At 43.1% G+C, this 286520-nt stretch overlaps 3 protein-coding genes across 5 annotated transcripts; 1 reads left to right on the forward strand and 2 right to left on the reverse strand.

Annotated features, from left to right (window-relative positions):
* Positions 1–22458: 22458 nt before the first annotated feature.
* Positions 22459–56505, forward strand: paqr3a (progestin and adipoQ receptor family member IIIa). Its single transcript, XM_084322667.1, has 6 exons — positions 22459–23074; positions 24756–24918; positions 27704–27859; positions 39301–39498; positions 42824–42914; positions 54946–56505. Exons 1-6 carry the CDS (start codon positions 22881–22883, stop codon positions 55086–55088), a joined length of 945 nt encoding a protein of 314 aa, XP_084178793.1. The 5' UTR covers positions 22459–22880; the 3' UTR covers positions 55089–56505.
* A 3385-nt stretch (positions 56506–59890) lies between these two features.
* LOC311235676 (putative BMP-2-inducible kinase-like protein) lies at positions 59891–61813 on the reverse strand (the record flags this gene model as incomplete). The annotated part of the gene is made up of 1 exon (XM_084323140.1): positions 59891–61813. The coding sequence occupies one exon, from the start codon at positions 61811–61813 to the stop codon at positions 60206–60208; it is 1608 nt and encodes a 535-aa protein (XP_084179266.1). The 3' UTR covers positions 59891–60205.
* A 15113-nt stretch (positions 61814–76926) lies between these two features.
* bmp2k (BMP2 inducible kinase) lies at positions 76927–240681 on the reverse strand. 3 transcript variants are annotated; one of them, XM_084322714.1, is made up of 16 exons: positions 239679–240681; positions 169916–170034; positions 159127–159232; positions 139851–139993; positions 138189–138310; positions 136427–136508; positions 120235–120367; positions 116126–116229; positions 114455–114534; positions 112538–112686; positions 105911–105964; positions 100925–101172; positions 89786–90040; positions 80698–80963; positions 79153–79271; positions 76927–77159 (listed from the first exon to the last, which is right to left on the reverse strand). In XM_084322714.1, exons 1-16 carry the CDS (start codon positions 239818–239820, stop codon positions 76942–76944), a joined length of 2340 nt encoding a protein of 779 aa, XP_084178840.1. In that variant the 5' UTR covers positions 239821–240681; the 3' UTR covers positions 76927–76941. The 3 variants fall into 3 exon arrangements, with proteins under 3 accessions (XP_084178840.1, XP_084178842.1, XP_084178841.1); XM_084322715.1 differs by lacking the exons at positions 76927–77159; positions 79153–79271 and adding an exon at positions 80360–80557; XM_084322716.1 differs by lacking the exons at positions 159127–159232; positions 169916–170034; positions 239679–240681 and adding an exon at positions 159095–159121.
* Positions 240682–286520: the final 45839 nt, after the last annotated feature.

Below are 286520 nucleotides of genomic sequence, written 5' to 3' on the forward strand. Positions count from 1 at the left end.
CCCCACACTGCCCGATAGGGTGGGTTCCTACACACCGTAGCCCTGCAGTGATATTACTACCACCCAAATCACGTGCGCCTGCCAGACCATCGCCGGTCTTCCGGCCGTGGGAGGCACTAATGTTTTACCCGGCCTGGCGAGGGCGGGGCTGGGGGAACTCACGCTGCGACCCCAAGGGCCTCGAGCTCCCCCACTGACAACCTTTGTTGTTGACAGACACAACACCAGGCTCACCAAACACCGACGCAGAACGTGTGGCGTGGGAGCCACTTGACAGCACAACATTCTCACGGACAAACCCAGGCCTAGCCAGCAACTGGGTGTCAGCCCCTGTCCCCATGAGAAGCGAAACGTGGGGCCGCTTGCGCTTCATTGAAGGCACGCGGCCTGCAGCCAAAGGAAACAAATAAGAGCCCTTATCCCGCTGGTGTTGGGGGGGGCGAGTGACCGGAGAGCGAGCTAGACACAGCTAGACGGCGACGATTTTTTAGGGCGTGCCTTTTTTAGGGTACCTCAGGCGGGGGAAACATGGCCGCTGGTTGAGGGCCTCGCCACAGCCGCTGGCGAGGCCGCACCCTCACCTCTGACTGCGCAGTGTGAGGCGGTGTGGGGCCTAGGTCAAATACCGCCCGTGCTCCTGCCGAAAGACCAAAGTCCCTCTGCGGAGAGGGGAGCCCTGAGGAGGGAAAAAACTTCTCTCCTCCTCAAGGGGAGACTGATCCAACCAAGATGTCTGTAAACAAGCGTTGACAGCATCCTAGCCCTCCCTGCGGTTATAGCTTGCGGCTAGGTCAAAGCTAATAACCTCAAAACCTTGCGCGATGTTTCGACGTTGGCTGGCCCTAAGGCCCCACCACCCGACATCATTTTTGACAGAAAAAACAGCAATTCGAACAATGTTGCTAGTCGCTGCTAATTCTATACCGTGGCGGTATAGGCTTAACAGCCCACCAGCCACCTGCCGGGCCGACTTGCATCATGGCGTCGGCCGGGCGGGACACCGTTCCACCATGTCAGAGGCAAAGGACTGATGCCACCTGCTTCACAAGCACGGAGCACCAGTGGTGGCTGCAACAAAAGACTACTACTAGTGAAGCACTGCCTCACTAGTAGGAATGCAGCAACCTCCACTGTGGTGTGCACCCATGAAGGGGTAAATGAATAAATGAACGAAAACTCCACTAACACACTGCAGAATGGGCTAGCCCATACACACAAATGTTAAGGGGATGCAGACCAGAGAAACACCAGTCCCGCACACAATTCATAGATTCACAAAAAGCACACCAGCCCTAGGCCTCAGCCCATCCACCCATGAAATGGTAAAAAAGCCCCCGTCAAAACTCCCAACAGTAGACACCGATTGACCGTCAGCATGAATGGTTAAGAGGAGGGAAGACCTTTTAGAAAAGACAGCCCTCGGCGGGGAACAAGAATGGAGACCCAGCATTGTAGCATTAGCATTAGTCGTGCGCACTAGCCCGACAGCTAGCCGCGCGATGTCCCTCGGTCCGCTGTCACGAGACGAGGAAACCCCCGGACAGGCCCGATGCGCTGTTAGGATGTGCCGAGAAGATTCCAGGGGCCGGTGAATCTCCGGCGAGAACCCAACATTGTGTAATTTCTCTCTGCATTTCATAACAACTAGTTCATGGAGTGCACTGCAGCGTCCATGTTGGAAACAAAAAAAGAGGAAGGTAGAGTGTGACCATGTCCGGCGTCTTATTGGAGGACGCTGGGGCGTGGCCTGGTCACGTGCATGGGTGCAATTGTTTGTTCATGAGCACAGTAGGTGCTAGGAGATAAGAGATATCCCATTATGGCGAAGAGCGAGACGCGATTGGCCAGTATGATAATATAACTACGTATTTTACACATCCATGGTTTCTCCATTTAGATAAACTACGTATTTTACACATCCATGGTTTCTCCATTTAGATAAACTACATATTTTACACAACCATGGTTTCTCCATTTAGATAAACTACATATTTTACACATCTATGGTTTCTCCATTTAGATAAACTCCGTATTTTACACATCTATGGTTTCTCCATTTAGATAAACTACGTATTTTACACATCTATCGTTTCTCCATTTAGATAAACTACAAATTTTACCCATCTGCCTTTATTTTCAGATAGGCCATTAAGTTAAGTTCAGCAATTAGTTAATGGTAGCTCATTGTTATTAGCTAAATGTGTAGGTATTGTACAACAAGAGAGTTTATGACCGTTGTAACTGAGGGGTACAATTCCCTGACTGTATTAATCAAGTATGGTATCATTAAACCACTACCGTCTTATGTACATTACTGGCCATACCGTACACAAGTATATCAGATGAGAACTCCTCCACAATGAAACGGTTTCCACACAGATACTCGTTTAGAATATTTATTACAGCAAGAATATTATATTACATTACTTAGATGCGCTGATAAGGCAAAGAATGTGCGTAGGCAAGTCAATATGGATATTAGGAATTATATCTCTGGTACTCTGGGGAGATAGCTAGAAAGGGGGGTACTACCGGTTGTAAGCCAGCAGGGGGAGGCGATGCTCTATGCAAAGTCAATGGGTTCCACAGGGACTTAAACAAGCCCTGCTCGGGGGGCGATCTTACTCCCTGGAGCAGCGGATGAAAACGGCAGCTGTAATCCCAGGGTGCGCGCCGCACAGGTGAAGCCGTGGAGTCTCTCCTTGAGACGGGCTCGAATGGTGTCCTCACGGTAGATCCCACACAGCAGCGGGGTAGACGGTTCTCTGCTCCAGCAGCCACAGTCAAAGCAATGAAGAATAATAATAGTAATCCTGCCGGAAAGTGGCTCTACTGGCGCCGGGGAGATCCTCCGGTGCGCGGTGGTCCACGGTTGAACTTGACGTTACTATCCTATTAGCACGCGGCAATAAGTGCTCTATGTAGACACACAATTACCCACTTCACGTGGTCTTTGACTCGTAATGAAGGCTTACTAGTAAATAGCGAACGATACGTTGAACAAACGTAGTAGGATAACACGACTCTATTTGAGGCAATACGAGCCCTACTCTACCGCACGTTGCATAGTGGGTGAGACGTCACTTGGGTAACTGAACAAGACTGAACTTCAACTCAAACTGAAAAGGGGCGAACTGAAAAGGAAGTTCTGTATTCGCCGCGCCATATTTATATGTACGGGGGATAAACGAGTGCCAGCCTGCTCACTGTCTCGTAGCCCTGGGCAGAAGCGGGCATGTTGAGACAAGTCATGTCGGTAGCTTTCAAGTCGGCTCTAGGGGCACGGCACTGGCGCTGGTGGCACGCCATCCAATAGGAGAACGAAATATTATGGGCTATAGTAGGCTAAAGGGATATTCCGTGTATATGTACAGGGAATATACAAGGGATATCAAACGATATACAAATACTATTCAATATATATCAATCAATAAATATATATATTCGGTTTAATCTGATCCTTCGTAACAGCCGCCCCCTAATTAGTCCCACCTAATTAGCTAAGCAGAGACAGATTAACCGCACTGTCCACTACTCAATGTCCGTTGTGAGGGTAGGCAGGTCACAAAGTCAGGGGTCATGGTCGTCATTAAGCGAGTCGGGGAGCCTTGGCGACTCTATCAGCCTCGCCACGGGTCGGTTGTAGGTCCGCCCTTGGCCGAGCACTTCTGCCACTCTGACCTTTCCGTCGGCACCAGTGGTCACTTTGCTTACACGGCCGGCGTGCCACGCAGCTCGGGGTAGTGACTGGTCTATGGTCATGACGACTGGACGGGATGAAGGGGGGCTTAGGAGGAAGCGGGCCTGAGACTGCTTTGATCTGTGCTTGGCTGTGCCTCCTCCGTCTGTTTCTCTTGTTTGCTCTGTACCCCATCTGAGGAGGGGCCGGTCCCGGCCGCCCCGTCAAGGAGTTGCTTGGGGTGCTGGGTTCGATGTCAGCTACGTCTGAAGCGCAGCTGAGGGGGGTGGAGTTCCGAACTCCCTCTGGTACCCACGGTTCTCTCTCTCTCGCGACTGGGCATCCTTTGGGTCCGACGTGGGCCGCCTCAATTGGGAGAATGAGGTCCGCGTGGTCGGAGCCGATGAGCAGGGTCGGTGTGGCGCCGTCGATAAGCGGTATAGGTAGTTGACGTAGGTGCACATACTTAGCCATCAGCTGTGGGATGGGGTAGGTGTACTGAGACAGGCCTATGTCGTGGCTGGTGAAGACGTTAGTTATACTATACTGCTTCTCGGGCTGGTCCACCGCTGCGATCTTGAAGGAGACCTTTTCACCCTTTATGGTCTTCTGGTCCCTTCTGATGGTGCGTATGGTCATGGTATCTTTGACACCCCGCAGGCCCAACTGGGCTGCTGCGGAAGCGAGGAGGAGAGTCTTTTCAGACCCATCGTCCAGGACGGCGTAAGTGTCCAGGACCTTGTCCTCGTAGCTCAGGAGCACCCTGACCACTTTGAGGAGCACACGGGGGTCCCGCTATGCTGGTCAATGTGGAGCACTCCTGTGTGTGGTGACGTAGAATCTATATGGTGCGAGTCGCACCGTGGCTCCCAGTGTCTGCCGTAGCAGTCGGGACACCAGGGAGCGGTCTGGTGGAACTTTGGTGCTGGTGCCACCGCCTCGGCATGGTACATTACCGCGACGGGCCCACTCTGTTGTCCTGGCTGACGCCTGTTGATGTCATGCAGGACCTCCAAGTGGGTGCCACCGCACCTGCTGCACTTCTTTTTCAGGCGGCACTCAGCTGCTAGGTGGCTGCGCGCGCAGCGGAAGCAGCGGCGGTGGTCCTTGGTCCACTGACTCACCTCGTCCGTGGTCAGCTTCCCGAAGGTGTCGCATTGGTACAGCCGATGTTCTCCCTCACAGTACTGGCACTCAATCTTCCACTGGTCCTCTTTCGTCGAGGGGGTGTTGTGGTTCTTGTGTGGTACTGATTCGGCTTGGTGCATAACGGTCACCAACCGGCGGTTATCCGTTTGTCCCCGAGGTCCGAGTCTTGGGCTTGGTCCACTCCATACGAACGTGTCGAGTCGTAGGCTACTGACCTCCCTGGCGAGGAACTCAGATAGGTCTAGGAGGGATGCCTCTGGACCGTTGGGGTCGCGGTAGTCTCTCTGCCGCCTGAAGCGCTCTTGTCGGGCGGGAGGGAGCTTCTCTAATATCCTCTCTACGTTAGAGTTAGCGTACAGTTCGTAGATACCCTTTTCCTTTTGGGACCCCAGCATCCCTACCAGGGACTGTACCTTGATAGACAGGTCATCTAAGGCTCTGTTGTCTCTGGCTGGGGGGAGACGGTCAATGTCTCTTATCTCCTGTATCACATAGTCCCATACGCGTCCATAACGTTGGTCGAGTGCTGCTAGAGCCGCTGTGTATGGGGTAGTAGAGTTGGCATAGGCCAGCGCTATATTGTGCGCTCGGGGCACCTTGAGGTGCTTCAATAGGGTAGCATACTTGTGGCGTTCATCAGCTACATCAACCATCATTGTCTCTAAGCACATCCGTAGCTCCGTGTACTGTGCTCGGTTCTCATGGGTGAAGTCTGGAAACGTCGGTGTGCCAAGGTACGATGCCATGGATGACTGGCACATCGGTGAGCGTTGGGGAAGAGGCCTCCTAGGCGAGTCTCCCCGTGCGTGTCGTCTTGGGCTGGTACTTGGTGGGTACCGAAGGTCGGGTACCCAGGTGCTGTTCCTCCACCCGTGAGTGGAGTCGGGGGTTTGTAGCGCAGGGCCTCGGGGGTAACTTCTGGGCTGTACTGGACCTCCTGGTCCAGAGTATGTTGCTTCTGGTCGGGGCTGTTCTGGGCCTCCTGGGCCAGAGTACGTTGCTGCTGGTCGGCTTGACATTCCTCCTCTTCCTCCTCCTCTCCCTCTGCTAGGACCTGGAGTCTTCTGTTCAGTCTCTCGGCGTGGTCCGGTTCTTCCCGGTTGCTGGGTCTCGTATGGACCGGCCGGGGAGTGGGTTCGGAGATGTGGACAGGATCCTCCTGTTGGCGGGGTCCCGGGTCGCTTCGTCGGGTAGGGGAATGTGTCCTAGACCCATGTCTTGACGATCTCTGAGAGCTCCGTGCGGAGTGAGGGGGTGTCGCCATGGCAACCAGTTTGTCCATCAGCTCCGCCTGCAGCCGGTCGCGCTCTGCCTCGCGCTGGGCATGGGCTGCGTCGCGCGCTGCTTCACGCTGGGCATTGGCGGCGTCGCGCTGCGCATTGGCGCTGGCCTGGGCGGCGTCGCGCTGTGCGTGGGCGGCGTCACGCTGGGCATTTGCGACGTCGCGCTGTGCATTGGCGGCGGCGTGCTGTGCATTGGCGGCGGCGTGCTGTGCATCGGCGCGGCTTCTCTCAATGTTCTCTTCTGTCTGGAGGCGTCTGGTCTCCAGTCTTATGCGGTCGTCTTCACTCCTTTGTTGCGCCTGGAAGCGCTCTCGCTCGCCTGCAAAATGTTCGCGCTCGCGCGTCTGTTGCGCTTGAAGTCGATCGCGTTCGGTGGAGGCTGCCAGGGTGGCGATGAGTGCTTGCGCCAGCATCTTGTCCGCCGCGCTGGGGGAAGACGCCGTTCGGGGCGATCGGCTCCCGGCAGTACTTGTTGGAGACCCGTTCTCCTGTTGCGTACCGAGGAGATCCATCTCCTGGGTGCGCGTCTCTTCTTGTGGTGGGTCGGGTTCCATCCCGGGAGGGCTTTCTTTATCCTGGAGCGCTCCGGGGACTACCTCGTCGGCGTTGTCTGGGGATAAAGTCGTGTCAGTTCCCTCCTGGTCCCCACCGTGAGTTTGGTCAGTTACATTAGAACCCACTAGGGCCTCTGTTGGCGGGGTAGCCTGGTTGATAGGGTCGGACATAATTTTACTATCCGCTTTAGTTATTTTATCCGTATTTAAGTTCCCTTTAAAGCTAGGTATTGGACTGACAGCGTATGCCTCTAGATATGGAGGTGGCTGCCGTCTGCGCTGCGGGCGATCTAGCTTAGGAGAACCGTTTGTGGAGTGTTCGTCATCGGCCATGTCAATATTAATATTATATTAATATTACGCTAATTATTATCCGGCTCGAAGGACCAATTGTAACTGAGGGGTACAATTCCCTGACTGTATTAATCAAGTATGGTATCATTAAACCACTACCGTCTTATGTACATTACTGGCCATACCGTACACAAGTATATCAGATGAGAACTCCTCCACAATGAAACGGTTTCCACACAGATACTCGTTTAGAATATTTATTACAGCAAGAATATTATATTACATTACTTAGATGCGCTGATAAGGCAAAGAATGTGCGTAGGCAAGTCAATATGGATATTAGGAATTATATCTCTGGTACTCTGGGGAGATAGCTAGAAAGGGGGGTACTACCGGTTGTAAGCCAGCAGGGGGAGGCGATGCTCTATGCAAAGTCAATGGGTTCCACAGGGACTTAAACAAGCCCTGCTCGGGGGGCGATCTTACTCCCTGGAGCAGCGGATGAAAACGGCAGCTGTAATCCCAGGGTGCGCGCCGCACAGGTGAAGCCGTGGAGTCTCTCCTTGAGACGGGCTCGAATGGTGTCCTCACGGTAGATCCCACACAGCAGCGGGGTAGACGGTTCTCTGCTCCAGCAGCCACAGTCAAAGCAATGAAGAATAATAATAGTAATCCTGCCGGAAAGTGGCTCTACTGGCGCCGGGGAGATCCTCCGGTGCGCGGTGGTCCACGGTTGAACTTGACGTTACTATCCTATTAGCACGCGGCAATAAGTGCTCTATGTAGACACACAATTACCCACTTCACGTGGTCTTTGACTCGTAATGAAGGCTTACTAGTAAATAGCGAACGATACGTTGAACAAACGTAGTAGGATAACACGACTCTATTTGAGGCAATACGAGCCCTACTCTACCGCACGTTGCATAGTGGGTGAGACGTCACTTGGGTAACTGAACAAGACTGAACTTCAACTCGAACTGAAAAGGGGCGAACTGAAAAGGAAGTTCTGTATTCGCCGCGCCATATTTATATGTACGGGGGATAAACGAGTGCCAGCCTGCTCACTGTCTCGTAGCCCTGGGCAGAAGCGGGCATGTTGAGACAAGTCATGTCGGTAGCTTTCAAGTCGGCTCTAGGGGCACGGCACTGGCACTGGTGGCACGCCATCCAATAGGAGAACGAAATATTATGGGCTATAGTAGGCTAAAGGGATATTCCGTGTATATGTACAGGGAATATACAAGGGATATCAAACGATATACAAATACTATTCAATATATATCAATCAATAAATATATATATTCGGTTTAATCTGATCCTTCGTAACAACCGTAGTATCTTACTTTTTACTTATCCTCTTCGTCCCGGTTGGGGCATAAGGCCGCAATCATACACTGCCACTTGACCGTAGTATGCATGTTTTTATAGCATGTCGGACCGCAAGGCATTAATGCACCACATTAAGGCCTCTAGTCTTCTCCCCGCTGAACATAGGCCCTTTTCACAGCCGCCATATTGACATATCGTTGCAAGGTAAACCCAGGTGTAATTAGTAACATAAATGATGGTCCTGTACCGTTTAGGTGTGCCAGGTGCCGGGTGCCAGGGCGCTGGGATAGTGCATGCTGGCTCACTGGGATGGCTGTGACACACCTAAATGGAACAGTTGATTAATGTGATTAATTACGCCTGTGTTTACCCTGCGTGTCAAAATGGCTGTCTCAAAAGGGTCTATTGGAACGCACTTAATTCAGGTCATAATTCAGATTTTCCAACTGGGAGCTTCCGAACTCTGTCCTTGAATAGAATGTGTCAATAATCCAGAATCCCATCTATTGCCACTACAACCAATAGTTTCCCTGCCTATACAACCAAGGAAACTATAAAAGAAGGAAGGGTCATTTGTTGCATTGTTAACTAGCTAACGTCTGATACATTGGTTTCATCAGATAGCTTATAAAATATATATTTAGATATAGGCTTCAATAGAATAGGCTCAATAGGCTTCCTTCTTTTATAGTTTCCTGGGTATTCTGACATGATGACCGTTCCTTCTTTTATAGTTTTCTTGCCTACAACCAGGAAATTAAGTCACAACTGTCTTACAAAAGCAAACAGCAGTACACTGGCATTTTTGTCTAAAAGGATTTGCCTTTGTTTGCCCTTGCGTGTTCTCTGGGTACGTCTTGGCACGTCAGTTGACAGTTGGCTGAGGTACTGAGAGGTAAATTAGGAGCTAATGAACAAAACACTTCCACTTGAGAATGAGGCAGCCGCTGAGATTCTCACACCTTCCTCAACATCGTCTGCTTGACGGGAATGTCTGTTGACATTCCATAGAGACAGAAATATTGTTTATTCTTTCCAAATCAAACGGGGCGACACAGACCTAGTCAGTTTTATACACAGGTTATTATAGTTATTATAGTTATTATCGTCTTCTAAGACGTTTTGTCATATTTTAACCAAACATTTTACATGAGGATCTTTGAGGGCTTGCTTCAAATGTGGATATATTATATTAATAAATAGATGATTGTGTCAAAAACAAATTACCAAACAAGCAAATGAGTAAATAGATTAGTAATAAAAAAGAAAGACAGATACAGTGAATAGATCAGCAATAAAAAGAGAGAAAGATACAGTGAATAGATCAGCAATAAAAAAGAGAGAAAGATACAGTGAATAGATCAGCAATAAAAAAGAGCAAAAGATACAGTGAATAGACCCGGAATAAAAAAGAGAGAAAGATACAGTGAATAGACCAGGAATAAAAAAGAGAGACAGATACAGTCAATAGATCAGTAATAAAAAAGAGCGACAGCTACAGAGAGGGGGGGGATCGGGACACAGAGTCACAGACCGAGAGCCAGAGACACAAAGAAACATAAAACTCTTTCAGAGAGAGAGAAAGAGATGAGAAAGAGAGACTTTTGGGAATTTGACACATACACAGAATGACTCTCTCTCTCTCTCTCTCTCTCTCTCTCTCTCTCTCTCTCTCTCTCTCTCTCTCTCTCTCTCTCTCTCTCTCTCTCTCTCGCTCTCTCTCTCTCTCTCTCTCTCACTCACACGCTCTCACAGACAAGACACAATAAAAGAAAGGCCAATGTCTTACAAACAAAAACAGAATTCATGATGAGCTGCCCCCCCCCCCCCCCACCCACTCCTAATAGACAGTATCCTCCCCATCATATGTATATATTTTCTGTTAGGATCTCTGGGTAACAGTACTGTATATTTATTTGCATATCGTATATGTCACAAATGTAACAGTACTAAATACCTGTATGTCATGTATGTCCCTATGTCATAAATGTCATGATGTCATATGTTGTGTATGTCATAAATGTTACCATGAATTGAAAATGGGGGACCCTGATGTAAACAAGACAAACGTCTTTCTCTTGTCTGCATCCCCTTAACAATTGTGTGTATTGAGCCGTACTGTATTGTATCCATTCTAATCTGCAATCTGGTAAATAAAGTTTTCATTCATTCACATTCCTATGCAGAGCTGTCTCTATGCCTACACGTCACCCCAAGACGCCCAAGAGAGACTAAATCTGGACATATAACCTTGAATTGGGTGCATACAGAGTATCACTAATAAACTAAAATGTAGCTTGTCTGAGTTATGCAGTGATGTAGTTATCAAAGAAATAAACAGACTATAGTTCTTTGTCTTTTCTGCGTAAGGAAACCATACTTTTATGGCTGTGAATAAACAAAGCTGCACAGACGCTGTGAAATAAAATAATAGTTGGTTCTTATTTATAAAAGAGACTTCCTGTTTTGACAGAGATGTTTACTTCCTGTTTGGACAGAGACGTCTACTTCCTGTTTGGACAGAAACGTTTACTTCCTGTTTGGACAGAAACGTTTACTTCCTGTTTGGACAGAGATGTTTACTTCCTGTTTGGACAGAGACATCTACTTCCTGTTTGGACAGAAACGTTTACTTCCTGTTTGGACAGAAACGTTTACTTCCTGTTTGGACAGAGATGTTTACTTCCTGGTTGGACAGAGACATTTACTTCCTGTTTGTATAACGGTGTGATTTCGCTCTGAGTAGTGTGTAGATTCGACCCCTGTTAACACATTAACTGCCACGGAGTTTGCCTGTCTCATACTCAATCTCTCATACTCAATCTCTGCCACCACTCTAAGCCTATGGAGATGTTCACCTTCTTTGCAGGGCTATAACTTTTTAAATTGTATTGCTAAATTGACATTACTATGGCCCATTCAACATCGATTATCTATCGTTCAGGATGTAGGAATGTTATACTTTTTCATTCATAGATTCATAAGAAAATACCGTCTAGAATATAAATATGTTTTTATCGTTTTCTGCAGTAATTCCTAGAATGTGAGTTATAGGCATAAACGCATATATAGATTATCAACTGCCGTTTGTTGCCGATACATGCTATATTAAAAATGTCAACTGTACATGATCCTAAACGTTATGACTCATAATGCGCGGATGAACGGGGGGGGGGGGGGGGGGGGGGTCGTTTATAATTCCGTGATCGTCAGTAAATGCTTTATGTAGTATGGGTGATATATTGAAAGCCTTTGGTTCATATTAGCAACGCTGGTCGCAACGCTGGTCAATCACATTAACGCTGGTCAATCACATTAATCACAGAACACGCCATATTAAAGCGCTAATACGGTATATATATATACGCGATGGACGCAGTAGGCGATCACTGCTACTGCTATTCACCAGTACGTCCATCGACATGAATGGATATTATGCACGTTACAATGTACAGTTGACAGCTGGGCTACAATGTACAGTCGCGCGAAATAACGTTATGAATGCCCGAAATAACATAACGTTACAAAGTACAGTTGACAGCTGCGTTGTGTTAATGTACAGCAAAATAACGTTTTGGCGTTATGAAAGTACAGTTGACAGCTGCGTTGTGTTAATGTACAGCGCAATAACGTTATGGCGTTATGTGGTCCTCGTTTGGATAATATGTAAAGTACAGTTGACAGCTGCGCTTTGTTAACGTTACAATGTACAGGGAAATAACGTTATGGCGTGTTATGGCGTTATGTTATGTGGTCCTCGTTTGGATAATATGTAAAGTACAGTTGACACCTGCGTTGTGTTAACGTTACAATGTACAGCGAAATAACGTTATGGCGTGTTATGGCGTTATGTGGTCCTCGTTTGGATAATATGTAAAGTACAGTTGACAGCTGCGTTGTCTTAACGTTGCAATGTACAGGGAAATAACGTTATGGCGTTGCGAGTGAATCTGGTTACCGGGGCCAATCAGGGCAAAATGCGGAAGCGCTTTTGCACTCTTCGGCTGGGATTAATATAGACGCCGCGAGGAGAGATGATAAATCTGTGTTTTTATTCAGGCATATGAGGAGGCGCAGCTGAACCGGGACGGGGTCCCTCCACACCGGTGACGTCGCTGGTCTGGTGACGCGGTTGGTGATGATTTGGAAGAAGATGAAAGAAGTTACTAGAGATTGTGTTGTTTTGTAAATTAACGTTGGACTATTTATTCAGTAACAGTACCTCTCTTACAAACACTCAAATGGCTCCAGGTGCACATATACCAAACTGAAAGGTAAATGTATTAGATGTGATTTGTCTAGCTAACATAGGGGCTAAGTTAGTTAGTTTAGCTCGTTAGCTAACAGGCTAGATGGGGTGGATTAACGCAGTCAGTGTTACTGTTACTGAACTGTTAGCTTTCTTCCAACACACTGACGAAACGAGTCAAGACGCATACTGTACCTTTTTACACAATTGTTGACTGAACAACTGAAACTAGGAACATTCTGCGATATCGTTTTGAGGAGCTAACATGTCATGTAACGGTATTGCCAAGTTTAGCATTTAGTTGATGTTAGGCCCAATCTAAAGCTACACAATGCAATGAGGGTTTCTGGCTGTTAAAAGAAAAATAAGTTTGGCATTCAACCAGAGTGCAAATGTAACAGTAAAGTGCAATAGTAATATACAATGTACAGGTGATTAAACGGTATACAATATATAAAGTAATAGTGCTAATCAGATGTATACAGAGTTGTAGTATTAATATGTACAGTGATTACAGTTATAAAGACACTATGGTAGTAAGTCATACTGGCCAGCAGTGTAATTAGTAAGAGATATGTACAGATATAGATATAGCATCTAAATATATGCAAAAGTATATTTTCCACTCAGGGGTGATGCAGTAACTGTTAAAGTAGGGCTGTCAATGAATATTCTATATTCAAATTAATAATACACTTGTTAAAATAGATTAGATTGTGGGCGTGGGCCAGAATGCGCTGCATGACGGATAGGAGACACATGACTGTATTTGCAAATCTGATATGTCATAAATGTATAGATGTAGCAGTACTGTATCTGTATGTCATGTATGTCATATATGTTATGATGAATTGAAAATGGGGGACCCTGATGTAAACAAGACGAAAGTCTTTCTCTGGTCTGCATCCCCTTAACAATTGTATGTATTGAGCTGTACTGTACTGTACCCATTCTGCAATCTGTTAATAAACTTTTCAATCAATCAATCAATCAATGACGTCATTGAACTGAATACAACAACAACCACCGTCCCTCAGGGTAAAACGTTATTGAATAGAGAAAGAAGCGTCATGCAGGTCCCTAAACTAAATACTATTTGCTGTTTCATGCCAAGGAAAATATATCAATTCATATTTATCACACCCTGTTTGGAGGCCCGTTGCTGTGTATGAATGTCCGTTCTATATATCGCAAACTATCATTAATTTGATCTCAGAGAGACAGCCCCTTCTCAATCGAGCACCAATCCTCCTCACACACAGAGGGCGTGTGTGTGTGTGCATTCGCCACATTTGAGGTTATGCTAAATTACAGGTAATCTCTGTTGTGCGTGGGCTGAACGAACATCCGGCCCTTTGCGCAAGTTATATTTTGGGAAGGGGTGAACTTGGAGTTTTGAATAAAATTCTGCACGCAAAAAACAGTTCTGCATGCACGTTCCATTGGTGGTTAACTTACCGCTGCATTCGTTCGGTACACAGTGCATACTGAATCGAAGGTCCAGTACTGAAACGGTTCAGTACGGATACGTGTACCGTTACACCCCTAACGGATGGGGATGGTCCTAAGACTCTATCTGAAAGGTGGTCAGTCACCTACCAGTGTTTCTGGTATAATAGTCAAACTTACCAACTACAACCAGAATCTACCAACATTTGTCTGGTGTCCATTTCCCACCCTGTGTTACAGCTTCTCTCTTATTTCTCCAACAAAGCCTTACCTTGATCTCATCTAAACACATTTTACAGTGAAAATCATGAGTCCATTTATGATTGCTGATCCGCAGCTGTTAGTTCATCCATTATGTTGTAAACCTGCATATAATCCTTTTTACATACCTGTGTAGAGAGGGCTGACCTTCTAATATTTCTTTGGAATTCGAAGCTTCGGGGCAGAGATTTAATTTCTTTTTTTTTTTAATTATGTTGTGGGACTTGTACAGCACTTTGTTCAACTTTGTCAGTGCTGTACATTTTAAACCTTTTAAAATCGTAGACAAACTAAACACTTTGCTTTCATGAAATATTGTAAGCCGTCATTTGAGGCTTTATAAAAGCCAACCGGGGAGTTGATTCCGTACGCGCTCCGTCCAAAGAATAGTCTCCACACTTTGAGTTTCCGTTATCAGATACCACAGATATCCGATTTATTTAGAAAAGATAGTTTACATGGGAGAGGTGATCAAAGCGATCCTATTGTTCCTATAAACGTGGTTCAATTCAATTCTATGTTCAAAGCGTTTCTAAGACTATCCCAAGAGCGGTCGGAAAACTGTATGCATTGCTTTCCCCCGTGGCTACGCCACCCAGCTGAATCCCATTACTTATTTATGTCATCAGCTGCGCCGTGCCTGATTCACCTGTCACGTGAATCACCACAATACAACTGAGAATATCCAATTGGCTATACAGATAAACCATAACATTCCCATAAATCGTATCCTTCTATTGGTAATAATAATAATAATAATAATAATAATAGTAATAATAATAATAATAATAATAATCCATAACAAAAACACTCATATGGCCCTTACACCGGCCCCTAATTGTGTTTACACAATTACAAAATATATAACATGGTCAGGTGAGTGTTCATTATGGCTGGCAACTCTTCTTTGATTCCAGTAGTAGGCACTTCGTACCGAGCCTTTGTCCTCTGGAAAGGCTTCCAGGATCCGTCCGAGCGGCCAGGGTTCCTGGGCGCTGTGTAGTCCACTATAATGGATATGATAATGTTCATTCAAAGTCCATATTCTGGTCTTCTGGACATTCCTTGTTACAAAATAACAAATCTTCATGTCGATGATTAATTCATAACTTAAAAATAGTCCATAATAAACTTAAATGCCTTAATGATGCATATTCCTTGGTCTTAATGATGCATTTTCCATTGTATTAATTGGGTATTATTGTCGTGTGATCAATACACCAATACATCATGTTCACAATCTTGTGTTTGTGTTTCCTTTTCTCAAAGTCAAGACCTTTGCTTACTCCTGGTCAGCCTCTCCCTTACCCTACCAAAGTGGGCTGAAAGGGGGGGGGTTTGAGAATCCACAATCCACCTCACTCCAGAGTTTGCCATGGTGGTGCCTTGGAATGATGATGCGAATCAAACACCACTCATGTCGTCTTCTCTTTCTTTCTTTTATGATACACTCTGTAATGGAGTATGTACCAGACATGGCCATCTTTTTTGCTTAGCTCTTGAAGAGGTGCCTTCTCTGTGCTCTTAGATATGCCAGTCTTTTCCTTGCACTTGGATCTTCCAGAATTGTCTCTGCTCTGAGATCTTCCAAACTTGCTCTTAGATCCTCCAGAGTTTTCTCTGCTCTGAGATCTTCCAGACTTGTCTTTGCTCTTAGATCCTCCAGAATTGTCTCTGCTCTGAGATCTTCCAGACTTGTCTTTTCCATCCACCACTACTCCTTTCTTGTTCTTAGTCTTCTTGGGCTTGATGTCCTCTTCTTCATCCTGTTTACTTTTCTTGACCTTCTTGTCGTTTTTGGTCTTGATTTTCTTAGGTTTGAAGTCGATTCCTGTCACATCATCTCGCTCCCTCTTCAGAGACTTCTGGTGTTTAGGAGAGTGGTAGAGGTCTTCTTCATGCTCAGACTTTATATTCACACGTGGAGAACTGCCAAAGCCATTCTCTTCCTTCTTAATCGTGTGTTCAAGGGACTTCACCTTCTCCTCCTTTCTCTTGTCCTTGTACTTGTCCTTCTGTTTATCCGTGCTGCCATCTTTGCGCTCTGCATCCTTCCCGAGCTTATTTTGCAGGTGCGTGGAAACCGGAGCCACCTGTGGCTTGGTGGCGGCTGTCTGCTGCTGTTTCAGTCTTTGCTTGCCGTCAAGGGACTTCACCTTTGGCTTCTTCTTCAGCTGGGCCTGGCTCACCGCAGACTTCGGGGTTGGTGCCGTCTGGACCTGGGCCCTATTCCCCGTACCTGGTTCAACTAAGTCGATCAAGAGTCCCATTATCCAGATTCAATTAACCCGATGTTTGAATCCGGGATTTTCCTGTTCCTCGAACGCTGATTCAGTCTCGTTCATTCGAACCAGACTTGAGACTCAGGATAATTGCGCGCGCCCGCCTCAGCTGAATAGACAGCAGGTGTCGATCGCAGAAATCCTGATTTTCTAACGCCATTGATTGATTGATTGATTTAAAACTTTATTAACAGATTGCAGAATGGGTACAATGCAGTACGGCTCAATAGCATCGCCGACAAGTTAAATGCATAATCTATAGGCTAATTTTAAGTCCCTCATTACCCCAATCAATCAGATTATATTTCTTTAAACGTGCCTGCTGGCAGTAGGTTTATGGAATGGATAATCAAATGAGATCTTGCTAGCGAAAATAATTAGTTCAAATCTTTCAGAATAAGGATACGGCTCTCTTATCCATTGATGGATGTATGGTGGATGTTTTATTTGTCTGGCACCGTGGTGTGATGGATGGTCTTTATGCCTCTCACGCGGACGACCCGCGTTCGAATCCCCCTTCTAGTTTCTTTTTCTTTTTGCAATGTAAATACTTCAATTTGGTGCATGTTGAGAGCTATATAAAGAATGACATCCTCAATGCATGTAGATTTATAATATTTTAACTTAAAACTAGGCTACTTTTGCGTATAGTCATTAATATTATATTCCAAAAAAATTATATTGGAAACGCAGGGTTTCGAACTCGGGTCGTCCGCTTGACAGGAGTGAGCACTAGCCGTTGCACCACTGTGCCAGACGGGATATATTCATTGTGTATCCATCAATGGACAAGAGACCCGTGTTTAGAATATTCTTCTTTTGAATGAAGTTTTATCTCTTTATTCTCAAATGCATTAATGTGACGTCAACGGCTCATTCAATTGCTCAAATCCGTCAAACAGCGCATCTCATCAGACATTTTAATCCCAGTTACAATATCACAATAACGTGTGAGTGATGATACAATTCAACAATCCTCAGATTCCTCGTAATTCATAATCCACAAAGACCACAATCCACGCATAGACACTTCAATTTTATGCTTGAATGAAACACAATCCGGGCGCTCCATTAAGCAAATCTACAGCAGAGAATATATGAAACTAATCAGAGCCAAACGGCCGTTTCATTCATTAAAAATATCCCAGCGGGATTCACATTTGCAATGCGCCGTTATTAAAATAAGCACATGCAGCGTGTATCGCGACTCCGAGCGCCGTATATGACGTGCATTATTTTATTTAGGACAAAGTAAATCTATAGGCTGAATATGATTTATTATCAGCATTTAGTTCTATTATTATACATTTCAAAAGCCCCCTCTAGGAAAACGAAGCACAAAAACATAATTCAGAATGGTATAATGGGATCTAGACTGTGAGAAATATTTCAGGAAGCGAGCTGGCATTTCTTTGCGAGGGCGTGGCCATGGTTCATCCAGCTAACTGAACTTAACCCTGCTCCGGACCAGGTTCAAACTTTCTGATCTGTTACCATGGTGATTTAGAAAATCCGACTTCGGGGAACAGAAAGGTCTGGCTTAAGTCAAGCTATGCTGAAAATTATCCGGCTAACTTTAGCCAGGTACGGGGAACGGGGCCCTGGTTCTTCTGCTGGTTCTGCTGAGCCTGGAGGACCAGGCTCTGGGCTAGCTTCATCTGGTTCTGCTGCTGTTGTTGCTGCTGCTGTTGCTGCTGTTGCTGTTGCTGTTGCTGTTGTTGTTGTTGCTGTTGCAGAGACACGAGGTAGACCCTCTCCTGTTGAAGCTGTCTCTGCAACCGCAGAAGTTGTCGCTGCTCCTCAATCCGTTTACGCTTGTACTAACGCTCTCTCTCCGAGTGCCTCCTCTCCTCTCTTCTCAGCTGCTCTTTGGCCCCTGCAGGCTTGTCACTTGGGTTGACAGAGTCTTCATAGTGGTAAACCTGTTTCTTGTCAGCCGGTCTGGCCTCCTGTTGCTGTTGGCTAACGAGCTGCTGCTGGAATGTCTGTAGACCTTCTGAGACCTTCTCAGCCTTTAATTTAGCCTTTAATGTAGCCTCCTGCAGCTTTAATTTAGCCTTTAATTCAGCCTTTAATTTAGCCTCCTGCAGCTTTAATTCAGCCTTTAAATTAGCCTCCTGCTGCTTTAATCTATCCTCTAATTCAAAACGTTCCAGTACTTTGATTTTGGCCGTTGATTCAGCTATGTCTGTATCCAAGTCAAGTTTCTCCCTCTCAGCCTTTAATTCAGCTTTGGCTGAAAGTAATTCAGCTAGACTTAATTCAGCCAATTTATCCTGAGCACTTTCAACTCGTCTTTGGACCACAGACTCAATTTGGCCGGGAGCTAGGGTTTGGCTTTTCTTATTTTCCTCCATCAACCAATTATCCGTCTCATTAATAAATGCATTGAATACATCCATCTTCTGGCTATACCATTGTGCTGTAACATCTTCACCATCTTCCATCATAAACATCCAGTTTTGTAGAGCCTCATTGGCGACCTTAAGATCTTTGAGTGCATTATTAAATAATGCCAGGTGCGATTTTACACCTTCTTCATCCTCTAATTGCACCCTTTGTTCAATCTCATGTTGTTTGCGGGTGCAAGTTGCGAGCTTCTCATTACATGCTGTTCGTAATTGTTGCAGATAATTATTATCCTCCTCTTCATTAGGGTAAGAATAAGTCATTTTAGTTAATGGTTACACGCCAATCCGTAACACAACTGTTTAATTATTCTATATCCCACAGCGCCGTGTGCGCGCGCAACGTAAGTAGTAGTCCGTAGTTCATTGATAACTGTTACTCACGAACGTTCCATTGATGTCCTCGGGAATCCTTCCTTCCAACACCGTGGTTGATCGATTCCTTCCTTTTGATCACAGCGTTCTCCAAACAAAACCAGTTTCCTTCTTCTGGTTCTCTTGTCACCTGAAGCGCGCCTCCGCCTGGGCTCGCATCAACAACGCTGGTTCTCTTGTCACTGTTGAAGCGTTCCTCTGCCTGGGTCGCCTCAACATTCAACCTGCGAGTCCTCTTGTCACTTTATTGATGCGTGCCTCCGCCTGGGTCGCTATCAATAACCTGCGAGTCCTCTTGTCCTTGAAGCGTTCCTCTGCCTGCCAGCCTGGGCTCGCTTCAACAACAGCAAGTTTTCCGACTAAATGTAGTGGCCTCTTCCTGGACCGCTTCTACTGGCAACCGGGGAGGTGATTCAGTACGCGCTCTGTCCAAAGAATAGTCTCCTCACTTTGAGTTTCCGTTATCAGATACCACAGATATCCGATTTATTTAGAAAATATAGTTTACATGGGAGAGGTGATCAAAGCGATCCTATTGTTCCTATAAACGTGGTTCAATTCTATGTTCAAAGCGTTTCTAAGACTATCCCAAGAGCCGTCGGAAAACTATGCTTTCCCCTGTGGCTACGCCACCCAGATGAATCCCATTACTTATTTATGTCATCAGCTGCGCCGTGCCTGATTCACCTGTCACGTGAATCACCACAATACAACTGAGAATATCCAATTGGCTATACAGATAAACCATAACATTCCCATAAATCGTATCCTTCTATTGGTAATAATAATAATAATAATTAATAATAATAATAATAATAATAATAATCTATAACAAAAACACTCATATGGCCCTTACATATAGCCCTAATACTATATTTACATTTACATTTAGTCATTTAGCTGACGCTTTTATCCAAAGCGACTTACAAGTTCTGTACGACAAGCCATCAGGAAGGGCACAACTCTATCAGCTGAGTAACAATGTTCGTCAAAGTGTTGAGTGCTACAGTGTAGGTTAGTTTATTAGGACAAGTGCATGACAGTATGGTTAGTTAGGGTTAGATAATTTTTTTTTTTTTTTTTTTATTATTCAGATAATGGTTGAAGAAGTGCGTCTTTAGTCGACGGCGAAAGATTGGACGTGTTTCGGCTGTCCTAACTGGGGTGGGTAGTTCATTCCACCATTGTGGGGCAAGGACTGAGAATAGGCGACTTCTCTTTGATGACCCTCCCGGAGCTTGGATAGGAGTAGGTCTGAGGCGGCCAGAAGAAGCAGAGCGTAGGGGTCTTGAGGGTGTGTAGTTAGAGACCATTGACCGGAGGTAGGCGGGAGCAGTTCCCTTTGACGCACGGTATGCTAGGTCGAGGGCCTTGAAGCGGATTCGTGCAGCAATGGGGAGCCAGTGCAGGTCCCTAAGAAGTGGGGTGACATGGGCCGACTTCGGTAGGTTTGAGATCAGGCGGGCCGCTGCGTTCTGAATGAGTTGAAGAGGCTTAGTGGCAGTGGCCGGGAGGCCAGCGAGCAGTGCGTTGCAGTAGTCGAGGCGGGAGATGACTGTTGATTGGACGAGGAGTTGGGTGGATTCTTTTGTCAGGAAGGGGCGGATCCTTCTGACGTTGCTCAGGAGGAATCGGCAGGTTCTGGTTGTCGCTGCGATGTGAGCAGAGAAGTTCAACTGGTCGTCGAGGACAACGCCAAGGTTCTTGGCGGTCGGGGACGCGGTCACAGCTGCATTCTCGACTGTGATGGAAAGGTCGGTCAGGGGGGAGGATTTGGCCGGCAGGTGGAGCAATTCTGTTTTGCTTAGGTTCAGTTTGAGGTGGTTGGTCGTCATCCAGGCGGAGATGTCGGACAGACAGGCCGAGATCCGCTCAGAGACGTGGATATCTGAGGGAGGGAAGGAGAGGAAGAGTTGAGTATCGTCGGCATAACAGTGGTAGGAGAAGCCATGGGACGTGATGATGTTACCCAGTGATTTAGTGTAGAGGGAGAAGAGAAGGGGTCCTAAAACCGAGCCCTGGGGGACACCCGTCCGCAGGGGGCGGGTGGCCGACAGGGTCCCTCTCCATGACACTTGGTAGGAGCGGTCATTGAGGTATGATGACAACCATATCTATATCTGTACATATCTCTTACCTACTCTTACTAGTTACGCTGCTGGCCAGTATGACTTACTACCATTAGGGATGTCCGATATTAACGGCCTACCGATATTATCGGCCGATATCTGCATTAAAATGTGATATCGGAAAATATCGGTATCGGTTTTCAAAAAAATTAAAAATCTTTTTACATTTCTATAACCTTTATTTACCCAGGCAAGCAAGTAAGAACAAATTCAGATTTTATTTATTGTCAAAAGTATGCATAATGTTGTGTTAATTCCACAACAAGAGATATGTAATGTTAATTACCTGAAATTATTAAAAAAAATTGGGGGGGAAACCCTGCATATATCGGTATCGGTTGATATCGGTATCGGAAATTAAGAGTTGGACAATATCGGTATCGGTAAAAAAGCCAATATCGAGCATCCCTAACTACCATAGTGTCTTTATACCTGTATCACTGTACATATTAATACTACAACTCTGTACATACATCTGATTAGCACTATTACTCAGTAGTACTAATTTATATATTTTATACCCTGTTTAAGCACCTGTACATTGTATATTACTGTTGCACTTTACTGTTACATTTGCACTCTGGTTGGATGCCAAACTTATTTTTGTTGTACTGTACTTGACTATAATGACAAATAAAGAAATAATAGGGTATCTGCAGGGTATTAAAAAGTATATAATTCATAATTCTCAATTTAAGGCCTTAAAAGAGGCCCTAAAAAGTCTTACATTTTATTTACACAGGTATTCATCTTTTGGTGGGGCAGCCCGGCTGTCGGGAGATGAAATAATAGTGAATATATGAAAAGCTTGGTGCGTCTGGAATGTGTGAGAATTTCAGTGTCACTATGTGTTTTTATTTATTTCTGCTAGTATGGCTGTGGAATTGGTATGACATTTATCTCTAAGTGGTATTAAAAATTTCTTAAATTAAACTGATTTAGAATCTAATGTAATATAAGTAAGTAAAACAATGTAATTTAATCTAATGTAACTTTGTCATGGCAGCTCCAGCTCAGACCAGGGGGACTGCAGCTCCGACCAGGGGGACTCCAGCTCAGACCAGGGGGACTCCAGCTCAGCCCAGGGGGACTCCAGCTCAGCCCAGGGGGACTCCAGCTCAGACCAGGGGGACTCCAGCTCAGACCAGGGGGACTCCAGCTCAGACCAGGGGGACTCCAGCTCAGCCCAGGGGGACTCCAGCTCAGCCCAGGGGGACTCCAGCTCAGACCAGGGGGACTCCAGCTCAGACCAGGGGGACTCCAGCTCAGACCAGGGGGACCCCAGCTCAGCCCAGGGGGACTCCAGCTCAGACCAGGGGGACTCCAGCTCAGCCCAGGGGGACTCCAGCTCAGCCCAGGGGGACTCCAGCTCAGCCCAGGGGGACTCCAGCTCAGACCAGGGGGACCCCAGCTCAGCCCAGGGGGTCTCCGCGGCCATGCCTCAGAAGGTGCTGAAGAGCTCCCAGACGTCTCACTACATCGAGCTGGGCAGTTATCAGTACTGGCCTGTCCTGGTGCCCAGGGGGATCCGGCTCTACACGTACGAACAGATCCCTGTGTTCCTGAGGGACAACCCCTACATCACAGATGGATACAGGGCCTACCTGCCCTCCAGACTGTGCATCAAAAGGTGAGCTTTAGCCATTTGTAATGTGCAATTTATACTCTGACGTCAAAGTGATTGCGAAGGCTTCGCTTGGCCTACCTACCGGGCTCCCGCAAGCCTACCGGGCTCCCGCAAGCCTACCGAGCTCCTGCAAGCCTATAGGGGTGGGACGATACATCGATCCAGATCGATATATCGATCTAATTATCAATGATCCAATAGGATCGATTCTATTATTTTGAAAATCGCGTGGCAAGTCTCATTTACGCAAAAGCGCAGCTCCAGCAGCTGGATTCGAGCGAGATGTGAAAACATACCAACAGAAAACAACAACACAGCAGGGCTGAGGGCTCCCAGTGCGCCTATTTGGTCACATTTTGCGACCCGAAATAAGTCCCTGCGGGTCCAATGAGGCTAACATGCTTTGCATCCTCGTCCTCGCCATTTGTGTATGCCCACATCGCCGTAAAAACCTAAACTAACGTTAGTTTCCAGTGCTAACTAAGGCCCAGTCCACACGAGCGCTGGATTTAATGTAACCATGATTGTATGTGCACAGTTGCACTGTTCGGGCACACACAACCGGGGTTTTGCTACACTGCAACCGCGGTCTTTGAAAACCGGAGTCCAGGGTGAAGTTTTGCGCACATCCCGGTTGCAGTGGGTGCGTGTGGGCATAGCAACCGAGGTTATTCCCAGTGTTTACAGCAGAGCTGTCGCAATTATTTCCCATGTTCACGGCAGACTGTCGCAAACAATAGCAAGTTAGCAACCGAGCACGGGGTTAGAGTGATTAGAGCAGAGCCAGCTACACCAGTGTTTACAGCAGAGCTGTCCCAAGTAGCGTTATATGAAAATGATTGTAACAAACTTTTAGTTAGGACTATTAGTCCAGTGTACCCCAGACATACTGTTACACCTCTAGTGTCTGGTAACAGTGCTATTAGTCCAGACTGTACTGTAGACATACCGTTACATATACAAAATATAGTATTGCGATATTAATATTGCGATATATTGCGATGTATTACCTTTTTTCAACTGCAAAGTAAAACTGTCAATTTTCTTTTTATCTAATCAAATAAAGTTTTCAGTCTGTTCATCTCACATCAATAATTTTGATTGCAGAACATGGTATTTTCTCAAGCAGACGGATGTAAACACTGTAATCTGTGTTGCATGTACCTGACAAACTGAACTGTTTGTATTACAGTCATATTCCAACTTAACTGAATGTGTGTGTGTGTGTGGACTACTGTACTATTACAGGTATTGAAATGAACAATGCAACTTACTTAATATTTTTTTTTATGATTTCTTTGCATAATTAAATATCGATACTTGGCGTCCTTGTATCGATACAGTATCGCAATACTATACTGTAATGATATTTTCCCCTACCACTAACCCCTAGTGTCTGGTAACAGTGCCCCCTAGTGTCTGGTAACAGTGCCCCCTAGTGTCTGGTAACGGCGCCCCCTAGTGTCTGGTAACAGTGCCCCCTAGTGTCTGGTAACAGCGCCCCCTAGTGTCTGGTAACAGCACCCCCTAGTGTCTGGTAACAGTGCCCCCTAGTGTCTGGTAACAGCGCCCCCTAGTGTCTGGTAACAGCGCCCCCTAGTGTCTGGTAACAGTGCCCCCTAGTGTCTGGTAACAGTGCCACTAGTCCAGCTACAATGTCTTGTCTTCTCCCGTTGGTCTCCAGCCTCTTCATCTTGTCCAATGAGACGGTGAGTATCTGGAGCCACCTGCTGGGCTTCCTGCTGTTCTTCTGGGTGGGCGTGTACAACATGGCCGCCGTGCTGCCCACCACCGGGGCCTCCAGGGAGGATTACGTCATCTACTCCATAGAACTCTTCTGTTTCCAGGTGGGTCCAGCCGTCCAGGAAGCCCAACACGCTGCGTCTGAGCTGCGTCTGAACTAGGGATGCATCGATCCCATATTGGTATCGGTATCGGCCGCCGATATCACTAAAATAGCTGGATCGGGTATCTGTAAAAAAAAAAAAAAATCGTTGATGTTGCCTTGCACAAAAGAATGATCCCAGTCTCTTCCACAGAGTGACAGTGAGGCATACAGTTTATTAATTGAATGAATGAAGTTTATTTTCTGTCTTTCAAAAACACACTTGTGATCCTTTACAATTCTTAAAAACAAAATATATTTTAATAGATATTTTTTTTTACTTTTTTGGGATATTTTTTTAACAATGGGTATCGGATCGGTATCGGCCGATACCCAAACCCAGGTATCGGTATCGGGGCTGAAAAAGTCGGATCGGTGCATCCCTAGTCTGAACTGCATCTGAAGTTCTGAACTGCATCTGAAGTTCTGAACTGCATCTGAAGTTCTGAACTGCATCTGAAGTTCTGAACTGCATCTGAAGTTCTGAACTGCATCGCTCGGTCAAATAGATTATTGTCAGGACTTTCAAACAGGATGCTGTTGAGTCTGACTCTGAACTGGGGAACGTTTGTTGTCATATCCTGCAACTTAAAGACATAATTGAAATAGAATAGCAAACAAGTTATTTATTGAAGTACAGTTACACAATAGTTTAATATTGAACACTAAAACACACACACGCATGCACACACACACTTTTAACATGTTTATTTATTCGAATAATGTATTCATATAATGATGTGAGCTGATACTTTGGTTTAAGATTTTAATTTAGCAAAGGCCAAGCTATTCAATTACTGCTGAGTGGATTAGTGTTATCCTTCACCAATGTAGGGATGTACAGGTACACCAGGACAACATGACAACACACAGGACAACACAGGGTACAGGACAACACACAGGACAACACACAGGACAACACACAGGACAACACACAGGACAACACAGGGTACAGGACAACACACAGGACAACACACAGGACAACACACAGGACAACACACAGGGTACAGGACAACACACAGGACAACACACAGGACAACACACAGGACAACACACAGGACAACACAGGGTACAGGACAACACACAGGACAACACACAGGACAACACACAGGACAACACACAGGACAACACACAGGACAACACAGGGTACAGGACAACACACAGGACAACACACAGGACAACACACAGGACAACACACAGGGTACAGGACAACACACAGGACAACACACAGGACAACACACAGGACAACACACAGGGTACAGGACAACACACAGGACAACACACAGGACAACACACAGGACAACACACAGGACAACACACAGGACAACACACAGGGTACAGGACAACATGACAACACACAGGACAACACACAGGACAACACACAGGGTACAGGACAACATGACAACACACAGGGTACAGGACAACATGACAACACACAGGACAACACACAGGACAACACACAGGGTACAGGACAACATGACAACACACAGGGTACAGGACAACATGACAACACACAGGGTACAGGACAACATGACAACACACAGGGTACAGGACAACATGACAACACACAGGGTACAGGACAACATGACAACACACAGGGTACAGGACAACATAACAACACACAGGACAACACACAGGGTACAGGACAACATGACAACACACATGACAACACACAGGACAACACACAGGGTACAGGACAACAGGACAACACACAGGACAACATGACAACACACAGGGTACAGGACAACATGACAACACACAGGGTACAGGACAACATGACAACACACAGGGTACAGGACAACATGACAACACACAGGGTACAGGACAACACACAACACTAGGGGTGTAACGGTACACAAAAACCACGGTACGGTATGTACCTCGGTTTTGACGTCAAGGTTCGGTACGGGTTTTCGGTACAGTGGGGGAAAGTTTGGCTTTCCATGTTCCACTCAGGGGTGATGTAGTGTGCAGTAACTAATTGTACTTGTAGGGCTGTCAACAAATATTCTATATTGAAATTAATAATCGACTTGTAAAAAAAATATATATAATTATTATAATATTAGCTTGTGAAAAAAACTGCCCCCGTAACATACACACTGAACAGGTACACATAACATACCGTAACATACACACTGAACAGGTACACATAACATACCGTAACATACACACTGAACAGGTACACATAACATACCGTAACATACACACTGAACAGGTACACATAACATACCGTAACATACACACTGAACAGGTACACATAACATACCGTAACATACACACTGAAACGGTTTGGTACGGATATGTGTACCTTTACACCCCTAGTGTTCAGTAAACATGCGGTCTGTGTCTCAGTAAACATGTCTCCAGCTGTGTTCAGTAAACATGTCTCCAGCTGTGTTCAGTAAACATGTCTCCAGCTGTGTTCAGTAAACATGTTGTTGTCTCCCCAGCTGTGCATGCTGTGTTCAGTAAACATGTTGTTGTCTCCCCAGCTGTGCATGCTGTGTTCAGTAAACATGTTGCTGTCTCCCCAGCTGTGCATGCTGTGTTCAGTAAACATGTTGTTGTCTCCCCAGCTGTGCATGCTGTGTTCAGTAAACATGTTGTTGTCTCCCCAGCTGTGCATGCTGTGTTCAGTAAACATGTTGTTGTCTCCCCAGCTGTGCATGCTGTGTTCAGTAAACATGTTGTTGTCTCCCCAGCTGTGCATGCTGTGTTCAGTAAACATGTTGTTGTCTCCCCAGCTGTGCATGCTGTGTTCAGTGGGCTACCACCTGTTCTGCTGCCACCGCTCGGAGAAGACCAGCCGGCGATGGATGGCTCTGGACTACGCTGGCATCTCCATCGGCATCCTGGGCTGCTACGTCCCCGGAGTCTTCTACACCTTCTACTGCAACAGCGTGAGTCTGGGGGAGGGGGATGGAGAGGGAGGGAGGGGGGGGAGGAGAGAGATGACAGTGTCAACAGATGGTTAACTACCTGTTCAGTTGAAATACAGCAAATGTTCAGTGTCTGTATTGACCTGCACAGAACAACTTGTCTTTAAATATTAGCTCCCCCTGCTGTGTAGGACCTCAGCTCAGAGCCTGCTGTGTAGGACTTGACCTCAGTGACCCTTTGAAACAAGTTTCATCAAGTAGAAGTGAAGCAGAGCTAAAGGGGAATTGGTTGGAAGGTTATTATAGTTGGATGATTTTACTTACAGCCCACAGTTTTCCTTTTTATTTTCCTCAATAGCTTGGTGTGATTTAAATTCAATGGATTCAATGGAGCCTAATTGTAAACGGTGTATGGCTTCCAGCCTGGAACAGTTACACCAGAGTGTTAGAATGGTACGTGTGGATACGTCTGCTCCCAGAGCCTGCTGTGTAGGACGTGACCTCAGTGACCTTTGTGAAAAGCGTTATTGAATAAAAGTGAAGGCGTGTTCCCTGTGAAGAGGCAACGTGCTGGTGTCTCTACTTGATCACTCCAGCTAGTAAAAGCCAGCTAGCAAAGTTCAGGACTGTATCTACAAAATAACCTGTAAATCATCTGCCCTATTCATTTGCTTATCTTTTGTTGTAGCCCCTTTCGGGAATGTGAGGCACACCAACATGGTTGGACGAGTGAATACACTGTCCCTTATACCAGGGGTTCCCAAACTTCGCAGGCCGCGACCCCCAAATAACGGTGTCAGAGAGCCGCGACCCCCACTATTATAGGAGGTAAAAATGTATTTCCTTTTTTTATTTAAATTTTTTATAAATGGAAATGTATGGTTGAAACATGCAAACGTTCAAACGCACACATACTAATAAGCATTGGAGGCTTTTAACCAGGGCCGGACTGGGGAAATCATTCAGGCCAGGAAATATAGTGCAAAATATAGCCCCAGTCAGGCCACTATTTAAGCAGGGGGTCCCCCACCAGGATTTATTTTGTTACAAAGACTTCATTTCCTGCATTCTGGTGCAGGAATTTATTCATTTGTACCCTTTAAATGCAAGTGTTTGTGATGGAATATATTTGCAATCAGGGAGCGAAATTAACTTTTTGACTCACCGGCCAGTGGCGGGTAGATGGGAAGAATCTACCCGCCAAGCATATTTCTTACCTGCCAAATTTTTTTTGATTAAAAAAAATATATATACCGGTATATATATTTTATATAAACTTTTTTTTTAAATAAAATATATAATCATACTTGTACTGTAGTTGTATTATCTGCGAGACATCGCCACCACGCAATAAGTCAAAATGCTTGCTATCTGCAAACAGCTCCACTGTCTGTGTGTACTCTAGTAGCCTCCAGCTCCAAAAAGGATTCTCCTGTGCTGCAGCGGGACCCTATACTAATACTCTACATTCAGCATGCAAGGATTCTCCGGCGCTGCAGCTGGACCCTATTGGTATAATGTTAGGGTTCTTTGGTCAAATAAATCACATTCATAAAGCCCTCAGCTACAATTAGGGATGGGAATTGATAGGATTTTATCGATACGATTCCATTATCGATTCTGCTTATCGATTCGATTCTTTATCGATTCCCTTATCGATACCTGATCAATTTATAATTTAAATAAATAAATTGGAAATGCAACAGAACTACATTTAGTCATTTAGCTGACGCTTTTATCCAAAGCGACTTACAAGTTCTGTACGACAAGCCATCAGGAAGGGCACAACTCTATCAGCTGAGCAACAATGTTCATCAAAGTGTTGAGTGCTACAGTGTAGGTTAGTTTATTAGGACAAGTGCATGACAGTACGGTTAGTTAGGGTTAGATATATTTTTTTTTTATTCAGATAATGGTTTAAGAAGTGCGTCTTTAGTCGACGGCGAAAGATTGGACGTGATTCGGCTGTCCTAACTGGGGTGGGTAGTTCATTCCACCATTGTGGGGCAAGGACTGAGAATAGGCGACTTCTCTTTGATGACCCTCCCGGAGCTCGGATAGGAGTAGGTCTGAGGCGGCCAGAAGATGCAGAGCGTCGGGGTCTAAGCTGGTTAGAATAACAACATGCAACTTGACATTTCTGATTGTCATTTATTGTTGAGCCCCCATGTCAGAAAAATACAAACACTGTAAAAAATAAAACATTAACTATAGCCTACACTTAAATAAAATAATGTATTTGAGATTCTCTTAAAATGTATTTATTTTTTTATTCTTAAACGAATTTAATCTATTGAATAACAGGTTGTTATTCCTCTGACTTCTGTCTCTCACTCACACACTCTCTCACACACACACACACACACACACACACACACACACACACACACACACACACAGAGAGAGAGAGAGAGAGCTCCCTCCCCGGGCCCCTGTCCTTTAAAGTATTGGCTTGTGTTGCTACACGGACACATTTGTATGTTGCACCATGGTACTTCCTGTCTGACGGACTCAGAGTAGACTAGTAGAGACTTAGTAAACAAACAATCCGGCTCTTATTATATGTGAACTAAAGAGTACAAGGTTTACACAACAGTCCCCACCCGCTGTTTTATTGTATTTGTACCTGTACTATCCGCTGTCAGCTGTTTATCTCTCTTTGTGAGCTTGATTAAATAGCGTTAGCTCACGTTAGCTAGCGATAGCTCCGCGGCTAATTTTAGCTCACCCTAAACTAAATCAATGACCGTTCTAAAGCATTCAAGTAGTTTTCACTGCACATAGAAGTAGCCAAACAGCGGGAGCATTTCGGGAGCATAATACCAAAACCCAGGCAATTTCGAGCCCTTAAGGAATCAAATGGAGTCTGCCATGGCTACATGCTAACGTAACGTAACTGTAGGCAGCGATAAGGGAATCGAAAGTCACAGGAGCCACACGGTTCCAGGCATCGGCCAATTAGGAACCGGTTCCCAACGGGAACCGGTTTTCGATTCCCATCCCTAGCTACAATATGCATTGAATCAATGTTATAAGACATTGATATCAGGAGCTATCTGTAGCTACTGCTAGCCCGCTAGGTAACGTTAAGACAATTTAGTTTACTGGGACATATAGATCTAACGTGAGCTAGCTAACGTGAGCTAGCTAACGTGAGCTAGCTAACGAGGGAACGGAGGTATTATGCACTCGAGTCGACTATTGCTGGAGCATTTGTTGATATCAGTAGCTAGCCAGCTAGATACCGTTAGACAATGCCTCGTCATGTATTAAACTAAGTGAATAGCTGACTGGGTCATTGTTTAAACAGTAACGGTAGCTCATGGAGGTCCGGTCTAGACTAGAGCAGACTGCCTCTGTGTTGACGAGCAGAAGCCAATAGTATCCCGCTGCAGGGCTGGCCCGGCTGGGCGGATATGACTCGTTGCCACGTTTTTTTTCAAAATAAGAATATCATACGAACCGAATGCTGCTAACTGCCGGAGCCATCGATATTATGACTGGAGCTGCGCTTGGAGCGGAAATGAGACCCGCACAGATTTTCAAAATAAGAGTATCGTTATGAACTACACGTCTACACGCCACACGGCGGGCAGACCCCCCAGTGGCAAGCGCCAAAGGTAAAAACTGAGCGCCCCTGGCGGGCGGCGGTCTTTAATTTCGCCCCCTGTTTGCAATATATCAAATGCAAAGTAGATTTTTCTGGGGGGAATTATTACAGGCTAGCATGTGTCAATGATTAGCAACAACAGTTTTTTGTAAGGGTCCCGCCTCCACCAATCACATGCGGCTCCCTTTGTGTGTGTGTGAGAGCAAGAGAGAGAGAGATAGTTCTCCAACTTGTGTGAGTTGCAGTGATCTCCTGGTTGTTCCCCACCTAGGTTATCTAACTATTGCGCTGCTGCAACTAGAAACACTGGCCTGGCCTGCTTCTAAGTTCAGTGGCCTGACTGCATACAAAAAAAAATAAAATCTTTCTTTTTTTAAATCATCTGGTGACCCCCCCCGCGGCGCCTCCCCCACTTTGGGAACCACTGCCTTATACGACCATTGAAAAATCCTACAATTAAGTCTGTCTCGCTTTTCTCTATCAAAGCGTTTGTCGTACAAGTGTCGCAAAGAAATTTCAAAGGTACTCACAGTTGCACAAGGGTTTCGGACAGACAAACGCTAAGGCTTGAAAGCTTGCTGTTGCTAATAAACATTTAAAATCATTTGTATAAACTGGTCAACACGGCTCAAAATTGTTTTATTTCCGGCTTTGGGTGCCTGTACTGTGATCTGCATTTTGAGCCGTGTTGACCAGTTTATAAAAATTATTTTAAATGTTTATTAGCAACGCAGAGCTTTCAAACTGATCATGTTTGAAATAAAGATTCATTCAAACATATTGAAAACAGGATTAATGAAGTGATTGTGAAAACAGGATTAATGAAGTGATGGTGAAAACAGGATTAATTAAGTGATATTGAAAACATGATTAATGAAGTGATTGTGAAAACAGGATTAATGAAGTGATGGTGAAAACAGGATTAATTAAGTGATGGTGAAAACATGATTAATGAAGTGATATTGAAAACATGATTAATGAAGTGATGGTGAAAACATGATTAATGAAGTGATGGTGAAAACAGGATTAATGAAGTGATGGTGAAAACAGGATTAATGAAGTGATGGTGAAAACATGATTAATGAAGTGATGGTGAAAACAGGATTAATGAAGTGATGGTGAAAACATGATTAATGAAGTGATGGTGAAAACAGGATTAATGAAGTGATGGTGAAAACAGGATTAATGAAGTGATGGTGAAAACAGGATTAATGAAGTGATGATGAAAACAGGATTCATGAAGTGATGGTGAAAACAGGATTAATGAAGTGATGGTGAAAACATGATTAATGAAGTGATGGTGAAAACAGGATTAATGAAGTGATGGTGAAAACAGGATTAATGAAGTGATGGTGAAAACAGGATTAATGAAGTGATATTGAAAACAGGATTAATGAAGTGATAGTGAAACAGGATAAATGAAGTGATGGTGAAAACATGATTAATGAAGTGATGGTGAAAACAGGATTAATGAAGTGATATTGAAAACATGATTAATGAAGTGATGGTGAAAACAGGATTAATGAAGTGATGGTGAAAACAGGATTAATGAAGTGATGGTGAAAACAGGATTAATGAAGTGATATTGAAAACAGGATTAATGAAGTGATGGTGAAAACAGGATTAATGAAGTGATAGTGAAACAGGATTAATGAAGTGATAGTGAAACAGGATTAATGAAGTGATGGTGAAAACAGGATTAATGAAGTGATGGTGAAAACAGGATTAATGAAGTGATGGTGAAAACAGGATTAATGAAGTGATGGTGAAAACATGATTAATGAAGTGATGGTGAAAACAGGATTAATGAAGTGATATTGAAAACGGGATTAATGAAGTGATATTGAAAACAGGATTAATGAAGTGATGGTGAAAACATGATTAATGAAGTGATGGTGAAAACAGGATTAATGAAGTGATATTGAAAACATGATTAATGAAGTGATGGTGAAAACAGGATAAATGAAGTGATGGTGAAAACAGGATTAATGAAGTGATATTGAAAACAGGATTAATGAAGTGATGGTGAAACAGGATTAATGAAGTGATAGTGAAACAGGATTAATGAAGTGATGGTGAAAACAGGATTAATGAAGTGATGGTGAAACAGGATTAATGAAGTGATAGTGAAAACAGGATTAATGAAGTGATATTGAAAACAGGATTAATGAAGTGATATTGAAAACAGGATTAATGAAGTGATGGTGAAACAGGATTAATGAAGTGATAGTGAAAACAGGATTAATGAAGTGATATTGAAAACAGGATTAATGAAGTGATGGTGAAACAGGATTAATGAAGTGATAGTGAAACAGGATTAATGAAGTGATGGTGAAAACAGGATTAATGAAGTGATGGTGAAAACAGGATTCATGAAGTGATGGTGAAAACATGATTAATGAAGTGATGGTGAAAACATGATTAATGAAGTGATGGTGAAAACATGATTAATGAAGTGATGGTGAAAACAGGATTAATGAAGTGATGGTGAAAACAGGATTAATGAAGTGATGGTGAAAACAGGATTAATGAAGTGATGGTGAAAACATGATTAATGAAGTGATGGTGAAAACAGGATTAATGAAGTGATGGTGAAAACAGGATTAATGAAGTGATGGTGAAAACAGGATTAATGAAGTGATGGTGAAAACAGGATTAATGAAGTGATGGTGAAAACAGGATTAATGAAGTGATGGTGAAAACAGGATTCATGAAGTGATGGTGAAAACAGGATTCATGAAGTGATGGTGAAAACAGGATTCATGAAGTGATGGTGAAAACAGGATTAATGAAGTGATGGTGAAAACAGGATTAATGAAGTGATGGTGAAAACATGATTAATGAAGTGATGGTGAAACAGGATTAATGAAGTGATGGTGAAAACAGGATTAATGAAGTGATGGTGAAAACAGGATTAATGAAGTGATGGTGAAAACAGGATTAATGAAGTGATGGTGAAAACAGGATTAATGAAGTGATGGTGAAAACAGGATTAATGAAGTGATGGTGAAAACAGGATTAATGAAGTGATGGTGAAAACAGGATTAATGAAGTGATGGTGAAAACAGGATTAATGAAGTGATGGTGAAAACATGATTAATGAAGTGATGGTGAAAACAGGATTAATGAAGTGATGGTGAAAACAGGATAAATGAAGTGATGGTGAAAACAGGATTAATGAAGTGATATTGAAAACAGGATAAATGAAGTGATGGTGAAACAGGATTAATGAAGTGATAGTGAAACAGGATTAATGAAGTGATGGTGAAAACAGGATTAATGAAGTGATGGTGAAACAGGATTAATGAAGTGATAGTGAAACAGGATTAATGAAGTGATGGTGAAAACAGGATTAATGAAGTGATGGTGAAAACAGGATTAATGAAGTGATGGTGAAAACAGGATTAATGAAGTGATGGTGAAACAGGATTAATGAAGTGATGGTGAAACAGGATTAATGAAGTGATGGTGAAACAGGATTAATGAAGTGATAGTGAAACAGGATTAATGAAGTGATATTGAAAACAGGATTAATGAAGTGATGGTGAAACAGGATTAATGAAGTGATATTGAAAACAGGATTAATGAAGTGATGGTGAAACAGGATTAATGAAGTGATAGTGAAACAGGATTAATGAAGTGATGGTGAAAACAGGATTCATGAAGTGATGGTGAAAACATGATTAATGAAGTGATGGTGAAAACAGGATTAATGAAGTGATGGTGAAAACAGGATTAATGAAGTGATGGTGAAAACAGGATTAATGAAGTGATGGTGAAAACAGGATTAATGAAGTGATGGTGAAAACAGGATTAATGAAGTGATGGTGAAAACATGATTAATGAAGTGATGGTGAAACAGGATTAATGAAGTGATGGTGAAAACAGGATTAATGAAGTGATAGTGAAACAGGATTAATGAAGTGATACTGAAACAGGATTAATGAAGTGATGGTGAAACAGGATTAATGAAGTGATAGTGAAACAGGATTAATGAAGTGATATTGAAAACATGATTAATGAAGTGATGGTGAAAACAGGATTAATGAAGTGATGGTGAAAACAGGATTAATGAAGTGATGGTGAAAACATGATTAATGAAGTGATGGTGAAAACAGGATTAATGAAGTGATGGTGAAAACAGGATTAATGAAGTGATGGTGAAAACAGGATTAATGAAGTGATGGTGAAAACAGGATTAATGAAGTGATGGTGAAAACAGGATTAATGAAGTGATGGTGAAAACATGATTAATGAAGTGATGGTGAAACAGGATTAATGAAGTGATGGTGAAAACAGGATTAATGAAGTGATAGTGAAACAGGATTAATGAAGTGATACTGAAACAGGATTAATGAAGTGATGGTGAAACAGGATTAATGAAGTGATAGTGAAACAGGATTAATGAAGTGATGGTGAAACAGGATTAATGAAGTGATGGTGAAAACAGGATTAATGAAGTGATGGTGAAACAGGATTAATGGAGTGATGGTGAAAACAGGATTAATGAAGTGATGGTGAAAACATGATTAATGAAGTGATGGTGAAAACAGGATTAATGAAGTGATGGTGAAAACAGGATTAATGAAGTGATGGTGAAAACAGGATTAATGAAGTGATAGTGAAAACAGGATTAATGAAGTGATAGTGAAACAGGATTAATGAAGTGATGGTGAAAACAGGATTAATGAAGTGATAGTGAAACAGGATTAATGAAGTGATGGTGAAACAGGATTAATGAAGTGATGGTGAAAACAGGATTAATGAAGTGATGGTGAAAACAGGATTAATGAAGTGATGGTGAAAACAGGATTAATGAAGTGATGGTGAAAACAGGATTAATGAAGTGATGGTGTAAACAGGATTAATGAAGTGATGGTGAAAACAGGATTAATGAAGTGATGGTGAAAACAGGATTAATGAAGTGATGGTGAAAACAGGATTAATGAAGTGATACTGAAAACAGGATTAATGAAGTGATGGTGAAAACAGGATTAATGAAGTGATAGTGAAACAGGATAAATGAAGTGATGGTGAAAACATGATTAATGAAGTGATATTGAAAACAGGATTAATGAAGTGATGGTGAAAACATGATTAATGAAGTGATATTGAAAACATGATTAATGAAGTGATGGTGAAAACAGGATTAATGAAGTGATGGTGAAAACAGGATTAATGAAGTGATGGTGAAAACAGGATTAATGAAGTGATATTGAAAACAGGATTAATGAAGTGATAGTGAAACAGGATTAATGAAGTGATAGTGAAACAGGATTAATGAAGTGATGGTGAGAACAGGATTAATGAAGTGATGGTGAAAACATTATTAATGAAGTGATGGTGAAAACAGGATTAATGAAGTGATGGTGAAAACAGGATTAATGAAGTGATGGTGAAAACATTATTAATGAAGTGATGGTGAAAACATGATTAATGAAGTGATGGTGAAAACAGGATTAATGAAGTGATGGTGAAAACAGGATTCATGAAGTGATAGTGAAACAGGATTAATGAAGTGATGGTGAAACAGGATTAATGAAGTGATGGTGAAAACATGATTAATGAAGTGATGGTGAAAACAGGATTAATGAAGTGATGGTGAAACAGGATAAATGAAGTGATATTGAAAACAGGATTAATTAAGTGATGGTGAAAACAGGATTAATGAAGTGATGGTGAAAACAGGATTAATGAAGTGATGGTGAAAACAGGATTAATGAAGTGATGGTGAAAACATGATTAATGAAGTGATGGTGAAAACAGGATTAATGAAGTGATGGTGAAAACATGATTAATGAAGTGATGGTGAAACAGGATTAATGAAGTGATGGTGAAACAGGATTAATGAAGTGATGGTGAAAACAGGATTAATGAAGTGATGGTGAAAACAGGATTAATGAAGTGATGGTGAAAACAGGATTAATGAAGTGATGGTGAAACAGGATTAATGAAGTGATGGTGAAAACATGATTAATGAAGTGATGGTGAAAACAGGATTAATGAAGTGATACTGAAAACATGATTAATGAAGTGATATTGAAAACAGGATTAATGAAGTGATGGTGAAAACAGGATTAATGAAGTGATGGTGAAAACAGGATTAATGAAGTGATACTGAAAACAGGATTAATGAAGTGATATTGAAAACAGGATTAATGAAGTGATGGTGAAAACAGGATTAATGAAGTGATACTGAAAACAGGATTAATTAAGTGATATTGAAAACAGGATTAATGAAGTGATGGTGAAAACAGGATTAATGAAGTGATGGTGAAAACAGGATTAATGAAGTGATGGTGAAAACAGGATTAATGAAGTGATACTGAAAACAGGATTAATGAAGTGATATTGAAAACAGGATTAATGAAGTGATACTGAAAACAGGATTAATGAAGTGATATTGAAAACAGGATTAATGAAGTGATAGTGAAACATGATTAATGAAGTGATGGTGAAAACATGATTAATGAAGTGATGGTGAAAACAGGATTAATGAAGTGATGGTGAAAACATGATTAATGAAGTGATGGTGAAAACAGGATTAATTAAGTGATTGTGAAAACATGATTAATGAAGTGATATTGAAAACAGGATTAATGAAGTGATATTGAAAACAGGATTAATGAAGTGATAGTGAAACAGGATAAATGAAGTGATGGTGAAAACATGATTAATGAAGTGATACTGAAAACATGATTAATGAAGTGATGGTGAAAACATGATTAATGAAGTGATACTGAAAACATGATTAATGAAGTGATGGTGAAAACATTATTAATGAAGTGATGGTGAAAACAGGATTAATGAAGTGATGGTGAAAACAGGATTAATGAAGTGATGGTGAAAACAGGATTAATGAAGTGATGGTGAAAACATGATTAATGAAGTGATGGTGAAAACATGATTAATGAATTGATGGTGAAAACAGGATTAATGAAGTGATGGTGAAAACAGGATTAATGAAGTGATGGTGAAAACAGGATTAATGAAGTGATGGTGAAAACATGATTAATGAAGTGATGGTGAAAACAGGATTAATGAAGTGATGGTGAAAACAGGATTAATGAAGTGATGGTGAAAACAGGATTAATGAAGTGATGGTGAAAACAGGATTAATGAAGTGATGGTGAAAACAGGATTAATGAAGTGATACTGAAAACATGATTAATGAAGTGATGGTGAAAACATGATTAATGGAGTGATGGTGAAAACAGGATTAATGAAGTGATGGTGAAAACAGGATTAATTAAGTGATTGTGAAAACATGATTAATGAAGTGATATTGAAAACAGGATTAATGAAGTGATATTGAAAACAGGATTAATGAAGTGATAGTGAAACAGGATAAATGAAGTGATGGTGAAAACATGATTAATGAAGTGATACTGAAAACATGATTAATGAAGTGATGGTGAAAACATGATTAATGAAGTGATACTGAAAACATGATTAATGAAGTGATGGTGAAAACATTATTAATGAAGTGATGGTGAAAACAGGATTAATGAAGTGATGGTGAAAACATGATTAATGAAGTGATGGTGAAAACAGGATTAATGAAGTGATACTGAAAACATGATTAATGAAGTGATGGTGAAAACATTATTAATGAAGTGATGGTGAAAACAGGATTAATGAAGTGATGGTGAAAACAGGATTAATGAAGTGATACTGAAAACATGATTAATGAAGTGATGGTGAAAACATGATTAATGGAGTGATGGTGAAAACAGGATTAATGAAGTGATGGTGAAAACAGGATTGATGAAGTGATGGTGAAAACAGGATTAATGAAGTGATACTGAAAACATGATTCATCTTCCTCCCTGTACTTTTGTCTCCCTCACAGTACTGGCGTCAAGTGTACCTGGTGACCGTGCTGGCCATGATCCTAGCCGTATTCTTCGCCCAGATCCACCCCCATTACCTCAGCAAGCAGTGGAAGCAGATGCGCTCGCTCATCTTCTGCTCGGTGGTGGGCTACGGCCTCGTGCCCACCCTGCACTGGGTCTGGCTGACCGGGGGCTTCTCCTCGGACCTCGTCCAGGTCAGCGCCCCCCACCTGTACACCAGCAGCACAGCAGCTAGCGAGTAGAAAAGGCCACCACTACACTGTAAAAACTGAGCGTCATCTGGTCACACAGCTAAATTTATTCAACTAAAGCTGTGTAAAATGCAATTCATAAATGGTTCAAATTCATTGAATTCAGCTCAATTCGATTTCAAACGGCAGTCTTTTTTATTATGTATAGGTTACTAATAATTATTTAATAAATATTAATTAACCCCAATCCCAGTTTTTACAGTGATATGGTGTGTGCCCATTAAATACAACAGGGATTGATTTTGATTCAGATTAGACACAATTAATGTTGATACTTTTTACAAGTTGACTGGAAATGCAAATGTACTGAGGCTGATTTGGTCACGTCTCACACATTTGTACGTGGTGTTTTGTCTCTGAATTAATAGAGCGTTTCACTGCAGACGTTCTGAAGTGTCATCGATGGGTAGACAGCTTTAACTAATAACTCTTAAAGGTAGAATCTGTAATGTCATCAAACAGCGACCTCCAGGCAAAAGAGCCCCCCTTGCAGGGAACAAACTTAACTTTTTGACTTACCAGCCATTTGGCTGGTAGATTTTTAAAAGTACCAGCCGGGCAGATTTTTTACTAGCCAAATATTATAAATAGCTTTTTAGTATATCGCCATGTGTTATTATTACATATAATACTCTCATATGCTATTTTCAATTAATATCATAAACAACATAAGGAATATTAGCATAATTTTTAGTGGACTGAAGGAATGAGTCAGCGTTAATAGTTTTAAATGCAAATAATTTATTGAAACATAGAAGTGGGGTCGGGACACACACACACTGTGTTTCAACTCACCACCCCCGCATCATATTGTAGTCTGTCTTCAAACTTCCACTCCTCTCAAACATTTTTATATTTGAATATCAACATTATCTGTCCATCCTCAGTAATCCTCAGTTTACTATAATATACTCCTGTCCTGAGTCCTGACTAGTGACTCCGTCGTCTTTCCAAACGCACGCACACACACAGGGAAGGGGAGAGTGCCCCCCCCCCCCATTTCCCTTTCCTCAGTGCTGTTTACTGTGGCTCTGCCTCGTCTGATCATCAGGATTAGCTTGTTAGCTGACGTTAACGTTGTAGTGATTGGTACATAAACGTTAATTTCGGGCGATGTGGGCATAAAGGAATGGCGACGGTGCAAAGCATGTAGCTGCATTGGACTCGTTGTGAGAAGAAAAAAAACATCACAGACTTATTTCGCGCCTGTAGGCGCACTGCTGTGTTAACGCTGCTCTGTTTACAACGCTGCTCTGTTTTTAAGAAACAACACGGACTGGGCGGATATCATATGACTCGCGGAGTTGCTAGAGGGTTTTCAAAATAAGAGTATCATATTAACCTGAACGTTGCTAGCTGCCAGAGCCCAGATATTATGACTGGATCTGCGCTTGGGGCGGCAATGAGACCCGCACAGGATTTTCAAAATAAGAGTATCTATATGAATTACACGCCAGCTGGCGGGCAGACTATTATTTTTAGACGCCAGACGGTAAATCTACACGCATTTGGCGATGGGCGCCCAGTTATTTTGTTCCCTGCCCCCTTGCACTTTGTTTAAATCTTTTATTTTGGTCTGACGGGTGGGTTGGAGTTTAGTAACTTACTATACTGTGAATTTCTCCAGACCTCTCTTGGCAGAGCCTGAGGTGTGACCAGCAATAGCATTTATAGTTGGAAACTCAATTCAAATCACTTGGCAGTGTGAATGTGATATATCACAAGACAAAGACAAAACACTTTAACTTACCATCTTTATGTAATAAAGATTTGACAGATTGAAAGATGTATTACAGCCGTGTGTACCTATCTGACCTGTTAAAACGTCTGCTGTGAAAAAGCTCTTATTATATATAAATGTACACAGATTGATTCAGTTTCCACCACGTGTCCTGGAAGATTTCAATGTCTCTGAAAAATGGGGAGAAATTCTGGTCAAATAGTAATATATAGTGTTTATTGAGTAACATTTGACGTCATGTGCATAACGCCATAATGTTGTTACCGGTGTTGTCGAATTAAATAAATGAGAGACCCAGAGTCGGTGTGAATGAGACTTTTCAGTTGCCTGTCCACTAGGGCTGAGCCCAAACGTTTGAACGTTCTGACCTTCGTTCGTTACATTGGCATTCAAATTCTAAATCAACATTTGAATTAAATTATTTTTATAAATAGCACCTGAGGAAGCGATAGCGAAACGCGTTGTGCAACAATAAAAAAGCAAAAACCAGTCCTGTGGAGTGTGCAGTCCCTTCTTTCCCTTGAAGGTATTCTCCTTTTAGTTTATATATCTCTCTTGCGCTGACCTGCACCTCCAGTCGGGGTCCAACCAGATGTGCACGAGTCTTATTTAGTTTAATATATATATATATATATATATAAAAATACTTTATTTAATTCGAATGTTGATTTAGAATTGCCAATGTAACGAACGAAGGTTCGAACGTTTGGGCTCAGCCCTAGTGGACAGGCAACTGAAAAGTCTCATTCACACCGACTCTGGGTCTCTCATTTATTTATTGGTTTAAACAGAATGAATAGACGCATAATATATATATATATATACTATTCATTCTGTTTAAACCAATTGGGTTTTTCTTCACAGTTGCCGATAAAGCTTAGGCTACACTAATATTATAGTATTAAAACTGATGAGTTATATTCATTAAAGAAAGTTGATTTAATAAAAAAAAAGAAAAGAATACTAATTTAATCAGATTAATCACTTCATTCAAATTGAGGATATAAAAAAAATAATATGTAAAAGAAATTTGAAATTATTATTAAAAACGAAGGTTCGAACATCCGTTCGAAAAATCCTGACGAAGTTCGAAGCCCAAAAACAAGCTTCGGGCTTAGCCCTACTGTCTGCTGTCCAGTTCAGCACCACGGACAGCGCTGATCCACCGCTCTGAGATGAAATGCACATTGGAGACTGGGGGGGATCAGGCAGGCTACCATGGCCACTTTAGCCCACCCTGGAATATCACGGACATTATGACTGCAGATATTTAAACATGTCAGACTTCCAACAGATTTCCCCGGTAAAACCCCCCCCAGTAATGACCTGATAACGGAAACACTGAATGGAGTATTGAGTGGCCAGTACTAGTGGGTTAATGAGAGAAACTCCCATCTGTCGTTTGATGGTGTAACCAGTGCTGAGGTTCTACAACTTAAAAAGGAGCCTGAGCTGACTGTTATTATTTCAGGTCATATTGATTTATACTTATTTACCATATTTTAACACATAATCCTTCTCTCACAGGCTTTTATTCCGCGGATACTTGGGATGTACTTCATTGCTGCAGTAGCTTTTGTTTTCTACGTGTCCAAAGTCCCAGAACGCTACTTCCCAGGTAAGAACTAAAGGAATGGGTGGGTGGGGGACTGGCCACTACTAGGGCTGTCGCGGTAACCTCATCACCGCAATCCTGCTGTGTGTCAAGGCACCCGCGGATGCAGAACAGACAACCGCGGCATCCGCGGTATAAAAAAAAAAGTGCGTGATCATTTTTAACTCTGTTCATTTAATGACGAGACGTCCGTTTTCCAGTAGCATGAGCTAACTCTCGTTTCCATACAGTTTACAACTCACAGATGAAATCAGGATTTATTTTCATATCCCGGACTCGAGCCCCCAATTTATACCTTTTCCTGTATTAATCTGAACCGTAGTGGAGTAGGCTACAGTGTTCTCCCAACACTCCCGGGCCGAAGTGCCGGTCATGTAACTTGCTCAATGTTGACTAACGTTTAGGGATGGGTACCTTTCACATTTGAACCGGTACCGGTACCTGTGAATTGATACCGGTACCCAACGGTACCTTTTTTCGGTACTTTAGTCTCAAGAAATTTAATTTACCTACCTCAGTCGTAAAAAAAAAATCCAAACTTCAAATAACTACAATTTCGACAGTTTTCGGCTTGTCATTGCTCCGACTGCTTTGGTGTTGAATCAAGTCAAATCCTAGGTAAGCATATATTGTGCGTGGGAACGTTGACATGAAAAGAAAAAAGTTAAAAAAAAAGTTAAAAAAAAATAATACTATTATTATTATTATTATTTTTTTTTTTTTTTTTTGGTTTCTCACTTGATTCGATACTCGGTAGTACCGACGTGTTTCGGTTCGGTACCTCAAAAGTACCGAATTCGGTACCCATCCCTACTAACGTTACACGCAAATTAAGTGCTGCTTCTCTCTACCGACCCGCTACACTCTGACTAACCCCTACGCTCACTTTGTTAACGTTATCATAGCTATTATGATCTGTAATGTCAACTGGATAACGTTAGCTTTGTTTGCAAACGTTAGCGTTCGCTATCTATAACGTTAGCTATTAGGCTACCTATCTATAATGTTAGCTATGAGGCTAGCTATCTATAACGTTAGCTATTGGCTATTTTCCCCCAATGATTGATGACACAAGTTGTGATATTTAACTAGCTATGTATGTGCATTCAAATTCACTAACGTTAAAATAGTGTTATAATAACATAAAATGTTCGCTCAAATAACGTTCGTTTTAAGTTGGAGAAGGGATGTGTGACTGCTTGCTGCTTGCGTAGACCTACAGTATATATCCCACAACGCATCACTCTTAACAGTTTGAGTGCCAGCCATTAACATTGGAAACATGGTTAAATGCCACCACCCACTTCAATGATAGTGTTGTGAACGCATAATCTCATAGTCTTACATTATGGCAGTGGAGGTTTCTCTATGACAACACGTGAAACACAAATTCACTCATAATTCATAATGATTAATAATTTACATATACCTATATATATATAAAAAAAAAAACTATATATATATATATTTTTTTTTATTATTATTATAATTTTTTTTTATTATAAATGTTTTCCTCTTCAAAAATTGCCAAAATTGACAGCTCTGAGCAGGCCTGCACTGCAGTATTGCCTGCAGTAATTATTCGTGAAGAAAACTTCACAGGTGTGACCCATTGTTAAATAAATAATAAATAACAGCGAATCAAAATAGGCTATTAACTTCATCTAAGCACGGTCTGTGCAGTTAAACTCTTGCCATTGAATGGAGGATTGATTGATTGACAGCCCTTGACATCCAATACACGGAGGTTGAATATGATTGGCAGCCTTGCAAATCCAATCAGAGATTGCTGCATTGCAAAGTCAAAACGGGTCCAGCTGCATGTCTGGAGGATAGGTTGACATCCAATACACGGAGGTTGAATATGATTGGCAGCCTTGCAAATCCAATCAGAGATTGCTGCATTGCAAAGTCAAAACGGGTCCAGCTGCATGTCTGGAGGATAGGTTTAGCTCGGGCCAATCTCAAGTTTCTCAAGTTTCTTTATTAGTTGTCATACAGAAGTACAGAATACTTTTATACAAAATGTAACATAAAGAAGCATTTTGTATAAAAGTATTCTGTACTTCTGTATGACAACTAATAAAGAAACTTGAGAAACTTGAGATTGGCCCAAGCTAAACCTATCCTCCGGACATGCAGCTGGACCCGTTTTGACTATGTGAAAGTTGAGACTATGAGAAAGTTGTTGTTTAGTAGTTAGTAAGCTGTACATCTATAACAAGTCAAGTCAGGCTAAATTAAACTTTGCGCCAACATTAGGACCGAAGTATAAACCAGCAACTGAGCAACATGAAGAAGTGAACTTATGCATCTGGATCAGAAAAAACGTTGTGGATGAAAAAGTAAGTAGGCTACAGTGCTTGTATGCTAACAGTAGCTAGCCAGCTTAGCCTACATCACAATGATAATCACCAAGCTAACTTACTGTACACACTGTAGGGCTGGGCAATTAATCGAAACAGAATCACGATATCGATTCATAGACCTATGCAATCTCATTTCTAAGTTATGACTATTTTCTTTTATTAATTTTTTCTTTTTCTTTTTTTTACTTTTTAAATTATTTTATCTGGGTTGAACATGATTTGTGGAACTTCCTCTGGTGTTGTGGTCGTGGTATTCACTGACCTTTGGGAAGTATTTCGACATGCACATGGGTATCTTAGTGGTGTAGTGTATCTTGTAGACCAGGCCCATTGCAAGTTGCTGTACTCTGTCGTCTACTCTAAGCCATCCTAGGTTGTCAAAGTGGACGGGGGTGAGGTGGGTTTTAGGAGTAAGGTCAAGCAGTAGTCTGACCAGTTTGTTTTGTGATGTTTGTAATCTTGTTTTTAGTGCCTTTGAGGTGCTTTGGTACCATGAGGTGCAAGCATAGTCGTAGTACCCTTGAATGAGTGCTCCTGTTAGAGTCTTCAAGGTATTCTTGTTTACCAGAGAGGAGATCCGGTACAAGAATCGAGTTCGTTGGTTGACTTAGTTTTATTACATTGGATCCCATTTTGTCACAGGAAAGATTTGCCTCTATAGGATGGAACCCAGGTAGGTAATTTCATCTTTCCTTTTAAGATAAGATAAGATATTCCTTTATTGATCCCCTTGGGGAAATTCAGGCATCATAGCAGCATGGGGGAAGGGGGGGGGGTACAGGTAGTGAAAACAACACAAGCAGTGTAAACAAATAGGTCAATATAATTTACTATCTAACTAACTGAAATATACATAATTCATTATTCACAGTATCACAGTATCCACATAAGGTGCAGTATGCATAAGGTAGTGTTATTGTCCTATTAGTTCCTATTAGTTCTAGGTCGATGTCTGGCAGCAGTCGCTGCCCACTGTTGTGGAGCCTGATGGCCACTGGTATGAAGGACTGTCCGAGGCGGTTAGTTGAGTGTCGGGGGGGTATGAGTCTGTGGCTTCCTTGTCACCTTCACCTAATATGTTTTGATCTGGTCAGGTGCGCTGTCACCTAAAATGTTTTGATCTGATCAGGTGCGCTGTCACCTAATATGTTTTGATCTGGTCAGGTGCGCTGTCACCTAATATGATTTCATCTGGTCAGGTGCGCTGTCACCTAATATGTTTTCATCTGGTCAGGTGCGCTGTCACCTAATATGTTTTCATCTGGTCAGGTCCGCTGTCACCTAATGTTAATATGTTTTCATCTGTGTCCACTGACACACAGTGGGGGATGTTTTAAAAATATTATTTAATATATAATATAATATAATAATTTGTGCTTCACCTAAAAATTTGGTCAGCAGCCTCCACTGCATTATGGCTATGTGTCTAATCTGCCTGTCGCTTATCAATGACTTGTTTGCAGTCAACATTGTCGAAACGGATTGATTGTCTTTTAATCGGTTCATTTTCGTTTATAGCATTTTGAAAAGCCCTCGTTTTCAAATATAATGATTCCGTGATAAAAGGCATTTACTGGAATATTCTAGCATCTAGCAAAAACGTTGACATTTTTCGGCCTATTTATGAATAGTTTTCAAATAAACGCTAGATTATCGATAGTATATGTGTACTTATGCACGCTATAGAGGCGGGCTGAAAAATCGATTCTCTCATCAGCGATCACCGCGCACACACACGCATAGGGCAAAAGCTTATATATCTGTGAAAACAGCTCTGATTATCCTAAGACTGATAAAATAAATGCCTTACCTGAGCTCGGATGTTATCCAAAAAGATTATTCCAATTCCTGATCGCCATTCCAAATATCGATCACGCTTATTGATTAGTGTTGAGTCCTGTAAATACATAATCCACGCGTTTTCCGGGCCGGTGAGCACAATCGATCCTTCAGTTGGCTTGACGGAAAAGTAAAATGAGCAAACTGACCACTCCCCCTGCATCAGTGTAAAGTAATGGGGTGCAGTTACACAGGGATAGACGATAGGGGGCGGTATCTTCCCAATTGAGCTCAGAGAGACTCTGCAGCACTAACCCGAGGCTCGATTGATGAAATATGAATTCAAATCGCCAATAAAAAAATAAATAAAAAAAAACGCTATATAGCGTCGGGGCACTCAAAGGTCGGCATGAACTAACGACAAAAAACGTCCGTGGCACTCAATGTGTTAAAGGAGCAGGCAACACCCTACTACTTTTATCACATTTCAGAACGTTGAGGGACAAATGGATAGATTATCAAACATGTTTAAAATAGTTTCCGGACTCCTACGACCTTAGAATTTTTGTCTAATCACGATCGCGGATAAACTCGCATGTCTTAACACATTGGGCGCCGGGCATTGTGCCCATTTTATACCACTCTCTGCCAGCACTGTAACCCTATGGAGATGTTTACCATCTTTGCAGGGCTATAACTTTTTAAATATTATAGCTATATCTGCATTACTATGGCCCATTCAACATCGATTATCTATCGTTCAGGATGTGGGAACGTTATATTTTTTCATTCATACATTGTTGTATTAATACCGTCTAGAATATAAGTATGTTTTTAAGCTTTTCTGCTGTAATTCCAAAAACACTAGTTATAGGCCCTGACGCATATGATAGATTATCGATTGGCGTTTCTTTCCTATACACGCTATATTAAAAAATTAAAATTTATATGATCGGTATACATTATGCTTCATCATGCGTGAAGGAAAGGGGGGGGGGGTCGTTTATAATTCCTATTTTCGGGCTGAAAATAACGCTATATTCCTCTTACCGTTCGCCGATGAGACTGGAGGAAAAAGATACCAATTATTTGACGCCGATCTCCTAGATCCATTTCCGGTTTGAATGGCGCAATAAACGCCGAAATCATATCGATTATTGCGTTTCGAAAGCGATCCAAATGCACTCGAGTGTGTATATTGATCCACGTAACAAGATAGTACTGCCGGAGGAATTTCCTCTACGCACCGATCGCCACTTCCGGTTTAGCATGAGTGTAACTCGCCCGACCATCCACCAGGCGGCGGTATTGAGGCGTTGCAATCTCAGACAGGGAGCTGCTGCAGTCCGGTGGGAGGCTGGATGAATTATGAATGCCATGGCAAAGAAATGAAATATTGATCCCAAAAAACGATTTATGCCGTTGTTGGTGTTCAACACATGGCGGGCAATAACTACTTACGCCGTTTATGGCGCACAATGTGTTAATAAAAAAATATATACAGGTATATTTATAAAATATATATATATATATATATATATATATATAAAATAAATTAAAGTGCGTCTGAGTGGCGCAGTGGGCAAGGCGCTCGCCACTAACGCAGGATATGCTGGTATCGAGCCCAGCTCTCTGCGTTGCTACCGGCTTGGCCGGCCGTCATACTAACACAATTGGCAATGTTAGAGGGTGAGAAAGCCGGTGGGTGGGGATTGGACGTTGTGGACAGCGACTCCTACAGGTCGGTTGGGTGACGCCGGTGCGGCGGAAACAGGAAGTATCGGGGGCAGCGTGAGCCTCCCACGCGTTACTCCTCGACACAGAGTTCGAGCTGCTATGGTGAAAAGATGCGACAGGCTGCCTCCTCGTGTATCGGAGGGGACACGTGATGAAAGGCTTCTAGGCCCTCTCCCCCCAACAGAAAGTGTGGCGGTCTGATTCCTACCTCCACTGCATCCTTCGTAATGGCTGTCCTTTACCGCCCTGCAGGCCCTTACACCCTCTTCCTAGATGAGTTTTCCACTTTTATCTCTGAGCTTGTTACACGCTCAGATAACATTTTAATTGTTGGTGATTTTAACATTCATTCCAACAAAACTCTAGATCCCCTAGATAAGGCTTTTACCGACATCATTGATTCTGTCGGTCTCATTCAAATCGTTGACCAACCCACTCACAGTGGTGGGAACACCCTTGACTTAGTCCTAGCTCATCAAATTTCAAATTGATTTGACGGTTTCTCGTCCAGACCTCGTATTAACGCCTCAACTGTCCCAATTCTAGTTAACTGCCTACCAGACACCCTCTCTCCCTTCCTCTCTTACTCTGGCCCCCTTGATCTCTTTACAGACAAACTTAACACCGCCCTTCGTAGCACGCTCGACATTGTCGCTCCCCTTAAGCCTAAAATTAAACAAGCTCCGCAAAAACAAACTCGCTGGTTTACGGAGGAAACTCACTCCTTTAAAAAAGGCATGTCGGAAACTTGAACATAAATGGCGTTCGACCAAACTCGAAGTATTCCGCCTTGCCTGGAATGATAGTTTACGTAACTACAAAAAGGCACTCTCACTTGCCAAAACCTCATATTTTTCCAGGCTCATTAACGAAAACAAAAACAACTCAAAGTTTCTGTTTGACACAGTTGCAAAACTTACTCAGAAACAACCAAGTGCCCTAAACCATGCGTTCTCGGCTAACGAATTCATTAAATTCTTTACCAAGAAAATGTATCTCATAAGAGATGAAATTGTTGGCTTACTCAACAATCAGAGTCCACGGGGCGGTCAGGTGGCGTAGCGGAGATGCTGGGTTCGCGTGTTCGAATCCAGCTCCCGGCGTTGTCACCAGCTTGGCTGGCCGTTCACACTAATACAATTGGCAGTATTAGAGGGTGGGAAAGCTGGCGGGTGGGTCCTGGGCGTCCTGACCCCTACAGTTCGGTCGGGGCGCCTGCTCAGCGAGGGTAGGATCTGGAGAGAGGTAGTGCGGCCTCCCACACGTTACACTCTCCCAGTGAGAATCTGCGCGTCCAGGCTGGCTGCCGGCAGGCTGCACATGCGTCGGAGGAAAGCATGTGACAGTCTCCGGCCTCTCGGACCAACAGTAGGGGAAAGTGCGCAACAATCAGGAAGGGTGGGATGGGAGAAAAATCGGAAAAAGGAGGGGAAAAAAATAATAATAAAAAAAAAAAATTATAATAATCAGAGTCCCTCCCAACCCCCCAACTTTGAATCCAGCCATACGCTATGCTGCCTTGAAAACTTCTCACTTAGTGCCCTCTCTAAACTGGTTGGCGCGGGTAAACCCTCAACCTGTCTGTTTGACCCTCTTCCAGCAACTCTCATCAAAAAGCTCTTCCCAACTCTAGGCCCTGCCCTACTCAATATCTTCAACACCTCCTTGTCTACTGGCATGGTGCCCCTGGCTTTTAAATCAGCCGTCATTAAACCACTACTTAAAAAAACCGAACCTCGACCCTCTAATCTTAAAAAATTAAAGACCCATCTCCAATCTTCCGTTCCTATCCAAAATATTAGAACGGATTGTCGCAACGCAACTTACTGACCATCTATCAAACAATAATCTTAATGAATCTTTTCAATCTGGCTTTACCAAAACGCCGGTTACCAAAGTCACAAATGACTTGCTGCTCTCTCTTGACTCAAACCTAACTTCTGTGCTCTTATTGCTTGATCTCAGTGCAGCCTTTGATACTATCGATCATTCGATTCTTCTAGGTCGGCTTGAGAATCATGTTGGCATTCGGGGTCACGCACTTGCTTGGTTTAAATCTTATTTAACTGATAGAACACACTGCGTGGTCTATAATGATTTAACATCTGAGACCCTCCCAGTGCAATGTGGGGTCCCACAAGGCTCTGTCCTGGGCCCTTTACTATTTTCGATTTACATGCTACCCCTCAGCAATATCATACGCAAATTTGGCATAAACTTTCATTTTTACGCTGACGACACCCAATTATATATACCTATTAACACATTAACTGCCACGGAGTTTGCCCGTCTCATACCACTCTCTGCCACCACTCTAAGCCTATGGAGATGTTCACCTTTTTTGCAGGGCTATAACTTTTTAAAATTGTATTGCTAAATTGACATTACTATGGCCCATTCAACATCGATTATCTATCGTTCAGGATGTAGGAACGTTACACTTTTTCATTCATAGATTCATACGAAAATACCGTCTAGAATATAAATATGTTTTTATCGTTTTCTGCAGTAATTCCTAGAACGTGAGTTATAGGCATAAGCGCATATATAGATTATCAACTGCCGTTTGTTGCCGATACACGCTATATTAAAAATTTCAACTGTACATGATCCTAAACGTTATGACTCATCATGCGCGGATGAACAGGGGGGGTCGTTTATAATTCCGTGATCGTCAGTAAATGCTTTATGTAGTATGGGTGATATATTGATCAGAGCAGTTTGCATTAATAATAATAAACAAACACGCTGAAAGTAACGTTACTGTCCTCTTACCGTTCGCCGATGATACTGGAGGAAAAAGATCCCACTTAATTTGACGGCGATCTACTAGATCCATTTCCGGTTTGTATAATAATAATAAACGCCCAAATCATATCGATTATTGAGTTATGGCAGCGATCCATATACACGGATGTGTGTCTAGAGTCCCGCAACAATATGTGAGTGCCGGACGCATTTCCCAGATGCACGGAGATCACCAGAGATCCATTTCCCGGATGTAACTCGCCCGATCATCCACCAGGCGGCAGTATTGAAGCGTTGCAGAGTTGTTCAGGCTCCCACTGTATCAGCCGAGGCTGGGTGAGGGAATTATGAATACCATGGCGAAAAAATGAAATATGATATCAATAACGTCGTACGCCGTGGTTTGGCAGAATTCGCATGACCTTGAAACCCGTTGTACGACGTTATTGGCGCCCAATGTGTTAAGCCAAATGACTCCTCCCAATTACAAAATCTTGAGGCTTGCCTGCTTGCCGTCAAAAAGTGGATGTTTCAAAACGTTCTACTCCTTAATGCAGATAAAACAGATGTTAATTGTTGGCCCCCCAAACCACAGAGGCTTGTTTCCCTCAACTTTGATACTTGTCATGTATCCCAGAGCTCCACCATAAAAAACCTCTGAGTCATTTTTTATTCCTCCATCTCATTTAATGCACATATCAAAAATTTCACAAATTGCCTTCTTCCATCTTCGTAATATCGCAAAAATTCGCCCCATTTTAACTCTGGCTGATGCTGAAACCCTAATTCATGCTTTTGTCATCACGTCTAGACTACTGTAATGCACTTTTTTCAGGCCTACCTAATTCAAGCATAAAAAATCTTTAACTCGTGCAAAATGCTGCTGCACGGATACTAAATAAAACTAGAAAATTTGATCACATCACACCAGTTTTGTCCGCCCTACACTGGCTTCCTATTCAAGCCCGATCTGACTTTAAAGTGCTACTCCTCACCTACAAAATTTGAAATGGGCTTGCACCGCTCTATCTATCCGATCTCATCTCTCGATACTCGCCCGCTCTTGCTCTGCGCTCACAAAATGCGGGGCTTCTATCGATTCCTAGGGTTAAAAAGAAATCCGCCGGCCACAGAGCCTTTGTCTACCGCGCTCCCTACCTGTGGAACAAATGACCTGCCGTAGTCAGGGGCGCCTGCTCTGTCGAAGCTTTTAAATCCCTGCTTAAGACCCATCTTTTCTCTCTCTCCTTCAACCTACCCTGATCTCACCTGATCGGGGTCTGACCCTTAGACATCCTAACTAAACTAGACAGATTAATCTATTTGCTCCCATGTCTGGTAACCCCCTCCTATGGCTAGGTTTTAGTGAGTTTTTCCTTTTCCTTACCTTCGCGTGGGGTATGTTTGTACCTTGTGAAACCTGGGTGTTGTCTTCGACCAGGCTATGAACCTAGACAAACATGTCAAAACACTCACACGCACCTGCTTCTTTCACCTCAGAAACATTGCAAAACTACGCACCATCATATCTCACTCTGAACTAGAACTCTCCGTGCATGCTTTTATTTCCTCTAGGCTTGACTACTGCAACTCACTTTTCACCTGTCTCACCAAATCATCCACAGATAAATTACAAATGGTCCAAAATGCTGCAGCCAGGCTACTCACAAGGTCAAAAAAATCATGCCACATCACTCCCATTCTGGTATCCCTGCACTGGCTCCCGGTACACTATATAATTCACTTCAAAGTCCTCACTTTCACTTTCAGAGCACTTCACGGTCAGGCCCCCATCTACATCACTGAACTCATCCATCCCTACACCAACACCCGCTCACTCAGATCTGCCGATCAGCACCTCCTGGTGGTCCCCAGGTCCAGGCTTAAAACAAGGGGTGATTGAGCCTTCCAGGTGACAGCACCAAGGCTCTGGAATGCTCTCCCTCTGGACCTGCGAATTGCCCCCTCTGAGAACTCTTTTAAAAAACAATTAAAAACACATTTGTTCAGACAGGCTTTTGGTCATGCATAGGCACTTTTTTCTTGTCCTCACTGTTCTATAGTTTTTGTTTTAATTAGTGACTCATGATTTTATCCAAATTCTTTTCTACTTTTTCTATCTGGTTTCACTGTTTTTAACTGCTGTTTGTTGTTGTCATTTATTTTTGATTTTGTTTTTATTGTGTTTTTATATTAAGCTGTAGTGTAAAGCACCCTGTGCATTCGTGCTGTGAAGGGTGCTATATAAATAAAGGTCATTCATTCATTCATTCATTGTGGTGTTCTTGATTTGATTTGGGGAGGACGTGTACGGCCCATGGGGGACATTGACGTGTGTTGTCGGGCCTTATAAATAAATTTGATTTGATTTATCGTCACTACAGCCGACCAGTGGGAGGCATAGTCTAGCAAGACAGGGGAGGTAAGAATTGGAAATACGAAATTGGGATGGGAGAAAAATTGAAAATGGGGAGAAAAAGTGGATCAAAAAAAATATGAAAATGAAAACTTTTTCTTTTTTTAATAGGTGCGGTACCACTGCATCCCGCGGTAATTAGCCACACACAACCGCGTGAGAAAATGTCATACCGCGACTGCCCTAGCCACTACACACATTAAGCTGTGTGGAGAAGGTCCTCCACGAGGGCCGACAGTGGCTCAGGAGGTAGAGCGGTCGTCTGGTGATCGGAAGGCTCCCGGTTCGATTCCCGCTCCTCCCGGGCAGCGTGTCGAAGCGTCCTTGAGCAAGACACTTAACCCCTAACTGCCCCCGATGAGCAGGTTGGCACCTTGTATGGGCGCCTCTGACGTCGATGTGTGGATGTGTGAGTGAATGGGTGAAATGTGAGGAACAAATTGTAAAGATCTTTGGCTAAACCCAGTGTTCAGTCAAACATGTGACGCACAGATATGATGCCGTTTGAAAGGCTGAATTGAAGAGGCTGTATCTTCCTCCTAAGCAGCGACTTCTTTAAGTAAATGATCCCCGTGAATCTGTTCTCCACTTGTTCCCTGTCAGAAATGTATTCCAGACCTGGAAACACTAACCTTCTTACAGTATTCTACTATCATGCCCTCTTCCACTAAATAACCTTCTTATTGTATTCTACTATCATGCCCTCTTCCACTAAATAACCTTCTTACTGTCTTCTATCATGCTCTCTTCCACTAAATAATCCTCCTGGTCTATATTACTACCTACCTACTATGCTAATAATGTCTTTACTACTATGCACTCAACACTGCTGCACCCAAGTTTCAGCACTGTTTGATGAACATTGTTACTCAGCTGCCAGAGTTGTGCCCTTCCTGCTGACTTGTCGACGTCGTACAGAACCTGTAAGTCTCTTTGGATAAAAGCGTTCAGCTAAATGACTTAAATGGCCGTGTCTTTCCTTCAGGTCAGCTGAACTACCTGGGCGCCAGTCACCAGGTGTGGCACATGCTGCTGGTGCTGATGTTCTACTGGTGGCACCAGTCTGCTGGCTTCATCATGGCCTACAGGCATAGCCACCCCTGCCCCGAGTATCCTCAGCACGCCTGACTGGAGCCACGGCGAGTCCCGATGCTGCCCAGCGATGTCCAGTAGGCAGGGGCTACTGACAGACCAGGACTCTCTGCAGATGCCAACAAACCATTGAACGGCTACAGAGACCAACGTGATCTCAGTAATGATGGGAGGTATTCGGTCCAGTGGGGTCTTGTGTGGTGGTCAGACTGCTGCAAGCTTATTTCACCATAGAGTTGAGGACACTCGCACTATTTAGTATTTTCTTTAGTACTTTTTCTGTGTACAAATCATGTTGACAACCCATCAGAAAAAAAAGAAATTCAATCAGTGTTGTTGACAAGTGTAATGAAGTGGCAATTAGTCATTTTTGAGACGTCCCACATTTTCACAAATGGCTACCTATTGCACCTCGTGTAGCCCCCCCCCAGTAAACAGCTGTGTCTTTAATGTAAAAGCTAATGTCATTCTACTAGGTCGGTTTTTACCCATGGTTTAAGATGTAGCACTGACTAGGTGTGGATTTCATTCATTTAGCTCAGCGTCTTAGTAAGTTGAATATTTCACATGTAAACCAGAATAGAAACATGCCGTAAAGTAGCCTAATGTTTCAACACAAACGACCACTGGTGGAATATGATTTTCTTTTTTATGGCACATTATGTCGTTTTCTTTTCTCGTCCTTTGATCCAAGCTCATGACGTTTCTCAGAGCAGAGTGAGGTTAACGATTGAAGGTCGCCTTGTACAGTATTGGGCCGTTTCTTTCTTATTTCTGGTTTGAAACATGCAGAGTATTTTGTGACAGAACACTCCAAGGATGCCGCTGCCTACCGTTCACCTTTTGAATACAGGTGCTGCCAAGACTACAAGCGGAACGTCTGATGCTCCAGGATTCGCCCTATCGTAGGGTCGTTTGTCTGTATGTAGATTTACGTCATTTATAATCTACTGTAATACATGACTTATGTACAGTGTGTCTTGTCTCAATAATAGTAAATAACTAGTAGGTTATGGGGTGTCTGCCTTACCGTCACACCCACTGCAGAATGTGTTTCTCCGTTTTCAGGTCACAGTTGTCCTCTACGTTTAGCCTTCATGACTCCTGATGTGCAATGCTATAAGTTTGTTATTGTTTGTTATAAAACTGTTATTGTATCTGTTTTTAGTGTGCTATTTAACCCCTTTAAGTTTTAGTTCCCTGTGGTGTTACAATTTCAAACTTGGCCTACTTTTTGTGGTTGTGTATTATATTTATACTATTCCTTTTCGATCAGACCTGTGTACTGGTTTCTAGAAGCTCTTTGGATGTCGTCTTTCTCACATGGTTCGTGAAACGTATCACTGAAGTGTCAAAGATTCGTTTTATAGCCCGCTGACAAATATCATGTATTGTTAGTATGTTGATTTTTAAACCTGGTAAAGAATAAAAGTGTTGAATAGTTTAACTGTAATGTGGGACCAGCGCTTGAACAACTACAGTCAAACAAATATACAACTTTTCTTTTATTGCATTAGACAGCAGTACAGCAGGATAAATACAACAGAAGAGTTATTCTCTTGAAAAATGGTTTTCATGGGTGAGAACACGGCAACCTGCAGAATCATCTCATAAGGCCGTCTATGGAAGGTAGAAAGACGCCAAACATCTCTAGGTTGCAAGACAATGGAAGTATTTAGTGCAAAAAAAGTGCATTTATCTGGAAAAGTGACCCGATTTGATACTGTTATTTCTGAGCATGTAGTGAATGTTTTCCCCTTTTCCTGGCGCTAAGCAGACGCTGGTCCACGAACCCTTATCCTACGTCTAAAGGTCGGTGTTCTTGCCTCGTTAGAAGTTAAAACCTCATTACCGGTATTTTACCATGAAAAGGTCAACTTGTACAGTATTGGGCCGTTTCTTATTTCTGGTTTGAAACATGCAGAGTATTTTGTGACGGAACACTCCAAGGATGCCGCTACCTACCGTTCACCTTTTGAATACAGGTGCTGCCAAGACTACAAGCGGAACGTCTGATGCTCCAGGATTCACCCTATCGTAGGGTCGTTTGTCTGTATCTTTGATGGAAATGTGAGGTGTAACTTTTTCCCTGACAAGTTGCTTTGTTAAGACTATTCAGGGTTTTACAGGATGTGTCCGAGTTAATATTCAAATGTTGCATACAGCTTTTGAATGTCCCAAACAAGTTGCCACTATGACTGTAGACGCATCAGAAAATGTGTTATTTGGTTCCGTCTAATAACTACATATAGGAAAGGATGACATGCCAGTGTTTCTTCAAGTCAGAGGTCCTTAACCCATTTAGACCTAAAACGGCCTGCTAATAATGCATTATATAGCCTGCATACACACGTGTTTCCCGGTTTCAATGGGTTAAGGAGAATAGTTTACTTTCACTAGAAGTTAGAACTACAGTAGAGTCACATCTAACAACAAGCAACAGACTAAATCTGGGGGTCTGAGGCCTCATGTGTATCAATGTTGGGGGCCTCGACATGAAAAGGGATGAGAACCACTGCTTAAATCAAAACATGTCATGAACTCTGGTGGTGAAGTGCACTTCATAAGTTGCTGACAGACGAGAGGTACATTTTGTGTAAAGTTTATTTCGTAGATATGGAAGTACTTTAGACACAAGCCCAAGGCTAGTGATTCAACGACAGCTGGACCAGATAACCCTAACAGCTGGACCTTTACCTGTTGTACCTTCATGAGCAGCGATGTGAGTAATTGACTCATGGTCCACAGGTATCAGCTCCACATAAGACCCAGCGAGACGCCTTGCTTGTAGAGAGCAGAGTTAAAGCCTGCATTACTTCACATCCTTGACACAGTGTTCTTGTTTTGTTTGAAATAGCATGGGTTTAACAAAACAAAAAACACAGTAAAAAACGTACAGAAAATAGTCTAAATGAACTCCCAATTGAAATACAATGAAAATTAATCCGTTCTAGTAATTCCAATGATGTAATGAAACAGAAATCACAATAATTTTCGGTGTCAACACAGTCTTATGCATTAATAAGGTCTAAGAAAGAAAGTGGTTAAGCTCGATGACACAAAGGGGAGACGCCACCCGGTGGTTCTGAGGAACTCTGCAGCCAGGGGGCCGAGCTGATGATGTGAGGGCAGAGGTGATGTGAGGGCAGAGCCGAGCTGATGTGAGGGCAGAGGTGATGTGAGGGCAGAGGTGATGTGAGGGCAGGGGTGATGTGAGGGCAGAGGTGATGTGAGGGCAGGGCCGAGCTGATGTGAGGGCAGAGGTGATGTGAGGGCAGAGGTGATGTGAGGGCAGAGGTGATGTGAGGGCAGGGGTGATGTGAGGGCAGAGGTGATGTGAGGGCAGGGGTGATGTGAGGGCAGAGGTGATGTGAGGGCAGAGGTGATGTGAGGGCAGGGGTGATGTGAGGGCAGAGGTGATGTGAGGGCAGAGGTGATGTGAGGGCAGAGGTGATGTGAGGGCAGAGGTGATGTGAGGGCAGGGGTGATGTGAGGGCAGAGGTGATGTGAGGGCAGGGGTGATGTGAGGGCAGAGGTGATGTGAGGGCAGAGGTGATGTGAGGGCAGGGGTGATGTGAGGGCAGAGGTGATGTGAGGGCAGGGGTGATGTGAGGGCAGAGGTGATGTGAGGGCAGGGGTGATGTGAGGGCAGGGGTGATGTGAGGGCAGAGCTGATGTGAGGGCAGGGGTGATGTGAGGGCAGAGGTGGTGTGAGGGCAGAGGTGGTGTGAGGGCAGAGGTGGTGATGTGAGGGCAGGGGTGATGTGAGGGCAGAGGTGGTGATGTGAGGGCAGGGGTGATGTGAGGGCAGAGGTGATGTGAGGGCAGAGGTGGTGATGTGAGGGCAGAGGTGATGTGAGGGCAGGGCAGAGCTGATGTGAGGGCAGAGGTGATGTGAGGGCAGAGGTGATGTGAGGGCAGAGCTGATGTGAGGGCAGGGGTGATGTGAGGGCAGGGCAGAGCTGATGTGAGGGCAGGGCAGAGCTGATGATGTGAGGGCAGGGCAGAGCTGATGTGAGGGCAGAGGTGATGTGAGGGCAGGGGTGATGTGAGGGCAGAGGTGATGTGAGGGCAGGGCAGAGCTGATGTGAGGGCAGAGGTGATGTGAGGGCAGGGGTGATGTGAGGGCAGAGGTGATGTGAGGGCAGGGGTGATGTGAGGGCAGAGGTGATGTGAGGGCAGGGGTGATGTGAGGGCAGAGGTGATGTGAGGGCAGGGGTGATGTGAGGGCAGAGGTGATGTGAGGGCAGGGCAGAGCTGATGTGAGGGCAGGGCAGAGCTGATGTGAGGGCAGAGGTGATGTGAGGGCAGGGGTGATGTGAGGGCAGAGGTGATGTGAGGGCAGGGCAGAGCTGATGTGAGGGCAGGGCCGAGCTGATGATGTGAGGGCAGGGCCGAGCTGATGATGTGAGGGCAGGGCCGAGCTGATGATGTGAGGGCAGGGCCGAGCTGATGATGTGAGGGCCGAGCTGATGATGTGAGGGCAGGGCCGATGTGAGGGCAGGCCGAGCTGATGATGTGAGGGCAGGGCCGATGTGAGGGCAGGCCGAGCTGATGATGTGAGGGCAGGGCCGAGCTGATGATGTGAGGGCCGAGCTGATGATGTGAGGGCAGGGCCGATGTGAGGGCAGGCCGAGCTGATGATGTGAGGGCAGGGCCGAGCTGATGATGTGAGGGCCGAGCTGATGATGTGAGGGCAGGGCCGATGTGAGGGCAGGCCGAGCTGATGTAAGGCTTTATGGTGATTAGATCTGAAGGCAGGAACTATTAAGAGCTTTTTTTCAGCAACTCAAGCAATCAAACACACTGAGCTTGGAGTCGCAGTGCGATTCTGAGTGAATTCAGTTTTCCGTTTCTCCTGTTCAAATGTCTACACGCATTATGGTGCAGCATTAAAAAGGCTTCTCAGCAAACCGGTACAGGCAAAATAAATGCTTATAGAGCCTAAAATAAACAGTCCATGCTCCACAGGATTTTAAGTATATTATTAGTAGTAATGTATTCAAATCTTCTTTAAAAAGTGTTGTGAATTGTTAGCTTGTCCAGTTACGGTTGCTTGACAAATAGAACTAACTATGACCAAACCGTTCAGAAGGTTGTTTGGACTGTGTGATTGAGACTTAGGTGTTTTGAAGGAAAAGGTGAGAAGAGGGTCACTGTTTTGAAGGAAAAGGTGCAGCTCCGAAGGGATCGAGCTCCACTGGCTGCTGAGGGTCACTGTCCACTACACGTTCTGTGAAGGGCACTGCCCCAAAATCATCCATGATGTCACTTTCTCCAAGCTCATCGTGAACAGACCCTGCCCACGATCTGTCACTCTTGCTGTCGCTATGGCCTTGATACTGGCCGTGTCTGCTACCATCTTGAGGAGGGAAGGGTTTGGCACCAAACGGGTCCAAGATGGCTTCCTCTACAGGCAGAGCTGCTCCCTCGTCTTTCCCGTCAGCCATGGTTACATCAACACTGATGTTCTCTTTGGAGTCCGAGGTGCTGAGGAACTCGTTGGTTACATCAACACTGATGTTCTCTTTGGAGTCCGAGGTGCTGAGGAACTCGTTGGTTATATCAACACTGATGTTCTCTTTGGAGTCCGAGGTGCTGAGGAACTCGTTGCTGCTCTGCGAGTCTCGCCGGCCGACCTTCTTGTGTCTCCGCACGCGCTCCGGTGTTCTGAGGGTGGCCTTGTTGCTCTTCCGGCCGCCGCCCGTGGGCGTGCCATGGTGACGTTTGCCGTTGCTTCCGCCAGTGCCCGCCTCCTGCTTGGTTTTCCTCTGACGTGACGAGAGCTTCTGGAGACTGCGCTGTTTCAGCCGTTGCTGTTCTGGGCTGGCTGCCTCGTCACAAGATGGCCGAAAGATATCGTCTGCACTTCTAGAGGTGGTGGGAGGCGGCTCGAAGGGAGAGAAGCCGAACACATCGATCCCGTCTGGGGAGACGGACGGAGATTGGCCCATGGGAACATCGCTGCCACTCTTGCCCGATTTAGAGAGATTCCGGTTGAACGGCGCTTTGGTAAAAACGTCAAACTCATCCATGAACTGTTGCTCTTGGCTGGCTTGTCTGAAAGGCGCTTTAGCAAATATATCAGTGTTCTCTGAGGGTTCGATCGGTGAGGCACCTCCGAGGAAGGGAACAGAGCCAAAGACATCCACAGCATCCGTGGCTGGATCAGCTCGTGGGTCAGCTGTTACAGCATCAGTGGTTAGATCAGCTCTTGCAGCATCAGTGGTTGGGTCAGCTGTTACAGCATCAGCTCTTGGGTCAGCTCTCACAGCATCAGCGGGTGAGTCTGGAGGGGTGATTAGAGTCATGCCTGAATCCCCCTGAGGACTTGGGATGGCTGCAACAGTTCCTTTACCACTGTGGAGCTTTTTGGAACACCCCTTGGCCGCGCTGGGGTTATAGTCGGAGTCAGAGCTGTGCTTGTCGTCCTCTTCCTCAAACTCATCCTCAGAATCCATTAGCAGAGGCCTCTGGCCCAGGTTCTCTGGCTCTGCGTCGTCATTGAACTCACCATGCTCGCTGTTGAGGCCTTCGTCCTCCTCAGGCTCATCTTCCTCACTGCTTTTTGGGGAAGGAGGGTCGGATTCAAAGTCGCTGTCCGACTCGTCACCAGGTTTGCATGTCTGCAGACCGGCAGAGTTACTCCTTCTGCCTGGTTTGGGCTCCTTTGCAGATGGTTGTGACTCTTTTAAGGTGGTAGGGTCTGGTTCAGGGTCATGACCAGGTTCAATCAGCTCCTCATTACTTTGCTCAGTCATCACAGCATTGGCACCTGTAGGAGCAAACCAGACGGATAACTTAGTTTAAAAATTAAGTTATAATAACTAGACAATTGTGGGGAAATTGTGGGTAACACGTGTGGACAGACGGTGTCTGTAAGACCGAGGCAGACAAAGGCCAATGAAATAGGATCTCAGGATCCTATGCCACCAGCTAAGGTGTTCTAGGTGGTTGCTTGGCAGTTGCTAAGGTGTTCCAAGTGGTTGCTAGGTGGTTTCTAGGGTGTTCCATGTGGTTGCTAGGGTGTTCTAGTTTCAAGTTGTTTTATTTGTTAAATATACAATATACAAACTAAAGTACAACCTAAAGTACAAATTAAGCACAAATGCAACTTTTTTAAATGTAAAATGAGGTAGAGATGTAGTGCAGAATGGGTATAGTACAGTACAGCTCAATACACACAATTGTTAACACTTTAACTGCCGAAAACGCCGGAACTCGTCATTCCCCGCCATGCTCAAGTTGCCGCGGACGCCGGAACTCGTCTTTGATATCAATATTTCAAAAATCTGTGATCGGAATCATATTTTCCATCCGGAACCCTTGACACACAGTTCTGATCTCCTCTCAATCCTCTAGCGGTTCAAGAGCGCCATCTGGTGGCCGATCGGCAGATCGAAACTGGATGTCAACCTTTAACCCGGTAGGACTCACTCCATATGGGGTCCGGGCACTCGCTAATGCTAGAGAGACTCCGTCTTCACACAGTGAACATCGATCGGTGGAAATAACTCGAAAAAACAACATGATTTGGACGTATATACTATTATACAACCTGGAAATAGATCGGGCATTTCTACATCCCATAATAGAAAAAAATCTGTTCCATGCTCATCTGCCAGCGGCGCAAGGAAGCCACGGTAAGATTCAGCGTTATATTCTAACGTGTTCTTTACTAACTGCTCTGATTAACATATGACCCACTCTGGATGAATCATCTAACGCTGCCCCGCCCATCCGGTCATCATCAGATGATACGTAGAAACTTCTAGAAGTACGTCCAATTGAAATTTTTGATCTCGCACAGATTCCTACCAAACTGTATTTGATCATCAATATAATGCATTTGGGGCTATAAATCACGTTCTGGAGAAAGCTGCAGAAAGAGATGAAAACATACTTATACTTTAGACCATATTTTAGTATGAATATGTGAATGAAAAAGTTTAACGTTGCTACACCATGAACAATACATATAGGACCTTGAATGGGCCATAATAATGGCAATCTAGCAATAGAATTTAAAAAGTTATAGCCCTGCAAAGAAGGGAAACTTCTCCATGTTAAATAGAGCTGGCAGCGGATGGTATATCATGAATTTAACCTTAGGCAATCAAAGTGTTAAGGGGATGCAGACCAGAGAAAGACGTTTGTCTTGTTTACATCAGGGTCCCCCATTTTCAATTCATAATGAGTTGAAATTAATGAATACAAATCTGATCCAATCGGATAGGGATTACAAGTTTTGAACTCCTGGGCCCTGGGGATAGAAGCTCCTTCCGAGTCTCTCTGTACTGGCCATGAGACTCCGGTAGCACTTGCCTGACCGCAGCAGTTGTTTGGGTGACTAGAGTCTTTGACTATTCTCTTAGCCTTGGCCCTGCAACGCCTGGTGTAAATGTCCTTAAGAGTGGTCTCTATTGTGCATGAGTAGAAGTTCTTTAAGATCTTCTGACTCCCTTTGAACTTTCTTAGGTGCCTAAGGAAGTAGAGGCGCTGCTGTGCCTTCTTCACTACACTGTCTATGTGTGTGGTCCATGTCAAGTCCTCGGATATGTGGACTCCGAGGTACTTCAAATTGTTCACTCTCGACCGGTGCCCCATAGATGCTGAGGGGGCTGTAGTTCCTTGCCCCAGACCTCCTAAAATCCACAATCAGTTATTTGGTTTTGCTGACGTTCAGAGAGAAGCTGTTCTCCTGGCACCACAGCGCCAGGTTCTCTACCTCTCCCAGGTAGGCCCTCTCATTGTTTGCAGAGATCAGGCCCACCACAGCTGTGTCATCAGCAAACTTGACGATTGTGTTGCTGTTGTGCTTTGCCACAGTCATGCGTGTAAAGCGAGTAGAGAAGGGGGCTCAGAACATAGCCCTGGGGGGCACCTGTGTTGAGAGTGATGGATGAGGAGGTGCAGTTACCTGCTCTCACCACTTGGGGTCTTCCTGTCAGGAAGTCCAAGACCCAGTGGCAGAGGTCGTAGTTCAAGCCCAGGCTTGACGACGAGCTTGGAGGAGACTATGGTGTTGAATGCTGAGCTGTAGTCAATAAATAGCATTCTCACAGTTCCCCTGCCTCTTGTCCAGGTGTGATGCTGCTGTGTGCAGCACATGGGCTATGGCGTCCTCCGTGGACCTGTTGGGGCGGTATGCAAATTGCAGGGGGTCCAGGGTGTTGGGGAGGGAGGAACAGATGTAGCCCTGATTCACTAGCTTCTCAAAGCACTAGGCTATGGAAGTCAGAGCTACGATAGTCGATGGCGGATGGATGGATAGTCATTGAGGCAAGCAGTTGTGGGTTTTTTGGGTACAGAGACAATAGTGGAATGACAGAATGTTCTAGGGACAGGTTGAATATGTCAGTGAATACCGGGGCCAGTTGGTCGGCACAATTTTAGGACGTGTCCGGGGATGCCGTCCGGTCCTGCTGCCTTCCTGGTATTCACTTTCATAACCTCTTAACAGGCAACCAGAAAAGTGGAATTTATTTTTTACTTGAACTTGAGGACTGCAAGCTTATCTTTATACTTATAGCACATGCATGAGCCTGGTCTCTTTTGAAAGATAACATTCTTAAGTTACTAATGCAAAAAAGGAAAATCACTTTGAGTGCTAATGAAATAGAGTAAGGCCGTGTTCACATCTGAAAGTCCACGGATAGTCCGGACTTTCTGGTGGACCAAATGTGAGAATGATACATTGTTTGATTTTGGTTTGCGTTCACACTGCCCTTTTTTGAGCTAACCTATTTTTTTATCTACTTTCTCCTCCTTTTTTCTGTATTTTTCTCCCATCCCAATTTAGTCGTTATGCCAATTCCCCCCTCCCTTCCTGGTTGTTGCACACATTTGCCCCCCACTTGCCGGTCTAGGGAGGGTTGAAGACTATCACATGTCTCCTCCGATACATGTGGAGTCAGCCAGCCGCTTCTTTTCACCTGACAGCGAGGACTCATTGGGGGAGCGTAACGCGTGGGAGGATCACACTATCTCCCCCAGATCCCTTCCTCGCTGAGCAGGCGCCCCGACCGACCTGTAGGAGTCGCTGTTTACAACGACCACGATACACACCCCACCGGCTTCCCACCCTCTAACACTGCCAATTGTGTTAGTATGGACGACCGACCAAGCCGGAGGTACCGCTGACAGCTGGATTCGATACCAGTGTCTCTGCGGTGGTAGGCAGGCGCTTAGTCCGCTGCGCTACCCAGCCGCCCTGAGCTAACCTAATTTGTAAACAAAGGACATGCAGTCGCCAAGTCATTCATCTATTGGACAGATCATTTCGGGAAAATCCCACCTGAATCCTTCTAGTGAATGACCGTAACAATGGCTGTGTCATTGTTTTGTTATGGTGTGCCTGCCAAATACGAGCGGTAGAGGCAGAGTATGAGGAAGCAAGGCGTATGATCGATGTCGCGTCGCTAATAATTTAAACAAGTATTTTTATGAGTTTCTACTAATAATTTAGAAATGTTATCTTCTGCCAGTCACTCCCCCACGTCTGTCCTCGACACATTGCTGCAGCTGTCAACGCTAGGTGGTGTCCGTCTTCATCCCACAATGGCCAGAGTAGGCTACTTTGCTCCCTAGATTAGGTACTATATAAAGTTCGATTGCATTCACACAAACGGCAAACCGCACCATGCTCCACTTTGAAAGGGACAGAGTCCCAACTTTTCAAGAGGACCATGGATCGCGGTTGTATGGTCCTTACAATAGTTTGGTTTGTGTTCACACCTCTCCAAACAAAATAGACTTGATTTAAAGGGACCATGGTTCACTTAAAACGGACCAAACAGGGTAGGTGAGAACGCGACCCAACAGAGGTCTGAATTTGAGTTGAACTTGAGTACACATTTTTCTGTAGTGGTTGCAATTTTTTTTTTTATAAAATAGGTATAAGCTGGAAAACACAGCGGATCCATAGCCTAGTCTTATGTAGTACAGGTCCTAATTTTATAAAAATCTGCTCAGAAATGGACCTTTGAGAGAGATCCGGGTAAACCGTGCAAACTTTCACCTAGATCCCTTATTTGCAGGTGGGGTATCATTGGAAAGGTACATTCATTGGCTACAACGCTGACCAATAATTTTCGCCATTAGCGGATGATTGGCAGTTCTGGAGCGTCGGGAGTCCGGGGTGGTCATCTGACACGCGGTCCGTAAAAAGACGCTCACCTGACATATCGTCATGTAACTCGAGAACCGAGGCACGGATTTGGTCGAGTGAGGTGGTGTTCGAACGGCAACAAATAGATCTTTTGAATGGTAATTTATATGTTGGGCAAAATATGTGACTTTCGTGCGTTACGCGCACGGGCATGCCGGGACGTATACAATAAGAGGTCACCTCGGATTTTTTGCAACCGCCACTTTGGCGACCCCTAGTGGCTCGGGTGTGCATATTTTGTAATACAATATATATATATCGAATTGAAAGCTTATTTGTTGCCTGTCAATAGTGACAAAATCCGACAAAATCCGTTCAGCGGTTCTCGAGTTACATGCCGGTATTTGAGGCTTGTGCAAAGTACACGGTATTGCGCAAAATACCACTCCCGACTCAGGCTGCAGTAGTTCCGTCAATCTAGATCCGATCTCGAAAATTATTGTGGATCGTTGTAGCCAATGACAATGAGTGTGGCTGGGCGGCTAGGTGGTGTAGTGGGCAAGGCACTCGCCACCAGTGTGGAGACGCTAGGATTCGCGTGTTCGAATCCAGCTCTCCACATTGTTTTCAGTTTAGCTGGTCGTCCGCAGTAATACACATTGGCCGTATTACGGGGAGGGAAAACTGAAGGGTGGGGATCGAACGTTGTGAACAAGCGACTCCTACAAGTCGGTTGGTGCGCCTGCGCAGTAGAATCAGGAAGTGTCGGGGGCAGCGTGAGCCTCCCACGCGTTACTCCTCGACACAGAGATCGAGCTGCGCAGGTGAAAAGATGCGACTGCTGTTACCTCAAGTACCGGAGGGGACTTGTGCTATGTATGACTTAGTCCACATTGCAGCCGGCTTGTGGGAGGCAAGAAACAGCGTTCGTGACAGGGGAGGGTTGAATTGGATGATACGAAATTGGGATGGGAGAAAATATAGAAAAATGGGAGAAAAAGTGGATAAAAAAAAAAGACAATGAGTGTGGCTTTCCAATGATACCCCACATGGGGATCTAAATAAAAAAAACTAAAAACATGAAAACAGGAAGAGCAAAACAGCAGAATGAATTGACATCTATGAGAAAACTGAGTTTTTCTTTGTACACAGTTTACCAAAATCACTCCTAATCACTCATTTCTGAATGGATCTTTATGAAATTTGGATATGTACTACATAAGGCTTCAGGCTACGGCTCCGTCTGGATTTGTAAGCCATTCCACATTCTGGGGAAATACTACCTCTGGACTACTAACTACTACAGAAAAACTTGAGTAACAAGTTTTTTTTACAACTCAAGTTCAGACCTATGTTACTCTATTATGTTAGCACTAAAAGTGAATTATTTCTGGAATCAGGAACTTCAGAATGTCATCTTTCAAAAGAGACCAGGCTCATGCATGTGCTATAAGTATAAAGTATGTTGTTTTGGTTTGCAAAAAAAGTATGCAGTCCTCAAGTTCAAGTAAAAAAAATTGCCACTTTTCTGCCCGCTTGTTAACACATCGACTGCCGTTCACGTACAGGTAGATCTACGTTTCTGTCACGGTATTTCTTTTATCATCTATTGCCATTCATAATTCAGCGGGGCACCTTGTGCATACTGTTCTGAGTGTGTCTGAATCACATTGCATGCGTGCACGACAAAGGATAATAGTGATGATCTAGCGTTGATTTCAGGAAGATCCAATAATCAGGTGAAAAATGACAACATGTTTATTGAATTACACAACGCTGTTCGTGTATTTTCCCTGGAATTGCTCAGAAGCGGCCGGACTATGTTCATATTCAAAACGGTATAAAACGGAAATGTACGGATGAAAAAATAAAGTTTTTTGCACGTTGACCAGAAGCAGCTCAATGAGACTCGACGGCGTTATTAGAACCATAGCTATACTACAAAATATAGGTTTAGGTCTACAAAGTACAACTACGTTTACATGGGGTTAATGGACGGCACGAAAGTGGTCACTTCCCGGAAGGGGCGTGGCACTCAATGTGTTAAGAGGTTAGGTCCTCCTCACCTCATGCTCTGTTAACCTGAACAGTCTCCATCGGCAGTGGCTCTACTTTCTGTTGCAGTGGCCTGTAGGTTGTTATTGGAAATGAACAGCCTCAAAGCAAGCGTGCATAGAAAGTGTTGAGCTCATTTACCAGACATCAGTGTTCATGTTCAGCGTGGGTGGGGGGGGGGCTTTGTAGTCCGTCATCGTTCTGAGGCCCTGCCGCGTCCATGCTTTCTACAACGGAGTTCGGCGATTTGCGAATCTGATTGGCCACTTGCCCATTTCCGCGTCGAACAGCCTGCAAAGCACCTGGCGTTCTATCGCCATGCTCTAAGACAAACTCTAACCTTAACCAACTTCGAAAGAGTGCCTAAGCTTAACCGTCGACAGAATCTATCGCCATGCTCTAAGACAAACTCTAACCTTAACCAACTTCGAAAGAGCGCCTAAGCTTAACCAGTGTAGACACTTGCGGTCCCACGATTGGGCGTACATGTCACATGACCAGAAATGAATCGCCGAACTCCGTTGTAGAAAGCATACAGGCGGCCCTGCCACATACCTCTGGAATCAGCCTGTTCAAACTGAAGCTCCACCTTATCCCTGTACCGCCCCTTTGCACTGTTCTCAGTAGGTTGTAGCGGCGTAGCGCGCTGCCTTGTGCTCGTCCATGATGCCTGTCACGAGTCTAGCACTTGTTTCTGTATAATCATTGATGTTGTCTAGGTGGGTGCTAAGGTGTTCTAGGTTGTTGCTAGATAGTGTGGTAGTTAAAGGGTTAGGTCCCTTTGTAGGGGGTGTGGTTAACCTACACCAATGAAAGTATTAAGTCAGGGGGGGCGACAGTGGCTCGGTAGGTAGAGCAGTCGTCTGGTAATCCGGAGGTTCCCCGTTCGATTCCCGCTCCTCCCGGGCAGCGTGTCGAAGTGTCCTTGAGCAAGACACTTAACCCCTAATTGCTCCCGATGAGCAGGTTGGCACCTTGGCTTCCACCGTCGGTGTGAGTGAATGGTTAAAATGTGAGGAACAAGTTGTAAAGCACTTTGGATAAAAGCGCTATATAAATGCAGCCACTTACCATTTATATTAGTCTGTACTGAGTTGATTGACATAAGTTTTGACGTATGAATGGGACGTGGCTAACAGACCAATGAATGTAGAAGTCTGACTGAGTTGATTGACCCCTTCCATAAGCATGCGTGTGTTTTCCCCGTGAAAGTGTAAGAGGCTCATTCACGTCTCTGTTCCTTTGAGTCTTTTGTATGTGCATGCGACCCACTGCCAGCCTTAATTGATTCAAATCCTAACTGACACATATCCATCCTCAATGCATTTCAATGAGGCGGTGCTTCTGTCACTTAGAGGACAATACAATTCAGTCGACAATTGTGGCCTGTGGCAATCGGAAAAACTGTGAAAAAAAACTGTAAAATCACAGATTCCAGCTAGAGTGTAGTGTCCATTAGTGTATGTGGAGTGTGACTGTCAAAGAAATGCCCATAAGTTGATATAGAAATGACCAATTCAATTAATGTTTCTAATGAGCAAGGGGTCAGTCGTGGCATCGTTTTTATGTATTACTTTTATATCTACGTGCAGAATTGAGGCAGCTGTCGCGTTTTACTACTGTACAAATCAGTGATCACTAAGTGAAAGTATTAAGAACTGGAGTTGGAGCAGGTGGTCGTTTTGACGCCTTACACACTAATAATATAGATTCTAACAGTGTGTGACTAGCCAGGTCAACCACACTAATAATTATATAGATTCTAACAGTGTGTGACTGGCCAGGTCAACCACACTAATAATAATAATAATAATAATAATAATAATAATAATAATAATAATAATAATAATAATAATAATAATAATAATAATAATAATAATAATAATATAGATTCTAACAGAGTATGTGACTGGCCAGGTCAGCCACACTAATAATAGCCACACTAATAATAATAATGATTCTAACAGAATATGTGACTGGCCAGGTCAACCACACTAATAATATAGATTCTAACAGTGTGTGTGTGACAGCCCAGGTCAACCACACTAATAAAATGGAATGTGTCATAGCAGCATGACCTATGGTTCAGTTCCAGGTCAATAAGTCATGTTATTACATGGCGTTTTAACATTCGCCAAAATGCTTGATTGTGATTGGTCAATAGCGCTCGGTTGCCAGCAATCAATTATTTCTCTATAATTCACCGCTGTTAGGGGCAATGCGCAATAATGACCGCTGTTAGGGGCAACAGAGCGCTATTGACCAATCACAATCAAGCATTTTGATCGCAGTCACGAAAGCTAAGCTTTACCATTATGCACAGCTGCACTACATCAGGTGCAATCAAGTCCACACACCTGCCGGCGATGACAGAGGAGCAACAGAACAACTGCGTCTGCATTTGATCTCGTCTTGTCAATGGTGTAAAATGAATTACGTATATTGTTAGTAAGTTAGCCGTGTAATAAGCGGGATAATGTATAGCTACTATATACTCGGTCATTGTCGCAAAATAATTGACCTTCACTGCGTTTAGAACACCTCGGCTGCGCCTCGGTGTTCCAGAACGCAGTCTCGATCAATTATTTTGCGACAATGACCTCGTAGCTATACATTATCCCTTACTTATTAGCTACACCCGTATTTACCTTGCTATGCCACATCAAAATGGCCGTGGTGAAAAGAGCCTATTAACAATTAATTGGTGACTTTCTGATTGATCTGTTGAGTTATTTAAATGTCAGGCTTAGATTGGATTCAAATGTATTGTGATTATACAGTAAGTACAGTGCAACAAAAAGATGTTTGGAATCCAACCAGAGTGCAAATGTGACAGTAAAGTGCAGTAGTAATATACAATGTACAGGTGGATTAAACTGGTTTAAACTGGACAGCTCATCCCAGTAAATCCATGACCCAACTATGAGGACATAAGCAGAGACATGTCCATCCTTAATAGATCAAAGGTATTGGTTTTCTAAAAAAAATTACATCACATTGTTTTTCTTAGTTCTGTCATTGCTATTTATATTGGCACTCTATTTTCTTTTCAGATCCAAGTCTTTTGACACATTTGGATTTTAATGAAAAAGCAACATTGGTTCCTCACATGTTACTAGAGGTCTTTGCACTACATTTGTATAATATGAGTTTATAAATTTAACTAATTAGCAATTGGATAGTGTCCCATATTGTAAAAGATGTAACGAATGGTGCCGTGATGCTGCAGGAGCCAGCGACTCGCAGCAGAAGCCAGACCCCATGCTGAGCAGCAGACTCACTGGCAGAACGTGGCGGTGGATTGCTGAGCAGCAGACTCACTGGCAGCACGTGGCGGTGGATTAGCCAAACGCATTGTTCATGAAGAAGGGTCTGAGGAACAGAAGGCAGGGATGACGGTCCTGCTTCTCCCGAGTGCTCTTATATATATATATCATCTTATTAGAAGAGTTAGCATACGATTCTTAAAAGTGCTAGATAACATTTTATGTAGAATAATTTTAAATTTAAAAAAAAATAATTTATTATCTTTTTTTAATAATAAATCCAGAGCTTTTAGAAAGATGTAGAATAAAAAGTATTGCTCAAAGAAATTATTAATTAAAAAAAAATTGGCGGGTCCAAAATGAATAATGTTTACAGATGTACACTACATGTAAAAGTCACTTAGAAATGTCCATATTTTTTTAAGAAAAGCTTTTTTTTTTCCTATGAAGATAACATTAAATTGATCAGAAATACACTATACATTGTTAATGTGGTAAATTACTATTCTAGCTGCGTCTGGTTTTTTATGGAATATCCACATAGGTGTATAGCGGCCCATTTCCAGCAACCATAACTCCAGTGTTCTAATGGTACATTGTGTTTGCTAATCGCGTTAGAAAGCTAATGGATGATTAGAAAAACCTTGAAACCCCTTGTGCAATTACGTTAGCACAGCTGAAACGGTTTTGCTGGTTAGAGAAGCTATAAAACTGGCCTTCCTTTGAGCTAGTTGAGTATCTGGAGCATCACATTTGTGGGTTCGATTATACTCTCAAAATGAGCAGGAAAAGATAACTTTCATTATGAAACTCGACAGTCTATTCTTGTTCTTGGAAATTAAGGCTATTCCAATGCGAAAAATTGCAAAGAAACTGAATGTGATTTTTCTACAAAATAGTTTTTGTACCCACTGAGCTTTCCGTGTAGCTGATGCTAAAAGTGTAGTATTACCACATATTGGACAATGACAATGGTTGGACTTTTCAGTGACATCATACATGCAACTCAGATTTCAGGGAAGTACAGAGAAGCTCTCCCTCTACAGGGGAAGAAGGTGAGAAAGGTGTTTTGGTGACAAGTTCTGTACAAATAACAACCCGTCACACTTCCAAGAGGAGATAACCATAAGTAACAATCTGTATTTAAAAATATATATAAACATTTTGACTGGAGGGATTCTTTAAAAGTAAAGTCATCTTTGTTGCATTTTCAGTGCCCCCTTGTTTACCAGTTATACCACACCATGGTTTCATCAAGCACAGAATGGTTCATATTTCACATGTTTATTATTATTATTATGTTTTACTATCATCATCTTTTGTTTTCAGCCTCGTCAGACTTAGATTTAAGCAGTTTTGACAGAGCACACACACAACCATGTTAATGTTGGGACATCTTGCTCATGTGGTGTAAAGGTGCTGAGTGGGCAGACAGACACCACTCCTCTACCGTAAAGGTGCTGAGTGGGTCGACAGACACCACTCCTCTACCGTAAAGAGCCGTAAAGAAGAGAACCCAGAAGGTTGTTGCTTTTTCAACAGTTTTTATTTAGTAACATCCTATAAAGAAACAGTTTGATACAAGACCATGTAGTCTGTTTTTATTTAGTAACATCCTATAAAGAAACAGTTTGATACAAGACCATGTAGTCTGTTTTTATTTAGTAACATCCTATAAAGAAACAGTTTGATACAAGACCATGTAGTCTGTTTTTATTTAGTAACATCCTATAAAGAAACAGTTTGATACAAGACCATGTAGTCTGTTTTTATTTAGTAACATCCTATAAAGAAACAGTTTGATACAAGACCATGTAGTCTGTTTTTATTTAGTAACATCCTATAAAGAAACAGTTTGATACAAGACCATGTAGTCTGTTGGAAAACAACATATTATACAACTTATTTGACTTAAGGGTTGTATATCTTCTGCATGAAAGGTACATGTAATAGCAGATATTTAGTACAAATAAAATGTAACAGTTGTGCCATTCCTCAAATGACACGTCTTCCAACATCATCTGATCTGGGCTTCTATAGCCTCAGCACAACAAGTCAACAACGTTCCTATAGGGGGCGCCAAACCCCCGAACCAAAGACATGAAAAAAATAACATATGAACATATTGCAAAATGTAAACATAGAATAACACAAGATATTCTGAAAAAAACAATTATCTGGTCTCGACCCACAGATGCTAAGCTAGTATTTCATGTTTTCTTACACTTTTGGTAAATAAAGTGCAATACATGGCTTTGGTAGTCCCTTTCACAATTCACCTTTTAAACAAGCAGAGGCCTTGATAAGAGATCAAACACCAACACACTGCATGAACAAGATGTTTCTGAGGATGGCTGTCTTACTAAATAAAACAATAACATTTACTGAAATGAGATGATGTCCCATTTTCATCATATAGTTCAAATGAAAACAAGTGGGCAGTGAAATGCAACAGATTAATGAGAGGAATCGGACGACATTCTTCCCCCAACTTCATTCCCAACTTACCTTTGGCAAAGCAAATGAATGCCGTGTTACCATTGAATAAATCTGTATTATCTTTTCTATCTCAGTGTGGAAAAGATTGGTGACCCTCTGGCTTGCTGTAGCAAACCATGATAACACCAGCACAGTGAGAGTTAGCATACAGCCCTTCTGGATTGTATGGTCCATACAAAAACAACCACCTTGCTGTAATGGCACCGAGTACCGTTTCTATATTTATGTGGCATTTGCCATTTTTGGTTGACATATGAAAAAAGGTAATGGAGTTACAACTTTGTTGCACAGTATTATGTCGTGGTGAGATCTAAGAATACACATCAATGGTGGATCAGTGATTTAAGTGCCGAGCTGCTCAATTCTACAAAGCACCCAATCATAATATATATATATAAGTAATCCAATAAGAAAATGCTATCGTTATCCTTATTCAATAATTATATATTGTCAAAGTGTGTGTGGGGGGGCATGTCAACATTTTTGTCTAACTAAAAGAATGCCACACAAGGCACTGTATGTGTCTGCAAGCAAAAACTAAAACACCACCCAAATAGTCAAACAAAAATAATACTTGGAATGTGTAAAGAAAATTAAAAGTGTTGAATGGACAGAACCTCTGAAAAGAAGCCTTCTTATAAAAGCAGAATGCAGAGTTAGCAGGCTGGTCAAAAATACTTTAGCAAATTTGATCATGCCAGCCTTTTCGGAATAGATACCAATACCCAGAATAGAGGGGCATATTGTCAATACAAAGTATAGTTATAGTTCTTTCAAACTGTTTGGTTTTGGTACATTTAATTTTTTTTGGTTATTCCTCAAATATAATTAAGTAAGAAGTTATTACAATGTACTTGGGTTATATAGCATAACTGTCATGCCATAATTAAGCCATACTACGGTTATTGTAGTTACATTAAGCCAGGGTGTTAAGGACACAAGAGATGGTTTCACTTAAAAAATTCAATTCTATTCTTTCAATCTAAAAGTACATAAAGTTGATACTGGTATCGGTATATACTTAAATATATATACTATACATTACAAATAGCATTTCTAAATTGCCTATCAAAAGGACTACCAATTCACATTCAAGGAGCAGGAAGCACATAGGCACAAAAGCTTATTGCTGCCACCAACGTAATATACGTAGTTAAGAGAAATACTGCACTTTCATATTCACATTTTATAATAAGGTCAGGATCTTTGATGGGCCAAAACTGCATGCATTATGATTTGTTGGGAAATTGTTAATTAAGCCTACATGGTAAACTAACCACTCAAATGAATACGAGGGTGGTAGTTCTAGACCAGAGCAGAGATCTGAGGCCCTACTCCACAAAACTAAAAACACTTTCACGATTCGTAAGGAATCTTTGCATTGTTGTATTAATGGCCAAAGCAGCACTATGGTAATAATGTAAACAGATGGCAAACCGCCACAGTGCTGGAAGCTCTGTCACCGTTTAGTTTGTTCAGCAAATGAGAAGCGTTTTGAGTAGCGCGTATCATTTATGTTAAGATACCTGGTCCCTTCTCCGATAGGTTTCCACTAAGCCTCACTAACGGCCTGTTCTTCCAAGTATTGCTATTGCACTGAAAATCACAGACGACGCACCTGCGTGATGCAGTGGTTTTGACCTTTGACCTACTCATGCTGAGACCAGACACCTTTTTCAGCTAATAACCAACTTGAAATCTATTAAAGCGGCAGGAACAATTTTCTGATATTTTTCACATTTTGAAAAGTTCTTATGACCACCTGCTATCAGAAGGTCTCATTGAGTCATGGTGTCCTACTCGATCAACCCTGCTATCAGAAGGTCTCATTGAGTCATGGTGTCCTACTCGATCAACCCTGCTATCAGCAAGGTCTCATTGAGTCATGGTGTCCTACTCGATCAACCCTGCTATCAGAAGGTCTCATTGAGTCATGGTGTCCTACTCGATCAACCCTGCTATCAGAAGGTCTCATTGAGTCATGGTGTCCTACTCGATCAACCCTGCTATCAGAAGGTCTCATTGAGTCATGGTGTCCTACTCGATCAACCCTGCTATCAGAAGGTCTCATTGAGTCATGGTGTCCTACTCGATCAACCCTGTGCCACCAGTGGTCAGTCTGTTTTTTCAGCTAATCTCTTAATTAATACTGTGCTGTCTGAGCAGTATTGTGTTTGTAGGCGAGGTATTTACCATAACAATAAAAACAATTATTTTCTTCCAGCAAAACTCTAATAGTTACAAGTTACTTAGTGCCGGTAAGGTATTTTATGATGATATGTGAAGAGCCTTTTGTTTGTGGAAAATGTTATTTGTTTATAGTGCCGACTTGGAGGCCCCTAGTGGTCGGAAAATCATTATTGCATCTCTACAATCAAGAAGCCCAAGCTGACTAAAGTGGATTCAGTAATGCTTTGTCCAGTTTTACTAGGCCTTAAAGGAGAACGCCTCCCACGCCATTCTTGCCTCGATAGATGTTAATACCACAGATTATAATATATCATCTATTACCATTACTGAAATGTCCGACAGCCATTTTATGCTGATTCACCACTGCCATCGTCTCTAGCCAGGCTAACATCTGCAAATCCTGAAATGGGCAAGAATGACATAGGAGCCAAACATGAAATTTGCCAGTATTATCCCTCAACTATGTATTTAATATCAGTACCAGTCTAATCCTAATCACGGCAGTGGCATCTTATTCTAGACTCATCTTTTCACAACCCCTCATAGTGGGAACAGGAGCACATCTCTGATTGGCTTATCGCCTGGCAACTTCCTTCGGATTCATGGAAAACAAAGTGATTAATCATTGTTGTTTTGTAGTGGCATAGGGAGGTCCTGCCTGGACTCCAGGGAGGAGGGGAGGATAGAAGAGGAAGAGGGGGGTGGAAGCTGGGAGAGGGGGGGGTAGGTAGGTGGCTCCACAGTGTTGGTCCTCACGATGCAGACTCGGCTAAGACTTGCCTGCGCTGGCCACGAAGGGGGCAGAGCCGAAGAGGTCCTCGGGTGGGAGGGGTTGGGCCAGGGTGGTGGCAGGAGAGAGGTCCTCGGGTGGGAGGGGTTGGGCCAGAGAGGCGGCAGGAGAGAGGTCCTCAGGTGGGAGGGGTTGGGCCAGGGAGGGGGCAGGCGAGCGTTCAGTTTCCATGCTGCTCGTTCTCTCCGCTGGCTTCTCTGTAAATAGAGAAAGGGGGGCACAGATTGGAGGCCAATTAGATAAAATGGTTCATCAGACAATCGTTCTGCCAAGTCAGCCAAGGTGACTGGCTTTGAAATGGGGGCTATGGGGAATGTGACTAGTTCAGACAGCATTTAAAGCCAATTGGAGGATTAGGCTAATCATAGTCATTTGAAAAGATTTTGATTTAATTAATGTATAAGCCTTTTTTATTTGGCTCAACTTAGCTAAGAAAAATATCAGGGTTTTGTAATTGAGCCAACTCAAATGCTTTCATATATTTACTTTTTTGTTATTTATTGAATTTAGAGCATTGGTATATGACAGGCCTCTCACTTCTCCCCCATCAAGTTTGAATGAATCCTAAATCCAATAAAGTTTGAATTAATCCACTTTTTTAGGGGTGATCATGAATGAAAAAATGTGTTGGAAATCTCACATAAGACATCTAAGAGCAAAAAGTTCAAAGAGTGTGGGTATTACAGTATGTGGAGGTCAAGGTATTGGCTGAACCAACAATCTTCTGTTATCTTATACAATGCTTTGGTCCTTCCATATCTGAACTATTGTGTAGAGGTGTGGGGAAATACCTATGAAACCAACCTACTTCCTTTGATTATGCTCCAAAAAAGAGCAATCAGGATTGTAACCAATGAGTTATAAAGAACATACTAATTCTGTTTTTAAAAGTTTCAGTCCTGAAATAAAGGACCTGGTGGGTTACAAAACCACCCAGTTCATGTACAGAGTCATACATTACAGCCTTCCTGACAAGATACAGAAAATGTTCAGTGAGAGAGTGGGACTCCAAAGATATAACCTTAGAGGGAAACTCAAATTGGAACAGCAATCTTCAAGAAGTATAGAGGGGCTTTTACTCTTTTAGCCCCAGATCAGACAGTGCTTGTTCCGTTGTTAATATTTTGCAAGTGAAAGTGGGATAATGTGGAAAACGCCATAAGATAAGTTATTCCTTTATTGATCCTTTGGGAAAATTCAGGCATTGTAGCAGCATGGGGGAGGTATAGGTATTGGGCAGGGTAATAGTAGAAAGACAAATACATGCAAAAAACTGTAGAAAAGAAAAAATAGGCAGTGTAAACTAGGGCTGGGCGATTCTTGCTAAAATGTGAATCACGATTTTTCTCTCTAAGAATTGAGATCACGATTCTCTCACGATTTATTTTTTCAATAAAATCATTTAAAAAAGTAAAAAAAGAAAAAAAAAATAGAAAAAATCGTCATAACTTAGAAATGAGATTGCATAGCTCGCAATTTTTTCCGATTGCCCAGCCCTAGTGTAAACAATATAATTAACTCTGACTACACGCATATGAGCAAGTAGGCAGTGTGATCAAAGGTGCAGATGAGGGTCTGTATGCCCCATCAGTTATATTATACATTACAATAAATATGGTTACAATAAACACTAGAATCTAAATATATACTACCGTAATTCCTCTAATAGTAACCCCGGCTTGTATTTGTTTCAACTGTAGCGGGTACCAGGCTTGTATTAGGAGGAGGCCTGTATAAGAGGGAGGCCTATATTTCAAATTTTCAAACGGATCATAATGAATAAATCAACATTTTGTGTCAGTTTGAACCCAGTAAAATGTACTGGGTTCATTTATTGAAACCAAGTACTGTATGAAATAGTAAACAGTGCAATTACAGGTGGTCACTGGTCATTTCAACGTTTTCAAAGTGAAATCAAGTAACTAGCTCAGTACGCAGCTCAGTATATTAGTAACCCGGCTTGTATTAGGAGGCCGGCTTATAATTGCTTAGCTCAAGAGCGCACCCGGCCATTAATAGAGACCCGGCTTGTATTTGAGACCCGGTTACTATTAGAGGAATTACGGTATTTGAGATGATGATTTTGGGAAAGCGTCGCTAGTTGCACCTACATGACCTGCACATGGCTCCTAGAACACGTCCTTCAGATTGTCTGTCTGTCTGTGTGTGTCCCCCCCCCCCACTACTTGCTTGCTCTCAGCATGTCGAACTCCCGGTCTAGCAGCTCCTCCTCGGTCAGCCTGGAGAAGTTGTCCTCTCCGAAGGGGTTCCAGCCAGACATGTCAGGAGGGCTGCTGATCACATCCGTACTGCAGAGACACGGCATCATCCATAACAACAACAGCAGCAGCAGCAACGGCCCGTTCCCTTTAGCACCGTTTAGTCTCACCGCTTTTTGTTAACGGGCAGCAGCATCATACGAATCGTGGCGTCCTGTTGGCAGAGCGTTTTTTTGTCCTGGCTAGTCAAATAGCAGATAACTATTTGTAATATTGTATATTCTGAACAGGGTTCTCCCCAATACACGTTTTTGACGCAATGTTCCCACTTCTAAAACTTTTTCTGCACTTTAAAAAGGTATCGGTAATACCGGTATGGTATTTAAAAACAGTTTTCTAGTAAACAATGCGTTTTATTTATATTCACATTTTTGAGTTTTCTATCGTTGTTCAATAATCTACAAACCGAATACATTTCCTACCTCGTATAACCTATTGTTTTATAATCTACAAGTTGAATACATTTCCTACCTCATATAACCTAGTGTTCTATAATCTACAAGTTGAATACATTTCCTACCTCATATAACCTATTGTTCTATAATCTACAAACTGAATACATTTCCTACCTCGTATAACCAAACCTAGTGTTGTATAATCTACAAGCTGAATACATGCCCTACCTCATTTAACCTGTTGTTCTATAATCTACAAACTGAATACATTTCCTACGTCATTTATAATCATAAAGTAAATTTTCTGCGTTTCCTTTACTCTCGCATGTCTTACATCCCGATCCGTACTCACTTTTGGTTGGCAAAGTCGTAACAAGTCTGACCTCCTGTGACTGATGGGCAGTTAGCTTGTTAAGGAGGGTTTAGACTCTTTTTGTGCTCTAGGTTCATCCCGTCCTCCCGTCCTCGTGACATGTTGACAACCTGGAGCCCTTTACCTGCCTCTTGTACTGAGCTCTATTGCGCCAATTTCATCCACTTGTGGTAAAACAAATTCCAATGGACACAACTTTATTTTCTAACCAGGATTTGAAGCTTTTGGTCCATTTTCAATGTCATACAGTAGGAGGGTAAACTAGGCCGTATCACTCTACACCTGAGGATTATCCTTTACATATATTACAACATATATCACAAGATTAAAAATGACAGTAAAATGTAAAATTAAATTTATTCATTTATTAATTTTTTTTTTTTTTACAAAATAAAACGTGTTAGTCATGAGTATCAAGATTGAACAACCATATACGTCACATTTTTTTTTGTACAATTTCCAAACTTCATTAGAAACTCCAAATGATCCAAATTTAATCTCCATACTTCCATACTTCCATACATCCCAAACCTGCGTGGGAGGCCCCTCTTGTTGCCGACAAAAAAAAAAAAAAAAAGAAAAAAAAAATCAAACACCATGTAACAATTTACAGCTATATTCTATATGATCAGCCTACAAAGCCTGGTCCAGGGCTGCCGGAGCTGGCGCTGATAGAGGGTGTTATTACCTGGGGTTAGTGTATGGGGCCTCCGCAGGCGAGGGGCCCACATGGCCACTCCCAGACCCGCTCCCCGCCCCCGGGCCCTGGGGGGAACTATAGGATCCCAGAGGCAACTGGAACTCCAGAGGGGAGGAGAGATAGGCCAGGGACTGCTGGGTAGGATGCTGCTGCTGTTGATGATGATGATGATGTTGTTGCTGCTGCTGTTGTTGTAACTGTTGTAGTTGTTGTTGCTGTTGCTGTTGGACAAACGCCTGTTGGTACTGGTGCAGCTGTGGGGGGAGAGAGGGAGGGAGAGAGGGATCGATCATTGATATAATGATGTACAATTAACAAGTTGTTAAGACACTGATAACGGTGGTGGGTGAGAGGGAGGGGGAGGGGGGGTGAAGTAATGCCAGTCACCTTAAGTGAGATTACGGCAAGAGGTACAGTATGTCAACAGTGTTGTGTGTCATTATGGTCTTTTATATATAAATATATATGATATGACAATATCTGAATAAAGATTTAATAAAAAAATTACTTCCATCATGTACTATGCTATGCTACTATGTCAATATACTATGCTAAATATATCTGTATTACTACCTACAGTACTATGCTAATATGTCTATATTACTACCATTACTACTACGCTAAATATGCCTATACTACTACCTACTATGCTAATATGTATATACTACTACCGTACCTACTATGCTAAATATGCCTATACTACTACTACTAGGGGTGTAACGATGCATCGATCCTAATGTGACGATTCAACTGCATCGATTTTAAAATGGTAGAATCTATTAGAATCGATTATAATACAAAAATAATACAAAAGAAATGTATGTATTGTTTTTATTGACCTATAGTCCATTCATGCTGAGTGAATCAGTTCCCCCAGCCACATGTGTATTCAAAATATTTTGGGGAATTAACTGATCGAATCGTGGTCAAATGAAGAGATTTCATGATGCATTGAATCGTTGCCTGAAGAATCGAATTTAATCGCTGTGAGGTCGCATCGTTACGTTTTTCGATACATATCGATTCTGAATATTTAAAACAGTTTAAATACTCATTTCCCGCAATATCGATACCAGCTGGCTTTCTTGCCGTCTTCTCTCCTACAGCAAGTTGTTGAGACACACACGCTGCTGAAGTGCAAGCATTGCCCCTCCCCTCACAGGACTGTTTTGTCAACAAATCCTCTCATTCGCTCCGAAGATGGCAAGAGTGCAATAGCCTCCGCAACTTGTCGTGACAGCTCCTCTATCAACATCACTGAAGCATTAAACAAAATGGCCCCGTAAACTATTCACTTTAGTTTAATACACGAGGCGTTGTCTAACGCCATCTAGCTGGCTAGCTACTGATGGCTCATAATATCAACGTCTGATAACATCATTGGCATTCATTTTTGCAGCTGTTGGCTAGCGTTGGCTAACTAGCTATCGTTCTTCCGTTGGCTAACGTCAGCTAGTTCGTAGTGCAGTATCTGGCTGGATAGCCATTGTATTGTCGGTTAAGGGTAGCCAGCTAGCTGGCTGGCAATTCGTAGTGCAGTAGCTGGCTGTTGTATTGTGAATTAAAAAGGTAGCCAGCTGGCTGGCTGGCAGTTCGTGGTGCAGTAGCTGGCTAGATAGCTGGCTAACATTGGCCAATATAGCTGTAACTGAACACCAATGATGCTAGCCTTAGTTTCAGTTAATAGGAAAATACTTTGACTATAATGGTCAGAAGTAAATTAACTTAGATGCTGTTATGCTTAACACCCAGTACTATTCACTTTACTTAATTTCTAAAATTAGATTACCGTAATTTTCTGACTATAAGGCGCACCTGAATATAAGCTGCAGCAGCTAAAATGAATGATGTGTACATATATAAGCCGCACTGGACTATAAGCCGCAGGTGTTTTAATGTTTAATTACCATAGGGTTCGTGCACAGAGGGGATTGTCGGGAAAGAGATGGCTGTTTGAGGAAGCTCCCATTTATTAACATTTCAACAAACAAGTTGCATATTTGCATAACATATTCAAGTGTTACCATTTAGTGCAATAGTAGCTACAGAACATGTACTGTGCTGTGTAGCTGTAAAAATCCATAGATTAGCCGCACCGTTATATAAACCGCAGGGTCGAAAAATGGGGAAAAGGGCACGGCTTATAGTCCGAAGATTACGTTAGATTATTTAGTTATTTTTAAATGTCTGATCTAAAGAGAAACAAAGGGTTTTAAAAGTGTTATATATCTCTTATCTTATAGTACCAGAGAGGAGCTGAGGAGAATCGACCAGCAACAAAAGCAAAATATTATTTATTTTACAAGATAAAAAAAATATTTCCTGTGGTATCGAATATCGATACTTTTCAAAGTATCGTATCGAAGTTAGAAATTCCAGTACCGTGACAACACTACTACCTACTATGCTAAATATGTCTATACTACTACCTACTAGGGTTGCACGGTATACCGGTATTAGTATAGTACCGCGGTACTAGAGTGTTCGAAATGATACTATACTGCGTTTGGGAAAAAACTGTACTTAAAAAAACATTTATGCATACGAATGCCTTCCTATTGGAGCACAGCGCTGCCGTCAGTGGTGACGTTGCGCTAGTTTACCGGAAGCAACCTTCTGGAATGAAGAACAACAAACTCTAGTTGAGACGGTAGTTGGCATGGCTCGTCCGGCGAGTGTTGGCATCGGTGGCACGACTGCAGTGCTGGTGGGAGCTGCTGGTTGTCATAGCCATCGGCAGTCGCGGTGAGGATCTTTGTTGATTGGCGTTGGCTGGCTGGCTTTGGCTGGAGTTGTGGTTCGCTAGCTATGTGGGCTGGCGTTGGCCGAGTTTGCTCTGTGCGGGGTGTGCTAGCTGGCTAGCGTTGATCAGTGGAGATCCTCACTGCGATTAGTTAGTTATCATAACCATCGGCAGTCGCGGTGAGGATCTTTGTTGATTGGCGTTGGCTGGCTGGCACATTTTGCGTGGGGTGGGCTCGGCTGGCGTTGGCTTGTGTGGCTGGCGAACTGTAGTTCTGGTTGGGGCTAGCTAGCTGGTGTTGGTCGGTGGAGATCCTCACTGCGATTGCAGATGGTTGTGGTGGCTGACGTCGTTGCGTGCTGCGGTGGCTCCTGTCGGTGCTGTGGTCGTGCCGTTGATGCCAACGTTCGTTGGGCGAGCTATGCTAGCTCTCGTGACTACACTTCGTTATACGAGCATTATGTCCACAATGCTATTCGCAAGAATAGAAAATAAATTGAAAAGCCTAATAATAAGCTATACATAGCCTAAACTGCCGTGCTGAAAGCTAGTAAACACAGCATCTCTATGGCTTAGTCACAAAACGTGATTTATACAGAGACATTTGACAATTGCCCATTAATGGTTCATACATACTGTATAAAGACAACAGAAATCTATTTTATTTTTGTTAAACAGTCTACAATATGACATAACCTAGTTCTAGATTATGATAGGCTATAATCAGTCTCACTCATCAAAATGTTTTCTAGGTAACTTATGGTATCTCAAACTAATTAGGCCCTCTGCTAGGACAAATTTATAATAATACAACCATACTTTTTCTACCCCTTGAATTATTTTTAACTACAGAAGTCTGCTGCATTTGGCTCACAGAGTGACTCCCCCTACTCAGAAGCAACGTAACCTCCGCTTTTTTGAGCAGCATAAGTATTAGTCCAAAGTCAAAGATGATAAAAGGCTCAACAGGGCAGTCGCAGAGTTCATCTGTATGGACCAAGTTCCAATATATATACAGTTGAGAAAAATGGGTTCAGAAACCTTGTACAGCAACTGTTTTGAGTGCAAAAAAGTTATCCAGCATTTTGAATGCCATTGCTTTTTATTTAATTTATTTATTCTTGTCATTGTTGTTTTAAAATAAAGAACAACAATGACATCTGAGTGCGTTTCCCTGATTTTGAGGGAAAGTATCGAAATTAATATTGGTATAGTATCGAAACTAAAATGTTGGTATTGTGACAACCCTACTACCTACTATGCTAAATATGCCTATACTACCATCTACTATGCTAAATATGCCTATACTACCATCTACTATGCTAAATATGCCAATACTACTACCTACTATGCTAATATGCCTATACTACCATCTGCTATGCTAAATATGCCTATACTACCATCTACTATGCTAATATGCCAATACTACTACCTACTATGCTAATATGCCAATACTACTACCTACTATGCTAACATGTCTATACTACTACCTACTATGCTAATATGTCTATACTACTACCTACTATGCTAACATGTCTATACTACTACCTACTATGCTAATATGTCTATACTACTACCTACTATGCTAATATGTCTATACTACTACCTACTATGCTAAATATGTCAATACAACTATGCACTCAGAGTGTAGCACTCATGCTCTGCATATTGCGCTCCACAAACAATAAACACCACAGACACTCAGCTTTACCTTCCTGCTGACTTGTTGTACACAATTTGTAAGTTACTTTGGATAAAAGCATTCAGGTAAATTACTAAATGTAAATGTATGTAAATGTCTTATGTATCCGACGACTATATGGACAGTAGATTGTATTAATTACCAATCAATCAAGACTCCCTCACACAACCGTGACGACGTGTTACATTGCTATAAAGATCCGATGTTGAACCAGCGTAACGCTGCTCAGTAACGATAAGCAGCAGCTGTATGTGGAGGACATCAGGGACACGTTGGAGGGCAGTCGTCTTTCCCCCCTCGCTGTAATCGCTTCATATGTCACAATTTAACGCGGAGGAAAGCACTCGGTTCCATCCCTTGGAGGCTCTGCTCGCAGCAGATTGCCTCTGAAAGTAAACAGATGGTACACGCTCGGGGGGGAACCAGCTAAAAATGGTGCCACCCTAACAGCGGGTGTTTGGAGGACCCGTGTTCGCAGTGTTTTGATGCGGTAGGTACGCAAATACCAGGAAGCTACGCCGTCTGCTTCCAAAGACTATCTGGCACAGAGCAGGGCCTCTACTTAGTCTGTGCCAGTGTTTGGAACGGTGGCCTGAAGGACATTTTTAGGCCACGTTTGACATTAATGAAGCTCCCAGCATGCCGTCTCACACCGCGCCTCCATGCGCTCAGAACCGTCTTCTGCTCATTATTCACCCGTTCGCTCTCAAATAACAAACATCCTTTTAAGGTTTCAAGGTACAACAACCTGAATGGGCCAATACATGAGCAGTACTAATACATACGTGTAACTAGGAGGAATATGAGGACAGTGTGTGTGTTAAGGCTGTCCCCAAAGCCTGTTTTTGGGATTCGAACTTCGTCAGGGTTTTTCGAACGAACGTTCGAACATTCGTTTTTAATTAAAAATCTTTTTATTTTTTTCAAAATAATTTCCTTTAATTTTTTTTATATAAATATCCTCAAACTAAATCCTCAATTTGAATAAAGTGATTAATCTGATTAAATGAGTCTTTTTTTATCAAATCAACTTTCTATAACACAATGGGGACGAACAACGGAGATCTCCGTGTTTCGATTCCACCCTGTTGTGGACAGAAGCACGGATAAATCCGTGGCAAGTTGTTATTGCTTTTATTCCATTTTAATAACCTATTCAAGGTCGCCGAGCGGCACTGCAGATGTACCCTATTCTTTGATTTCGACAAAGTGCAATACCGGCCAGATCCTCTTAGGGGCGCTATCGCGATAATGCAGTGTTCCCTGTGGCCGAACGGTGGACTATTTATTTTTTTTTACTTTCAATGGAGATTTCAGTTAGCAGGATTCTGGATCTGCAGCCTGTAGCTTGGATTACGTTTTGCGTCGCAGATTTCACCATGCAATAAGGGGATTTATCATCAGCCAATGGACATATCGATCTACCAGATGGCGATCGATAACGGGGAAATGCTCGGGGGGATCCCACCGGACCACGGTAAGATCTTTTTCACGTAAAGTACATCCCGATCTGGCCTCGTTTTGACAGCCATCCAGGCGTTCGGCCTATGAGGCTAACACGGTTATTGTTAATTAATAATCAGAAACGACGTTCCCCCCCCCCCCCCCCCTTCATGCATACATGCGTGAGGATCGTACCGATCATATGCAGTTTGAGTTTTAACTGGAGCGTATCTATAACTGAAATGCCATTGGATTTAACATTATTAGCTATTAGCCCATTATCTCAGCTTCCAGGAAATATACTAGACCAAATCCGGTATAAAGCTTATATTCACGGCGCTATAAAATGATAACGTATTGATGATTTTTTTTCTTTAAGCCATTTTGAAGGGACGGTTTATGGTCTCAATTCACAATGAGAATGGACAGATAGCAATACCATAAAGTATAGATTTAGCTCTACAAACAGCCCCACTTCTGTTTACATTCCCCGGTCCTCTTGAGATTAATTACTCATCCCAGTGGCCGCGAAAGTGTTAATGAATATAACTTAGCAGTTTTTTGTAATACTATAATATTAGTTAGGGATGCACCGAATGGGAAATTCTTGGCCGAAACAGATACCGAAAATAGGAAACAGTTGGCCGAAAACCGAATGCCGAAAGGCCGAAAATGATTAATATAAATATATATATATATATATTTTTTTAGCTACCTGATTATGGCAAAAGACATGATTATGGCTAAACTTAACTTAAATAATATTAATAATCACTAGTATGGGCCCATAAAACATTTATTCAGCACTTTTGAAAGGATACATTAATTCCAGACTGACTGCTGAAAGATTGTACAATTTAAACATTTTCTCTTTGCATACAACAAAATGTGCATTAAAGTCAAGTGCATTTTCTTTTCTCTGTAGGATAATTACAACAAAGTGCATTCAGAACAAAGCCAAGGTGCTTTAAAACTGCATAACGATTGCATAAAGACACACACACAGGACTGTTGCATTTACTACATCTCCCATGACTCTTAGCGGGGGATGACGTAGCTTACGAGAGACTACAACGATTGATGACGACTTCCTGTCCTCGCATTTCCATTTGCGGTTTAACGATACATTTTCAACAACAGATTGCTGCTAATTAAACACTTCATTTAAACGGAGTAACGTTAACGTTATGTCGAGTTCATACGTGTAGTGTAGTATGAACTCGTCATAACGTTAACATTACTCAGTGTCCACTGTTGCTGCCACCGTTGCGTCGCAGATGGATGGTACACTGTTAGCTCCAGCGTTTCCGTTAGAACATATTCGTGCCGGTCTGGGTGTCCTGCAAGATTTCTATCACCGGACATATTCGAGATATTCCGGTCAGAGTTTTAAACAGCAGTCTATTATAATCACATTTTTATGAGCTAACGAATTCCCTTATAATTGGACATGTGTATTAATTACATCAAGCGAAGAATGAGAAATTGATTTGCAGAATCAAATTACGACTCTCGTTAGTGCGATACGCTACCAGCATCAAGCTCCCGCCCCGCAGGCTTGCGCTGCAGCAGCTGTCGCACGCACCCCCAAATGAATCTCGAGTCGACATCGCTTCACCTCGTTGTATCAGACACGTCACACATATCATAATGTTCAACTTCACACACAGCAAACTGTAGTTGATCATCACATTGCCTCGTTTTGCTAGCTCGTCGCCACATGCAGAGAGGACGAGCCACATCCCACATGCGTGTAACGCATTTGTTAATTTCATTATAGGTTATAGCCTACATTTAGTTATAATCAATAATATGCATTACTATGTGACACGGCAGTCAACCAACAGTTGTATGATTAAAAATGTCAACACTCACTCACCCCGTCTCTCGTTGTGCCGTTTTGTACCTGCGACGGCTGCGAGAACAGCGACTTTAGTTGCTGGTTCGACTTTAATAGATCCCCATTGGAACAGGCGAGGCTCGCAACGGTAGCAGCAGACTGGGGATGCTCTTTGTGGTTCAATCAATAAATTAATAGTAAAAGTACGCTCGACATTTTTGTTTCTTTTCCGCGGGAGCCACCAATCAGCGTCAGCGGTCTCTGTGTCTTCTGAACTGACTTCAAGTTCAGAAGACTCATCTTCGTTGTCATTATTAGACCTGCTTGTGCTTGGTTTCATGAAATATTTACTAAGCTTAGCTTGTTTCGCCATCTCTCTCTCTTCCTCGTATACCTGTTTGTCGTTATGGTGGCCAGAGCGTGCAGGCTCAAAAAAAAAGAAAAATAAGTTTCACATCTGAGCGGCGCCATCCTATCAGAGTGAAGCAACAATTAAACTGAAAATGGAATTATTGTTTCGTTCATCGCATAGGCTATTTAATTTTAGACGATTTTAATACAATTCAAATAATAAAATTGTGCTTAGAGGAATTATTTTCACCGGACATTAAGACCGGAGATATTTAAATATTCGGACTTCAACATATTTTGCCGGTCAAATACCGGTAATTACCGGCTAACGGAAACGCTGGTTAGCTCCGTAGCTAATCCGCTCCTAGACTACTGATAGCAGTACTGATCAAGTACTAATTTAGTTTAGAACCAGGTTTCGGGGGGCATCCCTACTCCCAAGAGGAGTTAGTTATCACAGGCTGTAGAATGCAGGAAGAGCTGCCAAGCTGCTCATGTTACATGTTGCGCATGCTACCGGTATGTCTGTAGTAGTCGCGTTTTGATGACGCCATCACAACAACACGTTATTTGACTTTCGGTCATATATTTTCGGTGCTAAAACCCTTTCGGCCGAAAGCCGAAAGAGCCGTTTTAACCATTTTCGGCCGATAATTTTCGGTGCATCCCTAATATTAGTGTAGCCTAATCTTTATCTGCAACTGTGAAGAAAAACCCCATTGGTTTAAACGGAATGAATAGACATAAAAATAAAAAAATTTATAAATACATTTAAAAAATGTATTAAAAATTACAAATTCGAATTTAGATTTTCGTTCGAACGAAACATTCAGGCTCAGCCTTAGTGTGTGTGTGTGTGTGTGTGTGTGTGTGTGTGTGTGTGTGTGTGTGTGTGTGTGTGTGTGTAACTAGGAGGGATATGAGTACTGTGTGTATGTAACCTTTAACCTTCTGTGAAAGGGTTAAAGAAACTTGAACTTGAAACATGAGTAGTTACCATGGCTGCATAGTGGGCCTGGGCCTGAGCCTGCGCCACCTGCTGCTGATACATGGGCTGCTGCTGCATCATCATCTGCTGCTGGAGCAGGGCCTGGTGCTGCTGCTGCTGGAGCAGTACGTGTTGCTGCTGCTGCTGCTGTTGCTGCGCAATCAGGGCATGCTGCTGCTGCTGTTGTTGCTGCTGCGCAAGGATGGCCTGCTGCTGCTGCTGCTGGTGCTGCATCTGGATAGACTGCTGCAGAGCCTGTTGGTACTGAGGACGACAACACAGGGGGCCTTTACTAGAGAGTAGAGCCATATGAAATCCGCGTTCACGGAATCCACCAATAAAAATGGAATCAACTGCAAAACGTGGAATATTGCAGAATTTGGCCTAATCTGGACTGAAATTCCGTTTTTGGGTGGAACGTTTGGTGCAAAGCAAACATGACCGGGGCGGGGAGGCGGGGACGCTAGAGCGGGTTACACACAACACGCAGCAGTGGTCAAGCGTCTGGCTGCTTTGATGTTAACATCGTCAAGAAGCTAAGAAATTCCACAATAAGCCCTCAATTCAGAGCAGAACAGTATCCTAATGACTTTTATGCCTCCGGCGATAAGGTGTTTAGCAAATTCTGTCAACGTACAGCGGACTGGACCCGCAAAAACACAGCTATGTAACGTTAGGACATAGGACTAATAGATGGAAATGATAGCTTCTAGCTAAATCTGCTGTACCCATCCATTTGTTTAATGCAAATGATTGTCATTACACACTGTCCTTTATAAACTAAATAAACTTAAATAGCTATGTAACGTTACAGTTCATAGGACTATAGATCGAAATGATAGCTTCTAGCTAAATCTAGTGCACCCATCCATTTGTTTAATGCAAACGATTGTCATTATACACTGCCCTTTATAAATGAAATAAACTTAAATAGCTATGTAACGTTACAGTACATAGGACTATAGATGGAAATGATAGCTTCTAGCTAAATCTAGTGCACCCATCCATTTGTTTAATGCAAACTATTGTCATTATACACTGTCCTTTATAAACGAAATAAACTAAAGGTGCCTAAATTATGCATTACTATTTCATCACAATATAATATATATAGCTAGGCTACTGACATTGTCATTGTGATAATGACAGTAGTAGCTAGCTGTATCTATTGTTTGTATTTCTGAGTTGCAGCACTTAAAAACATTAAATGGACTGTTATATCTTATTCAATTGTGGACATTTATTCATTCCCACTTATTAGACACTATTTCTGATGGTAAAATGAGCATAAAAAGCAAAATACAGAATTCTGAAATATAAAAATGGAAAAAACTGAATTTGGAAAAAAATTTAATGGAATTTGGAAAATAATAAAACGGATTTCATATGGCTCTACTAGAGATGGACCTCTGGGATGAGCTCAAGAAAGTGAATGGTGAGGGGATGGCTAGTATGAGGCTGAGGGTCAGGGTGAGCTGCACCAACCAAGTTTCCTTTCACCCCTTTGCCTCAAATAGATCCGCTATCAGCTCTATCTTTAATCTTTAAAATTGTTCAGTTGCTATCGCATGCACTTATCTGTGTTTCACCACACATATGAGTGCATGCTTACCAACTGTTCGCCTGTTTTACTGCAACACTACTATTACCGACATCTAAGAAGGGAGATGCCCCCTTGAATGGCCCTTCTAAGGTTTCTCTCCTCCACATTGCCTGTGGTGCATTTTTTCCTATTGCTAGGTTTTAGCAAGTTTTTCCTTACCTTCGCGTGGGGTATGTCTGGAAGTGTTGCATTAATTTTGCATTTATTTAAAAAAAAAATTACTTTATGGTGTTTTTGTTTTGTTCTCGACTTATTGTGATGTTTCTTCTTGACTTGTTTAACCGATTCGCGGCCAACCATGTATATATACGTGATTGGGAGCCAGCGCTTGACGGCCAACCACGTATATATACGTGATAAGCTTGTTTTTATTCCATTTTAATATCCCGGATGTTGTCACGGAGCTGTATTTTAGCTGGAAAAGGCATATTGGGACTCAGAAAGTGCAGTACTGGCCAGATCCTGGTATTGGCACCGTCTCGAGAATGCAGTTTCCCCTGTTGCAGACCAGGTGTAACTTTTATTTTTCGCTCCGGGTTAGCTTTTCTGTTAGCCTAAAGCTATGGCTTCACCAGATCGCCTGGAATACTTTTTGCGAGGCCGAATTCAGTATGCAGTAAAGGAATATAGCATCAGCCAATGGACATATCGATCTACCAGATGGCAATCAAATAACTGGGAAATTCTTTTTGGAATCCAACCGGCCACAGGTAAGAGCGATTTGACGTCAATTTCAGCCTGATTGGGCCTTGTTCTCATAGCCATCCACCCGGTCAGCGTATGATGTTGCAATAACGAATGCAGTTATTGGTAATCAATAATCAGAAACGACTTCCCCCGCCCCGCCCCCCTTTCATGCATTCATGGTGGAACATGATACAGATCATATGCATTTTGATTTTTAACTTGTGTAGGGCCAAAACGCCAATCGATTTAACGTTATTAGCTTAGCGCTAGGGGTGGGCGATATATCGAGTATACTCGATGTATCGCGGATTGTTCTACCCGAGATGTAGTACTGTACTATATCGCGAACATCGAGTATTAGTTTATATGGCGCCGCCCGCGGCCGAGAGACACTCGCAGTGCTTTCCTCGAGAAGGGACGGCGGAATAGGCTAATGTTAGTGTACTGGTCCCGAGTGTAGCATGGACGGCGGAGCTATAGGCTAACGTTAGTGTACTGGTCCCGAGTGTAGCAGGGACGGCGGAGCTATAGACTAACGTTAGTGTACTGGTCCCGAGTGTAGCAGGGACGGCGGAGCTATAGGCTAACGTTAGTGTACTGGTTCCGAGTGTAGCAGGGACGGCGGAGCTATAGGCTAACGTTAGTGTACTGGTTCCGAGTGTAGCAGGGACGGCGGAGCTATAGGCTAACGTTAGTGTACAGGTCCCGAGTGTAGCAGGGACGACGGAGCTATAGGCTAACGTTAGTGTACTGGTCCCGAGTGTAGCAGGGACAATGGAGCTATAGGCTAACGTTAGTGTAGTGGTCCCGAGTGTAGCAGGGATGGCGGAGCTATAGACTAACGTTAGTGTACTGGTCCCGAGTGTAGCAGGGACGGCGGCGCTATAGGCTAACGTTAGTGTACAGGTCCCGAGTGTAGCAGGGACGGCGGCGCTATAGGCTAACGTTAGTGTACTGGTTCCGAGTGTAGCAGGGACGGCGGCGCTATAGGCTAACGTTAGTGTACTGGTTCCGAGTGTAGCAGGGACGGCGGAGCTATAGGCTAACGTTAGTGTAGTGGTCCCGAGTGTAGCAGGGACGGCGGAGCTATAGACTAACGTTAGTGTACTGGTCCCGAGTGTAGCAGGGACGGCGGAGCTATAGGCTAACGTTAGTGTACTGGTTCCGAGTGTAGCAGGGACGGCGGAGCTATAGGCTAACGTTAGTGTACTGGTCCCGAGTGTAGCAGGGACGGCGGAGCTATAGGCTAACGTTAGTGTACTGGTCCCGAGTGTAGCATGGACGGCGGAGCTATAGGCTAACGTTAGTGTACTGGTTCCGAGTGTAGCATGGACGGCGGAGCTATAGGCTAACGTTAGTGTACTGGTCCCGAGTGTAGCAGGGACGGCGGAGCTATAGGCTAACGTTAGTGTACAGGTCCCGAGTGTAGCAGGGACGACGGAGCTATAGGCTAACGTTAGTGTACTGGTCCCGAGTGTAGCAGGGACAATGGAGCTATAGGCTAACGTTAGTGTAGTGGTCCCGAGTGTAGCAGGGACGGCGGAAAAGCGGTCAAAGCGGACTCCACAACACTAGTTCCATTCGTGAGGAAAGGGGGTGGGTTATATTGACAACGCTTGACAACAGAAGTTTAAACATAACTTCATATTTATTGGTTATTCGTTTCTGTATATCATCCACTTTCCATCTCCGTGTGTTAGACTCTTCCTGTTTACAGAGTGTGACGTCATCACCTACGGCAGCTTAGACGATCAAAACGCGAACCTAGAACAAAACCCGAGGGGGGGGGGGGCTGGCTCTCTCGTTCGTTCTCGCCCCCTCTCTCTCTCTCTCTCTCGCTCTCTCTCTACATTCAATTATTTAAAGTAGCCAAACGTTACAGACAGTATAAATACTAACTGGATAGTTGATGATATAAACATTTAATTTCATTATCTGAAATATTCTAAAATCATTAAGTCTGCTATAAGCCATTATCCCTTTGTGTGTGATTATTATTTTCTCACAGTAGTGTGTGTATATATATATATATACATATATGTGTGTGTGTGTGTTTGGCTGAAGTGGATAGAAAACACAGTACTGTGCAAAAAAAAGGCACCCAAGAGTTTTTATATAAATGGTCTTAGATGTAAATAATTTTTTTTATTAGTGTGTCAGTAGACTACTCTTAGTACATTTTCATTAAATTATTTTTTAAAGCATCTTCATGGTTTAATAATGCAAACATATGTTGGAGGGACTTATTATAATCATCATATTGGCGTGACTGTATGCATCAAAGGGTTAAATCAAGCATTTTTAAGTGCTTTAGAGGAAATGTCAAAATATCACGATATATATCGTGTATCGAGATATGGCCAAAAAATATCACGATATCATTTAGAGGCCATATCGCCCAGCCCTACTTAGCGCCCTATAACTAGCTTTGCAGGAATTACCCCAGACCATTCCGGTATATAGTTCATATTCACGACGCTATAAAACGGGAAGGTATTGATGAACGATTCTTTTCTTTATGGCATATTGAAGGGAAGGTTTATACTGTCAATTGACAATGACAATGGACACATAGCAATAATATAAAATATAGATTTAGCTCTACAAACAACCTCACGCACAGGGAAAATTTGTAATGAAAAGCTGGCCTCAAGCTGGCTGCATAGTCTAATCCGAATGGCCCCGAATTTGTTAAATAAGACGTGTCCGGCCCATGGGGACATTAACGTTTGTTGTCGGGCCTTACAAATACATTAAATTTTATTTGCTACACTGTAACATTGTAACATTGGTGGTATGACCTACAGTAGCTAACTAGCCAACAGCTACACTGTAACATTGTAACATTGGTGGTATGACCTACAGTAGCTAACTAGCCAACAGCTACACTGTAACACTGTAACATTGTTGGTATGACCTACAGTAGCTAACTAGCCAACAGCTACACTGTAACATTGTAACATTGGTGGTATGACCTACAGTAGCTAACTAGCCAACAGCTACACACTGTAACATTGGTGGTATGACCTACAGTAGCTAACTAGCCAACAGCTACACTGTAACATTGGTGGTATGACCTACAGTAGCTAACTAGCCAACAGCTACACTGTAACATTGGTGGTATGACCTACAGTAGCTAACTAGCCAACAGCTACACTGTAACATTGGTGGTATGACCTACAGTAGCTAACTAGCCAACAGCTACACTGTAACATTGTAACATTGGTGGTATGACCTACAGTAGCTAACTAGCCAACAGCTACACTGTAACATTGGTGGTATGACCTACAGTAGCTAACTAGCCAACAGCTACACTGTAACATTGGTGGTATGACCTACAGTAGCTAACTAGCCAACAACTACACTGTAACATTGGTGGTATGACCCACAGTAGCTAACTAGCCAACAGCTACACACTGTAACATTGGTGGTATGACCTACAGTCGCTAACTAGCCAACAGCTACACTAACATTGGTGGTATGACCTACAGTAGCTAACTAGCCAACAGCTACACTAACATTGGTGGTATGACCTACAGTAGCTAACTAGCCAACAGCTACACTGTAACATTGGTGGTATGACCTACAGTAGCTAACTAGCCAACAGCTACACTGTAACATTGGTGGTATGACCTACAGTAGCTAACTAGCCAACAGCTACACTGTAACATTGTAGGTATGACCTACAGTAGCTAACTAGCCAACAGCTACATTGTAACATTGGTGGTATGACCTACAGTAGCTAACTAGCCAACAGCTACACTGTAACATTGGTGGTATGACCTACAGTAGCTAACTAGCCAACAGCTACACTGTAACATTGGTGGTATGACCTACAGTCGCTAACTAGCCAACAGCTACACTGTAACATTGGTGGTATGACCTACAGTAGCTAACTAGCCAACAGCTACACTGTAACATTGGTGGTATGACCCACAGTAGCTAACTAGCCAACAGCTACACTGTAACATTGGTGGTATGACCTACAGTAGCTAACTAGCCAACAGCTACACTGTAACATTGGTGGTATGACCTACAGTAGCTAACTAGCCAACAGCTACACTGTAACATTGTAACATTGGTGGTATGACCTACAGTAGCTAACTAGCCAACAGCTACACTGTAACATTGGTGGTATGACCTACAGTAGCTAACTAGCCAACAGCTACACTGTAACATTGGTGGTATGACCTACAGTAGCTAACTAGCCAACAGCTACACTGTAACATTGGTGGTATGACCTACAGTAGCTAACTAGCCAACAGCTACACTGTAACATTGGTGGTATGACCTACAGTAGCTAACTAGCCAACAGCTACACTGTAACATTGGTGGTATGACCTACAGTAGCTAACTAGCCAACAGCTACACTGTAACATTGGTGGTATGACCTACAGTAGCTAACTAGCCAACAGCTACACTGTAACATTGGTGGTATGACCTACAGTCGCTAACTAGCCAACAGCTACACTGTAACATTGGTGGTATGACCTACAGTAGCTAACTAGCCAACAGCTACACTGTAACATTGGTGGTATGACCCACAGTAGCTAACTAGCCAACAGCTACACACTGTAACATTGGTGGTATGACCTACAGTCGCTAACTAGCCAACAGCTACACTAACATTGGTGGTATGACCTACAGTAGCTAACTAGCCAACAGCTACACTAACATTGGTGGTATGACCTACAGTAGCTAACTAGCCAACAGCTACACTGTAACATTGGTGGTATGACCTACAGTAGCTAACTAGCCAACAGCTACACTGTAACATTGGTGGTATGACCTACAGTAGCTAACTAGCCAACAGCTACACTGTAACATTGTAACATTGGTGGTATGACCCACAGTAGCTAACTAGCCAACAGCTACACTAACATTGTTCTGCTGCCCGGTGTTATCTAGCTAGCTAATGCAAATGTGTCAACTCATGAGCTAAAATGTCTACTCTTTTGAGAAATATCTTTCACCATCATCGTCTGTCCCTCATTATCACCTGTGTACATTGTATATTACTGTTGCACTTTACTGTTACATTTGCACTCTGGTTAGAAGCCAAACTTATTTTTGTTGTGCTGTACTTGTGCTGCATGGCGACAATACATTTGAATTAGGGATGTTCGATATTGGCTTTTTTACCGATATACCGATATTGTCCAACTCTTAACACATTGGGCGCCATAAGCCTATGGAGAGGTTTACCTTCTTTGCAGGGCTATAACTTTTGAAATTGTATTTCTATATTGACATTACTATGGCCCATTCAACATAGATTATCTATAGTTCAGGATGTGGGAGCGTTATATTTTTTCATTCATACATTGTTGTGTTAATACCATCTAGAATATAAGTATGTTTTTAAGCTTTTCTGCTGTAATTCCAAAAACGAGAGTTATAGGCCCTGACGCATTATGATAGATTATCGATTGGCGTTTCTTTCCTATACACGCTATATTAAAAAATTCAAATGTATATGATCGGTATACATTATGCTTCATCATGCGTGAAGGAAAGGGGGGGGTCGTTTATAATTCCTTGATCATCAGTAACGGCTTTATTTAGTATGGGTTGATATATTGATCAGATGGTTTGCAGTGAAATTAATAAACAATCGGGCTGAAAATAACGTTACTGTCCTCTTACCATTCGCCGATGAGACTGGAGGAAAAAGATCCCAATTATTTGACGCCGATCTCCTAGATCCATTTCGTTTGTATGGCGCAATAAACACCGAAATCATATCGATTATTAAGTTTAGAAAGCGATCAAAATGCACTATAGTGTTCGTCTGGAGCCACGTAACAAGATATGACTGCCGGAGGGAATTCCTCGACGCACCGATCACCACTTACGGTTTTGGCGAGAGTGTAACTCGCCCGACCATCCACCAGGCGGCGGTATTGAGGCGTTGCAATCTCATACAGGGTCCCGCTGCAGTCCCGAAGTTGGCTGGATGATTTATGAATGCCATGGCAAAAAAATTAAATATTGATCCCAAAAAGTCGTTCTTGGCGTTCAACGCATGGCGGGCAAAAACGGCATAACTAATTCTTGGCGACTGTTGTGAAGGGCCAGATTAACACTGAGAATCTACGTTTTATTGTTTTATATAACTTGTATATTATTTATATATATATAAGCTATATCCCTTTAAGCCTCAGTTTGAATCATAGCATTATTCGCTTTCCTCATTGGATAACGCCCTTGACGTTGGCGGCGCCAAGAATCGCGCCCCTCAGACAAGTTCAAAGACGAGTCTGGACAAGTTGAGACATGCCCTTGGGCAGCGCATTGATTCCGAACAAGAGCTTCGGTCGCGCCCTAGAAAGCCCTCTAAGTATATATATTGTGGAAGGCGCAAACAGTAGCAGTTCGTCAGAAGTAAAGTAGCAGCAGTTGAACCTAACGTATTGTGCAGTTCGTCATTACAGTTAACGCAGTAACGTTAACCGAGTTCGTCTAGTAGCAGAGTCAAGTTCGACCTAACCTAACGTGAAGTAAAGAGCTCGTATTACAGCAGTTCGTTCGGTGTGCAGCATTAACAAGCAGTTCGTTCGTTTAGTAACTAGCATGAACCTTAGCAAGTGTGTGTGGACTTAACGTAATTAGTGCCAGAACACGAGGTGAACCTAGCAGCAGAACTATTGGACATGTGAGTATTGGAACCTACCGCGGCGATATTGTAGAACCATTATTGGTGGATTATAGTGACTTGTGGAAACGTAGTACAGTGGAGAAGAGCATCGTTAATACCATTGTCGTTTGGATTTAACTACCCTGAAGATTCCACATCGGGCTAGCTTCGGGGACGAAGCTGGCTGGCTATCATCATTGCTATCGGGCATTGGATTACAGCTATTACCCTGCTACCGAGCACTTGGATTATAAAGACCGGATCCGTATGAGAACCCCTTTTCTTCAAGTGACCAGCCTGAGTATCCGTCTATTCTTCATTCCTCTGGAGCTTACAACTCTGTGGGAGGAAATCACCAGTCTCCAGCTATACCCTCGTTTTGCCCCACTATATTGCCATCTCACGCCATGCGGCGTCCGGTCTAGTATACTTAGCCTAGGAATTATTCATTCCCACTGACTTTGCTACTCCTGACTTTCTAATATCATTCGCCATAAAAGAGCGACCCAGTAATTATCAGTTATATCTCTGCATAATAATAAAATACTGTAAATGATATCTCTTTGTCACCGTGCCGTCTATTTGAGTGTCTGCCATAATAACTGTACTGTCTGGCAAGTAATAATAATAATAATATGTAGTAGTGGTTTAATCTATCACAATCTTTAATACAGTCAGGGTTTTGTAACCCCTCAGTTACAGCGACCAATGTGTTAATTTCCGATACAGATATCAACAGATACCGATATATGCAGGGTTTTCCCCCCCAAAAAAACTGAATCATTTCAGGTAATTAACATTACATATATCTTGTTGTGGAATTAACACATTACTTTTGACAATAAATAAAATAAGAATTTGTTCTTACTTGCTTGCCTGGGTAAATAAATGTAAAAACAAATTTTTTATTTTTTATTTTTACAGATACCGATCATTTCCGATATTACATTTTAATGCCAATAACGGCCGATAATATCGGACATCCCTGATTTCAATCTAATCTAAAGTAGTGACATCTTGGACCCAGAGGAACCCTCATGAGGAGCCAAGCGGGCATGCTGCTGCCTACCTGGAGGTACTGGAGCTGCTGAGCGCTGGCATGCTGCTGCTGCCTACCTGGAGGTACTGGAGCTGCCGAGCGCTGGCATGCTGCTGCTGCTGCCTACCTGGAGGTACTGGAGCTGCTGAGCGCTGGCATGCTGCTGCCTACCTGGAGGTACTGGAGCTGCTAAGCGCTGGCATGCTGCTGCTGCCTACCTGGAGGTACTGGAGCTGCTGAGCGCTGGCATGCTGCTGCTGCCTACCTGGAGGTACTGGAGATGCTGAGCGCTGGCATGCTGCTGCCTACCTGGAGGTACTGGAGCTGCTGAGCGCTGGCATGCTGCTGCTGCCTACCTGGAGGTACTGGAGCTGCTGAGCGCTGGCATGCTGCTGCTGCTGCCTACCTGGAGGTACTGGAGCTGCTGAGCGCTGGCATGCTGCTGCTGCTGCCTACCTGGAGGTACTGGAGCTGCTGAGCGCTGGCATGCTGCTGCCTACCTGGAGGTACTGGAGCTGCTGAGCGCTGGCATGCTGCTGCCTACCTGGAGGTACTGGAGCTGCTGAGCGCTGGCATGCTGCTGCCTACCTGGAGGTACTGGAGCTGCTGAGCGCTGGCATGCTGCTGCTGCTGCCTACCTGGAGGTACTGGAGCTGCTAAGCGCTGGCATGCTGCTGCTGCCGCCTACCTGGAGGTACTGGAGCTGCCGAGCGCTGGCATGCTGCTGCTGCCTACCTGGAGGTACTGGAGCTGCCGAGCGCTGGCATGCTGCTGCTGCCTACCTGGAGGTACTGGAGCTGCTGAGCGCTGGCATGCTGCTGCTGCTGCCTACCTGGAGGTACTGGAGCTGCTGAGCGCTGGCATGCTGCTGCTGCTGCCTACCTGGAGGTACTGGAGCTGCTGAGCGCTGGCATGCTGCTGCTGCCTACCTGGAGGTACTGGAGCTGCTGAGCGCTGGCATGCTGCTGCTGCTGCCTACCTGGAGGTACTGGAGCTGCTAAGCGCTGGCATGCTGCTGCTGCTGCCTACCTGGAGGTACTGGAGCTGCCGAGCGCTGGCATGCTGCTGCTGCTGCCTACCTGGAGGTACTGGAGCTGCTGAGCGCTGGCATGCTGCTGCTGCTGCTGCCTACCTGGAGGTACTGGAGCTGCTGAGCGCTGGCATGCTGCTGCTGCTGCCTACCTGGAGGTACTGGAGCTGCTGAGCGCTGGCATGCTGCTGCTGCTGAGCCGCCTGCTGCTGTTGGATCTGTTGAAGACGGAGGTCCCCGGGCTGCAGCTGCTGGAGAACGCGGTGCTGCTGACTGCTGGCCGGGGGCTGCTGGAGCGCGCGCTGCTGCCCACTGCTGGCCGGAGGCTGCTGGAGCGTGCGCTGCTGCTGACTGCTGGCCGGGGGCTGCACGGCCGGCGGCCCAGAGCCAGGCGTGGGTGCTGGAAACAACACATGCATGGTGAGTCCCTTGTTCCATTAGGGCCCTCAACTGGGTAGTGGCCCTACCGGCTACCCCTTGTTCTATTAGGGCCCTCAACTGGGTAGTGGCCCTACCTTGTTCTATTAGGGCCTTCAACTGGGTAGTGGCCCTACCTTGTTCTATAGGGCCCTCAACTGGGTAGTGGCCCTACCTTGTTCTATTAGGGCCTTCAACTGGGTAGTGGCCCTACCTTGTTCTATAGGGCCCTCAACTGGGTAGTGGCCCTACCCCTTGTTCTGTTAGGGCCATTAACTGGGTAGTGGCCCTACCCCTGTGTTCTATAGGGCCTTCAACTGGGTAGTGGCCCCACCCCTTGTTCTATTAGGGCCCTCAACTGGGTAGTGGCCCTACCCCTTGTTCTATTAGGGCCTTCAACTGGGTAGTGGCCCTACCTTGTTCTGTTAGGGCCATTAACTGGGTAGTGCCCTACCCCTGTGTTCTATAGGGCCCTCAACTGGGTAGTGGCCCTACCTTGTTCTATTAGGGCCCTCAACTGGGTAGTGGCCCTACCCCTTGTTCTATAGGGCCCTCAACTGGGTAGTGGCCCTACCCCTTGTTCTGTTAGGGCCATTAACTGGGTAGTGGCCCTACCTTGTTCTGTTAGGGCCATTAACTGGGTAGTGGCCCTACCTTGTTCTATTAGGGCCTTCAACTGGGTAGTGGCCCTACCTTGTTCTGTTAGGGCCATTAACTGGGTAGTGCCCTACCCCTGTGTTCTATAGGGCCCTCAACTGGGTAGTGGCCCCACCCCTTGTTCTATTAGGGCCCTCAACTGGGTAGTGGCCCTACCGGCTACCCCTTGTTCTATTAGGGCCCTCAACTGGGTAGTTCTACCCCTGTGTTCTATAGGGCCTTCAACTGGGTAGTGGCCCCACCCCTTGTTCTATTAGGGCCCTCAACTGGGTAGTGCCCTACCCCTTGTTCTATAGGGCCCTCAACTGGGTAGTGGCCCTACCCCTTGTTCTATTAGGGCCATTAACTGGGTAGTGGCCCTACCCCTTGTTCTATTAGGGCCCTCAACTGGGTAGTGGCCCTACCCCTTGTTCTGTTAGGGCCATTAACTGGGTAGTGGCCCTACCCCTTGTTCTGTTAGGGCCATTAACTGGGTAGTGGCCCTACCCCTTGTTCTATTAGGGCCTTCAACTGGGTAGTGGCCCTACCCCTTGTTCTATTAGGGCCTTCAACTGGGTAGTGGCCCTACCCCTTGTTCTATAGGGCCCTCAACTGGGTAGTGGCCCTACCCCTTGTTCTATTAGGGCCATTAACTGGGTAGTGGCCCTACCCCTTGTTCTATTAGGGCCCTCAACTGGGTAGTGGCCCCACCCCTTGTTCTATAGGGCCCTCAACTGGGTAGTGGCCCTACTGGCTACCCCTTGTTCTATTAGGGCCCTCAACTGGGTAGTGGCCCCACCCCTTGTTCTATTAGGGCCCTCAACTGGGTAGTGGCCCCACCCCTTGTTCTATTAGGGCCCTCAACTGGGTAGTGGCCCTACCCCTTGTTCTATTAGGGCCTTCAACTGGGTAGTGCCCTCAACCTTGTTCTATTAGGGCCCTCAACTGGGTAGTGGCCCTACCGGCTACCCCTTGTTCTATTAGGGCCCTCAACTGGGTAGTGGCCCTACCCCTTGTTCTATAGGGCCCTCAACTGGGTAGTGGCCCTACCCCTTGTTCTATTAGGGCCCTCAACTGGGTAGTGGCCCTACCCCTTGTTCTATAGGGCCCTCAACTGGGTAGTGGCCCTACCCCTTGTTCTATTAGGGCCTTCAACTGGGTAGTGGCCCTACCTTGTTCTATTAGGGCCTTTAACTGGGTAGTGGCCCTACCTTGTTCTATTAGGGCCTTCAACTGGGTAGTGGCCCTACCTTGTTCTATTAGGGCCCTCAACTGGGTAGTGGCCCTACCTTGTTCTATAGGGCCCTCAACTGGGTAGTGGCCCTACCCTTTGTTCTATTAGAGCCCTCAACTGGGTAGTGGCCCTACCCTTTGTTCTATTAGGGCCCTTAACTGGGTAGTGGCCCCACCCCTTGTTCTATTAGGGCCCTCAACTGGGTAGTGCCCTACCCCTTGTTCTATAGGGCCTTTAACTGGGTAGTGGCCCTACCCCTTGTTCTATTAGGGCCCTCAACTGGGTAGTGCCCTACCCCTTGTTCTATAGGGCCCTCAACTGGGTAGTGGCCCTACCCCTTGTTCTATTAGGGCCCTCAACTGGGTAGTGGCCCCACCCCTTGTTCTATAGGGCCCTCAACTGGGTAGTGGCCCTACCCCTTGTTCTATTAGGGCCCTCAACTGGGTAGTGGCCCTACCTTGTTCTATAGGGCCCTCAACTGGGTAGTGGCCCTACCTTGTTCTATTAGGGCCCTCAACTGGGTAGTGGCCCTACCTTGTTCTATAGGGCCCTCAACTGGGTAGTGGCCCTACCTTGTTCTATTAGGGCCCTTAACTGGGTAGTGGCCCTAGTCCTTGTTCTATAGGGCCCTTAACTGGGTAGTGGCCCTACCCCTTGTTCTATAGGGACCTCAACTGGGTAGTGGCCCTACCTCCTGTTCTATAGGGACCTCAACTGGGTAGTGGCCCTAAGGGCCCTCAACTGGGTAGTGGCCCTAAGGGCCTTCAACTGGGTAGTGGCCCTACCGGCTACCCCTTGTTCTATTAGGGCCCTTAACTGGGTAGTGGCCCTACCCTTTGTTCTATTAGGGCCCTCAACTGGGTAGTGGCCCTACCCTTTGTTCTATTAGGGCCCTTAACTGGGTAGTGGCCCTACCCTTTGTTCTATTAGGGCCCTCAACTGGGTAGTGGCCCCATAGATATCTATAGAACACTAGATAGCTTAAGGCGGAGTCACCAGCATCACTGAACCGCCGCCATCTTGCTCCAGTTAGCCTTGAGTGAGAGTGAGTGAGCTGCACAGACAAAAATACTCATAACTCGCTGAAATATTGACGGATTTACAAACGGGTTGGTTTGCTATAAACATCAAAGATGTAGTTATGATACTGCATACTTATAAAAAAATTATTTTTTAAAAGATGTTTTTTTTTTACAACCCGCTTGAATCATAGCCACGTTAATAATGCTTGTAATAAACCAAACCGTTTGTAAATCCGTCAATATTTCAGAGGGTTATGAGTATTTTTGTCTGTGCAGCTCACTCACTCTCACTCAAGGCTAACTGGAGCAAGATGGCGGCGGTTCAGTGACGTCGCTCTCCATTGGCCGGCAGCGCGGGCAAGCTATCTAGTGTTCTATATATATCTATGAGTGGCCCTACCCTTTGTTCTATTAGGGCCCTTAACTGGGTAGTGGCCCTACCCTTTGTTCTATTAGGGCCCTTAACTAGCTAGTGGCCCTACAGAACAAGGGCTAGGGCCATTACCCAGTTGAAGGCCCTATAGAACAAGGGGTAGGGCCACTACCCAGGACGTGAAGGTGTAACAGGAAGTGAAGGTGTAACATGTAGTGAAGGTGTAACATGCAGTGAAGGTTAGGGATGCCCCGATCACGTTTTTTTGCCATAGATAGTCTATGAGCCATATCGGCTGATACACTGCCGATACCGATCGTTTTTGTTATAGCAGCTGACAGTGTTATACTGTAGGTCTAACACAGGCATTCTCAATCCGGACAAAATTATCTAATTTAATCTTAGAAATTAAGTAAAGTGAATAGTACTGGGTGTTAAGCATAACAGCATCTAAGTTAATTTACTTCTGACCATTATAGTCAAAGTATTTTCCTATGAACTTAAACTCATAAGATCACATAAGGATACCATCATTGGCGTTCAGTTACAGCTATGAAGAACGATAGCTAGGTAGCCAACCCTAGGCAACAGCTGCAAAAAAGAATGCCAATGATGTTATCAGACGTTGATATCATGAGCAGTAGCTAGCCAGCTAGATAACGTTAGACAACGCCTCATGTATTAAACTAAAGTTAATTGTTTACTGGGGCATTTTGTTTAAACTGTAGCTAGGTAGCTAACGTTAGCCAATGGAAGAATGATAGCTAGTAGTTAGCCAACGCCAGCAAAAACGAATGCCAATGATGTTATCACTGACGTTGATATTATAAGCCATCAGTAGCTAGCCAGCTAGATAACGTTAGACAACGCCTCTCATGTATTAAACTAAAGTTAATAGTTTACTGGGCCATTTTGTTTAATGCTTCAGTGATGTTGTAAGAGGAGCTGTCACGACAAGTTGCGGAGGACTCTTGCCATCTTCGGAGCGAATGAGAGGTTTGTTGACAAAATAAATGCAGCCAAGACAGGTCTGTGAGGGGAGGGGCAATGCGTGCACTGCACAGCGTGTGTGAGTAGTAGGAGAGAAGACAGCGAGATTCCAACTCCGCTGAGAATTGGATCATGTTTTTCGCACGTGTCATCGATCAGTTTTCGCAATCGGCGACTTGAAAGCATTATCGGAATTCCCCAATCTCATATTTATACTGAATATCGGCCGATACCGATAGCTGGCCGATCGATCGGGGCATCCCTAGTGCAGATGTAACTTGTAGTGAAGGTGTAACTTGTAGTGTAGGTGTAACATGTAAAGAAGGTGTAACTTGTAGTGAAGGTGTAACTTGTAGTGAAAGTGTAACATATAGTGTAGTGAAAGTGTGACATGTAGTGAAGTGAAGGTGTAACATGTAGTGTAGTGAAGGTGTAACATGTAGTGTAGTGAAGGTGTAACATGTACTTGTCTGGCCGTTGCTGTCGGGGTCAGCGGGCAGAGTCCTCTTGACAGGGGTGACTGTATTGGGGAGGGGCAGTGTAGAGTTTTATTAACATGTAGTGTAGTGAAGGTGTAACATGTAGTGAAGGTGTAACATGTAGTGTAGTGAAGGTGTAACATGTAGTGAAGGTGTAACATGTAGTGTAGTGAAGGTGTAACATGTAGTGAAGGTGTAACATGTAGTGAAGGTGTAACATTTAGTGAAGGTGTAACATGTAGTGAAGGTAGGGATGTTAACAATTAATCGAAGATTTACTCGAACACATGACATTTACTCGATCAAACAATGATATGTTACAATGTTGTCGGTCTCTTATTACATTGTAGCAGTCAGTAGAATGTAGTGTTGTCACAATACTGGAATTTCTAACTTCGATACGATACCTTGAAAAGTATCGATATTCGATACCATTTTCGATACCACTGGAAAAGATTTTAATCTTAAAATGTAAATGTCTATTACATTTTTATTTTTTATTTTTTAGCTTTTGTTGCTGGTCAATTCTCCTCACCTTCTCTCTGGTATTATAAGAGAAGAGAAATATAACACTTTTAAAACCCTTTGTGTTAGGGCTGGGCGATATGGCCTAAAAATAAAATCTCAGATTATTTAAAAAAAAAATCTGATTTACGATGAATTGATTTTTTCTCTTGAAAACTAGAAATCATTCAAATAACCTGTTTTTATTTGACACAAAAAAGATATCAAACCAAGATGAATTTCCCTATTGGGATTGAAGTGCAAACCTAACTTTCACCAATCTTCATTTAAAAAAATTAAATAATAATATATATAAAAGGTTACTCTTGATCAAACAAAGATGAATGTCCCTATTGGGATTAATAGTGCAATAACTTGCTTTTTCACCAAACTTCACTTAAAACAAATAAAAGGTGCCTCTTGATCATCAAACAAGAATGAATTTCCCTATTAATAAAGTGCAAATCTAACTTTCATCAAACATAATTTTTTGTAAAATAAAAGGTGACTCGAGAAAAAAAAAGAAAAAAAAAAGATTTGTATCTCTTTTTTGAAAATAGATAGTGCAGAAAGTATCGATATTGCAGGACATTTTTATTTAAACAGTTTTAAATATTCAGAATCGATATGTATCGAAAAATCGATATGGTGTAGTAGAATGGTGTATTTTCAAAGCATGTTTCAATGAACAGAGGACGCAATATATCTATGATGAGGAAGAGACTACCTCCGTGTCTGGAAAATAAGCGAGGGGGAAAAACGCAAGCGACGGCAACTTGCAAAGTTAAGCAGGCTTAAGAGAAGCAAAATTATTCTTGTTTAATTTTTATACGTTTGTATCCAGACCCCAGGAAGAATAGTCACTGAGGCAGTGACTAATGGGGATCTGAAATAAAGAAATAAATAATTTTGAAAAAATAACACAAGCCAGTCTCTGCGCATTTATAGAAAACGGGGCATGATCGATATGGTTGACGGCGAAGGATTTCGGCAAATGATACACCTGCTTGAGCCAGCGTGCCATATCCCATCCTGAGGCACAACCAAGGACTGGCGAGTCACCACTGCGGGTCGACATATGGCTGACCACCTCGCGTAACAGTTAAAAGAAGCCATTCACCTGGATAGTGGATACAAATCCGACTGACTGGTGGAAAGTCAATTCGGGGAGATTTTCTTCGATATTTGTATTCATTATTCATCCAGGGAACTTGGTGTTACCATAGGGAATAAGTCTGAGATCGCCAAAGTGCAATACCGGCCGCATCCAGCTAGACGGTGGTATCGAGCACCCTTTGAAACCTTGTATCTTGGCCTGTGCAACGGTCAAATGTCACCGGGCTCACTTTTATTTGTCGGGCCAGTCTAGCGGTTCTCCCGGTTGCATTGAAGCGCGTCAAATATCCCCAATCCATATGTTGTGGTGGGTTATGCCATAGACCAAATGGACATTAGATGTACCAGATGGCGATCAAACAATTGGAATATTATTTTTGGAATACTCCCGATCACAGGTAAGGACTATCTGACGTAAATTTGAGCTTGATTGTGCAAATGCTTTTATACCGATCTGGCTGATAAGCGTTTTTAGGGTTCAATACGAATGCCGTTACTGGCAATCAAATAATCAGAAATGACCCCCCCCCCCCCCCCTTTCATGCATTCATGATTAAACATAATACCTATGATATAGATTTGGTTGGGAATAATAGCATGTACAGGCAAGAAACGGCAACGTTTATAGTAGAATTGACGTATAGGGCTTTAACTCAGCCCTTCGGGAATTACCCCAGACCACGCTATAACCACTTATATTCACCACGGTATAACACGGGAACGTATGGATAAAGAAATTAATAGTTTTTCACATATTGAACGATAGATGGGTGATGTCAAATGGGCCATAGTATTGTATCCATATCTATAATATAGAATATAGTTATAGCTCTACAAACAAGGTGACACACTCCTATCTTTTAAAGCGTGGCAGTGCTAGAACGGGGGCCGACTAATCCCCGGCGGTCAATGAGTTAAAAATACTATTGTTGCTTCGTTAGGTTGTTTTCAGCATTTCATGCATGTAACGTTCAGACGGCCCGCCCTTGTTTGACGGCTTCATCATCATCATTAGGTGGCTTCTTCGTTCCGAAGGTTGCCCATCACTCTCCAACCCATTCTGTCCCCACTTCTTCTCTCCAACTCCGTGACTCCGCCTCTCACTCCACTCCAATTACAGACGTCGTCTACCCAGCCTCTTCTTGGTCTTCCACTTCCTCTCTTTCCATCCACCTTCCCCATCACCACCTTCTTGAACATCTCCCCGCTGGATCCTCTCAAAAAATGCCCGCACAACTCCATCTTTCTCTTTTTCAACCTCTCCAGCAGCTGTCCTCCTTGCATACCCGCTCTTCTTCTCAGTACCTCCTCATTCTTGATCTTATCCTTCCATGTTATCTTCAGCATCTTCCTCAGTGTCCACATTTCAAAAGAGTCTATCATCCTCTTTGCCTCTTCATTCAGCGTCCATGCTTCTGCTCCGTATGAAAAGACTGACATAACATAAGTTTCCAAAATCCTGGTCTTCGTTTTCCAACTCATGTTTCTTCTCAATAATTCTTTATGGTTCCAGAATGCGCCCTTTGCAATTCCGGTTCTTCTCTTAATGTCCATGTTAGCTCTTCCACCTTCACTGATCCAGCTTCCAAGGTACATGTACTCCTTCACTTGTTCAAGTTTTTCTCCATCCACCTGTATTTTACAAACAGTTCCTGGTGTTTTTTCAATGATCATTACTTTAGTTTTCTGTGTTTAGCGACATTCCATAGTTTTTGCATTCGACATTCAGCTTATTCATCATGTCATGTAGATCTTCTTGACAGTTACAGACTATAGCAGTGTCATCCGCGTATCTTATATTGGTGATGTTCTCTTCGCCAAGTTTTACTCCTTTCCCTCCTCTCAGACCTTTTTTCATCAGTGATTCACTGTACATATTAAAGAGTACAGGGGACAAGATGCATCCTTGTCTTACACCCTTCTCCACCGGGAAGTCTCTTGATTTCTCCTTTCCTATTCTAACATTAGCCTTCTGCCTCCAGTATAAGTTGGCAATTATTCTTCGGTCAGAAACTGGTATTTTGAATTCTTCCATTGTTCGGATTTCTTCCCACTGTTGGATTTGTTAGTAGTTTTCAGTATTTTATGCACGTAATCCGTTATTTAGTTAGGCCTATTGAACATAAGTATATTTTTCGTTTTTGTTTATTTATTAACCTGTTCCACCCGACGGGACCGCATCCGGTCCCAAAACGGCATCTGGTCATAAATCAATATTTTTCAGAGTGTTGCATATTTTTTGCATTTTTTTGTATCAGACGTTTTCAAGTATTAACATCACTAACATGTCACAAAAGCATGTAGAATGTATATTATCATCAATACGTTAGTTTAGCAATAGGTTAAAAGTGCCATTAGATAGTTTTAACTTCTCGATTTGCTGAAGTCTATTGCAAGACGGCAACCATTTGACATTTTGAATCATGGGAATTGTAGTTTTTTGCGGCCATTTTGTCGAGGGCATGCATAGCTGTGGATCAGCGCTGGAATTATTCCGAACTACACTTCCTGGCAGTTTCTGTGGGGGTTCAAAGTTCAGCGTTGTGAATGAATTATTTCAATAACTGTTATTAATCGGGATAATAAGCCACAAAAGGTAACGTTTTTGACAAATATTGAAACGCAGTTAGTTTCTCCTCCCTATTGTTAGCATGTAGAAACAATTAGATCTGAAATTAGTTTCAAAATGGTTGCACTGTGGTGAAAATAAAAAGGTACAGTAAATTACAGTAGATATCATTATCCGTTCTTATGCACGCCTGGTGATACTAAATCCAAATTGAACTCGGGCATTTTAAAGATAATATATGTATATATATATATAAATGTGCGAATTGGCTATAATAAGGCATCATAATTCATATTCTCCTTTGTTTCATCACAATTTAAGCAAGCCTAGTTACAATATTTCTGACACTGAATACATTCCCTGAGGTCCATAGATGTCCCTAGATACCAAGAATATGCAACGTTGGACGTTGGGCGTATGGACGTTTCGCAATTATGCCACAACAATGTGGAACGCCCTACCCAAAGCTGTAAAGGAATGTGAATCCCTGCCCACATTCAAAACCGCTCTTAAAGAGCACCTACGGGAGGCTGCAATTCGAAACTGGCCACCGTAAATGCCCAAAACCCCCACCACCTCCTAATAGACAGTCTCCTCCCCACCGCATGTATATATTCCCTCCCCGCCGTATGTATATTTCCCTCCCACCCACCCACCCCCTCCTAATGTACAGTCCCCTCCCCATCATATGTATATACTCTGTCAGGATCTAGGGGTAACAGTACTGTATATTTGAATACCGCTTATGTCACAAATGTATCAGTACTAAATACCTATATGTCCCTATGCCATAAATGTCATGTATGTTGTGTATGTCATAAATGTCTATATGAAATGAAAATGGGGGACCCTGATGGAAACAAGACAAACGTCTTTCTCAGGTCTGCATCCCCTTAACAATTGTATGTATTGAGCCGTACTGTATTGTACCCATTCTGCAATCTGTTAAATAAAGTTTTCATTCATTCATTCATTCATAGAAGTGGAGCAATATTCCATTTACCTAGGTATATATTTTAGGCGAAAATATTCCATGGGTGGAACAGGTTAAGTTAACACTTTGGTTGCCATGGGTTAAATTCATGATATACCATAGGTTGCCGGCTCTATTTGTCTATGGAGAAGTACCCCTTCTTTGCATGGCTATAACTTTTTAAATTCTATTGCTACATTGCCATTATTAGGGCCCATTCAAAGTCCTATATGTATTGTTCATTGTGTAGCAACGTTAAACTTTTTCATTCACATATTCATAGTAAAGTATGGTCTAATGTATAAGTATGTTTTCATCTCTTTCTGCAGCTTTCTCCAGAACGTGATCTATAGCCCCAAATGCATTATATTGATGATGCAATACAGTTTTATGGCAATCAGCGCGGTATAAAAAATTCCAACTAGACGTACTTCTAGAAGTTACTACACATCATCTGATGTTGACCGGATGGGCTAGGCGGCGTTTATAATTCCGTGGGCAGCGTTATACCAATCATCTAATGTGGGTCAAATGTTGATCATAGCAGTTAGTATTGAAGACGGTAACGTTACACGCTAAAACTCACCCCAGTCTCCGCGCGCCGTTGGGCGATCATCGTAGAGTAGACATTTTATCATTATGGGATGTAGATTTACCCGGTCCATCTCCAGCTTGTATAATGGTATATACGTCCAAATCATGTTGTTTATAGAGTTATTGGCAATCGATCGCTGTGTATTGTGACGAGCTAGAATGCCGGGACCTATAGCGAGTGCCCGGAAGTAATACGGCCGTCCAGCACAACCTCTATGCCACTTCCTGTTAAGCGATTGCGCCGATCGGCCACCAGATGGCGCTCCTGAACCGCCAGAGAGCTCAGTGGGTCCTCCTGGTGGATCTCAGGCCAGCGGAGGGGACATATGAATCCGATCGCAGATTTTTGAAATATTGATATAAGGACGCTGTAAAGCGTCCTCCGGCAACTTGAGCATGGCCGGGAATGACGCTTTTAAGCGTTTCCTGGCAGCCAAAGTGTTAATATAAAACCATTTAGAAATGTTTTGAATTTGTTAAATACATGTTTTGATTTGTGAAGTGTCGAGTGACTTCTTTTTTCTTTTTGCCACATGCAGCTCGCCCGCATAGATTCGAGACAAATGTGTTTATAATATGTCTAGGCCTCTACATTTCTACGTTTCATATGCCATGCAATGTTGCGAGAATGCAATATGCCGCTGCTGCGGAAATAAACCTTTTGATTGAGGAAACAAATACATTTGTTATTGTTTGGTAAATTGGGTATTTTTAGTTACAATTAATCGATTGATTGATCGTTAACGTTATCAATGATCGAGTAAGGAACGTGCTTACAATTTGCAACCCTAAGTGAGGGTGTAACATGTAGTGAAGGTGTAACATGTAGTGAGGGTGTAACATGAAGGTGTAACATACTTGTCTGGCCGTTGCTGTCTGGGTCAGCGGGCAGGGTCCTCTTGACAGGGGTGACTGTATTGGGGAGGGGCAGCACGCTGCTGGTGGCTGCCTTGGGCCTCTGCCTGGGAGCGATGGATGTCTCCGTCGGGCCCACGGACTCCGTTATTCTACAACAAGTGGTCAAACGTTGGCATTTGATCTCGTCCCCCTTTTTTTTTTGATTTATTTTTTTGGTGTTTTATCGCTTTATTGCTACTGGGCAGTCCAGTAGAGAGAGACAGAGGAGGAATGGGAGACAGAGTGGGGGGAAGACATTTGGCAAATAACGATGGGTTCGGGAGTCGAACCCGGGTCGGCCGTGTCGCGGCTGAACGCGCTATGTGGTTCGCCACTGGGGCGCCAATCTCGTCCCTTTTAAAAGGAATGCGCCGACATTATGGGAAACATGCTTACAGTCTTTTCCACGGTCAGGCGAGAAGATAAGATACCAATTTTCCCTCTGTGTTCAGTAGAGGGCTATCCGGCTTCAGGACAGCCTAGCTTAGCACAAATTAATGGAAGCGGATACAGACCAGCTAGCCTTGCTGTTGGCCGAAAACACCTCTCCCGGAGTTTTAAGCTAGGCTAGTGGTTCGAATCAGCTTCAATTCATTTGTGCTAAGCTAGGCTAGCTTTCAGCCGCATAGCTTTCTACTGAACACAGAGGGAAATTTAAATATATCTTCTTGTCTGACTCTGGAGAAGACGAGACTCCATAATGTTGGAGTGTTCCTTTAAGTAAACAAATAAACTAAACAGAAGGGACATGCCCGAAGACTCTGGTGCAGCATGTTACTACAGTTTGGACCATGTATACCATCATCACTATTACTACTGTCTGATTGAACATGTATACCATCATCACTATTACTACCGTCTGATTGAACATGTATACCCTCATCACTATTACTACTGTCTGATTGAACATGTATACCCTCATCACTATTACTACCGTCTGATTGAACATGTATACCATCATCACTATTACTACCGTCTGATTGAACATGTATACCATCATCACTATTACTACTGTCTGATTGAACATGTATACCATCATCACTATTACTACTGTCTGATTGAACATGTATACCATCATCACTATTACTACTGTCTGATTGAACATGTATACCATCATCACTATTACTACCGTCTGATTGAACATGTATACCATCATCACTATTACTACCGTCTGATTGAACATGTATACCATCATCACTATTACTACTGTCTGATTGAACATGTATACCATCATCACTATTACTACTGTCTGATTGAACATGTATACCATCATCACTATTACTACTGTCTGATTGAACATGTATACCATCATCACTATTACTACTGTCTGATTGAACATGTATACCATCATCACTATTACTACTGTCTGATTGAACAATGCAGAATAAAAGCAATGCATAACGTGTGTAAAATATGCAGAGTTGAGAGAAGGGAGGCAGAGCTGAGAGGAGGGAGACAGAGCTGAGAGGAGGGAGACAGAGCTGAGAGGAGGGAGACACCAGCTGAGAGGAGGGAGACAGAGCTGAGAGGAGGGAGACAGAGCTGAGAGGAGGGAGACAGAGCTGAGAGGAGGGAGACAGAGCTGAGAGGAGGGAGACAGAGCTGAGAGGAGGGAGACAGAGCTGAGAGGAGGGAGACACCAGCTGAGAGGAGGGAGACACCAGCTGAGAGGAGGGAGACAGAGCTGAGAGGAGGGAGACAGAGCTGAGAGGAGGGAGACAGAGCTGAGAGGAGGGAGACAGAGCTGAGAGGAGGGAGACAGAGCTGAGAGGAGGGAGACAGAGCTGAGAGGAGGGAGACAGAGCTGAGAGGAGGGAGACAGAGCTGAGAGGAGGGAGACAGAGCTGAGAGGAGGGAGACAGAGCTGAGAGGAGGTACCTGGCTTTGGTCATGCTCTTCTTAGCAGCCACCTCGCTGGCTGTCAGTGGCTCAGGGAGGGATGTGGGCAGAGGAGAATTCTGTGTAGGAGACAACATTGTGTTTAGATTAATTAGATTTTTTTTATTTGAAATCTTTATTTCGAACATGCAATGAATACAAACAAACAATAACAAAAGCAAAATGTTAATGTAATTAAAATGTATTGTCGTCATACAGCACAAGTACAGTACAACAAAAAGAAGTCTGACATCCAACCAGAGTGCAAATGTAACAGTAAAGTGCAATAGTAATATACAGGTGATTAAACTGGGTATAACATAAAGTAGTACTACTGAGTAATAGTGCTAATCAGATGTATGTACAGAGTTGTAGTATTATTATGTACAGTGATACAGGTATAAAGACACTATGTTAGTATTAATATGTACAGTGATACAGGTATAAAGACACTATGGTAGTATTAATATTATGTACAGTGATACAGGTATAAAGACACTATGGTAGTATTAATATGTACAGTGATACAGGTATAAAGACACTATGGTACCAGAGGCATCGACTTCACTTCAGAGGTGGATTCAATTCAACAACAACTTGATTCCTATTATTTACGCCAAGATTCAAAAGCACAGTTCAATTCAATTGACGTTAATACTTTTTAAAAGTATCAGTGTACAAACATGACGGAACTATTTCACTCAGCGATATGATCAGTGTACAAACATGACGGAACTATTTCACTCAGAGATATGATTGCACACAAAATCATTATGACTGAAGAAAATAATTGTATTCTTACGAACACATGCATTTCAGTAGATTCGATTGCATCGATTCATTTTAAACCTCTAAACTGACTCACTGGGGCAGCGGGTGGCCTAATGGTTAGAGAAGTGGGTTTGTGACCGGAAGGTCGCTGGTTCGATCCCCCGGACCGGCAGGAAAATATCTGGGCTGGGGAAGTGAATTAATAACCCTCTCCTATCCCCTTAACACCCAACTGTTGCTCAGTGGCCAACAGTGTCAGACTGTGGTTGTACTGGGCAGCTCCAAGGTGGCAGACTGTGGTTGTACTGGGCAGCTCCCAGGTGTCAGACTGTGGTTGTACTGGGCAGCTCCCAGGTGTCAGACTGTGGTTGTACTGGGCAGCTCCCAGGTGGCAGACTGTGGTTGTACTGGGCAGCTCCCAGGTGGCAGACTGTGGTTGTACTGGGCAGCTCCCAGGTGTCAGACTGTGGTTGTACTGGGCAGCTCCCAGGTGTCAGACTGTGGTTGTACTGGGCAGCTCCAAGGTGGCAGACTGTGGTTGTACTGGGCAGCTCCCAGGTGGCAGACTGTGGTTGTACTGGGCAGCTCCCAGGTGGCAGACTGTGGTTGTACTGGGCAGCTCCCAGGTGGCAGACTGTGGTTGTACTGGGCAGCTCCCAGGTGACAGACTGTGGTTGTACTGGGCAGCTCCAAGGTGGCAGACTGTGGTTGTACTGGGCAGCTCCCAGGTGGCAGACTGTGGTTGTACTGGGCAGCTCCCAGGTGGCAGACTGTGGTTGTACTGGGCAGCTCCCAGGTGTGAATGGAACTGTAGGAATGTGAGGCAGGGCGTTCCTGAAAAAGAGCATCCGCTGAGTGAACCTACCCTGGTAAATAAAGGTTAATAAATAAAAAACTCACAAAGAGGTTTGGCACTGGACAATCTTTCCCCGCTAAGTTGAAGGCAAAGTAGGAGACTTGGTAGATGTCTGGTCTCTCCTCCTGGTCAGGCTCCAACATGTATCCTACAGATTACATTACATTCAAAATATATCAAAAGTACAACAAAAAGAGGTTTGGCATCTATAACAGCAAATATAACAGTAATATACAATGTACAGGTGATTAAACTAGATATAAAATCTATACGTTAGTACTACTGAGCAGTAATGCTAATCAGATGTATGTGCAGAGTTGTAGTATAGATAGAATAAGAGTCGGGTCCATAAATATTTGGCATTTGACACAATTTTCACACTTGTGTTTCTGTTCACCACGATGGATCTGAAATCAAACAAAAAATATGTCCTTCACGCAGGGTTCCCAGACATTGCTAAATGAAATTCAAGGACTTTTCTAAGCACTATTTTCCATTTTTAAAGGGCATTTAAAAGGATACAATTCACTTTTAAATGGCGTTTTTTATTGAAAAGAAAATCGGATCCAATATGTATGGCTTAAAACCAATTTCCAATTTCCCTCAATTCCTGCTTGTTCTTTGGGCATTTTCCCTTCAGTTTTGTCTTCAGCAAGTGAAATGCATGTTCAATTGGATTCAGGGCAGGTGATTAACTTGGCCATTGCATAAGATGCCACTTCTTTGCCGTAAAAAAACTCTTTGGTTGCTTTCGCAGTATGCTTCAGGTCATTGTCCATCTGCACTGTGAGAGCGCCATCCAATGAGTTCTGAAGCATATGACTGAATATGAGCAGATAATATTGCCCAAAACACTGCCCTTGAGCAAGGCACTTATTCCACTTAAGTCCCAACTATTGCTCAGTGCCCACACTGCCCAACGGTGGCAGACTGTGGTTGTCCTGGACAGCTCCCAGGTGTGAATGGAACTGTGTGAATGTGAAGCAGGGCGTTCCTGAAAAATCTGTGCTCAGCGAACCTACCCTGGGTAAATAAAGGTTAAACAAACTACCACCACCATGCTTCACTGACGAGGTGGTGTGCTTTGAATCATGAGCAGTTCCTTTCCTTCTACATACTCTCTTCCCATCATTCTGGTATAAGTTGATCTTTGTCTCATCTGTACATAGGATGTTGATCCAGAACTGTACAGGCATTCTTAGGTGTTTTTTGGCTAACTCTAATCTGGACTTCCTGTTTGAGGCTCACCAATGGTTTGCATCTTGTGGTGAACCCCCTGTATTCACTCTGGTGACGTCTTCTCTTGATTGTTGACTTCGACACAGATACACCTACCACATGGATAACGTTCTTGATCTGGCCAATTGTTGTGAAGGGGTTTTTCTTCACAGTTGTTTTCTGTAGTCTTCCGGGTCTTTTGGTGTTGCTGAGCTCACCAGTATGTTATTTTTTTTTAAGAATGTACCAAACAGTTGATTTGGCCACACCTAATGTTTTTGCCATCTCTGATGGGTTTGTTTAGGTTTTTCAGCCTAATGATTGCTTGCTTCACTGATAGTGACAGCTCTTTGGACCTCGTATTGAGAGTTGACAGCAACAGATTCCAAATGCAAACTTGAAATGAACTCTAGACCTCAGCCATGGAACAGCTGAGTAGCGAATTGTCCAATTACTTTTGGTCCCTTAAAAAGAATTAAAGCTGAAAGCGTTAGCTGCTTTTTAGCTGTTTCATTTCAAGTCCAATTTGATGGTGTACAGAGCCCAAATTTAGAAAATGGTGTCAATGTCCAAATATTTTATAGACCTAACCGTATGACTGAAATACAGTGACTACTGTGCAGAGGCCTGCATCTTTCCTCTTTGGCCACTTGGCGGAGCTATTGGTCAAAGAATTCCTCAATATTTTACTGTGCAGCCGGCTGCTCTGAATGCAGACAGTGATGATCATGACTCCATGTTGACTGATTACGCCGATACGACCAGACAACAGGCCTGGTTACGCCGAGACGACCAGACAACAGGCCTGAGGACGCCGAGACGACCAGACAACAGGCCTGAGGATGCAGAGACGACCAGACAACAGGCCTGAGGACGCAGAGACGACCAGCCAACAGGCCTTAGGACGCAGAGACGACCAGACAACATCTTCTTAGTATACAGGTACATTTTCTGTTTCAGACCTGAGAACACTACCATAGAATAAAGCTCATTAGCCCCTTAAGCCAGAGCGGTCCGGTACAAGATTAATTTCACGCCATAAATAGATCAATAGAGTATTCATTGATGTTGCTTTTTCTTTTTTCTTTTTTGTAGCCAAGAGTAAATACCCTAACCCTATCAAAACAGCAGTCAAATTGTATATTTTCAGAACTACGTTTGTTTACCAATGATTTTAAGTGTTATTAGCGCATGCCGGCGGAAACCGGATGAATTAGACGCAAGGGAATAACACGTCATGAAAGCGTTGTAGTCCTAAAACAGATGAGACCCAGGGCTTTCAAATGTCATCACAATTTCATATTTCAACTACACTACCCAGCTCACGCCAGCCTGTGAAAGCTGCTGAAAATATTCTTTGCGAGAACTTGACGTTATTTTTGTGATTATATCTCACAGGTCGAACAAACCTGAACGTTATAGTCATTAAATAGAGCGTAGTTTGTTTCTTTACCTTTCTGTGAACGTCTAGAAAAAAACGAAAAATAAATACAATTTATATTCTCATTTGGTTCATTCAAATTTACTCAAACAGACACAATATTTCCGACACTGAATACATTCCCTGAGGTATGTCCCTAGATACCAAGAACATGCAAATTAACCTTGTAAAAGTGGACCAATCCTCCATTCACTTGTGGTATGTGCTTTTAGGCTGCGGTTAGACTGAGTTTCGTTTTCAGATGAGTTTCGCTTTTCCAGGTCGCAACGTAGCCGGTAGGCGAGTCACACTTTCGTTTTGTCACCTGAGCACAGTGATGTAGTACACTGCCAAAGCAGTAGGTGGCAGTAGGTGGCGAACATGAAGGCAATTTTCAACCAATCAGAACTTGAATGTGCCAATACACTTCCTGCAAAGAAAATGTCAACAAGGCGCCGCCATCTTTAAATGCCTATTTACCCAATGCAGCACTTATTTTTCAGCAAAGTGTAATAAAAGTGCAATAAACAAAACGGATACATTCACTGTGTGTTCTGCCTCTCATTTGTTGATGAAACAAAACCAACATCAACACAAGTGACCACCAAGAGCGGATAGTTTAGTCTCAAAAAGGATCGGCGATGTTGTTAGCTACATTGTTAGCTACATGCTAACGTGAATGGAATATGCCAATATAACAGTATAGCATTGTGGCTAGAAGCTAACGCTAGCTCACGTTAACCAGCCAGCACCAAACTGATGATATCGGGAGCTATCAGTAGCTAGATAACATTAGAGACAACGCTGTGTGTATTAAACAAAGGTAAATAGATGACTGGGCCATTTTGTTTAATGCTCGTTAAGGTTGAAAGAGGAGCTAACAGGGTCTGATAGCTAACGCTAGCTCACGTTAGCCAGCTGCAGTGCTCATGCAATCGGTAATGCTAGCAGAATGAATGGATGTAAACTTTATTTAACATATTGCATAATGGGTACAATACAATACGGCTCAATACAAGCAATTGTTAAGGGAATTCAGACTGTTGTAGCTTGGACTGGGGTCCTTATAACAATAACTTGACAACACATGGTAGCTGCAGCTATTTGGGACAGCTCTGTTGTCACCGGAAGGGCACGCAGATGGTATCTACTGCGCATGGGCGTTGAGCAACAACGGCTCCGCGCAGATTACACGACATGTTGTCGGCGAGTTTTTGGCGCTATTCCAAAACGGAAACACAATTTAGCGTTTTCAGTAGGGCCACAACGTTTCCTGCCAAAACGGCATTTCTATCTAATAGGGACAGCAAACGTATTCAAACGAGCACAAAAACAGTGTGTAACAAGGGCCTTAGGCACATTTTCAAAAAATATGGCTAGGGTTAAACGTTAAAGTATAAAAAAAGAAATACTTGCTGTGTGATTTGGTATGCTTTTATTTTCGTGCTAATTTCTGTATGTACACTTGACCCGACTAAATCATGAAATAAAGGTGAAAAGAAAGCATGTACTTACTGATCAGGCAGTGCAGTTTGAAGGAGAATTTGGAGTTATCGGGAACGATGAAGGTTCCGTCGCATATGGCAACCTGACTCTCCCCGAACGGAAGGGCAAAGAAACACAGCTTGTACAACAAGCAGCCAAGTGCCTGGGAAATAAAAACAGAGAAGTCTTAGTACAACAAGCAGCCAAGTGCCTGGGAAATAAAAACAGAGAAGTCTTAGTACAACAAGCAGCCAAGTGCCTGGGAAATAAAAACAGAGAAGACTTAGTACAACAAGCAGCCAAGTGCCTGGGAAATAAAAACAGAGAAGTCTTAGTACAACAAGCAGCCAAGTGCCTGGGAAATAAAAACAGAGAAGTCTTAGTACAACAAGCAGCCAAGTGCCTGGGAAATAAAAACAGAGAAGTCTTAGTACAACAAGCAGCCAAGTGCCTGGGAAATAAAAACAGAGAAGTCTTAGTACAACAAGCAGCCAAGTGCCTGGGAAATAAAAACAGATAAGTCTTAGTACAACAAGCAGCCAAGTGCCTGGGAAATAAAAACAGAGAAGACTTAGTACAACAAGCAGCCAAGTGCCTGGGAAATAAAAACAGAGAAGACTTAGTACAACAAGCAGCCAAGTGCCTGGGAAATAAAAACAGAGAAGTCTTAGTACAACAAGCAGCCAAGTGCCTGGGAAATAAAAACAGAGAAGTCTTAGTACAACAAGCAGCCAAGTGCCTGGGAAATAAAAACAGAGAAGACTTAGTACAACAAGCAGCCAAGTGCCTGGGAAATAAAAACAGAAGACTTAGTACAAGAAGAGGTACAAGACACTGGTCAGCCTAAACCAGTTTATTACACTCACTCAAAAGACTTCCTCATGACAGAAAAGACTCACACTGAGAAAGGAAGTCGAGACGGAAGAAGAGAGGAAGGAACAGCGAATTACCCGAAGGAAGGAAGGAGGAGGGAAGGGAGGGAGGGAGGGAGGGAGCTGTGTATAGAACTGGAACAGAGCCTGGGCCCCTCTGGAGCTAGCTGGCCTCATAGCTACGCTGACATGACAGGTAGCTTGGAGTGGCGCTGTGAGGCTAGGTGCTCGGTGTGGTATCAACACATGGTTAGAGGCCGTCTGTGAGGCTCGGTGTGGTATCAACACATGGTTAGAGGCCGTCTGTGAGGCTCGGTGTGGTATCAACACATGGTTAGAGGCCGTCTGTGAGGCTCGGTGCTCGGTGTGGTATCAACACATGGTTAGAGGCCGTCTGTGAGGCTCGGTGTGGTATCAACACATGGTTAGAGCCGTCTGTGAGGCTAGGTGTGGTATCAACACATGGTTAGAGCCGTCTGTGAGGCTAGGTGTGGTATCAACACATGGTTAGAGGCCGTCTGTGAGGCTCGGTGCTCGGTGTGGTATCAACACATGGTTAGAGGCCGTCTGTGAGGCTCGGTGTGGTATCAACACATGGTTAGAGCCCGTCTGTGAGGCTAGGTGTGGTATCAACACATGGTTAGAGGCCGTCTGTGAGGCTCGGTGTGGTATCAACACATGGTTAGAGCCGTCTGTGAGGCTAGGTGTGGTATCAACACATGGTTAGAGCCGTCTGTGAGGCTAGGTGTGGTATCAACACATGGTTAGAGCCCGTCTGTGAGGCTAGGTGTGGTATCAACACATGGTTAGAGCCGTCTGTGAGGCTAGGTGTGGTATCAACTCATGGTTAGAGCCGTCTGTGAGGCTAGGTGTGGTATCAACACATGGTTAGAGCCCGTCTGTGAGGCTAGGTGTGGTATCAACTCATGGTTAGAGCCGTCTGTGAGGCTAGGTGTGGTATCAACACATGGTTAGAGCCGTCTGTGAGGCTAGGTGTGGTATCAACTCATGGTTAGAGCCGTCTGTGAGGCTAGGTATGGTATCAACACATGGTTAGAGCCCGTCTGTGAGGCTAGGTGTGGTATCAACACATGGTTAGAGGCCGTCTGTGAGGCTAGGTGTGGTATCAACACATGGTTAGAGCCGTCTGTGAGGCTAGGTGTGGTATCAACACATGGTTAGAGCCGTCTGTGAGGCTAGGTATGGTATCAACTCATGGTTAGAGCCGTCTGTGAGGCTAGGTGTGGTATCAACACATGGTTAGAGCCGTCTGTGAGGCTAGGTGTGGTATCAACACATGGTTAGAGCCGTCTGTGAGGCTAGGTGTGGTATCAACACATGGTTAGAGCCGTCTGTGAGGCTAGGTGTGGTATCAACACATGGTTAGAGCCGTCTGTGAGGCTAGGTGTGGTATCAACACATGGTTAGAGCCGTCTGTGAGGCTAGGTGTGGTATCAACTCATGGTTAGAGGCCGTCTGTGAGGCTAGGTGTGGTATCAACACATGGTTAGAGCCGTCTGTGAGGCTAGGTGTGGTATCAACATTTCTTTTTGTTTAAGATGGCATTTTTATCCATTTTTATTTAGTAGTTTTCATTTGATCCTATACATTTTCCATTCACCGATTTGAGGACTTTTTTTTTATGTCCTGAAAGGTGCCTTATAAATAAAATGCATTATTATTATTATTATCATCCAGGAGGGAAAGACACTTTGGATAGTAGGGACTGCATCTCTGCCTGTCCTGGCCGCGTGAATATTAAAGGCAACCAACTTGTGTTAGGCTTTTCTCTGATTGGCCGCGACCCCCCGCCCCCACGCGCAAGCAAGCGGCAGCCCCTCCCACGTCCCAAATGAAACCCAAGGAGCTAGCGGCAGCGCGGGCAACCAACTTGTGTACCACTACCAACCAACTTAAGCTGCTGTACCAACCAACTTGTGTTCAGCTGCGGTAGCAGTGGAGCGCTGCTGACTGATTATTATGTTTCGCGTTTTTAACAACCAACTACCAGATTCACTCGTCACTGTACATCACCTCTGAAGTATAAACAAAGCCCATACAGTTATGAAATGCGCTGAACTAGAAAGCGTAACGTTATTATGTTTCGCGTTTTTAACAACCAACTACCAGATTCACTCGTCACTGTACATCACTTCAGCTCCAGCAGCGGCCGCGCTCCGTTGAAGCCCTTCAATGACAGCGCTCTCATATTTTGCGAATGCATAAACTATATCTTAAATTATGGCTATGTGTCTAATATGGCTGTCGCTTATCAATGACTTCGCAACAGCCATATTAAACACTCACTGTACATCAGTGTGGAACTGTACGCTGTAACGTTATACGTTATTTCGCCCGTGGAGGCTGCTGAAGCGCCAGCGGGGCGACGCGGTGGTTTTTCCCCGGCTTCCGTGCGCCGCCCGCGGCTTGATCCAGCTTCAGCAGCAGCAGCGGCGGTGCTCTGTTGTAGAAGCCCTTCAATGACAGCGCTCTCATATTTTGCGAATGCATAAACTATATCTTAAATTATGGCTATGTGTCTAATATGGCTGTCGCTTATCAATGACTTCGCGACAGCCATATTAGACACATCGCCATAATTTAAGATAGTTTATGCATTCGCAAATATGAGAGCTCTGTCATTGAAGTGGGTGGTGGCAGCATTACTAACAGTAGCGATTTTTATTGTTTTGTCATAACCAAACATAATCCCAACATAGATAGGAGGTGTACTGTATGTCAAATGTCGGTCATGTGGTGGAAGAGTTTAGTACAGTCACACAACAGAACACCAGTGTTTCTAGTAGATATGTTTATTAATATAAATAAACACCTCTGTCTGAACTGGTTCGACCAGCGCTTCTGCCGCGTCTCTCAGCGGAAAAGGGCGTGTGCTAGGGCGGTCACGTGGCCAATCAGAGAAACGCTGAACGAAAAGCTGAACACAAGTTGGTTGCCTTTAATATTCACGCGTCCTGGCCAGGAAACACTTTGCAACTGTGATCTCCTCTGGCAGTAGTTGGATATTGTAATGTGTGGCGAGGGGTTGCAGCAATTCCACTGAGAGAAATTGGTCTGAGGCTGGATAACATGCCTGTATGCCTCTCATAAGTTGTTCTCCAACTCATGAGAACCTGCTCTCAAGCTCTTGCAGCATTCTGTCGAGGACTGGATAGAACAGTCTCTGTCTCAGCTGATCTCCTGAGCTGAGGTCTGAGCTTGTGCCACAAGATGACTCAACTACATACTTGTCCATCCTTTTCTGCTTCCTCCTTTGGCTGGTAGTATGTTCCTCAATCCCAAGGCCATTACATATGGCCTTTGTCCTGTCATACATGTCCACTGCCATCTCTGAGCTGCGATAACCTTTGAGTGTGTCCTGCACTGTGCTTTTAAATAGTACAGAGCTAGAGCTAGGTGGTCTGTAGGTACTGTATATTTATTTCATAAATAGTGTTATTTATTTCATTAATAGTGTTATTATTTATTTCCTGACTTTTTTTTCTGTGAAGATCCCGTAAAGGGTTATTAATATTTGGTTATGTGTGGCTTTCTGGAAAACAATAAACGTTTAGGCACCCCTGCGATCGTCACACATTTTCTGTTACAAACTGACCCCGGCCCCCACCAGAGAAGGGAAAAGTTATGTGGCCCTCACAGGAAAAAGTTTGGGGACCCCTGCTGTAGATGAACAACAATTTATTGAACTGGAACTTTGAGACACATGAGCACTGGGATTGATATATGTTCTCTCTTCCACTCCTCTCCTATCTCATCCTGTCCTCTTCTCTCCACACCTCCCCTCTCGTGTCTGCTCCCGTCTTCTCTTCCTACTCTTCTCAACTCCTCTCCACTCTTCTCCCTTTTCCTCAGTCATCCTCTACTCTCTTATCCTCCTCTTCTTCTCCTCTTTCATCTTCGCCCCTCTTCTCTTCCTCCTCCCTCTTTCCTTCTGTGCCTTCCTGGCTCCTCCCCCTCTCCACTCCTCTTCCTCCTCTCTACAGTCTGAAGATCTGAATGGTCATGATCAATGATTTTTCAAAAATGTCTCACCCCAAATGTTCCTATTATTAGTATAATTTATTTAACTGGAAAAAAAAAATGAAAAATCACAAAATAGTTAAAAGTAGAACAAGACTAAACTGGTCATGTCAACTAGTATAGAAGTAATGTCACATGTGAAAATGTATTGGTAGTTCAAGTGTTCAATATGTACATATGTACAATGTTCAATGCAGAGTAGAAGTAACTGAGTTACCATACAATATACTATACAATATACTAATATACAATATTATACTATATAGTGCAAAGCAGAAATGGGATGAGGTACAATTTAGGTACAATTTACAGTAAGGTGTACTGAGGTATGGGTTGTAGTGCAAATTCTTTGCCAATAAATATAAAGTGTGTTTAGGTGTTCTAAAGTGTGTAAGTGGGTGCTGCAGTGAGTTGTTTGTTTAAAGTGAGTGTGTGCGTGTGGATGTGTGTGCTGTGAGTGCATTTGATGGTTGTTGTATAGTGTTATTGTTCATTGAGCAACCTGATGGCCTGGGGATAGAAGCTTCTTCTGAGTCTTTCTGTGCTTGCCATGAGACTCCGGTATTGCATGCCTGACCGCAGCAGTTCAAAGAGGCAGTTGTTTGGGTGGCTGGAGTCTTTGATAATTCTCTTAGCCTTACCCATGCACCGCTTGTTGTAAATGTTCTGGAGAGTGGGAAGCCCCCCTCCAATTGTGCGTTCGGCTGAACGGGCCACTCTCTGTAGTCTGCTTCGGTCTTGTGCAGTGCTATTCCCAAACCAGGAGGTGATATTGCCAGTCAGGATGCTCTCTATTGTACATGAGTAGAAGTTCTTAAGGATCTTCTGACTGACTTGGAACTTCCTTAGGCGCCTGAGGAAGTAGAGGCGTTGCCGTGCCTTCCTCACAACACATGTGTGTGGTCCATGTCAAGTCCTCGGATATGTGGACTCCGAGGTACTTAAAACTGTTCACTCTCTCAACCGGTGCCCCGTTGATGCTGAGGGGGCTGTAGTCCCTGACCCCCGACCTCCTAAAGTCCACAATCATCGCCTTTGTTTTGCTGACTTCCAGGGAGAAGCTGTTCTCTGACACCATCCCGCTAGGACCTTGACCTCTTCCAGGTAGGCCCTCTCGTTGTTTGCAGAGATCAGGCCCACCACTACTGTGTCAGCAAATTTGATGATTGTGTTGTTGTTCCGCTGTGCCACACAGTCATGTGTGTTCAGGGAGTAGAGGAGGGGACTCAGAACACAGCCCTGGGGGGCCCCTATGTTGAGGGTGATGGATGAGGAGGTGCAGTTGCCTGCTCTCACCACCTGGGGTCTGCCCGTCAGATTGTACTGCATGTGCTTGCTAACCATCATTAATTAATCCAAATTCAAAACAAACTCCCCTAAATGTGGTGAATAACACGGTTTTAGGAAAAGTCAATGAGTGAAATAGTACATATGGGGATCAAACATATTATTATAGTATTTTAAAAGCAAGGTAAAAATTACCTCAACAATTCTAGTGTAAGCTGCTAGCTAGCAAGATTGCACTGCTTACTAACTAACGTTGATACACCCAGGTTTACCACACAGTTAAAACACAGTTACTTGCATAAGAAGTTTCACTGTAGATGTCAAGGCTCCTGTGTTGGCTGGGAAATGCATGTATTTGACCGTTCTATTGAGATCGCGAGTAACGGTTCTCGGTTATTATTCCGGAAGTCCACCAATCCGAAACTATACTTTTAAAGTCCATATCACCAGGTTGCCTGCATCAATTCCAACATCCAATATACCAGATATGATGCCAAGAGCATGCTCTACAACATGGGATCATCCATCTCTATCTACACTAAAAGCTGTTCACATGTAAATGGTTTTTATAAACTCATCTTAATTATGTGCGCAATAGTTTCATTTGATTACTATTTTACACATCATCCAATAACATTTTCCAGGACAACCGTTTCAATTTCCATGTAAGTGTTCACTTTTGCTCAGTTTCCATGACTTTTCCATACCTGGAAAATGAAAAAAAAAATTCCATGTTTTCCAGGTACCGTGGGAACCCTGAAGGTTAGTTAGCATTAGAGGCTAATGTTAGTTTACCCCAACATGGGCATCAGGAATGACGAGGATGCACAGCTTGTTAGACGCATTAGAGTTTTCACTGCACATAGAAACAGTAAAACAGCCAAATGCAACCAAGTAGACGCACTCTGGAGCCCTGCTGTAACGTCTTCACACATGGGCGCTTCACGAGCAGTTGTTGTTGGGCGTATACGTAGCTACCTTGGGCTACTTCTGATTGGTGAGCAATGAGAGCACAGCACTTCTGATTGGTAAGCATGACTGGCACGCAAGAAAAAACCTTGAATCAGACTCGCTGTATAACATATCCCAAATCGCAGGCTTTGCGATTTGCTAAGGACGAGTGACAGTGACAGGGGCAACTTGAATTTGGAAAAATGCCTCCTAAAGAAAACATGGGGGACGACATCGAGGAACTCAAAAACACTCTTGAATTCCTCGCAAAAGACATTGCCGAAATTAAGCAACAGCAGAAAGAAATCCTGGGTTTGGTTGAGGAAGTGAAGGCCCTCAAAACGCAAAACGCTGAAAAGGATAAAGTAATCGACCAGCTGGAAAACCGAGTTGCCGACCTCGAGCAATACTCGAGAATGAATGACATCATTATCTCCGGCCTGGACATTAAACCCCGGTCGTACTCACAGGCGGTGAAAGGTGGGGAAGGAAGGGATCACAGCACTCAGGAGTACGTTTCTGCAGAGGAACAGGTGGCGGAATTCCTCCTAACTAAAGGAATCACTCTGGATACCAATGGTGTGGAGGCTTGCCACCCATTACCTCGCAGCCTCAAAACGAATACACCTGCAGTAATAATCCGTTTCATCAACCGAAAAGCTAAAATAGCCCTGCTAAAACAAGGACCCAAACTACATGGAACGAGCGTGTATCTAAATGAACACCTCACAAAAAAGAATGGTGACATCGCAAGAAAGGCCCGTCTACTCCGCTACCAAAAGAAGATCCAATCAACGTGGACCTCAAACTGCAAGATCTTCATCAAATTAAACGGCACGCCAGACAACGCAAAAGTTTTGGTCATCAGAAATGTGGAAGAGCTTGACAAGTTCCAATGACACCATACAACCGTGAAAATGGTAGGATCAACGTCCTTATTTTCTCTGAAATGACTAAAATGTTTCTTGCGTGCTGCAGACTTAACTTTCTCAACGTCCTTCTATCCTCTGGAATGCCAAAAATGTTTCTTGCGTACTGCAGACTTGTTTCTCAACATCCTTCTTTTCTCTGAAATAACCAAAATGACTCTTGCGTGGAATCTTGACTTTTTTATGGAAACGAGGAACATCATACTATCACTTGGGCACCGCGAAAGGGCGACTAGATGCGGGAGGGAGAGCATGAGTGCGCGGCAGGGAAGAATATTCTTGTGTTACATTTATAGAACGCCTGGTTCTTATACTGTTACATTTCTAAATACCATAGGTCATTTTTACTCAATGATATGTGAAAAGAATTTCCCTTTATTATGCGCTTCTTTGGCTTGAGTGATGATGATGGAGATAATGTCCATCGCTGCTGTCTTGATGGTGGAAATATCACCTGCAAGCAATATGACCCTGAGCATCTCGATTGTTTCAATACCGAAAACACCCTTTCACTATTGCACCTCAATATTAGAAGCCTCTGTAAACACCATACTGACCTTGTATCATTACTTTCTATTTCTGGCTGTAAATTTGATATAATTGGTTGCAGTGAAACTTGGCTAAATGACAGGTCGTTCACCGATATTCTCAATCTTGATGGCTATAATTTCTTCCATAAAAACAGAATTGGGAAAGTAGGTGGAGGAGTGTGTCTTTACGTGAATACCAGTCTACAAGCAAATGTTTGTGACATGGTTGACTTTGATGACGGCTCTGATTCTCTCTTCATTGATATAAATGGAAAAAATGGAAAAAACTTCACCGTTGGAGTAGGGGTGGACGGCATAAACGGTATACAGTATAAACGGTATTAATTTGCTCTACGGTATGGATTTTGACTATACCGTTTAACCGGTAGAGCAGCTCTAAAATAGCAATGACGTCATGTAACCACAGCGTGACTATTTCAATCGCATTTGCCCCTAAAAATAGATAGAATTAGTCATAGATAATAGATATGTGCAAACTGGAAAAAGTTATTTAGGAGGCTTCGCGCAGTGGGCGTGTCAACACGCAATTGTCATTTCATAATAAACACATATCACCGCGTGTCATTTCATAATAAACACATATCACCGCGGCGCACAGCAAGTTTCAATTTCAGTTCCTGGCATTTTTAACCAGTGGAGAAAGGTAAGATATTTCCCTATCGTTTTTCTTATATGAATTATTCTATGTTAATAAAACATACCTGGTGATCAACTACAGTTTGCTGTAAACATTACGATATGCGTGTAGTGTTATGAACTTATGATAACGACGGCAGCAGCGGGAGCCGGGAGGACGGCTGCAGCAGTGGATTTGCGAATAGCATGCAGCTGCAGAGCCCCAGAGCCAGTGGCTCTTTCAGGTCTGGTCACAGGCCCGTCAAACAGCGCCCCCCCCCCACCCTTGCGCCGTTTTGACCCCCATCGTCTCTAAGCATTTTGTGTGTCAATTTGTTGACACATGTGTCAATTTGTTGACACATGTGTCAATTTGTTGTAACAATTGTCAATTCTTAAAGCTGAGGATGAGTGGCACCTTTGTCTCAATTCTTATTCAATTCAATTCGCTCTGCGGCTCTGCAGCTACATATGCTTCTAGCAAAATCCAGCCCCGCTGTTTGCAATGCGAGCAGGAGTCTCGACTCGGGACTTATTTTATTTGGAATATAATGACTTTATACGCAAAAGTAGCCTAGTTTTAAGTTAAAATATTATAAATCTACATGCCTTGAGGATGTCATTCTTTATATAGCCTGCCTATCAGGCAAAAAGAAATATTCTAACAGAAACACTGATACCGTGATATATACCGTTACCGTCTATGCTTCAAATTATACCGTGATATAAATTTTAGACCATACCGTCCACCCCTACGTTGGAGTAATATATCGCCCCCCCCCAGACACAAACTTGGATGTCTTTAGGAACAAATTAGAGGAAACCCTTCATTCATTAAACATAAAAAACAACAACTGTATTCTAATGGGAGATTTTAACATAGACATCTCCAAGGATGATTCTGCACTCTTCCTCCTTCACAACTATAAACATATTCACTAGAATAACACACTCATCCAAGTCTACCATTGATAACATCATCACCAACATCCAAAACACCAAGCTGGAGTCGGGAGTGATCCTAACTGACATAACTGATCACTTCCCTGTCATGTTGTCTCTAAATCTTGCCAGTGAACTTGCACCCCCTCCTTGTAAGACAACAATTAAAGTAATAAATGACAGAACCCTGCAGCAACTATGTGGAAGCCTGGAGACCAAAGGGTGGAAAAATGTATATGATGCCTGTGATCCTGATACAGCATATGATAGTCTGATATTGGAAATAACAGACTCCATCCATAACACCATTCCCGAGAACAGGGCTCGAGACTAACGATGTCCCGTCGTCCCAGGGACGATCAAATATTGATTTGGGACAAACAGAAATCTTTTTTGGGACGCAACCGGGACGGGGAGAATTTTTTCTTTTTTTTCACAGGAAATGTAAATTAGCCGACTGTCAGTGCGCGCATATATTGCTGTCAAATGGTGAATCTAAACGTTGCATGATTAGCCGAATCCAATGTCTATCTCCGTCTCCCAAGGCAGCGATACGCTAATCCAACATCAAGCTTCTACCCACCTCTCCGCAGCCAGTCGCGCTGCAGCACCAAGGTCCTACCCACCTCTCCGCAGCCAGTCGCGCTGCAGCACCAAGGTCCTACCCACCTCTCCTCAGCCAGTCGCGCTGCAGCACCAAGGTCCTACCCACCTCTCCGCAGCCAGTCGCGCTGCAGCACCAAGCTCCTACCCACCACTCCGCAGCCAGTCGCGCTGCAGCACCAAGGTCCTACCCACCTCTCCGCAGCCAGTCGCGCTGCAGCACCAAGGTCCTACCCACCTCTCCGCAGCCAGTCGCGCTGCAGCACCAAGGTCCTACCCACCTCTCCGCAGCCAGTCGCGCTGCAGCACCAAGGTCCTACCCACCTCTCCTCAGCCAGTCGCGCTGCAGCACCAAGGTCCTACCCACCTCTCCGCAGCCAGTCGCGCTGCAGCACCAAGCTCCTACCCACCACTCCGCAGCCAGTCGCGCTGCAGCACCAAGGTCCTACCCACCTCTCCGCAGCCAGTCGCGCTGCAGCACCAAGGTCCTACCCACCTCTCCGCAGCCAGTCGCGCTGCAGCACCAAGGTCCTACCCACCTCTCCTCAGCCAGTCGCGCTGCAGCACCAAGGTCCTACCCACCTCTCCGCAGCCAGTCGCGCTGCAGCACCAAGGTCCTACCCACCTCTCCGCAGCCAGTCGCTCTGCAGCAGCAGCATCACACCCCAAATGAATCTCGCTCCAAAAAATTAAAACGTGTTAACAGGTGACTAGGTGAGGGAAATCTCTCTTACCTAGGCTTTCTCCACTGTACAAAAACACAGCGAAAAGTTAAATAAATAAAAAAACACACTATACTGTCACTGTGGCATCCTCTCAGTGAAGCGAGCACTGTAAACAATAAACATGCTGCGCTATTTGAAGAGGGTGAACACAGCAGAAGATGGAGAACAGTCCCAAACTGACCAACAAGGAACTGCATCCACATCCAGCAATACTACCCCAGGCCCAGGGCCTGAGTCTAAGGTGAGGACACATTTAAATCACAGAAGTGTAATGTTAGTCTATTGGAACTGTATAGAGTTATCGACGTGTTCTAGTTATAGCTGCTTATTATAGCTAACGTTACTGACTAACGTTACGTATCAGACTGCCACTGATTAATCCATAGTTCACACTATTTTATTCTTATTGTTAATATTATTATATTGTTATTCCTATTTTAGTCCTATATTGACCTAAATGTTTATTGTTGTTCAATGTGAGCGATACATAGTCTGCTCTGTAGTGCCGAATTTCCCTCGGGATTATTAAAGGATTTCTATTCGATTCTATACTAACACGTAATGTTACTACCATTGCAAGTTAATTGGCATAACGTTACATTTATCGAAACGAACGCGGAGAAATAGACGACAGGCTATAGGCAAACTTCACTTCAGCTACACAATGAATCCATATTCAGTGAGGAGGGCCAGCTGGAATTTAGCAGCAGTTCGACCAGGAGGACAGCGCGATCTAAGGGACATGTTTCATTACTAGTCAAGTGTCATTACTTTAGTTATCAAAGGTGGAATCTCTGGACGCAATGACATTATATAGTTTAAAGCTAAACAACGTTTTTCTTTTTTGTTAGAAGAGGGATAACTTATTCAGTTAGATTTGATTTGATCTTTATTTATCTCTAACATTTTCAACCATAAACACACACATTTGTAATAACAAAAAAAACTAAAACAAAATAAAATACAAATATATTTTCCTATGGAAGGAATAATCAACATGGCTCCAATTGGTTGAACCGTGCACCGTGACCAAATATCCCTATACTAGCACCTTGTTAAACACTTTTTATATATATATATATATATATATTTATTTTTAATCATAATTATTCTTGTGAAATCTTTCCACTTGGGAGCCTTTTGACTAAATCAATTTATTCTCCCCTTCTCTGAATGGTGTTTCTTATGGCAATAACAACTATAGACGACAAAACCAAAGTAAAGAAACAACATTTGATTTTTGGGACGGTTACATTCATTTTGGGACGGTTAAAATTGTATTTCGGGACGGTTCTGGGACGGTGGTGAAAAAAGTTAGTCTGGAGCCCTGCCCGAGAAGACTGTCATGAGCAGTAAAAATGACCAGAACCCCTGGCTTACAAAGGGCATCTTAACATCCATTAAACACAAAAATAAACTCTACAAACATTATCTTAAGAAGCCTAGTATAAATAATAGAAACAAATACAATCTATATAGAAATAAACTCACTCATCTAATAAGGAAAAGCAAATGTGATCATTATACTGATCAGGTAATAGCATCTCAGGGTGATTAAAAAAGGACATGGTCAGTTCTAAATAAAGTACTAAACGGGGACAAAAAAGCATCAGTGCTCCCTGACCCTGCAAACATGTCACAGCAGGATCTCTCTGATAAATTCAATACCTACTTTGCATCCATTGGTGAAGACCTGGCGAATAAAATTAGCCATCCCGGGGGTGTGTCTTTTAAACAGTATTTATCAGGTAACTATATTAACTCTTTTTTCATGAAACCAACTGACCATGATGAACTATTCAACATTATCATGAAGATGAAGGACACTCGCACAGCCGGTGCTGATGGAATATGCAGCAAAATCCTAATAGCCATAGCCAATATTATAGTCAGACCACTCACTCACTGTATTAATTTGTCCTTACTACATGGTGTAGTGCCAAAAAACATCAAAATTGGGAGAATAATACCCATATATAAATCAGGTGACAAAAATAGTATTAATAATTACCGTCCAATATCCGTGTTACCAGCTCTATCCAAAGTCTATGAGAGAGTTGTGTACAATAGATTAAGCGAATACACCACCAAGCTAGAAATACTCACCAATTCACAATACGGCTTCAGGAAAAAGAGAACTACAAACATGGCAATATTAGACCTCATAGAAAAAATACATGATGCCATTGACCAGGGTGATTGTGGGGTGGGCGTTTTCCTGGATCTATCAAAGGCTTTTGACACCATTGACTTCACCATTCTACTTGGGAAACTACACCATTATGGCATAAGGGGTCTGGCTCTCAACTGGTTCAGTAGCTATTTACATGGTAGGCAACAGTACGTCGATATAAAAAATCACAAATCAATAAAAATGGACATCAAATATGGGGTCCCCCAGGGGTCAATTCTAGGGCCTTTACTATTTATTCTCTATATAAATGACTTTGTCAACTCATCTGTACTACTGCACAAAGTAATATTCGCTGATGACACTAATTTGTTTCTGTCACATAAAAATCCACTCGAGCTACAAGATCTACTCAATACAGAACTACAAAAAGTGGACACCTGGTTCAAATGCAACAAATTATCACTAAATCTCAGCAAAACAAATTTCATTGTCTTCCACTCAAATTGGATGCGCACACATCACATGTGCATAAAAATAAATGGAAAGGAGCTGTCAAGAGTGGTGTCCACAAAATTCCTGGGGGTCATCATCGATGAGTCACTCAACTTCAAATGCCACATAAAATATCTACAAACAAAACTGTCCAAATATGTTGGCTTATTCTGCAAAATACATCATTTTCTTCCCTTGCCTGCCCTTCTCACTTTATACAAAACCCTGTTTGAACCCCTCATCAATTACTGTAACGTCATATGGTGCAACACATACCCCAGCCATCTCAAGAAACTAGAAAGCCTACAAAAGAGGGTACTACGAGTGCTGTCATGGTCCGGGTATAGAGCGCCCTCAAAGCCTCTGTTCCATCGCTTTGGTCTCCTGAGGCTCGCTGAATTTAACATTCATCAAAACGCATCAATTATGTATCAAGTTGTCAACTACATGAATCACAGACTGTCTGAGCTTGTCCCAGTCTGCCAACCACTGCACATCCACAACACAAGAAATAAGCATCTTATATCTGGCAAGAGGAGAAAGCTCAATTGTGCTAGCCTAAGCATAGCATGCAGGGGTCCACAGATCTGGAACAAGCTTGACGAAAATCAAAAAATGACTAATACCTTTAAAACCTTTAAAAAATCACTGAAAGAGGAACTGCTAAAATCATATCTCTAATTAAAATTATAACTTAGGAATAAAATTGTCTGTATTATGTATCTCTGTTATATGTCAGTTAGTAGGTAGGTGTGTAAACCTACCCACGTTGTATTGTTTTGTTTTGTTTTGTTTTTTGTTATCGTTTTGTTGTTTATATTCTGTTTGTATCTGTGATCAGGCTCCCTCCAAAAGCTTTAAATAGCTTCTTGGGAGACCTGGCACATGCACACAATTTGCGACATTGATATCACATGAGGATACTCGCATGTAAATGTATCGTGTGTGTGTGTGTGAATAAATTCATTCATTCATTCTAATCGCATTATTACAAATCGTGATTTCAATTTAAAATCGATTAATCGTTCAGCCCTAGTGTAGGCATGTGCGGTATGACATTTTGAAGGTATGATAACCATGGGCAAAAATACCCCGGTTCACGGTATATCACGGTATTCTGTAATTATTATTTTTTTTATTCCCATTGAACAAAACTTTTTATTATAGTGCACAAATCAGCTTTTCTGTAAGTGTTATTTATGAATGTGTGAAGACTGTCTATATTACACACAGAGGGAACTGTCTGACCACTTTCAAACTAAGTACAGAATAAAAAATACTTCCAAATAAACTTTTTATTAATAGGCCTATGTACTTCAAACTTCAAATTACTTTATTTTCCTTTCGGAACTTCATTTGTGCAGTGGTTAACACTTTGAGTGCCACGGACGCGTTTTGTCGTTAGTTCATGCCGACCATTGAATGCCACCAACGACATAGCGTTTTTATGTCGTTTTTTTTTTTATTATTATTATTAGCGATTAGAGTTCATATTTCATCAATCGAGCCTCACTGAGCTCCATTGGGAAAATACCGCCCCCTATCGCCTCTCCGGATGGTACTGCACCCCATTGGATTAGACTGATGGGGGGGGGGGGGTCCAGCCTCCTCATTTTACTTCTCCGGCGAGGCATCTGAAGAGACCCAAGTGATCGCCGAGCCGGAAAACGCGTGGTTTGTATGGCCACTGGACAGTAACGTTAGCTACAGCTTCCGACGTTAGCCTAGCTAACGTTAGCTACATATCTAGCAAGCTATAGACAAAAAACGTTTAATGTGACTGATCTAGAATCAGAATATTCCACCCATCAATAGCTAATGTCAAGTATAAATAACGCAATGGCCATACCAACCCGTTCGTTTCAACAGGAGCTAGTTAACGTTAAGTTAGCTAGTTAGCCAGCTACTGACAGTTTGTAAACAGACAGGCAGATTTGCAAAATACCGTCGGCGCCTACCGTCAGAACGTAATTTTAAAGGTTTTGACACCGCGACATTTTCAAACCGCGGTAAACCGTGAAACCGGTTATCGGCACATGCCTGGTGTACACACTAAACACACACAGATTTGGGATCTTACCCAGATATCAGCCTTGGTGGTGATGGCTTTCCCCGCGTACAAGTTAATCATCTCTGGGGCTCGATACGACAAGGTTGTGTACCTGTACGCCACAACAACAAGAAACAGGCCATTATGGGTCAAAGGAGTAAAGAGAATGGCTTTATGTAGCTTAAGATAAGATATTCCTTTATTGATCTCCTTGGGGAACTTCAGGCGTCATAGCAGCGGGGGGGGGGGGGGGGGGGGGGGGTACAGGTATGGGCAGGGTAATAGTAGAAAGACATAAATATAGGCAATACAATTAGAACTGAATATAGAAATGAGTAAAATTATGAGGGTCTGTATGCCCTATCGGTTATATTATACGTTACAATAAATAGGCAATAAAGAATTGTAATCTGAATATATACTATGAGTAAGAGTAAAAGTAAACAGTATACACAAGGTGCAGTAACACAAGGTACCCTAATGGTTATTATGATAACCCATATGATTATTATATTTAGAGAACAGGGTGAGGGTTATTATAACCCATATGATTATTATATTTAGATCAGGGTGATGGTTATTATGATAACCCATATTATTATTATATTTAGATCGGGGTGAATGATGGTTATTATAACCCATATAATTATTATATTTAGGAGAGCAGGGTGATGGTTATTATTAGGTTAAGTCAGTGGTGCCCAACCAGTCGATCGCGATCGACAGGTAGATTGCGGGCTGATTTCAAGTAGATCTTGATTAATAAAATTTGATTATTTTATAATAATAAAAAATAAAAAAATAAAAACTTTTTTTGCTAAATCAACTCTGCCTCTCCTTGTTAACTACAACAAGCAATGCTGTTTGTTATTTAAGATGAGGTCGGACTCGGCACTGACAGATTTGTGTTCATTATGCTGCTTTTATAAAGCCTCAAATGACGGCTTACAATTATACAATTTTGGCTGGTAGCTCTCGGCTAGGTGGTAAATTAAAAAGTAGATCTTGGTTCAAAAAAGGTTAGGCACCCCTGGGTTAAGTCATGGCAACATGTCCTAGTGTTCATAGAGTCTTAAGTCATGGCAACATGTCTCATAGTGTTCATAGTCGTAAGTCGTGGCTAGCTTGTGCTACTGCAGACAGAGTGGAGGCCAAGTAACGTTAATTATTACAAATGGCAACTGACTGTTTTGATTGACGATTGAGCATTAAGCATTAGCATTAGGGATGTCCAATATTATCGCCCGACCGATATTATCGGCCGATATCGGCAGTAAAATGTGATATCGGAAAATATCGGTATCGGTTAATTAAAAAAAAAAAAAAAAAAAAAAAAAAAAAAATTGTTATATATATATCCAGTTAAATTATTAGTTACCTGAAATTATTCAGTTTTTGGGGGGGGGGGGGGGAACCCTGCATATATCGGTATCGGTTGATATCGGTATCGGAAATTAAGAGTTGGACAATATCGGAATATCGGTATTGGTAAAAAAGCCAATATCGAGCATCCCTAATTAGCATAGAACGTTATTGCAATAAGCTGAAACGCAGATAACATTTTACGGGACGTTGAAATCTTTCTGGGCACGTGGACCGGACATTGGCAGCGTTTCATCAATGTTTATCAACGTGTGATGGTCGTGTGAGGTCAGTGCTGCGGCACAAGTAGTGAAAAGGCCAATTAAAAGGCTAAAAGCACACAATCTGATCAGAGAGACAAGGTGAAAGCCACTGGTCCACCTCATCCTGTACTGATTAACTTGAGGTGCCTTGCTCAAAGACGACTTACTTCTTGATCTCGTCCTCCACGGCGGTCACACCCTCCTTGTGGGGCAGCAGCACCTTGTGTGTAGCGGAGCCAAAGTCACACAGCACATAGTTACCCTGGTCATTCAAGAGGATGTTCTCCACCTGGGGGGGGAGAGAGCGAAAGAAGCCCTCATTACAATAATGTTTACCCAACAGTGAACCTATGGATATTCTGTAAACAGCAGACAAAACAGTGGTGCTGGGTCAATATGAGCCAGAATCTGTTGATCATCGGGCCATGCAAAATAAATGGTTTGGTTCCGGTTGCCGACCAAACCTGCCGATTTATGTGCGACCCAAATTTATTTTATGAGTAAAAAAAATTTTTTTTTACTTTCTTTTATTTTGTGTCATAATGAACATCACGTTGCATTGATCATACAGTATATACTTGATTCACATAGGCAATGACATTTGTTACTCAGGCTCTTCCATCTTATTCAATTTGTTTTCAAAGTATTCAGCATAATCAAAATAAGCAGTATAATCCGAGTACGCCTCATAAACAACCCAGGGGAGGACAAATTATTAAAAAAAAATTAAGGACATACAGTAGGATAAGAAACGAAAAAATAAATAGAAAAATAAATTTAACAAAAAAAAACAATTTTAACAAAAAAAAAAGTGGGAGGGGGGGTCAGACTCATGCTAGTGTGTATCCAGGTACAAGGTTACAAGTGACCATCTCTGCATAAATATATCTTTTTTCAGTTGCAGTTGTGCAGTCATTTCTTCCATTGTATACATCTGTCTCAATCTCTTGGTCCATTGTTTGATTGTCAGTGGTTGTTTTTGTAACCATGCCATAGTTATCATTTTCCTTGCTATTAACAGTATCACTCTCAAGATGTATAACGTATCTCCATAGTATGTGCCTTTCGGTATACATCCCAAGATATAGTACGATGGATTCAGAGGTAAGTCAAGATCTAGAATGGTTTTAATCTCATTTTTGATATTCACCCAAAATGTCTGCTATATTCACCCAAAATGTCTGCACTTTTGGACAGTCCCAGAAAATATGTGTATGATCTCCGATCATTCCACATCCTCTCCAACATAGTGGTGAGGACCCACCAGCAAATCCGGAGAACTTGAGTCCTAAAGTACCCGACCTTGACCTTCCAGTCAAACTCCTTCCACATTGGGCTATTTGTGATTTTATGATTGCTTGAATGGCTGTTTTTTTTTTTTGCAAGCAATTTTTTTTTTTTTTTTTTTTTACAATAAAGTTTATTAAATCTTAGTAACAAAGTGCAGTCCATGTCAATAATGAGAATATATAAAAAGCAAGTATTTCACAATATTTGCACAGCTCTCTTTAACGTCAGGATATTTAGTTTGATTTTGATTTTATTGTAGTGAGTAGTATTTAGGGGTGGCATTACTTTTTAATACTACTACCTTTGTACATTGTACTTTTGTAGTACAGTGTCTTTGTGTTTTAACCTTTAGTATATGGATATTAAACATGCTGGCAGAGTACATACATCCATGTTGTTTTCAACGAGAGCAACTTCCTCCTCCCACAAGACACTGTGTTCCGACACGAGGCACATCATTATGAAACAGGACGGTTAACCGTTTGACTGACAGGATTATTACAACATTTGTAACATTTGTATGAGCCGGTCTCCCTCACCTTCAGGTCCCTGTGGATGACGGGGGTCTTGCACTGGTGCAGTCTGGCCACGGCCTCACATGTGTCGCAGAAGATCTGGAAGACCTCGGCCTCGCTGAAGCCCACGCTGAGCCTCTGGTTCATCTGCTTCACCACCTGGCCGGCTGCAGGACAGAGGAGAGAGCTTTAGGGGCCTTTCTCACCCACCATTCGGGGTCGAATCAGCGCCCCCGGGGACGGGGGGGACGGGGGAGTGTTCTCACTCAGACAGACAAACCCCTTTTGGGTGCAAAGCGGCGCTGATTCGTACGGCCCCCCGCTGAACCTGGGACGCTTGAAATAGGTGGTTCTGGGTGCACGCCAGTGACACACACAACGTCGTTACTTGCTTGAATTGTGGGCAGATAAAAACACACAGCAACAACTGGAAAATACCCACTAAAACGATATTTATATCTTCTATATATCTTCGAAATATATCAGATAAAAAAGCCCCTGGCTTGCACATAGCAGTCACAGAAGGGGGTAAAGACTTCCCTGGCTCGCATTAAGCCTGGTAACTTTTTTTGCCATAGCTATATGTCTACTATACTTTCTTGTTCGAATGCATTTATTTCTATAGACCAGTGGTGCCCAACTGCCCAACCAGTCGGCCGTGATCGACCGGTAGATCAATGACATTCAATATAATTGATGCGAGCAATGTTACTAGTAGCTAACTAGCGTTAGCCATTAGCTTAGTGTCATCGTTAACCCTGCAAAATGCTCAAACGCGGACTCCACAACACCAGTTCCATTTGTGAGAAAAGGGGGGTGGGTTATATTGACAAGGCTTGACAACAGAGCATATTTATTGGTTATTTGTTTATTTTATATCAGCATCCAGTCTCCACCGCCGTGTCTTCCTGTGTTTACAGTTTCGAGCGTGACATCATCGCCTACGGCAAGCTTAATATGCTCTAAAACGCAAACCGTAAACAGAACCCGGAGCGAACCAAGACTGAAGTGTGTACACAAACTAGAGGGGGGAGAGGGGGGGGGGGGGGGGGGGGGGGGGGGGGAGTTTGCACAGAGTTCGCACCCTACCCGGAATGAGGACGGTACGGACCGGAATGGTGAGTGAGAAAGCACCCTTAGGTCGCTTTCACACAGGGGCTGTTTGGTCCGGACTTTCGGACCAGAATTCGATAGTCCGGTTTTTCGGGTTTGTGTGAATGCGTGTCGAACTCGGTTCGCGGACCAAACAGGCGAACTCTGGTCCGCCTGAAAACGTCGGTCTCGGTTCGGCTTCATCGGACCAAACGCGAACCAAATATAGGAAGTGATTATTATTACCACTGCTCGCAGCACTCACTGCAAAACAAGCACACTGCATCTAATCTCTCTATCTATCTATCTATCTATCTATCTATCTGTGCATCTTGGGAAGAAGGAAGAAAAAACGCTACTTATTATTATTACCGAGGTGCACGGCATTGGATCAATGGATCAATGCCACGTAGGGGTGGACGGTATAAACGGTATACGGTATAAACGGTATGAATTTGCTCTACGGTATGGATTTTGCCTATACCGTGTAACCGGTAGTGCAGCTCTAAAATAGCAATGACGTCATGTAACCACTGCGCGACTATTTCACTCGCATTTGCCCCTAAAAATAGATAGAATTAGTCATAGATAATAGATATGTGCGAACTGGAAAAAGTTATTTAGGAGGCTTCGCGCAGTGGGCGTGCCAGCCCCTCCCGCACGCATGTAAACACGGGTCTACTGTAGTGCAGTGGGACGGGACGTCTCCCTGAGCTAACGTTAGCTTAGCTACCGTTACAAAATGACCCAGTCAACTATTCACTTTTAGTTTAATACATGATGAGGCATTGTCTAACCGAACGGTATCTAGTCGGCCAGCTACCGATAGCTCCTGACATCAACAAACGCTCCATCAAGTCTAGTAGAGTAGACGTGTATGATAGCTCCGTTAGCCGTTAGCTCACGTTAACGCAAGTAAGTTCACCGTTCAAAACGAAATGTCCCATTGAACTAAATAATTCACTGAGGCGTTGTATTAACGTTATATATCCGGCTAGCAGTAGCTACAGATAGCTCCTGATATCAATGTCTTATAACACTGATTCGATGCGTATTCGAGCTGAGGGCTTGATGAGCACAGTTAAGTAACGTTATGCCAATAGGGTCCAGGTGCAGCGCCGGAGAATCCTGGCCGTAGCTCTGCTCGAGGCTACTCGAGTAGCTGGAGGCTACTAGAGTACACACAGACAGTGGAGCTTGTTGCGTGGTGGCGATGTCTCGCAGATAATACAAGTACAAGTCTAATTATATAATATATATATTTTATAAAAAAAAAAATATATATATATATATATATATATATATATATATATATATATATAAAATAAAATAAAAATTTTTATCAAAAACGATGATACCGTGATATATACCGTTACAGTCTATGCTTCAAATTATACCGTGATATAAATTTTAGACCATACCGTCCACCCCTAATGCCACGTCAATACTATTATTACCTTACCACTGCTCGCAGCATTCATTCACTGCAAAACAAGCACACTGCATCTATCTCTATCTATCTATCTATCTGTGCATCTTGGGAAGAAGGAAGAATAAACGCGGCTTATTATATTATTAATAAAACAGCTACTTGAGGGCACTCATAAAAACACTGTGGTCTACAAGTTGTTTAGCGAGAGGATGGTGGTAATGTGCTTCAATAGAACAATGGATCAATGCCATGTCAAAACTCGCCTCCGCTGGGACTCGCAGTCCACACACTGTCAGACACACACACGCGCGCGCACACACACGGGCTCGCAGCCACACACACATTTCCACTGTCCAATAGACAAGCGCCCTTTTCGACCGCGTGACATTGTTCAGAAGGTTCGGTCCGCCTCACAGATTTCCATGTGAACGCAGGCGAACCAAATGAAGAATGCAACAATGTTGCAACTTCACCCCCAGAACCGCACCGAGTCCACCAAAACTATATGTGAAAGCGACCTTAGACTGAGACCTGGTCTGCTTCAGGAGAGAGAGCTTTAGGACTGAGACCTGGGGCGGGATCCACAAGAGATCCTGTCACTCATAATGGAGATACAGCTGTGTTCAGCACGGTGTCCAGCCCTCTCACAGCGAGGCAGAGAGTTTTGAGGAGCAAGGTGCCAGAATTATTAATTAATTAAAGCTGCACCAGTTTTTTCGGGGGAAACTAACCTCTGACAAATGATGTACGACTATGAGTAAACTGTTTGAAACTAGAAATGATCTGCTTGTCTGTGATGCTCCTCCCACCACCTTCACCTCAGAGTGCTTTTTTGCTTCACTTTGTTTCAAAGGGTGGTTCTTTTGGATTTGTCAAGATTCTAAACAAATTTCAAGTACGTATCCCGACCAATCTTTCACCGTCGACTAAAAACACACTTCAATCAATATATGAAATTAATAAAAAAAAATAAAAAACACTAACCTTCTTACTGTCCTATAATATCATGCACTCCTACTATACTAATATGTCTTATGTCTATGTACTCAATAATGCAGCACCAAAGTTTCAGCACCGTTTGATGAACATTGTTGCTCAGCTGATAAGAGTTGTACGCTTCCTGCTGACTTGTCGTACAGAACTTGTAAGTCGCTTTGGATAAAAGCATCAGCTAAATGACTAAATGTACATTTCAAGTACTTGTAACTAATTAGGTAATTTCTTTTTCTTCCCAAAATGACCCAGTGCATAAATGTTTATTTGATCACATCGTTACAGTTCAAACACATAACATCTGACCTGGTTGGAGTGATAAGTGATGATATAAGAGACAGCCCTACCGTGTACATGATATCTGAACCCCCCAGAGAACTGGCTCAGCAAAAGAGGAAATGGAAAAAGAACCCTGCTGACTTCTGTCTTCATCTGAACCGAAACCAAAGATAAGTAGTTTCACTTCCTGACAACACTTAGCACATGATGTCACACTGCAGCTCCACTTCCTGACAACAGTCAGCACATGATGTCACACTGCAGCTCCACTTGACAACACTGTCTCAGCACATGATGTCACACTGCAACTCCACTTCCTGACAGTCAGCACATGATGTCACGCAAGTAGAGGGCAGATTATTCTACCCCATACAAACACTAACAGTATGCAAAGAACAGTTTTATATAGGGCTATCAGGGCATGGAATTATCTTCCAAGTGACATACGCGACATAAGAGGTGTAGCAAGCTTCAAAAATAAATTAAAATCTTACATGTAGCCAATATTGACAATGCTGAGATATGCAATATGTTACCGTTGATGTACATATTTAGATATAATATGTTTGTGTGTTAATGTTGTTGTGGTTCCTCGGTTGGTACGTCTTGCTATGTTGTGTTTCCTTATTTGGTATGTCTTGCTATGTTTTAATTGTATTATGTTTTAATTGCAATGTATATGTTGTAATGTTTTAATGTTGTCTAGGACCCCAGGAAGACTAGTTGACGTCTCGGCGTCAGCTAATGGGGATCCTTTGCTAATAAACAAATAAACACTGCAACTCCACTTCCTGACAGTCAGCACATGATGTCACACTGCAGCTCCACTTCCTGACAACAGTCAGCACATGATGTCACACTGCAGCTCCACTTCCTGACAACACTCCGCACATGTCACACTGCAGCTCCACTTCCTGACAACAGTCAGCACATGAATCTTATTATTTTTTTAAATTTTATTTTTTTACTTTGATTTCTTTTTTTATGTTCGAAGCTCGTGCCATCGAACAAAGCTTCGAAGCTTCGAAGTATTTAAGACAGCCCTACTCGCACGGTGTGCGAGTGAAGATTACAGCCTCAGTCGTGCTTTTTTTTTCTCCGCTGATAAATCGTTAAAAAACTACAAGTCCCACATTGCACTCAAGCCAACGGTCCAATCACAGTAGAGTGACGTGACTGGTGTAATGGGAAATATTAAAGGACAAAAGAAAGAAAGGAAATGACCAATCGGAATCTCTCATTTGCTTGTTTACTTCCTGAAAGTCCGCCATTGCGCTATGCAAGACTTTCCCGAGACAGTAACATTAACCCTTTCTCTGCCACCAGGGCTGTACACTGCGATGATATCATCGCGAATTGCCCCTTTAATTGGCCGTTGCGATTGGTAAATATTATCTGGGGGCGGGCTTGCGAGCAGTGCTTTCAAGCCTTGCATTCGCATTTCACTCCTAAATTATCAAAGGCGTGTGATGACGCCACTCACGCGAGCTGAGCAGTGAGCACTCAGCAGGTATGATCAGCGGGAACAATCGACTGAGCACTCACTCTGATAGACTGGCTGACTGTCTGATTTAGCTATGAAGAAAAGTAAAGTTAGTATTGCTTCATATTTTCGACACGTTCGACCTCCTATAGTGAGCCGAACTGAACTGAACTCAGACACACAGAGAGAGCTGCGGCGTCTGCTAGGGATGGGTACCTTTCACATTTGAACCGATACCGGTACCGGTACCTGTGAATCGATACCGGTACCCAACGGTACCTTTTTTCGGTACTTAAAATTTTTTTTAAAAAAAATTAAAAAAAAAATGTTTTATTAATTTTTATTTTTTTTACTTTTTTTTTTATTTATTTTTTTACTTTTTTCTTTTCATGTCAACGTTCACACGCACAATATATGCTTACCTAGGATTTGACTTGATTCAACAACAAAGCAGTCGGAGCAATGACAAGCCAAAAACTGTCGAAATTTAATTTACCTACCTCAGTCGTAAAAAAAAATCCAAACTTCAAATAACTACAATTTCGACAGTTTTCGGCTTGTCATTGCTCCGACTGCTTTGTTGTTGAATCAAGTCAAATCCTAGGTAAGCATATATTGTGCGTGTGAACGTTGACATGAAAAGAAAAAAGTAAAAAAAAAAAAAAAAAGGTAAAAAAAAGAAAATTAATAAAAAATATTTTTTTTTATTTTTTTTTTATTTTTTTTTCGGTTTCTCACTTGATTCGATACTCGGTAGTACCGACGTGTTTCGGTTCGGTACCTCAAAAGTACCGAATTCGGTACCCATCCCTAGCGTCTGCTGCTCCTCCCGCACCCGTGGCTGTTGTAAACACTAGTCTCTAGTGCAGGGGTAGGCAACCCTAGGCACGCGTGCCTGCATAGGCACGCGGGGGCATTTGCATAGGCACAGGGGGCAGCATAAAAAAAAAAAAAAAAAGGGAAATTATAATTTTTTTTTTTTTGCTTTGAAATATTATAGTGAAATATTTTGCACTGTTGTCGCATTTATCTTGTTGAAATCCTCCCACAGGTTCTTTTTACTACCACATATTTAATTGAGACCCTTTATTTGTTTATTATTTCAATTTAGCTGGAAATACATTGCTACATCATTCAGTAACATTTGCAGAGCCTTATAACAAAAACATTATTACGGTCACCATTGTGACCAGTGGGATTAATCAACAAATTGTATTATTTATTTTTCTATTTCATTGAACATTGCACATGTTAAAAGCAATTTTTTTACTCAAAATGTGAATATTACCAAGTCAACTTGTGTTCTTAAAACAATGACAATAAACATAGTTTTATTAGGTTGAAATAATGTGGTTGTGTACTTATTTTTTTGTTAACTTATTATGGATTGAAAACTGAAAACCTTAATGCACAGTAACTGAACTCAATATTTTTAAGTTCTGGTAACTTATTATTATATATTTTTTTACAGTGTAGTCTTGCAATCAATCAAAACTTATTTACACGATATACCTCACATTCACCCTCCATTCACATCCTGGTGTTCTCCATTAGGCCTGTAGGTGGAGCTATGACAGCACACGTACAGTACACACACCAATGGTGTGTGATGTGTCCAAAAATGAATGGGCAAATGTGAGTGAAATGGTCACACTGTATGCAGCTGTTTGTCTGCATTGCATTCCCCCCCCCCCCCCAACTCAGATTTAGGGTTGATACAACCATCATAATAATATTGTTAATAATAACAATAACAATAATGATGTAATAATGTAAAAATTATCATTAAAAAGACATGATTATGAGAAAAAAAATTACGATGCATGGAATATTGTTGAGGCACACTAGTTACAACTATATTTCAAACAGGCACTCCATGTCAAAAAGGTTGCTGACCCCTGCTCTAGTGGAACACTGGGACCTTGGTGAGCCTGCCAGCCGGCTAGCTACTGATATCAACAAATCCTCCAGCAAGTCTAGTAGTGCATGATAGCTTGCGTTAGCTTACTGTTCAAAACGAAACGTCCCATTAAACTAAATAGTTCAGATAGCTCCTGATATCAATGTCTTATAAGTTATAACACTGAGTCGATGCGTATTCGAGCTGAGGGCACGCTGAATATAGTCAATAGGGCCCAGCTGCAGCGCCGGAGAATTCTGGCCGTAGCTGGAGGCTACAGTATAGGGTCCAGCTGCAGCTCCGGAGAATCCTGGCCGTAGCTGGAGGCTACTCGAGTACACACAGACAGTGGAGCTGGTTGGATATAGCGAGCATGTTGACTTGTTGCGTGGTGGCGATGTCTCGCAGATAATACAACTACAAGTATGATTATATAATATATATATTTTATTAATTTTTTTTTTTTTTTTTTTTTTTTAAATCAAAAACAATCGAAAATTTGCCCCTAAAAAATATTTTTTTGCCCCTAAATTTCTCATTTAGGGGCAAGTGTGCCCCTAGTGAAAAAGCTTAGCGTACAGCCCTGGCCACGCTTAAGTACATCCGTATACCATCCTCTGCCAGCTCTATTTGTCTATGGAGAAGTTCCCCTTCTTTGCAGGGCTATAACTTTTTAAATTGTATTGCTAAATTGACATTACTATGGCCCATTCAACGTCAATTATCTATCGTTTAGGATGTAGCAACGTTCTACTTTTTCATTGACATATTCATACTAAAATACGGTTTAAAGTATAAATATGTTTTTATCGTTTTCTGCAGCATTCTGCAGAACGTGATTAATAGCCCTAAATGCATTATATTGATGATCAAATACAGTTTGATAGCGATCGGCTCCAGATAAAAAATGTCAAATGTACGTGCTTCTAGAAGTTACTACTAATCATCGGATGTTGACCGGATGGGGGGGGGGGGGTCGTTTATAATTCCGTGGCCAACATTAGATGATTCATGTAGTGTGGGTGATATGATCATCAGAGCAGTTTGTATCGAACACGGTAATAATAAACGCTGAAACTTACCCCAGTCTCCTCGGGCCGTTGGGCGATGAGCGTGGAGCAAAAAGATTGCTATTATGGGATGTTGAAATATGCGATCCATTTCCAGGTTGTATAATAGTATATATGTCCAAATCATGTTGTTTATTGAGTTATTGGCAACGGATCGCTATCCATTGTGTCAAGCTCGAGTCCCGCAAGCGATAGCGAGTGGTCGGACCGAATATGGATGAGCACCAGTTCCTGCCGCTCATTTCCTGTTTGGGCGATCCGCCACCAGATGGTGCTCTTGAACCGTTGGAGAGTTGAGAGGAGATCAACAGGGGATCTCAAGACTCCGCGGGTGAAATATGATTGCCATCACAGATTTTTTTGAAATATTGATCTCAATGACGTGTTACGCCGTCATTGGCAGATTACGCATGGCGGAGAATGACGTGTTACGGCGTCCTTGGCGATTAAAGGGTTACGTTTTATGTAACTTATTCTAGTCTTACCAATAGCAATAGATTTTAGAACACCTAGATTTATCGATAGCAATAGTAATATAACGTTAATGCAACAAAACGAATGCCTTGCTTTGTTAACCCTTTATCTGCCAGGGATTATCTGATCTTAATCACCTCTCTGCCACCACTGTAAGTCTATGGAGATGTTCCCCTTCTTTGCAGGGCTATAACTTTTTAAATTGTATTGCTAAATTGACATTACTATGGCCCATTCAACGTCAAGTAGCTATCGTTTAGGATGTAGCAACGTTCTACTTTTTCATTCACATATTCATACTAAAATACGGTCTAAAGTATAAATATGTTTTTATCGTTTTCTGCAGCATTCTGCAGAATGTGAGTTATAGCCATAAATACATATATTAGATCATCAAATGTAGTTTGATACCGATTGACGTCATGATTAAAAATTTCAATTGTACAAGGTCCTAAACGTCATGCCTCATCATCTGCTGGTGACCGGGGGGGGGGGGGGGTTATAAGTCCGTGGCCGACGTTAGATCATTTATGTAGTATGGTCGATATATATATCAGAGAAGTTTATATGGATAATAATAATCAAACACGCTGAAACGCACCGCAGCTTCCACGTAGCGTTGGGCGATGCTACTGGAGCAAAAAGATCGTTATTATGGGATGTCGATCTTGTTGGTCCAGTTCAAGGTTGTATAATACTATATACGTCCAAATCATTTTGTTTATAGAGTTATTGGCAACGGATCGCTATCCAGTGTATCAAGCTGGAGTCCTGCGAGCGATAGCGAGTGGCCGGACGAAATATGGGTGAGCACCACTTCCGGCCGCTCACTTCCGGTTTTGGCACCTCGCGGATCGGCCACCAGATGGCGCTCTTGAACCGTTGGAGAGTTGAGAGGAGATCTACAGGACCCGTCAAGTCTCCGTGGGTGAAATATGATTGCCATGACAGATTTTTGAAATATTGATCTCAAAGACGCTGTACGACGTCATTGGCAGATTACGCATGGCGAGGAATGACGTCTAAACACGTCATTGTCGATTAAAGGGTTAATCATAACGTTGATGCAGTAGCGTATGTCATTGTGTTGGCTGTAATCGACCGTCAATCAATGGTCTACCTGACACGCAAACTCATAAACAATGTTTCTGTACTGGAGGTGTACAGTATTTCAATAGGCAACCCTGAAAGGATTCTTTTTCTAGAAGAGCAACACTAGCCAAAACATAGGCATTGTATGCATAAAAGGGGCAAAAGCTAAAGTTAAGTGACTGTTACTTTTGTAGCAGTAGTTTGATTTGATAGTTTATTTGATAGAGACAGCACATGTTAATGAACATCAAGTACAAAATACAAAATGTAAACATGCAGGGTTGTAGCAAGAGCTAATTTACACCAGGACAGCAAAACTCTTTCAATAAATAAATAGCCTGCTTAGGGTAAAAGCATTGTGACAATCAATGATAAAAAAACAACAATAAAAACAAGAAACAAGTTACATAAACTAAATCAGATAAAAAATGATCAGAGTTCTGGTTTTCCTTAAGATGCAGTTTAAGATGAGTCTTGAACATGGAGTATGTGGGGCACTCTCTAATCACAACTGGTAGGCTGTTCCAGTAGTTACCACCTTTAACAGAGAACACAGTTTTAGCAAAGGTAGTATACCGAAAAGGCACCTTACAGTCCCCTCTACTGATGGCCCTGGTGGTAATGCCAGTGTCTCCTTTTTGTTTAATGTCCATGCCTTTTTTATTAGGCCTAGTTGTTGGCTACAACTTTGCCACAGTAGGCATTAATCACTTAATAGTTCAAATGTCTGTGTCCCATTCCTGTTTGCACACGCAGATACACACACACAGTGGGCCAGTGACTTTGGTGGTATGTGCTATTGCACAGATGTGTGTCCCGTTCCCGTTTGCACATGCACGCACAGTACAAATATACATTTATATATATTTATAAAAAAAAAAAAAAAAAAAAAACTCTGTTACTTGAAATATTTTCACTGAGCTCCTAAATATTTTTGTGTACTCCTAAATTTCTTTGTGTGCTCCTAAATTTTCTCATTTAGGAGCACATGTGCTCCTTGTGAAAAAGGTTAGCGTAGAGCCCTGTGTTTGTATTAGTCATATTCCAACTTAACTGTGTGTGTGTGTGTGTGTGTGTGTGTGTGTGTACTACTGTACTATTACAGGTATTGAAATGAACAATGCAACTTCCTTATACAAAAAAAATATATATATGTTTTATGAATAATTAAATATCGATATTGCGGGAAATGAGTATTGAAACCGTTTTAAATATTCAGAATCGATATGTATCGAAAAATGTAAATCGTCCTAAATCATTCATTCGAATGAATGGATAAAATCGATTAATCGCCCAGCCCTGTCAGCACATGTCATACTGCAGGTTCACTCCCTACTATGTGAGCACTGTTGTTCACTCCCTACTATGTGAGCACTGTTCACTCCCTACTAAGGCCCTGTCCACACGAGCGCTGGATTTAATATAACCATGATTGTATGTGCGCAGTTGCACTGTTCGGCCACACACAACCGGGGATTTGCTACACTGCAACCGCGGTCTTGAAAACCGGAGCCCAGGGTGAAGTTTTGTGGTTTTGCAGTTGCGTGTGGGCATAGTAACCGAGGTTATTCCCAGTGTTTACAGCAGAGCTGTCGCAATTATTTCCCATGTTCACGGCAGACTGACTGCAGCAACCGAGCGCGGGGTAGAGAGATTAGAGCAGAGCCAGCTACACCAGTGTTTACAGCAGAGCTGTCCCAAGTAGCGTTATATGAAAATGATTGTAACAAACTTTGTTCGAAACGTATCGTCTGTGTTGAAGAGTGTTGTGATCGACTGATGTCTGTTGTCGCATTCCTGACCTGATGCTCAGAGTAAACATGTAGCTGCGGCTAAACTAAACTCATGTGTTGTCAAGTTATTGTTATAAGGAACCCAGTCCAGACTGCATCCCCTTAACAATTGTTTGTATTGAGCCGTATTGTATTGTACACATTCTGCAATGTGTTAAATAACGTTTGCATCCATTCATAGCGGTAACATTACCACATTACGTTAGCATTTAAGCTATATACTATACATAGATATAGCCATTCACATTAGCATGTAGCTAACAACACCGGTGGTCTTTTGTGAGACTAAACTATCCGCTCTTGGTGGTAAATTGTGTTGCTGATGGTTTTGTTTCATCAACAAATCAGAGGCAGAACATACAGTGAATGTATCCGTTTGTTTATTGCACTTTTAATGCAGTTTCTTTCTTTGCTGAAAATATATGTTCCGTTGGCAAAATGATGGCTATGGTGTTTCTAAACAGGAAGTTTAGTGAGCGTTCAACCTTTTCTGATTGGTTGAAATGGCCTTCATGTCTGAACAACATCGCCGCCTACTGTTTTGGCATTGTACTACATGTATCGGTTGCTGGTTTTTCCACTCGCCGTGGGTATGCAATTATATGCGGTTGTTCACCTGTGTGGACAGAGGTATATTTTTTTCAAACTTCGGTTACATTAAATCCAGCGCTCGTGTGGAGTGAGCACAGTCATTCACTCCCCCTATGTGAGCACTGTTGTTCACTCCCTACTAAGTGAGCACTGTTCACTCCCTACTAAGTGAGCACAGTCGTTCACTCCCTACTAAGTGAGCACTGTTGTTCACTCCCTACTAAGTGAGCACTGTCATTCACTCCCTACTATGTGAGCACCACTGTTCACTCCCTACTAAGTGAGCACTGTTCACTCCCTACTAAGTGAGCACTGTTCACTCCCTACTAAGTAAGCAGTCATTCACTCCCTACTATGTGAGCACCACTGTTCACTCCCTACTAAGTGAGCACAGTCGTTCACTCCCTACTAAGGCTATGGTTAGACTAGTGTATTCCTGGCGTTTTTTTATACGTTTTTGACGACGTATGATGTCCTATCTACACAGAAACGCGTTTTTTGGCGTTTTTTTGTGGATACGGCTGAAACGCAAAATTGTGTTTGCGTTTGGAGATACGCAAAAAAACGAGTCGACAAACAGCGTGTAGTCAGCACGCTAGCCGTTGTTGCGAAAACGCCCATGCGCAGTAGATACCATCTGCGTGCCCTTCCGGTGACAGCAGAGTGTGTGTGTGTGTGTGTTTGGGACAGAGCTCCGTGTCCCAAATAGCTTCAGCTACCATGTGTTGTCAAGTTATTGTTATAAGGACCCCAGTCCAAGCTACAACAGTCTGCATTCCCTTAACAATTGTTTGTATTGAGCCGTATTGTATTGTACCCATATGCAATATGTTAAATAAAGTTTACATCCATTCATTCTGCTAGCATTACCGATGGCATGAGCAGCTGGCTAACGTGAGCTATCAGGATTCAGACCCTGTTAGCTCAGAGTTCCTCTTTCAACTTAAGAAGCATTAAACAAAATGGCCCAGTCATCTATTCACCTTTGTTTAATACACACAGCGTTGTCTCTAATGTTATCTAACTACTGATAGCTCGCGATATCATCAGTTTTGATGCTGGCTAAGTAGCGTGAGCTAACGTTAGCTTCTAGCCACAATGCTATATTGTTATAATAGCATACTCCATTGACGTTAGCATGCAGCTAACAATGCTACAATGCTACCGATCGTTTTTTAGCCTAAACTATCCGCTCTTGGTGGTCACTTGTGTTGAGGTTAGTTTTGTTTCATCAACAAATGACAGGCAGAACACACAGTGAATGTATCCGTTTTGTTTATTGCACTTTTATTAGGCTTTGCTGAAAAAAGAATTGCTGCATTGAGCAAGATGGTGGCGCGGCATAGGCGCCTGCCTTATTGACATTTTGCTGGAGCTTCCAGGAAGTGTATTGGCACATTCGTTCTGATTGGTTGAAATTGCCTTCATGTTTGCCACCTACTGCCACCTACTGCTTTGGCAGTGTACTACATCAGTGTGCTCTGGTGACAAAAACGAAAAAAAAACGAAAGTGTGACTCGAGGCGCATGACGTCGCGGCGATACGCGGCGATGCGTATAAGAAAACAATACGAAGATGATACGAAAGGTGTAACCTCAGCCTAAGTGAGCACTGTTGTTCACTCCCTACTAAGTGAGCACTGTTGTTCACTCCCTACTAAGTGAGCACTGTTGTTCACTCCCTACTAAGTGAGCACTGTTGTTCACTCCCTACTAAGTGAGCACAGTCGTTCACTCCCTACTATGCGAGTAGGGATGGGTACCTTTCACATTTGAACCGATACCGGTACCGGTACCTGTGAATCGATACCGGTACCCAACGGTACCTTTTTTCTGTACTTTAGTCTCAAGAAATTTAATTTACCTACCTCAGTCGTAAAAAAAGAAAAACCAAACTTCAAATAACTACAATTTCGACAGTTTTCGGCTTGTCATTGCTCCGACTGCTTTGTTGTTGAATCAAGTCAAATCCTAGGTAAGCAAATATTGTGCGTGTGAACGTTGACAAAAAAGTAAAAAAAAATAAAAATAATAATAAAAAAAAAAATCTTTTATTTTATTTTTTTTTTTTTTTTCGGTTTCTCACTTGATTCGATACTCGGTAGTACCGACGTGTTTCGGTTCGGTGCCTCAAAAGTACCGAATTCGGTACCCATCCCTATATGTGAGCACTGTTGTTCACTCCCTACTAGCACTGCTGCCTCACAGCAAGAAGGTCCTGGGTTCAAACCCCAGCAGGGGGCCTTTCTGTGTGGAGTTTGCATGTTCTCCCTGTTTTCGCGTGAGTTTCCTCCAGGTACTCTGGTTTCCTCCCACACCATAAAGACATGCATGGTAGACAGGGACTACAGATGGAAACTAGCTCATTAGCTCAAATCTGCCACATTTACATTGATGTGGAAACTGAAGATGTTGATTAATGTGCACTGTCCCTGGAAAAAAAAAAAAAAAGATACACTTAACTTTAACTTACTATGCGACAGGGTTCGAAATTAACGGGGGCTTGGGGCAAAATGCCTGTGAAAATGGACAAAATGCCCTCGAAAATCAGTTAAGGGGGGCACAAAATGCCCCAGACAGTTACTAATTATATATATATATTCTGTTGAAGTCCGACATATTTAAATATCTCCGGTCATAATGTCCTGTGAAAATAATTCCCTCGCGACCTGTGTTTTGCTGATGAGAATGTCGGTGCGGGAGCTTGGTGCTGGATTAGCGAGAAGCATGCAACTGCAGAGCCGCAGAGCTCACAGTTGTGCCCGCACAGTGCAATACTCCAATTCAGCCATTGGGTGGGTAGCGCTGCTGAGCGGTCCCCAGACCGGACCTGATAGTGCCGCTGGCTCTGCAGTTGCATACTATTGGGATGAGTTTATCGCTTCGTTGGGAAGCGGAGATCGTCATTGGTTTCAGCGATCACGCAACGTTGAACCCCACGATAATGTTGCCGTCTCTCTCTGCCAAATGTCTCAGTTCTTCGCTTGATATAATTAATACAAATGTCCAATATAACGGAATTCGTTAGCTCATAAAAATTTTATTATAACAGACTGCTGTTAATATCGGGCCGACTGCCCACAGACACCTATTTGATTTCAAGTCAGGAGCAGCATGGAGTCTTGAGGGACTTATTTTATTTGGAATATATTAACACATTCCCTGCCACGCTTATATTCATCAATGTTTGATCACTGCCACCAGTCTAAGCCTATGGAGATGTTTACCTTCTTTGCAGGGCTATAACTTTTAAAATTTTATTGCTAAATTGACATTACTATGGCCCATTCAACATCGATTATCTATCGTTCAGGAATCAGGATGTAGGAACGTTTTACTTTTTCATTCACAGGTTCATACGAAAATACCGTCTAGAATATAAATATGTTTATCGTTTTCTGCAGTAATTCCTAGAACGTGAGATATAGGCATACACGCATATATAGATTATCAAATGCTGTTTGTTGGCGTTACACGCTATTAGGGCTGCAACGATTAGTCGACATAATCGATATTATAATTTTTTTTTTTTATTATAATTTTTTTGCACTACCTATCTTTGTGAAAGTGGCTTCTCAGCTCTGGTCCAGCTGAAGACTTCTTAGCTTAACATAACAGACTGACAGTCAGTTTGGGGGAACTAATGGGATAACTGGGGATGTTGTTTGGTCCTGACAAGAGTCTCAAAGTCTGGGGTGATGGTAGACAAAGCAACTCTGAGGTCATGCTCAATGTCCAATCTGTTCCTCTGCTCTGTCTTCAGCTGGACCAGAGCTGAGAAGCCACTTTCACAAAGATAGGTAGTGCAAAAAAAATCTAAAATTATAAAAGAATATATTTTATATATTTTTTAATTTTTTTTTCTCGATTAGTCGACTAATCGAAAAAATAATCGACAGATTAGTCGACTACCAAAATAGTCATTAGTTGCAGCCCTACACGCTATATTAAAAATGTCAACTGTACATGATTCTAAACGTTATGACTGATCATGCGCGGGTGAACAGGGGGGGGGGGGGTCGTTTATAATTCCGTGATCGTCGGTAAATGCTTTATGTAGTATGGGTGATATATTGATCGGAGCAGTTTGCATGGATAATAATAAACAAACAGGCTGAAAGTAACGTCAGCGTCCTCTTACCGTTGGGCGATGAGACTGGAGCAAAAACATCCCACTTATTTGACGGCGATCGCCTAAATCCATTTCCGGTTTGTATAATCATAATACACTGCCAAATCGTATCGATTATTGCGTTATGGCAGCGATCGCTACACAGGGACGTGTGTATACAGTCGCGCAACAATAAGCGAGTGGCCGGACGCATTTCGGAGACGCACCGAGATCCAACCGGCCATTTCCGGTTTGGCAACTCGCCGATCATCCACCAGGGGGCAGTATTGAAGCGTTGCAGAGTTGTGCCGGCTCACACTGCATCAGACCAGGCTCCGTGAGGGAAATATGAATACCATGGCGAAAAAATTTAATATGATCTCCAATAACGTCGTACGCCGTGATCTGGCAGAATTAGCATGACCTTGAAACACGTTTTTGGCGCAGGATGTGTTAATGAATGTATATATGCATATATTTGTCCGGGAGATTGAAATCTTCCAGGACACGGAGACCGGCCCCAGTATTTTCTAACGGAAACCCTGATGGAGACTAGGGATGCACCGAAAATTTGGCTACCGAAAATTATCGGCCGAAAATGGTTAAAAAGGCTCTTTCGGCCAAAAGGGTTTTAGCACCGAAAATATATGACCGAAAGTCAAATAACGTGTTGTTGTGATGACGTCATCAAAACGCGACTACAGACATACCGGTAGCATGCGCAACATGTAACGTGATCAGCTTGGCAGCTCTTCCTGCATTCTACAGCCTGTGATAACTAACTCCTCTTGGGAGTAGGGATGCCCTCCGAAACCCGGTTCTAAACTAAATTAGAAAAAACCGGAGTATTGATCAGCTCCGACGTTAACGGTACTGCTATCAGTAGTCTAGGAGCGGATTAGCTACGGAGCTAACAGTGTACCATCCATCTGCAACGCAACGGTGGCAGCAACAGTGGACACTGAGTAATGTTAACGTTATGACGAGTTCATACTACACTACACGTATGAACTCGACATAACGTTAACGTTACTCCGTTTAAATGAAGTGTTTAATTAGCAGCAATCAGTTGTTGAAAATGTACAAGTGAACCAAACTTCTCCTCCATTGCAAACACTGCAACGCTCCCAGCTGTGACACAATTTCACCCGTGCGCACTGACAGCTATGCGTTCTCGGCTTCCCTCATGTTAAGGGGGGCCGGGGGGGACAAAAAGCCCCAGACAGTTTACTAATGATATATATATATATGGAGACATTATTAATGTCATTAACATTACGTTATCAAACATAGTATAAACATTTATATTACTATTTATTTAACTGACGAGTGAAAGACGTGATTTATTAAATCTGTTTTGATTAGACGCCGATGTCGACGTCACTCTCCCCACCCTCTCACATTAGCAGGTGAGCAGCTCACCAGCATTTGATGGCATTTTGAAGACGGACAAGATGGAGCGTTTTTTATCAAACTATAAAAACACAAAGGAAAAAGAGTCTGAGAAGCAGATTCCCCAGGTCCTCAAATAAAAAAATGTAAAGCGGAGTATGATGGAGTCGTGGGGATTAGACTGGGTAGGGGTTGAGGAGGATGCTACCGGTCAACATATCATTTATTGCAAAGCTTGTCGTGAGACTCCGGCTGCAAACACGGCTAGTGTTCGAGGAGCTTGTGTGGATCTTTTTGTCCGCGGGACGAAGACTGTCAAAAATGTGGATGTAAGGATGTTTAATAACCGTTTATCATACAAATTCAGTGCCCCCGAAATAAATAAAAAAAGCCCCCGAAAATCAATTAACACTTTGATTGCCTAAGGCTAAATTCATGATATACCATCCCTTGCCAGCTCTATTTGTCTATGGAAAAGTTCCCCTTCTTTGCAGGGCTATAACTTTTTAAATTCTATTGCTAAATTGCCATTATTAGGGCCCATTCAAGGTCCTATATGTATTGTTCATTGTGTAGCAACGTTAAACTTTTTCATTCACATATTCATAGTAAAATATGGTCTAAAGTATAAGTATGTTTTCATCTCTTTCTGCAGCTTTCTCCAGAACGTGATTTATAGCCCCAAATGCATTATATTGATGATGAAATACAGTTTGGTAGGAATCTGTGCGAGATCAAAAATTTCAATTGGACGTACTTCTAGAAGTTTCTACGTATCATCTGATGATGACCGGATGGGCGGGGGATCGTTTATAATTCCGTGGGCAGCGTTATATCATTCATCTAGTGTGGGTGATATGATCATCAGAGCAGTTTATATCGAACACGTTCAAAAATAACGCTGAATCTTACCGTATCTTCCTCGCGCCGTTGGACGATGAGCGTGGAACTGAAATATTCCTATTATGGGATGTAGAAATACGCGATCTATTTCCAGGTTGTATAATAGTATATACGTCCAAATCATGTTGTTTATCGAGTTATTGGCAACGGATCGCTATGTATTGTGTCGAGATCGAGTCCCGGGACCTATAGAGAGTGCCCGGAAGTAATATGGGTGAATAGCACATCGTCCTAGTAACTTCCTCTTTGGCGATTGCGCCGATCGGCCACCAGATGGCGCTCTTGAACCGCTAGAGGTTTGAGAGGAGCTCAGAACTGTGTGTGAAGGCTGCGGATGGAAAATATGATTCCGATCACAGATTTTTGAAATATTGACATTAAAGACGAGTTACGGCGTCCTCGGCAACTTGAGCATGGCGGGGAAGGACGCCTAAACACGTTTTCGGCACTTAAAGTGTTAAGGGGGGCAAAAAAAGCCCTTGAATTTTTTTTCTTTTTTTTCTAACCCTGCTATGCGAGCACAGTCATCTACTACTGGTTTAGTGAAGGTTCCCAACAACAATACCATCATCTACTACTGGTTTAGTGAAGGTTCCCAACAACAATACCATCATCTACTACTGGTTTAGTGAAGGTACAATACTCCATGAGGATGAGCACGTACCTTTACAATACTCCATGAGGATGAGCACGTACCTTTACAATACTCCATGAGGATGAGCACCTCCCACACGCTGTCAGACACGGCGCTGATGCTGGAGTCCAGGTAGTCCACAATGTTCTTGTGCCCCGACAGCTCCTTCTGCAGACAAGAACACAATATATATATAGATATTAGGGGTGGGAATCAGCAGAGGCCTCACGATACGATATTATCACGATACTTAAGTCACGATACGATAGTATTGAGATTCAAAATATATTGCGATTTATTACCTTTTTTCAACAGCAAAGTAAAACTTTGTCAACATGTTTTATCTAATCAAATAAAGTTTTCAGTCTGTTCATCTCACTTCAATAACTTTTACTGCAGAAAATGGGATCTCTCAAGCAGACAGATGTCAACACTGTAACACTGTGTTGCATGTACCTGACAAACTGAACTGTTTGTATTAGTCATATTCCAACTTAACTGAATGCACACTTGTGCGTGTGTGTGGACTACTGTACTATTACAGGTATTGAAATGAACAATGCAACTTCCTTATACATATAGTTTCAATACTGTTTCATGAACATTGTTACTGGGCTGAAAGAGTTGTACCTTTCCTGCAGACTTGTAGAACCTGTAAGTCACTTTGGATAAAAGCATTCAGCTAAATGACTAAATGTAAATGTGGATGGTACTACGGTCACAATCAATAAAAACTAGGGATGCTCGATATTGGCTTTTTTACCGATATACCGATATTGTCCAACTCTTAATTTCCTATACCGATATCAACCGATACCGATACCCCCCCCCCAAAAACTGAATAATTTCATGTAATTAACATTACATACATCTTGTCATGGAATTAACACATTATGCATACTTTTGACCATAAATAAAATCAGAAATTGTTCTTACTTATTTTATCATTTTTTTTACCGATGCCGATAATTTCCGATATCACATTTTAATGCCAATATCGGCCGATAATATCGGACATCCCTAATAAGAACACTTTGTCCACCTCTGACGTGAGGTGGACTGTTATGATATCATGGCCTGTATGTCTCTCTGCACTGCTGCCTCGCAGCAAGAAGGTCCTGGATTCGAATACCAGCAGGGGGCCTTTCTGTGTGGAGTTTACATGTTCTCCCTGTGTTCTCAACACTTCAACACGCTGCCCGAGAGGAGCGGGAATCAAACCGAGAACCTTCCGATTACCAGACGACCTCCTGAGCCACTGTGCTAAGAAATGACTCTACCAATCAAAAACATCATTTGTAAGCAAGAAATGGGGCTAGACAAATGTGAACTATCCCTTTAAAGTGTGCAAGTGTGTAGTATATGCACACACGTGTATGTGTGTATTGGTAGGTCATGGAATACCAATACCACTATGACTGTATGCTGTAGAAAATGACACCTAACATTACAGTAATGACACACACCTAACATTACAGTAATGACACACCTAACATTACAGTAATGACAGACACCTAACATTACAGTAATGACACAACTAACATTACAGTAATGACACACGTAACATTACAGTAATGACACACCTAACATTACAGTTAGGCTTGGGTGGTATCCTTTTTTTCACACCGGCAAACCTTTATGATATAATACCCCGGTGCACGGTATGACTTTCATTTTCATCAGCGGGGGGGGGGGGGGGGGGGGGGGACCCGTGTTACCAAGTAAACAAATCATCGTCAGCTCTCAGAATGGTTAGTCCCGCACCGGTAGAAGCCCGCACCATTTTAGCGTTAGCATCTAGCCATGGCAGACTATTTGATTCCTTAAGGGCTAGAAATTGCCTGGGTTTTGGTGATATGCTCCCGAAATGCTCCCGTTGTTTGGCTACTTCTATGTGCAGTGAAAACTACTTGAATGCTTTATAACCTAGTCATTGATTTAGTTCAGGGTAATCTAAGATTAGCCGCAGAGCTAACGCTAGTTAACGGGAGCTAACGCTAGTTATTCAAGCTCAGTAGCTCACAGAGAGAGATAAACAGCTGACCACGGATAGTACAGGACGGTACAAATACAATAAAAAGGCGGGTGGGGGCTGTTGTGTAAACCTTGTACTCTTTAGTTCACATATAATAAGAGACGGATTATTTGCTTGCTCCACCAGTTGCTCCACAACAACACACACCAACTCTCGTCACAACGCTTTACGGTATTTTCACAGCACTGTCGCAACATTACCGTAAAACGTGAACACCGTTGTGACCCACTCGCTCCACTAGAGCGGTCTCGCCCTCTGCTGGCGCGTGTGTGCACTACACTCAGTGTGTGCACTACACTCAAAACTCCGTTTCACTGTTATAGAAACTGAAGCGCATCTGTGATTTTGACGTGACGGACGGTATTGAAAATCAATACCTTCGGTATTTCTAAATACCCCGGTATACCTTAATACCGTCATACCGCCCAAGCCTAATTACAGTAATGACAGACCTAACATTACAGTAATGACATACACCTAACATTACAGTAATGACAGATACCTAACATTACAGTAATGACACACCTAACATTACAGTAATGACACACCTAACATTACAGTAATGACACGCACCTAACATTACAGTAATGACACACCTAACATTACAGTAATGACACACACCTAACATTACAGTAATGACACACCTAACATTTGTAGCGGTGTCTACTTATAGTGCCTATAATATTTTTCCCGTTGGGCGCCAGACAGGGCCAAACCCTGCCAATGCAAATCAAATTACCTTTTTAATTGGTTAATTAAGCCTATAGCTCCGGTATAAGACTGTACCACATAAAGGTAGACAAATAATTGAATTAATAGTAGGCCTAGACTACTGAGCAAGCTAAATCATAGGTTAGTTTGCTCAAATGTAACATGTCAAAATCAAAATGTCCATGTATTGGATTCAATTCAAATCATAAGCAACATTTCATAAAACAAACAATTCATTTTCAGTCCAGCATGTGTATTAAACTCCCATAGACCAGTCAGGTCACTCAATTCAGTTCAGTCCGTGATCATGTATATGCGTTTGTCAATAGTTCAGACTCTCAATAGTTTGTGATGAACGCAACGCAAATGAGCGAATGAATGACTCAAAATAGAAAGTCTCAAAAGAAAAGATGCGTGTGTGTGTGAGGTGAGTGCAGGGGGGAGAGAGGGGCGTTTGGGCTTGGGGGCGTTTGGGTTAGGGCTGGAGAGGACCGTGAGGTGTCGGCTATGTGTAGCCGCCTGTAGGAAGCTTGGATAGGGGAATGTTGGAGTCGGAGACACTTGCGTCACAGACTTGGAACAGGGGCAAACAAACACAGTGCAGCGTGTAGCCTACCGCACCGAAGTTCGCGTTGGGTGAAGAAGATGATCACGTAGATGTCCGGACTAATCCACGTCGGTCATCCCGTGCCAGGTAAGGTTTACTTGCGCGTTTTCAACATTATCTAATGCGGTTCACTTTCTCACTGTTCTTTATATCGGCTGCACGTCTTCCTTCATTGAAACAAACATCCAAACTCGCCGCTCTCGCTTCCCGTCACGTCTCTCCTCCTATCCGCTATCAGAGCCAATATGAGCGCATCCGTAATTGACAGCCATAAAGGGACAGGCGCACTTTTACCAGGCAGGTTAAAGCCGCTCTGTTACACATTACAGTATGACACACCTAACATTACAGTAATGACACACACACCTAACATTACAGTAATGACACACACCTAACATTACAGTAATGACACACACCTAACATTATTTACAGTAATGTAAATAGTAATGTTACCGCTTACCTCCCTCTCCCAAACCGTTCCTACAATTTTTTTTTATGTTGCATGATCATGTATATTTATTTTGTATTATAATTTTTTTTATGTTTAAATATCAACATTATCTGGCAATCCTCAGTAAATACTATCAAACTCCTCTGATGTCAGACCAGATATGAGACACGTGCACACACAGAAAAGGAGAATGGCTTAAATTATTTTAGAATACTTCAGCTAATGAAGTTAAATGTTTATTCAACTATCTAGTTCCGTTTTTATAGTGCAACGTTTTTTCTACTTAAACATTAATTGAGACTCCCGGAGTCAGCATTGCCTGCGGCTTGGGCCGATCATCATACTAACTCGTTTGGCTGAGTTAGCGGGAGGGAAGTCGTGGGTGGTAATCTGGCGTTGTGGACAGCAACGCCTACAGGTCAGGTCTGGGCGCCTGCTCAGCGAAAGGCAGGAAATGGTGAAGGCAGCGTGACCTCCCACGCGTTACACTTCACCAATGAGAGTCCTCGCTGCCAGGTGAAAAGAGAGCCGCTGGCTGTCTCCACATGTGTCGGAGGAAGCATGTGGTAACTTCAGGGTTCCCTTGTACCGACCAGTAGGGGGAACATGCGCACAACGACCAGGTAGGGGAGGGGGGGAATTGGCATAACGACTAAATTGGGATGGAGAGAAAAAGCATAGAAAAATCAGGCGGAGAGAAAGAGGATTAAAAAAAAAAAAACATTAATTGAACCACGTGACTAGAGAGAGACTATCATGTAGATTATTCTGCTTTGTGTTTTTGAGTTTACATGTGATGTATTGTATACATGCACTTTTATTATGTTCTTGTGTGATGTATCGCACATTTTATTGCCGTGTGATGTATTGCAAATGTTATTGCTGTCATCTTGGCCAGGTCTCCCTTGCAAAGGAGATCTTGTATCTCAATGGGACTTCCTGGTTAAAAAAAAAAAAAAAAATATATATATATATATTTATTTTTTTATTGCATGCTTTGCGATTTGCTAATTGCATCATTTCAAATCGTGTTTTCGATTTATTTAAAATCGATTAATCGTTCAGCCCGAATGACAGACACACCTAACATTTTCAGAACACGCCAGCATTGTTTACATTTACATTTACATTTAGTCATTTAGCTGACGCTTTTATCCAAAGCGACTTACAAGTTCTGTCAGATAATGGTTGAAGAAGTGAGTCTTTAGTCGACGGCGAAAGATTGGACGGGATTCGGCTGTCCTAACTGGGATGGGTAGTTCATTCCACCATTGTGGGGCAAGGACTGAGAATAGGCGGCTTCTCTTTGATGACCCTCCGGGAGCTTGGATAGGAGTAGATCTGAGGCGGCCAGAAGACGCAGAGCGTAGGGGTCTTGAGGGTGTGTAGTTAGAGACCATTGACCGGAGGTAGGCGGGAGCGGTTCCCTTTGCCGCACGGTATGCTAGGTCGAGGGCCTTGAAGCGGATACGTGCAGCAATGGGGAGCCAGTGCAGGTCCCTAAGAAGTGGGGTGACATGGGCTGACTTCGGTAGGTTTGAGATCAGTTTGAGATCAGGTTGTGCAAGTGTTGCCGGTCCGGTGGGTGTGTGTGTGTGAGAGTCTGTGTGCATATGTTACACATTGTTCCAGTGAACACACACCTGATCAAATAGCTAAGAATGAGAGATTCAATAGTTTTATTGGTCACATACATACACGAGACATGTAGTGAAACGAAGGTGGCCATGCCCGCCTCGATTGCAAAAATACAAATAAATAATAAAATAGAATGGATAAAATAGACATGATAAAAAGTAGTAATTTAGTAATAAGAATAAAATACAATGCTAAGCTTAAGAAATAATGGTAATGAGTACTATATACAAATATGCAGTTATTTTTTAAAGTGACCTTTGTTGTAGTGTGTTTGTGTGTGGGGTGTGTGAGTGCAAGTGAGGATGTGTGGTGTGTGTGTGTGTTCATGTGTGCTTGAGTAGGCCTGTCGCGATAAGCAATAAATCAATTTATCGCGCGATAATGAAAATGAATGCAATGATTTTGACGGGCGCAATTAATTGCTATTTGCGTGTTTGTTTGAGCACCATGCGTATCCGCGAGCCACAGTAAACAAACGCTGTCATGGTGCTCACAGGAGCTCTCGTGCTGTACTCTGTAGCATGGGCCGCGGAACGCATTTCGAATGGGGTAGGGCCAAGTTCACTGAAATTGAGACCCTTGTCTGTATTCATCCTATATTTTTCCTATATATACATCACAGCCAACCTCTGTAGTAACGGCAGCGGCCCCGCCTCCCCACACGGAGACTAGAATGACTGACAAGAGGTTCTGGTTCCCGCCTCATTAAAACAAACACGCAAATAGCAATTAATCGCTATACAGAATTAAGGCTATACAGAATAGACTACTACAGAAATAAATGCATTGAAACTTAGTTCGAATGCATTCATTTCTGTAGTAGTCTATTCTGTATAGCCTATAGCGTATAGCAGGGGTGGCCAACCCGCGGCTCGAGAGCTGCATGCGGCTCTTTGCCCATCAATGTGCGGCTCTTCCATCCATACAAAAAATAAATAAAAAAAATGTATGTCACTCATTCCATAAGGACGTAGAATAAACATTTATAAAAATATTTAAATGGTCCATTTGCATGTTCTTGGTATCTGAATCTAGAGACATATATGGATCAGTGTCAGAAATAGTGTGTGTGTTACTAGGCTTGAGTAAATTGTAATGAACCAAAGGAGAATATCAATTCTATTTAAAAAAATAAAATAAATTCGTTGACTGTGAATAACACCATGCTAAAATTGACCAGACCTGAAAAATCTAAGCAAATTAATAAAGGGAAGATGATTAAACAGAAGGTTTTGTAGATACAGTACAGAATTCTACCATCTTTTTTATAATGTAAATTTCTCCACCATTTTTCATAGTATTCAGGGGAGGAAACTAACTTTTTGGCTTACCAGCCAACTGGCGAGTATCTGATTTTTTTTACCAGCCAAACAGATTTTTTACCAGACAAAAAAAATCACTAATTGTGATAATTACTTCTTTGTATGTCAAGCCGCGTCAATGTTGTGTATGCATCTGGGTAGGCACACTGTGCCTTTAAGACAGCACGGTGGTCTTACGACAGTGCTGTGAAGTACCGTCAAGTGTTGTGGTAACGTCAGTTGGGTTGGTGTGCTGTTGTGCACAGTGCACTGGTTGAGCTAGCCCCTTTCGTGACTGCGATGTGCAAGCCAGGGGCTTTTGAGCATGAAATAAAATGTCTAACCTTACGTCGTAGTCCGGTGCTTTTTTGGAAACATTATAGTCATAACAGATACACCTAGCTGGCTGCTTTGAGCACACGGGGCTAACGTTAGCTAGCAAGCAGCTATAGCTAAAACGCTAACTAGAAGCTAACCACTGTATACAGTTCCAGTAGACTAACATTACACTTCTGTGATTTAAATGTGTCCTTAGTAACTTATACTCGAGGGTTGTACTAGGGTTGGATGCAGTTCCCCGTTGGTCAGTCTGTCTGTTTTCCATCTTCTGCTGTGTTTAACGTTATCTGTTTGCGAGTGCTCCTGATGGCTAGCCTAGTACCGCGGGACTTTTATTATTATATGTCCGCGGGTTGGCCAGTACTGCGCAAACGTTTATTAAACATTATATGTCCGTGGGTGGTCTTGTGCAGTGCTCTCGTGGCACTGTCAACTAAAGCGAACACTCAGAAGACGCGCACCGTTTGCCAGTGCAGTGATTGCAGAATGTTTTATTTTTTTGTATACTCGCCAGCAGGGGAGGAAACTAACTTTTTGACTTACCAGCCAACTGGCGGGTATCTGATTTTTTTTACCAGCCAAACGTAAAAAATACTAGCATTTGGCCAGTAAAGTGGCCTAATTTCCTCCCCTGATAGTATTGCAACGCCGTTTTTTGCAAGACGTTCACAGAAAGGTAGAGAAACTAACTGCGTTCTGTTTTATGGCAATAACATTCAGGTTTGTGGGAGATAATCCCAAAAAATAAGAGAAATAAAAAAGTTAATCCAGAAGTCAGATGATTGACAGGGGCTGGTGTGAGCTGGGTAGGGTAGTTTTTCAAAATTCGAAAGCCCCGAGTCTCTTCCTTCAAAAGACTATGCTCACTTTTGGCTGTGCCACTTCCTCCTGTCAATATGAGCTGGTTTCCGACTCAATGCCCTGAGCTTTTTATAATCTTATATTTCACTAATAACAGTAAAAATAATTGGTAAACAAACATAATGCTAAAAATATACACTTTTACTGTATATCTCTGGCTTAAGAGGTTAATTAACCCTGTGAGGCCCAAATTAAAAAGACATTAGCAACTTCAGAGGCCAGAGGGTGGGACATATAAACACATTTACTATCAAATAGCATTGTGAGGCTGAACAACAGGACCAATTGACTATACATGTGGTTAACATTTTTTAAATAAACATTATTTTTTTAAATGGCTAGAAGTGATTTTGTAATTTTGTAAACCGTGGGTCTCACATGGTACTTTTAACCCTATGAGGCCCAAATAAAAAAAGACATTAGCAACTTCAGAGGCCAGAGGGTGAGACCTATAAACACATGAAGGGTGCCGTGACTGAAAAAAAAGGTTGAGAAACGCCGGTATATTTTTGTGGCTCTTAGTCTCCGACTGGTTGGCCACCCCTGGCGTATAGCATCTAGTCTAAATGTCTATCTTTAGCGGACAACTTTGCAGCAGGAATATTGTTTGGGATTCGGCAAGCAGGCATTCGTTATTGAAAGTGAAACACTGACAAATAGGCTATACTGAACACTGTTTATTGACACTTGCAAGAACACAGAACAAATGTGAAACTTGAAACTAAATGTGCATATAACAACAGAAACAGAGGCCATTACACATTTATAAAGGCTTTGCACTGCAAAGTTAGTAAATACAAAAAAATCCTAAAGTGCACATTTGTTGCGGCAATTTATTGAATAAAGGCCACTCATTTAAAAAACTAAAAACAATAATGAAATAATACAAGGTCTAACAAATTAAATTAAGCCATTTTCGCATTTATTCTCTCAATTTTAGCCGCTCTCAATTTATTCTCTCAATTTTAGCCCATATACGTAAAATACGCACGCAGCCACTTAGTTATTCTGAGACGATAATTAATCTGTATCTGGATAACCAAGGCACGGATTTTGTCGTGGCAGGTAGCGTTTTGTTGGGAAAATGTATATCTATTAGGGATGGGTACGAAATTCGGTTCTTTTGAGGTACCGAACCGAAACACGTCGGTACTACCGAGTATCGATTCAAGTGAGATACCATGCAGCTGCATGCAGTCGCAAATCTAGCAGCAAGCTCCCGCTGACAACAGTGTTGTCATTATTAGACCTGCTTGGTGAAGCAACGATGAAACAAATGTAATGATTGTTTCGTTCATCGCATAGGCTATTTCATTTTAGCCTATTTTAATACAATTCAAATAATCAAATTGTGCTTAGAGGGAATTATTTTCACCGGACATTAAGACCGGAGAGATTAAATATGTCGGACTTCAACAGATTGCCGGTCAAATACCGGTAATTACCGGCTAACGGAAACCCTGGTTCCCAGTCAGGATGCTCTCCACAGCCCCAGAGTAGAAGGACTGGAGTATCTTCCCAACACTTATACTCTGAATTTCCTCAGTTGTCTCAGGTGGTAGAGGTGCTGCTTCGCCTTTTTTACCACAGTGTCTATGTATGTATTGACCATGTCAGGTCCTCTGCTATGTGGACTCCCAGGTACTTGAAACTGCTCACCTGTCCACGATAATCCCATTAATCCACGATCAGCTCCTTACCAATGTTCAGGAGTAGGCTGTTATCCCGGCACCAGAGTGCCAGGAAATCAACCTCCTCCCGGTAGGCCTTCTCGTCATCGTTAGAGATCAGCCCCACCACCACTGTGTCGTCCACAAACTTCACTATGGAGTTGGAGCTGAACCTGGCCACACAGTCATGTGTGTACAGCAAATACAGCAGGGGGCTGAGAACACAGCCCTGGGGGGACCCGATGCTCAGGGTGATTGAGTTGGAGGTATGTCCACCCACCCTGACCACCTGGGGCCTGTCGGTCAGAAAGTCCAGGATCCAGGTGCTCAGGGTGGAGTTCAGACCCAGTCTGGTGGGGACTATGGTGTTGAAAGCTGAACTATAGTCAATGAACAGCAATCTCACATAGCCCCCCTTCTGACTGTCAAGGTGAGGAAGGGTGTTGTGCAGTACCTGGGAGACTGTCGTCGGTGGACCCGTTTGTACTGTATGCAAACTGCAAAGGGTCCATGGTACTAGGGAGGGAGGCACAGATGTAATCCTTGACCAGCCTCTCAAAGCCACAGAGGTGAGTGCCACCGGTCTGTAGTCATTTAGGCCTGATGGGGAGGTGTTTTTTGGTACAGGGATTATTGTGGACACCTTGAAGCAGGCAGGGACCACGGACTTGGCCAGGGATAGATTGAATATGGATGTAAATACTGGAGCCAGCTGATAGTATTCGTCCTGTTATCCCATCTGGGCCTGCAGCTTTCCGGGTATTTACTCCCATGAACGCTAATCTCACGCTGTGTTCCGTCAATGAGAGTGTGTGTCTCCCCCCCACGGATGAACCCCCCCTCTCTGCGGCAGCCGGCGCGTCAGTGGTGCCATTAGCCAGTGAGCTAACGTCGCCACTGCTCACCCCCAAACCTGGCGTAAAAGGAGTTGAGTTCATCCGCAAGAGAGGCATCGGCACTCACTATTGAGGGGGGGCTGACTTTATAATCAGTTATAAAGTAGCGGTTAGCACGTTGCTAACAACAAAGATAGCTAGAGGAGTAGTAGCAGTTAGCACGTTGCTAACAACAAAGATAGCTACAGAGGAGGAGTAGCAGTTAGCATGTTGCTAATAACAAAGATAGCTAGAGGAGTAGTAGCGGTTAGCATGTTGCTAACAACAAAGATAGCTACAGAGGAGGAGTAGCAGTTAGCATGTTGTTTTGTGGATTTAGATGTGAACAAAGATTGCTCTCACCATGATAGTGATCTCTCTCTTGTAGATGTTCAGGTCTGGCACGTTGTTGACGTACATCCTCTTGAGGGCACAGCGGACGCCGTTGTGTGTCCTGGCTAAGAACACCACGGAGAAGCCCCCTGGAGAGGAGAGAGAGAACGACAAATTAACATCTGCAGAGATACAACTACGTTACTAGGCCTGCCGCGATAAGCAATAAATCGATTAATTGCTGCGATAATTAAAATGAATGCAATGATTTTGACGGGCGCGATTAATTGCTATTTGCGCGTTTGTTTTAATGAGGCGGAACCAGTGCCCCTTGTCAGTCACTGTCCGTGTTGGGAGGCGGGCCGCTGACGTTACTAGAGTACAGCACGGGAGCTCCGTGGGGCAACGCCACATAGCTTAACTACATTTCTCAATAGTGTTGCTCCTTTTAACCAAGTAGCATTATTTGTAGTGTAACGTTAGCTATTTTTAGACCCAAGTAGTTACTCGCTACTGCCCGGAGAAACTGGACTGCTAAATAAAGATGAAAGATAGAGCTTTGATTCTCATTCCATGCTAACAACATTAGCTAAATAGCTAACAAACGAAATACAACGTATAGCATAGCTACAAGTACAACACAGAATAACGTTAATACAATTACATGCATCATTGTTTACAATGAACGGGTGGGGCTAGTCAAAGAACTGGACACGGGGACAAGTTAAACATGAATTAATTTATTATAACACTCCGGTAGTTTAGAGTCGTGCTGCAGTGCTTACGCACCACAGCTATTCTATTATATACTGCTTTGACGCTTCCTCCTCATCGTTGATTGCCTGTAGTAGCTGCATCTAACGTTAGTAGCTAACGTTAAAACTAACCTAAAGTTAGTTGTTCACCAACAATTTGTTTTATCATTAGCTCAAAAACAGAACCGGACGAGACAAGTTGTCGGCTCATAGGTTCTGCTTAGGATAATCACAACAATACTTCCGGTCCGGTCGGTGGGCTTCAAAATAAAAGTCTAAAACACCGGAAAAGACGGAGCGGTGGGCTTCAAAATAAAAGTTTTGGGAAATAAATTTCTCAAAAAAAATTCTCTAACCGGTCGCAATAATATCGCTTATCGCGATATTTTCGGGGGCAATTAATCGCCCAGCAAAATGTGTTATCGTGGTAGGCCTATACGTTACATTAGAAAAATTTTGCCTCACAAACTGCAGTTATCATATAAATATAAATCATGTATTTTTGGGAAGTTTGGTGAACCAACCATTTGGTTGCTCAAGTAACCAGTCTGTTTTACAGTTTAGTTTAGATAATATAAAATATTCCTTTATTGAATATGAAAATACAAATAAAATGTTATCCGAATGGCGGCTGATTGGCACAGTGGGCAAGGCGCTCGCCTCTAACGCAGGAGATGCTGGGTTCGAGCCCAGCTCTTGGCGTTGCTACCGGCTGGCCGGTCGTTCATACTAACACAATTGGCAAGTGTTAGAGGGTGGGAAAGCCGGTGGGTGGGGATTTGATGTTGTGGACAGCGACTCCTACAGGTCGGTTTGGTGACGCCGATGCAACGGAAGCAGGAAGTGACGGGGGCAGCGTGAGCCTCCCACGCGTTACTCCTCGCCACTGAGAGTTCGAGCTGCTGCGGTGAAAAGATGCGACAGGCTGCCTCCTCGTGTCCCGGAGGAGACACGTGATGCAAGGCTTCTGTCCTCACTACAACCGACCTGTGGGAGGCATAGTCTAGCAACGTTCAAGACAGGGGAGGGAAGAATTGGATAATACGAAATTGGGATGGGAAAGAAATAGAAAATGGGGAGAAAAAGTGGATAAAAAAGAAAGTATCTGAATATAAAAATTTGAACAATTAACTGAACAATATAATGAACTCAATATAGAAATATGAGTAAAACAAACAGTGTAAACAAAGGTGCAGATGAGGGTCTGTATGTATGAATCAGTTAACCCTTTGATCGCCGGGGTTAAATTCATAATTTACCATCCCTCGCCAGCCCTATTTAACATGGAGAAGTTCCCCTTCTTTGCAGGGCTATAACTTTTTAAATTGTATTGCTAAATTGACATTACCATGGCCCATTCAAAGTCCTATATCTATTGTTCAGGGTGTAGCAACGTTATACTTTTTCATTCACATATTCATACTAAAATACGGTCTAAAGTATAAGTATGTTTTTATCGTTTTCTGCAGCTTTCTCCAGAACGTGATTTATAGCCCTAAATGCATTATATTGATGATTGTATACAGTTTGATAGCAATCGGCGCGAGATAAAGAATTTCAACTGCACGTACTTCTAGAAGTTACTACGTATGATCTGATGTTGACCGGATGGGCGGGGGGTCGTTTATAATTCCGTGGGCAACGTTATATCATTCATCTAGTGTGGGTGATATGATCATTAGAGCAGTTAGTATAGAAGACATTAAAAAATAACGCTGAAACTCACCGTAGCTTCCTCTCGCCGTTGGGAGATGAGCGTGGAACAGAATTTTTTCTATTATGGGATGTCGAAATATCCGATCCCTTTCCAGGTTGTATAATAGTATATACGTCCAAATCATGTTGTTTATCGAGTTATTGGCAACGGATCGCTATCCATTGTGTCGAGCTAGAGTCCCGGGACCTATAGCGAGTAGGGATGGGAATCGAAAACCGGTTCCTGTTGGGAACCGGTTCCTAATTGGCCGATGCCTGGAACCGTGTGGCTCCTGTGACTTTCGATTCCCTTATCGCTGCCTACAGTTGCGCAATAACGTTACGTTAGCATGTAGCCATGGCAGACTATTTGATTCCTTAAGGGCTCGAAATTGCCTGGGTTTTGGTAATATGCTCCCGAAATGCTCCCGCTGTTTGGCTACTTCTATGTGCAGTGAAAACTACTTGAATGCTTTAGAACCTAGTCATTGATTTAGATCAGGGTGAGCTAAAATTAGCTGCGGAGCTAACGCTATTTAATCAAGCTCACAAAGAGAGATAAACAGCTGACAGCGGATAGTACAGGTACAAATACAATAAAACAGCAGGTGGGGGCTGTTGTGTAAACCTTGTACTCTTTAGTTCACATATAATGAGAGACGTGAGTGCTTGTTTACAAGTCTGTAAGCCAGGAAGTACAGTGGTGCAACATACAAATGTGTCCGTGTAGCAACACAAGCCAATACCTACAGGACAGGGGCCCGGGGAGGGAGCTGTGTGTGTGTGTGTGTGTGGTGTGTGGTGTGTGGTGTGTGGTGTGTGTGTGGTGTGGTGTGGTGTGGTGTGGGTGTGTGTGTGTGTGTGTGTGTGTGTGAGAGACAGAAGTCAGAGGAATAACAACCTGTTATTCAATAGATTAAATTAGTTTAAGAATAAAAAAATAAATACATTTTTAAGAGAATCTCAAATACATTATTTTATTTAAGTGTAGGCTATAGTTAATGTTTTATTTTTTACAGTTTTTGTATTTTTCTGACATGGGGGCTCAACAATAAATGACAATCAGAAATGTCAAGTTGCATGTTGTTATTCTAACCAGCTTAAGACCCCGACGCTCTGCATCTTCTGGCCGCCTCAGACCTACTCCTATCCGAGCTCCGGGAGGGTCATCAAAGAGAAGTCGCCTATTCTCAGTCCTTGCCCCACAATGGTGGAATGAACTACCCACCCCAGTTAGGACAGCCGAATCACATCCAATCTTTCGCCGTCGACTAAAGACGCACTTCTTCAACCATTATCTGAATAAAAAAAAATATATCTAACCCTAACTAACCTTACTGTCATGCACTAATAAACTAACCTACACTGTAGCACTCAACACTTTGATGAACATTGTTACTCAGCTGATAGAGTTGTGCCCTTCCTGATGGCTTGTCGTACAGAACTTGTAAGTCGCTTTGGATAAAAGCGTCAGCTAAATGACTAAATGTAGTTCTGTTGCATTTCCAATTTATTTATTTAAATTATAAATTGAGCAGGTATCGATAAGGGAATCGATAAAGAATCGAATCGATAAGCAGAATCGATAATGGAATCGTATCGATAAAATCCTATCAATTCCCATCCCTAATAGCGAGTGATCGGACCAAATTGAAATGAGCACCAGCTTCCACTTCCTGTTTCTTCCCTGGGCGATCAGGCCGATCGGCCACCAGATGGCGCTCTTGAACCGTTAGAGAGTTGACAGGGGCTCACCAGTACATATAATGTCTCCGGGGGAGAAATATGATTTCGATCACAGATTTTTGAAATATTGATATCAAAGACGCTGTCCAGCGTCATCGGCAGAATGAGCATGGCGGGGAATGACGTGTTTCAGCGTCAACTGCGATTAAAGGGTTAATAGTATATATTCACATTCAAATTTTTTATTTCCTATGAGTAAGAATAAAAGTAAACATACACAAGGTGCAGTATACACAAGAAGCAGTATACACCAGGTGCAGTACACACTAGAGCTGCCGCGATAACCGCATTACCGCGGTATCGCTGTTGCATCACGCCCACCGCAGAGTTGGGCTGAATACCGCATCACCGCTTTTTTTTTTAAATAATAATAAAGTAGCGCCCAGGGTCGGTTCCAAGCGACCCTATTGGGTAGAAGTGGTACCAGAAAAGTCATGTGAAACATTGCAGACCACTGATTGGTCAGAAGAGAGACGTGTCACACGTTGGAGTCTCTGAACAAAAACAGAAAGCCGCCATCTTTACTGCCTCGCTAAGGATGTATTTCATTCAGGATTTGTTTGCGACAGCACCAAGTGTAATAAACAGAAAAGGATGGATTCACTGTGTATTCTGCCTCATTTATTGATGAAACAAAACCGACATCAACCCAATTTACCACCGAGCGGAGAGTTTAGTGTCACAACAAGATCGCTGATGTGTTAAGTTTGTTGTTGTTATTAGCCTAATACTACCGTCAGCCGATATACACGAGAGGTAACGTTAAACCCGGGTTGCTTGGTAGAATAGACACAATGAGGTAACGTTAGCTTTAGCACAATAGACACAACGAGAGTCTGGTTAATGTTGTTATTGATTGATTGATTGAAACTGTGTTAAACTCTGGCTTGCTGCAAGCCCTCGGACATGGCTATGCCCACGGAGCTTTCAGTGTACACAAGCGGCCCCGCCTGCATCCCCACAAACGGAGTAGTACCTGGCTGCAGTGGAAAAGGAACGAAGTACCAGGTACCTAAAGCGGGTCGAGTCGAGTAGGTACTATGCAGTGGAAAAGCGCCATTAGACTAGAGGCAGGCTATATGCTATAAAGAGTATACTACTTTTTTTTGTGTGCGCACTGTGCGGTAATAACCGCGGCGGTAGGAAATATTTCGCAAATTTGTGCGGTAAGGAAAATATCAATACCGCGGCAGCTCTAGTACACACCAGATATATGTGTGTTTATTTTGCAGCAATTCTTTGTCATTGCCGCCATCTTTAGTGTTACATCCCCTCACACTCCAGTTCTCAGGCTGCAGCTGGTTTAAAAGCGAAAGTAAACCGGCTTCTCTGCTGGCTGTGGCTCCAGGGGAGTTGAACAGTTCTGGCTCTGCTAGTTTATTTTCGATCTTTTGGCGCTTTTTTGGTGGACAAACCACCACACATGTGCACCGTGACTCGTGACTGAGTCTAGTTCTGCTAGCGACACAGTGGTGTAGTGGTTAACACTGTCGCCTCACAGCAAGAAGGTCCAGGGTTCGATTCCCGCTTGGGGACCAGGTTTCCATGATGCCAGGTACCCAGGTGGGGTATCTCCCAGGCCTTTCTGTGTGGAGTTTGCATGTTCTCCCCGTGCTCGCAAGGGTTTCCCCCCGATAAGATAAACCCAATGGAAAAACATGCACAACAACAGATCGCTAACGCTGTGGCGTCCTTGACGAAGACGGACAGGAGCACTTTGATTGGTCCCCTGGCGCGGCTCACGTTGACGCCTGTCTGCTCCCGGCTGCCCTTGGGGGGGGAAGGACGACGGGATGGGTTAATCGCAGAGACGAATCGCATCTGCGATCCTAAAGAGACAATGCATGCGTGTGTGTTCCGGTGTGTGTGCTAAACTAACCGCTGTGTGTACCACTAAAACATTGAGTGTCGTTGCATGCCGAATAAAAGACCTCTGCAACAGGTCCTGCATTATTATTATATTATTAGCCTACTGTGTACAGACGGTTTCAAACCATTTTAAATTAGAAAGCAAACAAAATAAATGGACAAGAGAAAAATAAATCTCAATTTGGTCAGTATTGTCATTTGGACAAGCAAAGCCATTACTTTAAGTTGCAGGCAAGAAAGACAAGTCTGTCCACTGTCTCTGGTTTTAAAGTATATTGCAGGTCAAAAAAAAGAAAAAAAATTATTATACATTATATATTTATAAAAAAAAAATTATTTATTTCGATATTCGATATAGATTATTAAAATATATCGCGATATTTATCGTTATCGTTATATCGCCCAGCCCTAGGTGGGTCCACAAAAAATATCACTACGACAACTTGTAGAGCGTTACCGCGTTACGGCAGTCCTTGGAAGGATTTGAGCCGCCTGAATTCTAATCAGTTCCATTGCCTTTCCAAGGAGAGAGCAGGCCATTGGAACCCAGACTCCGCATGCGTTGTAAGTCGTACAGGTCGATAGTCTGACCCCAAAATGCAGAATAACGTCTAGATGGCCAGAGGTTCACTTAGGGTACACTTGAGATGGCATACGTGGTGCTTTCCACAGCCATGTGTGACTTTAACAGTCAGTTTCAAAGATAAGATATTCCTTTATCCTGTATAGCATCATTCCATGAGTGAGTAGGCTAAGCTTGTTTAGTGTTGGCCTCACTACCCTTGGGCCCAACCCTGGGGTGGATGATAAGGAACGTGGATGGAATGAAGACTGAAGTAAAGGTTTGAGATGATGTGTGCAAGACAATGATACATATAACCAAAATGACTTGTTACTTGTTACTATAAATACACAGCAGGGCTCCAGACTGCCACCATTTTCTGAGATGGTGTGACTAAAATGTACAACTATAACTAATTTTGTCATCAGGGTTCCCAATCTTTTTGAGGAATCTTTTTCCAGGAGTTTGTTTTTCCTGAGAATACACACTTAGGTTTACATGGCCATCTGAGTGAGGGGATACAATACACACCTAGGTTTACATGGCCATCTGAGTGAGGGGATAAAATACACTATTGAACGTCACAGCACTTTGCCCTTGTCTCCTGCCTGCATTTTCAACCAACACATTGTTGGAAAGCTAAAATGGCCGTCCTTTGATTGACATCCTACTCGACCTATTATGTGCTTCCAATCACAGGTTACAAGACCAAACAACCAAAAGAGAGTCACCTGGCCCTGAACAGACCAGTCACCTCTGATGGTGAAGACTATTGACCGTTTTTGTAGCCAATGAAATTCTGGAGCTAACGGTATATTACAAGAGTGCTGATTCCTACGGTAAGGGGACAGAAGAAGACTGAGAAGTTGTTAGTTGAGAATTTCTCGCTCACCCATCGAAATGAATTACGGCGGTCGGCCATTTTGCCGAATTATTACAGATACAAACATTACAAAAACATGTGTAAAACACACATTTTTCGTGGGATTGTTATCAACTTTGGACCTGTACTAGATAAGACTTCAGGCTATGGAACCGTTGTGTTTTCCAGCTCATACCTCCCAGCTGGAACTGAAAAACCGGCATCTGTTTGCAAGTAAACAAAGACGTGAGTAAACAAACTTTTATTTCAGTGTGTTCAAACCTCTAACTCCATTACATTAGCACTCCGTGATTCTTCTTTGTTGTGGAAGAATCATGCATGTGCTATAAATGGTCGCAAATTACTCTGGGTATGCAATCGTCTGGCATGTTATGCAAAACTAGCCCCATTCTTGCCCGATGGATAAGAGGTTAAACATTTCCAGGACATCATTGGTCTTTTTCCGCAGGATATTTGGTAATGTTTGTACATTTTCGTCACTCTTGTGATATATTGATGTATGGATTCTCTCCCTACTCCTCCTAGTGTGCAGAGACTAATAATAAATAATAATAATGACTTGGATTTATATAGCGCTCTTCACTGACCCAGAGCGCTTCACAGAGTCCATTATTCGTTCATACACAGTCATACCGGTGGTGGTAAGCTACAATTGCAGCCAGAGCTGCCCTGAGGCAGACTCACGGAAGCGTGGCGAATAATCATCGCCTACGGCCCCTCCGACCACCACCAACATTCATTCACATGCATACACATTCATACGAGGCAAGTAGGTTAAGTGTCTTGCCCAAGGACACAACGGCAGTGGGATGGACATGGGCTTGAGCGGGATTCGAACCACCAACCCTTCGATCATTGGACGACCCGCTCTACCCCTGAGCCACGCCGCCCCACAAACAGAACAGTCTGGACAGCAAGCAAACAGCTCCAGGGTCTGGCTGGTGAGTCTGAAAGGCCTGATGGGGAGAACATCAATGTACAGCCCTAAACAAGACTGAGGAGTCAAGTACATGGAGCCTTTAAAGGAATGCTGGGCGGGGGGGGGGGGGGGGGGGGGGGGGGCATTTGTGCACGTGTTGCTTGTGAGAGCTTGGTGACGGAAGTAATGTTCATCTTATTCACACACTACAGAAGTAAAAAAAATAGTCACTCTCACCGAACAGTAAATATAAGATATGCAGGTGAAGGAAATCGATGATGTGCATTTGGTTTATAACCTATAGATGAGTTTTAAGAGGATAATATCATCATCATCATCATCATCATCACCATCATTATCCTGTATGTGTGTTTCCAGCCAAGACTGTGCAGATAGGGCCGTTATCAGCTGGGTGGAACAGAGAGAACTAGGGGGGGATAATATCAACAATTGAGCAGTTGCTATAGTGATCTGGGTCAAATAGCTGTGGTCGAAGACAGCACTGCTTGTAGCCATCTGAGAGCAGCCAGGTCAGAGAGGTAGAGGTGGTGGAGGAGGCGGTCAGAGAGAGTGTGTGCATGTCAAGGTTGTTAAACATAAACACTGATAAGGACTGGGAACAGTGCAGATTTGGTCAGAGAGAACTATGCAGAGTTTGACATCGAACCATACTAAAGGTTAAAAGCAGTTGCCATGGCAGCGTCACATGGTAGAGGGGCGGGGCCTGGCGTTGCTATGGCGAAGATACGTTTTCTTCCGGGTACAGTTAGAATGAGAAACGAACCACACCGAAGAGCGCACACGTTGATCAGAGACTTTCATCCCTCTCCACCCTCGCTGGGTGGGGGAGGGGAGTGACAGAGAAGGGTTTTGGCTAACGACGAGGCCTCAGCCACCATTGGACTAACAGCAGACAAGGCGATAGAATAATAAATTTAGTGTTCCATCAAAGACTTTTCAAGGACAATACGAGATGGGTAACATCTGAGGCTTTTGTTTATGTAATAAACAACGGGTTCCAAGAAAGGTAACATGTCTGACGGTGTGAATTATTATGATTACGGATTGCATTAAAGGGGAATGACCACGATGTACAGCCAGTATGAGAAGACGTCGGAGAAATAAAACAACATTTACATTTACATTTAGTCATTTAGCTGACGCTTTTATCCAAAGCGACTTACATGTTCTGTATGACAAGCCATCAGGAAGGGCACAACTCTATCAGCTGAGCAACAATGTTCATCAAAGTGTAGGTTAGTTTATTAGGACAAGTGCATGACAGTAAGGTTAGTTCGTTTTTTTTTATTTTTTTATTCAGATAATGGTTGAAGAAGTGCGTCTTTAGTCGACGGCGAAAGATTGGACGTGTTTCGGCTGTCCTAACTGGGGTGGGTAGTTCATTCCACCATTGTGGGGCAAGGACTGAGAATAGGCGACTTCTCTTTGATGACCCTCCCGGAGCTTGGATAGGAGTAGGTCTGAGGCGGCCAGAAGATGCAGAGCGTAGGGGTCTTGAGGGTGTGTAGTTAGAGACCATTGACCGGAGGTAGGCGGGAGCGGTTCCCTTTGCCGCACGGTATGCTAGGTCGAGGGCCTTGAAGCGGATTCGTGCAGCAATGGGGAGCCAGTGCAGGTCCCTAAGAAGAGAAGAACAACGCAGAAACTACATGGGCCAACAGATGAAGAAGTGATAAGGGGCTGATTGTGGTTTGCCAGAATCCAACACAGGTCTAGGCCTGTACTTAGGCTAGTGTGGGTATCAAATAGGGAGAAAGACTGTCAGGTTAAACTGTGGGTATCAAACAGGAATAAAGACTGTCAGGTTTTAAACTGTGGGTATCAGACAGGAATAAAGACTGTCAGGTTAAACTGTGGGTATCAAACAGGAATAAAGACTGTCAGGTTTTAAACTGTGTGGGTATCAAACAGGAATAAAGACTGTCAGGTTTTAAACTGTGTTTGTATCAAACAGGAATAAAGACTGTCAGGTTTTAAACTGTGTGGGTATCAAACAGGAAGAAAGACTGTCAGGTTCTAAACTGTGTGGGTATCAAACAGGAATAAAGACTGTCAGGTTTTAAACTGTGTGTATCAAATAGGAAGAAAGACTCAGGTTTTAAACTGTGCAAGTCAATATTTGTATCGTTATCATCTTCATTGCTTTTACCCCTTTTCTCATTTACTCTGGCTATTTTTACTGCTGCGAAGCACTTTGGGCTGTAATTATTTTATGAAAGGTGCTATACTAATAAAGTGTATTATAATTAATATTAGTGTTCCACTGTGTATAGTAGGGTTGGGTCCTGTATACATTTGAATTGATACCTTTCCACTATTTTCCTCCAACCTTTTAACAGCTCCGGTTCCCCAGGCAAACATGAAGAATTAGTCTGAAAGAAAGGTGCTTCATCCATCATCTGGACGTGGTTTGGGTTTTAAAAGTCTGACACAGAGCAGAAAACTATTATCTGAAAGAGATGTTGAGCAAGAGTTGATTCCTCATCGCTGTGGTTAGAGACACGTAGGCCTGCCGCGATAAGCAATAAATCGATTAATTGCCGCGATAATTAAAATGAATGCAATGATTTTGACGGGCGCGATTAATTGCTATTTGCGCGTTTGTTTTAATGAGGCGGAACCAGTGCCCCTTGTCAGTCACTCTCCATGTGGGTTGGCCGCTGGCGTTACTACAGAGCACAGCACGGGAGCTCCGTGGGGCAGTAGCAACGCCACATATTTAGCTTACCTACATTTCTCAATAGTGTTGCTCCTTTTAACCAAGTAGCGTTATTTGTAGTGTAACGTTAGAATAACACAGAATAACGTTAATACAATTACATGCATCATTGTTTACAATGAACGGGTGGGGCTAGTCAAAGCACTGGAGACGGGGACAAGTTAAACATGAATTAATTTATTATAACGGGTCGTTTTCGAGTCGTGCTGCAGTGCCTACGCACCACAGCTATTCTATTATATACGGCTTTGACGCTTCCTCCTCATCGTTGATTGCCTGTAGTAGCTGCATCTAACGTTAGTAGCTAACGTTAAAACTAAAAAACACAACCAGACGAGACAAGTTGTCGGCTAGGATAATCGCAACAATACTTCCGGTCCGGTCGGTGGGCTTCAAAATAAAAGTCTTAAACCGGAAAAGACGGAGCGGTGGGCTTCAAAATAAAAGTTTTGGGAAATAAATTTCTCAAATTTTTTTTTAACCGGTCGCAATAATATCGCTTATCGCGATATTTTCGGGGGCAATTAATCGCCCAGCAAAATTTGTTATCGTGGCAGGCCTAGAGACACGTGTTGCTGGTGAGAGAAAGGTTCAACATGGACTTCAAAATAAATGCAACTTTGGCAGAAGAAACCAAGGCTGTTTACTAATACTGGACGCTGTTCATCGATTAGCTCCGCTCTGCCCGTGTGTTCAGGTTAACCCCGTGACCTCCGGTTAACCCTGTGACCTCCGCTCTGCCCGTGTGTTCAGGTTAACCCTGTGACCTCCGCTCTGCCCGTGTGTTCAGGTTAACCCTGTGACCTCCGCTCTGCCCGTGTGTTCAGGTTAACCCTGTGACCTCTCTGGGCCAAGCCAAATAATTCACAGTACAGAGCCATTCAGAGACAAGGCGGCTGTAAAGTTCACAGGGGAAATGGAATAACATGACATTATGTCTTGTGAGAGAAAAACAGGAAGTGCTTATTGGTGAGGCACTGTGCTGTAGTGTATTGGGAACCGTACAGGGACTTTCTGCTATGGAAGAAGCATCGTCTGGTAGAAATCTTGATATTTTTCATACAGACGGCAGATGTAGCAGATGAACATATAGGTGAGAGGTGTACTGGCGTTGCAGAGGTTCCAACAGGCTATAAAACAGCTTCACCACATTGAACCTCGACTGGAAAAATACACCAACGCGTGTTTTCTCCTCATCGGTTTACACTAATTTACAAAACCCTCCTAGGTCTGACCCCTCCTTACATGATGCGCCTGTTAAAATGGTCATCTCCCCATAACACCAGAGTTGCTCACCAGGGTTTCCCATTAATGACCTGCGGCCCGCCACAGTCTAATTAGTCCCGCCACAGTTGTATAATGAACCAAAAAAAAAAAAAAAAAAAAATTTTATTTTACTCTTTTTTTTATATAAAGTTTGCCAATAGGGATGTATCAGTAGTATTGGCAGTGGTAGTAGTCGTAATAGTAATCCACTATATATTTTTTTCTTTTCTAAAAAATAAACCTGTTCAACACAGGTAACCACTTTTGCTTCATTTCTTTGATGGCTCAAATGTCTGCTCTAGTCCAGTGGTTCCCAAACCTCTCCTCGAGACACCCCAGCCGTTCCATGTATTTGTTAAATTCCACCACCTGATTCAACTAATAAAGGGCTAGTTAAGTTGAATCAGGTGTGCTGGTGGTGGAATTTAACAAATAAATTGAACGGCTGGGGTACTTCGAGGAGAGGATTGGGAAGCACTAGTCTAGTAGATTTTGTGTTTTGAGCACAAAGTTCATCATAGATCTAGCCTCTTTATTTTGCTCTCAAAGTGCACCAGATTGATGCATTTAACTTTAAAATGTACCAAAAAAAAATAAAAATCAGGGGGGGCATGCCCCCGGACCCCCCTAGAGGGTCGGAGGTTCACCCCCGATAGTCTGTGAAAATCCTGTGGGAAACACTGCTCACCATATCTCTATTAGAGCTGGGCGATAAAACGATAACGATAACTATCGCAATAAATTATTTCCTTGAAATAAACATGAAACGTGGTCGCAAAGTTTCGATATATCGATTTTCCAAGCTTGGATATGAGCACACGCACTAACAACCAATCAGTGAAGGAGATGGCCGAGAGCGAAGGAGACCCGCGCTGCACCTCTGGGTAGAGAGGTAGGACTCTAGTAGTAAACAAGGCTGGCTAGGATAATTAGCTTGCACGCCGCTATTTTATAGTTTACGTGCCGAGTGGGTGTGTGGCGTGAATTCTGAGGCCACGGTTAGAGTAGTGTGGGGTATGCGGTGGACGTCGTTGCAATGTATTGGGGCGGAACAGAGTATTTTAGGGTGATATTTAGTACATTGGAAACAAGGCTGGCTAGGATAATTAGCTTGCACGCCGCTATTTTATAGTTTACGTGCCGAGTGGGCAGGGACCGAAACTAAAGCCCGCCGCCCGCCAGGGGCGGTCTGTTTTTACCTTTGGCGCATGACACTTAGAGGGCTGCCCGCCGTGTGGCGTGTAGACGTGTAGTTCATAACGATACTCTTGTGCGAGTACAGATTATAGCCGCTCGTCTTTTTTTTCTCCGCCGCGAGATCATTAAAAAACTACAAGTCCCACATCGCACTCAAGTCAACGGTCCAATCACAGTAGAGTGACGTGACTGGTTTCATGAGGGAAAAAAAGCAAATGACCAATCGGAAGCTATCATTTGGCTTGTTTACTTCCGTCTGCTCTAGTCTATATCGGACCTCCATGAGCTAACGTTACTGTTTAAACAATGACCCAGTCAACTATTCACTTTTAGTTTAATACATGACGAGGCATTGTCTAACGGTATCTAGCTGGCTAGCTACTGATAGCTGCTGATATCAACAAATGCTCCAGCAATAGTCTACTCGAGTCTACCTGCATAATACCTCCGTTCCCTCGTTAGCTAGCTTAGCTAGCTCTCGTTAGATCCATCTGTCCCAGTAAACTAAATTGTCTTAACGTTATCTACCGGGCTAGCAGTAGCTACAGATAGCTCCTGATATCAATGTCTTATAACATTGATTGAATGCGTATTCTAGCTGAGGGCATGTTGAATGTGATTTGACAAAAGACCGTAACGTTAAATAGGGTCCAGCTGCATCGCCGGAGAATCCTTGCATGCTGAATGTAGGGTCTAGCTGAATATAGGTCTAGCTGCAGGGCCGGAGAATCCTTGCTGGAGCTGGAGGCTACTCAAGTATACACACAGACAGTAGGGGTGGGAATCACCAGTTTCATCACGATACGATACGATATCGATTCTTTGGACAACGATACGATATTTGCCGATATCACAAAGTATGCCACGATACGATACGATTCAATTCAGGTGCCTGCGATCGATATGAGGCAATATTATGTGCCCATTTAACACAATCAGTCACATTTAGATCAACTAAAAAAAGGCTACGGAAATATCAATTGATGTATTTATTTTTGAGCTCTTCCAGACATTTAAATGAAAAACAATCTATTGTTTTTAATACAAATAGACCTCCTGTTCACTTTTGTTTTTATATATTGAGCTTTAACACACACACAGACACACACACACACACACACACACACACAGTCCCCCACAGCCCCCACCCCTCCTCCTTCCAAGTCCCCTCTCTCCTCTCCTGTTCTCTCTCACGGTTAGCTGCTTAGCTATTTAGATATTTAGATATATTTAGATATTTAACGCGACGTTGGCATAAAGGAATGGCGACGATGCAACGCCTGTTAGATGCATTTGACCCGTTGCGGGGAAAAAACTGCACAGACTTATATCGGCTCGCAAAATAGACGCTCTGAGTGCTTTACAGCAGACGCAAACACTGCTGTAATGTCTACACGGAGTTTCACAATACTGGGCGCCGGCGGATATGACTCGCGGGGATTTTCAAAATAAGAGTATCGCAATATGAATCGATCTTTTTACGTTGCGTCGATCCTATTTGATTATTGATAATAGATCGATATATCGATCTGGATCGATGTATTGTCCCACCCCTAACAGACAGTGGAGCTGTTTGCAGATAGCAAGCATTTTGACTTATTGCGTGGTGGCGATGTCTCGCAGATAATACAACTACAAGTATGATTATATAATATATATTTTATTTATTTATTTATATATATATATATATATATATTTTTTTTATCAAAAAAAAATTGGCAGGTAAGAAATATGCTTGGCGGGTAGACTCTTCCCATCTACCCGCCACTGGCCGGTGAGTCAAAAAGTTAATTTCGCTCCCTGCGAGTGGGTGTGTGGCGTGAATTCTGAGGCCACGGTTAGAGTAGTGTGGGGTATGCGGTGGACGTCGTTGCAATGTATTGGGGCGGAACAGAGTATTTTAGGGTGATAGTTAGTACATTGTCATGGGATACACCGCTTGCTCTGGCTAACTGCTAACGTGCGCGGACTGATGACGACATCAACTCAAGACATTCGCAGCAGCAAAACAAGTCTATTAATAGCCCGTCCATCGGCGCCGGGCATAAGAAGTTAATTAAACTTGACAGAAATTATATCGACGATAATTATCGGTATCGAGTTATATGAAAATAATTTTATAATTTTATCGCGATAACGTTTTTGGCCATATCGCCCAGCCCTAATCTCTATATAACACCAGAGCTGCTCACCATATCTCTATAACACCAGAGCTGCTCACCATATCTCTATAACACCAGAGCTGCTCACCATATCTCTATAACACCAGAGCTGCTCACCATATCTCTATAACACCAGAGCTGCTCACCATATCTCTATAACACCAGAGCTGCTCACCATATCTCTATAACACCAGAGCTGCTCACCATATCTCTATAACACCAGAGCTGCTCACCATATCTCTATAACACCAGAGCTGCTCACCATATCTCTATAACACACTCTATAACATATCTCACCCCCCCCCCTCTCTTGCACACACACACTTTGAGTCAGAAACAAACATAGTATCAATAATACACCCGAAGTGAAGTCTAGTAAAAATGTAAAATTGTAAACGTTAAGCTTGCGTAAAATAAATAGTGGCCAGGGGAGGAAATTAGGCTCGCCAAATGAGAGTATTTTTTATGTTTGGCGAGTGATTCATTTTTTTTATCCACTTTTTCTCCCATTTTTCTATATTTTCTCCCATCCCAATTTCGTATCATCCAATTCAACCCTCCCCTGTCACGAACGCTGTTTCTTGCCTCCCACAAGCCGGCTGCAATGTGGACTAAGTCATACATAGCACAAGTCCCCTCCGGTACTTGAGGTAACAGCAGTCGCATCTGTTCACCTGCACAGCTCGATCTCTCAGTGGCGAGGAGTGGCGGGAGGGGCTCACGCTGCCCCCGACACTTCCTGATTCTACTGCGCAGGCGCACCAACCGACCTGTAGGAGTCGCTGTCCACAACACCCGATCACCACCAATCAGTTTCCCACCCCCTAATACGGCCAATGTGTATTAGTATGAACGACCAGCTAAACTGAAAGCAATGTGGAGCGCTGGGCTCGAACAGGCAAGCCCAGCGTCTCCATCATTCGTGGCGAGCGCCTTGCCCACTACGCCACGTAGCCGCGTTTGGCGAGTGATTCATGAAGACCACTCGCCACACTGGCGACTAGTAAAAACGAAACAAAAAAAAAACATTCTGCAATCACGGTCACTGGCAAACGGTGCGCGTCTTCTGAGTGCTCCCTTTAGTTGACAGTGCCACGAGAGCACTGCACAAGACCCGCGGACATATGTTTAATAAAAGTTCCCGCGATACTGGCCAACCCGCAGACATAGAATGTTTAATAAAAGTTCCTGGGGTACTGGCCAACCTGCGGACATATAGAATGTTTAATAAAAGTTCCTGGGGTACTGGCCAACCCGCGGACATATAGAATGTTTAATAAAAGTTCCTGGGGTACTGGCCAACCGGCGGACATATAGAATGTTTAATAAAAGTTCCTGGGGTACTGGCCAACTAGCGGACCAGGGTTTCTGTTAGAAAAAATTGTTGCCGGTCTCAGTGTCCGGTAGATTTCAAACTACCGGACAAATGGGATCAATTCCGGTCAGAGTTTATTGAGCTTAAAAACAATTGATAGGCAGGCTATATAAAGAATGACATCCTCAAGGCATTTATAATATTTTAACTTAAAACTAGGCTACTTTTGCATATATACAGTCATTAATATATTCCAAATAAAATAAGTCCCTCGAGACTTCGTGCTGCTGCCGACTTGAGGTGTCGGTGGGCAGTCTGCCCGACATTAATAAACAGCAGTCTGTTATAATCACATTTTTATGAGCTAACGAATTCCGTTATATTGGACATTTGTATTAATTATATCAAGCGAAGAACTGAGAAATTTGGCAGAGAGAGACGGCAACATTATCGTGGGTTTGCGTGATGACTATCTCCACCTCCCAACGACTTGGTGCTGGATTTGCGAGAGCATGCAGCTGCAGAGCCGCAGAGCCAGCTGTGTTTTCAGGTCCGGTCTGGGGAACGCTCAGCAGCGACCCCCACCCAACAGCTGAATTGCCAATGGCTGAATTGGAGTACTGCACTGTGCGGGCACAGCTCTGTGGGTTCTGCGGCTCTGCAGCTGCATGCTCTCGCAAATCCAGCACCAGGCTCCCGCTGACAACATCGTTGTCATTATTAGACCCGTTTGGTGAAGCATCAATGAAACAAATGTAATGATTGTTTCGTTCATCGCATAGGCTATTTAATTTTAGCCTATTTTAATACAATTCAAATAATCAAATTGTGCTTAGAGGGAATTATTTTCACCAGACATTATGACCGGAGAGATTTAAATATTCGGACTTCAACAGATTTTGCCGGTCAAATACCGGTAATTACCGGCTAACGGAAACCCTGCCGTGGACATATAGAATGTTTAATAAAAGTTCCCGCGATACTGGCCATCAGTCAAGGGAGCACTCGCAAACAGATAACGTTAAACAGCAGAAGATGGAAAACAGACAGACTGACCAACAGGGAACTGCATCCAACCCTAGTACAACCCTTGAGTATAAGTTACTAAGGACACATTTAAATCACAGAGGTGTAATGTTAAGTCTATTGGAACTGTATACAGTGGTTAGCTTCTAGTTAGCGTTTTAGCTATAGCTGCTTGCTAGCTAACGTTAGCCCTGTGTGTGTGTGTGTGTGTGTGTGTGTGTGTGTGTGTGTGTGTGTGTGTGTGTGTGGCGACCGCTGGGATGAGTCTAATATAGTGCTTGAGGACCAGGGTTTGTCAACAGACCGGTGTCTTTTTGTACAGCTATATCTATACTTTATAGTATTGCTATCTGTCCATTCTCATTGTCAATTGAGTTCATAAACCGTCCCTTCAAAATGGCTTAAAGAAATAATGCATCAATAGGTTGTCATTTTATAGCGCCGTGAATATAAGCTTTATCGCAGATTTTGTCTCATATATTTTCTGGAAAGCTAGTTATGGAGCTAATAACTGCTAACGTTATATTCAACGGCATTTCCGTTTTATTTTTATATTTTATTTATAGTTTTAATTGCTTTTCATTTATCTATTTATTTAACTATTAAACAATATAAAACAAATTGGCCATCATTTACTGAGCAAACTAATGCTTACTGCTGTAACCTACTAATAACACTTAAGTAAATCTGAAGATTATTATATTAGCAGATGCCTTGGAGGATAAGTCGTGGACAACTGTAGCGTGTGCTTGTTTATACATAGCCCCTTTCATGACTGTGATGCTTGAATACAGGGGCAGCCAGGGCTTGCATCACAGTCACGAAAGGGGCTAGTTTATACAGAGCTGGTGGTATGACTTGCTGGCTGAAATACGGACGAGAGGGAACTAGGTAGTGGGGCTATATTTACTTTTAACATGTGCTTAAACCCAGTGTTCTCGACAACGGAGTATGGTCGCAGATCTGCTGCTATAAAAACACCTATGGCGTTTGTTATTGCTTTGGCCCGGTCTGAATTAATAGCGAGATGCTGCTTGAACGCCACAGGGAGCTGGGTTTGCACTAGGATCTGTTTCTTCCGTGTACCAGTGATATTCACATTCGGGTGATGCCGTCAAATGCGTGATAAAGTTTGCAATAAAGTTGAACAATGACATGGCTCTGGCTTGTCAGTTAGTATTGACTCGCCATACTAAGGCTAATATGCTATGCTGAATTACAGCTCTCGTTCAGCGTGGCTGCGCGCTGCGTTGGATGAACAAACAACATTCGGTTAGTTGTGCACGTTATATTAGGGCCGCAAAAAAAGATTCCGTACCGTTGCAATCGTTCGGTGCACAGCGCGTACTGTACCGGAGGACCACATTGAGGCGGTACAGTACGTATCCGCGTACCGTTACACCCCTACTACCCAGATGCATACACAACATTGACGCGGCTTGACAACAGAGGTTCAAAGTTAACTTGATTGATTGATTGAAAACTTTATTAACAGATTGCAGAATGGGTACAATACAGTACGGCTCAATACACACAATTGTTAACACTTTGAGTGCCACTCACGGCTAATCTCGTGTTTACGATAGTTACGTTGAAAGCCACTCACGAGATTTCAGATTTTTTTTTAGCGATCTGAAATCATATTGCATCACGCGAGCCTACCCTAGCCTACCCAAGGGCCGCCGGCGATCAGATGTGAAAAAAGCGCCCCCTATCGTCTCCCAGATGACATCAGGGATTTTGGAATGGACTCAATGAAAATGGATGGGGGAAAAAAATATTCCAGTCCACATTTTCCAGTCCACTGATGCAGCCGGGGTTACCAGAGTTCATTATGGAGACTCTGAGCCGCGGCAAGCATGAGTTCTACTGTATACACGTTAGATCTATAGGGGTGGACGGTATGGTCTAAAATGTATATCACGGTATAATTTGAAGCATAGACGGTAACGGTATATATCACGGTATCAGTGTTTCCGTTAGAATTATTTTTTTTGCCTGATAGGCAGGCTATATAAATAATGACATCCTAAAGGCATGTAGATTTATAATATTTTAACTTAAAACTAGGCTACTTTTGCGTATACAGTCATTATATTCCAAATAAAATAAGTCCCGTGCTGCTGCCGACTTTAAATCAAATGGGTGTCTGTGGGCAGTCGCCCGACATTAATAAACAGCAGTCTGTTATAATCACATTTTTATGAGCTAACGAATTCCATTATATTGGACATTTGTATTAATTATATCAAGCGAAGAACTGAGAAATTTGGCAGAGAGAGACTGCAACATTATCGTGGGTTTACGTGATGACTCTCTCCACCTCGCAACGACTTATTTGCAAAGAGTATGTCGCTGCAGAGCAGCAGATTCAGCTGTTTTAAGGCTCTATCTGGGGACCGCTCAACAGCACCCCCCACCCAACAGCTGAATTGCCAATGGCTGAATAAGAGTACTGCACGGTGCCGGTACAGATGGGTGGGTTATGGTGGATTCTGCGGCTCTGCAGCTGCATATGATTCTCGCAAAATCCAACATCCAGCTCGCGCTGCCCAGCCATCAGAACACTACACATCATAATGTTCACAGCAAACTGTAGTTGATCACCAGGTATGTTTTATTAACGTAGAATAATTCATATAAGAAAAACGATAGGGAAATATCTTACCTTTCTCCACTGGTTAAAAATGCCAGGAACTGAAATTGAAACTTGCTGTGCGGCGCGGTGATATGTGTTTATTATGAAATGACAATTGCGTGCCCACTGCGCGAAGCCTCCTAAATAACTTTTTCCAGTTTGCACTTATCTATTATCTATGACTAATTCTATCTATTTTTAGGGGCAAATGCGAGTGAAATAGTCGCGCTGTGGTTACATGACGTCATTGCTATTTTAGAGCTGCTCTACCGGTTACAAGTAGGGATGTCCGATATTATCGGCCGACCGATATTATCGGCCGATATCGGCAGTAAAATGTGATATCGGAAAATATCGGTATCGGTAAAAAAAAAAAAAGAAAAAACAATATTTGTTATATATATATCCAGGGAAATTATTAGTTACCTGAAATTATTCAGTTTTTTGGGGGGGGAAACCCTGCATATATCGGTATCGGTTGATATCGGTATCGGAAATTAAGAGTTGGACAATATCGGAATATCGGTAAAAAAGCCAATATCGAGCATCCCTAGTTACAAGGTATAGTCAAAATCCATACCGTAGAGCAAATTCATACCGTTTATACCGTATACCGTTTATACCGTCCACCCCTACTATACACTTATCGATTTTTTCGAATGGTGATCAGGAATTGGAATATACCAGTTGGATACCATCTGATGTCAGGTAAGGAATCTATGTTATCAGTGTTAGGATAATCAGACTCGTTTTGATGAAGATATAAGCTTTTTTCTGATATGTGCTCCAGCGGTTTCACTGTAAAATCCATGAGGAAATGAAAACGGCTATTATCAGCGCACGCCTCGAATGTGCGTGCGCACACGTATACTATTGATCATCTAGCGTTTATTTGAAAACGATTCATAAATAGGCCGACAAATATCAACATTCTGGAATATTCCAGTAAAATGCGACACAAACGGAAATGAAGCGATAAAAAACCAATCTGCCTTGACAGCACTGACTGGAAAATGATTCTTTGATAAGCGACGGGCAGATTAGACACAGCCATAATTTAAAACATAGATTAGGCGATATTAACGTTAACATTGGCGCCGATGGTGGCATTCAAGCACCAAGTCGTGCGCCCCCTGGTGGCACTGAAAGTCAGGGTCCCCCATTTTCAATTCATCATAACATATGACATACAATACAATAGGCACATTTGTCAACCTCTGTAGCACCAGTGCTATGTGCAAAAAAAGTTAACGTACAGCCCTGAATATTGCTGTGCATCGTTATGTTCACGGAGCGAGACATAATAAAATGTCTATAAAATCTGTGTGTGAGACTCAAAACATGTCATTATTTGTGCTGCCATTAGGGGTGCACCGATATATCGGTCGGGTATCGGTATCGGCCGATAAGTGCCTTGTTGACTGCTATCGGCCTATCGGCCGATAAGCTCAAATGTGCCGATAGCAGTCGCCGATAAATACCCATCAATTTGTGTAGCGTCAAAAGAAAAAAAAAAAAAAGTTCACTCACACACACACAACGCCTGCCGTCCCCCACACACACACACAATCTACTGCATCAAAGTAACTACTTATGATTAACAAGGCATTCGTTTTGTGGCATTAGCGTTATATAGTTAGTGTTACACGGACAATAACATCAGCATATTATTATTACCCATAGCAGCAAGGCATTACTCCGAGTCCGTTCATTAGCTCGGTTCCATTCCGTTGCTCATTCCGTACCCAACTACACATTCTGCAATCTGTTAATAAAGTTTTCAACCAGACAAATGTATAGAAAGGCTTTGTTTTATTATAACATTTGTTGCAGTAAAATCATTATGTCTCATTTGGTCATGCGTGGAGCGCTGGTCGGCGGGCCGGGCAGCTAACGTAGCTACGTTATTAGCTATTAGATGCAAGACTAACGTTACTGGTGAAAATGTGATTTGCGTTGGAATACTCCTTTGTCAACTTGCTGTACTTTGCTTGCAGGTCTGCAGTCATTATTGCTGCATTAAGAATAGCCCCAACTTTAGCCAAGGTAACGTTATGGCTAAACCTTTAACAATAGTTAACGCTAGCTTTCGGTTAGCTGTTCAATGCTATTAATAACACAACTCCCCGTCAACAACCTCTCTCGGGAAGATGGCATTTAAGAAAGTATCTGCTGTTAAAATGAAGTGTTACACGTTCAATAACAAGCATATTATTTACCCGAAGATAGCAGTAAACAAGGCATTACTCAGTTAGCCCGTTCATAGCTCGGTTCCATTCCGTTGCTCATTCCGTACCCAACTACACATTCTGCAATCTGTTAATAAAGTTTTCAACCAGACAAATGTATAGAAAGGCTTTGTTTTATTATAACATTTGTTGCAGTAAAATCATTATGTCTCATTTGGTCATGCGTGGAGCGCCGGTCGGCGGGCCGGGCAGCTAACGTAGCTACGTTAAGTGTGTTCTGCTCTCGCATTCGCAAACAGAACAATGGCGGCATGCCCGGAAGTAGAAAAATTTATAAACGCTTGCCGATTGGTGGTAAGGACAGCAGGAGTGGCGTAGCGGTGTGGCGTAATTGGCCGAATCGACTGTCAATCAAAATGGGTCCATTGCATTGGTTGAAAGCTCTGGTTGAGAGAATAGTATCCCGCTGCAGGCCGCAAGAATGGTTCCATTGCATTGGTTGAAAGCTCTGGTTGAGAAAATAGTATCCCTCTGCAGGCCGCAAGACGATACTGGGAGAGAGATAGTGATACCATAAACATATTTCTTGATGTTTCCTTTTTTTAAGTAAGTAAAGAGGCCTACAAATACAAACATACACATACAAATATACAGTAGTTTCATTAAAAAAAAATTAAAAATAAAAAATAAATAAAAAAAAAAATTATTTTTTTACAAATACTTATATACAAATATACAAATATCGGTATCGGTATCGGTATCGGCCGATAGTGTTAGTTGAACAATCGGTATCGGTATCGGCGGCCAATTTTCATATCGGTGCATCCCTAGCTGCTAGGGGTGGACGGTATAAACGGTATACGGTATAAACGGTATGAATTTGCTCTACGGTATGGATTTTGCCTATACCGTGTAACCGGTAGTGCAGCTCTAAAATAGCAATGACGTCATGTAACCACAGCGCGACTATTTCACTCGCATTTGCCCCTAAAAATAGATAGAATTAGTCATAGATAATAGATATGTGCGAACTGGAAAAAGTTATTTAGGAGGCTTCGCGCAGTGGGCGTGCCAGCCCCTCCCGCACGCATGTAAACACGGGTCTACTAGTAGTAGTGGGACGGGACGTCTCCCTGAGCTAACGTTAGCTTAGCTACCGTTACAAAATGACCCAGTCAACTATTCACTTTTAGTTTAATACATGATGAGGCATTGTCTAACCGAACGGTATCTAGTCGGCCAGCTACCGATAGCTCCTGACATCAACAAACGCTCCATCAAGTCTAGTAGAGAGTAGACGTGTATGATAGCTCCGTTAGCCGTTAGCTCACGTTAACACAAGTTAGTTCACCGTTCAAAACGAAATGTCCCATTGAACTAAATAATTCACTGAGGCGTTGTATTAACGTTATATATCCGGCTAGCAGTAGCTACAGATAGCTCCTGATATCAATGTCTTATAACACTGATTCGATGCGTATTCGAGCTGAGGGCTTGTGAATGTGATTTAACGTTATACCAATACTAGGGCCCAGCTGCAGCGCCGGTGAATCCTGGCCGTAGCTCGAGGCTACTCGAGTATAGGTCCAGCTGCAGCTCCGGAGAATCCTGGCCGTAGCTAGAGGCTACTAATGTACACACAGACAGTGGAGCTTGTTGCGTGGTGGCGATGTCTCGCAGATAATACAAGTACAAGTCTAATTATATAATATATATATTTTATATTAAAAAAAAAAAAATTATATAAAATTAAAAAAAAAATTTAATCAAAAACGATGATACCGTGATATATACCGTTACCGTCTATGCTTCAAATTATACCGTGATATAAATTTTAGACCATACCGTCCACCAGTAGCTGCCATGTACTTTAACACTTTGATTGCCCAACCCAAGTTTTCTCGAGTTTACCCCCCGCGGGTTGAATGCCCACTCACGAGAATTCTCGTATTTTCTCGTTTTTTTTTATTATTAGCGATCTGAAATCATATTTCATCAACCGAGTCTACCGTTGGAAATTCAGCCACTCCAGGCGCTCAGATGTGAAAAAAGCGCCCCCTATCGTCTCCCAGATGGTAATTCACCCTTTTGGATTGAACTCAATGAAGAGAAAAAAAATCCCTGACTCCACATTTTACTTCTCACTCACGCAGCCGGGGTCGATCAGCTCCACTAGTGAGCCTCAGAGCAGCGGGGATTATGTGTTTTTACAGTATACACTGTGAATCAATAAAAGGATAGATTTTTTTCGAATGGCGATCAGGAATTGGAATAATCCATTTGGATACCATCTGATCTCAGGTAAGGAATCTATGTTACCAGTCTTAGGATAATCAGACTCGTTTTCACAGAGATATAAGCTTTTATGTGATTATGTGATATGGCTGATTGACTGTGCGAGCGGTCAGGAAATAGGAGAATCGATTTTCAGCTTGCGGCCAGAGCATGCGTGCGTACACATGTACTATCGATGATCTAGCGTTTATTTGAAAACGATTCGTGAATGGCCCGAGGAATGACAACGTTCTAGAGTATTCCAGTAAAGGGCGATTATCATGGAATGTCTTCATTTTTCCATGAAAACGAGTGCTTTTCAAAATGCTAGAAAACGTAAATGAAGCGATAAAAAAACAATCTGCTACGACAATGTTGACTGGAAAATGAGTCTTTGATAAGCGACGGGCAGATTAGACACATAGCCATCATTTAAAACATAGATTAGGCGATATTAAAGGAAAACTCCAACATTTTGGGAAATTAGCTTATTTAACATCTTCCCTGGAGTTAGACAAGAAGATACATACCTTTTTTGTCTGTTCATGCATTAGGCTTAGGGAACAGCCACACCGTTAGCGTAGCTTAGCGTCATCACTGGAAGTGGGTGGGGGGGGCGCGTTTTCCTTTATGCCAAGCAAGCAGTGCAAAAATGCTTCCGCATTCGTCACCGCACGCCAGTGCGGTAAAGCGCCCTTCTTTTCAGGCCCCGCTTAGACAAATGCTACCGTGCGTGCACCGGCGGCGGCGTGCTCGCTCAGGTGCGTGCGTGCGCCGGCGTGCTCGCGCGAGGTGCCCGCGCATGCGCATGAGATCCCGCCTTGGTTCGACACGAGCGGAGCTCAATATATATAAGTCACCGCCCCTTATTCAGTATCTAGAAATAGCTCAATTGGCAAGGCCACATGGCTGTGGATCCTATGGCTCGTTTGCTGGCGAGTTCGAATCCCATCGAAAATATTTTTTAACGTGATTTTTTTTTAACGTGTATTCTTTCGCCGGTTAAGGTTAGGCATGGTTAAGGTTAAGGTTAAGGTTAGGCATTGTTTCGGAGTTGGTTAAGGTTAGAACGGTTAAGTTTAGGCGCTGTTAAGGAGCTGGTTAAGGTTAGAGTTTGTCAAAGAGAATGGCAATATAATTTCTATGGTTAAGGTTAGGCATGGTTAAGGTTAAGGTTAGGCATTGTTTCGGAGTTGGTTAAGGTTAGAACGGTTAAGTTTAGGCGCTGTTAAGGAGCTGGTTAAGGTTAGAGTTTGTCAAAGAGAATGGCAATAGACAGCCTATTTCCGCGCGACCTGGGCGCTGGGCGGCGGAAAATGAAAGGCGCATTACTGCACGCCACTACGGTAAATTTTTGCACTGCTTGCTTGGCATAAAGCTACACGCGGGGGGGGCAATAGCCTGACGTTCCCTACAGGGTCTTAGTCACCAAATACACTCCAAATACAACTCCAAAACGTTCCTGTAAACTTGTGCCCTGTGTATTTATCACGTGGAGAAATAAAAAATAATTGAATTATTAGACAATTATGTTTTCTAAGCAGATATACTCGGAACAATTTTTTGCCTAAGCACTCGTCTCTGGGCGCAGTGATTTCAGTGCTACTTTCTAACGTGACGCCGTGTTTGTTTACATTCTCATTTCATTCAAATGATCCGAACCGATTGAAGTTTATAATAATAATAATGCAGGACCTGTTGCAGTTTATGGATACCATGACTTAAAATCCTCTTACCTTGACGATTAAAAGGCTCCCCAATTTAGAAAACAGTAATCCAATGGCTGGTATTGATAATATAATACTAACTACTGCACGAAGCTAACCGGAGCTAACAGATCCGGACGGTCGCTAAAGCAAATATAATGACTTCCTTTCTGGGTTTTCAAAATAAAAGAGCGACGTCTATAGCAGCGGAAAACGTTTATTTTGTACATTATCTAACGTTAACACGAACCTAAACTAACGTTACAACTAGGGATGCACGATAATTATCGGGCCGATATCAGCAATTATGACGTCATCCCGATAACGTTATTGATAGCTCCGATAATATAATACATTTTTTGGTTAAAAGAAATCCGGTGTGGGTGGATTTGGATGAAGGGCGCTTGTTTTTATTATAGCCTCCTCCCGTTTTGCCAGTACTGTGGTAAAACTGATAGCGTGTGGTAGGGGTGGACGGTATAAACGGTATACGGTATAAACGGTATGAATTTGCTCTACGGTATGGATTTTGACTATACCGAGTAACCGGTAGGGCAGCTCTAAAATAGCAATGACGTCATGTAACCACAGTGCGACTATTTCAATCGCATTTGCCCCTAAAAATAGATCGAATTAGTCATAGATAATAGATATGTGCAAACTGGAAAAAGTTATTTAGGAGGCTTCGCGCAGTGGGCGCACTGGGCGTGTCAACAGGCAATTGTCATTTCATAATAAACATATCACGCGGCGCACAGCAAGTTTCAATTTCAGTTCCTGGCATTTTTAACCAGTGGAGAAAGGTAAGAGATCTTACCTATCGTTTTTCTAATATGAATTATTCTACGTTAATAAAACATACCTTGTGATCAACTACAGTTTGCTGTAAACATTATGATATGTGTGTAGTGTTATGATAACGACGGGAGGACGGCTGCTGCAGCAGTGGATTTGCGAAATAGCATGCAGCTGCAGAGCCAGTGGCTCTTTCAGGTCTGGTCACAGGCCCGCTCAACAGCGCCCCCCCACCAAACGGCTGAACGACCTGAAAGAGCCACTGGCTCTGCGGCTCTGCAGCTACATATGCTTCTAGCAAAATCCAGCCCCGCTGTTTGCAATGGGAGCAGCACGGAGTCTCGACTCGGGACTTATTTTATTTGGAATATAATGACTTTATACGCAAAAGTAGCCTAGTTTTAAGTTAAAATATTATAAATCTACATGCCTTGAGGATGTCATTCTTTATATAGCCTGCCTATTAGGCAAAAAAAAATATTCTAACGGAAACACTGATACCGTGATATATACCGTTACCGTCTATGCTTCAAATTATACCGTGATATACATTTTAGACCATACCGTCCACCCCTAGCGTGTGGTTTAGGAACAGGGAGTTTTTCACAAATCCAGCGCTCCCTTTCTTGGCTGTGACGTAGTCACGTTACATTCGGAGGCAGACAGTCGATCTGCCAATTACGTCCCACTGCTTGCACCCACCTCTTCTTCTTACCACCAATCAGAAGCTCTCGTTCGTTTATTTACCTCCGGATTGTCAGCCGTTACTCTACTCGGAGCTCAGGCTATTAACGTTAGTTCCCCGCCAGCCACATTGACAAGTACCAGCGCTTATACATTACTGGCAAATGTCTTGTTGCACTTGTGGCAACGAGCGTTGTCAGCATCGACTTTAGTAAAAATAGACCCAGACTTTTGAACGTTTCGTTCTGTCCGCCAGGCCCATGATGATGATGAGAGCAAAGCTGTCTGTACTCTGCAGCACCCGTGTGTGTGTGTGTGAGTGAGTGTGTGTGTGTGGGAGGGGAAGAGAGGAGAGAGCACAGCACAGCCTGCTCCTCTCGCAGGCAGAGACAAACGGCCAACAAGATTAGTTTGCGACATTTAAATTCCTCAAAAAAAAACTCCATAATTTCTTGAGTACCGATAGCAGTACCGATGACGTCGGAGCTTATAAATACTAAAAAAAAATATATATATATATATATATATACATTTAAAAAAAATATTATAATACAATAAATATCGGTTATCGGTATCGGTTATCGACTTGGAGCATAAAGTTATCGGTATCGATGTCAAAATCAATATCGTGCATCCCTAGTTACAACTAACCTAAAGTTAGTTTAGGTTCGTGTTAACGTTAGATAATGTACCAAATAAACGTTTTTTAACACTTTGAGCGCCAGCCGTGTTTTCCTTTTCACCCCCTTGCATGCCACCATCCACGGCCAATGTTAACGTTAATATCGCCTAATCTATGTTTTAAATTATGGCTATGTGTCTAATCTGCCCGTCGCTTATCAAAGAATCATTTTTAAATCGCTTCATTTCCGTTTGATAGCATTTTGAAAATCACCCGTTTTCGGGGGGGAAACAACCCATGACTATGATAATCGCCTTTTACTGGAATATTCCAGAACGTTGTCATTTGTCTGCCTATTTATGAATCGTTTTCAAATAAACACTAGATGATCGATAGTATATGTGTGCGCACACACACTCGTGCAGTGCGCTGATAATCGCTGCTCTTATTTCCTCATGGCTTTTACAGTCAAAACAGCCATATCACATAAACGCTTATATATCCGTGAAAACGAGTCGGATTATCCTAACACTGATAACAGATTCCTTACCTGAGGTCAGATGGTATCCAAATGGTTTATTCCAATTTCCGATCGGCATTCGAAAAAATGGATAATTGTATTGATCTATCGTAGGGCTGGGCGATATGGCCAAAAACGTTATCGTGATAAAATTCGGGTCGGGCAGACTGCCCACCGACACCTCAAGTCAGCAGCAGCACGAAGTCTCGAGGGACTTATTTTATTTGGAATATATTAATGACTGTATATACGCAAAAGTAGCCTAGTTTTAAGTTAAAATATTATAAATGCCTTGATGATGACATTCTTTATATAGGTCTATCATTGTTTTTAAGCTCAATAAACTCTGACCGGAATTTATCCCCATTTGTCCAGTAGATTGAAATCTACCGGACACTCAGACCTGCAAAAAAAATTCTAACGGAAACCCTGGTGTGTGTGTGTGTGTGTGTGTGTGTGTGTGTGTGTGTGCATGGGGCCATTGGGTGGGGCCGGGGGACAACTGGAGGAAAGTAACCCAGCTCAGCACTGCCCAAATTATATCATCACTATTGCCTGTTTGAAGGATATCATCCTCAAACACATATACACCACCTACACGCCTATTCTCAGTCCTTGCCCCACAATGGTGGAATGAACTACCCACTAGTGTTGTCACGATACTGGAATTTCGACTTCGATACGATACCTTGAAAAGTATCGATACTTCGATACCATTTCGATATCAAAAAAAAAAAAAAAAATTTTTTTTTTTTTTTTTTTTTTTTTTTTTAAACAAATTTAGCTTTTGTTGCTGGTTGATTCTCCTCAGCTTCTCTCTGGTACTATAAGAAAAGAGAAATATAAGACTTTTAAAACCCGTTGTTTCTCTCTAAAGAAAGAAATACATAGCAAACATGACTTAGTTATGCAATAGTGCTGCTGCTTTTTATTTGGTTAAAATATTTTAGTTAATAAGACTAAAATATATGACAATTTTCATTAGAGAGAGAGATTTCTCCGGGGCTGGTAACGTTAACCTCAGAGAGAGAGAGAGAGGGAGAGGGAGAGGGAGAGGGGGAGGGGGAGGGGGAGAGGGAGAGGGAAAGGGAGAGGGAGAGGGAGAGGGAGAGGGAGAGGGAGAGGGAGAGGGAGAGGGAGAGGGAGAGGGAGAGGGAGAGAGAGAGAGAGAGAGAGAGAGAGAGAGAGAGAGAGAGATATTTCTCCGGGGCTGGTAACGTTAACCAACCTCGTGTCGAGTGTAGTATTGTATGACCTCGACATAACGTTTAAACGTAATTTTACTCCGTTTCCATGCGGTAGCCGGCTAGCTAGCATAAGCTAACAGAGGAACGACTAGCAGTAGCTATCTAACGTTAGCTAATAGCTGTAACGTACAACGAATCAGCTGTTGATATGATGCGCCATCAGTAGACAACGTATCTTGTATTAAACTAGAGTTAGTGGTTTAATGCTTCAGTCACAAACCTCTTTCATTTCTTTGTGGAGATCCGCGTGCCGGTCCTTCAGGTGTTTTGCCATATTTGAGGTGTTGGCACCTTTCGTTGGCACTGCCCTGTAACACCGCTTGCAAATGGGCATTGTGACATCTTTAACTTTCCCTTCTGTGTTTACTTCAAAACCGAAGTACTTCCAAACAGCACTTCTGCTGTTTTCTTTATCTTTAAGTTGTGGAGGCGCTGCATCTGCCATCTTAGTTCACTCAGCTAAAATGTTTACTGAAGAGTGAAGACGCCGACGGCTCGCTCTGTGAGGGGGAGGGCTGGAGGGGGAAGCGTGCTCTGAACAGCTGGAGGGGCAAGCGTGCTCTGAACAGCGTGTCAACAAACTTCCGGTAGAACACTGCCAGCGGGTACCGATACTACAGAAAGTATCGGTATTTCGGGAAATGAGTATCGTAACTGTTTTAAATATTCAGTATCGATATTTATCGATACTTCGATATTTTTGACAACACTACTACCCACCCCAGTTAGGACAGCCGAATCCCGTCCAATCTTTTGCCGTCGACTAAAGACGCACTTCTTCAACCATTATCTGAAATTTAAAAAAAAATTAAAAAAAAATCTAACCCTAATAAACTAACCTACACTGTAACACGCAACACTTTGATGAATATTGTTACTCAGCTGATAGAGTTGTATCCTTCCTGATGACCTGTCGTACAGAACTTGTAAGTCGCTTTGGATAAAAGCGTCAGCTAAATGACTAAATGTAAATGTGAATGTAAATGCCTTGTAGAATTCCACACATAAGAAAGAAAGATACTGGGATGAATAAACAAAATAGAAAATAAAATGTAGAAATGCATACAATACATAAATAAATATGAATCTCCATATATGAAATAGAACATTTAGATAAGGTGCTACTGAGATGTTTTGGTGAGTTCTTTGTTTTTTTGTGGAAGTAGCCCTTCTTAAAAATGCATGAACATTCACTGATAATTGGTCTGTAGTGGAGTCTACAAGGTCTACATTGCCGGACCTTGTAGACTGACATAATTCTGTGCATAGTTTAGTCTACACAGGCCATATTTCAAATAATCAAAATCTTACTTTATTCATCTTAAACATTCTTGATTTGGGGGATTGGTAGTTCCCATGAAATCTGAAGTTGTTCAAACGACAACAGCGATCCTTGAATTAAATCACACAGCCGTGTTGGCTGCGTCACAGTCACGAAAGGGGCTACTTAATTCATTAATCCAATCCACTTTATTTATAGAGCACATTTAAAAACAACAAAGTTTACCAAAGTGCTGTACAAGTCCCACAACATAAGATAAAAAATAAATAAAAAATTATATATATATATATATATATATATATAAATATTAATATTTTTTTTTTTTTAATCCGAAGCTTCGAATTAAAATCGAAGCTCGGCCCCGAAGCTTCGATTGCCAAAAAAAAATCGAAGGTCAGCCCTAAATACAATACAATCTAATCTAATAATCTGGCCTAGGTGTAGTTGGTCCATAATGAAGCCGTCAGAGACAAGAGACAATATGCAAGCGCAAAGACGAGACGATATGCAAGAGCAAATACGAGACAATATGCAAGAGCAAACACAAGAGACAATATGCAAGCAAATACAAGAGACAATATGCAAGAGCAAACACAAGAGACAATATGCAAGAGCAAACACAAGAGACAATATGCAAGAGCAAACACCAGACAATATGCAAGAGCAAACACAAGAGACAATATGCAAGAGCAACCCCAAGAGACAATATGTAAGACTAAGAGCAAACCCAAGAGACAATATGCAAGAGCAAACACAAGAGACAATATGCAAGAGCAAAGACACGAGACAATATGCAAGACTAAGAGCAAACCCAAGAGACAATATGCAAGAGCAAACACAAGAGACAATATGCAAGAGCAAACACAAGAGACAATATGCAAGAGCAAACACAAGAGACGATATGCAAGAGCAAAGACAAGAGACAATATTAGGGATCCCCCGATCACGTTTTTTGCCACCGATACCGATCACCGATCGTCGTGAGCCATATCGGCCAATACCGATCCGATACCGATCGTTTTTGATTAAAAGACATTTAAAAAAAAAATTATATAATTTTATTTTTTTTAATAAAATATATATATTATATAATTAGACTTGTACTTGTATTATCTGCGAGACATCGCCACCACGCAACAAGCTCCACTGTCTGTGTGTACTCTAGTACAGTGTTTCCCAACCGGTGGTACACGTACCACTAGTGGTACGTGGGTGGTCCCCAGGTGATACGTGAAAAAAAATTGTTTTTTTTATTAGAAATTGTACAGGAAAACTGTACCCACATAATGAATAATGCATAATCTGTAATAATGTAACCAAAATTGGGGGCATTAAAATTAAGTAATCATTTGCTGGCTATAATTATATTATTATTGGCGCCGAGTTCAGCTTCCCGCCCGCCGGCGCCAGACTGGTCAGCTGTCAGGTGTTCATTGAAGAAGAAAAAACTCTGAATTATTATCATTGTAGTGGCGCGCTGGCTAGCAAAACAACATCCTATCAAGTGAATGCGCTGGTGTTTATTGAGATAAAAATCATTATGGATCAATGGCTGAGTCGAGCTGGTTCATCCAGAAACAATGTAAAGCATATAAATTATGTTCGCTTTGCAGTTGGATGAATAGACGGATGTCAGTGGGGAAGCACAACTGATTGCGTTTGTGCATTACAAAGACACTGGAGATGAACGAGCACTTTCTGTTTTGCAAGAAACTCACGGGGAGAACTACTGGACTGGACGTTTTTAACGTTATTGACAATTTTTTCTCTCAACACAAGCTGGATTGGAAATACTGCTCTCATGAGTGCACAGACGGCGCTGTGGCGGTGACCGGCAGAGTAAATGGATTAATGGCACACGTAAAAAAAGGTAACCCCTGACGTTACATCTCAGCACTAGCTGAGAATGAGTCCAGAGTTAAATGATGTTTTGAATGATGCCGTAAAAGTGATCAACTTCATACAGTCCAGGCCTTTGAATCATAGACTGTTTCAGTCACTTTGTGAAGACGGTGGGTCAGAACATAAACAGCTCCTGCTTCACACCGACGGTTATCCCGAGGGAAGACGTTACAGCGAGCAGCTGTTCGAGCTGCGCAATGAAGTGAGGGCATTTCTGTCTGAGCACACACACCCCCTTGTGGCGATGTTCGACGACAGACTGGGTAGCTCGGCTGGGAAACCTCTCAATTTATATGATTAGTTATGATTGAATATATGATTTAAGTGTCACATTAATTGTCGCATTGGGTCACAGACAAAAATCTCCTCTTCTCTATCTCTCCTCATCACTTCTCTCCTTCTTCCACTCCCAGGTTTCACCTTAGCTACACACACACACACACACAGGATGGGCCGCCATGTCAATTTTAATGTAGGGCTGCTGTGCCACGTATCGGCCGCCGTGCAAATTTTAATGTACGTGCCGATTTGACTATACACTGCTCTGTGCTGTCATGGTGGCTGGTGGCTATCCATGGTGAATGGTGTCTCAGAACTAAAGCTTTACTTCAATAAACTGCCAACCTGTGTGACCATGTGACTTTATCCAGGTCTCACACACACACACACACACACGGTCTGCCACAATATATAGACTATTAATTTATTAAATAATTATACATCCTGGGCATCACCACGATTGATTGCGTAGTAGGTGGTACTTTTGGTTGGCTTGAAATGCTTTGGTGGTACAGTACTCAAAAAAGGTTGGGAACCACTGCTCTAGTAGCCTCCAGCTACAGCCAGGATTCTCCGGAGCTGCAGCTGGACCTATACTCGAGTAGCCTCGAGCTACGGCCAGGATTCTCCGGCGCTGCACCTGGACCCTATTGGTATAACGTTACTTAACTGTGCTCAGCAAGCCCTAGCTCGAATACGCATCGAATCAGTGTTATAAGACATTGATATCAGGAGCTATCTGTAGCTACTGCTAGCCGGATATATAACGTTAATACAACGCCTCAGTGAATTATTTAGTTCAATGGGACATTTCGTTTTTAACAGTGAACTAACTTGCGCTAACGTGAGCTAACAGCTAACAGCTAACAGGTATCATACCTACCTACTATACTTGCTAGAGCGTTTGTTGATGTCAGGAGCTATCGGTAGCTGGCCGGCTAGATACCGTTCGGTTAGACAATGCCTCATCATGTATTAAACTAAAAGTGAATAGTTATAATAATAATTTAGGACCTGCTCAGAGGTCATCAATCGGCACACATGCGATGCATGCATGCAATTCGTATCTGCGATTAACCCATCCCGTCGTCCTTCCCCCCCAAGGGCAGCCGGGAGCAGACAGGCGCCAACGTGAGCCGCGCCAGGGGACCAATCCAAGTGCTCCTGTCCGTCTTCGTCAAGGACGCCACAGCGTTAGCGATCTATGGTTGTGCATGTTTTTCCATTGGGTTTATCTTATCGGGGGGGAAACCCTTGCGAGCACGGGGAGAACATGCAAACTCCACACAGAAAGGCCTGGGAGATACCCCACCTGGGTAACTGGCATCATGGAAACCTGGTCCCCAAGCGGGAATCGAACCCTGGACCTTCTTGCTGTGAGGCGACAGTGTTAACCACTACACCACCGTGCCGCCAGTTGACTGGGTCATTTTGTAACGGTAGCTAAGCTAACGTTAGCTCAGGGAGACGCCGACACGCCGTCCTAGACTAGACCCGTGTTTACATGCGTGCGGGAGGGGCTGGACTCGAGAGCAGACGCCGCACCACCGGTGTCTGAGACAGAACTCAGCGACAGTGAGTGATCGGGTTTGACGATCGGTGAAAATAAAACATTATCACCGATCACCGATCGCATATTTATACTGAATATCGGCCGATAACGATCGGTGGCCGATCGATCGGGGCATCCCTAGACAATATGCAAGAGCAAACACAAGAAACAATATGCAAGAGCAAAGACAAGAGACAATATGCAAGAGCAAACACAAGAGACGATATGCAAGAGCAAACAAGAGACGATATGCAAGAGCAAAGACAAGAGACAATATGCAAGAGCAAACACAAGAGACGATATGCAAGAGCAAAGACAAGAGACGATATTGCAAGAGCAAAGACGAGACAATATGCAAGAGCAAACACAAGAGACGATATGCAAGAGCAAAGACAAGACGATATGCAAGAGCAAAGACGAGACAATATGCAAGAGCAAAGACGAGACAATATGCAAGAGCAAAGACGAGACAATATGCAAGAGCAGAATTCCATTCCAGACAGCTTGATGGTTGCAGATAAACCTATATATTTCTCTACATTGCCTGTAGGGCTGGGCGACTAATCTCATTTTATTTTCAAATACAATTTTGTCTTCCAGCGATTAACAAGATACAACTATTGTCTAAATACAATGTTAAAAATAACATGTTTCTTTAAGTTCAATAAATGCATGATGTTGCCAAAGCCAATGAGTAATGGTGGTGTTAAATAATTCACTGTGAATTCAATATTGACCAAAATAATGGTGATCATGATTTTTGCCATAATTGAGCAGCTTAGGTCACAGGAACATAGTTATTCAGGGATTAATATTGAAGCCTGTCTCAAATGCCTCAGCTGCTCTTGTTAATTGACAATGACTTCTAGATCGCCAGTGTTTTAGCAAATCCTCTGAGATTTGGCATAATGCAGGTTAATGCAGGGAGGACCCCCCCCCCCCCCCAAATTTGACAGCAATGAAACTGAGGTTACTAAACACTGGGGCATGCTGAATGTGATTTGACCAAAGCAGAGTATACACACAGACAGTGGAGATAGCGAGCATTTTGACTTGTTGCGTGGTGGCGATGTCTCGCAGATAATACAACTACAAGTATAATTATATAATATATATATTTTATAAAAAAAATATATAATTTTTTTATTTATTTTTTTTATCAGAAACGATCGATATCGGATTGGTATCGGCCGATATGGCTCAAGACGATCGGTATCGTGGCAAAAAACGTGATCGGGGCATCCCTAGTCGAGAATATAAGTATGTTTTAAGGTTTTCTGCAGTAATTCCTAAAACGCGAGTTATAGGCCCTGACGCATATGATAGCTTATCGATTGGCGTTTCTTTCCTATACACGCTATATTAAAAAATTTAAATGTATGATCGGTATACATTATGCTTAATCATGCGTGAAGGAAAGGGGGGGGGGGTCGTTTATAATTCCTTGATAGTCAGTAACGGCTTTATTTAGTATGGGTTGATATGTTGATCAGATGGATTGCCGTGAAATGAATAAACAATCGGGCTGAAAATAACGTTATATTCCTCTTACCGTTCGCCGATGAGACTGGAGGAAAAATATTCCAATTATTTGATGTCGATCTGCTAGATCCATTTCCCATTTGTATGACGCAATAAACGCCGAAATCATATTGATTATTGCGTTTCGAAAGCGATCCCATGCACTCGAGTGTGTATCTAGATCCACGTTACAATATATTACTGCCGGAGGAATTTCCTCGATGCACAGAGCGCCACTTCCGGTTTGGCTACGAATTGTGTGAGAATTGTGATCTCAATTCTTAAGAGAAAAATCGTGATTCACATTTTAGCAAGAATCGCCCAGCCCTACTGACGACTATCTCAGGGTATCTGCAGGTTTAGCCCAGTCAGATTTAAGGCTTTTTAAGACTTTTTAATGCCACTCAGAATTAAATTTAATACCAATTTCACGATAACAAAATGGCAAAAATCATGGGTACTCTCAGTACACTCATTCAAGGGTACTACGACTATGCCTGGCTACACCTCATGGTACCAAAGCACCTCAAAGGCACTAAAAACAAGATTACAAACATCACAAAACAAACTGGTCAGACTACTGCTTAACCTCACTCCTAAAACCCACTTTACCCCTGCCCACATTCAAAACCGCTCTTTAAGAGCACCTACGGGAGGCTGCAATTCGAAACTGGCCACCGTAAATGTCCAACCCCCCCCCCCCCCCCCCCCTAATGTACAGTCTCATCCCCATCATATATATATAATATTTTCTGTTAGGATCTCTGGGTAACAGTACTGTATATTATTTGCATATCGTATATGTCACAAATGTAACAGTACTACAGTATATACCTGTATGTCATGCATGTCCCTATGCCATAAATGTCATGATGTCATGTATGTTTTTACTGTATTTATTTCTGTATATTTTATTTCATTTTTATTCTATTTTACTCTACTCTTATCCCAGGCAACTTGATTGATTTGTGTTATTATTCTAATTAGTGACCTGTCCTGTCTAAATGTTGAGCGATTTGCAGTGTCAAATTTCCCACGGGATAATGAAAGTATTTCTATTCTATCTATTCTATGTTGTGTATGTTTTTGATTGATTGATTGAAAACTTTATTAACAGATTGCAGAATGGGTACAATACAGTACAGCTCAATACACACAATTGTTAAGGGGATGCAGACCAGAGAAAGACTTTCGTCTTGTTTACATCAGGGTCCCCCATTTTCAATTCATCAGGAATGTCTATATGAATTGAAAATGGGGGACACTGATGTAAACAAGACAAACGTCTTTCTCTGGTCTGCATCCCCTTATTATTGTGTGTATGTACTGTATTGTACACATTCTGCAATCTGTTAAATAAAGTTTTCATTCATCCAGTTGTTTTGTTTTTGTGGTTTGGTTGAATGAATACTTTATTTAACAGATTTCAGAATGGGTACAATACAGTACAGCTCAATACACACAATAATAAGGGGATGCAGACCAGAGAAAGACTTTCGTCTTGTTTACATCAGGGTCCCCCATTTTAAATTCATCATAACATTTATGACATACACATATACAGTACGTTACTGCGTTCCAACCTACAACTGTTCCACACCAGTTCCACGCCAGTCTCCGTAAATGTTCCGTTATAAAAATAAAATACCATTTCAATACACAACAAGTTTTCGTGTTTTGAAATACATGAAAGGAAATTAGCTAACGTTGATTCGCCTAACGTTAAGGCTTTGCTACATGCTGCGTATTTCAAAACACTGCGGTGAAAACAGAGTCCGGTAAACACAAGTTTGTAATTCCAATAGTGTATTCTGCCTGTTACTTGACTATTTCGATTATTGAAGTGGTATTTTTAAAACTAACATTTACGGAGACCGGTGTGGAGCACTTGTAGTGTCGAGCCAGGCTGAGACACGTTAATAATATGATCCATTAGCTCACCTTGCATGTGGCTCGAAAGTGCACTCTCCCCCATCGTAAAAATCTTCAAGTCCTTTCTGCATATTTTGCAGACGGCTACTCGAGGATGTTCTCCTCTTTTCAACCATGACTTATATTTGATATTTTCGAGCCAGAGCTCATTATAACGGCAGCCTCCCGGCATTTTGACCACACACACGCGCGCTGTTCTCAGATAGCACAGCTAAAAACACTACGGGTAGAGCCGAGCCACATTTCATTTTGCGTGAAAGGCGATTGCAAAATAGGCTCAATCGAATCGCTCCGACTTATTTTATTTCTTTGTCTAAACAAAACAAACTATTCAGTCAGATAGCGATTTATTATTAAATCTATGTCTTTGTCTATGGCATTTTTAAGACCTCTGAAAATGGATTTAAGACATTTTAAGACAAACTAAGGCCTTAATTATTGATAAACAAATTTAAGACTTTTTAAGACTTTTTAAGGATCCGCGGACACCCTGCTATCTGTTACGAGAAGTGTTTAATCCGTTCCCCTGGACTCTTCCAGAGTTACACTACTATGATACTCAGAAATTAGGGGTGCACCGATGTATCGGTCGGGTATCGGTATCGGCCGATAAGTGCCTTGTTGACTGCAATCGGCCTACCGGCCGATAAGCTCGAATGTGCCGATGGCAGTAGCCGATAAATATCCATCAAATTGTGTAGCGTCAAGACAAAAAAAAGTTCACTCGCGACCTGCACAACGCCGTCCCCAGTCCCCCCCACACACACACACAAGCTACTAGGGCAGGGCTCTACGCTAACCTTTTTCACTAGGGGCACAGGTGCTCCTAAATTAAAAAATTTAGGAGCACACAAAGAAATTTAGGAGCACCCAAAAATATTTAGGAGCAAAGTGAAAATATGTCAAGTAACAGAGTTTTTTTTTTTTTTTCAATAAAGTATATTTGTACTGTGCGTAGGGATGGGTATCGTTAGGATTTTATCGATACTACTACTCTTATCGATACTGCTTAACGGTTCGGTACTTTATCGATACTCTTATCGGTTCTTTTTGGTTATTTTTTTGCAAGAAAAAAAGACAATTAATTAAGAACAGAATCAACATTGCTTTATTATTTATAAATACAACTTTATAAATAAGTATTATAAATAAATATAATTTCTTCAGCAACAGCAGCAGCAATGTTCTTTTATATAACTTTATAAATAAATATAATAAATTAATATAATTTCTTCAGCAACAGCAGCAACAATGTTTTAAATGTGTCTGACTCTGAATTATAGACTTTTTATAATAAACAACAAATGCAAAAGGCTAACAGAACTGTGACACTCGTTCACCCTATCCTCTGTCATCCTTCCTCTAGATGCTAGGGAGAAAGGACTTTGGGTGGTGGAGGGAGGTAGAGGGAGGATGTGTGGTGGCCCTGGGCTCACTGGGCTGGGACATAGTGGCTGACGCCTCAGCTTGACGATCTATAAAAAGTTTAGATTGTAGTATTTGTAGCTAAACAATTGTTTTGTTTATTAGCCTATTTGTAATAATTCGTTATTAGCCTAGGCAACTCCGTATCTTGGGTTACGGCTGCAGTATGCAGATGGAACACTGCGCGCAAGGCAGTCGAATACGCGCATTTCTGCACACTAATATCATGTTTTGCCAACAGATGTTTTGATAAATTGATTTGCTCGTATTGCCACCCTTACTGGCAAATGTTTTGTTGCACTTGTGGCAACGTGCATTGTCGGCATTGACCCTTGTAAAGTATATCCATACTTTAGAACGCTTCGCTCTATCCGCCATGATCACGACTCAGTGCATGCAGAGCTGCTGTCTGTGTGCCGCGCGCTATAGCACGGGGCGTCGGGGAGCACTTTCATTAAGGAGTACCCGTATGTAGTACCCGTATGTCTATGTGTAGCACTAGCGAGCGACTCGCGAGGAGTGTGTGTAATAATTGACTCGCTGGCTGCGGCTCGCTTCTCGTGCAGAGACAGAGAGAGGATCGTTCGCAACTTTTAAATAATAATAATAATAATAATAATAATAATAATAATAATAATAATAATTTCTCTAGAGTATCGATAGCAGTACCGAGGACGTCAGAGCTTATAAATACTCCGGTATTTTCTAATATAGTACCGGTTCCCGTTTAAAACCGGGGTGCGGGGGGCATCCCTAACTGTGCGTGCATGTGCAAACGGGAACGGGACACATCTGTGCAATAGCACATACCACCAAAGTCACTGGCCCACTGTGTGCATCATCTGCGTGTGCAAACGGGAATGGGACACAGACATTTGAACTATTAATTAAGTGATTAATGCCTACTATGGCAAAGTTGTAGCCAACAACTAGGCCTAAATAAGAAAGGCAGTGACATTGAACAAAAAGGAGACACTGGCTTTACAACCAGGGCCATCAGTAGAGGGGGGAGCTAGTGTTGCTCTTTTAGAAAAATAATCCTTTCAGGGTTGCCTATTGAAATACTGTACACATCCAGTACAGAAACATTGTTTATGAGTTTGCGTGACAGGTAGACCATTGATTGACAGTCGATTCTGCCAATTACGACGTCACACCGTTGCACTCTGGCCGTCCGGCGCTGCAGCTAGACCCTATTGCCACACCGCTTGCACTCTGGCCGTCCGGTGCCCACCTCTGCGGTTGATAACGCTAGCCAAGTTAGCTGTACACACATACACAGTGGGCCAGTTGTAGGGGTGTAACAATGCATCGCAATGCATCGATCCTACTTTGCAATATTTACAAAACATGACATTGTTTTCGAACTCTAGCCACGGGGAAATGTTTAGCCAATTCACGTTAAATTTGTATGTCTTCCCTCCGGCTCCAGTGGGTGTAGCTTCGCTAGCTACAGTGGCTACATTGGGTGCTACAGTGGGTGTAGCCTCGCTAGCTTGGCCAACTTCGCTAGCATGCTGGCTAGCGTCAGTATCTTGGTTAACGTTAACGTTAACCATCACCTCTGTAACATGAGCTGCCTCGCCTGACTTCTCATTCTCCGGTATCTTTCGCGCAAAATAAAAATGAATGGGCTTCGACATGGCTGTATTGTCTGACTCAGACAGTGACGCTGATCGTTACTTTCTGTTTCCAGTCGCGTGACCACAGGAAACTCTACTGTGATTGGAACGTTTATGCGGCTGTGAACTGTGGGACTTGTAGTTTTTTAACGATTCTCGCAGCGGAGAAAAAAAAGGACGAATGAGGCTGTACTCTGCACTCGCCGGCCCCACTCGCACACCGTGCGAGTACTTGATTTTGCAGGTTCGCACAAGTATATTTTTAGGGGCATATGCGAGCAATATGGTCGCACTGTAGAGCCCTGTACTAGGGATGGGTACCTTTCACATTTGAACCGATACCGGTACCTGTGAATCGATACCGGTACCCAACGGTACCTTTTTTCGGTACTTTAGTCTCAAGACATTTTATTTACCTACCTCAGTCGTGAAAGAAAATCCAAACTTCAAATAACTACAATTTCGACAGTTTTCGGCTTGCCATTGCTCCGACTGCTTTGTTGTTGAATCAAGTCAAATCCTAGGTAAGCATATATTGTGCGTACACGTGAACGTTGACATGAAAAAAAAAAAAAAGTAAAAAAAAAAAAAAATCACTTGATTCGATACTCTGTAGTACCGACGTGTTTCGGTTCAGTACCTCAAAAGTACCGAATTTGGTACCCATCCCTACAAGCTACTGCATCAAAGTTACTACTTATGATTAACAAGGCATTCGTTTTGTGGCATTAACGTTATATAGTTAGTGTTACATGTTCAATAACATCAGCATATTATTTACCAGAACGTCGCAAGCGTTCATACTAGCTCAGTTCCTTCCGGTGCTCACAGAGCCCTGAGTTTTACCCATTCTGCAATCTGTTAGTAACGTTTTCAATCAGACACATGTATAGAAATCTATCAGGAATAATTCACAGGTACTAAAAATAGTTAGTGTGCTTTCGGTGTGCACCCGAGAGATTCTGCACCCGAGAGATTCTGCTGCACCGAGAGATTCTGCACGGTCTGGGTCCTGCTGGCACAGGCACTCTGCTGGGCCCTTCCAGGCAGCAAACCTGACGTTACACTCTGGTAGAGCCATATGAAATCAGTTTTATTATTTTCCAAATTCCATTTTATTTTCCCAAATTCTGTTTTTTCCGTTTTAATATTTCAGAATTCTGTATTTAGCTTTTTATGCTCATTTTACCATCAGAAATAGTGTCTAATAAGTGGGAATGAATAAATGTCCACAATTGAATAAGATATAACAGTCCATTTAATGTTTAAAGTGCTGCAACTCAGAAATACAGTTCAATTTTACACAATATTTTTCAAATAATATTGTGACAAAATAAAAATACACATTTCAACTAAAGTGTAAACAATAGATACAGCTAGCTACTACTGACATTATCACAATGACAATGTCAGTAGCCTAGCTATACATTATATTGTGATGAAACATAGTAATGCATAATTTAGGCACCTTTAGTTTAGTTTATTTCGTTTATAAAGGGAAGTGTATAATGACAATCGTTTGCATTAAACAAATGCTTTGCACCAAACGTTCCACCCAAAAATGGAATTTCAGTCCAGATTAGGCCAAATTCAAACTGGAACAGCAATCTTCAAGAACAACCAGTAAAGCTATGTGTATTTCTCTGTATGGAGTTACCTTGTGGAATGATCTGGAGGAGGAGATCAAATACAGTGTCAATCTATAAATATATTAAAGAGGAAGTTCAAAAAGATGGTGTTCACAAATTATACCAGGGAGGAAGCCCAAGTCCAGGGAACAAAATTAACTTTTTGACTTACCAGCCATTTGGCTGGTAGATTTTTAAAACTACCAGCCAGGCAGATTTTTTACCAGCCAAAAATTAAAAATAGCTTTTTAGTATATCGCCATGTGTTATTATTACTATATAATACTCTCATATGCTATTTTCAATTAATATCATAAACAACATAAGGAATATTAGCATAATTTTGAGTGGACTGAAGGAATGAGTCAGCGTTAATAGTTTTAAATGCAAATAATTTATTGAAACATAGAAGTGGGGTCGGGGACACACACACTGTTTCAACTCACCACCCCCGCATCATATTGTAGTCTAGTCTGTCTTCAAACTTCCACTCCTCTCGAAACCTTTTTATATTTGAATATCAACATTATCTGTGCATCCTCAGTAATCCTCAGTTTACTACAATATACTCCTCTCCTGAGTCCTGACTAGTGACTTCATCGTCTTTCCAAACGCACGCACACACACAGAGAAAGGGAGAGTGCCCCCCCCCCCCCCCCCCATTTCCCTTTCCCCAGTCCACACTGTCTGCTGTTCTCTATGGCTCTGCCGCTGATCAGGATTAGCTTGTTAGCTTACGCTAACATAACGTTCATTTCGGGCGATGTGGGCATAAAGGAATGGCGACGATGCAATGCATGTTAGATGCATTTGACCCGTTGTGAGAAGAAGAAAAAACCACAGACTTATTTCGGCTCGCAAAATAGGCGCACTGCTGTGTAGCTCTGCTCTCAGGGAACAAACTTAACTTTTTGACTTACCAGCCATTTGGCTGGTAGATTTTAAAAACTACCAGCCAGGCAGATTTTTTACCAGCCATTGGCGGTTGGCTGGTACTTATTTTGTTCCCTGAGCCCAACGTATTGTATGAGAATGATTTGAAGGGTGACATGAGAGTAGGCCTGCCGCGATAAGCAATAAATCGATTAATTGCCGCGATAATTTAAATGAATGCAATGATTTTGACGGACGCGATTAATTGCTATTTGCGCGTTTGTTTTAATGAGGCGGAACCAGTGCCCCTTGTCAGTCACTGTCCGTGTTGGGAGGCGGGCCGCTGCCGCTGGCTTTACTACAGGAGCTCCGTGGGGCAACACCACATAGCTTAACTACATTTCTCAATAGTGTTGCTCCTTTTAACCAAGTAGCGTTATTTGTAGTGTAACGTTAGAATAACACAGAATAACGTTAATACAATTACATGCATCATTGTTTACAATGAACGGGTGGGGCTAGTCAAAGGACTGGAGACGGGGACAAGTTAAACATGAATTAATTTATTATAACGGGTCGTTTTCGAGTCGTGCTGCAGTGCCTACGCACCACAGCTATTCTATTATAATACTGCTTTGACGCTTCCTCATCGTTGATTGCCTGTAGTAGCTGCATCTGTAGCTAACGTTAAAACTAAAAAACACAACCGGACGAGTCAAGTTGTCGGCTAGGATAATCGCAACAATACTTCCTGTCCGGTCGGTGGGCTTCAAAATAAAAGTTTAAACACCGGAAAAGACGGAGCGGTGGGCTTCAAAATAAAAGTTTTGGGAAATAAATGTCTCAAAAAAATTCTCTAACCGGTCGCAATAATATCGCTTATCGCGATATTTTCGGGGGCAATTAATCGCCCAGCAAAATGTGTTATCGTGGCAGGCCTACATGAGAGTATAGTCTAGTGTGTGTGTGTGTGTGTGTGTGTGTGTGTGTGTGTGTGTGTGTGTGTACATGTGTGATTGTGTTGTGTGTAGTTGAAGTATTTGCAAAATGTATTGTATCATATGTATTGGAAATCGTGTCATATTGTACTTGCTGAAGTATATATAATATTGCAATTAGTTATTGATGGGGGATGGAAACAGATAAGCTTTGCTTCTTTCATCTCCTTTTCAAACAGTGTATAGTTTCTGGCTGTTTTATTTTTTTAATTTTTGGGGGGGGTTCCTCTTTTCCCATTTCATTTATTTTTCAAATGTTTGCCGGTCAATGGTAAATGTAGCCAAACTAACACTGGGGTTTGAAATAAAACTAAAAACGTTTGTGGTTCTTAGCACCTATTCCAGCGGTCCAGGTTTGGAGCGAATCAGTGTCCCCGGGGACGCGGGGGAGCGTTCTCACTCAGTAAGACGACCGCACCCTATTTGGGTGCGATCGGGCTGTGATTTGACTCCGAATGTAGAGCCATATGAAATCAGTTAAATTTTTTTCCAAATTCCATTATATTTTTTTCCAAATTCAGTTTTTTCCGTTTTAATATTTCAGAATTCTGTATTTTGCTTTGTACGCTCATTTTACCATCAGAAATAGTGTCTAATAAGTGGGAATGAATAAATGTCCACAATTTAATAAGATATAACAGTCCATTTAATAGGGCTGTCTTAACACTTTGGGTGCCGGAAAACGCTTTCCAGCGTCATTCCCGGCCATGCTCAAGTTGCCGAAGGACGCTTTACAGCGTCTTTAATATCAATATTTCAAAAATCTGTGATCGGATTCATATTTCCCCTCCGCTGGCCTGAGATCCACCAGGAGGACCCACTGAGCTCTCTGGCGGTTCAGGAGCGCCATCTGGTGGCCGATCTGCGCAATCGCCAAACAGGAAGTGCTGTGGAGGTTGTGCTGGTCGGCCATATTACTTCCGGGCACTCGGTTTGGCTCCCGGCACTCTGGCTCGTCACAATATATAGCGATCCATTGCCAATAACTCGATAAACAACATGATTTGGACGTATATACCATTATACAACCTGGAAATGGACCGGGTAAATCGACATCCCATAATGGTAAAATTTCTACTCTACGCTGATCGCCCAACGGCGCGAGGAGATTGGGGTGAGTTTTAGCGTGTAAAATTACCGTCTTCGATACTAACTGCTATGATCAACATTTGACCCACATTAGATGATTGGTATTACGCTGCCCACGGAATTATAAACGCCCCCTAGCCCATCCGGTCAACATCAGATGACGTGTAGTAACTTCTAGGGGTGGGAATCACCAGTTTCATCACGATACGATACGATATCGATTCTTTGGACAACGATACGATATTATCCGATATCACACAGTCTGCCACGATACGATTCGATTCAGGTGCCTGCGATCGATATGAGACGATATTATATGCCCATTTAACACAATCAGTAACATTTAAATCAACAAAAAAAAGGCAATGGAAATATCATTTGACATTTTTATTTTTGAGCTCTTTCAGACATTTAAATGAAAAACAATCTATTGTTTTTAATACAAATAGGGCTCCTGTTCACTGTTTTTGGTTTGTTTTTCTTTTTTTTCCTCGATATTAAAGGGGTTATGCACTGCTATTCCTAGCACTATTTGGGCAACTTTACACACTTCCTGTGAGTCTATGTAACACATCTGTAATTTTTATTCCAAAAATAATCATTGTTTTATATTTCTAATCTTGTACTCAAAACCAGCATTTTTCAGCCTCATGAAAGCAGGCTATTATTGGCTTGGCTCCAACCATACTAGCAGAATGCTTTGAGTGACAGCCACCCACCAAATAGCTCCGCCCATCTCCCCGTCAGAGATTAGGTTTCAGGTTACATACAAATATGGTATGTCATAAATATAGAGATGTAGCAGTACTGTCTATCTATATATATGTTACCACTATTTGTAAAAGCCACAACCACGTTACCATATTTGTAATAATGTAAATCATTGTGTCGTTGTACATATTGTGTATACACCGTTAGAAGCTAACATAGCTTAGCTTGGTAGCTATTGTGCTAACAACATATCCCGACGTCCGGCTCGCTGGCCGGCATGCACGCCCGACACAAAATGGTTCTCTCCTCTCTGTACACCCCCGTCCCCACGGGTACCCTGCCGGGGAGCCCATGGACGCGACAACGGCGGCAGCCGTAGGGTGCTCGAGCCCGCCGTAACGCTAGTGGTACACAATAGCTATGAGCTAACTAACGCTACGGCCGCCGCTGTTGTCGCGTCCACAAGCTCCCCGGCAGGACACCCGCGAGAATGGGGGCACACAAGGAGGAGAGAACCACCCCAAATCGAGCACTCATGCCGGCCGACAAGCCGGACACCGCGGTTGTTGTTAGCACAATAGTAGCCCACTGTGATGCACCGAGTGGGCCACCATTGATCAACATGCAGCGATGTGTAGCTTGCATGATGCGTGTGCAGTGCTTTGCCACACAGGTCTGAGAAGAGGACCTGCACATGATAGCAACCGGGAGCGTCGCGGAGCATTCAGCCTGCTGGCTACCTAGATCCACTTCAACCAGCCGAGCGTCGGGAGCTCCAGCAGCTTGTCGATGTGCTAATAGCCTGGAGCCAGCTACCGTTAGCTTGCAGAGGCTCCAGCACACCGACAAGCTGTGTAGCCAGCAGGCTGAATGCTCCGCGACGCTGGTTGAAGTGGATCTAGGTAGCCAGCAGGCTGAATGCTCAACGACGCTCCCGGTTGCTAACGCCGGCCCCGGCTGGTGCTAAGTAGCTAGCGATCGCTCCCGAGTCCCGAGAGCTAACGCCGGTCTGTCTGTCGAAGACCGAGGGAACCGCATCAGGCTTCAGCTGATTAGTGATCTTCTGGACAAGCCTTCCACCCTGCAGGTAGCAAGAATGGAGGCGGGCATTACTAAAACCACAGAGCCAATCACATCACTGTGCGCTATAAACAGCGCCCTGTGACGTGCACCAGGTCGTCAAATCAACATGACCTGATTTACTAGAGGCAAAGAGGGGATGGGCTGTAGCTGAGGAATTCGCCAATATAGTATTTAGGCCCAAAAACACATTGATACGAACTCCTATTACTATAATACAATGCTAGAGACTGAAAAATGACATTTATAATGCATAGCACCTTTAATATCCTATTCACTGTCACAGAGCTGTATTTTGGCTGGAAAAGCCGGCCAGATCCTGTTAGTGGGGCTATCCCGAGAATGCACCCTCCTTCCCAGTCCCCACTTCTCTCTGCCTATGGCTCTGGGTTAGCTTACGCTAATGTAACGTTATCTTCGATCTTTAACGCGACGTGGGCATAATGGGGTGGCGAGGATTGCAAAGCAGGTTAGATGCATTGGACCCGTTGCGGAATAAAACAGCAGGGACATGTTTTGGGTCACAGAATATGCACAATAGTCTTGCTCGGCTCTGGGTTAGCTTGTTAGCTTACGGCGCTAACGTTAGGGATGGGAATCGAAAACCGGTTCCCGTTGGCCGATGCCTGGAACCGTGTGGCTCCTGTGACTTTCGATTCCCTTAACGCTGCCAGGTTTTTCCTACAGTTGCGCGCGTTAGCATGTAGCCATGGCAGACTCTATTTGATTCCTTAAGGGCTCGAAATTGCCTGGCTTTTGGTCATATGCTCCCGAAATGCTCCCGCTGTTTGGCTACTTCTATGTGCAGTGAAAACTACTTGAATGCTTTCATTGATTTAGTTTAGGGTGAGCTAAAATTAGCCGCGGAGCTATCGCTAGCTAACGTGAGCTAACGCTATTTAATCAAGCTCACAAAGAGAGATAAACAGCTGACAGCGGATAGTACAGGTACAAATACAATAAAACAGCGGGTGGGGACTGTTCTGTAAACATTGTACTCTTTAGTTCACATATAATAAGAGCCGGATTGTTTATTTACTAAGTCCGTCAGACAGGAAGTACCATGGTGCAACATACAAATGTGTCCGTGTAGCAACACAAGCCAATACCTACAGGACAGGGGCCCGGGGAGGGAGCTCTGTGTGTCTGTGTGTGTGTGTGTGTGTGAGACAGAAGTCAGAGGAATAACGACTGTTATTCAATAGATTAAATTAGTTTAAGAATAAAAAAATAAATACATTTTAAGAGAATCTCAAATACATTATTTTATTTAAGTGTAGGCTATAGTTAATGTTTTATTTTTTACAGTTTTTGTATTTTTCTGACATGGTAAATGGCTGCTTTTTTATATAGCGCTTTTATCCAAAGCGCTTTACAATTTGTTCCTTACATTTTACCCAATCACTCACACATTCACACAACGACGGCGCAGGCAACCATGCAAGGTGCCAACCTGCTCATCGGGAGCAGTTAGGGGTTAAGTGTCTTGCTCAAGGACACATCGACACGCTGCCCGGGAGGAGCGGGAATCGAACCGGGAACCTCCGGATTGCCAGACGACTGCTCTACCTCCCGAGCCACTGTCGCCCCTGACATGGGGGCTCAACAATAAATGACAATCAGAAATGTCAAGTTGCATGTTGTTATTCTAACCAGCTTAGTTCTGTTGCATTTCCAATTTATTTATTTAAATTATAAATTGATCAGGTATCGATAAGAGAATCGATAAAGAATCTAATCGATAAGCAGAATCGATAATGGAATCGTATCGATAAAATCCTATCAATTCCCATCCCTAGCTAACGTAACGTTATCTTTTATCTTTAACGCGACATGGGCATAATGGAGTGGCGAGGATTGCAAAGCAGGTTAGATGCATTGGACCCGTTGCGGAATAAAACAGCAGGGACATGTTTTGGGTCACAGAATAGGCACAATAGTCTTGCTCGGCTCTGGGTTAGCTTGTTAGCTTACGGCGCTAACGTAACGTTATCTTCTATCTTTAACGCGACATGGGCATAATGGAGTGGCGAGGATTGCAAAGCAGGTTAGATGCATTGGACTAGGGCTGGGCGATATGGAAAAAAATCATATCGCGATAACGATATGATAATTTTATTTTATTTCTCGATATCGATAATTATCGAATTGTTATAAGTATAATTTTTTTTTTTTTTTTTTTTTTTTTTTTTAACAACAGATGTATGTTTATTTTGCAGCAATTCTTTGTCATTGCCGCCATCTTTAGTGTTACATCCCCTCACACTCCAGTTCTCAGGCTGCAGCTGGTTTAAAAGCTAAAGTAAACCGGCTTCTCTGCTGGCTGTGGCTCCAGAGGAGTTGAACAGTTCTGGCTCTGCTAGTTTATTTTCAATCTTTTGGCGCTTTTTTGGTGGACAAACCACCGCACATGTGCACTGTGACTCGTGACTGGAGTCTAGTTCTGCTAGCACACATAGCCTACTGTGTACAGACGGTTTCAAAATGTATTTTAAATTAGAAAGCAAACAAAATAAATGGACAAGAGAAAAAGAAATCTGAATTTGGTCAGTATTGTCATTTGGACAAGCAAAGCCATTACTTTAAGTTGCAGGCAAGAAAGACAAGTCTGTCCACTGTCTCTGGTTTTAAAACTGCCCTGTTGCAGGTATAAAAAAAAAAAAAAAAAAAAAAAAAAAAAAACGATTTTTCGATTTTTTTTCAATTTCGATATTCGATATCGATTATTAAAATATATCGCGATATTTATCGTTATCGTTATATCGCCCAGCCCCACATTGGACCCGTTGCGGAATAAAACAGCAGGGACATGTTTTGGGTCACAGAATAGGCACAATAGTCTTGCTCTAGTGACGCTCTGTGTGCTGTTGATGTTAAACGGAGTTTCACAACACTGGGCGCGGGGCGATGACGTCGCCGTCGCCGGATTTTCAAAATAAGAGTATCGCAATATGAATCGATCTTTTTACGTGGCATCGATCCTATTTGATTATTGATAATAGATCGATATATCGATCTGGATCGATGTATCGTCCCACCCCTAGTAACTTCTAGAAGTACGTCTAGTTGGAATTTTTTATATTGCGCCAATTGCCATAAAACTGTATTGCATCATCAATATAATGCATTTGGGGCTATATATCACGTTCTGGAGAAAGCTGCAGAAAGAGATGAAAACATACTTATAGGGACCATACTTTACTATGAATATGTGAATGAAAAAGTTTAACGTTGCTACACAATGAACAATACATATAGGACTTTGAATGGGCCCTAATAATGGCAATGTAGCAATAGAATTTAAAAAGTTATAGCCATGCAAAGAAGGGGTACTTCTCCATAGACAAATAGAGCTGGCAATCTATGGTATATCATGAATTTAACCCATGGCACCCAAAGTGTTAAATACTTCGAAGCTTAAATTCGATTTATAAAAAAAAAAAAAAACTATATATTTTTGCTAAATCAACTCTGCCTCTCTTTGTTAACTACAACAAGCAATGCTGTTTGTTATTTAAGATGAGGTCGGACTCAGCACTGACAGATGTGTTCATTGTGCTGCTTTTATAAAGCCTCAAATGACTGCTTACAATATTTCATGAAAGCAAGGTGTTTTTGTTTGTCTAAGATTTAAAAAGGTTTAAACTTTACAGCTAGGCCTGCCGCGATAAGCAATAAATCGATTAATTGCCGCGATAATTAAAATGAATGCAATGATTTTGACGGGCGCGATTAATTGCTATTTGCGCGTTTGTTTTAATGAGGCGGAACCAGTGCCCCTTGCAGTCTCTCTCCGTGTGGGTTGGCCGCTGGCTTTACTACAGAGCACAGCACGGGAGCTCCGTGACCGTGGGGCAGTAGCAACGCCACATATAGCTTAACTACATTTCTCAATAGTGTTGCTCCTTTTAACCAAGTAGCGTTATTTGTAGTGTAACGTTAGAATAACAGAATAACGTTAATACAATTACATGCATCATTGTTTACAATGAACGGGTGGGGCTAGTCAAAGCACTGGAGACGGGGACAAGTTAAACATGAATAAATTTATTATAACGGGTCGTTTTCGAGTCGTGCTGCAGTGCCTACGCACCACAGCTATTCTATTATATACTGCTTTGACGCTTCCTCCTCATCATTGATTGCCTGTAGTAGCTGCATCTAACGTTAGTAGCTAACGTTAAAACTAAAAAACACAACCGGACGAGACAAGTTGTCGGCTAGGATAATCACAACAATACTTCCGGTCCGGTCGGTGGGCTTCAAAATAAAAGTCTTAAACCGGAAAAGACGGAGCGGTGGGCTTCAAAATAAATGTTTTGGGAAATAAATTTCTCAAAAAAATTCTCTAACCGGTCGCAATAATATCGCTTATCGCGATATTTTCGGGGGCAATTAATCGCCCAGCAAAATGTGTTATCGTGGCAGGCCTATTTACAGCACTGACAAAGTTGAACAAAGTGCTGTACAAGTCCCACAACAATATAATAATAAAAAAATAAATAAAAATTAAATATAGTTGATTCCATTTGTATTGCTCAATTCCACGATTCCGTGATCGCGGATTCCATATGGCTCTACCCGAATGGTTAGTGAAAAAGCCCCCTTAGGTCGCTTTCACATATAGTTTTGGTGGACTCTGTGCGGTTCTGGGGGTGAAGTTGCAACATTGTTGCATTCTTCATTTGGTTCGCCTGCGTTCAAATAGAATCTGTCAGGCGGACCGAGACCTTCTGAACAATGTCACGCGTTCGAAAAGGGCGCTTGTCTATTGGACAGTGGAAATGTGTGTGTGGCTGCAAGCCTGTGTGTGTGCGCGCGTGTGTGTGTGTCTGTGTGTGGACTGCGGAGCCCTCCAGATCAGCGGAGCCGAGTTTTGACATGGCATTGATCCATTGTTCAATTGAAGCACATTACCACCATCCTCTCGCTAAACAACTTGTACACCTCGTTGTTTTTGTGAGTGCCCACATTCCCCACAAGCAGCTGTTTTATTTGGTCTTCAGCCCCCCAAGTCTGTCCACGAGACATGTTTACACAGTGTGCTTGTTTTGCAGTGAATGCGCACCGCGGTAATATTAATAATAATAACAGCTGTGTTTTTTTTCTTCCTTGTTCTACCCCAAGATGCACAGTAGATAGTAAGGCTGAGCCCGAACGTTCGAACGTTCGTTCGTTACGCTGACATTCGGACTTTAATTAATAGGTTTGAACGTTCGGTGAAAAAAAAATAAAGGATGCGCACGGGGTTGAGGTGATGTGAATGCGAGGCGCTCGGCTCAACCAGTATGGTCTGCCGGGCTGCAGCGGGATACTATTTCTCAACCAGAGCTCTATTTTGATTGACAGGCGATTCTGCCAATTACGTCACACCGCTTGCACCCGCCTCTGCTGTTACCACCAATCGGCAAGCCTCAACAGACTTACCGTAGCTACCGGGGAGCCGTAGTTAGCTCCCCGCCGAGGAAGTAATCGGTAACAAGGTTTCCGTAGGTGAACCTGCAGATTAGGATCATTAATGAATACCATCCTTTTTCGGCCACGGAGCGCGAGCTTCATGGCGGGAGGTGGTTGCGTTGGAAACAACAGCAGGCGCACGGTGGACAGACCCGTCCGAGGTAGACGGGTCTGTTGAGCCGAGGCGTGCGCCTCTCCTCCCGGCTCCCCTCCCCGTCGACCAAGAGTGAATACCTGTTATTGAACGTGTAAGTTGTAACACTAACTATATAACGCTAATGCCACAAAACGAATGCATTTGTTTATCTAGCCCCTTACGTGACTGCAAGGGCTATTGTTTATCATACTTTGATTCAGTAGCTTGTTTATTTTCTTCTGAGTGCTTTGTTTAATTACATGTTTACATGAACAGCCACCACTGTAAACAACATGTTTTTCACCAATAGACTATGCAATGCCGCCAGGGACCGAAACTAAAGCCCGCCGCCCGCCATGTTTTTACCTTTGGCGCATGACACTTAGAGGGCTGCCCGCCGTGTGGCGTGTAGACGTGTAGTTCATAACTTCATAACGATACTCTTGTGCGAGTACAGATTATAGCCGCTCGTCTTTTTTTTCTCCGCCGCGAGATCGTTAAAAAACTACAAGTCCCACATCGCACTAGGTCCAATCACAGTAGAGTGACGTGACTGGTTTCATGAGAAAAAAAGCAAATGACCAATCGGAAGCTCCAAGAGCTAACGTTACTGTTTAAACAATGACCCAGTCAACTATTCACTTTTAGTTTAATACATGACGAGGCATTGTCTAACGGTATCTAGCTGGCTAGCTACTGATAGCTGCTGATATCAACAAATGCTCCAGCAATAGTCTACTCGAGTGCATAATACCTCCGGTCCCTCGTTAGCTAGCTTAGCTAGCTCACGTTGATCCATATGTCCCAGTAAACTAAATTGTCTTAACGTTATCTACCGGGCTAGCAGTAGCTACAGATAGCTCCTGATATCAATGTCTTATAACATTGATTGAATGCGTATTCTAGCTGAGGGCATGTTGAATGTGATTTGACAAAAGAACGGTAACGTTATAAATAGGTCCAGCTGCATCGCCGGAGAATCCTTGCATGCTGAATGTAGGGTCTAGCTGAATATAGGGTCTAGCTGCAGGGCCAGAGAATCCTTGCTGGAGCTGGAGGCTACTCAAGTATACACACAGACAGTGGAGCTGTTTGCAGATAGCAAGCATTTTGACTTATTGCGTGGTGGCGATGTCTCGCAGATAATACAACTACTGTATGATTATATAATATATATTTTATTTTAAAAAAAAATGTTTATATAAAATATATATATATATTTGTTTAATCAAAAAAAATGTGGCAGGTAAGAAATATGCTTGGCGGGTAGACTCTTCCCATCTACCCGCCACTGGCCGGTGAGTCAAAAAGTTAATTTCGCTCCCTGAATGCCGCCCTCCGTAGGATCTATAATAATACAATAAAAAAAAAATTATTAAAAAAAAATTTTATTAAAAAAAATTTTAAAAAACAAACGTTCGAACGTTCGTTCGATAAACCTGGCGAACGTTCGAACCCTAAAAACAGGGTTCGGGCTCAGCCTTAGTAGATAGATAGTTAGATAGATGCAGTGTGCTTGTTTTGCAGTGAATGCGCGCCGCGGTAATAATATACCCAAGATGGTTTATCAGGTGACTTCCTACGTTTGGTTCGATGAAGCCGAACCGAGACCGACGTTTTCAGGCGGACCAGAGTTCGACTGTTTGGTCCGCGAACCGAGTTCGACGCGCATTCACACAGACCCGAAAAACCAGACTATCGAATTCTGGTCCGAAAGTCCGGACCAAACAGCCCCTGTGTGAAAGCGACCTTAGTCTCCTCTCTGCTACCAGGACCCTTGGGGGCCTTTCTCACTCACCCATTCGGTTCCGTTCCATTCCGTACCGTCCTCATTCCGGGTCGGGTGTGAACTTCCACCCTCACTCTCCCCCCTCTAGTTTGTGTACACACTTCAGTCTTGGTTCGCTCCGGGTTCTGTTTACGGTTTGCGTTTTGAGCGTTTACGCTTGCCGTAGGCGATGATGTCACGCTCGAAAATGTAAACAGGAAGTGTGTTAACACGGAGAGGATGCCGATATAAAAGAAACAAATAACCAATAAATATGAAGTTATATTTGAACCTGTTGTCAAGCCTCGTCAATATAACCCACCCCCCTTTTCTCACGAATGGAACTCTGTTGTAGAGTCCGCTTTTGAGCGTTTTGCAGGGTTAACGATAACGCTAAGCTAACGGCTAACGCTAGTTAGCCTTTTACTCAGGGGTGTACAGTGCGATATATATATCGCACGTGCTACAGCAACAGCGGTCTGTGCGATGGATGGATTTACTTCAGTAGCACTGGTGCGATAGGGATTCGGTTCATATAGATACTCTTATTTTGAAAATCCTGTAGCGGGTCTCATTTCTGTCCACGCGCAGCTCCAGCTAGGCTCCGAAAGCTAGCAACGTTCAGGTGCATATGATACTCTTATTTTGAAAAAACTCTTGTGACAACTCGACGAGTCATATCCGCGCTTCTGCAAGCAGAGCAGCGCGTTGGTCAGTTGGTGCGCACTGACTGCTGCGTTAACACAGCAGTGCGCCTACACGTCCCGAAATAAGTCCGTGGTGTTTTTTTTCTTCTCGCAACGGGTCAAATGCATCTACATGCTTTGCACCGTCGCCATTCCTTTATGCGCACATCGCCCGAAATTAACGTTTATGTACCATTACAATCACTACAACGTTAGCAAGCTAACAAGCTAATCCTGATCAGAGGCAGAGCCAGCAGACAGTGTGGACTGGGGAAAGGGAAATGGGGGGGCACTCTCTCCCCTTCCCTGTGTGTGTGCGTGTGTGCGTTTGGAAAGACGATGAAGTCACTAGTCAGGACTCAGGACAGGAGTATATTATAGTAAATGAGGATGGACAGATAATGTTGATATTCAAATAAACAAGTTTCGAGAGGAGTGGAAGTTTGAAGACAGACTAGACTACAATATGATGCGGGGGTGGTGAGTTGAAACAGTGTGTGTGAAATGTGAATGAATGAAAACTTTATTTAACAGATTGCAGAATGGGTACAATACAGTACGGCTCAATACACACAATTGTATAAGGGGATGCAGACCAGAGAAAGACGTTTGTCTTGTTTACATCAGGGTCCCCCATTGTGTGTGTGTGTGTGTGTGTGTGTCCCAACCGACCCCACTTCTATGTTTCAATAAATTATTTGCATTTAAAACTATTAACGCTGACTCATTCCTTCAGTCCACTCAAAATTATGCTAATATTCCTTATGTTGTTTATGATATTAATTGAAAATAGCATATGAGAGTATCATAGTAATAATAACAAGGCGATATACTAAATGACAGCCAAACATGGCACTGCAACTAAATAACACAAATACAATAGGCACATTTGTGACTGTTACAAATATAACACGTTTTATACTTGTGCTACAAGATTTTGGCCTGTGCTACAAAACTATAAACCTCTGTAGCACCAGTGCTATGTGCAAAAAAAGTTAACGTACAGCCCTGCTTTTACTAGTAACATTGCTCGCATCGATTATATTGAATGTCATTCATCTACTGGTCGACCACGGCCGACTGGTTGGGCACCACTGGTCTAATAGAAATAAATGCATTCGAACAAGAAAGTATAGTAGACAGCAATGGCTAACGCTAAGCTAACGGCTAACGCTAAGCTAACGGCTAACGCTAGTTAGCTTAGCGTGTTCAGCGGCTAACATTATCCCATTGCTCGTGGCAATTATATTGAATGTTATTGATCTACCGGTCGATCACGGCCGACTGGTTGGGCACCACTGGTCTATTGAAATAAATGCAGTCGAACAAGAAAGTTTAGTAGACAGCAATGGCTAACGCTAACGGCTAATGCTAGTTAGCTTAGCCTGTTCAGCAGCTACATCCCATCGCTCGTGACAATTATATTACATGTCATTGATCTACTGGTCGACCACGGCCGACTGGTTGGGCACCACTGGTCTAATAGAAATAAATGCATTGGAACAAGAAACCAATGTATAGACATAGCAATGGCAAACAAAATTGCCAGGCCTAATGCGAGCCAGGGAAGTGTGCTTTGTGTAACGTGGCTTCATGTTTTCATCCACTGAGCTGTGAGGCTCCACATGCTTGTTCTTGGTTGAGGTCTGAACTCGCAAATTGCCCATAAATATAGTTTTTGTGGGTATTGTCCTGTTGTTGCCGTGTGGTTTTATCTGCCCAAAATTCAAGCAAGCATGAAAAGCATTACAGTAACGACGTTGTGTGTGTCACGCCCCCCCGCTCCCACTGGCCCGCACCCGAGACCACCTATTTCAAGCGTCCCAGGTTCAGCGGGCGGTATTCCGAATCAGCGCCGCTTCGCACCCAAAAGGGGTGTGTCCGTCTGAGTGAGAACACTCCCCCCCCGTCCCCGGGGGCGCTGATTCGACCCCGATTGGTGAGTGAGAAAGGCCCCTTAGTCTCCTCTCTGCTACCAGGACCCTTAATCTCCTCTCTGCTACCAGGACCCTCCTCCGTGCTACCCGGCACCCTAGCGGCGCCTCCTCTCTGCTACCAGGCCCACAGTTTTCTGTGTGAGAATCTCGTGCTTTTCATTAAACCGACACAGCTGCTGACTAGCGATCGAATGCGGTGGCGAGGGAGGGTGGGGGCGGGGGGAGGTCGGATCGGGGGGAGGGAGCCTCTGGGAAACATCCCATGATTCATTGAGTACCCAGAGAGCAGTCACACAAGCGACCCACTGACAGACGCTGCCAGGCTGTGGTTCACATACTGATGAGCCGTGCAAGGGATGGCAGAGTGACCTGCAAGTATAGGTGGTGGTGGACAGACTGTCACTGTACACCAGTACTGCAGGGTATCTTGCGGGTTTCAACAATTTACATTTAAAACTTTTTAATAACACTTTGAGCAAAATATAATACCAATTTCACAACCATACTAGCAAAAAAAATGTAAAGCCTGGCAACACTGAACTGGCGGCTGCACTTAAAATAAAATATCTCACATTCCATACAAGCTCTCGCCAGATGCACAACTTTAAAAAAACAACTTGAATACAAAAACATTTAATAGTATCTCATCTCCCGACAGCCCCCCCCCCCACATAATGTTATGTAATACCTGTGCAAATGAAATGTAAGACTTTTTAATAATAATAATGTTACATTTATATAGTGCCTTTCAGGAAACCCAAGGCGCTTAACACTGAGTGCCAGCCACGAGAAATCTCGTTAGTTCATGCAATGCGTTGAGTGCCATGCCAAACGACAAGAAATCTCGTTTTTAATCGCTTTTTTTTTTATTATCGATTGATGATGTAATATATGCATAAAACGATAAAAACATATTTATACTTAGACAGTATTTTTATATGAATGTGTGAATGAAAAAGTAAAACGTTCCTACACCCTGAACAATAGCTAATCGATGTTGAATCGGCCATAGTAATGTCAATTTAGCAATACAATTTAAAAAGTTATAGCCCTGCAAAGTAGGTGAACATATCCATAGACAAATAGAGCTGGCAGAGAAGGGATTAGGATGAATCAAAGTGGTGGCGGAGAATGGGTTAACCTTATGTCGACTAGTATTGTATGACCTCGACATAACGTTTAAACGTTAATGTTACTCCGTTTCCATGCAGTAATTATAAAGGTGGCCAGCTAGCATAAGCTAACGGAGGAACGACTAGCAGTAGCTAACGTTAGCTAATAGTTGTAACGTTACTAACAACGAATCAGCTGTTGATATTATGCGCCATCAGTAGACAACGTATCATGTATTAAACTAGAGTTAATGGTTTAATGCAGGGGTGCACAACCTTTTTTGAACCAAGATCTAAACTAAGACTAAAGACGCACTTCTTCAACCATTATCTGAATTAAAAAAAAAAGAAAAAAAATTATCTAACCCCAACTAACCATACTGTCATGCACTTGTCCTAATAAACTAACCTACACTGTAGCACTCAACACTTTGATGAACATTGTTACTCAGCTGATAGAGTTGTGCCCTTCCTGATGGCTTGTCGTACAGAACTTGTAAGTCGCTTTGGATAAAAGCGTCAGCTAAATGACTAAATGTAAAATGTAAATGTAAAGGGAAACTATTTTACTATTCCTAGCACTATTTGGGAAACTTTACACAATTCCTGAGAGTCTATTGAAGACATGTGTACGTTTTTTTTCAAAAAAATGCATTGGTTTATATTTCTAATCAAGTACTCAAATCCATAATTTTTCAGCCTCAAGAAATCAGGCTGTTATGGCCTGGCTCCGCCCATAAGCACTTTGAGTGACAGTCAGTCCACAGAGAGAGAGTGACAGACAGAGTCAGTCGAGAGAGAGAGTGACAGACAGAGTCAGTCGAGAGAGAGAGTGACAGACAGAGTCAGTCGAGAGAGAGAGAGAGAGAGAGAGAACCTTAGCAACTCCGCGAGTCATATGATATCCGCCCACTCCGTGTTGTTTCTTGAAAACAGAGCAGCGTTAACACAGCAGTGCGCCTACAGACGCGAAATAAGTCTGTGATGTTTTTTTTCTTCTCACAACGAGTCCAATGCAGCTACATGCTTTGCACCGTCGCCATTCCTTTATGCCCACATCGCCCGAAATTAACGTTTATGTACCAATCACTACAACGTCCCCTTCCCTGTGTGCGTGCGTTTGGAAAGACGACGGAGTCACTAGTCAGGACTCAGGACAGGAGTATATTATAGTAAACTGAGGATTACTGAGGATGGACAGATAATGTTGATATTCAAATATAAAAATGTTTGAGAGGAGTGGAAGTTTGAAGACAGACTACAATATGATGCGGGGGTGGTGAGTTGAAACACAGTGTGTGTGTGTGTCCCGACCCCACTTCTATGTTTCAATAAATTATTTGCATTTAAAACTATTAACGCCGACTCATTCCTTCAGTCCACTCAAAATTATGCTAATATTCCTTATGTTGTTAAAAAAGAGACTAATTTAATCAGATTAATCACTTTATTCAAATTGAGGATTTAGTTTGAGAATATAAAAATAAAAATAAAAAGGTTAAAACTTTGAATTTTAAAAATTTCTTTTTATTTTAATTAAAAACGAAGGTTTGAACGTTCGTTCGTAAAACCCTGACGAAGTTCGAATCCCAAAAACAGGCTTCGGGGACAGCCTTATCTGATACCAGACTAAAACGGGCCTGATACCAGGCTAAAATAGGTCTGATACCAGGCTAGAACAGGTTTGATACCAGGCTAGAACAGGCCTGATAACTAGGGATGGGTACCCTTCACATTTGAACCGATACCGGTACCTGTGAATCGATACCGGTAACCAACGGTACCTTTTTTCTGTACTTTAGTCTCAAGAAATTTAATTTACGTACCTCAGTCGTAAAAAAAAAATCAAAACTTCAAATAACTACAATTTCGACAGTTTTCGGCTTGTCATTGCTCCGACTGCTTTGTTGTTGAATCAAGTCAAATCCTAGGTAAGCATATATTGTGCGTGTGAACGTTGACATGAAAAGAAAAAAGTTATAAAAAAAAAAAAAAAAAAAAAAAAAATCGGTTTCTCACTTGATTCGATACTCGGTAGTACCGACGTGTTTCGGTTCGGTACCTCAAAAGTACCGAATTCGGTACCCATCCCTACTGATAACTAGAGTTGTTCCGATACCGATACCAGTATCGGAAATGCCGCCGATACTGCCTAAAATGCTGGTATCGGTATCGGCCGATACACGTGAATTGTAGCCTCCGATCCCATGATGTAATTTAACTCCTGCCGAGTCCTGCGGAGAGTGAGGATTATAAAATGAACATGTTTTAAAGTGTGATGCTGTGTCATTTTAACAGCAGATACACTTTCTTAAATTCCATTGTCCCCGACAGTGCGGTGTGACGGGGAGCTCGGGCGGGATGTGTTTTGCTGGTGTTATGATAGCATTAGCTGAAAAGATAGCTAGTTGGAACATCCGCTTTAACGTTACATCAAATCAGATGATCGTCTGTCCTTTCTCCAGGACCTAACACTGTCCGTGACCATCTATCAACAATAATGCACCCACGGTGAATTGTATAAGTAGCTACTGACTAGCGTTAGCTGACTATTACTAACGTTATCAAATGTCAATGCGGGAAGACGAGCTAGGTCAGTTAGCTTAGCTTGATAACGTTACCGTGTCTAAAGTTGGTGCTATTCATAATCCAGCAATAATGGCTGCAGACCTGCAAGCAAAGTACAGCAAGTGCCAAAGGATAAGAGTCTGAGGCGGAGTTTCAAAAGAGAATGTTGAATATTTATTTTGCATCAAAAATCACAACACAAATCCGATACCAGACTAAAACAGGTGTGATACCAGGCTAAAATTAGGGATGCACGATAATTATCGGGCCGATATCAGCAATTATGACGTCATCCCGATAACGTTATTGATAGCTCCGATAATATATAATACATTTTTTGGTTAAAAGAAATCCGGTGTGGGTGGATTTGGATGAAGGGCGCTTGTTTTTATTATAGCCTCCTCCCGTTTTGCCAGTACTGTGGTACGACTGACAGCGTGTGGTTTAGGAACAGGGAGTTTTTCACAAATCCAGCGCTCCCTTTCTTGGCTGTGACGTAGTCACGTTACATTCGGAGGCAGTCAGGCAGACAGTCGATCTGCCAATTACGTCCCACCGCTTGCACCCACCTCTTCTTACCACCAATCAGAAGCTCTCGTTCGTTTATTTACCTCCGGATTGTCGGCCATTATTCTACTCGGAGCTCAGGCTAATAACGTTAGCTCCCCGCCAGCCACATTGACAAGTACCAGCGCTTATACATTACTGGCAAATGTCTTGTTGCACTTGTGGCAACAAGCGTTGTCAGCATCGACTTTAGTAAAATAGACCCAGACTTTTGAACGTTTCGTTCTGTCCGCCATGATGAGAGCAGAGCTGTCTGTACTCGGCAGCACCCGTGTGTGTGTGTGTGTGTGTGTGTGTGTGTGTGTGTGTGTGTGTGTGTGCAGGGATTAAAGCAAAAAAAAATCTCCTGACTGAAATTTTTTTCAGGCCAAGTCATATTCTTATTTTAACCTCCACTGTATTTCTTTTTAATAGCGTTGGCGTTTTAAGGGAGCCTACTTGTTTCGGTTTCGTCGATAATCCAATGTACAGTTACCCCCCCACCCCGCCTACCCAACCCTTCCCTCCCCAACCACCTCCAATGTACAGTCCCCCCCCCCCTCCACCCAACCTCCTCCAATGTACAGTTTCTTCGTCAAATGTATATGCTCTCTTTTTTAGACTCTTATTGTATCACAAACAATACTGTGTAAATCTGGTACGTCATAAATGTATAGATGTAGCAGTATTATCTATCTGTATGTCATGTATGTCATATATGTTATGAATTGAAAATGGGGGACCCTGATGTAAAGAGGAAAGTCTTTCTCTGGTCTGCAACCCCTTGACAATTGTGTGTATTGAGCTGTACTGTATTGTACCCATTCTGCAATCCGTTATAACAATCAATCAATATTTAACCGATTGCAGAATGGGTACAATACAGTATGGCTCAATACACACAATTGTTAAGGGGATGCAGACCAGAGAAAGACGTTTGTCTTGTTTACATCATCAGGGTCCCCCATTTTCAATTCAGTGACATTTATGACATGCATGACATTGACATCATGACATTTATGGCATAGGGACATACTACAGGTATATAGTACTGTTACATTTGTGACATATACGATATGCAAATATACAGTAATGTTACCCATAGATCCTGACAGAGAGAATATATACGGTGGGGAGGAGACTGTCTACAGATACACCTGTGTGATGTTGCTACGGAGTTAAGCTAATAAACGTATACTCACAACCACAGCAGGGGACTCACATATTGTACTGTGAAGTAACACGACAATGACAAACGTGTTGTTTCTGTTTTTCTTTTTGACATCGTTGCGGCACACGGAACAAGTTAACTCACCACTACAGCCCCCAGTAGCGCTGCCTAGCCAGTCTCTTCAAACGTCCTCTCCTCTCGAAACTTTTTGTTAGGTGGTCCCGCTGATCCTTTTCATCTGAGAACCCCGCGGTGGGTTCTCTTTTTAGTGGCCGGCTTACTCCTTCCATTTAACAGACGCTATTAAGCTAACGTTAGCTAATCGGTATATAGCAGCGAGTGCAAGCAGCGTGGTGGCTGTGACGTTGGTAAACAAGCAGTTGACGCGTGAGGCTGCAAAAAAGGCGACCTGTCTCTCGAGTCGCTGAGTGATGATGACTGCTTGGCGCGATAGGAAAAAAAAGCCCTTTTCCATATTTGGCGCCTCTGATTGGCTCAATTTTGTTTCAATCTGTATGCATCTACAAATCATGCAAATACTTCCGTCAGACTGCGAATCAAATGGACGGATCTCCCCAATCAAATTGACGGAAATCCGTCTGGAGACGGAATGCTTTAATGCATGTGTGTGTGAGTGTGTGAGCACAGCCCGCTCCTCGCGCAGGCAGAGACACCGAGGCAGGAGAGATATAGAAAACGGCCAACAAGATTAGTTTGCATGTTTAAATTCCCCAAAAAAAAACATAATTTCTCGAGTACTGATAGCAGTACCGATGACGTCGGAGCTTATAAATACTAAAAAAAAAAAAGCAAAAATATATATATATTTAAAAAAAAAATGACACAATACAATAAACATCGGTTATCGATATCGGTTATCGGCTTGAGGAGCATAAAGTTATCGGTATCGGTGTCAAAATCTATATCGTGCATCCCTAGCTAAAATAGGTCCGATACCAGGCTAGAACAGGTTTGATACCAGGTTAAACCAGTCTGATACCAAGATGAAAACAGGTCTGATACCAAGACGAAAACAGGCCTGATACCGGACTTAAAAACAGGCCTGATACTAGGGGTGCACCGATATATCGGTCGGGTATCGGCCGATAAGTGCCTTGTTGACTGCCATCGGCCTATAAGCTCAAATGTGCCGATGGCAGTAGCCGATAAATATCCATCAATTTGTGTCGCGTCAATCTGGTCCACACATTCAAACGTTGAAAAAAGTTTCAGTCAAGCGACCTGCACAACGCCGGCCCCACACACACGCTACTGCATCAAAGTTACTACTTATGATTAACAAAGTAGGGCTGGGCGATATATAACGATAACGATAAATATCGCGATATATTTTAATAATCGATATCGAATATTGAGAAAAAAAAAGAAAAAAAAATTGGCCTGCAACAGGGCAGTTTTAAACCCAGAGACAGTGGACAGACTTGTCTTTCTTGCCTGCAACTTAAAGTAATGGCTTTGCTTGTCCAAATGACAATACTGACCAAATTGAGATTTATTTTTCTCTTGTCCATTTATTTTGTTTGCTTTTTAATTTAAAATACAGTTTGAAACCATCTGTACACAGTAGGCTATGTGTGCTAGCAGAACTAGACTCCAGTCACGAGTCACGGTGCAGTGGTTTGTCCACCAAAAAAGCGCCAAAAGATCGAAAATAAACTAGCAGAGCCAGAACTGTTCAACTCCCCTGGAGCCACAGCCAGCAGAGAAGCCGGTTTACTTTCGCTTTTAAACCAGCTGCAGCCTGAGAACTGGAGTGTGAGGGGATGTAACACTAAAGATGGCGGCAATGACAAAGAATTGCTGCAAAATATACATACATCTGTTGTTAAAAAAACAAAAAAAAACGTTTATATACTTATAACAATTTCGATAATTATCGATATCGCGAAATATGATAACATTATCATATCGTTATCGCGATATGATTTTTTTCCATATCGCCCAGCCCTATAACAAAGGCATTCGTTTTGTGGCATTAACGTTATATAGTTACACGTTCAATAACATCAGCGTATTTACAACATAGCAAGCATTACTCATTAATATCTCAGTTCCTTCCTTTGCTCAGAGAGCCCGTACTGAATTGTACCCATTCTGCAATCTGTTAATAAAGTTTTCAATCAGACAAATGTATAGAAAAGCTTTTATTATAACATTTGTTGCAGTAAAATCATTATGCCTCGTTTAGTACTCCTGTGGAGCGCTGGTAGTCTACTCGTGGGCCGCGGGGGAGCTAACTTTATTAGCTTTGTTGTTGAGCTCTCGTCAAAATCAATGGCGGACATCCCGGAAGTAAAAAACGAATAAGCGTTTGCCGATTGGTGGTAAGAACAGCAGAGGCGGACGCGGTGTGACGTAATTGGCAGAATCGACTGTCAATCAAAATTGTTCTGTTGCATTGCTTTGGTTGAGAGCAGGGGAGGAAACTAACTTTTTGGCTTACCAGCCAACTGGCGAGTATCTGATTTTTTTTACCAGCCAAACAGATTTTTTACCAGACAAAAAAAATCGCTAATTGTTGTGATAATTACTTCTTTGTATGTCTTCGTCTAAATTGATAATCACACCGTGTCTCTACTCTTTAAAATATTTATTAGCATAAAACATTAATCTCTACTCTTCACAATATTAGCATAAAACATATTAACATGAAAGAGGTATCTATTCTGGACTGGGTTGGGCTGAACTGGGCAGTGAAAGATGCTGGGTTGGACTGGGTTGGGCAGTGAAAGAAAAACACTGAAGTATGTTGTGAAGTGTATAGATAGATGTGAAATGTATAGATGTAGCAGTAGTCTATCTGCATGTCATATGTTATGATGAATTGAAAATGGGGGACCCTGATGTAAACAAGACGAAAGTCTTTCTCTGGTCTGCATCCCCTTAACAATTGTGTGTATTGAGCCGTACTGTATTGTACCCATTCTGCAATCTGTTAATAAAGTTTTCAATCAATCAATCAAGTTAACTTTGAACCTCGGTTGTCAAGCCTCGTCAATGTTGTGTATGCATCTGGGTAGGCACCTTGTGCCTTTAAGACAGCACGGTGGTCTTACGACAGTGCTGTGAAGTACCGTCAAGTGTTGTGGTAACGTCAGTTGGGTTGGTGTGCTGTTGTGCACAGTGCACTGGTTGAGCTAGCCCCTTTCGTGACTGCGATGTGCAAGCCAGGGGCTTTTGAGCATGAAATAAAATGTCTAACCTTACGTCGTAGTCCGGTGCTTTTTTGGAAACATTATAGTCATAACAGATACACCTAGCTGGCTGCTTTGAGCACACGGGGCTAACGTTAGCTAGCAAGCAGCTATCGCTAAAACGCTAACTAGGAGCTAACCACTGTATACAGTTCCAGTAGACTAACATTACACCTCTGTGATTTAAATGTGTCCTTAGTAACTTATACTCGAGGGTTGTACTAGGGTTGGATGCAGTTCCCCGTTGGTCAGTCTGTCTGTTTTCCATCTTCTGCTGTGTTTAACGATATCCGTTTGAGAGTGCTCCTGATGGCTAGCCTAGTAACGCAGGACTTTTATCATTATATGTCCGCGGGTTGGCCAGTACTGCGCGAACTTTCGTTACACGAAAGAAGGGTTGGCCAGTACTGCGCGAACTTTTATTAAACATTATATGTCCGCGGGTGGTCTTGTGCAGTGCTCTCGTGGCACTGTCAACTAAAGCGAGCACTCAGAAGACGCGCACCGTTTGCCAGTGCAGTGATTGCAGAATGTTTTTTTTTGTATACTCGCCAGACTGGCGAGTGGTCTTCATGAATCACTCGCCAAACGTAAAAAATACTCGCATTTGGCGAGTAAAGTGGCCTAATTTCCTCCCCTGGTTGAGAGATAGTGCTCTCTTATTAAAACTAATAAACAAGTCTTGAGCAAGACAAGTTAGTCTGTTATGAAAGCCAGTGAGTATTGTATGACTCAGACTTCAGCAATAATCATGACTCATGAGCATTATAAAATAAAAACACACATGGCATGGTGGAATGAATACCATAAACATATTTCTTGATGTTTCCTTTTTTTAAGTAAGTAAAGAGGCCTATGTTCATATCGGTGAGCACAATTTGTACCACAAAAAGAGACGTGTAGCCTATTTATTTATTTAATATTTTATTTATTCATTTTATTATTATTATTTTATTTGTTGCCATGCCTAAAATAATAGTCAAGCATAGGGCTAAAACATTTTCATAAACAATATAATTTTTTGTTATATGCTTATAATAAAAGCTTTTCTATACATTTGTCTGATTGATTGAAAACTTTATTAACAGATTGCAGAATGGGTACAATACAGTACAGCTCAGTGGACTGGAGGATGAAGACCAGAAAAATACTTTCGTCTTTTTTACATAAGGGTCGTCCATTTTCAATTCATCAAAACATTTAGAGACATACAAATATACAGTAGTTTCATAAAAATAAAATCTATATATATATTTTTTTTGGCACAAATATCAGTATCGGCCGATTGTCTTAGTTGAACAATCGGTATCGGCGGCAAATTTTCATATCGGTGCATCCCTACCTGGCTGATACCAAGACAAAAACCAGCCTGATACCAGACTAAAACAAGTCTGATACCAGGCTAAAATAGGTCTGATACCAGGCTAAAACAGGTTTGATACCAGGCTAAATCTGATACCAGGCTAAAATAGGTCGGATACGAGGCTAAAAACAGGCCAGATACCAGACAAAAAACAGGCCTGATACCAGACTAAAAACAGGCCTGATACCAGGCTAAAATAGGTCTAATACCATGCTAAAACAGGCCTGATACCAGGCTAAAAACAGGCCTGATACCAGGCTAAAATAGGTCTAATACCATGCTAAAATAGGCCTGATACCAGGCTAAAAACAGGCCTGATACCAGGCTAAAACAGGTTTGATACCAGGCTAAAAACAGGCCAGATACCAGACTAAAAACAGGCCAGATACCAGACTAAAAACAGGCCTGATACCAGACTAAAAACAGGCCCGATACCAGACTAAAAACAGGCCTGTGATACCAGGCTAAAATAGGTCTAATACCATGCTAAAACATGCCTAATACCAGGCTCAAAACAGGCCTGATACCAGGCTAAAAACAGGCCTGATACCAGGCTAAAAACAGGCCTGATACCAGGCTAAAATAGGTCCAATACCATGCTAAAACAGGCCTGATACCAGGCTAAAAACAGGTTTGATACCAGACTAAAATAGGTCTAATGTAATACCATGCTAAAACAGGCCTGATACCAGGCTTAAAACAGGCCTGATACCAGGCTAAAACTGGTTTGATACCAGGCTAAAACAGGTCTGATACCAGACTAAAAACAGACCTGATACCAGGCTAAAACAGGTTTGATAACAGGCTAAAATAGGTCTAATACCATGCTAAAACAGGCCTGATACCAGGCTAAAATAGTCTAATACCATGCTAAAACAGGCCTGATACCAGGCTTAAAACAGGCCTGATACCAGGCTAAAACTGGTTTGATACCAGGCTAAAACAGGTTTGATACCAGACTAAAAACAGGCCTGATAGCAGACTAAAAACAGGCCTGATACCAGGCTAAAAACAGGCCTAATACCAGACTAAAAACAGGCCTGATATCAGACTAAAAACAGGCCTGATACCAGCAGGTTATACAGTTTGATTTAAACCGATCAGGCAACAATGCATCATACGGTACATACCCTCTGCAATCAGCTCCTCTACGGTGACTTGGTATCGGCCGACAGCAAACACCTTCCCGAAGTATCCGCTGAGTCCCGAGGAGCCGGACCCTCCGAGCCCGCCGCCGCTCTCAGACTTTGGCATCCGGGAAAACTTCTTCATTTTGGCTATGATCCGAGCACCACCACCAGCAAAAATATAAAACCCTTTGGCTTGGAAGTTAATTACAACGTCCCAGTTCACTTGTATGCCCCCCCTATCTAGGTATCTCCACCAGCGCGTTCTCGCCCCTCATGCTCCTCTGCGCCCCGCTTCTTCTGGAAGCAACTGAACAACTCGTCCCCGCGGGGTGGTGATGGTGATAACGTCGTAAAACTAGTCTTTTTAGGATTAATATCGGAATACTGGAATCAAACCTCTCTCCCTCGCTAGCTAGCCTTCCCTCCACAGGCCGAGGTTTGTCTCGGGTTAATAAACTCTGACAGACAGTGGTGGAGGCTCGTTAGGTACAATGACACATCAAGCTAGTAGCCGTTAGCTCGCCGTTAGCCTGCACAGGTCTAATAACGAGGCGTCGCTCCCCGCGCCCTCTCTCCGCTGCAGACACGTTACTTATACCAGCAGCTCGCACCCGGCTATTATCAACACGTCGTGTGGTTTTATTTGGCGAACAGTCTGTCCGAAACCGTGTGGCACAGAAAGAGATGAGTCGCAGGAACAACACGCATCAGCCCGCGCCGCGCGAGACTTAGCGGTTCTTCGGCGGTTGGTTAGCTCGCGGGCTAGCTGCGCCGTGCTAGCTGTTTAGCTTAGCGAGCTAACGTTAGCTCGTCGTGTGTAACGTTTATTATTATTATCTCTTCTGGGGCGAAAATTGCGACCCAACCAACGTAACTCCAGGTGGTTATACAGCCGGGGCGTCCAACCCTCCTGGCAAATACCCGCCCGTTTAGTTTAGTAAAAACAGAATCCCCCTGTAGTGCAGTTGGTTTCTCGGCTCCTTGTTGTCTTCCTCCGTCTCAGCGAGGGAACTGTGACAGAAGGAAGGGTCACTGGCGTCTGACTACCAACCAAGGAAACTATAGCAGAAGGAAGGGCCGTGACGTCAGGATTCCATCGTTCTCTATGCTGATTGATTGTTGATTTAGTTTATTAACAGATTGCAGAATGGGTACAATACAGTACAGCTCAATACATACAATTGTTAAGGGGATGCAGACCAGAGAAAGACTTTCGTCTTGTTTACATCAGGGTCCCCCATTTTCAATTCATCATAACATATATGACATACATGACATACAGATAGACAGTACTGCTACATCTATACATTTATGACATATCAGCTCTGCTTGGTGCCAGACTTTTTAGATTCAAATGTATTGTCATTATCATACAGCACAAGTACAGCACATAGAAAATAAGTTTGGCAGACATTTGGCCTGAGTGCAAATGTAACAGTGAAGTGCAATAGTTATATACTGGGTATAAATTAATACGGCTGAGTAATAGTGCTAATCAGATGTATGTACAGAGTTGTATGAATGAATGAATGAATGAATGTAGTATTAATATACAGTGATACAGGTATAAAGACACTATGGTAGTAACTCAGTAATACTGGCCAGCAGAGTAGGTAAGGGATATGTACAGATATCATCATCAACCTTTATTTATTCTCGAAAAGACAATTGAGGTCACCCTCATTTTCAATGTCGTCAAGACTTTACAGACATTTCAATGCACACATTTCTACAATATAACAATAAATATGAATAACTATCTATATAGTATAAAATGAACATAATGCATAAAATCAGCACACAGATTCACAGAATAATAAAAAAAAAACTGCATAAATTGCAGACATAAGAATAGGTATAAAGTAGTGCAATGTAAACGTGCAGACTTAATAATGGCATAAAGTACAATGTCGCTCGAAGGCGGGTGAACCCCCCCGGAACAGTCAGTCCCCCCAAAACACACATCAATCCCCATTACATCCCCATCCAAGACGCACCCCAACACAAAACAGCCCGCGTGCCACTCACACCGCCATGCACAGTGACGGGAATGCCACCCCTGCAGGCCGCTCCATCTCCCCCGGTCCCGGTGGCCCCGCCACCACGAGGAAACCCAGTTGGAAAGAGGAAAAAAAGGAAAAAAAGAAGGAGAAGGAAGAAGGAGAGGTGACACAAAATACAATAACAAAAACTAAATAAAACGAAGACCCCTAAACAAAAATAAAAACATCACATAGGGTTGAACATAAGACGGAACAAAAAAGGCTGATTTTCCAAGTTGGGTCTGTACATGGGGGACCTCCAGTGTAAGCCAATAATTTGAGCGTGTCATATAGGGTCTAGTGTTCCAAATTAATAGTGATGTGAGATAAGGAGGTAATTTCCCGTTAATGGCCTTAAGGATAAATAAATACCAATATGATTTCGCCTATCTGCCAGAGAAGACCAACCCACTTTCTCATATAAGATGCAGTGGTGTGTATCATATCTGCAGTGATAAATCTAAGAGCAGAATGATGAGCAGAAACTAGTGGTTTAAGAGTCTAAGGGGCAGCACCTCTATAAATCACATCTCCATTATCCAAGACAGCTAGAAAGACTGCTTCAATAACCCTCTTTCTACACATCATTGGGAAATTAGATTATTTCTGTACAGGAAACCAATTTTCTGCCTCAATTTACTGGCAAGGTTGTTTATATGATATTTAAACAGAAATGTATCATCGAGCCAGATTCCAAGATATTTATATTCAGTTACCCTTTCTATATCAGACCCATTTCTAGTCGATATAAGTCAACTGTTTTGATCAATATTTCTGGCTCGGGAGAACACCATGAATTTAGTTTTGCTTGCATTCAATACAAGCTTAAGGCCTATAAGCTTATCTTGCAGAGCATTAAATGCATGTTGTAGGTTGTTAGTAGCTAATTGTACAGAATCCGCGGTACAGTAGATAATTGTGTCATCCGCATATAAATGGGCTTGACAGCCCTTCAAGGACAGAATAATGCCTTTAATATAAATATTAAATAAAACGGGGGCTAGGATCGATCCTTGTGGAACACCTTTTGTAATGGGCAAAAATTCTGACTGGGTTTTTGCCCAGTTTCACACATTGGTTTCTGCCTGATAAATAGTTCCGGAACCAACTGCAAACATTCTCATCAAAACCAACACTATACAGTCTATTCGCAGCACAATGTTTCTTTTTGTCCAATGCAGAAACAATATAATTTATAACTAAAGTGGTAGCTGAGATTGTACTATGGTTGGCTCTGAAACCAGATTGATGGGGGCACATGCCTCTTTGTTAGTAGACTGAGCTGATTTGTTGCCAAGTCAATGTGGTTTACTTTACTCCAAACAATCATTTGTTTTTAATCGTTTTCATAGAACAAAACCAAAATTAATTCCAAAACTGTAAAATGAGGAAGTAACGTGACACAATCTGTGAGCCACATGAGGCTTGGTGGGGCTAGGGGGTGGCTACTTGGGCTCAAGCCCCGAATGTTTTCTGAAAAGCCCAGAATCTATTTTCCAAAAAAAAAAATATATATATACATTTTTTAATTTAATTAAAATTTTTTTGACAATTAATCATTGATACATGAAAATATGTTTGCGCCAGATTTAGCAGAAGCTATTTCCATCTGTGGTCTATCCAGCTGCTAACTGTATTTGAGTGAGTTAAGTCTTGGTGTTATGGTAGACTCAGACCTAAGCTTTAAATCACAATCAACAAGTTGACAAAAACATAATTCTTCCACCTTAGAAACATAGCTAAAGTACGGCCATTTATAAATCAAAAGGACGCTGAAAACCAGATCCATGCCTTTATCTCAAGCCGACTCGACTACTGTAATGCACTCCTTACCGGCCTCCCGAAAAAATACGATGATAACTATTTTATTGCAATACACTATTGCATTATTTTATTCTATTTTACTAACTATTTTATTGCACTGCACTATTTTACTTTGTATCAGTGATAATCAAACCGTAAACAAAGACGCATATTAACACTTTCAGCGCCAGATGGCGCTGTTTACTGTTACACTGTAAAAATTTTCACCCTAAAGTTACAATAAATTACTGGCAATATTTTGCATGACTTTTACAGTAAGATTCACAATAATTTACTGTGAATGGCTTCACAGCAATGTGTTGTACTTTCACAGTAATGGTAGTACAATACATTGTTGTAATTTCACAACTTCATACTGTAAGAAATTACTGTGATATTACAATAAATTACTGGCAATATTTTGCATGACTTTTACAGTAAGATTCACAATAATTTACTGTGAATGGCTTCACAGCAATGTGTTGTAATTTCACAGTAATGGTAGTACAATACATTGTTGTAATTTCACAACTTCATACTGTAAGAAATTACTGTGATATTACAATAAATTACTGGCAATATTTTGCATGACTTTTACAGTAAGATTCACAATAATTTACTGTGAATGGCTTCACAGCAATGTGTTGTAATTTCACAGTAATGGTAGTACAATACATTGTTGTAATTTCACAACTTCTAACAGTAAGAAATTACTGTGATATCACATTATTCTGTTGTATATATATTACAACAATGTATTGTGACTTCACAACATCAAATTGTAAGAAATTACTGTAATATCACATTATTTTGTTGTATATATATTACAACAATGTATTGTGACTTCACAACATCAAATTGTAAGAAATTACTGTAATATCACATTATTTTGTTGTATATATATTACAACAATGTATTGTGACTTCACAACATCAAATTGTAAGAAATTACTGTAATATCACATTATTTTGTTGTATATATATTACAACAATGTATTGTGACTTCACAACATCAAATTGTAAGAAATTACTGTAATATCACATTATTTTGTTGTATATATATTACAACAATGTATTGTGTATTTACAATAGCCTACATGTATTTTTGTAGTCCAGCTCCAGTACACTTCCTGAAGGTCACACTTTGGTTTCCTGTTGTGTTTAATCACGTCATCCTATTGTATCTTGACATGAAACTATTGTATGAGCTTCCTCCAGAAGTATACTGGAGCTGGGGACTATAGAGTTATGCATGTCTATCATTGTAAATTGACTGTTATTTTGCCAAATTATATAATATAATAATTATTATTTTTCAATTATTTTGTTGGCAAGTCTTTTGCATTACTTTTCAGACTTGCCAACAAAATAATTGAATAATAATAATTATTATATTATATAATTTGGCAAAATAACAGTCAATTTACAATGGTATGCATAACTGTATAGTCCCCAGCTCCAGTATACTTCTGGAGGAAGCTCATACAATAGTTTCCTGTCAAATACTATTGGATGACGTGATTAATCATGACAGAAAACCAAAGTGTGAGCTTCTGCCAGGAAGTATACTGCGCTGGACTTCAAAAATGCACGTAGGCTATTGTACATTAAAAACAACAGTCCAAACGCACAAATGAGGTAAGCCAGCATTTATTGTCAAAAGACATAGAATTATTACAAATAATTACACGAGGTAAGCCGGCATTTATTGTCAAAAGACAGAATTATTACAAATAATTACATGAGGTAAGCCAGCATTTATTGTCAAAAGACAGAATTATTACAAATAATTACACGAGGTAAGCCGGCATTTATTGTCAAAAGACAGAATTATTACAAGTAATTATATACAAAGAATTATATTCTTATTCTTGAAATGGTAAATGGCTGTTTTCTTTTTTACAATTTGTGCACATTTTACCCATAGGAAAATCCTGCTCGTTGTACAAGTATCGCAGAGAAAATTCAAAGGTACTCAGTTGCACAAGAGTTTCGGACAGAGAAACGCAATGGTTTGAAAGCTCGGCGTTGCTAATAAACATTTTAAATATTATTTTATAAACTGTTGGTCAACACTGCTCAAAACGGCTTTAGCTGACTGATGCGCCTTGCACATCGAGCGTTTCGCCAGTTCTTCAGAGTTAATTATGGGATTTTATTGTCAAAAGACAGAATTATATTACAAAGAATTATATTCTTATTCTTGAAATGTTAAATGGCTGTTTTCTTTCTTCTTTTATATACAATTTGTGCACATTTTACCCATAGGAAAATCCCATATTAACTCTGAAGAACTGGTCCTCTGCGAAACGCTCGTTGTACAAGTATCGCAGAGAAAATTCAAAGGTACTCACAGTTGCACGAGAGTTTCGAACAGAGAAATGCAATGGTTTGAAAGCTCGGCGTTGCTAATAAACATTTTAAATATTATTTTATAAACTGCTGGTCAACACTGCTCAAAACGGCAAAACTAAGACAAAGTAATCATATTCGTAAGTAAAATGGTAAATGGCTGCTTTTTTTTCTTCTTTTTTTACATATTTGTGCACATTTTACCCATAGGAAAATCCCATATTAACTGTGAAGAACTGGTCCTCTGCGAAACGCTTGTTGTACAAGTATTGCAGAGAAAATTCAAAGGTACTCACAGTTGCATGAGGGTTTCGGACAGAGAAACGCAATGGTTTGAAAGCTCGGCATTGCTAATAAACATTTTAAATATTATTTTATAAACTTCTGGTCAACACTGCTCAAAACGGCTTTAGCTGACTGATGCACCTTGTACGACGAGCATTTCGCCAGTTCTTCAGAGTTAATTATGGGATTTTATTGTCAAAAGACAGAATTATTACAAAGAATTATATTCTTATTCTTGAAATGGTAAATGGCTGTTTTCTTTTTTACAATTTGTGCACATTTTACCCATAGGAAAATCCCGCTCGTTGTACAAGTATCGCAGAGAAAATTCAAAGGTACTCACAGTTGCATGAGGGTTTCAGACAGAGAAACGCAATGGTTTGAAAGCTCGGCATTGCTAATAAACATTTTAAATATTATTTTATAAACTTCTGGTCAACACTGCTCAAAACGGCTTTAGCTGACTGATGCACCTTGTACGACGAGCGTTTCGCCAGTTCTTCAGAGTTAATTATGGGATTTTATTGTCAAAAGACAGAATTATTACAAAGAATTATATTCTTATTCTTGAAATGGTAAATGGCTGTTTTCTTTTTTACAATTTGTGCACATTTTACCCATAGGAAAATCCCGCTCGTTGTACAAGTATCGCAGAGAAAATTCAAAGGTACTCACAGTTGCATGAGGGTTTCAGACAGAGAAACGCAATGGTTTGAAAGCTCGGCATTGCTAATAAACATTTTAAATATTATTTTATAAACTTCTGGTCAACACTGCTCAAAACGGCTTTAGCTGACTGATGCACCTTGTACGACGAGCGTTTCGCCAGTTCTTCAGAGTTAATTATGGGATTTTATTGTCAAAAGACAGAATTATTACAAAGAATTATATTCTTATTCTTGAAATGGTAAATGGCTGTTTTCTTTTTTACAATTTGTGCACATTTTACCCATAGGAAAATCCCGCTCGTTGTACAAGTATCGCAGAGAAAATTCAAAGGTACTCACAGTTGCATGAGGGTTTCAGACAGAGAAACGCAATGGTTTGAAAGCTCGGCATTGCTAATAAACATTTTAAATATTATTTTATAAACTTCTGGTCAACACTGCTCAAAACGGCTTTAGCTGACTGATGCACCTTGTATGACGAGCGTTTCGCCAGTTCTTCAGAGTTAATTATGGGATTTTATTGTCAAAAGACAGAATTATTACAAAGAATTATATTACAAAGAATTATATTCTTATTCTTGAAATGGTAAATGCTGTTTTCTTTTTTACAATTTGTGCACATTTGACCCATAGGAAAATCCCATATTAACTCTGAAGAACTGGTCCTCTGCGAAACGCTCGTTGTACAAGTATCACAGAGAAAATTCAAAGGTACACAGTTGCACGAGAGTTTCGTACAGAGAAACGCAATGGTTTGAAAGCTCGGCGTTGCTAATAAACATTTTAAATATTATTTTATAAACTGCTGGTCAACACTGCTCAAAACGGCAAAACTAAGACAAAGTAATAATATTCGTAAGTAAAATGGTAAATGGCTGTTTTTTTTCTTTTTTTTACAATTTGTGCACATTTTACCCATTCACACACCGACGGGAGCATGTAGGGGTTAAGTGTCTTGCTCAAGGACACATCGACACGCTGCCCGGGGAGGAGCGGGAATCTCCGGATTGCCAGACGACTGCTCTACCTCCCGAGCCACTGTCGCCATGAAACTAGTACTTCCAGGTCTTACCCGAAAATGGAACTAATGAATACACTTTATGCACTCACTCAAAAGAACAAAAGAGGCACTCAAAATAACAAAAGAGGCGCAGGGACGACAGGAGCATGACAATTGTCTTTGCAAACCATTCAAAGTCTATGAGCTTCCGAAGAAGGGTGTTCACGTCAGGGGACGACAGGAGAAGGACGATTGTCTATACAGATGCAGACCATTCAAAGTCTATGAGCTTCCGAAGAAGGGTGTTCACGTCAGGGGACGACAGGAGAAGGACAATTGTCTTTGCAAACCATTCAAAGTCTATGAGCTTCCGAAGAAGGGTGTTCACGTCAGGGGACGACAGGAGAAGGACAATTGTCTTTGCAGACCAAAGTTTATGAGCTTACTTACGAAGAAGGGTGTTCACGTCAGGGGACGACAGGAGAAGGACGATTGTCTATGCAGATGCAGACCATTCAAAGTCTATGAGCTTACGAAAAAGGGTGGTCACTTGAGGGTTGATGGCGCTTCGCTTCTTTGCCCTGGAGCCTTTCTCCGGGTTGATGCCCAAGAAGAACCTGTTAATAAGCAAAGATACGTTTCAGTTTTAAATAGACTCAGCATTTATCAAGGTGCTCACCTGTGTTTTTTCATGGTACCTCTAACATAATGTTTACTCATCCGAATTTTGAAGCCATACTATAATGTGAATTAAACCATTATGTCAATTTCTTAACAAGATAGCAGCAACATCAAGTGATGGTGTGGTCCCAATTCACATAGTTGGTTCCAGGCTTCATACTCAAAGCATTTAATCTACTTTATGGCCTCTGTAGAAAGGCATGGACTTAATAGCCAGATAGTCTTTGCATGATAAGTCTTACTGATGACATTGATCATGTGTTCAGAGTGTTAAAATACCTTTGGATGAACTCAAGTGTGGATGATCCAACGGAAGGATACTCCAGGTTGAAGACATAGTAGCTGGTGAATAAAGCAGCTACCCCATGCAAAAATAATGGGTGTGGGCCCATCACAACTTCTCCCTCGATGGATAGCATCCATCCAGAAGGCTGCATTGCGTCACCTGAAATGAACAGATACCCCGTCATGCGTTGTTGTGGATAGGTATACATTCCTGCAAGGACATGACACAGAACTAAGGCTGTCTTAAATACTTCAAAGCTTCGTTCGATGGGCATGGGATTTGAATATGAAAATAAAATTCGATTATTAAAAAGAAAAAGAAAAATGCATATATATATATATATTTTTGCCAAATCAACTCTGCCTCTCTTACAACAAGCAATGCTGTCTCTTATTTAAGATGAGGTCGCACTGACAGATTTGTGTTCATTGTGCTGCTTTTATAAAGCCTCAAATGACGGCTTACAATATTTCATGAAAGCAAAGTGTTTTGTTTGTCTAAGATTTAAAAAGGTTTCAACTTTACAGCACTGACAAAGTTGAACATGAGACATGCCAGCTCAGGATATTATTTATAAGCGTCATATGTGTGCCGTATCACAAACTGCCTTCGGTCAGATTTTCCCCCTCGATGCAAAGGAACACAAGCTCATCCCTGAACATTATTACCTTGAATTATCAAACAGGGGGTGCTTGGGAGTGCTGCAGTATTCACATCAGCAACAGTGGCACAGGTCTGCAACAAAGTAACACACAATAGCAGATTTAACATTATGAAAGGATGAAGATAAGCTAATCCACGCACTACAGCTCACCACACATCAGCTCGGCCCATTTGGAGCAACTTGGGGGTTAAGTGTCTTGCTCAAGGACACTTCCAACATGCGGACAGTCAGAGCCAGGATTTGAACCACCAACCCTACGGTCGATGAACGACCATCTCTACCAACTGAGCTTCAGTCGCCCCTAATGTAATCACTCGCATTTCAAATATTTTAATATTTAAATAAACGTACATCAACTTCGAGCAGTAGTTTCTCCGTAGGCTCCTTGAAGTACACCATAAGGAGCAGGACGATGCAGGCACTGATCTCCGAAACCTCTGGATGATATCTGGCCAGAACATCCCTGATCTTCGGGTTGTCCAGTTTCTGGCAGAACTGCAGGATGGTCCGTCCTCGATGACACAGGGCATCTTTGATCTTTTGAAGGACATCGGTGTCTGTCAGGAGGCCAAAGTGGGAGAAAAGCCCCGTCTGAGAGAAGAGAAAAGGCCATTCTTCTTTGACCGCCACCATCGTTGGTGGAGGCATTTTATTCAAGTAACGCCGCAGGATGACGTAGGTCCTCTCCATCAGAAGTTCTGCTCTCGCTGTCCCACCCATCCCTTCCTCTGTGTACAGACATACAAACCAAGTAACAACAATTAGATTTGATGTTGCCACATCTGGGAAATTGAGTGGCAAACCTTTAATTGTATTACTCATTCTGAATATTAAAGTGGCCTTTTTGCTTAATGTGGGATATTTATTCATGGTGTCAATTCACCAAAAGTAAAGTAGATTGCATGCCTGAGTAGATGTTCCGCAGATCCCTTTTCAAAGCCGCCATGGTTTCCTCTGTCTCCCCGTCCGGTAAGCTTGCTGGGCCCCACCTCACACACCTAGGGATAGGAAGGAATCATAGGCAACCTCTTAGTGGAATACATAAAAAAAGAAAAATTATAATATATATATTTTTTTATCATTCTTTCCAAAAGAAAAAAGGCCTCTAACGCTAATGGCACGCATACCAGAGGCTAACTGCCTACGAAAACAGGCACAGAAGCACTGAAAGAGGATTTCACCCATCTAATGAACACACTAGACTAGACAAATATCAAGATGTATCCATCAGTGGACCAATTGCATGCTTTTGCAGAGGACAAGAAGCCTTCAGACATTAAGCACCCCCCACAGCCCAAATGGAATGATAAAAAAAAAATATATATAAATATATATATATATTCTACTTTTTATTTTATTTTTGTCGACTAACTGCACATTTTGGCCAATCATAGTCGACTATCCAAATCCTTAGTCAGGGACAGCCCTAGAAATTATATTAAAAAAAAATCTACACATAATTTAAACATTCAATCCAAATAACCTAAGTTAGTCGAGCATTGGCAGTGCCACTTTAACCCCTAATTGCTGCGAGCGTGAATGGAGAGGACACTGGCGCCGTTTGTTTTGCCACCCCTACCCGTATTGGTCAACAGGACCTCTCGTCAGCCTGGACTCTCCTGCCACGCCAGTGGGCCGTCTTTCCTCTCTGCCTCTGCGGCGTCTAGCCAGAGTGTTGTTCCTGCTTTTATACTCCACTCTTGTTTTTACTTGTTGGAGAAGAGAGTGGCATCCGTCTCCAACCATTTCACCTCGCCTGCTAATGTCAGCAAAGGTGTCAGGATGGCTCCTGACAATTGTTCGGACGATACTGAGGCACGTGGTTCTGGTTGGGTTGTGCTCGTGCTCCATCATCTGATCCACCAAAGCGTTCACAAAGGCCCTTCTCTCATCTGGCTTTGGTCTCTGTTCTTTTTCCACTGCACGTTGAATGGCTGTTGACATCCGGTTCCAGTTGACACAAAAGTCTACATGCCATGCGCTGCCAGGCTGTGAAGAGTTTGGAGTGCTTGGGGGGCTGCACAACAGAGATTGCATAGAGGTGTTCGGAGAGGACAGAGTGTTCACAGAGCTCGTTGTTGGGGAACTTGAAGCAATTGGATGTGTTGGGGAACTTGAAGCAATTGGATGGGGAGGGAGCACCTCCATATTAAGGGTTACTAACCCTAGAAGGTACAAAAACAGTTATGCCAATGTTCCAAGGGCATAGTTCCAAGTGTCACGCAAGTCTAAATATGAATTTACCTTTCTTAAGACCATCCATCAGCTTCCGACACTGGATTGGTTTGAGGTGTCGGACCAGATCCACCCTCTCCATTAAGGCCAGATCTTCGACACTCTCCACTCCAAGATCCTCAAGTAGGGTGGTCAGTAAGTCATCAGGGAGGCCCGGTAAATATGACCAAACTGCTTCCTTTATATCTTCCATTACCTAGTCTCATTGATTAGGGTCAATCATGAATCAGTTTGTGCATATTCCCTACTTGTCTGTTTGCAGTGCACTATATGCGGTTAACTGCCAACATGTGCTCGCTATACAATCAACAATACAAAATCAACTATCTTAAGGTTACTTGATATCCTGCTCCACTTACGTCTGTCCTCACGTCTGTCATATCCTCCCTTTCCTGTTTAAACTGCTCCTGGAAAAGAATGGTGGAGCGCAATAAGCATCTGATCGTGCACGTTGTATGCTGGAAGAGGATAGTAGTCCAGTAAATCTTTGTGCTTAATGCACACGTAATCCTCTTGGGCCACTCCTAAGTCACAGTACACACCCATGTCAATCAACTTCACACAAATGTGTTTATCTGAGACAAAGTGGACAGAGTTTTGGGCAACAATGACCAGCATAATCTTCCCCATGTGAAGTCCTTCATCACTGTTCCCAAACAAGATGAACATCCCCTTTCTGTAGTCTGTGCCTTTGACTGTAACATTGTTACAAGCCACTGCAGACTGAGACTCAAATTGACAACTGGCTACAGATGCCCTGATCTTGTTGTTGTAATCATCCAAATAAAAGGCAGTCCCCTTCTCTACCTGTATAACAGGAGGAAACAAGTTTCCCGCACTCAGGTAGGCCTGGAGGAGTTGGTGTCTCTCTGCTAGTGTTTTGCACAGATTTTTGAAATTGTGCAATTTTCTGGCACACTGTTTGAAAAAAGTGTGTTTGCTTTCAAACCGCAGAGTCCACAGGCGAATAAGTGGGCCAAAGTGGATGATTAGATCTGGATAATGGCCAATATAGTGATGCTTTGGCCTCAGGGGGGCATTGGGGAAGAGCCTTTTCCTGTTGCATATGTACTCCTCTGTGATGACTTTCAGATATGCTACCTGGCCTTCTGTAATGACTGGTGCACAGATAAGCTCAACCATCTCTCTCAGCTGCAAAATGAGCTGCCACACCTCATTGTCACAGGGATCTTTAATCCTGCCACCCACCAAGAGAGGGAGTAATCTAAGGAAACACCAGTTTTGAACTGCATGCCCACTTAGTTTGTCACTGCTGGGAGAGAGGTCTGCTGGTTTGTCCCTACCATCGTTCCCTTCATATCGGAACTTGTTTTTGCACCGATTTAACTGCAGGTAAGTAAAATGATTCTCCTGGACTAAATGGCGAATATATAAAGGAAGGTCATAAGCCATGACTCCCTCAAATAAATCATGGCCTAGACATGGTGGGAGGCCAGGCTGGCAAACATGGAAATGAGAAAGCTGGTTGAAAGGAGAGTCAAACTTGATACCGCATACAGAGTCTGTGGTACTAGTTTCCAGGTCTTGCAAATTACTTGTGTATGATTGGACCGTTCTTGTGGCACCACACAACACTGGATTCTTCACAAAATCCTCTCTCTGTACCTGACAGTAGCGACAAAAATATTTAGATCGACTGAAGTTTTCTAAAAATCCCCCAATAGAATGGGATCCTAAGTTGTCTCCTGCAATGGCAACCAAAGAGCCCTTTAGTACAGTGCCATCAGATATGACTACACCTCTCTCCTCCAGGATTTTGAGGTCCTCAATCAGATGTGCAAAAACCTTTTTTAGCCCAAAATACTTAAAGTCCTGCTCCCTACATAAGAGAACAAGTTGCATTTGATCTATAGAAGATCTATTGTGAGGCAAGATGTCAGTCAGGGTTAGGTAAACAGCTAAGACCTTGTGCTTTTTCTTCCCTGAGCCCAGTGGATTAACAACCTCGAAGGCATCTTGGTACAGTATCAAACCAAGTGAGGAAGGGTCAGCTTTCAACATTGGATTACTTTGAAATCCTTCTCCATCCTTGACATCCTGATAGACAGCATCAGTAGATTGCTGCAAACGTGTCATGTTATACTGTTCTCGTAGAGACTCGTTTTTGAACAGTGTCACCAATGTCTCATGTATAGGTACATACTGAGCAAAGCATTCTTTGTCATTTTCATCATTGCCCAAGAGCAAAGGCACGGGATGAACATGGTTGAAACACTCTTTAAAAGCAGACTTCCTCTTTGTATCTGTACTGAGTCTTCCCTTGTTAAAAAGTGTGAGTAGATCATCTCTGTTCACTTCATCAACCATGCTGCTTATAGTGGCCTGAGGGATTCCAAGTTTCTTCAATTTCTCACTCAGAACGTTAAGTGTATGAGACAGGCCAAGTTCATGAGCAATTTGAAAGTCCTCAATAATGGTTTGTATGGTGCTTGCCGGTAAGAGTAGCTTAGATTGCAATTTCAAATAGAAAAGTGTAAGGTTATGTAAAAAAAGGGTTTCGTCCACAGCTAATGGCACTTCTGGTTCATCATGTTTACCAGCAGCTTCTGAATACGTCTGACTGGGTTCTGGCAATGACTCTGTAGACTTGTCTAGTACCAAGTCATCTAAAACTGAATCCTTGTGTTTCCTGGAAATATGTGAAGCAAAAGTCATTACGTTTGTGAACCTGCAATCACAACCTCTAAATGGACATGGCGATTCCATTCCTCCCTTTATGTGTGTCTTCAAATGCTTGATAAGAGAGGCTAAAGTGTCACACTTAAATGCACAAGCCTCAAGCACACATTTCAAGGATGTGTCAGGTGGTAGAGCTGATCTAGGAGGTCTAGGCGGCTGACCAGCTTGCAGGTAGCACCTATGCAGCCTATATATATGAGATCTCAGTGCTGCGTGTTTTCTGAACCTCTGTGAGCAGTCAGGTATCCCGCACTGATAAAGATAATTGGGGGCGTTACTGTGGAGCTGCGCGTGCTGGACAAAGGTATGCACACTCTCAGACACATGCTGACATCGAATATATTTACAGTGGAACATTGTTGTGCGTGCTATAGTTACCTACCCAATCATTACATCTGCCTCACACTGAACACTGGTTAGCCTGGCTGCCTCACTGAACAAGATGCCACTGAACAGGATACTGTATGTTAAAGACCTCTCTGATGACCTAGAAAAAAGGAAACCAGAGAAAGGAGAGATTACAGTTTGCATGCAGATTATGAACGTATACTATAGGCTAATCTCAGGTGTACTGCACAGGAAACAAATAGTCTATAAACTACGATCTGTGTTGCATATAGGCCTACCTATACAACCAAGAAGCAATCCGTGCATGGATCTGGGGAGACGTCAGTGCAGATTACTGTCCTGTACGCCTTGTCGGCCGGAACGATTCAGGCAGGCAATCAGTTGGCAGGCCCTAGGACAAGGGAGGGAGGCAAGAGGAAAGAAAAAAAACACAGGGAACGACGCATAAATTCATGTCAAACAGTACTGCATGAGGTGATTAATCTCAGGTGTACTGCACAGGAAACAAATATAGTCTATAAACTACGATCTGTGTTGCATATAGGCCTACCTATACAACCAAGAAGCAATCCGTGCATGGATCTGGGGAGACGTCAGTGCAGATTACTGTCCTGTACGCCTTGTCGGCCGGAAAGATTCAGGCATAGGCAATCAGTAGGCAGGCCCTAGGACAGAAAAAAAACACAGGGAACGACGCATAAATTCATGTCAAACAGTACTGCATGAGGTGATTAATCTCAGGTGTACTGCACAGGAAACAAATATAGTCTATAAACTACGATCTGTGTTGCATATAGGCCTACCTATACAACCAAGAAGCAATCCGTGCATGGATCTGGGGAGACGTCAGTGCAGATTACTGTCCTGTACGCCTTGTCGGCCGGAAAGATTCAGGCATAGGCAATCAGTAGGCAGGCCCTAGGACAGAAAAAAAACACAGGGAACGACGCATAAATTCATGTCAAACAGTACTGCATGAGGTGATTAATCTCAGGTGTACTGCACAGGAAACAAATATAGTCTATAAACTACGATCTGTGTTGCATATAGGCCTACCTATACAACCAAGAAGCAATCCGTGCATGGATCTGGGGAGACGTCAGTGCAGATTACTGTCCTGTACGCCTTGTCGGCCGGAAAGATTCAGGCATAGGCAATCAGTAGGCAGGCCCTAGGACAAGGGAGGGAGGCAAGAGGAAAGAAAAAAAAACAGGGAACGACGCATAAATTCATGTCAAACAGTACTGCATGAGGTGATTAATCTCAGGTGTACTGCACAGGAAACAAATAGTCTATAAATTAGTATTGTTTGTCTAGCAGTGTCGAGCTTGAGTGTTATACTCCGAGTACATACTGTAGTATAGACAGCATAGTTGGTGGTAGTATAGACATGGTAGCATAATAGTAAAATTCAGTAAGACAGTTATTATTAGTTAAAATTCTGATATTGAAGAAGTTTTGGTTGATAAAGTGGGCAGTTTATCCTGTGCTGAAAAGTCTCCATTCCAATAGAGAGAGTATATATTTTAGTGTTTATTTGATTGATTTGGCCTTTTATTTATTACGTTTCCAGAGTTATTTCCTCATACTTTATTAACATTTTGTACATAATACAAGTTCATGTTAAAATGATGACACAAAAAGCCAGACCGAGGGCTTGTTTCATAAACAAACTGAACTTTCTTTTGCCTACCTACTGTATTTGTTTGGTGGAAACCTGATCATAAAGTAAAGTAAAAAAGAAAGAAAAAAAAAGTAGTGTGCTATTTTTGTAGTGTAGCTTGCTACATTTATCTGGGGATAGCTTCCATTGTAGTTGAGCTATATTTAATCGAGAGTAACTAGTGTAGCTTACTACATTTTCCAAGTAGCTTGCCCATCACTGGCTAAATGCTGCATGTAGCTAGTTAGCTGAACTGAAGCTATATAGGTAGCCAGGTAGCTAAATGGCTGGCTATACTATAGCTCCAGTTCAGAACAACACTTTTTCACTGATAGTTTGTGGAAATGAACCAACTTTCCCCTTTTTCACGCGGTAAAATTAGTTTGAACAGCCAGGAGCAATATAAAAAAAAAAAAAAGTGGTCCCGTTGTTTGGTAGGCAACGTTGCATTACCCAACAGAGGTCAGACATAGCTAACAGCTAACATTAGCAGCAGGCACACATAACGTGTAAAAACGCATAACCATGTAAAAAACGAACACAGCACTACTCCGCTGGCGTTTGCAATCGAAATCATAGATACAGAATAATATCCACCATCGACTTTATCATGCACTATATACTCACGTTTTATTGTCGATTAACGATGCAGAGATACAGCACACGCTGATACAACAATGGAGGAAGGTGCAGGTATTCTGGGAGGCAAGGTACAGGTGTAGTGCATTCTGGGAGGCGCCCGCCCAGGAAGCTGGTGTGTGTGCAGGCAGCCTAGACAAGTCTCAACATGTCTCCTAATCATGCATTATATAGTGGCCCCCAATACGCAGGTGCAGAACGGGTACTGATTGATTGATTGATTGATTGATTGATTGATTGATTGATTGAAAACTTTATTAACGGATTGCAGAATGGGTACAATACAGTACAGCTCAATACACACAATTGTTAAGGGGATGCAGACCAGAGAAAGACTTTCGTCTTGTTTACATCAGGGTCCCCCATAACCTTTCAATTCATCAGGACATACATCGTCATCATCATTTATTTATTCGTACATGGAATTACCACAGTCCAACAGTACATATAATTCACCAAATACCATGGCCGAAAGGAACAGGAAGAAGAAAAAATCTTCTACACCTGCCCTTACACACACACAACACACCAATAGACTTATTGTGTAAAACAAACAGAATATGCATTTTGCAAAAATGGAAACATCAACACAACCAAATTAAATCAACATAAATAAACCCATTTTGTGTATCTATCAGCAAACTACATATTTCGGTTCATTCATTTACACACACACACACACACACACATACATGACATACAGACAGTACTGCTACATCTATACATTTATGAAACCGTACATTAGGTGGGGTGGGGTGGGGGGGGCTGTACATTGGAGATGGTTGGGTGGGTGGGGTGGGGGGGTTGGGTAGGTTGGGTATAGGAGGGGTGGGTGGACACTGTACAACTGTATACAAGCACATTGGAATATTGACAAAACCATGTTTGGTAATTTACTGTACATTGGAGGGGGTTGGGTTAGGACATTTACAGGGGCCAGTTTCGAATTGCAGTCTCCCGTATAGGTGTTCTTTGAGAGTGGTTTTGAAAGTGGGTAGTGATTCACATTCCTTTACAGCTTTGGGTAGGGCGTTCCACATTGATCTGGCATAATTGCGAAACATGTTTAGTCCCTGATTGAGCCGAATCTGGGTACCAGGCCCATTGCATGTTGATGTACTCTGTCGTCTCTAAGCCATCCTAGGTTGTCAAAGTGGGCAGGGGTGAGGTGGGTTCTAGGAGTAAGGTCAAGCATGTAGTCTGACCAGTTTGTTTTGAGATGTTTGTGTAGCAGGGTGGATTATCCCTATGAACGTTCACCAGGTAGGGGGAACGCAGCATGCAGATCTGAGTCCAACTGAATCCCTGACTTTAGTGCAGGAGTAGAGTGGAGCTTTAGCAGAGTGGTGGATGGGGCCTATAGGATTTACTAACCTAGGGGTAGTGAGCTGGTCCTTCTTGCCCTCCAGGGCGACTCGCAGTAATTCCCCACACACCCACACTTCTCCTAATACTACCCGCACCCTCCCACACCTGGTGGCAGTAGTGATAGATGATATACTTTCTCCCCAAAGCAGTACCTTTCCTTGCTGATGAGCAGAGACCTGTCCCAATGATATAGGCTCCCCTGTTAGGGAAGTTTAGGCTGCAGAGGACTATGATGGTCCAGTTCTACACTGCCATCATCCAGTCCATCCTCACCCTCTCCATCATCACCTGGTTCCCTGCAGCCACGGTCAGGGACAAGGCTGCAGCGGGTGATACGATCAGCGGAGAGTGTGATCGGCTGCCCCCTTCCCTCCCTCAAGTCCCTACATTCCTCCAGGGCCTTGAGGAGGGCGAGGAAGATCATGGCAGACTCCGCCCACCCGGGTCACGACCTCTTCACCATGCTTTTCACCCTAGCAACCACCTAGAAACACCCTAGCAACCACATATAACACCCTAGCAACCACCTAGAAACACCCTAGCAACCACTTATAACACCCTAGCAACCACCTAGAAACACCCTAGCAACCACATATAACACCCTAGCAACCACCTAGAAACAACCTAGCAACCATATATAACACCCTAGCAACCACCTAGAAACACCCTAGCAACCACTTATAACACCCTAGCAACCACCTAGAAACACCCTAGCAACCACTTATAACACCATAGCAACCACCTAGAAACACCCTAGCAACCACTTATAACACCCTAGCAACCACCTAGAAACACCCTAGCAACCACTTATAACACCCTAGCAACCACCTAGAAACACCCTAGCAACCACCCATAACACCCTAGCAACCACCTAGAAACACCCTAGCAACCACCTAGAAACACCCTAGCAACCACTTATAACACCCTAGCAAACACCTAGAAACACCCTAGCAACCACCCATAACACCCTAGCAACCACCTAGAAACACCCTAGCAACCACTTATAACACCCTAGCAACCATAGAAACACCCTAGCAACCACTTATAACACCCTAGCAACCACCTAGAAACAACCTAGCAACCATATATAACACCCTAGCAACCACCTAGAAACACCCTAGCAACCACTTATAACACTCTAGCAACCACCTAGAAACACCCTAGCAACCACTTATAACACCCTAGCAACCACCTAGAAACACCCTAGCAACCATATATAACACCCTAGCAACCACCTAGAAACACCCTAGCAACCACTTATAACACCCTAGCAACCACCTAGAAACACCCTAGCAACCACCCATAACACCCTAGCAACCACCTAGAAACACCCTAGCAACCACCTAGAAACACCCTAGCAACCACTTATAACACCCTAGCAACCACCTAGAAACACCCTAGCAACCACCCATAACACCCTAGCAACCACCTAGAAACACCCTAGCAACCACTTATAACACCATAGCAACCATAGAAACACCCTAGCAACCACTTATAACACCCTAGCAACCACCTAGAAACAACCTAGCAACCATATATAACACCCTAGCAACCACCTAGAAACACCCTAGCAACCACTTATAACACCCTAGCAACCACCTAGAAACACCCTAGCAACCACTTATAACACCCTAGCAACCACCTAGAAACACCCTAGCAACCATATATAACACCCTAGCAACCACCTAGAAACACCCTAGCAACCACTTATAACACCCTAGCAACCACCTAGAAACACCCTAGCAACCACTTATAACACCCTAGAAACCACCTAGAAACACCCTAGCAACCACCCATAACACCCTAGCAACCACCTAGAAACACCCTAGCAACCACCTAGAAACACCCTAGCAACCACTTATAACACCCTAGCAACCACCTAGAAACACCCTAGCAACCACCCATAACACCCTAGCAACCACCTAGAAACACCCTAGCAACCACCTAGAAACACCCTAGCAACCACTTATAACACCCTAGCAACCATAGAAACACCCTAGCAACCACCTAGAAACACCCTAGCAACCAGCTATAACACCCTAGCAACCACCTAGAAACACCCTAGCAACCACTTATAACACCCTAGCAACCATAGAAACACCCTAGCAACCACTTATAACACCCTAGCAACCACCTAGAAACACCCTAGCAACCACCCATAACACCCTAGCAACCACCTAGAAACACCCTAGCAACCACCTAGAAACACCCTAGCAACCACTTATAACACCCTAGCAACCACCTAGAAACACCCTAGCAACCACCCATAACACCCTAGCAACCACCTAGAAACACCCTAGCAACCACCTAGAAACACCCTAGCAACCACTTATAACACCTTAGCAACCATAGAAACACCCTAGCAACCACCTAGAAACACCCTAGCAACCAGCTATAACACCCTAGCAACCACCTAGAAACACCCTAGCAACCACTTATAACACCCTAGCAACCATAGAAACACCCTAGCAACCACTTATAACACCCTAGCAACCACCTAGAAACACCCTAGCAACCACCCATAACAGCAACCACCTAGAAACACCCTAGCAACCACTTATAACACCTTATTGTGAAATAAGAATAATATAATGTGATATGTTGATATGCTATTGTGAGATTACAACATCTGATGTGATATGACAGAGAAAGACTTTTGTCTTGTTTTTTTTAATAAAATTACAATATATTATTGTGAAATAATAAATAAATTATGTGAAATATTCATATGCTACTGTGAGATAAAAAAAATGTGATGTGATATTACAGAGGATTTTGATTGCAATATTTTATTGTGAAATAATAAATAAATTATGTGAAATATTCATATGCTACTGTGAGATTACAACATCTGATGTGATATTACAGAGGATTTTGATTGCGGTATCTTATTGTGAAATAAGAATAATATAATGTGATATGTTGATATGCTATTGTGAGATTACAACATCTGATGTGATATTACAGAGAAAGACTTTTGTCTTGTTTTGTATAAAATTACAATATTCTATTGTGAAATAAGAATAATATAATGTGATATGTTGATATGCTACTGTGAGATTACAACATCTGATGTGATATTACAGAGAAATACTTTCATCTTGTTTTGTATAAAATTACAATATTTTATTGTGAAATAAGAATAATATAATGTGATAAATTGATATGCTATTGTGAGATTACAACATCTGATGTGATATTACAGAGAAACACTTTCGTCTTGTTTTGTATAAAATTACAATATCTTATTGTGAAATAAGAATAATATAATGTGATATGTTGATATGCTACTGTGAGATTACAACATCTGATGTGATATTACAGAGGATTTTGATTGCAATATTTTATTGTGAAATAATAAATAAATTATGTGAAATATTCATATGCTACTGTGAGATTACAACATCTGATGTGATATTACAGAGGATTTTGATTGCGGTATCTTATTGTGAAATAAGAATAATATAATGTGATATGTTGATATGCTATTGTGAGATTACAACATCTGATGTGATATTACAGAGAAAGACTTTCGTCTTGTTTTGTATAAAATTACAATATTTGATTGTGAAATAAGAATAATATAATGTGATAAATTGATATGCTATTGTGAGATTACAACATCTGATGTGATATTACAGAGAAACACTTTCATCTTGTTTTGTATAAAATTACAATATTTTATTGTGAAATAAGAATAATATAATGTGATAAATTGATATGCTATTGTGAGATTACAACATCTGATGTGATATTACAGAGAAAGACTTTCATCTTGTTTTGTATAAAATTACAATATTTTATTGTGAAATAAGAATAATATAATGTGATAAATTGATATGCTATTGTGAGATTACAACATCTGATGTGATATTACAGAGAAACACTTTCGTCTTGTTTTGTATGAAATTACAATATCTTATTGTGAAATAAGAATAATATAATGTGATATGTTGATATGCTACTGTGAGATTACAACATCTGATGTGATATTACAGAGGATTTTGATTGCAATATTTTATTGTGAAATAATAAATAAATTATGTGAAATATTCATATGCTACTGTGAGATTACAACATCTGATGTGATATTACAGAGGATTTTGATTGCGGTATCTTATTGTGAAATAAGAATAATATAATGTGATATGTTGATATGCTATTGTGAGATTACAACATCTGATGTGATATTACAGAGAAAGACTTTCGTCTTGTTTTGTATAAAATTACAATATTTGATTGTGAAATAAGAATAATATAATGTGATAAATTGATATGCTATTGTGAGATTACAACATCTGATGTGATATTACAGAGAAACACTTTCGTCTTGTTTTGTATAAAATTGCAATATCTTATTGTGAAATAAGAATAATATAATGTGATATGTTGATATGCTACTGTGAGATTACAACATCTGATGTGATATTACAGAGGATTTTGATTGCAATATTTTATTGTGAAATAATAAATAAATTATGTGAAATATTCATATGCTACTGTGATATTACAACATCTGATGTGATATTACAGAGGATTTTGATTGCGGTATCTTATTGTGAAATAAGAATAATATAATGTGATATGTTGGTATGCTATTGTGAGATTACAACATCTGATGTGATATTACAGAGGATTTTGATTGCGGTATTTTATTGTGAAATAAGAATAATATAATGTGAAATCAAAAGATACTGTCTTTTTTACATGTATTTGTTGGGATATTACAGGAGGCCTTAATTACAATATGTTACTGTAAGATAATACTGTTAAATGTTGTGAAATGCTGGTTACTTTTTACAGTGTACTGTTGAAAGGCCAGCGCCTTTTAACATGGGGATACGTGGCTGTGTTTGCAGGCCTAAAGCTATATTATATATTATAGCTATGGATCTAATAATATAGTCGATTGTCATTGAGTTTCTTCCGGTCAAGATGCAAAAAATTGATCATTTTTCCATCCATACATTTCCGTTTCATACCGTTGTGAATATGAGTGTAGTTTCAGGGTGGTCTGGTGTCATTTCCAAAATGACAGACACCAAGCCACATCATTTCAAATGGAGTGCAATAGCGGCCGCAAGGTGTTAGGCGGCGGTATTGGACTTTTGAGATCTCAGACCCATCCCCAGTGATAACACAGGCTGCCGGCATGTCTTTATGAATGGAAATATCGAATAAAAGAAACAACGATGAAAACCCGACTATACGGGGGTCCTGGCGCTCAACGTTCGGCGAGTTAACCCTAGATCTTAGATCCTAATATGAAAAACGATATGATTTAATGTTCTATGTCTTACCTTGACTTTGTCTATTTTACTGCTATCTATTTTATGCTTTATGTCTGCACTTTATGCATTGCTCTTGATCTGCCAATGTTGTGCTCATTTTATGCCTGTCTTTTTTTACTGCTGTGAAGCACTTTGAGCTGCAATTCTTGTATGAAAGGTGCTATACAAACACAGTGTATTATTATTATTATTATTATTATTATTATTATTATTATTATTATTATTATTATTATTATTATTATTATTATTATTATTATTATTATTATTATTATTATTATTATTATAGTTTGCTTCCTTAATTAAAGGGTGTGAATTTAAGTGCCTTGTACAATCCAGCTCGAGGAAGAGTTCATGGAAGACTTCGAATGTGTACCTGAGACCAAAGAGAGGAAGAAAACCAATGTCAGGTGCTTAAAATGAAATGGACAACAGTCTCACAACATTGTAAATGCCCCAACACTTCTTGACCTTGCCTCGCCCCGCAAGGTAAAGTGTACACAAGGTGCACATTATAAACAAACTGTTCTGTGCCAATATTCAAAACCATGAAGCCTCTCCGCTCAAATGAGTATGGCTATTTGGACAAATCTGAGATGAAACAACTACTTACAGTAACCGGATCACTGAAACTCACATTTAACCAAAACTTGAAGGAAACAATGTTATTTTTGACAGTGACTTTTCCCTTTCACTCTGCAAGGGTCACCTTTCTTACCAGTATCTTATTCTTGAGGTTGGTCACTTTTGGAGACAGCCTTGTACAATCCAGCTCCAGGAAGAGTTTCTGGAAGACTTCGAATGTGTACCTGAGATCAAAGAGAGGAAGAAAACCAAAGAAAATTGCATAAATAATCCAGGTTCACTCAAGGTAGGTTAGAAAAATGTAAAGGCCTTTAATTCTGTGTACCTTAGTTCCTTGGGATAGGCAAGATTCACTGCATATGCCAACCCAACTAGCATGGAGCAAGCCCTTGGGAAATTACCCAGAGCAGTCAGAACTTTCACGCCCTCTATGACGATACCGATGTCGTCGGGACCCTCTGATGTTTCCTTCTTGATCGTGTAGATTTTTGTTGTTTGTACAGCAAGGTCAAGTTCAAGTTCAAGTTCTTTAATAGTTGTCATACAGAAGTACAGAATACTTTCATACAAAATGCTTCTTACTGTTACGCTCCAGAGACTGTGCTAGACAAGATAGTATCAAATAACATAATAACATAATATAGCATGAATTTAGAAGAAGAAAATGAGGTCACAGTGTTCGGTATAGACATATGTACAATGTTCTGAGTTACCATATAATATACAATACACAATACTATGCAGTGTACTAATGTACAGTACTATCTAGTGCAAAGCAGAAATGGGATGAGGTACAATTTTAGGTACAATTTACAGTAAGGTGTACGAGTTGTAGTGCAATCCTTCATCCATAAATATAAAGTGTGGGGAGTGGGTGCTACAGTGTGTTTGTTTAAAGTGGGTGTGTGCTATAAAGTGTGTGGAGTGGGTGCTACAGTGTGTTTGTTTAAAGTGAGTGTGTGCGTGTGGATGTGTGTGCTATGTGCGTTTGGTGGTTGTTGTTGTGTAGTGTTCATTCATTGTTCGTTTAGCAGCCTGATGGCCTGGGGATAGAAGCTTCTTCTGAGTCTTTCTGTGCTCGCCTTGAGACTCCGGTATCGCTTGCCTGACCGCAGCAGTTCAAAGAGGCAGTTGTTCGGGTGACTGGAGTCTTTAATGATTCTCTTAGCCTTGCCCTTGCAACGCTTGTAGTAAATGTTCTGGAGGGTGGGGAGCCCCCCTCCAATTGTGCGTTCGGCTGAACGTGTCACTCTTTGTAGTCTGCTTCGGTCTTGTGCAGTGCTATTCCCAAACCAGGAGGTGATGTTGCCGGTCAAGATGCTCTCTATTGTACATGAGTAGAAGTTCTTAAGGATCTTCTGGCTGACTTGGAACTTCCTTAGGCGCCTGAGGAAGTAGAGGCGTTGTCGTGCCTTCTTCACAACACTGTCAATGTGTGTGGTCCATGTCAAGTCCTCGGATATGTAGGCTCCGAGGTACTTAAAGCTGTTGACTCTCTCAACCGGTGCCCCGTCGATGCTGAGGGGGCTGTAGTCCTTGACCCCCGACCTCCTGAAGTCCACAATCATCTCCTTTGTTTTGCTGACGTTCAGGGAGAGGCTGTTTTCCTGGCACCATCCCGCCAGGACCTTGACCTCTTCCAGGTAGGCCCTCTCGTCGTTGGCAGAGATCAGGCCCACCACCACTGTGTCGTCAGCAAATTTGACGATTGTATTGCTACTCCGCTGAGCCACACAGTCGTGTGTGTACAGGGAGTAGAGGAGGGGACTCAGAACACAGCCCTGGGGGGCCCCTATGTTGAGGGTGATGGATGAGGAGGTGCAGTTGCCTGCTCTCACCACCTGGGGTCTGCCAGTCAGGAAGTCCAAGACCCACTGGCAGAGGTCATAGCCCAAGCCCAGGTCCCTGAGCTTGGCTATGAGTATGGAGGGGACTATGGTATTGAATGCCGAGCTGTAGTCGATGAATAGCATTCTCACATAGTTCCCCTGCCTCTTGTCCAGGTGTGATGCTGCTGTGTGCAGCACATGGGATATGGCGTCCTCCGTGGACCTGTTGGGGCGGTATGCAAATTGCAGGGGGTCCATGTTGATGGGGAGGGAGGAGCAGATGTAGCCCTTTACTAGCTTCTCAAAGCACTTCATGGCTATGGAGGTGAGAGCTACAGGGCGGTAGTCGTTGAGGCAAGCAGGCTTGGATTTTTTGGGTACAGGGATAATAGTGGACTTCTTCAGGCAGGTGGGGATGACAGCCTGTTCTAAGGACAGGTTAAATATGTCAGTGAATACTGGGGCCAGTTGGTCGGCACAGACTTTTAGGACGCGGCCGGGGATGCCGTCCGGACCTGCTGCCTTCCTGATATTCACTTTTTTAAAGGTCCGCCTCACCTCATGCTCTGTTACCCTGAACACTGCGCCTCCATCAGCAGCCGACCCCCCCCCCCCCATTGCCGAGGCTTGTGAGCTGGTGTTGTTATTACCAGCATCAAACCTCGCATAGAAGGTATTGAGGTCATTTGCTAAGGAGATGTCACTGTTCAGTTTGAGGGAGGCGCCTTTGTAGTCTGTCATCGTTTTGAGCCCCTGCCACATAGCTCTAGAGTCAGCTTGTTCAAACTGGAGTTCAATTTTATCCCTGTAGCGCCGTTTGGCCTCTGACACTGTCCTCCTTACGTTGTATCGCGCCACCTTGTGGTCATTCATGTTGCCTGCCACTAGGCCGCCGTTGTATGCTTTGGTGCGCTCTCTCAGAGCTTCACGGACGGATTTGTCTACCCAGGGTTTTTGATTTGGGTAAACTTTCATTTTGGTAGTGGGGATTGTTTCTTTCACCCTAGTACAAACATAGTCCAGCACTGTCTCCGTGTAGACATTAATGTTATCTGTGTCGCGGAACACATTCCAGTCTGTGTAGTGAAACACTGACCGGATCGTCTCCTCTGACGTCAAATCCCATTTCTGCACGTCTCGCGAGACTACGGGAGTACTTTTAATTCTCTGTTTGTACTTTGGTGAAAGAAAAATGGACGCGTGATCTGATTTACCAAAGCCACTATCAGAATGAGCCTTGTAGCCACCTTTAAATTGCGTGTAACAGTGATCTAGGATGTTACCGCCTCTGGTGTTGCAAGTCACATGCTGATAGAAGTCAGGCAATACCTTTCTCAGATTGGCGCTATTGAAATCTCCCAGCACTAAAATGGCGGCGTTAACGTTCGCCACTTGTATTCTATTTACCTCGTCGTGTAGTCTGGAGAGCGCAACCTTGTTGCTGGCTTGCGGTGGAATATACACTCCGATCAGGACGATCGCCGTTAACTCCCTCGGGAGGAAGAAAGGACGACACTTGATGGTTATATATTCCAGTTCTGGGGAGCAGTGGTTGGATAATTCCTTCACGTTAGTTGGATCGCTCCAATTTTTGTTAAACATGAAGGCAATACCTCCTCCACGTTGTTTACCGGACTCTGATGACCGATCCTTGCGATGGATAAAGAAGTGATCCGCTGGTTGAATTGCGTGGTCTGGAACCTCCGGTGTGAGCCAGGTCCTGCGACACACCATCTCCATCAGCATCCTGAAAGGGCACAGCCACAGGAGAAGGTCCTATAATTGAACATCTCCCAAATTCCTTCCTTCCAACCTTTGGACAAGAAAACCAATGGCCGTATTCACAAAACATCCTCAGGCTTAAAGTTGCCCCCAACCCTTTTCTCTTTTAACATGTGCTTCAACTTACATCATACTCTTTTAAGAGCTGATCTGTAGGGAGCTCCAGTAGCTCACCACGTACCGCAAGTGCTATTTCAGCGCCGTGGACAACCGTGCTCGTCACGGATCTGGGGCTGAGCGCGTTCGAATCCCGGACGGCAGCCGTGCCTTTCCCAGAGTGTCTTCCCCCCCATCTGAACCCTTTCAGCCTGCTTCTGTCGGTCGAACTTGACCAAGTATGAATGCGATGAAAAAGCGATAAACGCTAAAAAGAACCAGCTGACTGGTCAAAGTTTAAAAAAAAAAAGAGCTGATCTGTAGATTCCCCAAGGTACATCACCAAGCCGCGAATGGCAACATCTCTCGTGATGTTGATGCTCGGAGCCTGAAATGGCACAAATAATCATTATTCTTTAGTATATTGCAGTGTGGAGGATGTGAGCAACTGCATCAACTGTGGGCCTATGGACGCCATTACCTACTTCCTTACTGTTCATTGACTAGTTCAGCTTTCAACACCATAACCCCCCATACTATATTATATGTACCATATTTCAGAGTACATAATTATGAAATGATCCCCAAAACATTGTCATTACTAAACCATGCATATTTGGTAGGCATAATTATAATAGCTATAGTTTATACAAGATTCTATGCGCTTAAAATTCCCCATCGACCATTGTAAAATATATGCATGAGTTTGTGTTTTTTGTCGCCTCACGCACACATGTGTGTTGTGTGTAATTACCGTCCATGGTCCAGTAATTATTATTAGAACTCAAAACACCAAAACTTTGCAATTTGTTATGAATCCAAACCAGTGGAGTTCTCAATAAGCTGGTCAAATAAGAGTCCATCTCAAAATAAACAGAAATTAACCAGATACAATTTGAAAACTATTTTCCAACCAGGTGCCCCACATTAACCAGCCGCCAACTGTGTATTTAAAAGGTCTGCAACTATTTCATACTCTTTGTAGAGAGAATGACAAGCTAACAATACCTGGTGTGTATTTCATATAAGCAATGATATTCCAGCAGTTTGACCACAACATCCCTGAAAATATTAGCAAACAGAAAAGTAATTGAAGAATACCTCAAGGATAGCCTTCAACCTCATCCCCACGGCGCCACCCTTGGACTGGAAGAGGGCCAACAGCTTGGGAGTGTATTCATCCAGCTTGGACATGAACTGTGATTCAAGGTGCACCATTGTGATTCTTTGAAACTCATCCTGGAGCTGAAAGACAAAAAGGAACATAGAATTGAAGCCTCAAATGGTACAAGTACATTTCTTTTATTTTTTATCTACTTTTCCTCCCATTTTCAATTTTTTCTCCCATCCCAATTTCGTATTGTCCAATTTTACCCTCCCCTGTCTCGAACGCTGTTAGGCCATGCCTCCCACAGGCCGGCTGCAATGTGGACGAAGCCTTGCATCACGTGTCCCCTCCGGTACACGAGGAGGCAACCATCGCATCTTTTCACCTGCACAGCGCGATCTCTCAGCGGCGAGGGTCTGCGTGGGAGGGTCACGGCGCCCCCGTTGCTTCCTGATTCTGCTGCGCAGGCGCACCAACCGACCTGTAGGAGTCGCTGTCCACAACGTCTGATCCCCACCCACCAGCTTCCCACCCCTAACACTGCCAATTGCGTTAGTATGAACGCCCAGCCAAGCTGGTAGCAATACCGAGAGCTGGGCTCGAACCCATGCATCTCCTGCATTAGTGGCGAGCGCCTTGCCCACTGCGTCACTTAGCCACCTGTACAAGTACATTTCTAAAAACTGTATAACCATGAAATAAATAAAAACACAAAATGATTCTGAAACTTGATCCGGATATTATTTTGAAAATAGTTGACAGTACACATTTTGAATTTAAGAGCTAAATATGCAAAACCACCAGTGCAGTCCTTCACAATGGACTAGGAATATATATCTAATCAGCATGCACTTGTAACTCACTTGAGATGGCTCAAATAGAGCGGGCCATCTGGCTTTGATGTCTTCTACACTGGGTGACTGGTTGACGATTTCATTTATTCTGTGTGCAAAGGTTTTGGCCATTTCTTCTTTTATCACTTTGCCGTTGTCCCTTTTTGTTACTTCAGTGAGTAACTGAATCCTCAGTTGTTCTTGACTTTCTTCATCCTCTCCTCCTGCCGGATAAGGGGGGAGGTAGTTTACCTCTGCTTTTCGGGGCTTTTTTACATTCTTTGCAGACGACTTCTGGTCAGCAGGGCTCTTGCGTTTCAGTGCATTGCACATCACCTCAGGAACACCAAAGCCTCTGAGCTTGGTGCGATAATTTGCCATCTTCTATTTGATGCTTTGTTGCCAGCCATAGTAACCCGAGAAGGAGCCGGGTTCCTTGAGACAAGGATATTGTGTGACAAGCGCTTCAGCAACAGCACTTATCTGTGCACTTGATGGATAGGCTGTATATGTATATATGGTTTCAGACAACTTTTCAGGTACGTCTGCCTTGACCTTTGAGGTAGTTAGAAGCGTTCCATTCTTTTTGTAGTCTTCAGTGGCTTTTTCAAGACATATCTGAGTTTCGAATGCAAACTGTGGAATGGAGAACTGCTTTGGCCATGGCTGACTTCGTTCTGTGGTACTTCGCTTAGGCAGAATAATGGTGTCGTGGGAGGTAGACGATCCAGACTCTGCATTTGCTGCAGTACAGTCTGAACAACATGCAGACTCACAGTCAGTCAGTTCCAGTTCCAGAGGAACTAAGCAAACTTACATCAGAAAGGTTAAGAACAATCGGGGCGCTGTGAACAAGCTTTATTTAATATTTTTTCCCACACTGGCAATGAAAATGCCGTCCTGTTCTAGAGTGGCCAGATCCTTCAAGAGTGGTTTCAAAACGACTTTGTATCCAAACTGTTTTACATCAACAGCTTTGCAAAGTAAAGCTAGGTGTATTGACGTCAATGCAGATTGCAACTTGGATGGCACATTAGCCAAAAGCCAATAAACAGCTGTTATTTTGTGTTTTTTTCTCGAAGTTCCTAGTGGGTTACACACCTCAAAGTCATCAACATAAAGGATTAGAGAGAGTCTTGTTTCTTCTCCAGCATAGAAGTCACTTTGCTTAAAAAATGTACCATCACGAATTGACTTAATATGTCCAGTACTGTTTGAATGTCTTGACAAGGTTCTCTCTGCAATATCTTTGTTCTTCAAGACTACCTGCAACGTCTTGAGAATAGGCACATATTGAAAGCACTTGTTCTTTTGAGAATCAAGGATATATTCAACAGGATCAACAGACTGGAAATTCTCCTTAAAATACTTTCTTCTCTTAAAAGCCGAACCAAGTGGACCACTTGCTCCTAGTGCTGTGCTAATGGGGTGGAAGTTGCACAATTGTTCTGCCAAGTCAGTTATGATGGCCTGGTCAACAATGCATTTGTTAGACTTCAATGTTGAATCAAGTATGTTTCTAACGACTGCAAGAGATGCGGAAGATGCAATGAACTGAAGGTCTTCAACCAAAGCATCAATGCACTTCACTGAGGCATTATAGATGCTTTCTAGCTTAAGCAGAAGTAAGCCAATTCTTTGAAAAACGATGCATGATGCACTTTCCGGATCACAATCTAAACTTATGTCCAACTCCTCACCATCACTGGCCTCTAGGCCTAAATCAGAATGGTCAACAGTCTGATTATGGTGACTCGCAAACACGCCTTGCTTAAAATCACTAAAAGAATAGCCTATATGGCTTCTGTTTTTGTGTTTGAGAAATGTATTGTATATATTTGTGCAAAAGTCACAACCTTTAAATACACAAAAGACAGTTTCGTGCCTCTTCAGATGCCTTCCAATATGCTGAAAGTAGTCCTTCACTGTAGGACAATGGCGACTGCAAACTAAACACTTAAAAGTAGTGATAATTCCTGGCCTTGAACTTTCTCCTGCTGCATGGTATCTGGATAAATGTGTGCGAAGGGCACCCTGTGTTTTGAATGTGCAAGGACAACCGTCATGTAGACATGGCTGGGGTTGTACTCTACCGAATGCGTGTTGTAGTCTGTAATGCTTCAGTAGATTCCTCCTTGTAGTTGTCGTATATTCTATACAATACCTAAGGTTATTTACAGCACAATGAGGTTGTTATCTGGAAGGAGGAAAATATCACAGAGTGGTAGAATGGTCTCCTCCCCCTGACTTAGTCAGATGAGAAATAACTTGTGTAGCCAGACAAAAGAGGAACTTATGGTCCAAACTCATTTATTTGCCGAGCGGCCAAAGGTGGATAAGCAATCAGGTACGTACAGGAATGATTCATCATAAGACATGATTGTACAAAAGGGTTGATGAGATTTACATAATCATATAGCCCATTCACAGTGGCTTCTTCACATCAAGACAGTTTTGCACATAAATAGTAGTCATGTTTTATCAAATGAAAAGAGAATGTACTTGAGCAATACACATGGTTAAACCTGGTCTAAGATAGGAAACAACACCCAACAGAGGGTTCCCATGATTTACTCACATGTATTGCCAGGCATATTTCTCTGGTGGGCGATGGAGGCTCAGCCTGACCCCCTGGGGTAGGGCTGGTGTGGGCTGGCCTCCCAACTAACTGTACTGCTCCAATAAATGACCTCACTATTTTTAAACTGGTTCAACCAATCACAAGTATCTAAAAACAGGCGGTCTTCTTGTTGGGGGCTATCCGCCCCAACATGTCCTTGTCGTGTGGTTGCCTGCAGCAGCAGGGGGGCCGTGGTATGCACCTGGGTCCAACACGTTAACCTCTGTTCTGCACCTGGGTCCAACACGTTAACCTCTGTTCTGCACCTGGGTCCAACACGTTAACCTCTGTTCTGCACCTGGGTCCAACATGTTAACCTCTGTTCTGCACCTGGGTCCAACACGTTAACCTCTGTTCTGCACCTGGGTCCAACACGTTAACCTCTGTTCTGCACCTGGGTCCAAAACGTTAACCTCTGTTCTGCACCTGGGTCCAACACGTTAACCTCTGTTCTGCACCTGGGTCCAACACGTTAACCTCTGTTCTGCACCTGGGTCCAACACGTTAACCTCTGTTCTGCACCTGGGTCCAACACGTTAACCTCTGTTCTGCACCTGGGTCCAACACGTTAACCTCTGTTCTGCACCTGGGTCCAACACGTTAACCTCTGTTCTGCACCTGGGTCCAACACGTTAACCTCTCCTCTGTTCTGCACCTGGGTCCAACACGTTAACCTCTCCTCTGTTCTGCACCTGGGTCCAACACGTTAACCTCTCCTCTGTTCTGCACCTGGGTCCAACACGTTAACCTCTGTTCTGCACCTGGGTCCAACACGTTAACCTCTGTTCTGCACCTGGGTCTAACACGTTAACCTCTGTTCTGCACCTGGGTCAAACACGTTAACCTCTCCTGTTTTGCACCTGGGTCCAACACGTTAACCTCTCCTCTGTTCTGCACCTGGGTCCAACACGTTAACCTTTCCTCTGTTCTGCACCTGGGTCCAACACGTTAACCTCTCCTGTTCTGCACCTGGGTCCAACACGTTAACCTCTCCTGTTCTGCACCTGGGTCCAACACGTTAACCTCTGTTCTGCACCTGGGTCCAACACATTAACCTCTGTTCTGCACCTGGGTCCAACACGTTAACCTCTGTTCTGCACCTGGGTCCAACACGTTAACCTCTGTTCTGCACCTGGGTCCAACATGTTAACCTCTCCTCTGTTCTGCACCTGGGTCCAACACGTTAACCTCTGTTCTGCACCTGGGTCCAACACATTAACCTCTGTTCTGCACCTGGGTCCAACACGTTAACCTCTGTTCTGCACCTGGGTCCAACACGCTAACCTCTGTTCTGCACCTGGGTCCAACACGTTAACCTCTGTTCTGCACCTGGGTCCAACACGTTAACCTCTGTTCTGCACCTGGGTCCAACACGCTAACCTCTGTTCTGCACCTGGGTCCAACACATTAACCTCTGTTCTGCACCTGGGTCCAACACGCTAACCTCTGTTCTGCACCTGGGTCCAACACGTTAACCTCTGTTCTGCACCTGGGTCCAACACGTTAACCTCTGTTCTGCACCTGGGTCCAACACGCTAACCTCTGTTCTGCACCTGGGTCCAACACGCTAACCTCTGTTCTGCACCTGGGTCCAACACGTTAACCTCTGTTCTGCACCTGGGTCCAACACGTTAACCTCTGTTCTGCACCTGGGTCCAACACGTTAACCTCTGTTCTGCACCTGGGTCCAACACGTTAACCTCTGTTCTGCACCTGGGTCCAACACGTTAACCTCTGTTCTGCACCTGGGTCCAACACGCTAACCTCTGTTCTGCACCTGGGTCCAACACGTTAACCTCTGTTCTGCACCTGGGTCCAACACGTTAACCTCTGTTCTGCACCTGGGTCCAACACGTTAACCTCTGTTCTGCACCTGGGTCCAACACGCTAACCTCTGTTCTGCACCTGGGTCCAACACGTTAACCTCTGTTCTGCACCTGGGTCCAACACGTTAACCTCTGTTCCGCACCTGGGTCCAACATGTTAACCTCTGTTCTGCACCTGGGTCCAACACGTTAACCTCTGTTCTGCACCTGGGTCCAACACGTTAACCTCTCCTCTGTTCTGCACCTGGGTCCAACACGTTAACCTCTGTTCTGCACCTGGGTCCAACACGTTAACCTCTGTTCTGCACCTGGGTCCAACACGTTAACCTCTCCTCTGTTCTGCACCTGGGTCCAACACATTAACCTCTCCTCTGTTCTGCACCTGGGTCCAACACGTTAACCTCTGTTCTGCACCTGGGTCCAACACGTTAACCTCTGTTCTGCACCTGGGTCCAACACGTTAACCTCTCCTCTGTTCTGCACCTGGGTCCAACACGTTAACATCTCCTCTGTTCTGCACCTGGGTCCAACACGTTAACATCTCCTCTGTTCTGCACCTGGGTCCAACACGTTAACCTCTGTTCTGCACCTGGGTCCAACACGTTAACCTCTCCTCTGTTCTGCATCTGGGTCCAACACGTTAACCTCTGTTCTGCACCTGGGTCCAACACGTTAACCTCTATTCTGCACCTCGGTCCAACACGTTAACCTCTGTTCTGCACCTTGGTCCAACACGTTAACCTCTGTTCTGCACCTGGGTCCAACACGTTAACCTCTCCTCTGTTCTGCACCTGGGTCCAACACGTTAACCTCTGTTCTGCACCTGGGTCCAACACGTTAACCTCTGTTCTGCACCTGGGTCCAACACGTTAACCTCTCCTCTGTTCTGCACCTGGGTCCAACACGTTAACCTCTGTTCTGCACCTGGGTCCAACACGTTAACCTCTGTTCTGCACCTGGGTCCAACACGTTAACCTCTGTTCTGCACCTGGGTCCAACACGCTAACCTCTGTTCTGCACCTGGGTCCAACACGTTAACCTCTGTTCTGCACCTGGGTCCAACACGCTAACCTCTGTTCTGCACCTGGGTCCAACACGTTAACCTCTGTTCTGCACCTGGGTCCAACACGTTAACCTCTGTTCTGCACCTGGGTCCAACACGTTAACCTCTGTTCTGCACCTGGGTCCAACACATTAACCTCTGTTCTGCACCTGGGTCCAACACGTTAACCTCTGTTCTGCACCTGGGTCCAACACGCTAACCTCTGTTCTGCACCTGGGTCCAACACGTTAACCTCTCCTCTGTTCTGCACCTGGGTCCAACACGTTAACCTCTGTTCTGCACCTGGGTCCAACACGTTAACCTCTGTTCTGCACCTGGGTCCAACACGTTAACCTCTGTTCTGCACCTGGGTCCAACACGTTAACCTCTGTTCTGCACCTGGGTCCAACACGTTAACCTCTCCTCTGTTCTGCACCTGGGTCCAACACGTTAACCTCTGTTCTGCACCTGGGTCCAACACGTTAACCTCTGTTCTGCACCTGGGTCCAACACGTTAACCTCTGTTCTGCACCTGGGTCCAACATGTTAACCTCTCCTCTGTTCTGCACCTGGGTCCAACACGTTAACCTCTGTTCTGCACCTGGGTCCAACACGTTAACCTCTGTTCTGCACCTGGGTCCAACACGTTAACCTCTGTTCTGCACCTGGGTCCAACACATTAACCTCTCCTCTGTTCTGCACCTGGGTCCAACATGTTAACCTCTCCTCTGTTCTGCACCTGGGTCCAACACGTTAACATCTCCTCTGTTCTGCACCTGGGTCCAACACGTTAACCTCTGTTCTGCACCTGGGTCCAACACGTTAACCTCTGTTCTGCACCTGGGTCCAACACATTAACCTCTGTTCTGCACCTGGGTCCAACACGTTAACATCTCCTCTGTTCTGCACCTGGGTCCAACACGTTAACCTCTGTTCTGCACCTGGGTCCAACACGTTAACCTCTGTTCTGCACCTGGGTCCAACACGTTAACCTCTCCTGTTCTGCACCTGGGTCCAACACGTTAACCTCTGTTCTGCACCTGGGTCCAACACGTTAACCTCTGTTCTGCACCTGGGTCCAACACGTTAACCTCTCCTCTGTTCTGCACCTGGGTCCAACACGTTAACCTCTGTTCTGCACCTGGGTCCAACACGTTAACCTCTGTTCTGCACCTGGGTCCAACACGTTAACCTCTGTTCTGCACCTGGGTCCAACACGTTAACCTCTGTTCTGCACCTGGGTCCAACACATTAACCTCTCCTCTGTTCTGCACCTGGGTCCAACATGTTAACCTCTGTTCTGCACCTGGGTCCAACACATTAACCTCTCCTCTGTTCTGCACCTGGGTCCAACACGTTAACCTCTCCTCTGTTCTGCACCTGGGTCCAACATGTTAACCTCTGTTCTGCACCTGGGTCCAACACGTTAACCTCTGTTCTGCACCTGGGTCCAACACGTTAACCTCTGTTCTGCACCTGGGTCCAACACGTTAACCTCTGTTCTGCACCTGGGTCCAACACGTTAACCTCTGTTCTGCACCTGGGTCCAACACGCTAACCTCTGTTCTGCACCTGGGTCCAACACGTTAACCTCTGTTCCGCACCTGGGTCCAACACGTTAACCTCTGTTCTGCACCTGGGTCCAACACGCTAACCTCTGTTCTGCACCTGGGTCCAACACGTTAACCTCTGTTCTGCACCTGGGTCCAACACGTTAACCTCTGTTCTGCACCTGGGTCCAACACGTTAACCTCTGTTCTGCACCTGGGTCCAACACGTTAACCTCTGTTCTGCACCTGGGTCCAACACGTTAACCTCTGTTCTGCACCTGGGTCCAACACGTTAACCTCTGTTCTGCACCTGGGTCCAACACGTTAACCTCTGTTCTGCACCTGGGTCCAACACGTTAACCTCTGTTCTGCACCTGGGTCCAACACATTAACCTCTGTTCTGCACCTGGGTCCAACACGTTAACCTCTGTTCTGCACCTGGGTCCAACACGTTAACCTCTGTTCTGCACCTGGGTCAAACACGTTAACCTCTGTTCTGCACCTGGGTCCAACACATTAACCTCTGTTCTGCACCTGGGTCCAACACGCTAACCTCTGTTCTGCACCTGGGTCCAACACGTTAACCTCTGTTCTGCACCTGGGTCCAACACGTTAACCTCTGTTCTGCACCTGGGTCCAACACGTTAACCTCTGTTCTGCACCTGGGTCCAACACGTTAACCTCTGTTCTGCACCTGGGTCCAACACGTTAATCTCTGTTCTGCACCTGGGTCCAACACGCTAACCTCTGTTCTGCACCTGGGTCCAACACGTTAACCTCTCCTCTGTTCTGCACCTGGGTCCAACACGTTAACCTCTGTTCTGCACCTGGGTCCAACACGTTAACCTCTGTTCTGCACCTGGGTCCAACACGTTAACCTCTGTTCTGCACCTGGGTCCAACACGTTAACCTCTGTTCTGCACCTGGGTCCAACACGTTAACCTCTCCTCTGTTCTGCACCTGGGTCCAACACGTTAACCTCTGTTCTGCACCTGGGTCCAACACGTTAACCTCTGTTCTGCACCTGGGTCCAACACGTTAACCTCTGTTCTGCACCTGGGTCCAACACGTTAACCTCTGTTCTGCACCTGGGTCCAACATGTTAACCTCTCCTCTGTTCTGCACCTGGGTCCAACACGTTAACCTCTGTTCTGCACCTGGGTCCAACACGTTAACCTCTGTTCTGCACCTGGGTCCAACACGTTAACCTCTGTTCTGCACCTGGGTCCAACACGTTAACCTCTGTTCTGCACCTGGGTCCAACACATTAACCTCTCCTCTGTTCTGCACCTGGGTCCAACATGTTAACCTCTCCTCTGTTCTGCACCTGGGTCCAACACGTTAACATCTCCTCTGTTCTGCACCTGGGTCCAACACGTTAACCTCTGTTCTGCACCTGGGTCCAACACGTTAACCTCTGTTCTGCACCTGGGTCCAACACGTTAACCTCTGTTCTGCACCTGGGTCCAACACGTTAACATCTCCTCTGTTCTGCACCTGGGTCCAACACGTTAACCTCTGTTCTGCACCTGGGTCCAACACGTTAACCTCTGTTCTGCACCTGGGTCCAACACGTTAACCTCTCCTGTTCTGCACCTGGGTCCAACACGTTAACCTCTGTTCTGCACATGGGTCCAACACGTTAACCTCTGTTCTGCACCTGGGTCCAACACGTTAACCTCTCCTGTTCTGCACCTGGGTCCAACACGTTAACCTCTGTTCTGCACCTGGGTCCAACACGTTAACCTCTGTTCTGCACCTGGGTCCAACACGTTAACCTCTGTTCTGCACCTGGGTCCAACACGTTAACCTCTGTTCTGCACCTGGGTCCAACACATTAACCTCTCCTCTGTTCTGCACCTGGGTCCAACATGTTAACCTCTGTTCTGCACCTGGGTCCAACACATTAACCTCTCCTCTGTTCTGCACCTGGGTCCAACACGTTAACCTCTCCTCTGTTCTGCACCTGGGTCCAACATGTTAACCTCTGTTCTGCACCTGGGTCCAACACGTTAACCTCTGTTCTGCACCTGGGTCCAACACGTTAACCTCTGTTCTGCACCTGGGTCCAACACGTTAACCTCTGTTCTGCACCTGGGTCCAACACGTTAACCTCTGTTCTGCACCTGGGTCCAACACGTTAACCTCTGTTCTGCACCTGGGTCCAACACGTTAACCTCTGTTCTGCACCTGGGTCCAACACGTTAACCTCTGTTCTGCACCTGGGTCCAACATGTTAACCTCTGTTCTGCACCTGGGTCCAACACGTTAACCTCTGTTCTGCACCTGGGTCCAACACGTTAACCTCTGTTCTGCACCTGGGTCCAACACGTTAACCTCTGTTCTGCACCTGGGTCCAACACGTTAACCTCTGTTCTGCACCTGGGTCCAACACGTTAACCTCTGTTCTGCACCTGGGTCCAACACGTTAACCTCTGTTCTGCACCTGGGTCCAACACGTTAACCTCTGTTCTGCACCTGGGTCCAACACGTTAACCTCTGTTCTGCACCTGGGTCCAACACGTTAACCTCTGTTCTGCACCTGGGTCCAACACGTTAACCTCTGTTCTGCACCTGGGTCCAACACGTTAACCTCTGTTCTGCACCTGGGTCCAACACGTTAACCTCTGTTCTGCACCTGGGTCCAACACGTTAACCTCTGTTCTGCACCTGGGTCCAACACGTTAACCTCTGTTCTGCACCTGGGTCCAACACGTTAACCTCTGTTCTGCACCTGGGTCAAACACGTTAACCTCTGTTCCGCACCTGGGTCCAACACGTTAACCTCTGTTCTGCACCTGGGTCCAACACGCTAACCTCTGTTCTGCACCTGGGTCCAACACGTTAACCTCTGTTCTGCACCTGGGTCCAACACGTTAACCTCTGTTCTGCACCTGGGTCCAACACGTTAACCTCTGTTCTGCACCTGGGTCCAACACGTTAACCTCTGTTCTGCACCTGGGTCCAACACGTTAACCTCTGTTCTGCACCTGGGTCCAACACGTTAACCTCTGTTCTGCACCTGGGTCCAACATGTTAACCTCTGTTCTGCACCTGGGTCCAACACGTTAACCTCTGTTCTGCACCTGGGTCCAACACATTAACCTCTGTTCTGCACCTGGGTCCAACACGTTAACCTCTGTTCTGCACCTGGGTCCAACACGTTAACCTCTGTTCTGCACCTGGGTCAAACACGTTAACCTCTGTTCTGCACCTGGGTCCAACACATTAACCTCTGTTCTGCACCTGGGTCCAACACGTTAACCTCTGTTCTGCACCTGGGTCCAACACGTTAACCTCTGTTCTGCACCTGGGTCCAACACGTTAACCTCTGTTCTGCACCTGGGTCCAACACGTTAACCTCTGTTCTGCACCTGGGTCCAACACGTTAACCTCTGTTCTGCACCTGGGTCCAACACGGTAACCTCTGTTCTGCACCTGGGTCCAACACGTTAACCTCTGTTCTGCACCTGGGTCCAACACGTTAACCTCTGTTCTGCACCTGGGTCCAACACGTTAACCTCTGTTCTGCACCTGGGTCCAACACGTTAACCTCTGTTCTGCACCTGGGTCCAACACGTTAACCTCTGTTCTGCACCTGGGTCCAACACATTAACCTCTGTTCTGCACCTGGGTCCAACACGTTAACCTCTGTTCTGCACCTGGGTCCAACACGTTAACCTCTGTTCCGCACCTGGGTCCAACACGTTAACCTCTGTTCTGCACCTGGGTCCAACACGCTAACCTCTGTTCTGCACCTGGGTCCAACACGTTAACCTCTGTTCCGCACCTGGGTCCAACACGTTAACCTCTGTTCCGCACCTGGGTCCAACACGCTAACCTCTGTTCTGCACCTGGGTCCAACACGTTAACCTCTGTTCTGCACCTGGGTCCAACACGTTAACCTCTGTTCTGCACCTGGGTCCAACACGTTAACCTCTGTTCTGCACCTGGGTCCAACACGTTAACCTCTGTTCTGCACCTGGGTCCAACACGTTAACCTCTCCTCTGTTCTGCACCTGGGTCCAACACGTTAACCTCTGTTCTGCACCTGGGTCCAACACGTTAACCTCTGTTCTGCACCTGGGTCCAACACGTTAACCTCTGTTCTGCACCTGGGTCCAACACGTTAACCTCTGTTCTGCACCTGGGTCCAACACGTTAACCTCTCCTCTGTTCTGCACCTGGGTCCAACACGTTAACCTCTGTTCTGCACCTGGGTCCAACACGTTAACCTCTGTTCTGCACCTGGGTCCAACACGTTAACCTCTGTTCTGCACCTGGGTCCAACACGTTAACCTCTGTTCTGCACCTGGGTCCAACATGTTAACCTCTCCTCTGTTCTGCACCTGGGTCCAACACGTTAACCTCTGTTCTGCACCTGGGTCCAACACGTTAACCTCTGTTCTGCACCTGGGTCCAACACGTTAACCTCTGTTCTGCACCTGGGTCCAACACGTTAACCTCTGTTCTGCACCTGGGTCCAACACATTAACCTCTCCTCTGTTCTGCACCTGGGTCCAACATGTTAACCTCTCCTCTGTTCTGCACCTGGGTCCAACACGTTAACATCTCCTCTGTTCTGCACCTGGGTCCAACACGTTAACCTCTGTTCTGCACCTGGGTCCAACACGTTAACCTCTGTTCTGCACCTGGGTCCAACACGTTAACCTCTGTTCTGCACCTGGGTCCAACACGTTAACATCTCCTCTGTTCTGCACCTGGGTCCAACACGTTAACCTCTGTTCTGCACCTGGGTCCAACACGTTAACCTCTGTTCTGCACCTGGGTCCAACACGTTAACCTCTCCTGTTCTGCACCTGGGTCCAACACGTTAACCTCTGTTCTGCACCTGGGTCCAACACGTTAACCTCTGTTCTGCACCTGGGTCCAACACGTTAACCTCTCCTCTGTTCTGCACCTGGGTCCAACACGTAAACCTCTGTTCTGCACCTGGGTCCAACACGTTAACCTCTGTTCTGCACCTGGGTCCAACACGTTAACCTCTGTTCTGCACCTGGGTCCAACACGTTAACCTCTGTTCTGCACCTGGGTCCAACACGTTAACCTCTGTTCTGCACCTGGGTCCAACACATTAACCTCTCCTCTGTTCTGCACCTGGGTCCAACACGTTAACCTCTGTTCTGCACCTGGGTCCAACACATTAACCTCTCCTCTGTTCTGCACCTGGGTCCAACACGTTAACCTCTGTTCTGCACCTGGGTCCAACACGTTAACCTCTGTTCTGCACCTGGGTCCAACACGTTAACCTCTGTTCTGCACCTGGGTCCAACACATTAACCTCTCCTCTGTTCTGCACCTGGGTCCAACATGTTAACCTCTGTTCTGCACCTGGGTCCAACACATTAACCTCTCCTCTGTTCTGCACCTGGGTCCAACACGTTAACCTCTCCTCTGTTCTGCACCTGGGTCCAACATGTTAACCTCTGTTCTGCACCTGGGTCCAACACGTTAACCTCTGTTCTGCACCTGGGTCCAACACGTTAACCTCTGTTCTGCACCTGGGTCCAACACGTTAACCTCTGTTCTGCACCTGGGTCCAACACGTTAACCTCTGTTCTGCACCTGGGTCCAACACGCTAACCTCTGTTCTGCACCTGGGTCCAACACGTTAACCTCTGTTCCGCACCTGGGTCCAACACGTTAACCTCTGTTCTGCACCTGGGTCCAACACGCTAACCTCTGTTCTGCACCTGGGTCCAACACGTTAACCTCTGTTCTGCACCTGGGTCCAACACGTTAACCTCTGTTCTGCACCTGGGTCCAACACGTTAACCTCTGTTCTGCACCTGGGTCCAACACGTTAACCTCTGTTCTGCACCTGGGTCCAACACGTTAACCTCTGTTCTGCACCTGGGTCCAACACGTTAACCTCTGTTCTGCACCTGGGTCCAACACATTAACCTCTGTTCTGCACCTGGGTCCAACACGTTAACCTCTGTTCTGCACCTGGGTCCAACACGTTAACCTCTGTTCTGCACCTGGGTCAAACACGTTAACCTCTGTTCTGCACCTGGGTCCAACACATTAACCTCTGTTCTGCACCTGGGTCCAACACGTTAACCTCTGTTCTGCACCTGGGTCCAACACGTTAACCTCTGTTCTGCACCTGGGTCCAACACGTTAACCTCTGTTCTGCACCTGGGTCCAACACGTTAACCTCTGTTCTGCACCTGGGTCCAACACGTTAACCTCTGTTCTGCACCTGGGTCCAACACGTTAACCTCTCCTGTTCTGCACCTGGGTCCAACACGTTAACCTCTGTTCTGCACCTGGGTCCAACACGTTAACCTCTGTTCTGCACCTGGGTCCAACACGTTAACCTCTGTTCTGCACCTGGGTCCAACACGTTAACCTCTGTTCTGCACCTGGGTCCAACACATTAACCTCTGTTCTGCACCTGGGTCCAACACGTTAACCTCTGTTCTGCACCTGGGTTCAACACGTTAACCTCTGTTCCGCACCTGGGTCCAACACGTTAACCTCTGTTCTGCACCTGGGTCCAACACGCTAACCTCTGTTCTGCACCTGGGTCCAACACGTTAACCTCTGTTCCGCACCTGGGTCCAACACGTTAACCTCTGTTCCGCACCTGGGTCCAACACGCTAACCTCTGTTCTGCACCTGGGTCCAACATGTTAACCTCTGTTCTGCACCTGGGTCCAACACGTTAACCTCTGTTCTGCACCTGGGTCCAACACGTTAACCTCTGTTCTGCACCTGGGTCCAACACGTTAACCTCTGTTCTGCACCTGGGTCCAACACGTTAACCTCTCCTCTGTTCTGCACCTGGGTCCAACACGTTAACCTCTGTTCTGCACCTGGGTCCATCACGTTAACCCCTGTTCTGCACCTGGTTCCAACACGTTAACCTCTGTTCTGCACCTGGGTCCAACACATTAACCTCTCCTCTGTTCTGCACCTGGGTCCAACACGTTAACCTCTCCTCTGTTCTGCACCTGGGTCCAACACGTTAACCTCTGTTCTGCACCTGGGTCCAACACGTTAACCTCTGTTCCGCACCTGGGTCCAACACGTTAACCTCTGTTCTGCACCTGGGTCCAACACGCTAACCTCTGTTCTGCACCTGGGTCCAACACGTTAACCTCTGTTCTGCACCTGGGTCCAACACGTTAACCTCTGTTCTGCACCTGGGTCCAACACGTTAACCTCTGTTCTGCACCTGGGTCCAACACGTTAACCTCTGTTCTGCACCTGGGTCCAACACGTTAACCTCTGTTCTGCACCTGGGTCCAACACGTTAACCTCTGTTCTGCACCTGGGTCCAACACATTAACCTCTGTTCTGCACCTGGGTCCAACACGTTAACCTCTGTTCTGCACCTGGGTCCAACACGTTAACCTCTGTTCTGCACCTGGGTCAAACACGTTAACCTCTGTTCTGCACCTGGGTCCAACACATTAACCTCTGTTCTGCACCTGGGTCCAACACGTTAACCTCTGTTCTGCACCTGGGTCCAACACGTTAACCTCTGTTCTGCACCTGGGTCCAACACGTTAACCTCTGTTCTGCACCTGGGTCCAACACGTTAACCTCTGTTCTGCACCTGGGTCCAACACGTTAACCTCTGTTCTGCACCTGGGTCCAACACGTTAACCTCTCCTGTTCTGCACCTGGGTCCAACACGTTAACCTCTGTTCTGCACCTGGGTCCAACACGTTAACCTCTGTTCTGCACCTGGGTCCAACACGTTAACCTCTGTTCTGCACCTGGGTCCAACACGTTAACCTCTGTTCTGCACCTGGGTCCAACACATTAACCTCTGTTCTGCACCTGGGTCCAACACGTTAACCTCTGTTCTGCACCTGGGTTCAACACGTTAACCTCTGTTCCGCACCTGGGTCCAACACGTTAACCTCTGTTCTGCACCTGGGTCCAACACGCTAACCTCTGTTCTGCACCTGGGTCCAACACGTTAACCTCTGTTCCGCACCTGGGTCCAACACGTTAACCTCTGTTCCGCACCTGGGTCCAACACGCTAACCTCTGTTCTGCACCTGGGTCCAACATGTTAACCTCTGTTCTGCACCTGGGTCCAACACGTTAACCTCTGTTCTGCACCTGGGTCCAACACATTAACCTCTGTTCTGCACCTGGGTCCAACACGTTAACCTCTGTTCTGCACCTGGGTCCAACACGTTAACCTCTCCTCTGTTCTGCACCTGGGTCCAACACGTTAACCTCTGTTCTGCACCTGGGTCCATCACGTTAACCCCTGTTCTGCACCTGGTTCCAACACGTTAACCTCTGTTCTGCACCTGGGTCCAACACATTAACCTCTCCTCTGTTCTGCACCTGGGTCCAACACGTTAACCTCTCCTCTGTTCTGCACCTGGGTCCAACACGTTAACCTCTGTTCTGCACCTGGGTCCAACACGCTAACCTCTGTTCTGCACCTGGGTCCAACACGTTAACCTCTGTTCTGCACCTGGGTCCAACACGTTAACCTCTGTTCTGCACCTGGGTCCAACACATTAACCTCTCCTCTGTTCTGCACCTGGGTCCAACACGTTAACCTCTGTTCTGCACCTGGGTCCAACACGTTAACCTCTGTTCTGCACCTGGGTCCAACACGTTAACCTCTGTTCTGCACCTGGGTCCAACATGTTAACCTCTGTTCTGCACCTGGGTCCAACACGTTAACCTCTGTTCTGCACCTGGGTCCAACATGTTAACCTCTGTTCTGCACCTGGGTCCAACACGTTAACCTCTGTTCTGCACCTGGGTCCAACATGTTAACCTCTCCTCTGTTCTGCACCTGGGTACAACACGTTAACCTCTGTTCTGCACCTGGGTCCAACACGTTAACCTCTGTTCTGCACCTGGGTCCAACACGTTAACCTCTGTTCTGCACCTGGGTCCAACACGTTAACCTCTGTTCTGCACCTGGGTCCAACATGTTAACCTCTCCTCTGTTCTGCACCTGGGTCCAACACGTTAACCTCTGTTCTGCACCTGGGTCCAACACGTTAACCTCTGTTCTGCACCTGGGTCCAACACGTTAACCTCTGTTCTGCACCTGGGTCCAACACGTTAACCTCTGTTCTGCACATAGGTCCAACACGTTAACCTACTCATAACAATATAATAATCATTATACTGTTTATAATAATCACTATATATTAATCATTATACTGTTAGTATATAATCACTATATAATAATCACTGTTTATAATCACTATATAATCTTTATACTGTTAGTATATAATCACTAATCTATATAATAAATCATTATACTCTTAGTTTATAATCACTATATAATGATCATTATAATCTTAGTTAATAATCACTACAGTATATAATAATCATTATATTCTTAATTTATAATCACTATATAATAACCATAAGTACATTGTCTCAGGGGTGTAACAATCTGAAGATTTTAAATAAAATGGATTCTTGTTATCCCACCTAGGTCTCTCATTTTCACACACACACAAACATGCCATGTGCATTAGGATTAGGGAAACTGAAAGAAAGATCATCTTAAAGTCCTTCGATATAGTTA

Source organism: Notolepis coatsorum (genome assembly GCF_963971535.1).
Source record: "Notolepis coatsorum genome assembly, chromosome: 10".
Lineage (NCBI taxonomy): Eukaryota > Metazoa > Chordata > Actinopteri > Aulopiformes > Paralepididae > Notolepis > Notolepis coatsorum.

Coding starts and splice junctions, on each gene's coding strand:
- paqr3a (XM_084322667.1), top strand. CDS start 22,881: ATGCCTCAGAAGGTGCTGAAGAGCTCCCAGACGTCTCACTACATCGAG. Junction 23,075..24,755: donor TCCAGACTGTGCATCAAAAG/GTGAGCTTTAGC, acceptor GTTGGTCTCCAG/CCTCTTCATCTTGTCCAATG. Junction 42,915..54,945: donor CCCAGAACGCTACTTCCCAG/GTAAGAACTAAA, acceptor TCTTTCCTTCAG/GTCAGCTGAACTACCTGGGC.
- bmp2k (XM_084322714.1), bottom strand. CDS start 239,820: ATGAAGAAGTTTTCCCGGATGCCAAAGTCTGAGAGCGGCGGCGGGCTC. Junction 170,035..239,678: donor AGAGGAGCTGATTGCAGAGG/GTATGTACCGTA, acceptor TCTCCTCTCCAG/GGGGCTTCTCCGTGGTGTTC. Junction 138,311..139,850: donor TCATCCACAGGGACCTGAAG/GTGAGGGAGACC, acceptor CTCCCCCCCCAG/GTGGAGAACATCCTCTTGAA.